The sequence below is a fragment of the Lepus europaeus genome, chromosome 13 (assembly GCF_033115175.1).
Source record: "Lepus europaeus isolate LE1 chromosome 13, mLepTim1.pri, whole genome shotgun sequence".
NCBI classification, from domain to species: domain Eukaryota; kingdom Metazoa; phylum Chordata; class Mammalia; order Lagomorpha; family Leporidae; genus Lepus; species Lepus europaeus.
Window position 1 is genome coordinate 61,054,976 of NC_084839.1, and position 288,358 is coordinate 61,343,333.

General features: G+C 47.2%; 2 protein-coding genes across 2 annotated transcripts; one reads left to right on the forward strand and one right to left on the reverse strand.

The window, feature by feature from the left end:
• The first annotated feature begins 24,600 nt into the window (after positions 1 to 24,600).
• On the forward strand, positions 24,601 to 78,177 carry ACTR2 (actin related protein 2). The gene is made up of 9 exons (XM_062209551.1): positions 24,601 to 24,774; positions 36,910 to 37,020; positions 43,026 to 43,241; positions 50,558 to 50,630; positions 55,120 to 55,256; positions 58,991 to 59,140; positions 63,491 to 63,636; positions 71,228 to 71,360; positions 75,591 to 78,177. Exons 1-9 carry the CDS (start codon positions 24,727 to 24,729, stop codon positions 75,759 to 75,761), a joined length of 1,185 nt encoding a protein of 394 aa, XP_062065535.1. The 5' UTR covers positions 24,601 to 24,726; the 3' UTR covers positions 75,762 to 78,177.
• A 38,507-nt stretch (positions 78,178 to 116,684) lies between these two features.
• Positions 116,685 to 240,735, reverse strand: SPRED2 (sprouty related EVH1 domain containing 2). The gene is made up of 6 exons (XM_062209552.1): positions 240,516 to 240,735; positions 153,323 to 153,500; positions 143,113 to 143,281; positions 141,023 to 141,087; positions 122,636 to 122,785; positions 116,685 to 119,795 (listed from the first exon to the last, which is right to left on the reverse strand). The coding sequence occupies exons 1-6, from the start codon at positions 240,539 to 240,541 to the stop codon at positions 119,130 to 119,132; spliced, it is 1,254 nt and encodes a 417-aa protein (XP_062065536.1). The 5' UTR covers positions 240,542 to 240,735; the 3' UTR covers positions 116,685 to 119,129.
• Positions 240,736 to 288,358: the final 47,623 nt, after the last annotated feature.

Below are 288,358 nucleotides of genomic sequence, written 5' to 3' on the forward strand. Positions count from 1 at the left end.
CACTTGGGCCATCTTCCGCTGCCTTCCCAGGCCATTGCAGGGAGCTGGTTCAGAAGTGGAGTAATGGGGACACAACCTGGCGACCATATGGGATGCCAGTGCCACTGGCAGAGGATTAACCTACTGCACCACAGTGCTGGCCCCTAGGACAGGAGTTCTTAAGTTTTGAGTATGCATTAATGGGACTTTTTAAAATACTACAATTTTTCATGGCCCCTATGACTGGATTAAAAGACTCAAGGTAACACTATACAGGTCGACAATAATTATAAGGTGACAGCTACCCCTGGACAAACACATGTGACAGTGTCTACAAATTGTTCATGTGCAGTGGACAGCTGTTGCTTTTGTTTACCAGCATCCATTCACCATTCTACTGGGGAGACGGCTGTCAGAATGCCTCCAAAGAGCTACCCACTCTTCCTCTGCTCTCTCTCCTTGTGGTTGGAGTGCTGGAGGTGCTCTCTAAATCAATAAGCAATTCATGTCCCCTCTGGTCACAATGGGCCCAGTGATGGGTATGCAGTTCAAATCTGGCCAAAAGAGTAAAGATCAGGAGGAAACACACTCATTTCCTTCTGGGCTTGATGCATAAAGGACATGGAAAAGAGCAGCTCTAGACCTTTAGCCATCGCAGGGTGGGAGGAGGGCAAGGAATCACCGGGGGAGCCGGAGCAGGAGGCAGAGATGGCATTTCATAGGCTCCATATTCAACTATGGGCCTTGCATGCATGGGAGCCAGTCAATTTCTTTCTTCATTACTTAAAAATTGAGTTAGATTTTTGTTTGCTACTTGTGCCTGAAGGAGTACTAGACAATTATGTGCAGGTACTGCATTACAGTGGCTGGCTGTGGTGTTTTGGCTATCCAGTACACAACCATTTTCCCTTCTTTGGACGCTAGCGCTCTGATGTCCTGTTAGAGAGTCTCCCTGCTCTTGTCCATTCAAAGAAAACTGGGTACTTTCTGTCCCTTACGAGTTGGACATGTGAACAGGACCAGGTAAGCATTGGATTTTTACTGCTCCAGTCACACTGATTGGTTCAGGGGAAGTCCTATAACCAAATTTACCTAATCAAAATGAGTATTGGAAAAACAAAACTTCTTTTCAACTCCTAGAATAATATTGGATTGCGAATGACAAGATTTTACCACCTCAAGGTAAAAGCCTGCTTGAGGTAAAAAAACAGGACAGTGGGAGCATAATGAAGAGATGGGGAAAGAGAAACTGGTCCTAGTGCCATGATTTAGATTCTTGATTACACTGCTTGAAGTCTATTCCTACACTCCTCAGATACACGGATTGACAAATTCCATATTTCTATTAAGCAAGTTTAATTTAATTAGGCCAATTACTTGTTAGAAAAAATACTCTTATAAAGAAATATATGGGGTCCGGTGCTGTGGTGCAGGAGATTAAAGCCCTGGCCTGCAGTGCCAGCATCAAGTATGGGCACTGGTTCAAGTGTTGGTTGCTTCATTTCCAATCCAGCTCCCTGGTAACGCACCTGGGAAAGCAGTGAAGGATGGCCCAAGTCCCTGGGCCCCTGCACCTGCATGGGAGATCTGGAAGAAGCTCCTGGCTCATGGCTTTAAATCGGCTCAGCTCTGGCCATTGCAATCATTTGGGGAGTGAACTTGGGGATGGAAGACCTCTCTCTGTCTCTTCCTCTCTCTGTAACTCTGTCTTTCAAATGAACAAAATAAATGTAAAAAAAAAAAAAAGAAATACTTGTGATCTCACCTTTCTGTGCAAGCTGAAAAAGTGGAACATATAGAAACAGAGGGTAGGACAGCAGTTATGGGGCAGCCGGTGTGGGGAAGAGGTAGTTGCCTGATCGAGATGTCATGTTCAAAGGGTGTAATATTTCAGTTAGACAGGAGGAGTCAGCTCAAGAAATCTCATTGTACAACATGTGTCCTGCTAATGCACACCATGTGAGGCAGTAGCTGATGGCTTAAGTATTTGGGTCTGTACTGCCCACACAGGAGACTTGGATAGAGTTCTGGGCTCCTGGCTTTGGCATGGCCCAACCCTGGCTGTTGTAGGCATTTGGGGAATGAATCAGTGGATAGAAATAACCCTTTGGGACCCCCATACCATCTGGTCTCTAAAATCGTGTTTCCACAATTGTCTCAAAAATCTTTTATTAAGATTTATTTTTTTATTTGAAAAGCAGAGTGACAGTTTGAGGGAGGGAGGGAGGGAGAGAGAGAGAGAAAGAGAGAGAGAAAAACAGAGAGAACTCTTCCTTAAGTTGCTTACTCCTCAGATGATCACAACAAAGTTGGGCCAGGCTGAATCTAGGAGCCAGAAGCTCCATCCAGGTTTCCCATGTGGTGGCAGGAACCCAAGTACCTGAGCCATCGTTCGCTGCTTCCCAGGCACATTAGCAGGGAGCTGATTCAGAAGTGGAGTAGCTGGGACTCGGACAGTACTCTGATACAGCATGTGGGTGTCCCATGGCAGGGTGTTTAGCCCACTGTGCCACAACGCCTGCCCAGAAAATGTCTTTTTAGCGTTGGCTTATTCAAGTGCAGGTACAAATAAGGTCTATACATTACAATTGGTTGATTTGTTTCTTAAGTTTGTTTTAATTTAGAGAAGACCTCCCCACTGACACACTTTTTCACGAAATTGTTTAGTTAGAAAAACTGTGTTAATTGTCCTATAGAATATTCTATATTATGCCTGTGTCACTTTTTTCCCTGTAGTGTCATTTAACTTATTTCTCTACCCGTTTTATTTCCTCTAACTGGAAGTTAACTCTTGAACCTCAATTTGACCAAGTTCAACAGTTTTGGCAGGAATCCTGTGTAGCTAACATTCTGAAATCCCTCAGCTTTAAAATAAATATTTAGGGGCCAGTGCTGTGGCACAGCAGGTTAAAGCCATGACCTGCACAGCTGTCATCCCATATGGGCGCCCATTTGAGTCCACTGCTTCAATTCTGATCCAACTCTCTGCTGATGGCCTGGGAAAGCAGGGGAAGATGGCCCAAGTCTTTGGTCCCCTGTACCCACATGGGAGATCCAGAAGAAGCTCCTGGTTTCGGCCTAGCTCATTCTAGTCATTGCAGCCATTTGGGAAATGAACCAACAGATGGAAGATCTCTGCCTCCCTCCGTGTGTGTGTGTGTGTGTGTGTATCTCCTTCTCTCTGTAACTCTGCGTTTCAAATAAATAAATATTTCAACATAATGGCATTAAAATCTCAAATCAAGTAGATTAAATTAACCAGAATAAATACAATAGACCCCATTTTAGGCTTAAAGGTTAAATTGCAAAGTATATATTGAGGATACCTGGATAAACATTCTGGGAAGATCAGAAGATTTTAATTGAACTCAATCTCAAAATAAGAGAAGAATTGGGACCTATGTTGTGGTGCAGCCGATTAAGCCGCCACTTGCAATGCTGGCATGGCATATGGGAGCGCAGATTGCAGTCTTGGCTGCTCCAGTTTTGATCCAACGGCCTGCTAATGCAACTGGAAATGCAGCAGGTGATAGCTCAAGTTCTTGGGCCTCTACCACTCTTGTAGGAGACTAAGATGGAGTTCCAGCTGGGCCATTGCAGCCATTTGGGGAATGAACCAGCAGAAGGAAGGTCTCTTTCTCTCTCTGCTTTTTCCTGTCACTGCCTTTCAAACAAATAAATCTTTTTTAAAAAAAAGTGAAAATATGGTTGGTAAAAGGCAATATGCCATTGACTATTCTAGTTTGCCCTCCCTTGTAATAATGGCCAATGGGTGGTGAGAAGGCTTCTGACACCTCTGCTGGAGGCAGCCACACACTGCAGAGCTGAGGAATGTGCATGGGACAGGACAGGTTTCCCCAGCTCTGCAACTTTGGGCAAGTTGGCTAACTTGTCAGCTTCTTTACTAATCCTAAGAACATTATAGGGCTCAAAAAATACTGATCTTGAGTATTTTTATTACGTGTAGGTATGGGAAATACCATTGTATTGTACTACGTACTATGTACTATGTACTCTTGCACCTGTGGATGATGAGCCACAGATAAAGATATTCATTGCAGAAACCTTTGTAATGGAAAAAAATCCAAATGCTCAGAAGTTGAGGAAGAGCTAGATAAAATGTGATGTATTCATGTAACTGAATCTTATGCAGTACTTACAAGAGTTAGTTCTCTGTGCATTAATTTATATGGACTCAAAAACAGAATGTTGAATGAGCAAGTTTGTAGGACGACATCTTCAGGATGAAGCTATTTATGGAAAATATATGCAAACAACAATTAACACTATAAATTTTAAGGAGGAGCAAATATTTAACTTATAAATTTTTAAATGTACAGTAACAGGATGTTGTAAAAAAGGGTACAGCAAGGTCCCCTGTATCCCTCTTCTGTGTTCCCCCAGGGAGAACATGTGATGGTACTGTGCGGTGGCTCACACTCTTGTGACTGTGTGTTCACTCCCTCCCTGCTAAATAAATCCCATTCTCACCTGCGATGTACAGGTCTCCACTTCGAGCTTTTATCTCTGTGGCGGCAAGGACCTGGAATAGCTACCGAGATGCTTAGACCCACATCCGCAGGAGTGAACACGGGGAATCTTATGGGAAAAGGGGAGAGACAACGGAAAGGAGGGGTAGGGAAAAGGAAGGAGAAGTACATGAGGTGAGAGGATCTGATCAGCCCACTTAGCATTGCCTCAATGGAAAACAGGCGAACATGACTTCCCACATTATAACCGTGCTGCATAAAATGATGAAGATGCCTTTTCAAATTAAAAAAAGAATGCATTTACTGGAGGCAAAAATCCAAAAGGAACTGTCTAAAGTGAGAAATGTTTAAAAAGACTGGCCAGGATCACAAAACCATGTGCAGCATTGACAAATCAAGGACTAGAACCCAGGTTTTCCAATCCATGACTCAGTATTCTCTCCAAGGGAACCATCATCCCATCACTTAATTATATTCATTATTTCGCATTTTAAACTTCCTACTCTTGGAAATAAGAGGATTGGAAGAAATTTGAGGGAACCACAGGAACACGAGCCACAGGGGTTTCAATATTCCACAAAGGAAGAGTCATACTGATGATTTCAGGGTGTGCTGTCATGGTTACTGGAGGCATATGTCAGACAGCCATCTACACAAGCTGAACACAGAGTGCATGTTCTGCCTGGCAAGGGTTCACAGCCACAGCCAGAAGGAAGCACCAAACTGTACTCAATGGACGGGGGTGGGGGGGACCTTTGTGGTGAAAAGACTGGAAACCGTGGGACTTGGTTGTTAAGGTGCTGCAGCTGTGGCCGAAAGCGAGTTAACTCCCAGGCCGCTCCTCCTGGTATTTACATCTCACATCGGAGTCAGGACTGGGAGGTGAGTCAGAATCTGAAAAAGGCTCAGGGCTTCATCTGGGAGTTGTGGGAGACTTCAGATAAGAAGTAACCCTGGGGAAGGTAGAAAAGACAGACCTCGGCCAACAGGAAGCAGGGCCCGAGCTCTGTCTTGCTAGGTTCTGTTTTCATTCCCATAAACTCATGTATTTTTACTTTTGACATGTGTGTGAAGGCCTGAAACAGCTTATGAAAAAAGCTCAAGCTGTTCCAGACGCTGCTGTTTGGGGGACTTGGCCATGGAACATACCCTTTTTTAATCTTGCATTAGAGATTTAAATTTGTCACTACCCCGCAAGCCTTTTGTTTGTTCTCTCTCCAGAAGCAAATCATTTTCCGTATGATTTGTTTATTTATTTGAAAGGCAGAGCACCGGAAAGAGAGAGGCAGAGACAGACAGAAATCTTCCATCCACAGGTTCACTCCCCAAATGGCCACAACAGCCAGGACCATGCCAGGCCAAAGCCGGGAGTTTCATCCAGGTTTCTCACATGGGTGGCATGGGCCCAACCACTTGGGCCAGCTTCTGCTGTCCTCCCAAGAGTATCAACAGAGAGCTGGACAGAGAGCACCTGGAACTCAAATTGATGTGGGCAAGGGATATATTAATTTCCAATCCAGGTTCTTGTTTCCCACAGAGGTAAAAACACTAAGTGGAAGGGCTGGTGTTGTGGCGTAGCAGGTAAAGCTGTTGCCTGCAATGCGGACATCTCATATGGTCGCCAGTTTGAGTCCCAGCTGCTCCACTTCCAATCCAGCTCCCTGTTAATGTGCCTGGGAAATCAATGGAGGATAGCCCAAGTACTTGAGCCCCTGCCACCCACGTGGGAGACCCGGATGAAACTCCTGGCTTTGGCCTGACCCAGCCCTGGTGGTTTCAGCCATCTGGGGAATGAACTAGTGGGTGGAAGCTTTCTCTTTCTTTTTATTTTCAAATAAATAAATCTTAAAAAAAGTGAAACTAGTATTGCGTGCAAATAGGAAAATAATTTACTTACTTAAGATTTATTTTATTTATTTGAAAGGCAGAGTTACAGAGAGAGATAGAGAGAGGTCTTCCATCTACTGGTTTACTCCCCAGATGGCTTCAATGGCTGGAGCTGAGCTGATCCAAAGCCATGAGCCAGGAGCTTCTTTCGGGTCTCCCATGTGGGTGCAGGAGCCCAAGGACTGGGGCCATCCTCCGCTGCTTTCCCAAGCACGTTAGCAGGGAGCTGGGTTGGAAGTGGAGCAGCCGGGACTTGAACCAGTAGCCATATGGGATGACGGTGCTGCAAGCCAGGGCTTTAACCTGCTGTGCCACAGTACCAGCCCCATTTTTTAAAAAACATTTATTTGAAAACAGAGTTAGAATGAGAGAGAGAGAGAAAAATTTATTTAACAGTGAGGGAATAAACACACATTCATGTACCAGTATGGGTCACTCCACACAGAAAAATACTCAACATGAAATTGGACAAAAATTGCCCGTAAATGAGAGGGAGAAAAACCGAGAACAGCACCTCTACACGAGTATGGCGAGGTCCATCTGAAACAGGTCCTTGGTGGGAAAAGCACGCTCTCCTGTCTTCCTTCTTGTAAGGAAGCAGTGGTACCACCAAGCGGATCTTCTACCAGGGTGGGGTCTGAGCATGCACCCTGGTGTCGGATGGGAAAGGTGCATACTGGGATCTAACCAACACTTAAAGAGATAGCATTATTTTACAGGGATACGAGGACTTCCAGTTCACCTACATTTCAATTAACTAGTTACACCATATCAAAACCACGCTCTGATATGGGATGCTGGCATTATAATCAGCAGCTTAACCCACTGTCCCACAATGCCAGACCCTTCTTTGTTCTTTTTCAAAATTGTTTTGGTTATTTGAGGGTCTTATAAGTTTCTGTTTGAATTTTAGCATCGGTTTGCTAATTTCTTTTTTCTTTTCTTTCTTTCTTTCTTTTTTTTTTTTTTTTTTTTAGAGTTATTTATTTGTTTGAAAGGCAGAGTTACAGAGAGAAGAAGAGACAGAGAGAGAGGGAGTACCTTCTCTTCCATCCACTGGTTTCGCTCCCCCAATGGCTGCAACAGCCAGTGCCGGACCAGGCTGAATCCAGGACTCAGGACCTACATCTGGATCCCCTAACTGGGTGCAGGGGCCCAGAAACCCAGGCCATTCTCCACTGCTTTTCCCAGGCTATTATCAGAGAGTGAGATTGGAATGGATCAGCAGGGACTCAAACTGGCACCAATATAGGATGCTGGTGCTGCAGGCTGCAGCATTACCCAATGTGCCACAATGCTGGCCCCAACAGGTTTTTAAAAAAGATTTATTTTATTTATTTGAAAGGCAGAGTGACAGAGAGAAAGAGAGAGAGAGAGAGAGAGAGAGAGATCAATCTTTCATCCACTAGTTCACTACCCAAATGACCACCTTAGCTGGGGTTAGGCCACTATGAAGCCAGGAGCCTGGAATTCCATCTGGGTCTCCCACACAGATGACAGAGGCCCAAGTGCTTGGGCCATCATCAACTATTTTCCCAAGCTCATTAGCAGGAAGCTGGATAGGAAGCAGAGCAGCCATGTCTCCAACTGCATTCCAATAAGAGATGCGATTGTCATAGGTATTGGCTTAACCCACTGTGCCACAACACTGGCCCCCCAAAAGCAAATTATTAACATGAGATTTTAATTACCAACCTGAGATTTAGGAGTATTTTATTGAGGTTAAAGATATATAAATGTTGAATTTAATCACATTTTAGGTATTTTATCTAGACAATCTGAATGATTCTTATATTTTAATATTTGCTCTTGCTCTGATTATTTTCCTTTGGCAATGACAGATTACTTGGAGGTCAGAAGCTTACATTTTGATGTCGGATACTGTTGTCAGGCACCACTTCCCCCCCTACTCCACACAAAGAGAGAAACTCAAATTTAGTCATTTTTTAAACTATTGAGAACGGGGCTGGCGCCATGGTTCACTTGGTTAATCCTCTGCCTGCGGTGCCGGCATCCCATGTGGGCTCCGGGTTCTAGTCCCAGTTGCTCCTCTTCCTGTCCAGCTCTCTGCTGTGGCCTGGGAAGGCAGTGGAGGATGGCCCAGGTGCTTGGGCCCCTGCACCCGCATGGGAGACCAGGAGGAAGCACCTGGCCCCTGGCTTCGGATCGGCATAGTTCCAGCCGTGGTGGCCATTTTGGGGGTGAACCAACGGAAGGAAGACCTTTCTGTCTCTCTCACTAACACTATCTGTAAAAATAAATAAAATTTAAAAAACTAAAAAAAGAAATAAAGTTTCTGTTTTAAAAAAAATCTATTATACCACTTACAATAACACACAACAGGAGAGTCATTGTGCAGCTGTCAGATAGCATATTGAGTCAGTAAAGTTTCAAGAACAAAAAATTGAACTTGGAAATAGAAGCGGCCTATTTGAATCAACAGTAAGTGAGTTTATACAGTATCAAAATACATAACAGAGTTGCAATAGTTTGTAAAAGTGCTGCTAATAAATTATGGCAGGGTGTCTTTAAGTTTTATTCATTTATGTGAGAGGCAGAGTTACAGATAGAGAGAGGGAGAGATAGGGAGAGAGGTCTTCCATCTGCTGGTTCACTCCCCAAATGGCTGCAAGGGCCAGAGCTGGGTTGATCCAAAGCCAGGAGCCAGGAGCTTCCTCCGGGTCTCCCACGTGGGTGCAGGGGTCCAAGCACTTGGGCCATCTTCTATGGCTTTCCTAGGCCATCAGCAGAGAGCTGGATTGGAAGTAGAGCCATCTGGGATGCTGGCAGTGCCCCAGGGAGATGCTTAATCTATTATGTCACAGCACTGGCTCCTAGGGTATCTTCTGTATTTGATCTAAAAGCCTAAGAGCTTTAGGCTTTAAAATTCAATTAAACAGCACATACTATCACCTTGCAATTTATATTATGTAAGGTAATGGAGCCTTGATAAAAGGAAAGCCACTCAGCAAAGCATCTGACATTGTTTATTTAGCATTGAGTAATCCATCTACAATATATAGCTACAGGCACACATGTGTTAAAAATCGAATGGTTTAACAAAGCTTGTGATGAAAACATCAGATTCCTCCCTCCCCGGCCTGTTCCCAATTTCTGCTTCCTCAAGGCAGTTATTTCCAACTCCTGAAGTTGTTTCTTCTGGTATTTAGAGCTGTATATCTAAACATGCTTATTCAGCTATTTCTTGATTTTTCCAGTTCAGATATTGTATGTATACATCACCTGCTGTGAAAGATCATCTAACTCTTACAGCTCCTCTCCAGAACACACATATTTCTCTCCCCCTTATCCTCCTGACACCAACCTATCACATTTGATTGAATCATGATTCAGTATTTACACTCACAGTGAGTCAAGTAATAGACGGATTTCCTTTGTATCACAATTTAAATATCTTTCCTGGATTTAATCATTGCCTATTTCCTTTCATTTTCCATGTCCTTCCTATCACCAAACTCTGCTTCAAACTTTAAACTGAAACAATTAATCCCTTGTAATTTTTGTCTCATTACCTTTCTTGGACTTCCTCTAAGCTCTCTTGTGTGGGATGCTGGTCTCCTAGTTCCCATGAATTCATGTGACTTGAATGCCTCCTCATTTCCAGGAGTACCTCCTTCAGTTGCTTTCTAAGAAAAGGAGACTTGTTTCTTAATTCTTGAAAATAATCTTTTTTTTTTTTACCTTAAATAATAGACTTCCCTCTGTTATCTGTACATTCTTCCTGGCAGTTTTATTATTCTGATATTGGTCTGATGACTCAAGGCTGTCCAATCATATTTAAGAGTAAAAAACACTGATTGGAACCTTGTGTTGGATGCTGAGTCTTGATGACTAATGGGTTTCACGTTGGGTGTTACAACAGGGATTTGACTGTTTTTGTTCGGGGATCCCCAGCTGTCAGTATCTATAGATCTTGTTTCTGGAGAGGTGCTGTTTTGTTTTGTTTCATTTTTCCCAAGACAGGAAGGGAGTGGAGTCAAGAGGAGATAGAAAACCGGTTACTGGCCCATTGTCAGCCCAGTAGGCAGAAGTTGAATGCTATGGTTTGAATGTGTGCCCCCAGACTTCATGTGTTGGAAATGTAATCCTCAAAATCCCATGTGAATTGGCTTTAGAGATGGTGGGGTGGGAGGGGGGTCTTTGGGAAGTAATTGGGATTAGATGAGGTTGGCACCCCATGGTAGCATTATACGAAGAGGAGCAGAGACCTGAGCTAGCAGCTTGCTCCGTCTTCGCCATGTGATGTCCTCCACTACATTATGACACAGCCAGAAAGTCTGCACCAGGTGCCAAGCAGATGCTGGCGCCACTCTTGGATTTCCCAGTCCCCAGAACGGAGGGGTAAATGAACCCGTGTTCTTTCTAAGTTACCCAGGCTATGGGATTGAGGGATAGCAACAGAAAAGGACTTAGGCACTGGGTTTCTTACTCTTTGGCTACAGACTTCTCACCTAAGCTCCCTGTTTTCAGTAAGGTCCCCTATCCCAGTTGTACCTGTCTTTGAAAAGAGTGCCCTTGGGGCTGGCACTGTGGTGCAGCAGTTTAAAGCCCAGGCCTGCAGCTCCGCCATCCCATATGGACACTGGTTCGAGTCCCAGCTGCTCCACTTCCAATCCAGCTCTCTGCAATAGCCTGGGAAAACAGTAGAAGATGTCCCAAGTCCTTGGGCCCCTGAACCCATGTGGGAGACCCCAAGAAGCTCCTGGTTCCTGGCTTTGGAATGGCTCAGCTCCAGCCGTTGTGGCCACTGGGGAGTGAAGACCTCTCTCTCTCTTTCTGTCTATCTATAACTCTGTCTTTCAAATAAATAAAATAAATATTTAAAGAGAGAGAGGGAGAAAAAGAGAGAGAGAAAGAGAAAGGAGAAAAGTGCCCTTTTCTTTAGCCCAAGAGTAAAACTGCTCCACACCATCACAGAGGACTGAGGAGGGCCTGCAAGGACTGGCAAGCATATTTAGGTCTCCGGCTGATCTCTTGCCTGTTTCCCCTGGTACCTTCTCAGGATTCTGCTTTCTGACCAGGCTGGCTTCTTTCTCCTCTTTCCAGCTCAGCCATTACGTTTTAAGCTTCCTAAGATTTGCCGAGTTAACTACCATTCCTTCCTCTGCTCTCTGGTTTATGTTTGCTGGTATTCTTTCATCTCTCTGTCTTCCTGTGGGCCTCTTAAATGAACCTGTCATTTTACTGGAGAGAGCAGAGAAAATCTATCATGCTTAACCAGATGTGCTTGCCAGTGTTCAGATAAAACCTTCCCAAACTGCTGAACACCTTCCAGAGCTGTGCCACATCTCCTGGAAGAGATGCAGTTTACAAAGCTCATGACAGCTGCCACCGCCACCGTTAGTTACTGTGCTCTGGCCACATTGCCCTACTTCTGTTCCTTGAACTAATACACCAGGCTCATTTGCTCCTTGTCTTTTTGTTTAATGCAATAGCCATTCCGTCCCCTTGCCTGGAAATAACACCTCTGATTTTTAACTTGGCACATGGCCATCCAGAACGAAGACAACATTTCCCATCCTTTCTTACAGCTGGATGTGGCTAGTGGGCTGGGGCTGGAAACAAGCTAACTTCCAGGAAGAGTCCTTCAAAGAAGGCAACAGCTGCCCCTTCTTCATCATCTCTGCACCCCGATACTCACCCCTAACTCCTTCCTACTGACTGGAATGTGGAAAGCAGCGCAGCACAAATAAGGACCACATTCTAGAAAACAGAGCTGTATGACGAGGTGCATAGGGAGAGTCATTCAGCCCTACCAGGCTTACCATAGGCTTGATTCATGTGGCACAGAAATAAACATGGGTTTTCTAAGCCAATGTTATCTCATAGCTGAATCTAACAATCACACAGGGGTTCAGGTCATGTGATACCTCTTCAGAATTGTGTCCCCCATCCTAAGTCACTTTCTTTTTTCTTTTTTTTTTTTTGAAGTGTTAGAAATTTTATTAAACTTTTTTTTAAAAGATTTATTTATTCATATGAAAGAGTTACACGAGAGAGGAGAGGCAGAGACGGAGAGAGAGGTCTTCCAGCTGATGTTTCACTCCCTAGTTGGCCGCAATGGCCAGAGCTGTGCCGATCCAAAGCCAGGAGCCAGGAGCTTCCTCTGGGTCTCTCACATGGGTGCAGGGCCCAAGGACTTGGGCCATCCTCTACTGCTTTCCCAGGCCATCGCAGAGAGCTGGATCAGAAGTGGGGCAGCCAGGTCTTAAACCAGTGCCATATGGGATGCCAGCACTTCAGGCCAGGGCGTTAACCCACTGCACCACAGCACAAGCCCCAATTTTATTAAACTTAACATTCCATGATTCCATACAAACAAACTGCAAGAATTTCCAGGCATACTATCACCTGTGTAAATGTGCCTTCTTTCTTCCCTGAATGTCAAAAATGTACTTCTTCTAATGATACAAAAAGTCTTCAAAAAGTCAAATCCACTGTGCATTTGTGTTGGATAAGAAACCTATTGTCTTCAATCACTTCCTGGAATCCAATGTTAAAAGAACCCTGTCTTGGTTGTATAGCATTCTTGTGTTAATCCATTTTCCTCACTTCCCCATAGTGGACTGCCATCTTGGTTTCTCTGTAGTAGTGTCCATTTGAGGCTCTGCAAGCTGACTGGTGTAAAGGCTTCCACCAGCGTCCATCCATTAGGCTCTACAAGCCCTCTAGAGTATCCAGTCTGAACACTGACATTTTTGCTGTTTGAAACACAGACTTTTCCCAAAGACTCTTTTCTCCCCAAGGATAAAATGTCAAGGTATCAGTCTTCAAAATGGCATACCTCAAATAAAAGAGCTGTATTTTTTTTTTTTCAGAACAGTCAGCAATCAAATCGATTTTAATATTGTACGTAACTGGAAAGAGACTCGGAGGCCCCTCCGTGGGAGACCCAGAGAGAGGTTTCTCACCCAGAAACGTCGAAATTGCTCCCAAGGCAGGAGGGGACTCACCTTGGCCTCCGCGCCCATGTGGCCCGCCCGGCATCCTCAGTCACTTTCAATTTCTCATTTCTGAATTTATCCTATTTTTAAGCTTTTTTGGTAAACATTTGCTTCTCCCAACAAGAATATATGCTTCATCAAATCAAAGCCCGTGTCCAGGCTAGAAGGTGACCTGGTGTACAATGAGTGTTCTACATGGATTTGCTGACTGCATTAACAACCCTGGCGAGGTCCAAGTGCTACTGGTGTTAGGAAAGAGGTGCAGTTCTCTGGGCTCCCTCTGCACAGAACAGTTAGTTCCACTCTCTGTTCAGATACTCACACAGGTATATTCTGATCATACACTCAGTTCCCCAAGTGTTTTGAAACTGGAAGATCATATGTCTGAAGAGATGACTCACATCTCTTGCTCAACAAAAGGTATGTCCCCCATCAAGAACTGATATACTGGGCTTGTGGTTTGTAATAATCAGGAGGCATGGCTTTCAAGGCGGGCAAATGTGAGAATAGCAGCTTTTCTGTCTATGGAACTGGGAAGTTGATTACTCAGATTTACTGAGCTACGGCTCCTGTGTTTATTAAACAAAGAGGGGGACTTGCAATACCCACATGTCAGAACTGATGTGAGGATCCAATGAGATAACACATGCAAGAGGTTAAGTAATTTGCTCAAGGAGAGAGCTAAGAAGTAAGGGGATCAGACTTTAAATCTAAATCTCTACCATGCTGGATGCTTAGCTCTTTTTTTTTTTTTTTTTAAGATTTTGTTTTATTTGAAAGGCAGAGTTACACAGAGATGGAGATACAGAGAGACAGACAGAGAGAGAGAGACAGAGAGAGATTCCATCCATTGGTTTACTCCCCCAAATGGCAGCAATGGCCAAGCCTGGCCCAGGCTGAAGCCAGGAGCCTGGAACTCTGTCCAGGTTTCCCTTATGGGTGCAGGAGCCCAAGTACTTGGGCTATCTTCTGCTGCTTTTCAAGCACAGTATCAGGGAGCTGGTTCAGAAGTGGAGTAGCTGGGACTTGAACCAGTGCCCATAAGGGATGCCAGCATTGGGTGACAGTTTAACCTGTCAAGTCAGACCTAGATGCTTAGCTCTTAACCTCTGTGCTATGTCACCATGGAAAGGATTCTGTGGCTATCCTTTGTGGCCTTAGTCTTACAGCCTCAATGGGTTAGAATATCCCAACTGGCTGGGAGATAATACTTTTATTTTTCCCCAAATCTCAGCTTTAGGTGGTAAAACAAGTCTGAACATTTAGGACCTGGAGTTTGTTCAGTCACAGAATCAGAGTATTTGGTAGGAAGGGTAGCTTTGGGTTGGAAAGAGTAGGAATGGAATCAGTTAACCCAGTTCTAATCCACCAATAAAAGTAGAGCAGTAGAGGGCTGGCGCCGTGGCTCACTTGGCTGATCCTCCGCCTGTAGAGTGGCACCCCGAGTTCTAGTCCTAATTGGGGCGCTGGGTACTAGTGCCGATTGCTCCTCTTCCAGTCCAGCTTTCTGCAGTGGCCCAGGAGGGCAGTGGAGGATGGCTTGGGCCCCTGCACCCGCATGGGAGACTGGGAGGAAGTACCCGGCTCCTGGCTTCGGATTGGTGCAGCACCGGCCGTGGCAGCCATTAGGGGAGTGAACCAACGGAAGGAAGACCTTTCTCTGTCTCTCTCTCATTGTCTATAACTCTCTCTGTCTCTGTCTCTTTCTCTCTCTCACTGTCTAACTCTACCTGGCAAAAAAAAAAAAAAAGTAGAGCAGTAGGGAACCAGTGTTGTGGCTTAGTGGGTTAAGCCACCACGTGCTATGCTGGCATCCCATGCTCTACTTCCAATCCAGCTCCTTGTTAATGGCCTAGAAACAGCAGCAGAAGTTGGTCCAAATGTTTGGGCCCCTGCCACCCACATGGGAGACCTGGATGAAAATCTGGACCATTGTAGCCATCTGTGGAATGGAATGAAAAATGGATCTCCCTCTCCCTCTCTCCCTCTCCCTCCCCCCTCTCCCTCCTCCTCTCTCCCTCTCCCTCCCCCTCTCTCCCTCTCCCTCCCCCTCTCTCCCTTCCCCTCCCCCTCTCCCGTTCCCTCTCCCTCCCTCCTTCTCTCTCTCTCTCTCTGTAACTTGCTCAAATAAATAAATAAATCTTTAAAAAATAACAATAGAACAGTGCGTCCCTAAGTGAAATTCTAGTGGATTATTCTGAAATTTCTTTAAAGAAAAAAATAACAGCTTGGGGCCAGTGTTGGGGTGCAGCAGGCTAAACTACCACCAGCAATCAGAGATCTGCTTCAGATCCAGCTCCTGCTAATGCACCTGAGAAGCAAAAAGATGATGGCCCAAGGACTTGATTTCCTGCTACTCACAAGACCCAGACAGAGTTCCAGGCTCATCGCTTCAGCCTGGCCTAGTGCTGGCTGTTGCAGCCATATGGGGAGTGATCCAGCAGATGGACAATCTTTCTCTTTCTGTCTCTGTCACTCTATCTTTCAGATAAATAATAATAATAATAATAATAAAACCTTATTGAGGCCAGCACCGTGGCTCAATAGGCTAAGCTTCCGCCTGTGGCGCCAGCACCCCGGGTTCTATTCCCGGTCAGGGTACCAGATTCTGTCTCGGTTGCCCCTCTTCCAGTCCAGCTCTCTGCTGTGGCCCGGGAGTGCAGTGGAGCATGGCCCAAGTCGTTGGGCCCTGCACCTGCATGGGAGACCAGGAGAAAGCACCTGGCTCCTAGCTTCGGATCAGCGCAGTGCGCCAGCCACAGCACACTGGCCACGGCGGCCATTGGAGGGTGAACCAACGGTAAAGGAAGGCCTTTCTCTCTGTCTCTCTCTCCCACTGACCACTCTGCCTGTTAAAAAAAAAAAAAAACTTATTGAGATAAAATTCACATACAATTCACTCCTTTAAAATGTGTAATTCAATGGTAGAGCTGGGCAATCATTAACAATCAACTTTAGAACAGTTTCACTACCCCAAAATGAAATCTTATACCCAGCAGCAGTTATCCCCATTTCTCTGACACCCTGCAACTTCATCCTAGCAACCACTAATATATCGCTATAGATTTACCCAATCTGAACACTTGTTAAAAAAGGATTACATACTTATTTGAAAGGCAGAGCAACACAGAGAGAGGCAGAAAGAGATAGCTTCCACCTACTGGCTCATTGCCCAAATGTCACAACAGCAAGGGCTGAACTATGCCAAAGCCAAAAGCAAGGAATGCCATCCTGTTCTCCCAAATGAAGGCAGGGGCTCAAGTATTTGGGCCACTCCCAATGCCTTCCCAGGCCCGTTAGCAGGAAGCTGGTCAGAAACAGAGTAGCTGAGACTCAAATAATGGCTTAAGACCTGGATTGAGTTCCCAGCTCCTGGCTTTAGCCCAGCCCAACCCCAGCCATTGCAGGCATTTGGGGAGTGAACCAGCAGGTGAGAATTTCTGTCTCTGCCCCTCCAAAAAAAAAGTTTATTTTGGTGCATACTCATATATTTTGCCATTCTGTGATTTTTTTTCTTTTATTGTTATGCCTTTGTTGTTATACCTAAAAAATTATTGCTTAATCTGAGGCTGTTATGAGTATTTGGGAAGTGAGCCAGGAGATGGAAGATCTCTTTCTATTTCCACCGTTCAAATAAAACAAACAAAAACCATAATAATTCCTCAGAATTATTTTCTGTCAATTTTGAGATTTAATTATGTATCCAGAGCATCTAAAAGCAAGCAAGGGACTAAACAAGTCAGGAAATTGGATAGGAAAATGTTTGTTTATTAACTCATATTTATTCCCTTTCCCAAGGCAAGAGGCCAAATCACACATCCATTCTTCTTTTTTTGTATAACAATTGTACTTATCCTAGCCTAAATCTAAATTGGGACAATAACATATTTACCATATCATAAGATCTGCACTTGGTTTCTATGCCAAACAATGTTAATGTATTTTCTAAAGCAAACCATGTCCTTGTAATGCAGCCAGACTGGCCAAAGCATCATCAAAGAACATAATAGCATCTACAAATATCAATTTAGAATGTAATTAACCTTGAGAAAACAATCAGACAAATCCAGAACACAGGGCATTTCTGCATATCAAATGTCCTGTACCCTCCAAAAGGTCAGTCTGATGGAAAAAAGTGGGAGGACTATTCCACATTAAGAGACATAACACCAAAAGCAATGTATGCTTTTCATGACAGATGCAAAGTAACCAAGCAGAGCTCTGGTTCTGGTATTGGGCACACCATGGTCAAATCCTGGTTCTGCAATGTTATAGGTGAATTTGGGTAGGTAAGTTTGATGTCTTTAGACAACTTTATTAAAGTTACCACGCATAATTTACATACCTCAAAACTTTTCAAAGTGGGAAGTTTGAATATTTTTAATGAATTTTTATAGTTTTGCAGTCATTAGCAAAATCCTATTTTAGGACTTTCCATCAAAACATGAATTTGGGGCCGGTGCTGTGGTGTAGCAGGTAAAGCACCGCCTGCAGTGTAGGCATCCCATATGGGTGCCGGTTCAAGTCCCAGCTGCTCCTCTCCTGACCCAGCTCTCTGCTATGGCCTGGGAGAGCAGAAGATGGCCCAAGTCCTTGGGCCTTTGCACCCACGTGGGAGACCCGGAAGAAGCTCCTGGCTCTTGGTTTCGGGTCAGCACAGCTCCAGCCATTGCAGCCATCTGGGGAGTGAACAAGCAGATGGAAGACCTCTCTCTCTCTGTCTCTCTGTCCCTCTCCTTCTCTCTCTGTGTAACTCTGACCTTCAAATAAATAATCTTAAAAAAAAATCATGAAGTTTTCTCCTTCTCATTTACAGGCAAACCTGGCACCTTGCTCTTGTAGTCACTCATTTGCTTCCTGTATCTAGAAATTTGCTTTTTCTAGAGACCCCAGTGGAGCATACAATTGTCTTTTTAGTTTCCTTCAAGTAATAGCATGTTCATTTTTACTGCTAAATAACATTCCATTGTATGAATATACCAGCTGTTTTTCACTTCTTATTCACAAACTATGGACATTTGGATTTGTTTATACTTTTTGCCTCCTATGATTAATACTGCTATGAGAATTTATGTATAAGTCCATGGACACATGATTTCATTTCTCTTGGGCATATATCTATGTGTGGAATTGCTGGATTATGCATTAAGTTTAAGCTTGATTTTTTAAAAACTGGGAAAACTTCCAAAGTGGCTACACCATTTTACATTCTCACCAGGAATATTTGAGCGCTCCAATTTCTCTGCCTCCTTGCCAACATGTTTGTCTTTTTGATTACAGCTGTTCTAGTGAGTATGAAGTGGTATCATTCCATGCTTTCAATTTCCTTTTCCCTAATAGTTTATGATGTTGAACATTTTTCATGCGCTTATTACCTATTCATAACTTATTTGGCAAAATGCCTATTGAAATTCTTTACCCATTTTTAATTAGGTTAAGTTCTGAATGTTCTTTGCTTTTTCTGGATACAAGTTGGATATACAATTTACAAATATTTTCTCCTAATCTGTGGCTTTGCTTTTTATGAATGCATGAATTAAAAGTTTTAAACTTTTATTAAGTTCAATTACCAATTCTTCTTTTATGGGTAATGATTTTAGTGTCACAGCTAAGCAATCTTTGCTCATCTCAACATCAAAATATTTTTCTCATTTTCTTCTGAAATGTATAGTTTTAGCTCTTTTGCATTTAAGTCTGTAAACAATTTCATTTTTGTGTCTAGTATGAAGCAAAACCATCAAAATTCTTTATTTCCTGTACCATTTGTTGCAAAATTACTTTCACCAAATCAGTAGTTTCAACTCCACTATTTAAGATCAACAGGCCCTGATGTAAGGGTTTATTCCTGAACTACCTATTCTGTTCCACGGATCTGCTTATCTATCTCTATGTAGTATTGTACTGTATTCACTACTGCAGCTTTATTAATAAGTTTTGAAATCAGGTAGCAAAAGACCCTCACTTTTTTTCAAAGTTATTTTATTTATTCTGCTTTCTTTGCATACTATATAAATTTTAGTCAAATTTGTCAATTTCTTTAAAAAGAATTTGGGAGGGATTTATTGAAAGGTAGTGACACATACACATATACATAAGACAGAGGGAGATCTTCCATCTGCTGGTTCACTCCCCAAATGCCCACAATAGCCAAGGCTGGCTAGGCTCAAACCAATAGCTGGTGTTGTGGTATAGCAGGTAAAGCCGCCACCTGCAGTGCTGGCATCCCATATGGGTGCTGGTTCAAGACTCAGCTGCTCCACTTCCAATCCAGCTCTCTGTTCTCTCTCTGCCTCTCCCCTCTCTGTGTAACTATGACTTTCAAGTAAAATAGATAAATCTTGTTTAAAAAAAAAAAAAAAAACCAATAGCCTGGAACTCAATCCAGGTCTAACATGTGGATGGCAGGGATCCAAGTATGCTGGAGCCATCACCTGCTGCTTCTCAAGATGTGCATTAGAGGCTGCTAGAATCAGAGGTGTAGCTAGGACTCGAACCTAGGAATTCCAATATGGAATATGGATGTCCCAAGTAGCATCTGGTGTCTTAACCATCAGGCCAAACACTTTCCCCAAAGTTGTCAATTTCTGAAAAAAAAAAAAAAAAAAACCTGGCTGGAGGTGGAAATTTGGCACAGCAGTTAAGAGCCTACTTTAGAACCTTGGGGGGCCAGTGCTGAGGCATAGCGGGTGAAGGCACCGCCTGTGGTGTAGCATCTCATATGGACTCTGATTCCAATCCTGGCTGCTCCATTTCTGATCCAGCTCTCTGCTATGGCCTGGGATAGCAGTAGAAGATGGCCCAAGTCCTTGGGCCTCTGCACCCACGTGGGAGACCGGAAGAAAATCTTGGCTCCTGGCTTTGGATCAGCTCAGCTCTGGCTGTTGCAGTCATCTGGGGAGTGAACAAGCGGATGGAAGACCTCTCTCTGTGTGTGTGTGTGTGTGTCTCTGCCTCTCCTCTCTTTCTGTGTAACTGACATTCAAATAAAATAAATAAATATTTTTAAAAAAGAACCTTAAAATGCCTGCATTCCACATCGTAGTGCCTGGAGTCAAGGCTCTGATTTTTAACTTCCTGCTAATTTGCAACCTGGGATGCTCAAATACTTGTGTTCCTGCCACCCATATGGGAGAAATGGATTGAGATCCAGAGCTCTTGGCTTTGGGCTTGTCCACTTGAGTGTTTGCAGGCATTTGGGGAGTGAACCAGAGGATAGATCTCTGTGTATTTCCATCTCCATGACTTTGAAATAAGTAAAAATAAATATATTAAAAGTCTACTGGCATTTTAATAGAGAGAACAGTCACCTTTTTAAAAATTTATTATTTATTTGAAAGAGTTACACAGAGAGAGGAGAGGCAGAGACAGAGAGAGAGGTTTTCCATCCGATTGTTCACCCCCCATTTGGCCGCAATGGCCAGAGCTGTGCCGATCCGAAGCCAGGAGCTTCTTCCAGGTCTCCCATGCAGGTGCAGGGGTCCAGGCACTTGGGCTATCTTCCACTGCTTTCCCAGGCCATAGCAGAGAGCTGGATCAGAAGTGGAGCAGCCAGGTCTTGAACCGGCGCCCATATGGGATGCTGGCGCTTCAGGCCAGGGTGTTAGCCCACTGCACCACAGCACCGGCCCCGAACAGTCACCTTTAAAAATATATATATATTTATTTGAAAGGCAGAATGAGAGAGAGAGAGAGAGAGAGAGATCTTCCATCTGCTGGTTCACTCCCTGAATGTCCACAACAGCCAGGGCTGGGCCAGGATGAAGACAGGAGCCAGGAACTCCATCAAGGTCTCCCACATGGATGGCAGGGACCTGAGTACTTGGGCCTTCATCTTTACTTTTTTCTTTATTTTTTTTTTAAGATTTATTTTATTTATTTGAAAGAGTTACAGAGAGAAGTAGAGACAGAGAGGTCTTCTATCCGCTGGTTCATGCCCCAGATGGCCGCAACATCTGGGGCTGCACCGATCTGAAGCAGGGAGCCAGGAGCCTCTTCCAGGTCTCCCACACGGGTGCAGGGGCCCAAGGACTTGGGCCATCTTCTACTGTTTTCCCAGGTCATAGCAGAGAGCTGGATCAGAAGAGGAGCAGCCAGGAATCGAAGCGGCCCCCATATGGGATGCCGGTGCCTCAGGCCAGGGCTTTAACCCGCTGCGCCACAGCGCCGGCCCCTACTCTGCTTTCTAAGATGCATCAGCACAAGGGATCATTTATCCTCTTGTACCACAGAACTAGCCCCAAGAACAGTTATCTTAACAAGAAGTATTCCTCCATGAATGTGGAATGTTTATTCATCTAGCTCTTTGATTTCTCTCAGCAATGTTTTGTAGTTTTCAGTATATAAGTTGGCAATACTTTATTCATTTTTTATGCTCTTGTGAATGGAATTTTCTTATTTTCAGACTGTTCACAGATAGTATATATAAATAAAATTGGTTTCTGAATTGAAATATCCTATTACCTTGCTAGAATGATTCTAAGAATCCATTTTCTCATGTGTAAAATGGGGTATAGCTACCCAACAAGGTTTTTGTGTGGAATAATATAACTAAAATCTTATCAAAAGGCTAGAAATGAAGTCTCTCCCCACCAACACATTTCAATTGCCTAAAATGTGAGACTGCATTTTTTTTTTTTTTGACAGGCAGAGTTAGACAGTGAGAGAGAGAGACAGAGAGAAAGAGGTCTTCCTTCCGTTGGTTCACCCCCTAAATGGCCGCCATGGCCGGTGTGCGGTGTCGATCTGAAGCCAGGAGCCAGGTGCTTCCTCCTGGTCTCCCATGCGGGTGCAGGCCCAAGCACTTGGGCCATCCTCCACTGCACTCCCGGGCCACAGCAGAGAGCTGGCCTGGAAGAGGAGCAACCAGGACAGAATCCAGCGTCCCGACTGGGACTAGAACCCCCGGGTGCCGGTGCCACAGGCGGAGGATTAGCCTAGTGAGCCGCTCAAGGACTGTGAAATGACCTGGTATTGAAGGATGGGGCTACACACCAATAGTGGTTCATCTAAACTTCCATGGTCGAGGGGTTTTGACTGCATTAGTGCACTGAGACAATGTCAACATTTTGTATCATGGCCCTGTATTGGTTTTACAACAGAAAAAAAGCAACAAATGTCTTTAAAAATAAGATTAGCAATCCATTTAATTCCATAAAGAGGAAGAACACAGAGATGCTTGATTTTACTTTGGTAAGACCAAGTAAGGGGCTGGTGTTGTGGTGGGTAGCCTGAGCTGCAGTTGGTGTCCTGGCTGCTCCACTTCTGATCAACTCTCTGCTATGGCCTGGGAAGATCAACAGAAAATGGTCCAAGTGCTTGGGCCTCTGCCACCCACGTGGCAGACCTGGATGAAACTCTTGGCTCTGGCCTGCCCCAACTCTGGCCGTTATAGCCATCTGTGAAGTGAACCAGTGGATGGAAGATTTCTCTGTCTCTCCCTCTCTATAACTCTTTCGAATAAATAAATGGATATTTAAAAAAAAAATTAAACTAAATATACTTACAGGAAAACAGCACTGTGCTAGGCCCTGGGGACCACAAACGAAAGATACAGACTTTCACTAAAGGGATTTATGCATCAACACACCGTGTGGAGCCAGTGTTAAGCTGCTGCCTATGATGCTGACATCCTGTATCATCCAGCTCCCTACTAATGTGCCTGGGAAAGCAGCAGAAGATGGCTCAAGTACTTGAGTCCCTGCCATCCATGTGGGAGACCTGGATGGAGTTCCTGTCTCCTGGATTCAGCTTAGCCCAGACCTGGTTGTTGTGGACATTAGGGGAGAGAGCCCAGAGGATGGGAAGATCTTTCTCCTTCTCTGTCACTCTGCCTTTTGAATAAATACATGAATTTTTTTAAAAAATGCACTATGGAGTAGGCTGAGGTACCTAAAGGACTGCAAGGCAGGTGAAGAGAAAAGATACTCCCCGGAGGCCCTATAGCCATCCCAACCTAACTACTGCAACTATGGCAGCTTTACTGATTTATTTTTTAATTAATTTTATGTGTTGGGGTTCCAAATAAAATTAAATATGAACAAAACACTCAATGCCTTTAGAAGCGTTGAAAACCACTGGTCTAATAAAAGAACAGGTGAAAACTGATAGGCAGCTGCTACTACTATTACTAAAATAATTGGGGGAGGCGTGTGATTCAATTAGTATTCTAGTTGTTGGATATGTAGATATGCGGAAGTCACAATTCTAGTTCTCATCTCTCAAAAACGATGCAACGCTTTCTGAGTTTTAACGTCCTTCATTCAATAAATATTTGTTGTGTGTAATAAACACAATGATGTTATTCACAACTCCATGGGAAAGTAATAGCAAAAGCAGGGGTAAAGAACATCTTGGGGTGCCAGCAAAGGAGTCAGAGATGGAACAAGCTTAGCATATGAGTATTAGTTTGACAACTGGTTAAAAAGAGAGAAGGTAGGGACATTCTAGGTGGGGAGGCCGACAGGTTCAAAAGTACGGGATTAATAATAAACGGCTACCCCTGAATGAACGTGTCCTCTAGGCACAGAATCCTATCCTCACAGCCCACAGACGTATTACTACCATGCACAGACCAGGTTATGCCCGACAAGACTCTTGAATGGCCGGGCCGGGTCTGAAACTGGGGTTGTCTGATTTCAGAGCCCAGGTTCTGGGTTCGATCAGGCACACGTACTTAAGAGGGTGAAGCAACCCGCGGCTACTGGAGGAGGAAGTGGTGGGCGACAAGGCTGCGAACGCAGGCACCTAGTCGACTGCAGACTCGGGAAGGCTGTGGAGGCAGCAAACGCATGAGCTCCAAGAACTGTGGGTATATCCGTCCCAGCTCGGGGCGCTGAACGGGTCCTGCTGCAACCACGCGCTCATTAAGCCATATTCAAGGGGGTTCACAGGGACCTCCGGGTTTGCTTCCAGCCGCCCCGGCCGGCCCCTCCGTCACCCTCCACGGCCTCCGCGTGACAGACGCGGTGTCTTCCACCTTTCTGCGTCCTCCAGAATCCGGTAAACTGCGCCCTTGATCCATGCCACACCTTACGGAGAAAGCCGCAGCTGCCGCGACTTCCGCCGCCATTAACTCCCCACCGAACACCGAACCCAAGACGCAGCTTGAGAAAGACCTGCCTGCTCCGCATCCGTGACAGCGGAGCCCGAGCCAGGCCCTCGGGCGGGGCCCCGGCGCCTCTCCGTTTATGATTGGTGCGCACAGCTGCCATTCGCGGCCTCCTACGTTCCGTCCCGCCCCTTCCGCGCAGGCGGTCAGCTAAATGACGGGCGGGACCGGCGGAGACTTCCGGTTGGGGGAAGAAAGTTGGGGCGAAGGAGGGGCAGTGAAGGAGGAGGAAGAGGCAAGAGCTGGGCGGCGGCGGCGGCTGTAGGTTGTGCGGCGGCAGCTCTCCTCCGGACGGACGATGGACAGTCAGGGCAGGAAGGTGGTGGTGTGCGACAACGGCACCGGGGTAAGCGCCTGGACGGGAGGCCGCGGCGGCCACAGGCCCGGGCGGGGATGTTCAGGCGTCGCGAGGCCCTCGGCGCGGCACCTCTGGGCCCTCGCGGCTAAGGGGAACGGGGCGGCACTCCCCGCTCGTGCGGGTGCAGGGAGCGAGCGGGTGGGGCGCTGGTTTCTCCAGAACCTTCCCTCCCGGTAGCCCTGCGGGCCCGGGCGGTGGGCGAGCCCGGGGCGGGACGCCGGTCCCACCTGCTGCCCGCGGGGGCCGGCTTCGTGCACAGGGAGGGGTGGGGTTTGCAATTTGGCTCGAGTGCGGAAGGGGTTAGAGGCTGGGTTCGTGTACTGGGAGAGGGGCTGCAGCCCCAGGGTCGCGGGTGTGTAGAATGGAGAAACACCTAGAGGCCTTCCTCTTCCTGTCGAGTTGAAGATGCGGAACGCGAGGCAGGAAGTGGGCTCGCTGAAGAAAAGGGAAGTGCTGTCATTCAGCGGGCTACGGCCCTTTCTCAGTGTTGCTGCATTTTGTTGGTTTGCTTTGGTATTATCCCTCTTTTTTCTCGGAGCGAGGAGGCGGCTAGACCAACAGCACAGCGTTTGCTCTGTGTTCTCCACGCTGGTAGTTTGGCTCAGGTGCAGCCCTGCAGAGACCAGCGTGTTCCGTTGGATGACTTTGGGGGATCTAGGACCCGGCGAGCCCAAGTGTTAATCCCATTGACCTGGGGGAAGTTCACTCCCCGCCCCTATTTTCCTCTATTAGGTTCAGAATACAGATGATGGTAGTTTTCAAATACCGTAAAAACGTAAAGCACTGATTTAGAAACCATTTGAAAGTTGCTTTAAAAACGTTTAAAAGATGCATTTTGGGTACCAAAGCCGGCAAATGAGATGCTTACTTATTTTTATGAGTTCTGTAGTGATTGCCGAAACTATTTTTGTGTTGCAACATTTTGTGACTTTTCTCTCCTCCCTTCCGTAAATGCGACATATGACTTAAAATAGATTTTACTTGAACTTTAAAATACTTTGGAAATGGGGGAAAAAAAGAGCTGGTATGCATTGAGGTAACTGCCATTGCCTTGCATTGGATTTATTAGATTTTTTACAAGCAGTAATTATACTGGCTTTATCTGAGAATTTAGTACTACAGTAAGAATGTTATCATGGCATGTCCATAGAAAACACTTTAAAAAAGGAGGCAGATGCACTGCTATGGAGATGTGTCTAAAGACAGACTTGCTGTTAAATTACAGACAAGTTTATGATTCCACTTACGTGAGTGTTCTTCATTAAAAATACTTACCTGTCCACAAACTTCTGCCTGTGTGTGGAAGTTTTGGTGGGAGACAAAAGAAATGGTGCCTGTGAGACAAGGAATAAGGGAGTGAAGAAAGACAGGGAGAACTTCACAACCCTTCTGAATTACTGGGAAAATGTTTTCTTAAAGCATATGTTGCTAAACTATATTTAAACGAAGTCAACTATAAACATGTTATTTTTACAATTAATACTCAGTTAAAGATGCTTTTAGAAAAATATTAGCTTGATTTCCACTTTAATCTCAAGTACTAAGAAAATTCAAAGCTTTAAAAATTAAATTTAAAATAGTTTGTTTTGTGACTGTCAAATACTTTTAGAAACTCTATCCAGTAATATTTATATGGATTCCTCTGAGTGGCTCTAGATAAAGAATCCTTTATGTATTTATAGAATATGGGAGCTTTTGATGTTAGAATGGGAATGTTAGCCTTAGCTAATTTTTATGTTACTATTTTGTTTAGCTTACATTAAAAAGCTGATTGTGTATATTGTCAATTAGTCTTGTATCTAGTTCATAATTTTAAAATCTTGTTCCTGAAGACAAAAGATTAGTTATTGCACAAATGAAAAAAATATAGTTAATCCAAATAAAAACTGATGTGTTTGGTGTTATGCTTCTGATTAAAGTTTTGTTTAGTTTTTTTTTTTTTTATAGATATGATTGATTTCAAAGAAGTAACAGTTTTGATAAAATATGTCAGAGGTGCCTTTGGTAGCTTGTTCAGGCCACTGCCTGGGTTGCCTGTGTCTCACATCTTAGTGCCTTGGTTCAAGTCCTAGCTCTACTCCTGATACCAATTCCTGTTGGTACACACCCTGGGAGGCAGCAAGCTGGTGATGACCCAGGTAATTGGGTCCCTGCCATCCATGTTGGAGACCTGGATTGAGTTCCCAGCTCCTGGCTTCCATCCGGCTGAGACCCAGCTGTTGTGGGCATTTGGGAAGTGAACTAGCGAAGTTTTCTCTATCTGCCTTTCAAATATATAAACTTTTTTTTGCAAAGTGAATCATATAACAGGAATGCTGTGATGTTTCTGAAAATTTACACATCTGGAAACCTCTTAGATTTTGTGTGTGTGTGTGTGTGTTCACTACTTCTAGACATGAAGAGTTGCCTTGATTTTATTTAGGTATCTGAAGTTATAATTATTCTTCTAAAATTAAATGTTAAAGAAGATATGGAGGCCAGCGCTGTGGTATAGTGGGTAAAGCCGTCGCCTGCCGTGCTGGCATCCCATGTGGGCGCTCATTCGAGTCCCAGCTGCTCCACTTCTGACCCAGCTCTCTGCTATGACCTGGGAAAGCAGTAGAGGATGGCCCAAGTCCTTGGCCCCTGCACCTACATGGGAGACCTGGAAGAAGCTCCTGGCTTCGGATTGGCGCAGCTCCAGCTATTGCGGCCAACTGGGGAGTGAACCAGCAGATGGAAGACTCTCTCTCCCACTCTCTCACTCACTCTCTCTCACTCTCACTCTCACTCTCACTCTCTGCCTCTCCTTCTTTCTGTGTAACTTTGACTTTCAAATAAATATTTTTTTTTTAAAAAAGATGCTCACATTTCATTTTTAAAAATTTGTGGAAAGAGTTGTTACCGTAGTGTTTTTATTTGTTCCTTACACATTTTAGGGTTAAAAATTATAGGCCATTTGAGAAGTTGATGGGGTTTTGTTTTGTTTTTTAAGCCTTCTCACAGGCCCAAAACTGAATGCTCACATGTCAGATATAGGGCCTGCTCCATTTCTTCACTATCCTCCTAGCTAGGCCAGTACCTTATTAGGGTGGCCTAGTAGAGAAAACTCATCCACTTTCAATAATTAATGCATTTCATCCTCCTAACCACTCAGACCTACTGAAATAGAGCCACTGAAAGTGGCCAAATAGATGAAAATATGGAGATCTGTGAAGCCCTAGGGTTATGTCCTTTTCAAGAGTTGGACCCAGGCCCCTGGTGATGTCTCCTCTTACTGAACTCAGGCAATTTAATCAAATGTGAATTAGTTGACCAACAAACATGACTTCCCTAGCTAGTGCCTAGTGTTTCACTGGGACAGTGCTGGCTAAGATATCTTATAGTGCTAGAATAATTATATTTCTTTTATAATCCACATTTGTTGCTGGTTTTTATGTTTGAAGATTTGAATAGTATGCAATTAAATTAATACATCACTAGCATCAGATAAAATTAGTAAAATACAAATTTAATTAAGCCTAACTGGGGCTGAATAAATCCCAGTTTACTTTTTGAAGGGAAACAGTACTCACAGAGTAGATGTGGGAAGGCCCTTCATTTTTGCTTGCAAGAACATTATGCTGTTCATACTCTTACCGTTTGATGACTCAGTGGGAAGTAAGAGAGCCAGTTCAAACCACAGTGCTATGAAGAGGAAACTATATATGGTAAAATCTATTTCTTAAACACAGCCTTACTGTACACAATAGGAGAACTAAATCACCAAGTCTTAAAATGATTGGCATGAGGGAGGAACTTCAAGGATAAAATACCTAACGAGTCGTCTTAGGATATTTTCTTCATATTTATCACATTATGATGTATAGATTTTTTTAAGTATTGATTTCTTTTTGCAGGAAAGAGATGGTCTGTTGTAGACCATTGAACATGGATTATCTTTTATTATAACAATCAGTGCTTTTACATTTGAAATAATGTGAAATAGTGCAGTTTTTGCTGTTTCAATAAAAATATCTAGTACCTTGTAGGAATGCTATTGCTGGATTCTCTGACATCTTGTGCTTCCCATAAGCTGCTTAGGCAGAATAAATAGTTTATTTATATGTGTTTGATATCTTTAGTTTGAATTAAAAGCCAAATTTTCTTTTTTTTTTTTAAGATTCATTTATTTATTTGAAAGGCAGAGTGAGGGAGAGAGAGACAGATCTTCTGCCAACTGGTTTACTCCCTGAATGCCCACAATAGCTGGGGCTGGGCCAGGCTGAAGACAGAAGCCAGGAACTCCATCTGGTCTCCAGCATAGGTGACAAGGTCTCAAGGACTTTGACCATCTTCTACTGCTTTCCTAGGCACCTTAGCAGGGAGCAGAACTGGAAGCAAAGCAGCTGGGACTAACTAGTACTTGGATATGGGATGCCTGTGTCGCAAGTAGTGGATTAACCTGCTATGCCAGAATACCAGCCCCAAATTTTCATTTTTTCCATGAAGCAGTAGCCGTGAGTTCACAATTGTTACCATTTCAGGGATCTCAGTCTTCAACTTCAGAGGCACTTGGCAAATGTTATGTCACTTGAACTATAGTCAAACATGAATTTTAATGAACTGTCCATCTGAACAATTATAGTAAGAAAACATTGAGAGATGTGATTTTTTACTGCTTTGCTGTGTTGTATGTTGCCAGAGTATCTGACTGAGGGTAAAAGGACAGATGTAGCAACCTTAATGACCTCCTCCCTACACCAGGGTTTGACTGGGTCCTAGGCGCCTCCTCCAACCTTCAACTTCTATTAAGATGGCTCATTTCATAAAATCATAAGTTTACAGTTAGTATGCTGAAAATGGTCCATACAGACTTGCAGCTTCTCTGTTCATTCTATAAGTTTTAAAAAGATTTACTTATCTATTTGAAAGGAAGAATGACACAGACAGAGACAGAAAAAGATTGGGAGCTAGCCTCTGGTTCACTCCCAAATGCTTTTAACAGCCAGGTCTGGGCCAGGCCAAAGCCAGGAACTTTATCTGGATCTCCCAAATGGGTGTCAGGATCCCAAGTACTCAGATCATCATTTGCTGCCTTCTCATGTGGATTAGCAGGGAGCTGGATTAGAGGCAGAGCAGCTGGGACTCTGATATGGGGTGTGAGTGTCCCAAGTGGTATCTTAACCAACTGTGCCATGATACCTGCCCCTATAATTTTCTTTGAGAACATTTTATATCCATGTAAGTGAGCATTTTCAGACTGGTGAGTAGATGCTTTCAGCTTACCGGTGTCCATATCTGTTCATTGCTTTGCAGAAAATATAAAAATTTAATAGTTAATAGTATTTTCTGTTTTGTTTATATGGAAATTTGAGTATGTTTAGGATAATGATGAGAACATAGTCTGTGCTCTCCAATAGCATTTAAAATCAGATTGGTGAGTGGATTTTGATCTAAGGCCAAAAGAGAGTGATTCAGGAGGAAAAGTGATGAGAGGTTCGTGGGTTTTTGTTTTGTTTGAAAATGCTATAAAAAATATATTAAATATTAACGTTTTCCTCTGGTAATTGCTCCTAGGTCACATTAATAAATTATTTGAGAAGACATTGTAGGAAAGTAAGCTAGTGCTTTTGAATCCTGTCTGTTTTAACATTTCTTTGGGGTGGAGAAATATATTCTGGTTCTGTATTCTAGTTCTCTTCAGATGAGGAGGTGGGTACAAGTTAGCAGGTTATCTGCATATGCCATTACAGCATATTAACTTTGCCTTGAAAAGTCGTGTGGGCAGAATTTTTACAATACTGTGCTTTTAGAAATAGGTAGCTGTACTTGAACAATGCCTTAGCCTTAATGGCTCTGTGGTAAACTGACTAAGTCTAGGTGATGAGGGTTTGGGCACAAACACATCTTAATAGTCTGTTTTATGTAGGTTCTACAAGTGTAAACATGAACTTAAAGGATCTGAATCCAGATTGTATTGGGAATAGGAAACTTCTTTGTTTCAGACAGATTTTAAGAAAAGCTTTAATCTCTTTAAATCATTACTTTGACATATTTGAAAAAGCTTTATTTATAAAAGACAAGTGAGATTCTGAATGGCAGAATGTTCTAGGCTATTTATAATTCAATGTGGTTCATTGATGCGGCTGTTTGGTACAGCAGTAAAGATGCTGCTTGAGATGCCCACATCCAATTTGAGCCTTCTGCTAATGCACAGCATCAGAGGTGACAGTAATGGCTCAAGTTGTTAAGTCCCTGCCACCCACATGGGAGACCTGGCTTCAGCCTGACCCAGCCCCAGCTATTACAGACATGTGAGGAATAAATCAGTAGATGGAAAATCTCTTCCTTTTAAGTAATTTTTTTTAAAAAATGAAAAAATAATGGGCTGGTGCCTGGCTTAGAAGCTTACGCCTCTGCCTGCAGTTTGGGTGCTGATTCAAGTCCCAGCTGCCCCACTTCTGATCCAGCTCCTTGCTAATGCACCTGGGAAAGCAGTGGAAGATGGCCTAAGTGCTTGGGCCCTTGACCCACGTAGGAGACCCGGCAAAAGTTCTTGGATCTTGGCTTTGGGTCAGCCCAGCTCCAGCTGTTGTGGCCATATGGGGAGTGAACCAGCAGATAGAAGAGCTCTCTCTGCCTCTGCCTCTCTGTAACTCTGCCCTTCAAATAAAAAATAAATCTTTAAAAAACTACCTTATACATGGAAAGCCAAGGCACTGTGGCAAAAAAAAAAAAAAAAAAAAAAAAAAATGACCTAAATGAAAGATCTCTGTGAGATCCCAGTTGAAAGAACGGGCCATCAAAGAAGGATGTACCTTTCTCTGAAGGGAGGAGAGAACTTCCACTTTGACTTGGCCTTGTCTAAATAAGATCGGAGTTGGTGAACTCAAGAGGCTTCCATAGCCTTGGCAGCTCATGACAAGAGTCTCGGGTGGTTACTGACCTTATAAATAAGGGTGTCAATTGTTAACGGGAGTCACTGTGCACCTACTCCCCATATAGGATCTCTGTCCTTAATGTGTTGTACTATGTGAATCAACGGTAAAACTACTACTCAGTGTGTACTTTGTGTGTCCCTGTGGGTGCAGTCTGTTGAAATCTTTACTTAGTATATGCTAAGTTGATCTTCTGTATATAAAGATAATTGAAAAGGAATCTTGATGAAGAATGGGATAGGAGAGGGAGTGGGAGATGGGATGGTTGTGGGTGGGAGGGAGGTTATGGGGGGAAAGCCACTATAATTCAAAAGTTGTACTTTGGAAATTTATATTTATTAAATAAAAGTTGAAAAAAACCTACCTTATAGTATAAATATTGTACTGTTTAGGGAATAGTGGCAAGGAAACTAGTGTGTGTGTGTGTGTGTGTATAATTTTTTTTTTTTTGACAGGCAGAGTGGACAGTGAGAGAGAGAGACAGAGAGAAAGGCCTTCCTTTGCCGTTGGTTCACCCTCCAATGGCCGCCGCAGCCGGCGCACCGCGCTGATCCGAAGGCAGGAGCCAGGTGCTTCTCCTGGTCTCCCATGGGGTGCAGGGCCCAAGGACTTGGGCCATCCTCCACTGCCCTCCCGGGCCACAGCAGAGAGCTGGCCTGGAAGAGGGGCAACCGGGACAGAATCCAGTGCCCCGACCGGGACTAGAACCCGGTGTGCCGGCGCCGCAAGGCAGAGGATTAGCCTAGTGAGCCACGGCACCAGCCTGGTGTGTATATTTTAGTACAGACACAATACCTTGCTTTCTAGTATATTTTTTTAAAGATTTATTTATTTATTTGAAAGGCAGAGCTACAGAGGCAGAAAGAGAAAGAGGTCTTCGATCCACTGGTTCATGCCCCAGATGGCCTCAATGGCTGGAGTTGGGCTGATTTGAAGCCAGGAGCCCGGAGCTTCTTCCTGGTCTCCCATGTGGGTTCAGGGGCCCAAGGACTTGGGCTATCTTCCACTGCTTTCCTAGGTCATAGCAGAGAACTGGATCTGAAGTAGAGCAGCCAGTACTTGAATTGGCGCCCATATGGAATGCTGGCACTGCAGGTCGTGCTTTACCCCTATGCCACAGCGCCAGCCCTCTAGAATTTTTGAACCATGGTTAGTTGGACCATGGATGCAGAATCCATGGATACAGAGGACTCATTGTGTTTTGTTGTTGTTGTTGTTGTTTTTGACAGGCAGAGTGGACAGTGAGAGAGAGACAGAGAGAAAGGTCTTCCTTTACTGTTGGTTCACCCTCCAATGGCCGCCGTGGCCCGCGCACCGCGCTGATCCGATGGCAGGAGCCAGGTGCTTCTCCTGGTCCCCAATGCCGGTGCAGGACCCAAGGACTTGGGCTATCCTCCACTGCACTCCCGGGCCACAGCAGAAGGCTGACCTGAAAGAGGGGCAACCAGGATAGAATCCAGCACCCCGACCAGGACTAGAACCCGGGGTGCCGGCGCCACAGGCGGAGGATTAGCCTATTGAGCCACGGCGCCGGCCTCACTGTGTTTTTAAAAGGCTTTTGTTGGCCGGCACCATGGCTCACTTGGCTAATCCTCTGCCTGCGGCGCCGGTACCCTGGGTTCTAGTCCCGGTTGCTTCTCTTCCATTCCAGCTCTCTGCTGTGTCCTGGGAAGGCAGTGGAGGATGGCCCAAATGCTTGGGCTCTGTACCCGCATGGGAGACCAGGAGGAAGCACCTGGCTCCAGGCTTTGGATCTGCGCAGCGCACCAGCCATAGCAGCCATTTAGGGGGTGAACCAACGGAAGGAAGACCTTTCTCTCTGTCTCTCACTCACTGTCTAACTCTGCCTGTCAAAAAATATATATGTATATCTTTATTTATTTTCATTTTATTTGAGAGACAAAGAGAGCTTCCATCTGTTAGTTCACTGCTCAAATACCCAGAGATGAACCAGGCCAAAGCCAAGAGCTGAGTGGTCAAGCCAGGTCTCCCAAATGGGTGGCAGGGATCCAGGTACTTAACAGTCAGCACCTGCTGCTTCCCAGAGTATGCATTAGCAGGAAGCAGAAATCAGATGTGGAGCCAAGACCCATTCTCAGGCACTCTGATGTGAGATGTAGGTGTCCCGAGTGGCAGCTTAACCACTGTGCTGAAGGCCCACACTGGGATTTTTTTTCTTAGTAGATGATGATGATGATGATGATGATGATGATTTGAAATGCAGAGACACAAAGATAGATCCTACACCTACTGGTTTATTCCCCAAATGACTTCAACAACCATAATTAGTCCAGACTGGAGCCAGGACCTGGGAGGTCAAATAAGTCTCCCATGTGGGCAACAGTGACCCAACTGCTTGACTCTTCACCACTGCTTCCCATGGTGCTTAGCAGCAGGAAGCTGTAATCAGAAGTGGAGCCAAGGGGCCAGCGCTGTGGCGTAGCGGGTAAGGCCACCGCCTGCAGTGCCTGCATCCCATATGGGCACTGGTTCTAGTCCCAGCTGTTCACTTCGAGCCAGCTCTCCGCTATGGCCTGGGAAGGCAGTGGAAGATGGCCCAAGTCCTTGGGCCCCTGCACCTGTGTGGGAGATCTGGAAGAAACTCCAGGCTCCTAGCTTCAGACTGGTGCAGCTCTGGCCATTGCTGCCATCTGGGGAGTGAACCAGCGGATGGAAGACCTCTGTGCCTCTGCATCTCTGTAATTCTTTCAAATGAATAAAAAAAAAAAAAAAGTGGAGTGAATTCAGGCATTCCAGTGTGGGATGCATATGTCCCAAGCAGTGTCTTTTTTTCTTTTTTTTAAAGGTTTATTTTATTTATTTGAAAGAGTTACAGAGAGAGAGAGGGAGAGAGGTCTTCCATCCACTGGTTCACTCCCCAGATGGCCGCAATGGCCGGGGCTGCGCCGATCCGAAGCCAGGAGTCAGGAGCTTCCTCTGGGTCTCCCACGTGGGTGCAGGGGTCCAAGGACCTGGGCCATCCTCCACTGCTTTCCCAGGCCGTATCAGAGAGCTGGATTGGAAGAGGAGCAGCCGGGACACGAACCGGTGCCCATATGGGATGCCGGTGCTTCAGGCCAGGGTTTTAACCCACTTCATCACAGTGCTGGCCCCAAGCAGTGTCTTAACAGTGTCAAACATGGCTGGCGCCGCGGCTCACTAGGCTAATCCTCCGCCTTGCGGCGCCGGCACACCGGGTTCTGGTCCCGATCGGGGCACCAATCCTGTCCCGGTTGCCCCTCTTCCAGGCCAGCTTTCTGTTGTGGCCAGGGAGTGCAGTGGAGGATGGCCCAAGTCCTTGGGCCCTGCACCCCATGGGAGACCAGGAGAAGCACCTGGCTCCTGCCATCGGATCAGCGCGGTGCGCCGGCCGCAGCGCGCCTACTGCGGCGGCCATTGGAGGGTGAACCAACGGCAAAAGGAAGACCTTTCTCTCTGTCTCTCACTGTCCACTCTGCCTGTCAAAAATAAAAATAAAAAAAATTAAAAAAAAACAGTGTCAAACACCTGCCCCGCATTTGTATTTTAAAATAATTGAATATTTTAATATTTACCAGTTATTTAATGTATATCTGCAATGTGCCAGACACTGTTCTAGGCACTTGGAATTTATTAATAAACACAAAGATTCTTTACCGTGTAGCTTACACTGAATAAAGACTTAAGGGGGATTGATTATCAACTTGTTTTCTAATACAGATTCCCCCATCCACCTTGAAGTTTTCGGTTGTTTCTTCCATGTAATATTTGATTTTTTTTGAAGATTTATTTATTTTTATTTGGAAGGCAGAGGAAGGGGTAGAGGTAGGGAGAACGAGGTCTTCCATCCACTGGTTCACTCCCCAGATGGCTATAATGGCCAGAGTTGCGCCAATCTGAAGCCAGAAGCCAGGAATTTTTCTGGATCTCCCATGCAGGTGCAGGGGCCCAAGGACTTGGGCCATCTTCCACTGCTTTCCCAGGCTGTAGCAGAGAGCTGGATTGGAAGTGGAGCAGGCAAGACTCGAACTAGCACCCATATGAGATGCCAGCACTGCAGTGGGCGACTGTCTTTACCTGCTATGCCACAGCACCAGCCCTCAATATTTGATCTTTTTTTTTTTTTTTAAACATTTATTTCTTTATTTGAAAGGCAGAGTACAAAGAGGCAGAGAGGTCTTCCATCTGCTGGTTCACTCCCCAGATGGCCACAATGGCACCAATCTGAAGCCAGGAGCTTGGAGCTTCTTTCAGTTCTCCCATGCAGGACTTGGGCCACTTTTCACTGCTTTTCCAAACTATAGCAGAGAGCTGGATTGGAAGTGGAGGAGCCAGGACTCAAACCGGCGCCCATATGGAAGTCGCCACTGCAGTTGGCGGCTTTACTCGCTACGCCACAATGCTGGCCCCTTGATGTTAAAAATAAACAGAGGAAAATGTGTGGTGCTGTGGGTTAAGTTGCCCTTGTTACACCTGCATCCTTCAGAGTGCCAGTTTGAGTCCTGGCTCCTTTGCTTTTGATTCAGCTTTCTGCTAATGCTCTTGGGAAGGCGGCAGATGATAGTCCCTGCAACCAACCTGGGAGACCTGGATTGAGTGCCAGGCTCCTGGCTTCAGCCTGGCCCAGCCCTGGCCATTGCAGGCATTTCATGAGTTAACCAGTAGATGGGAGATTGTTCTGTCTCTGCCTGCCTCTTAATAAGTAAATAAATACATAAGTAAATAAATAAATAAATTTTTGTTTAAAGTAGGTTGCCTAAAATGCCTAATATTTATTTTCTTGTAATGCTAGTTCACATGTCACTTGTTTTTCCCATTTTGGAAAATAAGATTGCTTAAGTGCAGTTGCCCAAAATGAATGAAAGCCTGCTTTAGAACAGTTCTATTTATTTCCTGATATCTCTTTTTTAAAGTACTTAGCACATGTTGAATGAATTTGTTCTTTCCCCACATCTCGCTTGAGTGACCACTAGGCATCAAGCTCCAGCAAGTTCAGCTTAGCTCCTGCTCTTGTGTGGCTTTCCCACTTGGGGGGATTAGGCACTAAATAAACAGTTAATGGAAATAAACACCTCCAGTAGTAAGTACTGTGAAAGTAGATGATTTGGTAAGAGTGCTTTGGATCATTTGAAAGCACCAACAGTTTATAATGTTGGATAAGCACCAAGTGTTTATCAGATACTGTTTTTAAATGAATATAGTATATACCTTGACACTAACTCAGTTTTTTACTTTTTCCTTCCAGTTTGTGAAGTGTGGATATGCAGGCTCTAATTTTCCAGAACACATCTTCCCAGCTTTGGTTGGAAGACCTATTATCAGATCAACCACCAAAGTGGGAAACATTGAAATCAAGGTAATATTTTATTTATTTATTGACAAGTGACTGTCAAAACCTGTGAGCTGTTTGAATCAAGTGTTACTGAAAGTAATGCCATGAGAAGCAAAGGGGGAAGGCAGAATTTCCCATATTTTTCATTTATGTTAATACTTGAAGTTAAGTTAATCTGATTTTGTTTATGTGTGGCTTGGTGCCATTATTATGTGAAATAAAATACTTAAATTTTTTACATTGATGTGAAACACTGTATAAGTGACGTAATGTTCTATTATATATTTTTTAAAAAGACATCAGGCTGATATTTTTGTCTGTCAATTCCATGTATTTGTGGTTACATGTTAGCATCTCTTTGGGACCTTTGATTTTTTCTTTCCATGTTTTCATGGCTTGATCCCCTGACTTTATATAACTAGTCAAGAAAACACAGGGTATAAATCTCATTGGTTCTACAATGTGCTGGAGAAAACCGTGCTAGTCTTTATTTTGCCTTGCATTGTTTTTCTTACCATAAGGAGAAAGAAAGGAAAGGTGTTATTGCTTGCTCATTGTACATAACTTCAGAGACTCTACATTAAGGGTGATATGTTTTCCCCCTGTATTGAAGAGATCAGAAATTACATTATTTTAGAAGAAAGAAAAATAGAACATTAAAAAAGGCAGTGGTCACCAATTGACTTTCAGTTCATCTGGTCTGGGGATCAAGTTATACAGAATGCAGTAGATTTAAAGGCTGTAGCAGTGGCTTACTTGTGAATAAGCTGGCATTGCTGGTCCTGCCTGGACAGTCTTTTCCAGCACTTCGGTGAGCTATTAGGTTATATGTCATTTGAAATGTGAGTTAGGGTGTACCTCTTAGGTTCAGCTAAGAGATCTAGGAGGGTGGTGAGAGGAGTAGAGATTTGCCACGTGGTAGCTCTGCAGTAGGGACTAGAGAATTGAGTTACACAATGGAAGAGCAGTACCTACTGAAAATTAGATACTGTGTTAATTTCTTAAAGATTTAAGATAGTGACTGTGGCCTCTGTTATGTTACCAAAAAATTGAGATACTCAATATAATGTTTTTTATTAGGGTCCTGTCTTTTAGGAAACTTATATGAGATTTCTTGCTCTCTTTGTGAACTCCTTTCATTCTGGTTGAATTCTATCTTAAATGAACTATGACTTGAAATTTAGTTAATAGCGATGATGAGAATTAACTACTGTTTAATGAAGTTGAAGGCAATACTTTTTATTCAGTGTGAAGCTTTTTTAAAGAATAGCTTTAAAAAAAAGATTTATTTATTTATTTGAAAGCACCATGGGGAGAAAGATCTTCCATCTACTAGTTCTCTCCCCAAATGGCTGCAACAGCCAAGTCTGGGCCAGGCCGAGGTCAGGAGCCTGGAACTTCATCCTGGTCTCCCACCTGAGTGGCAGGGACTCAAGTACTTGGGCTGTCTTCCACTGCCTTCTCCAGTGCATTATCAGGGAACTGGATTGGAAGTAGAGTAGCTGGGACTCAAACCCACACTGTTATCAGATGCCCGAGTCTTTAACTTGCTGTATCATAATGCTGGCCCAAAAGAATGCCTTTTTTTATTGCTTCATGGAAAGTGAGATTTTTGAGATGTAAAGATATGTCATGTTTAGCCATTTTTATTCTGCAGTAAATTTAAGCACAAATACACATCTCTTCATTCCCACCTTCTTGCTTTTATTTATTTACTTGAAAGACAGAGTTAGAGAGAGGGAGATAGAGAGGGATCTTCCATCCACTGGTTCGTTCACTCCCCAGTGGCTGCAACAGCCAAGGGCTGAGACAGGCTGAAGCTGGGAGTCTGGAACTCCTTCTGAGTCTCCCACATGGGTGCAGGGGCCCGAGTAGTTGGGCCGTTTTCTACTGCTTTCCGAGGTGAATTAGCAGGAAGCTACATCAGAAATGGAGTGGCCAGGACTTGAACCATGCTCATTTAGGATGCTGGAGCTGCAAGCTGCAGTTTAACCTGCTATGTGTGCCACAGTGCCGGCCCTCCACTTTCTTGCTTTTTAAGGCAAGTGATGGAAATCAAACCAGTTAATAATCTAATAAGGCTTTTTTGCCAAAGAATTTACCAGTAGCATTTGCTTGTGTGATTTGTTGTTCTGTGCCATAGACTCAGTTCTGTTCACTCTGCTCAGTCTTTCAAGCCTTTCAAATTAAGTTGTTCTTCAAGTAGAAAGCAGAACTTGACCTTTGAATCTAAGCTGAATACTAGAGTTTGGGAAACAACTCTGAACTATCTAACTCTCCACTGCTCATCTAGACTTTTGCTGTTCACGTTTATTTTCTTTTAAGTTCTTACAATCAGTAATAAATTAAAGAAACTTTACTTTTTAGAATTCGTGTGCTTAGTGGATTGACTTAATATTTTTTATGTCTTGTTAGCTAAAATGTGATGGTAAACTTAAAAAGTGGAAATTAAATTTAAATTAATGAGTTAAATTTTGTTCACGAGTAATAACTGTCCATGTTAATTTGGCCCTAATTATTAACTCCATAAAATACAGTAGTACTGCATCTGACCTCAACCTAATTTGTCTCTATTGCTTGTATGTTTAAAAATTTCAGTGAGGATTTTATTTAGGCCTTTTCTGACTCTTACTTCTACCTTCTCTCTCTTCACCTTTCTTGACCCGTTGAAGTAGAATAACAAAAAGATGGTAAGTGAGGTTACACACATGCTCTGTTTGTTTTCCACTTTTGCTTGATGGGACAGTAGTTGTTGTTTTGTGTCCCTTTAGTAATGGGGAGGGGGGGTAATTCCATAATTTAATTTTAAGTGCTTTGATTTTTAACCTTTTCCATTGCTTCGATTTGGTAGCAACTAATAAGTCGTATGCTTTTCTGATTGCATACAATGGACCAAACAAGAACTAATTACTAACATAGATTTGAATTGTTTTCCTTGTTTTTCTTGTAGATAAATGTTATAATTAAAATGGAATGTGGTGTGCATAATATTAGAAACCAAGTGGCATTTTGTAGGATATATGTGATCCAGAAAATTGGGGTCACACTTGTTACATTTGGATAAGTCCACTTTACTGACCAATGTTAAATTAAACATTGTCATTGTCTGTGTATATATATATATATATATTTGCATTCTTCGTGATATCATGTATGAACTGAATAAACTGAGTCAAATTAGGATATACAAATGAACCACAGATGGGAAAAGGAATAGAAGAATTATTTCCCATGTCATTCTTGCTAAGGAATATGTTTGACCACGTTATCTGAGGATAAATAACAAAAAGGTAAAGCACTTGTAAGGCTTTTTCGTGAATGATAGATTTTCTCCCAAGATAAATACTGTTGTGTGGTGTCTCTGCTTCCAGCCAGAAGCTTGCTGGGGTCATCCCAGACATTTGACTCTCTTATTACATTTTTCACTGATAATGTAAGTGCTTCTAAATAGCAGGTAGTTTCAAGTTCATTTTTGTTGTTTGTAAGCAGTTTTGACAAGAATATCAGACATTTCTAGTGGCAGGATGTATTTTACCTAGTAACAGTAACTGAAGTTTCCTTCTGAGTAAGCGAAAGCATTTAAAAGTGGAATTGCTGTATTTCTCTTACATAAGAGACTATGCATTTGTCATAAAGTACTAAGGAGATTAAGAAAAGGTTGAACTTGTAGAGAATAGTGTAGGCTTAATTTAACACAGTTCTTTTCATGGAATTTCCTTCAAGGGATATAAATGTGGTTTTAAATTTATTTGCTCTATTTTCTAATTAAAGGTGACAAACAAAATGATGGTGGGCAAATACAGTCTATACTGCCAGCTTTTAGTAGAGCATAAATGCCTTTGAAACAGTATCTCAGTTACTGCAGTTTTTCATTCTTTAGGTTATAGTTGATGGTTCAGATTTGAAGTCCAGTGCGAGGCACGTGATAACAACCCAAGGCCTGATCTGATTGTTATAACTTTGGTTCTGAGAGGTGTGGGCAAGTTAACCTGACTCTTAGCATTTTTGACTTTGAAAAGTTGAAGTGTTCTAGGGAAGATTTATATGTTCTAGGATTTTTAAATTAAAATTTCAGGTACAGATACGCAAAAAGTTTTGCACTTCCCGAATACTTATTTTCTTCTACTTTAAATGTCCCCTTTGTTCAGAGGGAACTAAGGACACTTGATGGCAGACAACATTCTTTTCAGTTAATCCTTTATAGTATGTGTGGTCCAAGAAGTAGATACACAAGGCTTTTATTTTGAAGTGGCATTGAGTCAGACATAAGCCCCTATTCTTTTGTGGAATTAAAAGTAAATGTTGAAATCAGATCACACTTAATCTAATTTGGTTGAAATAGTACTCATTACTTTAAACCATTTAATAGCTTACTTTGTGTAACACAAAGAAATAAAGGAGGAAAGAAGGTATAACAAATTGGGTATTAAATTAACATGTTACTATCTAAAAGTAGTATATGTACTTATAAGTATAGATTCTCCTAGCATTTTACTAAGCAGTATTTAGAATGTGCATTGATGTTGAAAAAATTTTACAGTAAAACCTATATACCTATCACCTCAATCCTGACATTTTTATATGTTGTGCTGATTTATCATGTTTCTGCTCATTTGTCTATCCATCAGTCCATCTTGGTTTTTTTTTTTTATGTATTTTAAAGTAAGTTGCAAATATCGGTTACCGTCTCTGAATAGTTCAGCGTATGTATGTCACTATCCAGAATTCACATGTATTTGTGAATTCACACGTTTTTAGTTTTCTGTTTTTTTCACAGAAGATTACAAACAGATGATATTTAAGACATTTGAATAATAAATTAGTAAATCAACTTTATAAGGAATTAGAGCATAAAGTTTTAGTGAACATTTCTAGAACCTACTTTAATTTTGGTTTTTCTTCGGGCTATTGCTTTCAGTGGATTTTCCGCAAATCTGATTGTTAATAGAGTCCTTACATAGGTTTTACCTCTGGTTTTTTTATTTAAAATTTTTTTATGTTTAAAACTCATGTTTTTCTAACCTCCGTTATAAGACATTTCATATTAATGTAGTCATTGCTTTTCTTCATTTCCCCATAATTTGAACTTAAAAGTACTGTAGCAAATAGTAGCCATTTCTGATGTTAGGATTTTTTTTTTAGAAATCGAATTTATCAGCACAGGTAGGAACTAATATTTAACATCTTGACTAGTTGGTTTTGAAATAAGTTTGAATTCTAGGACTTCAGTAGCTTTACTATACTTGCAAAGTTTGACTTTTCAAATGTGGGTCATCTTAAGTATGCTCTCATTGGAGGGAGACAAGACTTGTGAGTATTAAGCTTCATGTATGATGGCATTGTTTTCCAGTATCACATTTTAAGATTGAAAATGTTACTCATGAGATAATTTTAAACTTGTTTTTAATTTTTTGTTTCTCTGAAAATTCTCATTCATACTAGTGAGGCACATGTAGATAGAAGTTTGTGGAATTTACAGTTGATTAGTTCATATGTTCATTACTACAGAGAAATCGTCATCTTTTGCATCTTTCATTATGCTGTATAGTACTTACATTTATCATTCTGATCTTTAGTACAAAGAAATGTACTGCATGCATTGAGCGTTTTCTACAAGGTTTTTTTTCCCTGATGTGCTATTTCACATATCACAGGCCTTATTTTTTGAACATTTGAGCAAAAGAAACAGATGAAACCTCATACAAAACCCTTCAAAATATGAAAATGTGGGGTTTATTTGTGCTAATTATCTTCTTTTGGAAACATGTGTGTTAAAGGTAAGGTCAATTTATTGATTTAAACCACATTGTACATAAAGATTTATTACCCATGATTGAACTTTGCAAGATCTTGTTTTGGAAAGAAAAAAAATTTTTATTTGTGGAATAAAAAACTTTATATAAAAGTGTCAGAAAGATTAAAATTAATTATTCCAAAGTTTTCTGAAATTTCATGGGAATATACTTTTCTGAAGCTATTTTTGTGCGAAAATTTGAATGGTCTAAAGCTTTGCAATTGTAATTTTCTAGGATCTAATGGTTGGTGATGAGGCAAGTGAATTACGCTCAATGTTAGAAGTTAACTATCCTATGGAAAATGGCATAGTACGGAATTGGGATGACATGAAACATCTGTGGGACTATACATTTGGACCAGAGAAACTTAACATAGATACCAGAAATTGTAAAATCTTACTTACAGAACCTCCTATGAACCCAACCAAAAACAGAGAGAAGATTGTAGAGGTAAGTTTTTAGATGGGATATGCAAATGTGTTTCTTTGATGTAATAGTAAATAAAAAGTCTTACCTTTTGTCTTACCATTGTTGTCATAGGGGTGGTAAATCTTTTTTTCTGCCAAGGGCCATTCGGATATTTATAACATCATTTGTAGGCCATATAAAATTATCAACTTAAAAATTAGCCTGCTATAGGTTTGTTCAGTTTCAAGTCCCACCTGTAGTTGCCTTGTTAGGGCCAGGCAGACCAGATGTTCCCCACCCCTGTAAAGGAAACATACAATTTTTTTTCCCCTAGATCCTGTTTATTGAGCACTTGCTAGTCTAGTTACTGAGTACTATTGTGATGTTATTGGAGATGAGTAGTGGGGTTCTTGTCTTCAAGCAAGAATTCAGGCATGAGACAGAGAGCAGTGGATAGCAAAGTAGCAAGGTTTTATTGGAGTAGAGCGTGGAAAAGAGAGAGAGGGTGCCTAGTCACCCAGGCTGGGGAAAGCAAGGTTGCATGGTTCAATGGAGAGAATACACCTGGCAAGACAGACGGGCAGCTCAGCAGAGAGCTGAGTGCTGAGTGCGCAGACTGTATTCAGACTGCCGCTTACAAGGGAGAGGGTCCAGTTCTCCTGCCATTTTTCTTTACCCTCCAGGACAAAGAAAATTCCTCCCAAGGGTTTGCTACTCAGTGCTATCAGACTGGGGAGCCCACCTGGCAGGGGAGCTTCCTCTAGCATGCCTGCCTTGGAGGAAGGCTGTGAAGGTTTTATTGCTCCATGTTATCAGGCCAGGTAACCCATTTGGTGCTGAGGAGAGAGGAGTGTCCTGGGGGGCTTCCCGTGGGGAAAGGGTTGAGACCACCTAGAAAGTTATGGGGGCCTGGGCAGGACTTTGCCGTGTGAATATTGGGCTGCTTCCAAGGTGAGCTTTTGCAGATGCTATTGCTTTCCTCTCAGACCCCTCTCACACACATTTCTAACTTCTAATTTTTATTTTCTAACTTCCTACCTAACTGTGACACTCAAAAAGTTTCAGGTTTTGAAGCATTTCAGATTTTGGATTAAGAATTCTCAAATGATGGGGGCAGCGCTGTGGCGCAGCGTGTTAACACCTTGGCCTGAAGCGCTGGCATCCCATATGGGCGCAGGTTCTAGTCCCAGCTGCTCCTCTTCTGATCCAGCTCTCTGCTATGGCCTGGGAAAGCAGTAGAAGATGGCCCAAGTCCTTGGGCCCCTGCACCCACGTGGCTCCTGGGTTCAGATTGGCTCAGCTTCTGCTGTTGCCGGAGAAATTAAAAAAAAAAAAAAAAAAAAGAATTCTCAAATGGTAAAGTATCAAATATTCCAAAATGTGGAGAACTCCAAAAACTGAAGCATGTTGATCCTAAGCGTTTTGGGTAAAGGATATTCAACCCATATATGCTAGTCATTATTATTTTTTTTTTCAGAGATTTATTTATTTGAAAGTCAGAGTTACACAGAGAGAGAGGGAGAGGCAGAAAGAGAGAGAGAGGTCTTCTGTCCGCTGGTTCACTCCCCAGATGGCTGCAATGGCCAGAGTTGTGCCAATCTGAAGCCAGGAGTCAGGAGCTTCTTCCAGGTCTCCTATGTGGATGCCAGGGCCCAAAATCTTGGGCCATCTTCTACTGCTTTCCCAGGCCATAGCAGAGAGCTAGATCGAAAGTGGAGCAGCCGGGACACGAACCGGTGCCCATATGGGGTGCCAGCACTGCAGGCGGTGGCTTTACCCGCTATGCCACAGCATCTGCCCCAGCTAGACATTATTCTAAGCAGAGTATATTAGCCGACAAAATAAAATCCTGCTGACACAGAGTTTAGGGAGAAAGTGGGCCCCCCAAAATAGGCTAATTAATTAATACATTATTTGGCAGAGACAAATCTCCCATCCACCAGTTCACTCCCCTCAGTTGTTAGACTGGGGTGGACATGTGTTTGGTGAAGTGGTTAAGTTGCTGCTTGGAACACCTGCATCCCATACTGGAGTACTTGGTTTGAGCTGCAGTGCCACCATTACTACTACTGCTACTACATTTTTTAAGATTTATTTGTTTGAAAGAGTGGCAGTGAAAAAGAGAGATCTCCCATTTACTGAATAGCTCCCCAAATGCCCACAACAGCCAGGATCAAGACTGGGCCAGGCTGGAGACAGAACCTCCATTCTGGGCTCCTACACAGGTGGCAGGGACCCAAGTACATGTGCCTTTTTGCGTTGCCTTCTCAGGTGCATTAGCAGGAAAGTGGATCTGAAGCAGAGTAGTTGGGGTTCGAACTGCCACCCTTTGATCCAGCTTCCTGCTAATGTGCACTCTGGGAGTTAACAGGTGATGACTTAAGTACTTGACTCCCTGCCGTCCATGTGGGAGACCTGGATTGAGTTCTGGGCTCCTGGCTTTGGGCTCGTCCAGTCCTGGCTGTTAGTAGGCATTTGGGGGATAAACCAGTGAATGGAAGATCTCTGTCTGCCATTCAAAATTTTTAAATAAAAGTAAATTAAAATAACCTTTAGGCCAAATACCTACCCTGTTAAGTTAAATTGTTTGCTCAAAGGTAGTAGATGCTATAGGGGGAAAAATAGAGCTGGTTAAAGAGTGGAAGGTGGCAGTTGTATAGTGATTATAGTGATAGGCCTCTCAGAAAGTGTTGATTAAACAAAGATAGGGTAAGTAACAGAGCTAGCCAGATATTTAGGAGAAGAACATTCTGAGTAAATAGAGTAGCCAGAGTGAAGATCCTAAAGTGGAAACAAGGCTTGAATATTAGAGAATATACAAGGAAGACAGTATGCCTGGAGGGCATGACTGAGAGTATGCCTGAGGGTATGACGGCACAAGAAGATGAGAATGGGTCAGGAACATTAGGGCCTTGTATGCTCTTTCAGGAAACTGGGCTTTTATTCCATGTGAAATGAGAGATGAATACAAGGAAAGGAAATATTCAGATTTAGATTTCTCTGGCTGCCGTGTTGTGAGGATACCATAGGGAGGCAAAAGTGGAAGAGATGCCCATTTGGAGATTTTTTTTTTTTTTTCAATTATTTAGGCAAAAGATATGATGGTTAGGATTAGAGCTAGTAATAGTAGTAGAAGTAATGAGAAGTGACCAAATTGTGGGTCTGTTTTGAAGGTAGGGCCAAAGAATTTTCCAGTGCACTAAATATTGGTGGTAGTTGCACAGAGGGAAGAGGAGTCAGAGATGACTCAAAATGGAGGATGGAATTACCATCAGCTGGAGGAGGTGGAAAACAGGACAAGATTTGAATTCAGTTGTAGACAGTAAGTTTGAGATCATCATTAGAAGCCAAGCAGAAATGTCTCAGATGTAGGAAATCAAGAGAAAAGCCAAAGGGTTAGAGAGTCATCAGGGTATAGATGATGCTGTTCACCAAAGAAGAGAGCAGAGAGTGGTGAAAAGGCCAAGGACCCAAGAGATAATGAAGCCTGCAGAAGGAGATTGAAAAGCTCATGAGCTCAGCAGTGTCAGAGGAGAGAACGCGCAAGAGGGCTACATTCCTCAAGAGTTCAAATAAGACATTTTTCAGGGTTCTCTTTGATTTTATGATGTACAGGGTAGGAACTTTTCAGTAGCTTCTGAGTTATTAATGTATTTTGATTTGCTCTGTGAATATATTTAGGTGATGAATATTTTAGAGAGAGTTGAAAAGAATTTTTTTTTGTTTTTTATTTTTTCATTTGAGAGACAGCAAGAGAGAACTGTCCTGTCTGCTTGTTCACTCAAATATACAGAACAGCTGGGATCTGGAAACTCAACCCAGGGCTGGCGCTGTGGTGCAACAGGTAGAGCTGCTGCCTGGGGTGCTGGCATACTATATGAGTGCTGGGTCAAGTCTTGGCTGCTCCACTTTTGATCCAGCTCTCTGCTATGGCCTGGGAAAGCATTGGAAGATGGCCCAGGTGTTTGGGCTCCTGCACCTGTTTGGGAGACCTGGAAGAAGCTCCTGGCTACCAACTCTGATCAGCCCAGCTCTGGCCATTGCAGACATTGGCGTTGTGAATCAGTTGGAAGTGTCTCTCTCTCTCTCTCTCTGTAACTTTGCCTTCCAAATAAAATAAACCTTAAAAAAAAAAAAAAAAGAAACTCAATCCAGCTTTCCCATATGGGTGGCAGGATCCTAAGTAGTGTTTTAACCACTAGGACAAGGCCCACCCTTTTTTTTTATTTTTTTTTTTATTTTTGACAGGCAGAGTGGACAGTGAGAGACAGAGAGAAAGGTCTTCCTTTTGCCGTTGGTTCACCCTCTAATGGCCGCCGCGGTAGCGCGCTGCGGCTGGCGCACCGCGCTGTTCCGATGGCAGGAGCCAGGTGCTTCTCCTGGTCTCCCATGGGGTGCAGAGCCCAAGCACTTGGGCCATCCTCCACTGCACTCCCTGGCCACAGCAGAGAGCTGGCCTGGAAGAGGGGCAACCGGGACAGGATCGGTGCCCCGACCGGGACTAGAACCTGGTGTGCTGGCGCCGCAAGGCGGAGGATTAGCCTGTTGAGCCACGGCGCCGGCCTAAAACACCCTTTTTTTTTTTTTTTTTTAAAGATTTATTTGAGAGAGAGAGAGAGGTCTTCCATCCGAAGGTTCACTCCCCAGATGGCCCCAACGGCCAGAGCTACTCCAATCTGAAGCCAGGAGCTTCTTCCTGGTCTCCTACGCGGGTGCAGGGACCCAAGGACTTGGGTCATCTTCTGCTGCTTTCCCAGGCCATAGCAGAGAGCTGGATCAGAGGAGGAGCAGCCGGGACTAGAGCCGGCGCCCATATGGGATGCCGGCGCTTCAGGCCAGGGCTTTAACCTGCTGCGCCACAGCGCTGGCCCAAAGCCCACCCTTTTTAAAAGTCTGAATTAGGGGCTTGTGCTATGGCATAGCAGGTAAAGCTGTTGCTTGCAGTGCACTTGGGCCATCTTTTACTGCTTTTCCAGGCCATTAGCAGGGAGCTGGATTGGAAGCAGAGCAGCCAGGACTAGGGATGCCAGCACTATAAGCAGAGGCTTAACCTGCTATGCCATTTTGCCGGCCCTGAGAGAGATCTATCTGCTGGCTCACTACATAGATGGCCGCAATGACTAGAACTGAAGCCAAAGCCAGGAGTCAGAGCTTTATCTGGGTCTCCCACATGGGTAGCAAAGGCCCAAACACGTAACCGACCTTCCGATGCTTTTGTTTTGTTTTTTTGACAGCAGAGTGGACAGTGAGATAGAAACAGAGAGAAAGGTCTTCCTTTTTTCCTTTGGTTTACCCCCTAATGGCCGCTGCGGCCGGCGCACTGCACTGATCCGAAGCCAGGAGCCAGGTGCTTCTCCTGGTCTCCCATGCAGGTGCAGGGCCCAAAGACTTGGGCCATCCTCCACTGCACTCCCGGGCCATAGCAGAGAGCTGGACTGGAAGAGGAGCAACCGGGACGGAATCCGGCGGTCCAACCGGGACTAGAACCTGGTGTGCTGGCGGCACAGGCAGAGGATTAGCCTATTGAGCCGCGGCACCGGCCCGAAGTCTTTCCTAGGCCACTAGCAGGGAGCCGGATCAGAAGTGGAGCAACTGGGACTTGAACCATCCATATGGGATGCCAGCATTGCAGGCAGTGGCTTTACCCAGTCTGCCACAACGCCAGCCCCTAGCCATATCATTCTTTATGGTTCATATTTTAATGTTCTTATTTGTCTGTAAAACTTGCTGTGACTGATAATGTCTTACTTAATCTCACCCAGAAAGTTGTTTTAGTAATACTTTTTAGTGGTCTCACAAACAAAACCAAATTCTAACAGGCTTTCAAGGTGGTATGTGGGAATTTTGCATGATACCACTACACTAGGATGTATACCACTACAAAGGATGATGAAATCGAATACCAGTCAGAGTATCTGGCTGCTTAGTTGATAGGCATGTGTATGTTTCAGAGTTGTAAAATCTTCATTCTGTGTAATTCCCATTGTGGTCAATTATAAAATGTATTTTTTTTAAAAAAAGATTTGTTTATTTGAAAGTCTGAGTTACACGGGGCGGGGTGGGGGTCTTCCATCTGCTGGTTCACTCCCCTGTTGGCTGCAATGGCTGGAGCTGCACTGATCCAAAGCCAGGAGCCAGGAACTTCTTCCAGGTCTCCCACGTGGGTGCAGGGGCCCAAGCACTTGGGCTATCTTCTACTGCTTTCCCAGGCCATAGCATAGAGCTGGATTGGAAGTAGAGCAGCCGGGACTAGAACCGTTGCCCATATGGGAAGCTGGCACTACAGGCAGCAGCTTTACCCGCTACGCCAAAGCACCAGCCCCCAATTATAAAATTTCTAAACACCTAAACTGAAATTCAGATAGCTCTACCAGTCAAGGACTACTATAAATGATCCAAAAAAATCAGAATGTTCTTGCTCACCTAGGCCATTGAGAATGAACATAGGTATAAACAGAAAACATAAAGGAAGTTTTCCTCTCCTGAATGTAGTTCATTGTGGGGTGGAGTTATAGCTTGGTTGTATGTAGTAGATATTGTAGACTCAGGAGCTAACTGCATTAATTTTGTCTTTGCCTTCCTGTTTTACCTTTTTGGGTTTTTTTTTTTTTTCTTTTTTAAGATTTATTTATTTATTTGAAAGTCAGAGTTAAACAGAAGGAAAGGCAGAGAGATCGATCTTCCATCCATTGGTTCACTCCCCAGATGGCTGCAACAGCTGGAGCTGCGCCGATCTGAAGCCAGGAGCTAGGAGCCCCCTCCAGGTCTCCCACGTGGGTTCAAGGGCCCAAGGACTTGGGCCATCTTCTTCTTTCCCAGGCCATAGTAGAGAGCTGGATTGGAAGGGAGCAGCCAGGACTCAAACCGGCACCCATTTGGGAAGCCTGCACTGCAGGCAGCAGCTTTACCCACTATGCCAGAGCCCGAGCCCCTACCTTTTTGTTTTAACTGCTAGGATAAGAGCCACATTCTTAGCCCAAGTTGAGGGGAAGAGGTGGAAAGCTCAAAAGTTTTTTCTTCGCTTTAAAAGATTCCTCCTTTAAGGGACATCAGTTAAGAAAAACTCTTGTTCGAATGTGGAGTACTTTCTTTAACATTAATTAGCTGTTAACTAACAACTCAGAAATCTTTGCTCTGTAGCCCTTTTGAAATACTTGGGGAGGCAGTCTGTGTCCAAAAATCCGTCCTCAGAATTAGAGTTCTGTAACATCAAGAACTCAATACAAGCTATAGGAACTAAGGAGAATGGAGAACTGTTTCAAATCCCTTTCAATCTCTTCTCAGCAGCTAATCTACTCTGTGACCATGACGAAAGCATACTTCATAATATTAAATAACTTTTCTCTCTGCATTTCCAGGTAATGTTCGAAACTTACCAATTTTCTGGTGTGTATGTAGCCATCCAGGCAGTTCTGACTTTATATGCTCAAGGTAGGTGAATCGTTTGTTATTTTTTTTTTTTTTTGAAGATTTATTGATTTATTTATTTCAAAGTGTTACAGAGAGATCTTAGAAGGAGAGGCAGATCTTCTATCCACTGGTTCACTCCCCAAATGGCTATGACGGCAAGGGCTGGGACAAGCCGAAGCCAGGAGCCAAGAACTTTATCAAGTCTCCTGTGGGGATGGCAGGAACCCAAATACTTTGGGTCGTTTTCTGCTTTTCCCAGAGTAGCCATGACTTGTACTGGCAACTCTGATAAGGGATGTGAGCATCCCAAATGGTGATTTCACCTGCAGCACCACAATGCCTGCCCCTCATATTGGATTAGAACATATTGGATACAGTATATGGATGCGTAGAAGAAACTTTTTACTTGGGGGATTTAAATTTCTAGAGACACATTTTTCTTCCACCAAATTTTTTTTTAAAGATTTATGTATTTATTTTGAAAGTCAGAGTTACACAGAGAGAGAGAGAGAATTTTCCATCCACTGTTTCACTCCCCAATTGGCTGCAATGGCCGGAGCTGTGCCGATCCGAAGCCAGGAGCCAGGAGCTTCTTCCAGGTCTCCCACGTGGGTGCAGGGGCCCAAGAGCTGGAGCCATCTTCTGCTGCTTTCCCAGGCGATGGCAGAGAGCTGGATAAGAAGTGGAAGAGCCGGGACTCGAACAGGCAACCATTTGGGATGCTGGCACTGTAAGCGGCGGCTTTACCTGCTACACCACAGCACCGGCTCCTCACCAATATGTGCCTTGTACTCTGTTTAGTACAGAGGATGTAACAGTAAGATAGGCATAGTTTCTTATCCTTAAGGCGATCATAGTCCAGTTATAATTTTTCCTTTGAAAAAGGAATCGAAAATCACTCAAAGGTTAGAACGTGCTTGTCTTTATCTAGGTAGTTTTATTTTTATAAAAGTAACTTTTGGGGCTGGTGCTGTAGCATAGCTGGTAAAGCTGCCAGCTGCAGTGCTGGCAGCCCGTATGGGCACCGGTTTGATTCCTGGCTGCTCCACTTCCTATCTAGTTCTCTGTTATGGCCTGGGAAAGCAGTAGAAGATGGCTCAAGCCCAAGGGCCCCAAAGATTTCATTTCTTTTTTTTTTTTCTTTTTTGTTTTTTAAGATTGATTCATTTATTTGAAAGTCAGAGTTACACAGAGAGGGAAGGAGAGGCAGAGAGAGAGAGAGAGAGGTCTTCCATCCACTGGTTCACTCCCCGGATAGCCTCACCTACTGGAGCTGTGCTGATCTGAAGCCAGGAGCCAAGAGCTTCTCCTGGGTCTTCCCATGCAAGTGCAGAGGCCCATGGACTTGGGCCATCTCCTACTGCTTTCTTGGGCCATAGCAGAGAGCTGGATCGGAAGTGGAGCAACTGGATCTTGAACCAGTGCCCATATGGGATACTGGCACTACAACAGGTGGCTGCCTTACCCACTATGCCACAGCGCCAGTCCCGATGTCTTTTTTTAATTGCTGATACTCACTTGTTTTCATTTAACTAGTGAACACTTTGAGAAATACTATTCCAATAACATTCACCAGGTCATAGTGAAATTCTCTTTCTAAATAAGGTGCTGCCAATAAAAATATAGACATAAGAGAAACATTTTTGGGTTTTTGATTTATTTTTCGTATTTGAGAGGCAGAGAGATAAGCTGCCATCTGCTGATTCACTCCTTGGATGCCTACAATGGGACTGAGCTAGGCTGAAACTGGGAGGCAGGAATTCTAGGCAGGTCTCCCAAAAGGGTAGCAAGAATCCAAGAATCATTATTGCTGCCTCCTAAAGTCTGCGTTAGCAGGAAGCTGAAGTCAGAAGCTAAGCCAGGTATCAAACCTGCAAACTCTCATCTAAGGCACGAGTGTTACAACTACTGGGTCTAACATACAAACCAGAGGAGAATTTTTTTTTTTTAAGTTTGATTTATTTGAAAGGCAGAGTTACAGAGTGAGGGAAATTTCCATCTGCTGATTCACTCCCCTAATGGCAACAACAGCTGGGCTGGGCCAGGCTGAAGCGAGGAGCTTCTTCCAGGTTTCCCAGGTAGCAGTAGGAGCCCAAGTACTTGGGCCATCTTCCACTGCTTTCCCAGATACATTAGCAGGGAGTTGGATCAGAAGTGGAGTAGCCAGGACTTGAACTGGTGCTCACATGGGATACTGGCGCTGCAAGAGATGGCTTAACCCATTTTACCACAGTGCTAGCCCCAGAGGAAGATTTCTGAATAAAAAACCGACATGGTGATTTGAGAAAATGTTTCACTGCATGATACAAAACTGAGAGGAATAACTAGAATTACGGAATGCTGGAGTGGTCAGGGGTGACATAAATGAAGAACATGCAGGCAGACATTTGACTCAGCTAAAGTTAATAATGCCACTTGGAATGCCCACAACCCCATGTGAATGCCTGGGTTTAAGTCCCACATTTGTTCCTGATTCCAGTTTCCTGCCAGTGCATACCCTGGGACAAAATAGGTAATGGTTAAGTGATTAAGTGCCTGCCCTACATGGGATATCTGGATTGAGTTCGAGGCTCCCAGCCAATGGGAACTCTGTCTCCCTCACTTTTGCTCTCTGCCTGTTTAAATCAAAAGCAAGAAGAAATGATAAGAATTTGAGCATCTAATAGCTGATGGGAATTATAATGGAAAGAAAGGATACTTCAGTGACAAAAGGATATGTCTATGAAAGTGAATCAAGTGTGTTCAGGGAAAGGCCAGTACGTTAATAATAGAGAATAAGGAGTGATAGAAAATGAGGTGAGAGGCCAGCGCCGCGGCTCACTTGGCTAATCCTCCACCTGTGGCACTGGCACCCTGGGTTCTAGTCCCGGTTGGGGCACCGGTTCTGTCCCGGTTGCTTCTTTTCCAGTCCAGTTCTCTGCTGTGGCCCGGGAAGGCAGTGGACAATGGCCTAAGTGCTTGGGCCCTGCACCCGCCTGGGAGACCAGGAGGAAGCTCCTGGCTTCGGATCTGTGCAGCGTGCCAGCTGTGGTGGCCATTTGGGGGGTGAACCAACGGAAGGAAGACCTTTCTCTGCCTGTCCAAAAAAAAAAAAAAAAAGAAAGAAAAAGAAAATGGGGTGAGATTGGGAGCTAGTGCTTTTTGGGAAGTAAATTGTAAATGCTTTAGTTGAAGTTACTGGAAGTATTTCTGAATTAGGGATGGTAGAAATTTTTTTTTGTCAATTGAAAATTTTTTTAGGATTTATTTATTTATTTAAAAAAGAGTTATAATGAGAGGCAGAGAGAAAGATAGGTCTTACATCTGCTGGCTCACTCCCTAGATAGCTGCAGTGGCTGGAGCTGGGCCAATCCAGAGCCAGGAGCCTCCTCTGGGTCTCCCACATGAGTGCAGGGGGCCCAAGGACTTGGGCCATCTTCCACTGCTTTCTCAGGCCACAGCAAAGAGCTGGATCTAAAGTGGAGCAGCCAGGACTCAAACTGGCGCCAGTATGGGATGCCAGCATTGCAGGCAGTGGCTTTACCCACTATGCCGTAGCACTGGCCCAGAAAATCTTTTTTAGAAGACTATAGCATTAGAAGATAGTACGTGTGTTTTACAAAGTTTATATCATCCTTCAAGGAAAGTCCAATTGTATCAACCTGAAAAGGAGGTGATTTGGATAAAATAAAGCCATTATAGTTAAATATCACAGTGCATGCAAATTTGTATTGAGAAACAGAAGGGGAAAATACTGTTATGAGTAATGCATATTCTAATTTAAAGAATTTTTTCTATTAAAACGTGCATTAGAAAAAATTTTCTTCCTTTTGAATTAACCATGGTATGAAAGATAAAACACCAACTTTTTGCAGCCGTTTTTACCTTTAAAAAGCGCATTTAGGAAACACTGCCACTTTTTTGTTTTTTATTATGAGGTTTAACTGATGTTGCTTTTCTGGCTTCCCATAAATAATCGAAGTGATGCTTTGCCTAGCTAAGATTATTGTCAGATTTCTAATTATCTAGTATCAATAGGCATTTTCCCAAAGCAATAGTTTTGAATATATCAGTGACGAAAAAGAAAAAAGAAGGAACTAGGTGATTTCAACAAATGCACTTTACAACTTTGTACTTTTGTGTAGCATTCACTTTGCATAGTGGTTTTCATAAAAGTTATCTATGGTGCTTTAGAAAATTTCACTTTAAGGGAAGTCAGTGATCAGAATTAAGTTGGACAGAAAAAGGATTGCACTAAGCTTTAAAAACCTGTTTATTTTTCAGTCCTATGTATATCCCCATTTCCATCCTTTAGTACGAAGTGATTAGACTAGAGGTCTCCTCAGAGACACGAGAGAATACTTACTTTGTATCTATGTTTTAGAAACAAACTGCAAAATAAAAAATAAAGAAACACTGGCTTCTAAGCCTTGACAGTAGGTTAAGTTTCTAGTTTGGCCTCAGTTCCATATTTGAAACTGTTTTTTTTTTCTGACTTAGCTTTTATTTAAAAACCCCCTGGTTACTGCAGGTTTACTGACTGGTGTTGTGGTGGACTCTGGAGATGGTGTAACTCACATTTGCCCAGTGTATGAAGGGTTTTCTCTCCCTCACCTCACGAGGAGACTGGATATTGCTGGGAGGGATATTACCAGATACCTTATCAAGGTAAGCAAAAGGAAGATTTCATGGAAATTAGATCTTGTAGTTTGTTTACCAACTTAACACAAAATTTATCATTGTAGGGTTCTGGCAAATCTCTACTAGAGAAATCACTGTTACTCCATTACACGTGTAAAAATTGACATGAGATTTACACACATGATCTCGGATATACCAATAAAAATTCATTGGCTCATTACATAGTTATATGTGTTAATTCCTGAGGAAATGAAACAGAGAGGTATTTCAAAGATGGACAAGACCTTGAAACGTCCTTGGACAGCCTGGGTAGAGTTTCCTGCAGCAAAACTTTTTGAACAATATATTTTAAGCTGTGATTTTGGCTGGGTGTTCTTGTTCTTTCCCACAAAATATAGTGCTAGTAAATTAGCAATATTTGGGGGAAAAATTTAGAATGTTGTTCATACTAGAATTCTATAACCTGTAAATTTTTTTAAAAAAGGCCAGTGGTTCTTAACTAGGGACAGTGCAGTGTGCCCCACTCCCAGGGACATTGACAATGTCTGGATACAATTTTGATTGTCAAATTGGGTGGCAACGCTGCAGAACACATTAATGTGAACAGGGAGGCCCTGCAGTGATGAGTGATGTGGTCCGAAGTGACAGTGATGCTGCTGTGGAGAAACCCTGCCAGTGCGTTACTCAGTGGTGTCCTTTAAGTCTGTGAGCTTGGGTTCCTTCAGTCTGATTTAGAGCAACCTCAGGGGCCATTGTTGTGGCACAGAGTATTAAGCCACCACTTGTGACACTGGCATCACATGAGCTCAGGTCAGAGTCCCAACTGTTCTGCTTTTGATACAGCTCCATGCTAATGTTCCCAGAAAAGCAGAGGATCCTAGGGCTGATTATTTGGACCTCTGCCGCCCTTGTGGGAGACCCAGATGGAATTAAAGGTTTCTGGCTTCTGCCTGGCCCAGCCCTGGCTGTTGTGGCAAATTGGACAGTGAACCAGTAGATGGAAAATCTCTATTTCTTCCTATCTCTCTCTAACTGTCTTTCAAATAAATAAGTAGATCTTTAAGAAAAAGAGAAGGAGGGCCGGTGCCGTGGCGCTGGCATCCCATATGGGCACCAGTTCTAGTCCCAGCTGCTCCTTTTCCAATGCAGTTCTCTGCTATGGGCTGGGAGAGCAGTGGAAGATGGCCAAAGTCCTTGGGCACCCACATGGGAGACCTGAAAGAATCTCCTGGCTCCTGGCCTTGGATCAGCGCAGCTCCAGCCGTTGCAGCCATCTGGGGGGTGAACCAACGGAGGGAAGACATTTCTGTCTCTACCTCTCAAATAAAATATTAAAAAGGGGGGGGGGGGCAAGATCCTTATCACGTGGGAAGATTAAGTTAGGGAGAATTATATTTCTTTCTTGTAAGGGTCTTCTTTTGAACGTGCACACAAAGATTAGGAGATTTTAAAGCTTTTCTTTTTTTTCTTAATTGCTATGGCTGACACTGCTACTTTTTTTTTTTTTTTAAGATTTATTTATTTATTTGGAAGACAGAGAGGCAGAGAGAGACAGAAGTCTTCCATCAGCTGGTTCACTCCCCAGGTGGCCACAATGACCAGAACTATGCTGATCTGAAGCCGGGAGCTTCTTCCGGGTTTCCCACGTGGGTGCAGGAGCCCAAGGACTGGGGCCATCTTCCACTGCTTTCCCAAGCCATAGTAGACAACTGGATCGGAAGTAGAGCAGCCGGGACTTGAACTGGTACCCATATGGGATGCCAACACTGCAGGTGGTGGCTCTACCCACTATGCCACAGCACCGGCCCTGATTTTAAAGTTTTCTATGAAAAGTCCAGTTGTGTTTATTAGGCTTTATGTTTTTTTCCTCTAGTGTTTGGGAAGTAGAACACTAGATGTTATACTTCCATGTATCCCAGTAATACTGTTTTATCATTCACTTATTTTTTAAATGTATTTATTTATTTGAAAGAGCTGCAAAGAGGGAGAAGCAGAGAGAGAGGTCTTCCATCCTCTGGTTCACTCCCAAATGGCTGCAACAACTGGTGCTGGGCCAGGCCAAAGCCAGGAACTAGGAGTTTCATCCAGGTTTCCCACGTGCATGCAGGGGCGCAAGTACTTGGGCCATCTTCCGCTGCTTTCCAAGATACATTAGCAGGGAGCTGGATCAGAAGCAGAGCTGCTGGGATTCAAATCAGCACCCATATGGGTTGGGCTTTACCTGCTATGCCTCAGTGATGGCCCCTTTATCATTCATTTTCAACAAATCCTATTGCCCTGCTAATATATGCCAGACAGTATGGGAATCTAGGTATAAAACTGTTTTAAGGTCTGGGGGATTTCATATATATGGCATTGATACTGTGAGCAAATTGCCAACTACAGAAGCCCAGCCAGCACTGATACATTATTTACTCATTAATTTATTTTGGATTATTTATCAAAACTATCTAAACCTGAATCATAAAATAGTATTCTTTTGGCCGGCGCCATGGCTCAACAGGCTAATCCTCCGCCTTGCGGCGCCGGCACACCAGGTTCTAGTCCCGGTCGGGGCACCGATCCTGTCCCGGTTGCCCTCTTCCAGGCCAGCTCTCTGCTGTGGCCAGGGAGTGCAGTGGAGGATGGCCCAAGTCCTTGGGCCCTGCACCCCATGGGAGACCAGGAGAAGCACCTGGCTCCTGCCATCGGAACAGCGCGGTGCGCCGGCCGCAGCGCGCTACCACGGCGGCCATTGGAGGGTGAACCAACGGCAAAAGGAAGACCTTTCTCTCTGTCTCTCTCTCACTGTCCACTCTGCCTGTCAAAAATAAAAATAAAAAAATAAAAAAATAAAAAAAAATAGTATTAAGTATTTATTTTCAAATAAATAGGCAGAGCAATAGAGAGAGGGCAACACTGAGGTCTTCCATCCTCTGGTTCACTTCCCAAATGGCCACAAGACCCAAGTCCATGCCAAAGCCAAGAGCAGAAATTCCATCTGGGTCTCCCACATGGGTGGCAGAGACCCAAGTACTTGGGCCATTCTCTGCTAGTGCCCCAGGTACATTAGCAGGGAACTATATTGGAAGTGGAATAGTTAGGACTAGAACCAGCACTGCAATACAGGATGTTGGCATGGCACAAGTGGTAGTTTAATCCCATGCTGCATAGCACTGGCGCCAGTGGTAAGTACTCTTTATAAAAACTGGCTTGTTTTCATTTGCTACTCAATAACTGTTAACCCCTGTTACTGTGAAACTGAAATATAAGTATTTTTAAAGCATTCATGTTTGCAAATATACCTAATATGCTGTGTGAGTTTAAAGGCACTGCACCTCTTGAAATAGATGAGCCAAAAATCCTTATTTCTTAAGCAGGTGTGTCATACTTTGAAGAAAAGTGCAGGAAATTTAGATCCAAAGTACAAAGTCGTTCTGATTAGTAACTTCCAAATTCTTCTTGGGCCCTCCCCATAATGATTCCTGTGGACCACAGAGGTTGTGAACCTCCAGATGCTCCATCCCAACATAGCAGTTGGAAACGGTACAAAAACTGCAGACTGAAGAGGGGAGGCATGGCAGCACCACACGAACTCCACCTTTTTTACAACCCTCTTACAGCGGGTAAAATCCTTGCTGCTGAAATATCCAGTAGAAGCTGAGGATTCACTGTCTTTTGTATTTATTATTGATGCGACATATTTAGTGAGCATTAGTAGCTTTTACAGAGTGAAATTCGTTCAGATCTGTTATGAACTTACTGCTGTTTTTTTGTACCAGCTGCTTCTGTTGCGAGGATACGCCTTCAACCATTCTGCTGATTTCGAAACAGTTCGCATGATTAAAGAAAAACTGTGTTATGTTGGATATAATATTGAGCAAGAACAGAAACTGGCCTTAGAAACCACAGTATTAGTTGAATCTTATACAGTAAGTATTTGCAATGCTTAATATATATGTTTGATTTTAAGATGGACAGCCTTATAATTATTGGTGTCAAATTAAGGAGATTTTCTTGAAATGAGTATTTTTGTTTTGGGTTGCAACATATGTAGGTGTGACTTAAATGTCTCTAAGATTCTTTAATTATTTTAGGATACTGTATGATTTGAAGGCAAGAATCCTAAAGAACTTTATACTGTAGGATATAATTAGATATGAGTATTGAATTAGCATTTTTCAATTTTATTTTTAAGATTTTATTTATTTGAAAGGCAGAGTTAAAAGGAGACAGGGGTCTGCTGGTTCACTCCCCAGATGGCCATAATGGCCAGGGCTAGGCCAAGCTGAAACCAGAAGTTCCCTCCAGGTCTGCCACCTAGGTTCGGGGGCCCAAGGACTAGGGCCATCCTCTGCTGCTTTCCCAGGCACATTAGAAGGGAGCTAGAGCAGAAGTGGAGCAGCCGGGATTTGAAACGGTGTCCATATGAGCTGCCGGCACTGCATGCGGCAGCTTAACCCATTACTCCACAATGCTGGCCCCTCTCAATATGGTTTATAGGATGTTATTTCCCTGAGATGTTAATGCATGTTTCAGAAAAGTTAAAAAGGGTTAAATTATCACTTAAGTATGTGAGACAGTTTTACTTTTGCGTAAGACTTTTCAGAGTCATTGATGAGCTAATGGTTCACAATTGTGAGATTATAGTTTGCCTATGTTCCTGATTTATTAAACTGTGGGGCTTTTCAGCATTTCATGAGATTAGGAGCCCAAGAAACACCCTTTGGAAAGTGGTCATTCTAAAGTCTTGCTTTCACAATTCAGTAGGTGGCAGCATTTCCTGACTTAATAGTTTCCTAATGAGTTGTTCAAAACATTAGATTGTAACTGATGGGAATCGGAATCTAGTTACAGCACCAGGGAGATGATCCTCCCAGAATTTTCCAGATATATTTTTACTTATTGGAAAGGCAGAACAACAGAGAGAGGTCTTCCATCAGTTGGTTCACTCCCCAAACAGGCCTGGGCCAGAACAAAGTCAGGAGCCAGGAACTCTACCCTTAAAGTCTCCCACACAGGAAGCAGGGGCCCAAGTTCTTTGGCCAACTTTTTCTGCTTCCCAGGCATAGCCAGTTCTGGAACCTGTGCTCCCAGCATCACAAGTGGCAGCTTACCCCTGCTGTACTATAACACCAGCCCCGTCCCTGAATTTTTAATGAATTACCATCTTTAGCCCATTAAATTCATCTGGGTGTAAAGTACTTACATTTCTCATTTTTGCATTTGTATTACTAAAATGAAGTAGCGATAGGCAATAAGATGTATTCTTAAACTGTGATCAGTATTAGCTCTGCATATTCACAAATATGTTTAAGATAGTCATTTTTAGAGTAATTATAAAATTTTGTGAATTGGTTTATTTTCATTTTATCGGAAAGGCAGAAAGAACATAGATCATCCATTTTCTGGATCACTCCCAAAATGCCCATAACAACCAGGCTGAGCCAGGCTGAAGGCAGAAGCCTGGGACTCAGTCCTGTTCCCCCTTGTGGGTGGTAGGGTCCCAAGGACTTGAGCCATCATCTGCTGCCTCCCAGGGTGCACAGTAACAGGAACCTGAATTGAAAGCAGAGGAACTGGCACTTGAATCAGGCACTCTGCTACATACGGGATATGAGTGTTTCAAGCAGTGAATTTAACCATTGTATTAAAAACCAACCCCTGGGTTTTTGAATATTGATGCAAGTACACAATAAAACACACACTTAATGATTTCCAGATTTGCATAAGATATTCTTTTCTGAAGCCACTAGATTTCTTTAATATTTATTTATTTATTTAAAGGCAGAGTTACAGAGAGGCACAAAGAGAGAGGGGTCTTCCATCGCTGGTTCACTCCTCAAATGGCAGCAACGGAGCCAGGAGTCAGGAGTTTCTTCCAGGTCTCCCACATGGGTGCAGGGGCTCAAGGATTTGGGTCATCTTCAGCTGCTTTCCCAGGGCATAGCAGAGAGCTGGATTCAAAATGGAACAGTTAGGACTTGAACCAGTGCCATATGGGATGCTGGTGTTGCAGGTGGCAGCTTTACCCGCTACACCAGTGCAGGCCCCTCCCCCCTTTTTAAAGATTTATTTATTTAGAAGGCAGAGTTAGAGGCAGAGAAAGGTCCTCCATCCGCTTGTTCACTCCCCAAATGGCCACAATGGCCTGGAGCTGGGCCAATCTGAAGCCAGGAGCCAGGAGCTTCTTCTGGGTCTCCCACGTGGGTGCAGGGGCCCGAGGACTTGGGCCATCTTCAACTGCTTTCCCAGGTCCTAACAGAGAGCTGGATCGGAAGTGGAGCTGCTAGGTCTCAAACCGGTGCCCATATGTGATGCTAGCACTGCAGGCGGTGGCTTTACCCGCTACACCACAACACCAGCTCATTTCTGTAGATTTCTAATGTTCCATCTACTGGAACTGTTGGTAAGAAAGTATCACAAGACAGGACCAGTGTTACAGCCACACGGGTAAGCCACTGCCAATGACTTTACTGGCATCCTGTGTCAAAGTGCCAGTTCAAGTCTCAGCTACTCTGCTTCTGATCCAGCTTCTTGCTGATGGGCCTGGGAAGTCAGGAAAAGATGGCCCAAGTACTTGGGCTCTTGATACCCATGTGGGAAACCACGATAGAGTTCCTGGCCCCTGGCTTCTAGCTTCAGTCTGGCACAGCCCTGGCTGTTGTGGCCTATAGAGAGTAAAGCAGCAGATGAAAGATTTCTCTCTCGCTCTCAAACACACCTTTTTTAAAAGAGTGGCACAAGCTCGCTCTCTCTTGATCTCTTACACTCTCTTAACCCTCTCCCCACCAACCCCACCTTGTCAGGCTTCCCCTACCTGACAGTAAACCTTTCCTCTAAAAAAAAGAGTGGCATGAGGCAACTAGAGATGTAAAAAACAAGTTTTATTTATTTCTCCCCTTTTGTAAAGGTAAGTTACCAAAATACATATGAGTATAAAATAGCAAACTTAAAAAAAGCCAGCCAACTAATAAGTAAAGGAGGACAATGGTGGATAAACAGATAGGATAAGATTTGGTACAAGGAAATGTGTTGCCTGTAGTTCAAACAGTTCCTGCAGGTGGGTGACTGAGGAGCCATGCAGGCCAGCAGCCTGAGCATGGAGGTGAAGTGCACTGTCAGAGAGGTTGAGGTGCACGGGAAGGAAATTTTGCTTTGTGAAGTCTTTCCAAATGTCTTGGCTTAGCGCACGTGAACTCATCTGAGGGTTTTTGTTTGTTTTTAAGGATAAAATATTTGGATTAGTATCATTTTTATGAAATCTGATACAGTTTACAAAAAAGTTAATCCTTGAGTTTGTGGGGGTGATGTGATTGCTTTAAACGTACTCATGTGTATGAGCAGTAACAGCCATATGTAGTCAGTGTTTTAAGGAATTTAATTTGTAGTGCTTTATCATATTGAGTAGTTACTTTTGGAATATAATTACAAAAAATAATTAGAAATACTACTATAAGACTAATTCTGATGTCTCATAATGCATAGTACATGAATGTGTTTATTAGATCAATGTATTGAAGTGAAACGAGCTTCTCTACCATTTTTAATTTAATTAAATGTAAACATGTAAATTAAGAGTTTTTCTATTAGAAGTCATGGTGTTATGATATTTGAGCTGTTTACATCTTTGCTAAATTAAAAGTATTTATTAGTTACTTTCAATTTATAAGGATTTAAAAGGGTAGAAAAGAATTACCTAATGAAAAGCATTCTAGGTCAGCATTCCTTAAACTTTCTTGATCATAAAATGGTTTTTGGATTAAATGATTTGATAGAAGTAGTATGCATGTTACAAAGTATTATGGCAAAATAATAGTTTAACAGTAATTGTTTGATAAAAGAAAATTATTTAAATGTTTAATGTTTGTTCTACATGGCAGAAATTTCCATAAGATCACAACTGTGTTGAAATTACAAAACAAACAGCATTACCACATACAGACCATAATCAGAATCCAGTAGTTGGACAGTGCTGCCTGTTTAGTCCTTTGTTGCTCACACAGATGGGATGTCCTGAGCTCATGCATTGGTGATTTCTCCAAGAAATTCCCAAATACGCAGAGGGGCATGGCACACCATCTTTAAAAACAGCAGAACATGATGACAGTGATAGTTAATTTTATTTTACCTTTGTCCCCCTCAAACCATATTTTAGCAAACATGGTTGCAGATAAGGATTTTGATTATAGAACAAATGTGTTTGAAGTGCTAGTGTTTTAGAGAACACTGGAAAATGTTCATGTTTTCCTAACTGGAACCTGGTTGGTGTTGGTTTCTAGCTCCCAGATGGACGCATCATCAAAGTCGGGGGAGAGAGATTTGAAGCTCCAGAAGCTTTATTTCAGCCTCATTTGATCAATGTGGAGGGAGTTGGTGTTGCTGAATTGCTTTTTAACACAATTCAGGCAGCTGACATTGATACCAGGTATGTTAGAAGTAACAGTTTCCATATCATTTCAGATATAGATGGAGTATAAATAAGAACAACAAAGTTTGTCTATTAGCCCCTTCATAAGTTTTAATAGTGTGGTACTGGATGTTGAATAACATCTTTACATACATGTGTGTAATAGTATATATATATAAAGTGAAAAGCCACTTGAATTGTTCAACTTTGAAATTATTTTAAAAAAAGTTATAATAATTCAGAAAACTCAAATATACCTTTTAGCTGGATTCATTATTTTACTAATTTTCATGTTTTAATTGCTTTATCGTTCTTTTTCTTCATTTTCTTAACTACCTAAAAGTAGATTCAGCGCGTCAATTCTTACCAGTTTGTGTTTCCTAAGAACAATGATACTCACTTATATAATCAAAGTTTAGTTAAGGAGTTCGAGACTTATTGTTGATGCACTTTTACCTACCCTCTTTATCTGATAGTTTCTCAGTCTTTTAAGACACTGACATCTTTGCACGGTACAGACTGATTATTTTATTGGTTTGTCTGTTTTTTCACAGTTAGACCCAAGTTACATAATTTTGGCTAGCATACCATGTAAGTGACATATCCTTCTAAGGGTATCACATCCAGAGGTCATTTCTCTTCCTTGTTGGTGATAGTTTTTCCTTTCCTAATTAATAAGTAATTTGGTGTCATTTCAAAGTATTTCTCTACAATCTTTGTTCTTTCCCTACATGTAGCATCATTGATGATTCTTGCCTAAATCCATTTTTATTGTGATGGTTGTTAAACAGTGGGTTACATTTTATTACTGCCTTTATTGTGCTGCTTATATTGTTTCTGATTTGGACTGTAGAAGTCCCTTCTGTGACTTGCCCCCATTGGTTTTTGGGCATATTCTGTTTAGTATAGGATGGTCTCAGCTCATCTTTGTACAGTTAATGTTATATATTTCAAGAACAATGTCAATCAACACTGTACAAAAAAGTATATCGAGGGGCAAGCATTTGGTGTAGTTAAGACACTACTTCTGACACCTGTCTCCGTTTTAGAGTACCCATGTTCATGTTCCAGATCCATTTTCAGTTCCAGCTTCCTGCTAATGAGCACCCTGGGAGGCAGCAGTGATGGCTCAAGTACTTGGTTACTTGTCACTAGCATGGGAAACCTGGATTGAATTTCAGCTTCCTTGCTTAATCCTGTCCCAACTCCAGCTGTTACAAGCATCTGGGGAGTGAACCAGTGGGTAGATCATTTCTCTGCCTTTCAAACAAAATTTAAAACATTTTTTAGTGAAAAAAAATGAGAAGTATCCCACACGGTCCTCATCTCTCTTACAGGCCCATCATCTCACAGGTTTCTGGTTTATCCTTTCTGTGTTTCTTATTTCTTCTTACACAAAAGGTAGCATACATCAGTTACTTTTTTGTACTTTGCTTTTTTACTTAACAGTGTATCCTAAATAATGCTGTATGATTTCATAGGGATTGTCTTCATTCTTTTGTCAGTTGCATAACACTGTGTTGTACAAATATATCCAGTTAATTCAGTGAATTTTTTAATATTTATTTGAAAGGCAGAGTCGCAGAAGAAAAAAGATTTTCCGTATCTGCTGTTTCACACCCCAAATAACTGCAACAGACAGGGCTGGGCGAGGCTAAAGTCAAGAGCCTGGAACTGCATGCAGGTCTCCTGTGTGGGTGCAAGCATAGGAGTAATCTCCCACTATCCCAGGCACAGTAGCAGAGGTGGAGCAGACAGTGGCTTAACCCACTGCTGGGTCCCTTACTATTGGTTATTTAGGTAGAGTCCAGTATTCATGGTAACAACACTGTAGTTAATAACTTTCTTCATGCATGTAAATGTTGTGTATGTTCTAGGAGAGGAATTTGCTGGGTCAAGGCATAAATGCATATATTTGTACATTTTCAAGTGTTTTTATTTATTTGGGAGGAAGGGAAAGGAGAGAGGTCTGTCTCCCATCTGCTGGTTCACTACCCAAATGCCCAAAATGACAAGGGGGCCAAAGCTGGAAGCTCAATCCATGTGCGTGGCAGAAACTCTATTACTTAAACCCTTACTACTGTCTCCCGAGTCTGCATTAGCATGAAGCTGGAGTCAGGAGCCAGTGCAGGTAATGAACCCAGGAGTTCACCTGCGGGACAGCAGGTTTAACCACTAGGCTACTTGCCCACTCCAGTTAATCTTTAAACTGACAAAACTTGTGTGTATTATTGGTATACAGCATGATGTTCTAAAATATATTTACGTTGTGAAACGGCTGTCTCAAACATAATATATTAAGTATTCTCATAAAAATTCTATTAATAGCAATTTTTAAATATACAATATGATGTGGTTAAATATAGTCACCAGAGGATGGGCATTTGGCTTACTAGTTAAGATGTGCACATCCCACATCTGAGTACCTGGGTTCATTTTCAAGCTGCAGCTAGTTCCTGCTGCAGCTTCCTGCTAATGCAAACCTTGGGAGGCAACATAGCGCTCAAATTGTTGGGTACCTGTCATCCATGTTGGACATCTGGACTGAGTTCCCTGCACCCAACTTCAGCCCTGGTAGCGGACATTTAGGAAGTGAACCAGTGGATGGGAGCGCTCTTTCCCATTCCCATTCCCTTGATGTCTACAATGTCACCTTTATTGTAAATGCTTGTGTATGAGACCAAAGAACTCCAGGAATGCCTGGAAGACTTGTATCTGCTGCCATTCTTTGCCTTTGTGTTCATTATCTTGGCAGTTACTGGAAGATGGCGGTTTGGATGAAAGCAAGCATTTTTTTTTTAAATATACCTGTTGGCGATTTGTATGTCTTCTTTTGAGAAATGTCTAGTTAGGGCCTTTGCCCATTTTTTAATCAGGTTGTTTTCTTGCTGTTGAGTTCCTTATGTATTTGGAGTATTAATCCCTTTTTTCAGTTATATGTATGGTTTACAAGAATTTTCTCCTAAGTTTTCTTCTAAAGATTGTTTCCTTTCCTATGTGGCTTTTGAGTTTGATGTAAATGTGGGTTCTTTTTGTTAGATATTGCCAAATTCCCCTCAGAAGGAATCCTCCATCCAAGGGTATGCTCTTCCATCCACTGGTTCACTCCCCCAATTGGCCGCAATGGCTGGAGCTGGGCCTATCCAAAGCCAGGAGGCAGGAGCTTCTTCCGGGTCTCCCATGTGGGTGCAGGGGCCCAAGCACTTGGGTCATCTGCTGCTGCTTTCCCAGGCTATAACAGAGTTGGCTCGGAAGAAGGGCAGCTGGGACACAAACTGGTGTCCATATGGTATGCCAGAGCTGCAGGCAGAGGCTTAGCCTGCTGCACCATAGCATAGTCCCAGGAGCCTGGAACGCCATCTGAGACTCCCACATGGGTGACAGGACCCAAGCACTCATGACATTTTCCACTGCTTTCCTAGGTGCATCAGCAGGAATTGGATAAAGAAGTAGAACAGCTAGGACTTGAACAAGCACTTGTATGGAATGCCAGTGTCACAAGCAGCAGTTTAACCTGCTGTGCCACAATGCTGGACCCCCATTTACTACTTTTAAAAAAAAGTCATTTATTTTGGAAGTCTGAGTTGGAGGAAGGGAGAGACAGAGATCAGTCTTCCATCTTGGTTTACTCCCGAGATGGCCACAGCGGCCAACGTACTGGGCCAGACCACAGCCAGGAGTTTGGGACCCAGGTACTTGGGCCATTATCTGCTGCTTTCCCAGGCAGTTAGCAGGGAACTGGATCAGACAAGAACTGGCACCCACAGGAGATGCCAGCATTGCAGGTGGCCACTTTATCCGCTGTGCCACAGCACCTGCTCCCCCAAGTTTACTGTTACTCCAATCTCAGTATAGTTTTAATTTTTGCTTCTCTTAGTAATAAAGTTGAGGGGTCAGCTTATATGTTTTTAAATTTAGCTTATTTTTATTTTATTCGAAAGGCAGAGGCAGAGATCTTCCATCTGCTGGTTCACTCCTAAATGCCCCCCTACAGCCAAAGTCAGGTGCCTAGAACTCAATTTGGAACTCAGTGTGGGTGGTAGGGACCCTGCCATTTCAGTCATCAGCTGCTGCATTGGTAGGAAGCTGGATTAGAAGTGGAAGAGTTGAGCCTTGAACCAGACATGTAGGTGAACCAGGGAAGCAGGTGTCTCAAGCAGTGACTTTATTGCTGTAACATACAGATGCCTACCCATGTCTTTGTTTTTTGTTTTTTTTTTTTTCTTGGTTAATTGTTCATGCCTTTTGCCTGTTTTTGTATAGAGTTTGTTTTCTCAGTTTTTATCTCATTTTTTAAATATTCCACTTATATATTTGGAAGACAGAGAGAGAGACATACCTCTTCCATCCACAGGTACACTCCAAAATGGCCGCAACAGTCAGGGTGGGTCAGGCTGAAGCCTTGGGCCATCTTACGTTGCTTTCCCTGGCATATTAGTAGGGAACTGGATTGTAAGTAGAACAGCTGGGACTCGAACCGGTGCCCTATGGGATGCTGGCATCGCCAGCAGTGGCTTTACCTACTGTACTACAATATTGGCCTGTTTACTCAGTTTTTAAAAATTCGTTCCTTTAGCTCTGTGATATCTGTTGGAGATATTTATCCCAATTTGTCTTTTGTTCATGGTATTTTTATTTATATAGAAAGATTTATAATCTTGTTCAAGTAGTTTTAGTCATAAAAAGTTTTAGTCATTAAAAGCTCTTCCCTATACCTAGCAGCATTTTATAATGCCAGGGTTTGTATGTTTGTTTAAACCTGAATTAAATAACCCCTAATTAATTTTGGATGGATGGCTGGGGAGCCCAGATAATAGAAGTTAATAAAAATACAAATGGGCTGATAAGCTATAAACCAAGTGGAAGACAATCAAAAATCTCATCTAGCCTTAGTAATTATGGTAAATTCTCATGGTAAGGATCAGGTAGATGTTTCTGTTTCTTGATCTAATGATCCTGAGCTGCAACCATGTATTTTGAAGTATGTGCTTGGGGCAAGGATTGTGATACAGAGGGTAACCCACTGCTTAGAACACCCACCCACACCCCGACCCCGTTTCCCAGATTGGCTTATGTCCTGGCTACTCCATGTTTCCAATCCAGCAGATGACGACCCGAGTGCTTGGGCCCCTGCCACCATGTGGGAGACCCATATAGAATTTCAGACTCTTGGGTTCTGCCTGACCCAGCCCCAGCTGTGTTTGCCACTTGGGAGGTAAACCAGCAGATTTTTCTATTTGTGTGTGTGTGTCTGTCTCTGATACTCTGCCCTTCAAATAAATAAAACAAATCTTAAAGGACAGGTATTTGGCACAATAGTTAAGATGCCACCTGAGATGGCAGCATCCCATATCAGAGTGCCTGGGTTCAAGTTCTGGCTTTGTTTCCAGTTCCAGCTTCCTGTTAATGTATGCCCTGAGAGGCATGGATCTCTGCCTCCCATGTGGGAGACAGTGAGTTCTGGGCTTCTGGCTTCAGCTTGGCCCAGATCCAGCTGTTGTGGACAAATAAGTGGATAGGGGAAGTGAATCAGCAGATGGAAGATAGATAACTCTGCCTTTCAAAGACTGAATTTTAAAGTGTATATATATATATTTATTTATTTATTTATTTAATTTTTTAATTTTAGGGCCAGCATTGTGGCATAGCAGGTTAAGCCTGCAGTGGGTATGGGTGCTGGTTCGAGTCACGGCTGTTCCACTTTTGGTCCAGCTCCCTGCTAATGCATCTGGGAAAGCAGTGGAGGATGGCCCAAGTCGTGGGCCCCTGCACCCACATGGGAGACCCAGAAGAAGCTGCCAGCTTCAAAGCCTGGCAGTTGCGGCCAATTGAGAAGTGAACCAGTGGATTCCAAGACCGTTCTCTCTCCCTCCCCCAGTTTGACATTCTTAAGTCACAGGAGTCAGATTTGATATCCTCTCCAGGATTGTGACATAACACAAATTCTTTTGTGTTTTGCTCCTTGAAAGCAAACATGTAAAAGATCACATGTTCATAGCACATGTAGCCACGCTTCAACTGCTTGGCTTATGCTATATTCACAGTGCTTGCTTCAGCAGTAACATACAAAAACAGTGGTTCTGTTTTTAAGGCTTTGAGGACTGGCGCCATGGCTCACTTGGTTAATCTTACACCTGAGATGCCAGCATCCCATATGGGCATCAGGTTCTAGTCTCACTTACTCCTCTTCCAGTCCAGCTCTCTGCTGTGGCCCAGGAAGGCAGTGGAGGATGGCCCAACTGCTTGGGCCCCTGCACATGCATGGGAGACCAGGAAAAAGCTCCTGGCTTCAGATTGGTGCAGCGCCAGCCGTAGCAGCCATTTGGTGAGTGAACCAACAGAAGGAAGACCTTTCTCTCTCTCCCTGTCACTGTCTATATCTCTGTCAAATAAATAATAGACTTATTTGAAAGGCAGAGTTAGAGACATTCCATCTGCTGGTTCACTCCCAAAATGGTCACAACAGCCAGGGCTGAGCCAGGCCAAAGCCAGGAACTTCATCCAGGCCTCCCATGTGACTGGCAGGGGCCCAGTTGTTTGGGCCTTGTGTAGCTTTCCCAGGCACATTAACAGGAAGCTGGATGGGAAGTGGAGCAGCTGGGACTGTAGTTGACACTCCTATGGGGTGCCTGCATGGCAGGTGCCTACTTAAACCTGCTGTGGCACATCAGCCCCTCTTTTTCTAAAATTTATTTGAGATGCAGAGAGACAGCTCTAATCTGCCAGTTCACTGCCCAGATGTCCACAGTGGCCAAGGCTGGGCCAGGCTGAAGCTGGGAGGTAGAAAATCAATCCAGGTCTGCCACATGGGTGGCAGGGCCCCAACTACTTCAGCCATCATCTGCCTTCTAGGGTTCTGGGAATTGAGAGCCGAGGCCAAGAACTGAACCCAGTTACTCCAATGTGGGGCGTGTAACTGCTGAGCCAAGCACCCATCCCACAGTGCTTTTCTAAACAGTAAAATTGCAGAAACTTAAGCCATTGGAAGCCTAGAAATAACTAAAAACTTAGATGACATTTTGCCAAAATGGATGTGACTCAGCTCCCAAACTTTGCTATAAGAAGAGTTCTGGAGACCCTCATTCAGATTACATTACTGCTGTGTAACTGCTTCAGATTTATCTGGTATATATACAGCCAAAAGCATATTCAAGAAAAGAGGGAAATGTTATAAAAAGGAAACATCAACTTAGCCAAAAATAACAGATAGCCTCAAGGCAAAAGGAAATACAAAAGGCAAATGAAAAAAACTGAAAAACAGTAATCAAAGTAGAATATAGCTAATTATGGGAGATAACCACTTCTCAGCAGCTCCAGGGAAGCACTTGATAAAGTATAAGTTTGTAATGATCTTTATTAAAAGACTCAATTACATTTGTGATGAAATGTCATGTAATTTTTGAAATATTTTTATCAAAACTGATAGAAAATTTTATGTGTAAGTGGATTGTTTTCTAAGAATAACAGCAGTGAACATTCAGCCCCATAGTTTACATGTGAAATTTAACTTAATTCTTCCAGCAACTCCCTGAGGATGACGTAAGTAATCCTGCAGTGTTATTTACCTAATCTGAAAGTACACTAAATGAACACCATTGTGTCTTTCTAGATCTGAATTCTATAAGCACATTGTGCTTTCTGGAGGGTCTACTATGTACCCTGGCCTGCCATCGCGGTTGGAAAGAGAACTTAAACAACTTTACTTGGAACGAGTGTTAAAGGGAGATGTGGAAAAACTTTCTGTAAGTATCTGTTAGCATTCTTTCAAAAGCATGTGAAGTAGCTTGTGGATCTTGATAACCACCAGAGGGCGCAGGAAGTCTTCCAAAACAAATTCCTGCATCAGTCAAGTACAGCCTGGCAGAGAGAGGTACGCTGAATGCTGGTACTTACCAGTATATGGAGATAGCAAAGCCTAGGACCAAGTGTTCTGGTTTGTGACCACCAGCTTGGAATCTAAGCCTCTAAGTGACCTGGGAAGAACCTGCAGTATTACAGAAAAATACCCCATTTGGAATTTCTTAGCGTACTATTCTTGGTTTGTCTCATGTTTCTGATTTTAGGTTTTCTGGTGATCTGCATCTTGCCTCCAGTTCTCTTACATTCCTAATAACATATCTCCTGAAGTAGACAATCAGTAGTTGTTGATGTGTAAAATAGAAAATTATAACCTAGTGTATAGCAGTTGGTGTTTCCTTTGGTGTGTGTTTTTTTTTTTTTTTTTTTTTTTTAAAGATAGACTTATTTATTTGAAAGGCAAAAATGACATTTTCCATCCACTGGTTCATTCCCCCAAATGGCTACAATGGTCAGGGCTAGGCTAAGCCCAAGCCAGCAGCGAGGAACTTTATCCAGGTCCCCGACATGGGAACGGGGCACAAGTACCTGAACCATCAACTACTGCTTTCCCAGGCATATTAGCAGGGAGCTGGATGGGAAGCAGCACAAGTGGCCCTAAGTCTGGTGTGGTAAATAGACACCTGCGAGGAGGCTGAGAGGACAGAGGTAGCTGAGGTTTGAAGTGGAAGAGCTGGGGCTGGTGTTGGTGTAACAGTTAAAACATTCCATTTCAGAGTGCCTAGGTTTAAGATCTGGTTCTGTTCCTGATTCCAGCTTTTTGCTAATGCAGATCCCAGGAGGTAGCAGTAATGACTCAAGTAATTGGCTTCCTGCCTCCCCCGTAGAGAACCTGGATTGAGTCCCTGGTGCCAACTCCTTCCCCAGCTGTGGGTCGTAATGGGCATTTGAGGAATGAACTAGTGCATGGGAGCTCTTTCTGCCTCTCAATAAAAATTAAAATAAAAGTAGAATGGAAACTTTAAAAAAAGAAATAGACTGAAAGGGGTACCTTGGGGGACTGGAAGGAGGGAATGGAGCAATGTAATAGGTTTGCCAGCTAGCACTAAGGGATCAGTTGAAGTCACTGATACATTTACAGGAAGACACTAAGTTTCTTTCCTGTCTTACTCAGCTGCTTTAGGGCAGGTACAAAGTCGAGTTGATAACCTGAGTTGATGTTCTGCCAAGTGCATATGAGAGGAGGAAAAGGCCAGAGTCACTAAGGATGATATCAGGGTGTGGTAGATGAGTATGTGCACAAGTGAACCTTGGATAGGTATGAGAAGAAACAGCCTGCAGATCTGTAGGTGTGAGCAAAGATCCATGGGTGATTTCACCGAGGAGGCGTGCAGGAGCACATGGCCTGATAGAGTGAGTTTCAGAGGGGCTGTGGAGTTTAAGAGGAGGGAGATGGAAGCAGCAATGAAGAGCCAGAACTCTTGTTACGGATCTCCAGGGTTAAGAGGAGGTAGTGTGAAAGGAAAAATAACAGAGTTGACAAAGCCACAGGGAAGACAGTGTCTTCAGGGACTGGGTAAGTTTCTGTTAGAGCAGATGTGAGCAAACTCCGATCCTAGAACCAAAACGGTCTTTTTGTAAACAAGTTGAACTGGGATACAGCCAGGCCCAATTGTTTACCTAGTGTTATCGATTACACATATGGCCACTTGCCAGCAGCACTTGGGGTCAAGTAGTTAGAAAAAAGACCTGGGGCCGGCGCCGTGGCTTAACAGGCTAATCCTCTGCCTTGAGGCGCCAGCACACCGGGTTCTAGTCCCGGTTGGGGCGCCGGATTCTATCCCGGTTGCCCCTCTTCCAGGCCAGCTCTCTGCTATGGCCCGGGAAGGCAGTGGAGGATGGCCCAGGTGCTTGGGCCCTGCACCCGCATGGGAGACCAGGAGAAGCACCTGGCTCCTGGCTTCGGATCAGCACGATGGGCCGGCCACAGCGGCCATTGGAGGGTGAACCAACGGCAAAAAGGAAGACCTTTCTCTCTGTCTCTCTCTCTCACTATCCACTCTGCCTGTCAAAAAAAAAAAAGACCTGGAAAACCCAGTGCTCACTGTCTGCCCTTCCAAAAGGGGGGTGGGGGCTTACTGACCCCCCAACTCCAGCAGAAGGTAACTAGGAAGTTTTTTTTTTAAATAAATCTTTATTTTAAAGAGTTAGAAGGAGAGACAGTTCTCCCATCTGCTGGTTCACTCCCCCAAATGGCCAGGGCCGGGCCAGGCCAGGCTGAAGCTGGAGTGAGGAACTCAAAACAGGTCTCTCATGTACTTGAGCTATCACCACTGCCTCCCAGGATGGTGCTAGTAGCAGGAAGCTGGAATTGGGAGCAGAGCTGGGATTCAAACTCAGGGACTCCCGTATGGAATACACTCCCCAAGCAGAATCTTCCCTCTGCCCCCCTGCAGTTCTCTGTGAAGTAAGACAATGTAGAATTACATACTTTGATCTTTGCAGCCTTTGTGACTGTGACACTAGTAAATATCATCGGTCATGTTAAGGTTTTTCCTTCAGACATTGATTGACCCTATACATAAGGGTGTGTCCTTTCTTAACAATTAATAGTAACTATGGAGTACAGAACATTTTCCAGTTGTCTTTAGTTTTGGTTACTGGGTTCGTTTTATCCAGCATCCTGTGATTTGTTTTGACCATATTTGGCTTTGTTTTATTTTGAGAACATTTCATTTGAATTTGAGACAACAGAAAGTCAACTTTTAAAAAAAGAGCTTCAGTTTCTCTCTTGCACTGGACTAGAGTCATAATGGTGTTAGACCTCGAAGTCCTCTTATGCAGGCTTTACTATACATTAACTGACCTTCCCATGTGGTCATCCACCAAAGAATGAGAAAACTTGCCTCTACTCAGACTCTCAGAGGGTGATTGATTCCAAAAAGACATCGTTCAAATCCAGACACTTTGTAGAGGGAAGAGGAGTGCTGATAGTACTAAGGATGTACAGTAAGTGTAAATAGAACTGTCCAAGGGGCTACACTGTAAGCTAAGCCTCTGCCTGCAGACCGGCATCCCAGTTCGAATCCTGGCTGCTCCTCGTCCAATCCAGCTCCCTGCTAATGTGCCCGGGAAAGCAGTGGAAGCTGGCCCAAGTGCTTGGGCCCCTGCTCTCATGCCGGAGACCCAGAAGTTCCTGGCTTTGGATAAGCCCAGCTACAGCAGTTGTAGCCTTCTTGGGAGACAACCAGCAGATGGAAAAATCTCTCTATCTCTCCCTGTCTGCAGCTCTCTCAAATAATTTTTCAAGATTTACTTTTTGGGGCTGGCACTGTGGCATAACAGGTAAAGCTGCCATCTGCATGCCAACATCCCATATGGGCGCCAGTCCCAGTCCCGGCTGCTCCACTTCTGATCCAGCTCTCTGCCGTGGCCTGGGAAAACAGTAGAAGATGGCCCCAGTCCTTGCGCCCCTGCACCCACATGGAAGACCTAGAAGAAGCTCCTGGCTTCAGATCAGCCCAGCTCCGACCGTTCTGGCCGTTTGGGGAGTGAACCAGTGTATAGAAGACCTCTCTTTGTCTCTCCTCTCTGTAAATCTGCCTTTGAAATAAATAAATAAATCTTAAACAGAAAAATATTTGCGAGGCAGAGTTACAGACAGAGGGGGAGAGAGAGGGGTCTTCCCTCTGCTGGTTGACTCCATAGATGGCCGCAGCCACCGGAGCTAGGCCAATCCAAAGTCAGGAGGAGCCAGGAGCCAGGAGCCTCCTCTGGATCTCCATGAGGGCACAGGGGCTCAAAGTACTTGGGCCATCAGCAGGAGAGCTGTATTGGAAGAGAAGCAGCCAGGACTTGAACCAGCTCCCATATAGGATGCCAGCACCACAGGCAGATGCCCAGCTTCCTGTGCCACAGAGCAGGCCCCAGTAGGTAAGTCTTAAAAAAAAGAAAGAAAAGAAATTAGGACTTTTCAAGTACATGGAAGAGCTGTTCTCTCTCGGTCCTGTGAGCTTTGGGACATCGCAGAGTGTATCTCAGGAATCTACTTCTGCATACATCGCAGGCCTGTTGCGAAGTTTTACAAGAGACTACATGAAAAGTCATTTCCACAGAGCAGAATGCGGAAAGCGTTATGCATGCATGACTTTGTTACCCTTTTTTTTCTCCTTTAGAAATTTAAGATCCGCATTGAAGACCCACCTCGCAGAAAGCACATGGTGTTCCTGGGTGGTGCAGTTCTAGCAGATATCATGAAAGACAAAGACAACTTCTGGATGACCAGACAAGAATATCAAGAAAAGGGTGTCCGTGTGCTGGAGAAACTTGGTGTGACTGTGCGATAAACTCCCAAGCTTGTTCCCTGCACACCCCTAATGCTTTCTTTTTTCCTTTATTGCCAATCTTTGAACTCATTCAACTCCAGGCCACAGAAGCAGCCTCTCTCTGCCCTTTGACAAGAAAGGTCAAGTTGTATTCTGGTGTCTTGGGGAAGCTTTGTTAAATTTTTGTTAACGTGAGTAAATCTGTTTAATTCAACCACTTCGCTACAAACAACAGGGCAAAGGTCCTGTTTGCTGCTTTGTTTCTCCCAAGTAGGCATTTTAGATCACTCCTGTCGGCTTCCTATGGCTTCCTATTGCTTCCTATTTTCACTTTCGCTGCTCCTGCTCCCAGTGCTGCTAGTTGTAGTCTTTAGCACAGTAGGTGGTCTGCATTTATTAGCATAAGAAACTTTACCAGGAGCTTTTACATATTATTGGGGTGGGGGTGGTAAGGGATGGGTGGGTAGCCCTGAACCCTGGAGGGCATTCCCTTTGTAGTCTGGCTCTTTCAACAGTGACTCCTGCAGCTTTAAGTACCTTCCTGCTTCTCCTATTAACATCTTAGGGAAATGTTGAACTCAAAACTAAAGTGTTTGGGGTGGGTTTTTGCATTGGGAGGGAAGTGGGTGTCTTATTTTAAAAATTTGAGGTACAGAAAATGAACTTTATTTACAGTACTTTGATTTGGCTAGTTTTCTTCTACTTTTGGTCTGCCTGGAACTGTTTTCCATACGATATAAAAAGCAAGCATAGTATTCCATTACCATGTGGCTTATGGATTTGTTTTTTAAAATCAGCCATGTTAGCTGGGACTATACTTCCTAGAATCTGTTAGTGGGAAAGTAAATTGTAAAAATACTTGTGTTAATTGAAATTACAGATACAAAAAGTGCTTAGGAGCTGGTGTTTTCTAAATGCTTCTATTTATTACAGAATTAAGGTAACCCAGTGCCAAGTACCATTCTTGGAAATTATTGTTTTATATATAACTGACCGGTTCTTATTAAATAAGACAAGCAGATACATAAGTAATTGCTGGCAGGTTATGATTGTTGGGTTAAAAATAACACTGGCATATGGGACTTGTTGCCAGTTGAGTGATTTTGTTTTTGTTGGTATTCATTTGTTTTGATTTGAAAAAACCTGATGACTATTTAAAATGTTGTTCTCCCCCCCCCCCCCCCCAAAATCAGGATTTAAATTTGTGTTTGTACTGCAAACTAATCATAACTGCTAGTTCTCAGCCATCATGTTTGAAAGAAGAGCACAGAGTATGTTATAAATGCTAGCAGACTTTAGTGCCTGTCAAAAAGTCCTATTTATGGGTCCTGTTGGTGTTGCTTGGTACCTGAAAAAAAAAAAAAAAAATCAGTACCAGACCCGAGTTCTTTCTAAATTTGAAAAAGAAAATGAGAAATGTTATCATGCTAAGTACAAAATGCAGTCTAGGAAAAGGTTTTCGTTTATTGAAAACATTGTCTACCAACAATGGATTTGAAAGAAGTGACTTAATTTTTTGGGTGACAAATCAGAAAATACTGGCTTCAGAGTCTTCTTTGTGAGAAAACTTTTATCAGTTTATATGAAATAAGCAGCAGCAGGTTAGCTTCAATATGCAGCTTCTGTAAATATTGTCTGTCTTACCTCAAGAAGTTTGCATGCTGGCCATGCCTCCTTACACACGAATAGCCCATGAGAAATGTCTACTGCATTGTGGAGACCTGGGCCTACCAGTCACTTTGGAGTTCTAAAGCCTTCCTAACTCATGTTCTTAAAAGCACCCCAGCCTTCTGAGGGCTGCACTTGTTAAAGGGCCTGCTGTGGGTAGGATCCATACCTGCTGGCTCTTCAGTTGGAATAAATGGATTGGCCTTTGGTCATGATTTTATAGAGGAGTAGAGAACAAAGAATAGGATGGACTCTTATAAACAATGAAAGAGCACTGGTCCCTTGAATGTAGAACTTTTATTTTATAATTCTGCTAGCAAACGTGACAGTTAAAATGGTGTATATATATAAAGTAATCTAGAAATTCCATTTTATAATTTTCCTATTCTAAGGCAAAATATTGCATTTAATAATGTGGAAGTTGGGGGAGTATTATGTTTAATTGAAGTTGTTGTCCACTCAGTTTTCTAAGAGATATGGTTTTTAACCTCTTGAAACTCACTGTTATTTAAATTTCCAGTAGTTATTAAAATTCTTTCATCTTTAGAATTGCCAATGCCTTGACCTTTGAGAAGGATTTCTTAGAAATAGGTTCTACATTTAAACTGTTTTCTCTCAAATGTGGTATTGGATGTTAACTTTTACATAGTTCTGAGCACTGCTATTATCTGGAAAGTATTTTGAAAGATCAACGGAAAGCTAAACATTCTAAGTTTAACAAGAATACACTTTTTTGATTCAGAAAATAAATCAGATTTTTCAAAGTAAATCTGAGTTGTGTCTTTTTTCTTGTAATAGTTCTTTATGTTCATATGTATATTTTTACTTTGCCTAATGCAAGATGGATGGACAAATTCATGGTTGGGGTTGGTGGCACTGTGGCGTAGTAGGTTAAGCCTCCACCTGCTGCGCCAACATCCCAGCTCCCTGCTGATGGCCTGGGAAAGCAGTGGACGATCGCCCAAATGCTTGAGACCCTGCACACAGGTGGGAGACCTGGAGGAGGCTTCTGGCTCCCAATTGGCCCAGCTCAACCATTGCGGCCATTTGGGGAGTGAACCAGTGATACAAGACCTCTTTGTCTCTCCCTCTTTGTAACTCTACCTCTCAAAAATACATCTTTATGGTGGTTGTTATGCCACACTCAGTACTATTGAACTGTTTTGTTAATGACCAAAACTGGTTTGATGTTAAATAAAAATGAAGAAAAAACCTAAAGGGGCCAGCACTGTGGCGTAGCGGGTGAAGCCACCACCTGCAGTGCTGGCATCCTACATGGGTGCCAGTTTGAGTCCCTGCTGCTCTACTTCTGATCCAGCTCTCTGCTATGGTATGGGAAAGCAGTAGAAGATAGCTCAAGTAGTTGGGCCCCTGCAACCCACCTGGGAAACCCAGGAGAAGCTCTTGGTTCCTGGCTTCGGATCAGCACAGCTCTGGCCATTGCAGCCATTTGGGGAGTGAACCAGTGGATGGGAGAATTTTCTCCAACTCTGCCTTTCAAATAAATAAATATTAAAAAAAAAAAAAAACAAACTAGAAATCAGCAAATTACAGCTATATAGAGATTTTTTTGTTCCTGCCCAGATTTTTGTTTTCCAAGAGACTTAAGGTAGCTTTCACAGAATTTAGATAGACCCTCATGTAACATGCTTCTTTTCAAGGACACTTTAGCTCATGATGCAGAATTTTAAGCATGTTATTTTTTTAAAGCATGTTATTTTAACACAAGGGATAAAAATGTGTAAATATATTTGTCTTTATTTGAAAGGCAGAGCAGCTTTAGAAACAGACCTTCATCTACTGGTTTACTCCAATGCCTACCACATTCCAGAACTGGGCCAGGCCAAAACCAGGGCCAGAACTCAATCCACGTCTCATGTGGGTGACAAAGATCCTCAAACTTTGAGCCATCATCAGCCACTCCCCAGGGTAAGCATTAGCAAGAAAGTGGATTAGAGTGGAGCAGCCATGACTCCATCCATGCGGGATGTGAGGAAGTGACAACCACTGAGCCAAACGCCCACCCTAAGATGAAAGTATATTTTACTGACCGTTTGTTTTATACTTGCCTTCTGAGACTTTAACCATTTTATTTCAAATAACCTTAGTCAAAAGAGAAAGTAGGGGAGATGAAGATAATTATATAAATTTCAGTAATTTTAATATTAAAGCATCCTGAGGCATCTTGCTCTGCATTAATTACGTTGTGGTTACTTTTGTCCTCATTAGCTACACTTGATGGTCTTGTACCTGCTCTGAGTATCTCAGTTTATGTTACCGGCAACTACCGGCGATTTCTCTTCTGGGGCAATGGAGTTTCTGTCTCTTTTGTTATCTTTCCCCCCTCAACTCCCACCCACTAGAGAAAATGTTCAAATAATTTTCTATAAAATACTTAAAATATTCTCTAATTCTCCTGTGCCCACTTTAACTTGGGTTTTGCATGGGCTACTTGGAAGGTGCGGGTGTGGAAGTGTAGAAGGCATTTGGAGGTAGTAAGTAGTTTTCAAGCTCGAGGTAGATGCTGAGAACTACCCTTTGCCATTAACATTAAGTTGGGCTTCTGTCTTAAGAATGCTTTTTTAAAGATAGGTTTTAAAAAAATGAGCTGCTTTGCTGCTCCTTGAACAGAAGTTGGGACAACAGCCCCAACTCTCATTAAGAATTGTATAAGAGAAATACTAAATATTAACATCAAAAGTTGGTGATTTAAGCAATTAGTTTGGGGAATTCTGAAGTTAATTAATTTGATCATTTTGTTAAATTGAGCACCTCAATATCCCTGTGGGGTTTGAGATTTTTCTTTAAGCGTGTCTAAAATATGCATAAGAAAATTGCAAAGTCTACATGTTTTTTTAAAGGACTCTTTAAAAAAAAAAAAAAAAAACATTATTATGGCCGTGCCGTGGCTCAACAGGCTAATCCTCCGCCTTGCGGCGCCAGCACACCGGGTTCTAGCCCCCTTTGGGGCGCCGGATTTTATCTCGGCTGCCCATCTTCCAGGCCAGCTCTCTGCTATGGCCCGGGAAGGCAGTGGAGGATGGCCCAAGTGCTCGGGCCCTGCACCCGCATGGGAGACCAAGAGAAGCACCTGGCTCCTGGCTCCGGATCAGCGCAATGCGCCGACCGCAGCGGCCATTGGAGGGTGAACCAACGGCAAAAAGGAAGACTTTCTGTCTCTCTCGCTATCCACTCTGCCTGTTTACTCCCCCAAATGCCTGAAACATCCAGAACTGAGCCTTGCCAAAAGCAGGGACCTAGAACTCAATCCAGGTCTCGCTGCACCACAGCCACAACACCAGCGTCTGCTATTACTGAAGTGGGATTCGGGAACTACTGAAAAGGAGTGGAACCTAAATTTTGGAACCTGAAAACAATGGTGACTACAATTCAGAAGTCCTCCATCATTTAGGGAGGCTATCTTGCTCCTTTTTTGTTTAGTTTTTGTGGGCTGCAAACATACTTTTAGCATTTAACAAAGTTCTCTGCTTACACACCTTGGAATTCCAAAGAGAAAGCCTAAAATGACATCACATTTTTCTTTTAACATATTAAGTACCCATTTCACATTTATTTGAAGTAGAGAGACAGGTGGACAGAGATCTTTCTGCTTGTTCACTCCCCAAACCTAACAGGGCTGGGCCAGTCTGAAGCCAGGGCCTAGAAACTCAATCCAGGTCTTCCACATAGGTGGCAGGGACCCAGCTACTCGAGGCTGAGCACTGGCAGGAAGCTGAAATCCAGGGTGGAGCAGATACTTGAACCTAGGCACTCCAATAGGTGTCAAGTGGGAAATGCCCACAATAAAAAAGAAGTGTCACTTCCCTTCAGAGAAAGGTACCTCCTTCTTTGATGGCCCCGTTCTTTCCACTGGGATCTCACAGAGATCTTTCATTTAGGTCCCCCCCCCCCCCCCAGAGTGTCTTGGCTTTCCATGCCTAAAATACTTTCATGGGCTCTTCAGCCAGATCCGAATGCCTTAAGGGCTGATTCTGAGGCCAGAGTGCTATTTAGGACATCTGCCATTCTATGAGTCTGCTGTGTCTCCCGCTTCCCATGTTGGATCGTTCTCTCCCTTTTTGATTCTATCAGTTAGTATTAGCAGACACTAGTCTTGTTTGTGTGATCCCTTTGACTCTTAGACCTATCAGTGTGATCAATTGTGAACTGAAGATGATCACTTGGATGAAGGGAGGAGAGAACTTCCACTTTGACTATGACCCTGTCGGAATAAGATCGAAGTCGGCGAACCCTAAAGGCTTCCATAGCCTTGGCAACTCATGACTACAGCCTAGGGAGATTACTGATGCCATAAACAAGAGTGTCAAATTGTTAAATCAACAACAGGAGTCACTGTGTACTTACGTCTCATGTGGGGTCTGTCCTTAATGTGTTGTTCAATGTGAAGTAATGCTATAACTAGTACTGAAACTATTTTCACACTTTGTGTTTTTGTGTGGGTACAAACTGATGAGATCTTTACTTAGTATATACTAATCGATCTTCTGTATATAAAGATAATTGAAAATAAAAAAAACTTGGTTTTAAATTGGAAATTGCATAGAAAAACAATTTTTAAAAAATATCATGTAGGATATCTGTCCTTAATGTGCTATACATTGTGATTTAATGCTATAACTAGTACTCCAACAGTATTTTTCACTTTGTGTTGCTATGTGGGGGCAAACTGTTGAAATATTTACTTTATACTAAACTGATCTTCTGTATATAAAGAGAATTGAAAATGAATCTTGATGTGAATGGAAGGGGAGAGGGAGTGGGAAAGGGGAGGGTTGCGGGTGGGAGGGAAGTTATGGGGGGGGGGGAGCGGGAAAGCCATTGTAATCCATAAGCTGTACTTTGGAAATTTATATTCATTAAATAAAAGTTTTTTAAAAAGTGTCACATAGGAAGTGATGTAGCTAGAGTAAAATTCTCTAAACTTTATTTTTTAATTTTTTTTATTTTTGACAGGCAGAGTGGACAGTGAGAGAGAGACAGAGAGAAAGGTCCTCCCTTGCCGCTGGTTCACCCTCCAATGGCCGCCGTGGCTGGCGCGCTGCGGCCGGCGCACCGCGCTGATCCGAAGCCAGGAGCCAGGTGCTTTTCCTGGTCTCCCATGCAGGTGCAGGGCCCAAGCACTTGGGCCATCCTCCTCTGCACTCCCTGGCCACAGCAGAGAGCTGGCCTGGAAGAGGGGCAACCGGGACAGAATCCGGTGTGCCGGCGCCGCCAGGCGGAGGATTAGCCTATTGAGCCGCGGCGCCGGCCTAATTCTCTAAACTTTAAAAACAGCTTACTTGCCCCTCAGTGCTTAAGATTATCAGAATTGGCCGGTGCCAAAGCTCAATAGGCTAATCCTCTGCCTGCGGCGCCGGCACACCGGGTTCTAGTCCCGGTCGGGGTGCCAGATTCTGTCCCGGTTGCCCCTCTTCCAGGCCAGCTCTCTGCTGTGGCCCGGGAGTGCAGTGGAGGATGGCCCAAGTGCTTGGGCCCTGCACCTGCATGGGAGACCAGGAGGAAGCACCTGGCTCCTGGCTTCGGATCAGCACGATGCGTCGGCCATAGCGCGCTGGCCGCTGTGGCTATTGGAGGGTTAACCAACGGTAAAAGGAAGACCTTTCTCTGTTTCTCTCTCACTGTCCACTCTGCCTGTTTTTTAAGTTTAGAGAATTAGGCCGCCGCCGCGGCTCAGTAGGCTAATCCTCCGCCTTGCAGCGCCAGCACACCAGGTTCTAGTCCCGGTCGGGGCACCGATCCTGTCCCGGTTGCCCCTCTTCCTGTCCAGCTCTCTGCTGTGGCCCCGGGAGTGCAGAGGAGGATGGCCCAAGTCCTTGGGTCCTGCACCCCATGGGAGACCAGGATAAGCACCTGGCTCCTGCCTTTGGATTAGCGCGGTGCGCCAGCCGCAGTGGCCATTGGGGGGTGAACCAACGGAAAAAAGGAAGACCTTTCTCTGTCTCTCACTGTCCACCACTCTGCCTGTCAATAAAAAATTTTTAAAAATAGATTATCAGAATTATGTGGAATTTTTTTTTTAATGGCGGTTCCTCAGCCCCACTATGGACCTCCCTGGGTGGGGCTGAGGGTTTGCTTGTTTTTCAGCTGCGTCCCAAAGTGCTCCACTTGCACACCCTTCTTGCCTCCCTCCTTGGGAACCCACGAAGAGCTTTTAGCAGGTAGGTTCAGAGAAACCAACAAGCCCTGAAAGCTGGGACTTAAGAGATCCTCTGCCTGGCTGGTTCCCAGGGTGCAGACCTCCACCCCAACTCCCCCAAAGGAAACCCCACTTCAAGTGGGTGATAAACAGCCTTTACTCAAATGCGGATTCTGAAAGGTGGAAGCACCAACAGCTACTCACGTATTTGTGTGGATTAAAAAGACACCTCATGACTCCCAGAGACACCCAGGGAAGATTAGCAGCTCTTTGTGATTGAAGTGAACGAGAAGGTCTGTAACTGGCTTTGGCTTAAGGCACGCCTTGGGGACAACTGGCAGACAGGCAGTGCAGTTTTTAGAGCAAGCCCACTTGTAGAGGTCTGGGTAGAAGGGGGTTGGGTGCCAGAAGCACTGAGAGAACCAGAGCAAATTGCCCATTCCAACATCCCTTTGAGAGATGTGTCTCCTCACTTTGACCTGCTGGTCAGTTGGAGCTGGTACTGCCAGTGCATCCGAGCCTGCTCTCCATGGATGACTGATTGGCGGTCTGGCAGAGAGGCTTCGCTTCTGGAGGGGAGGCATACAGCTGCCTTACAAAGGAACGGCTGGGGGCTGGTGTGCTGGCTTGGGGATGCAGCCTCCACCTGGGACTCTGGCATCCCATACAGACACGGCTGCTCTACTTCTGACCCAGCTCCCTGCCAATGGCCTGGGAAAGCAGAAGATGACCCAAGTCCTTGGGCCCCTGCACCCATGTAGGAGACCAAGAAGAAGCTCCTGGCTTCAGACTGACTCAGCTCCAGCCAGTGCTGCCATTTGGGGAGTCAACCAGCAGATGGAAGCTTGTTCATTCTCTCTCTCTAGCTCTGCCTTTCAAATAAATAATTAAGACTAAAAAACAAAGGAACTGCAAGCAGCAGCCTGGGAGACTGCTCATATGTAGCTCCTTCAAGTCTTTCCAGGTTTGGTTTGGCTTTGTTTAGGTACAAACCCAGTTAGTTCAAGAGTCAATTTGTGGAATGGTTCTGACAATTGGTAAAGAGACAAGCTCACCCCTGCGTGTGCCATTTTAGACAAGGATGATTCTGCCCAGAGACCTGGTGGGCAAGGCGTACATGCAGCTCTGACAGTGAATTGGGGATAAACCTGTGTTTACATTTAGTGAGCAGCTGTAGGCAAGAACATGGTGCACCCTCTCCACGGGCCAGTTTAGTGGCACTTCGAGCGGAGCCAGAACTCACTTGATATCCTCAATCTGACCAGGCAGCCCCTGCAAGGGGCTTCCGAGCCCCGTCTGCACGGGAAGCACGTAGCTCATGCTGGAGCCATTTTCTTCGCCTGCATATCTGCCGTTTTCACTGCGAAAGCTTCCCTCCAGCTTTCTATTCTAGAGCACACAACAGATACGGTCCCCACAGCACAGTCAGCCGAAAACATGTCGTCAGGTGCTCGGAAGCCATCTTACTTCTGAGCGCCTACCTGGAAGCTGTCCCCAGGTGCAGGAGTCCGATTGCTCCTGCTGACCCAGCCTCCACACAGGACCTCGAATGACCCCTGTGCTCACCATTCCTAGGGCATCAGAATGGACAGGTCTCCCAAAGCAGAATGCAGCTCCCAGGGCAGGTGTGGAGGGTACTGGGCTCCACTGTTTGCTTTTCTCCAACACACGAGTGCAGGGAGGGCTATGAAAACGCTCTAATGACTTTAAGCTGCCGTTCTTTTTCAGACAACATGACTGTTCGTGTTTAGTTCTTCGCTCTGGGTCAGCCCTCCCAGCGGCAGAGGAGCTCCAGCTCTCTGCCCCTGCTCACATGCCACGCTCTGAGGCGGTCTCTCAAGGTCACGCCACCGGGAAGGCACCAAGATTTGCCGTGGTAGCCACAGGCACTGACACACAACAAGGCAGGCTTCCTCAAACATTCAAAATGAGAAGCTTGCTGTGTTCTGCTGTATTTGGGGGTTGGGGGAACAAACATGTGAGGGAAAAGGTTTTGTAATGCAATTCCCTTTAGAGTCTAAAGAGGTTTGGATTTATGGTGCTCCCTCCCCCATCCCCACCGTCAAATCACTGAGACTTGAACATGGCCCCGACCACAGAAACCATTGCTGCTCCCGAGTGCTCCAACCTGTCGGGATACAACGAAATCCCAAAGAGCGCCTTCAACGCCTAGGGGCCACAGCTTGCTAAGGGGCGGACTGAGCCAGATGGCCGCTCACTCCGGCGGCGGATTTTCTGATTCGGGAGGGGGACCAAAGCAGGGACCTCTCCCGCCAAGTTTCACTGCAGTTCGACGGGCTCTGCGCCTGTCTGGCGAAACACTTAGCTGTGAGGCAGACAGGGAAAGGAGGCAGGAAGCAGGTCAGGAGCAGGGGAGATAAACGCTCGCTGGACTCACAGCTGCCCACCCTGCAGAGGAGCAGAGCTTGCCAAGAATATCCACACTGATTTATGGACGAGAAATGAGGAAACCATTTACCCCAGATAGCTTGGATTGGTGACAACATCGGTGTAAACTATTTCCATTTAGGCTGAGAATTCCGAGTCTCCCTGGTGTTCCCTCACCCCCGCCTACACCCCTTCCTCTCCTGGTGATTCCAGCAGTAATCAGGCCAGCCGTTCTTAAACGTGGGGTGCCCAGGGATCTCTTGGGGAGCTCATTACAGCACAGATGCCTGGCTGCCCGTCCAGGTCCTTTGCACCTGGAAAAACACGAATTGCAAAGAAGGAAGCTGCTGGAAGAAGGTATACACAAAGTGGTAAAGATGGAGGTCTGTTCAAAGGTTTGGCATAACGGAGTTTTCTAGAAGGAGGCAGAGGCTTCTCTGCCTCAGATGCAGCCCCAGGCTCGGGGGCGCTGGCTTACTCTCCAGGGCTCCTACTGTGTGCCTGGAGCAGTCAGCGTCGATACTCTGCCTTCATTTTGCTGCACAGGACGGTGCCACCAGGGTCCTCTACCTCAAAGGGCCTTTGTTCAGAGCCCTCCTGGGGAAGTGTGTGTTCCTGCCGTGGGTTACTGCCTTCTGGAGAACACAAATGCATCTTAAACAAGTGTTTATTGAACTTTTAAAGTTCCCCGACTGGGGCGGGTGTTCGGCCCAGCAGCTAAGATGCCACTTGGGACTCCGGCATCCCACATCAGCGGGCCTTTCCCAACTCCAGCTTCCTGCTGATGTGCACCCAGGGAAACTACGGCCGATGACTCAAGTGCTTGGGTTCCTGCCACCCATGGGATAGGCCTGAATTGAGTTCCAGGCTCCTGGCTTCAGCCAGGCCCAGCCCAGTCACTAAGAGCATCTGGGGAGTGGAACAGTGGATGGGAGAGTCCAAGATCTCCTTCCCCTCTGCCTGCCTTTCAAACGAAAGTAAATATTTTAGAGACAGATGTGGTCTCTGCTCTTCAGCTGTGTGTTCGCTTTTAAAAAAATAGAGCTCTTTGATTTTCTGTGAGACAACAGGGGTCTTTCAGGCCCTACATTAATGAAAAGCCACATCAGAAGTAATAGCAGTGAGACCACCACACACAGCTGCAGTGGTGGTGCCCACGAAGTGCCAGGCAGAGTGCTTTCAGCACGTTACCCACATTCCCATTTGATATAAATAGGAATTGTTATCTCTGCTTTTTAAAAATTTTATTTCATTTGCTTATTTGAAAGGCAGAAAGAAGTGAGGGCTGGCACTGTGGTATGGCTAAGCTGTTGCGATGCTGGCATCCCATGTGAGTCCCAGTTCAAGTCCCAGCTGCGCCACTGCCCATGCAGCTTCCTGCTCAAGTGCCTGGGCCCCTGCCAGGCACATAGGAGATAGGGATGGAGTCCCAGGCTCCTAGGTTCAGCCTCACCCAGCCCTGGCCACTGTAGTCACTTTGGGAGTGAACCAGAGGATGGAAGAATTCTTTCTGTCTCCTCTATCATTCTGCCTTTCAAATAAGTAAAATAAATCTTTGGAGGAAAAAAAAAAAAAGAGGGAATGAGCTCCCATCTACTGGTTTACTCCCCAAATGGCAGCAATAGCTGAGGCTAGGCCAGGGCCAAAGCCAGGAGCCTCATCTGGGTCTCCCACAGGTATAGCAAGGACCCATGTACTTGAGCCATTACCCTCTGACTCCCAAGGTGTTCCCAGTGGGAACTCCTGTTGGCAGTGGAGATAGAACTGAAACTCAAGATCTTTGATATGGGATCCAGCATCTCAAATGACTTAGGAACCAGTAGGCAAAAGCCCAGTACCCTCCACTTTATAGGTAAGAAAACTGAGACTTAAGAGGCAGAGCAACAGGAACAAGGACCCAGAGCTAGGAAATCGTACAGCCAGAGCTGACCCCAGCATCTCTCTGGCTGTGTAAGCCTTGCTTCTCCAACACAGATGATTGTCCTGTGTGACGGCCTTTAGAGCCCCCCTCCTTTCTCCCACCACCTACAACTCACCCCTCCTCCCTCAGCAAAAAAAAAAAAAAAAAGTCCCGATTAGTTTAGGAGCCTGAATTGCCCCTGCCCCTCACTCAGGGCCTTGGGAAAAGCATTTCTCTTTTGTGCACCTTAATTTAACTCAGAGCGAGTCGAGTGCTCCAGCCTGGAGTGGCTGGTGTCCCAAGAGCCATTAGAGCAGCGCTTTGATATGAAGTGCCCCACAAGAGCTTGCTTTCCCATGAAGAAACTTAAGTGGAAGCTCGGGGAATGAACAAGTGGACGGCCTGTTAGCCACAGGCATTTAGATTCAAAAGGAATTTATCACACTTTTAGGATTTATCGAGTTGGGACATTTTTCTTCTTTTCTGTAGCAGGCTTAGTTTTAGCCTAGCAGGTGTTCCCTCTAGTCCCAAGCCCTGGATTTATATCAGAACTTGACAAATGAGTCAGTGGAGTTTTCAAAGTCTCAGCTCCCAACAGGAAGGCAAGAAATGGAAAGAATGTCAGTTATTAAGGTTAGCAGGAGCTCCTGGAATCCAAATGGCCCTTGAGAAGAACATTGGAGAAGCGAAGCTTTTGAATCGCCCGATTCTCCTAAGAACTTGTCCCGACAGTGGCACGTGCATAAGCAAGCTCTCCAAGGAAGACCGCCCGCACAGGCGATGGCGTGCATGGGGGACACTGCCCTCCCAGAGACAGGAACTGGCTTCCACGCACAGCCGCTGTGGCTCACTGCAAATGGCAGCTACGTGTGCCCTCTGAATCCAAGGCTGGATTGTCGACAGCCGTGCACTGAAGATGGCCACTGTTGCCTCCCGTCTTCCTCCCGGCCAGGAGCCGAGGGAGGCGCCCGGGCCTGGTCTCCTGTCGTGGCCGCAGGAGGACGTGATTAGTGGTTAGCCTATCTCTGAAAGCCCTAGGGAGCAAAGGGTAGGAAGGAAGGAAGGAAGTCGTGTAGGATAAACAAAACAAAGCAAGCCCAGAAAAAGCCGCAAGAAAGCAGTGCAGATGTGCAAGAATCTGTAACTCATATACTCATGGGGTAGCGGAGGGTCAGGACCTGGATTAACTGTTTTCACATGAAATGGGAGTCCGAAGAAAGAAGCCACCAAGGGTGGGACTTGGGGTGCCTGGCTTGGTTTTTAAAGAGGTCCTGCAAACAGACTCCTCTTACGTTTCTGGATGTTTGGACACACCAAGGCCCTACACATAAGTTGTTTAAAAACATAGCCAGCAAGTTTTGCCGTAAGAGCACTCATGCCGCCAATTTGCCCTTACTTTTCCATGGCAGGATTAAATAGGTTTTATGATCTTGAACACAATTCATCACTTTTTAAAAAATGTGGTTTAAAGGAAGCGAGTGTCCCGACGTGAGGTAAACAGATTTCTTGAGGGGCCACTGTCGCAGGGCCGCTGCACCGTTTGCTGTGTGCTGCAGGCAGCACTTCCGGAGCACAGCTAGGAGACGCAGCAGAGCCCGGTGCACCTTACAGATGTCCCCCACCCGGCACGCACACCCAGCATCTAATGGCCTTTGGGATGAGACAGGACACCTTTAGAAAGTAGGAATGGTGGGGGCATGTGAAATAAACTGCAAAACCGTCTCACTGTCAAGTGCACCAAGGATTACTGAGCCAAATGGTGTGCCCAGGTTGGAAGCGCCGCTGTGTGCAGCTGTGATGGTGGGGAGCTTGGGGCCCAGCTTGCACGGGAGCCAGGTTTTCGACATGTATGTATGTGAACCTAGTTTGAAGATGATCTGTCAAGTTGCACTTGGCAGTAAACAGAAAACAAAACCAAGAAAAAGCAAAGTCAGCTCATGACAACGTTACAGAATGAACACCCGAAATTCTGTATGTATTAAACTGACTTCATAGGAAACAAATCTTTTTCATGGGAAACCAATCTTCCTCAGCACATAACGTCATTGTAGCCTGTGTTGGTCACATTCGTTTGACCACAAAGCTTGCCTGTAAGGTGGGGGGGCCTGTTGTTTAAAGATCTCACGCGCACTTCCCTAATCAAATGGAGATGGGGTAGAGCAGCTTCCCAGAGAGCTCGAGAGGCCCGTGGCTTGGCTCCCTCCTTCCTTTTTTCTTTTCTTTTTTTTTTTAAATATTTTTTTATTTTTTTGACAGGCAGAGTGGACAGTGAGAGAGAGAGAGAGAGACAGAGAGAAAGGTCTTCCTTTGCCGTTGGTTCACCCTCCAATGGCTGCCGCAGCTGGTGCACAGCGCTGGTCCAAAGCCAGGAGCCAGGTGCTTCCTCCTGGTCTCCCATGTGGGTGCAGGGCCCAAGCACTTGGGCCATCCTCCACTGCCTTCCCGGGCCATAGCAGAGAGCTGGCCTGGAAGAGGGGCAACCGGGACAGAATCCGGTGCCCCGACCGGGACTAGAACCCGGTGTGCCGGCACCGCAAGGCAGAGGATTAGCCTATTGAGCCATGGCGCCGGCCTCTCCTTCCATTTTTAAAGGAGCCCTCCACGTTGATCTGAAACCAGTGACTTTATAATCGCTGTTCTGCATCAAAGTTTTGAATTTGGCAATGTGCTTCCTGCAGGGTTCTAACGCGACCAAGAGGTAGTCTAGCCTAACACTCTACGCCCCGGGAGTATTCTGTGAGTCCCAGCAAGACGCCTTACATCAAAGGGGCAACGCTGCAAAAATCTCCCTGGAGTCTATCAGTCTCTCCAAGTCCTGCAGGGTGGAAGGTGAGCTGACTTTATCCAGGGCAAGGGGAGGTCTCCTCGTCTGTTTCTCTGTGTTCTGTTTGCCTTTCCCTCCATCTGCTCTACCTCCCACTCTCTTCCCCCCTACTCCTCCCACATTCCCTCTCTGGCCCACCAACTCCTAATCCGCAAAGCACATTCTGGAAAATCCTGGCCATAGCCAGTAGCGTCGCTAGAGTAGCTATGGCCAACCCCCACTTCTCCTGGCCCTGTTTCCTCCCCTGTAAGCTGTAGGTTTCCAGGTGCTTGGAACGGTTTTCATCTACACTCCCGTCCCCAAAGGATCGCTTTAGAATCAAGAATCAAAGATTTTACACAGTTTTTCTTTCTTTTTTCATGTTCAGAAAAAGCTTTACAAAACTAAAACAACAGCTGATGGGCAGAGAGAAAATGAATTCAATGATTGCAAGGAAATTCTAGAAACTGGAAGTTTTCTTTGTGTTGGCTCTTCCCACCTTGGTGATGTATTAGTAGACACTGGTTATGGCTTGTGGCCATAAATCATTGTTTTTTGTTTTTGTTTTTAAACTTATTTCCCATTGTTAGGGGCCTTTCCACCTTAAGTCTTGCCTCCCTGAGACAGAAGTCAGTAAGAGTTGTCTGAGGGAGACAAGAAGTCTCCGGAGACAGAAGTCAGTGACTCAACCTCCCAGCCTGTCCAGTAGGGAGGATCTGCCCATGAGAAACTCCCACTTGGGAAGCAGGCACCCAGAGGAATTGCTCCTAGCTGGGGGACAACACAGGCCTAAGGCTTTGAAGAGCTGAGGGGCCGGCGCTGTGGCACAGTGGGTAAAGTCGCCCCCTGTAGTGTCGGCATCCCATATGGGTGCTGATTTGAGCCCTGGCTGCTCCACTTCTGATCCAGCTTTCTGCTATGGACTGGGAAAGCACTGGAAGATGGCCCAGGAGTTTGGGCTCCTGCACCTGTGTGGGAGACCTGAACAAGCTCCTGGCTTCGGATCAGTGCTGCTCCAGCCCTTGTGGCCATCTGGGGAGTGAACCAGTGGATGGAAGACCCCTCTCTGCCTCTCTGTAGCTCTGCCTTTCAAATAAATCTTTAAAAAAAATACCTACATGACAGATCTCTGTGATTGATATCCCAGTGGAAAGAAGGGGCCGTCAAAGAAGGAGGTACCTTTCTCTGAAGGAAGGAGAGAACTTCCACTTTGCTTATGGTCTTGTCTAAATACTGACAGTTTGTGGACTCAAGAGGCTTCCATAGCCTTGGCAGCTCATAACAAGAGCCTTGGGTGATCACTGATGTCATAAATAAGAATGTCAATTGTTAAATCAACAACAGGAGTCACTGTGCACTTGCTCCCCATGTAGGACCTCTGTTTTTTTATTCATAACATTTTAAGCTTTTATTTAGTAAGTAAGGTGCATAAGAGAGTGAGAGCTTTATTTAGGAGAGAAAAGTGAATAGGGGTTCATACCGAGCACCGGGAACCAGCCACGTGGATGAGCATCTAGGCCAGGAAGCCTAGAGCACATGGCCTGAAGGCCATGCGCCCTGGAGGCGCAGGGCTACAGCAAGCCCTGTCCTGGCAAGAGGCCAGGGAAGAAGAGCCAGAGGACCTCTGTCTTTAATGTGTGTCTGTGTGGGTGCAAACTGTTGAAATCTTTACTTAGTATAAAGTTGGTCTTCTGTATATAAAGATAATTAAAAATGAATCTTATTGAAGAATGGGTGGGAGAGGGAGTAGGAGGTGGGGTGGGAGTAGGGGTGGGAAGGCAGGTATGGGAGGAAGAACCATTATATTCCAAAACTGTACCTATGAGATTTATGTTTATTGAATAAAAGCTTTCTTTAAAAAAAATCAAAGGGCAATGGCCAGCGCTGTGGCTTAACAGGCTAATCCTCTGCCTTGCAGCGCCGGCACACCGGGTTCTAGTCCCAGTTGGGGCACCGGATTCTATCCCGGTTGCCCCTCTTCCAGGCCAGCTCTCTGCTATGGCCCAGGAAGGCAGTGGAGGATGGCTCAAGTGCTTGGGCCCTGCACCGGCATGCGAGACCGGGAGAAGCACCTGGCTCCTGGCTTCAGATAAGCGAGATGCACCGGCTGCAGTGGCCATTGGAGGGTGAACCAACGGCAAAAAGGAAGACCTTTCTCTCTGTCTCTCACTATCTACTCTGCCTGTCAAAAAAAAAAAAAAAAAAAAAAAAAAAAAAATCAAAGGGCAATAAATAAGTCTTAGTTAAAAAAAAAAAAAAACAAGAGCTGAGTGGGGTGCCTGGTACCCAGTGCCCAGGTCACAGGTATAAGTGGCGCTGACTCGGCCAGCAGGGGTGGTGGCAGCAGTCCCTGCTGCAAGCTCACCGTGTGGCTGGATCTTATCCCTAACCGGAGGCCTCCAAATGGATTCTGTGACCCTGCTGGAGATTGTGAGCCCCCAAGTATCTCCTGATAATTTATTTTCTGATGAAATCGTCCAAGGTAGGTTATGTTGCTTGCAGCTCAGACCCCAAGACAGCTAGGACGCAAATCTGTTTAATCAAACTGGTGCTTAGCAATGAATGACAGAGGGTAGTTCCAAAACATTCTCTTCAGCAATACAGAGAGTGTGTTTATTTTCTCACGTGTCTGGGGTAAGAGCTCTACCTCCCACACACAGCAGGGGCTCCCTAACCGTCACCTTCAACTCTCTTCATGACACAGAGAGGTCTCACTCGGCCCCTGCATCTGGCAGAGTGCGACTGTGACCTGGGGACAGTGACAAGAAGGGCAGAGAGTGCCCTCGGCCATGGCCTGCTCAGCTGCTCAATCCCAACTACCTTTCCAGGAAACATGAAGGAACTTCTAGACAGATTCACACCACGGTTTTCCCCTTTCTCAGAGGAGCTAGGCGTGGAGAAGGGGGTGGAGAGGCTCCCCATTGTATTTGGGCCTTCTCTGAAATAAAACAGAAGTGCTGTAAGCAAAGAAAGCCACTGTGGAAAGTATTTTCCTTGATGTCAGGAGGCTGCACAACTATTTCACCAAGTAACCAACAAGTATTTTTAATCTGCTACCTGCTATGGACTTAGCTGTCAGCTCCACCGAAGATAAAAGCAACATTTACTCTCTGAGCCCTCCGAGGGCGGCTTCAGACATCATGGCCCTTTACCTGCGTTTTCCAAGAACAAAGGTGCCTTTCTCACAGCCACCGCACAGGCAAACTCACAGCTCCTGTGCTTTCTGCTACTCTGTACCCCAGGCGGCCCACTTCTGTCACCTCCCAGTCCAGTGCGGAACGAAACCCAGCGACAGCCACAACGGCCAGGAGCCAGATGATCTGTTCTCATTACTCTGGAAGAGTTCTTCGGCCTTTCTTAATCTTCCATGCCACTGAACTCTGGTTCTCACATTTTAGGTATTCGTTTATTTTTATTTTATTTGAAAGGCAGACGAGACAGAGATCTCCCATCTGCTGGTTCACTCCCCAGGTGCCTACAAAAGCAAGGAATGGGCCAGGCTGAAGCCAAAAGGCTGGAGCTCAATCCGGATCTCCCTTGGGGGTGCAGGAAACTCTGGTACTTGAGCCATCAGCTGCCGCCCAGGGTGTGCTTCAGCAGGAAGCCGGGATCAGAAGCCAGTGAAGCAGCTGCCTGGGATGCTGGTATCCCATCAGAGTGCTGCTTAAAGTCCCATTTGCTCCATTTCCGGTGCAGTTCCCTGCTAATGCACCTGAGAAATCAGAAGAAGATGGCCCGAGGATTTGGACCCCTGCCACCCATACAGGAGACCCAGATGGAGCTCCTGGCTTTGGCCTGGGCCAGGCCCAACCATTGTGGCCACTTGGAGAGTGAATTGGCAGATGGAAAATCTTTCTGTATCTCTCCCTATCAATCTGCCTTTCAATCAAACAGCAACAACAAAAAAAACACTATGGTGTTCTCTCTCTCCATTATACGGGGGGGGCGGGGGAGGGGGGACACAACCTGAGACGCAAATCCACCCAGAAACTGCAATGTTTGAAGCACAGAGGCCAATTATTCCATAGGACAGTCCTCGCCGAGGGCCCTGGTGTTTCCCGGGACCGTGTCCGTTCACGCTTGTTTTGATGACCTGGTGGGCAGGCAGCTGCACTGCATCGCTAGCTAACATTGTCTCTTTTCAAGTAACGCGCATGCGTACCACCACACACTCTCGTCTTTTAAGGGCCTGGGACTCAATTTGAACTTTTCTGCCTCAATTTGAACTTTTCTGCCTCAGCCGCCATTCTGACTCAGCTGTGTGACCTTGGACAAGTTCCTCCCCTTCTCAGAGTCATCACTCCTCACCTGTAACACGGACGCTAACCTTTCCTGCCAGTGATGTGGAGAGGGCCAATAAACACGAGCGGTGTTTAGTTCCTAGGAAGCATTCCACATTCTCATTCTTCTCCACCTGTTAGCCTTACTTTAGCTTTAAAAGTTAAGGAGTAGGTGTTTGTCAGTTGGGACGCCTGCATCCACAATGCAGTGCCTGGGTTTGAGTCCTGGCTCCACTCCGGACTCCAGCTTCCTGCTGGTGCGGGTGTGGACACTGGCGATGGCTCAGGTGTGAGCCCTGGGCTGACGTCCCAGCTTCAGCCCTTGGCCTGGTCTGGCCTGGGTCAGGCCTTTGGGCAGTGACCCAGTGGATAAGAGCTCTTTGTCTCAGGGTGGGGTTTCAGAGTTGAGGGCAGTAGCTTGTTGATTTCTTTCTACAGTTTTCTGTTCTATGAAGTGACATCAGGGACAAGTAAATTACACAACGCAACCTCTGGCATGGGCACAAAAATCAGACAGGCGATGGAGGCCCTGCAGGGCGGATTAAGATGGTGGTGGTTGTGGGGGTAGCAACAAAATGGCCGTGCTGAGGCACTTCCTGCTCCGTCTGAGCGTCGGCTGGAAGGAGACAGCCCACAGGGGCCAAGGAGGAGACTGACTCCGGTCTCCCAGCCCCTGCCCAGGCCAGGGGCCAAGCACGCCAGGCAGAACCTGCTCTGCCGCTGATGAGCTCCGTGTCCCTGGAAAACCGCCGCCTCCTCCAACTCTGATACAAGCAAGGAATACATTGATTCCCCGTCCAGGTTCTTGCCTCCCGCAGAGGTGAGAACACCAAGCAAAGACTAGCAAAGCTGCATGGAACAGAATTTAACAGTTTTAACAATGAGGGAAGAAGCAGACATTCACACGGGAGTGTGGGCCGCCCCACACAGAGAGCTACCCAACAGGAGTGGGCCAGAGTGAGCCGAAAACGACAAAGCAAAAAGCCAACAGTACCTCGCGGCGAATCCGGGAGAGAGCAGAGACCCGACCGCAGCGACGAAGGCGTTGACCCAAATCCGTTTCCGCAGCAAAAACAGCATTTCAGCCTCCTTCCACCTCGTTTTATAAGGAAGCAGGTGGTACCCCTCCCCCAATCAGCTATGCATGCGGGGTGGGGTCTGAGCATGCGCCCTGGTCCTGGATGCTACAGGTGTGTCCTGGGAAGGGGCCTACCAAACCAACAGTTAAAGAGTTAGGGCAGCTTTGCAGGGGTATAAGAATCCCAGCTCACCTCAACTTTAACCGCCAACTTAACAACATATCGATTCTGCGTTTCCTCAATGAAATGAGGCGCTTGAACAGGTCTGTAGCTCTCAATTTGGCCTGTGCATTCCAAACGTAGGGGAAATTTTAAAAATAACAATTCCTGGGCCTATCCCAGGCCACTTGAATGAGAATCCAGACACCAGAATTTTTCAGAGGTTCCCCAGATGATTCTGCTGTGAGGTAAATGGGAGAACCACAAGCCTCAATAATCTTACATGCCCTTATTTGACTGGAGTTTCTAGGAGTCCCTGAGTGGACTATTTTGAGGAACTGAGTTTTCTGGTGAACTGAGAATTCACCACCAGAAATTTCTTTTTGCTTCTATTTCTAGTTTTGAAAACTCTTCTACAGTGGACAAGTTTAAATCATCTGGAAATCCCTTCCTACCTTAAAGTTTCTATGACCGCATGAAAAGGGTATTTTTAAAAGATTTATTTACTCATTTGAAAGGCAGAGTTACAAAGAGGGAGAGACAAAGAGAGAGACAGAATCTTGTGTGCACTGGTTCACTCCCCAAATGGCCTCAGTGGCTGGGACTGGGCCAAGCCAAAGCCAGGAGCCTGGAGCTCCATCCAGATCTTCCACATGGGCAGCAGGGGCCCAAGCACTTGAGCCATCTTCTGCTGCTTTCCCAGGTGCAATAGCAGAGAGCTGGATTGGCAGTGGAGCAGGTGGGACAGGAACCAGTGTTTGTATGGGATGCCAGCATCGCAGGCAGTGACTTCAACTGCTGTGCCACAATGCCAGCCCCTGGAAATTTTTCTAGAGTCTACAGTACTGATTTTCTGCCTAGGGAAGCAGGAACAATAAATTCACAACGTGGGGATGTAACATGCTGGCTTTTTAGATAATGTAGGTGTTACTAGCTTCTTCCCTCTACACAGCCATGCCCAATCAAACACATTTGAGGTGAAAACTATTTGCCATTCTGGGAATGGTGCATTTAGTGCAAGATTTCTCAAATCTGCCCTCCCTGCCCTTCACCTGTCACAGGATGTGGCCCCAAGTTCTTACTCTTTTTCTAAAGAGCTGATGACATCTCAGCCTTTACTTAAAAAGAGAACTTTATCTGGGAGGCAGAGAGACAGAAAGTTCGCACCTGCTGGCTTATTTGCCCAAGTACCTAAAATGGCTGGAGCTGGGCCAGAGCCGGGAGCTGGGAACTCAATTTGGGGCTCCCATCAGGAGACAGGAGCACAGTCACTGCTGCCTCCCAGGATCTACACTAGCAGGAAGCAGGGGTCAGGAGTCAGGAGCCGGAGCTGCACGTTGAGCCCAGGTACTAGATGCAGGACGTGGGTGCCTTCACCTGCATGGTAACTGCTAGCTAATGCCCGCCCCCCACCCCAGTCCTTGTTGAGTACTAGAGACTTTTTTCTTATGACCTTTATGCCAAGTCGTAAACTAGGGCTCTACCCTGATGCTATACTTACAAATAAGCCCCAGCTGAGTTACGACTTTGAGCCTGTAGCTTGCTTTCATATTTTTTCTCTATTCTACATAAGGTTATTTTATTCTTTTCCTTATATCCGAATGTATTCTCTGTTGTTACTTGGTTTAAACCTAATTGCCAGTGTCCCTTTGTACCACTGCTGTTTCAGCTTTCTGACCTTAAACCCAAACCCACTCACTGGCGATAGGCGCAGGCTTCTGGCGCCTCACGTGGCCTCCTGGCCGTGCTCACGCGGATTACTGGAACTACATGCAGTTTTCTCACACGCTGACTGCTTTTTGTTGATTGTTTATGTTAGAGGAGTGGTTCTCAACTGGGGACATGGTGCATCGTCCTCCCTGCCTCCCGCCCCGGGCATCTGGCAATATCTGAAGACATTTTGAGTTGCAGCCATCCTTGGGGATAGGGGCCTGGGCTGCCTCTAATGTCCTGCAATGTACAGGACACCCTCCCCGCAAAACACACAGAGTCACGTGGCCCCAAATGTCAACAGCGCTGAGGCCAAGAAACCCTGTGGTATAGAGATGTTAGGTAAGCCATGAATTTCATCTGGGATAGTAAAGAGAATTGACAAAATACTTACTATAAAAAGTCACACAACACTGGCGTACACTGAAATAAGAGGAAGTACTGTGGATGCTCTACTTCCACCACTGCCCTTGAACGAATGATGTAAATAGAAAAAGTGTCTGTCCAAAGGTCAAATGCAAAACTCAGCCAAACTTGCAGCTGTGTTTCTTGAATATCCGTCACCAGGCATCCTCACTTCAGGTAACATTTGTTCAGAACTGGTGATTCCAGATGCCCCCACTCCCCACCTCCCACCTCCAGTTTTGATGGTGAGTTTTAGGGAGCACTTGAAAGGGTCTAAGTCACCCAGGTTTGGGTAGGTCCACTCACAGCCCTGGGTGTGTCTCGCTCTGTCACAATTCCTAGGCTAGAGGCACACAGCTGCAAGAAGGCAATGAGGGCTTCCTCTCCATGCCACAAATATCCTGAAAAGAATGCCTCAGAATTATTTAAAGGTGTGGCACTTAGTGTGGCCAACATGGGAGAGGCGAGTTTGTATATAGTAGCAGTTAGCACATTCCTTCCCAAGATGCATTAGGAAGTCTTCATCACAAGTGGTGTTGGGCAGATGGAATGGAAAATTCCAGAGTCTGCAAAAACAAAGCAGGGGTGAGCACACTTGGGAGGAGATGCTCCCTTTGGGTGCACAACATGGCGGCAGGTGGGCCTTGGTTTCACCATGCGTGGTGCTCCATGGCTTTGGGTCTCTCTGCACCTCCATGAGTGCTCCTCTGTAAAGAGGGGGTCATGAGGTGTACGAAAGGCCTAGCAGGTGTCTGGCCCACAAGCTGTGCTACCAGTTCCTCTGGCTTGTGAACTCGCTCAAGGCTGGACTGAGGCTCAGTAGGATGGGCCCCGCCCATGTCAGAACTGGAGTTCGCTTTCAGTGAGCTCTGTTCACACTGCTCAGTCAGCACAGGGGAAGGGGCCCAGGCTTTAAACCAGCCATGTCCTTCCAGTTTCGGGTTGGGGGAGGATACGCTGCTACTCAGGTGCTGACCTTGGTTCCATGCATAATCTCATTTTATTCTCATGATAATCCAACGCAGAGTCGCTACTGTCCCTGCTGGTGGCTAAGCGAGGCCCAGAGCAGTGCATCACAGTGCCAAGCGGCCAGGGAGCCAAGGCAGGACTGCGCCACGGCCCTTGCCTGCTGCCTCCATCCCTGGTCAGGGCCTTATCCTGCCTTCCGGAGAAGTCACTGCCGGAAGCCTTTGCTGACGCCTCGGCAAGAGAGGCCCAGGAAAGCCAGCAGGCCCTTCTCTGAGGCTTCCACTCCCAGACTGAGCTCGCTCTGGCTCTCAGCTGGCGCTGTCCCCAACCCGCCTCCCCAGCCTTGGCTCCCGGCTGCCACATCTGCTTGGTGGAGAAATGGGTGGGGCCCCCAGAGCAGATTTATTGCACCCCCAGTGCCTTGGGCTCCGTCCCAGCCATGCAGAATTGGACCAGTGTGACAAGGATAAATGTGTTTGGCTCCAGCCTCAGTCACTGAGGATTTATTTAGCACCTGCAGTAATAAAAAATAACAATGCTGCAGTGTGCAAGGCAGCGCGCGGGCATGCGGGGACACGGGACACGAGAGGAGGTGGGATAGTGGCCGCTTGCCTGCTCTCTGGCAGCTTGCAATCTAGTGGGAAAGAGATGGTTCTGGGGGAATCCAAATCCGGTTCTGGAAGGCTCCCGAGAGGTTAAGTGCTTTGTCTGAGATCACACAGCTAGTGGAGAGCTGGAGGCTTGCTGGCAAGTGAGTTCTTTAACATGTGTGGAAAACTACAAAATAAAAATACAGCTAAGCAGAGTGGGAGAGAAAATAAATCACTCCGTATCCCATCACCCAGAGACAACCATGGTCACCCTCAGACAAGGAGGACATGTCCCAGCTTCTCTCTCTGCAGATGCATGGAGATGTGTCTGAGAGAGCCTGTTGATGGCTCTGGGTGGATCCTGCACACCTGCCCAGGAACCACCTGTCTCCTTTGTGATGTGCATCTGTGATTTGTTTACTTATTTATTTAAAATTTTTTAAATAATTTATTTGAAAGAGCGAGAGAGTTCTTCCATCCACTAGTTCACATTCCAAATGGCCCCAATAGCCAGGGTTGGTCCAGGCTGAAGCCGAGAGCCAGGAACTCCGCTCTGGTCTCCCACATGGGTGGCAGGTACCCAAGCACTTGGGCCATCCTCTGCTGCTTTCCCAGGTGCATTGCAGGAAGATGAACCAGAAGTGAAGGAGCCAGAACTCCAACCAGTGCTCCCATATAGAACGTGGGTATCACAAGCCGTAGCTTAACGCACTAGGCCACAATGCTGGCCCCTTTTTATTTATTTAAAGTTAAATTTTTTATAAGATTTTATCTATTTGAAAGTCAGAGTTACACAAAGAGAGGAGAGGCAGAGAGAGAGAGAAAGAGAGAGAGAGAGGTCCTCCATCTGCTGGCTCACTCTCCAATTGGCTGCAACGGCCGGAGCTACACTGATCTGAAGCCAGGAGCCAGGAGCCTCCTCCGGGTCTCCCACGCAGGTGTAGGGGCCCAAGGACTCGGGCCATCTTCCACTGATTTCCCAGGCCACAGCAGAGAGCTGGATTGGAAGCAGAGCAGCCAGGTCCTGAACCAGCACCCATATAGGATGCCGGCGCCCCAGGCCAGGGCCTTAACCTGCTGCACCACAGCGCCGGCCCCAAAAGTTAAAATTTTTTATTTCATTTTTTAAAGGCAGAGAGGGGAAGAGAGATCTTCCATTCACTGATTCATTCTCCAAATACTCGCAACAGCCAGGGCTGGGCCAGACCAAAGTCAGAAGCCCAGTACTCCACTTGGTCTCCCACATGGTGAAAGGGCCCAAGTACTGAAACCATCATCTGGTGCCTCCCAGGGTGCTTGTTCGCAGGAAGCTGGAATCGGAAGCAGTGAGGACGTGAACCCAGGCACACTGACTGGAATGTGGAGTTATCTTAACCATTGCACCAAATGCCTACTCTGGCACCAGCTGTTTAAATGACTCCCCCTAGGGGCTGGCACTGTGGCATAGTGGATAAAGCCCATATGGGGGCCAGTTCGAGTCCCAGCTACTCCACTTCTGATCCAGCTCTCTGCTATGGCCTGGGAAAGCAGTAGAAGATCCTCAGGCCCCTGGACCTTCATGGGAGACCTGGAAGAAGCTCCTGGCTCCTGGCTTCAGATCGGCACAGTTCCATCTTGCGACCATCTGGGGAGTGAACCAATGGATGGAAGACCTCTTTCTCTTTCTCTGCAACTCTGCCTTTCAAATAAATAAATAAATCTTAAAAACAAACAACATTGTCTCGGAAGCAGTACAATGTCTCAGGAGGTACCATGTTAGGCAGTGCTGCTGCGGCATTGGTGATGTCCAGGCCACACTTGGCTGCAAAGGGCATGGCTGGGGTAACAGAATTGGCATCAGAACATAATGGCTCCAAGAGCCTTTTCTCCTGTGGTTGGTTGGGGAGCCCTTTCCCTCATTTTTCCATAAACGCTTAGGGAGGAGAGGATGGTCACCCAGTACACAACAACCCTGGCTCCTGAGTGCCAGTCTGGGGAAGTCTGGTGGAGAAGCACGCTTTTTAAGAAGGCTTTGGGGATTGTTAATGCAGAGTGTGCAAGGCATAGGAATGGGCTCTGAAGGAGTGTTCTCCATGAGACACTGCAGGTGAGAAAATGTTAGAGCCCAGGGGCTGGTGCGGGGGCGCAGCAGGTTAAGCTACAGCCTGCAGTGCTGGCAGCCCATCAGGGCACTGTTTCAATCCGATCCAGCTCCCTGCTATGGCCTGGGAAAGCAGTGGAAGGTGGCCCAAGTGCTGGGGCCCTGCACCCACGTGGGAGAGCCAGAAGAAGCTCCTGGCTCTTGATTTCGGACTGGCCCATCTCTAGTCATTGCGGCCATTTAGGGAGTGAACCAGCAGATGGAAGATCTCTCCCCGAACCCCCTGCACCGGAACTCTGCCTTTCAAATAAAAAGTAAATATATCTTTTTAACAAAATTAAAGCCCAAACCAACGCGTGCTCTTCAAGCAATGGCCTTAGTGATTCTGTCAGCTATCTGGGCCCTGTGGTTAAATGGACATTGAGCTCTGGGACTTACCAAAGACAGCATAATGGGTGCCATGAGTAGGTACCAAGGATGTTCAATGGGTGCTCAGCTCCTCTGTATCATTGTATCCAATCTTCACACTGACCCAGCAGGGTGGGCACTGCTATTGTCCCCATTTCAGAGATGAAGAAACTGAGGCTTGCCCAGGATCACACAGTTAGTGTGGCAAAGTGTGGCCTGAAATCTAGGATTGGGATACCAAAGCCAATGCTTGCTTTTTCTTTTTCCTAGTTTGAGAGAAAGAGAGAGAGAGCAAGCGAGCGAGCGAGAGCTCCCAGTTGTTGATTTACTTCCCAATACTTGCTGGGTCAAGCTGAAGCTAGGACTGTGGGACTCAATCCAGGTCTCCCATGTGGGTGGCAGGGATGTAACTACTTGAGCCATCACCTGCTGCCTTCCAGTGTGCCCATTACCAGGAAGTTAGAATCGGGAGCTGAGCTGGGATGGAAACCCAAGTGCTTCAATAGGAGATACAGGTGTCCCGAGCAGCAGCTGACCTGCTAAGTCAAACACCCTCCCCAAAGCTTGCTTCCTTGACTCCCTTGAAATAAAATTTAAAGGAAAAAGGGGACACATCCACCTCTGGTAAAAGATAGTACAAAAGGGCTTACGGTGAAAATGACCTCTATTGCACTGGACTCCACTCCAGGGGCAGCACCATTACCCGTTGCTTGTGCTGTCTTCTAGCTATAAGGAGTATGCCTTCAGACACGCACAGGTCTGTGTGTCTACGCGTGTGGGTATACAATGCTACCCACCCTCTTCACCTTGCTTTCTTCACTTCACATTTCTTGGAAGGCCTTAGCAAAGCCTCACAAAAGAGCTGCCTGGTTGTGAAGTGGCTGCACAGTGGGTCACAGTACGGCTGGACAGGAGCTGTACCAGTCCATTCTTAGGGACACTGAGGACTTTTGAGATTTTTGCCGTTGGTAGTAAGGTTGCAATGAGCACCCTGGGGCAAATGGCCCTGCACCTGTGTGAGAGCAACATTGTGCTTCTGACAACAAGAACCAGTTGGCATCTGGGATAGTCACTTGCCAGGTCACTTGCCCAGAGATTTCTTTGCAGTACCCAGAGTGCATTGGAGATAGCACGAAGGGGACAATGTGGGCTCCCAGCTTTGGGATAGCCCATACATATGACTGGCCAGGTACGACAGTGACAGACCTCAGCACCCCTGGTACCCAAGGTGCAAGCAACAATATGGATAGCAGAAGTGCCTCTCTCTAGGTGCCATCTTGTCACAGCACCCCCAGGAATTGGGACACAGCAGGAGGCATGGACAGATGAGTAGCTTGGCCAAGGTCACATAGATTGTGGGGGGTCAGTGGGGTGGGGCTGGAGTAGGATCTTCTGTCTCCTCGTGCCCAGCTCTCTCCACTGCCTCACACTGGGCTGGGGCAGGCTGCTGAGCAGAGGTTTTCCTTTGCTGTAGTTAGCAGGAAGGCTTGAGGGCACCCTGAAACCACTCCTGTGTTGGGAAGTGGGTGCAGGACTGATGGCGACGCCTGTCCTATAGGCAGGGGTACAGGAGTTCCTTTGTCACCCTTTGCCTTCCTCTCAGGAGGGAAAGCTGCTTTTTTGTCTATCTCATGAGATCAACTTTTTAAGATTCATTTATTTTACTAGAAAGTCAGAGCCGTACAGAGAGGAGAGGAAGAGGGAGAGGGAGAGGGAGAGGGAGAGAGAGAGAGAGAGAGAGAGACAGGTCTTCCATCCGATGGTTCACTCCCCAGTTGGCCACAATTGCCAGAGCTGCGCCGATCCGAAGCTAGGAGCCAGGAGCTCCTTCCAGGTCTCCCACATGGGTGCAGAGGCCCAAGGACTTGGGCCATCTTCTACTGCTTTCCCAGGCCATAGCAGAGAGCTGGATTGGAAGTGGAGCAGCTGGGTCTTGAACCGGTGCCGATATAGGATGCCGGCACTTCAGGCCAGGGTGTTAACCCACTGCACCACAGCACTGGCCCAGAGATCAATTTTTTTTAATCATTTTTAATTTTTTATGTGAAAGACAGAGACAGATGGAGATATATCTTCTATCCACTGGTTCACTCCCCAAATATGTGCAAGAGCCAGGGCTGGGTGGTGTTTGAAGCCAAAGCCAGGAGCCTCCCACAATCCAGGTCTCCCACGTGGCTGGCAGGAACCCAGATACTGGAGCCATCATCTGCTGCCTCCCAGGGCACACATTAGCTGGGAGCTGGACTGGAGAGCAGAGCTGTGACTCAAACCAAGGCGCTCCAAGGTGCGCTGTGGGTTTCCCAAGCAATGTCTTAACCACTGCACCAAACACCCACACTGACGTTGATGTTTCCCCCATCAACTGCCACTGTCTGTGTATCCATCAGGATGGTCTCCATTGGTAACAAACCCGGAATTGTGCTGGCTTCAAGCCACAATTTAGCTTTCATCTGCCCATTCACTCCCAGACTCATGGCATTCCCACGTCAACTACCCTCCCCCTGGTGACTCACCGACCCAGTCTGCTTTCATCTGCTGGGTCTGGGCTCAATGGGTGGCCACCAGGATTGCTCTGGGGGGGGGGGGAGCAGTGTGTGCCGGGTTAGGGTCGGGTGGACACAGGAGAATCACAGACTGACCCTTCAATGTCACGAACAGCCCAGAGTTAGTCATTGGCCACACCTAACCGCAAAGGACTGAGAGTGAGGCTCCATGGACCACCCTGAACAGTGTGTGCCTCCACCAGCACCCCCTACTTGTAGGGCAGGGCAAATTTGGGCTACATGAAGCAGGACATGAACCACAGGTCTGTGTGGACTTTGTTAATTGATTCGGGAACCGAGATCAGCTTTTAGGTCCTACTCAGCCTCTAATTCATCTGCAGAGGACTTTTTATTTTTCTTACCATTTTATTGTAAACTAAAACACACAGAGAAAACCCCACAAAACAAATGTAGAGCTTAACCCTCATTAAATTATTATAAGACAAACATTCTTGAAACTGCCTCCCAAGGTGGAAACCAGAACTCAACAGCAGAGTTAACTGTTTCAGTTTTTGGGCTGGCTCTAGTTTGTTGAACCCGAGTCCAGCCCAGTTTCGGGAAAAGTGAAATGCTGACTTTCAGGGGTGTAATGCTCCACTTCTGAACAGAGGGCTGACTCACCTCAACCGTGAACTTGCAATATGCCTTGACCAAGGGACTGAAGAACGAATGGCGGGGGTGGGTGGGTCACAAGGCAGGCTAGCCAGTGGACTGGGAAAGCTTCAGCCAGACTCTCCTCCTGTGCCCCAACCGTGGCCGCAGTGCCTGGGTCAGCCTGCTTCTTGTGGCCCTGGCGCTCCCAGGGAACAAGTCTGCTCCAAGAGGCCACCACACCCACTGTATGGCCTCTCCTTAGGCCAAACTACAGCCTGGAGGTCAGCCTGACCCTGGGGGACTCCCAGCTTTGGGCAGAAGCCCTGTCACCCCTGCCAAGGTATGTGTCAGCCGAAAAGCAGCACACAATGTTTTGGTAACTTGCAGAAGCTGAATCCTAGAAAGGCTGCGTGTTCTTGGCCATGGGATATCCAGAGATACTTGGAGATGCTCGCCCTGCCCCCTGGGAGCCTGATGCACCTGCTGGGAGATAGCACTGGGCTAGGCCCTCCCGTTCAGCTCTGTCAACACATATTTCCAGGCTCAAGTCAGCACAGCTTGCTCCCTTCTCCACACCCATGGAGCAGCTGACCTAGTTTTGGGGAGCAGAATGAGACTCTTCATCAGTCAGACGACAGGTGAGGAAGCAAAGGCCACACTACCCCATGGGGTCCGGACACGAGCCTCCTGAGGAAGGGGCAAGGAACCTGAGTCTTCTGTGTCTTTTCAGAGCATTTAGAACAAGCTCCCAAAATACCAGAGGCGGAGTGCGAACCTCCTGTGCTGTCATCAGGCAGGAGCATCAAGCATGCCAACGCGCAGTTTCTCTGCTCCCCAAATACTGCACACATACTTACACCGAGTGTCATTTTACATGTGCAAGGTATTTGAAAAACTCCTCTCTTTTCTAAACCAAAAACACCAGCTGTGAAACCCACTGCTTCCTTGCCCGCCAAATTTGCAGTGTCTGGAGGCGGCGGTGGCAGCAGACGGCCGGGCCCCCTGTGCTCTGAGTCAGGCCTCCCTCTCCGTGGCTGGCCCCGCCTGCAGAACAAGCTGGGAAGCTGGTGAATGGCACTCGGGGCCTGCGAGCGTGCAGGAGGCCTACACTACTTGCAGAGGTGCACACTCTGTTTGCAGAATGAAAGGCCGCTATGTAAATATCTGCGGCATTTTCAAACGGGCTTCTCTGCGTGCCGCATGAAACTGGGGAGGAAACAATGACGCTCATTCAAAAACATCACACAAGAGCCACACCGCAACTTCCTGGCCCCAGAGGGTCAGCTCGAAGGGACCACAGGCCCGGGGTGGGGGTGGGGGGGTGGGGGTGGGCCGTTCCGACCTTTCTCTTTCACTGCTCAGGGTGGTTTTGTGATGGCCTCTACAATGTCAGCTTGCAGGGCTGGGCAGCCGGCATCAATTTGCTCCCTTCTGGCAGGGAAAGGGCTTTTTTGGAAGACACTCAAAAGGCAACCATAGTTACCGATGGAGCGCAGCAAGCACGCGCCAGAGGCAGTTACTACCAGGGCTTGACTAAAGGGGAAAAATCGTGGGTTTTGCATCAAGCCACAGATAGGAATTCCAGGGACTCCGTCCCGGACCAAAGACGATGCAGACTCACCTGAGCGTCCCGGCAGTGTCTGATCGGATTCCCAGGAGTCTCCCCCTAGCATGGAACCTGGCAACAGCCCTCCCGGCAAGGCGTGGCCACGAGCCCAAATCCATCGGAATTCTCACTGCCCACAGTGAGCGTGGGGAGGCATTTAGAATATCCTTGGATCCACACCACTCACGCCGCCCTCTCGGAGCCAGAACAGCACAGACAGGAAGAGAAGGAAACACTTTTTCCTCAGCCCCTTTGTTGGTGATGGTTTTCCACCTTCTAGGTCAGACAGGGCCTGGGTTCACCCTCCTTTTCTACCTCTTTCCAGAACAACAAAGCGCACAACTCCCAGCACACAACACAGTGAGCGAGAAGACAGAGAGAGAAGGCAGGCGTCATGAGCAGCGGTAGACGGAAGGTGCTGAGAGTAGCTGCTCCGGGAAGGGATTGGAGCTCCAGCAGAAAGTCCAGCTTTACCTGCAATCCTCAGAGCCGAGCAGGAGGCCCAGCTGTAGGCTGGCTCGTGATACCCCAGGCAGCGCTCACCAGGTGTTTCCTGAGTGAGGCAGGATTAAACCCGCCCCAGGACCCAGGTGGGAGGCGAATGACTTTACATTCATCTCATCTGGGGCTGAGCTTGAGCCAGCATAAAGGGTTCTCCATGCAATGGAAAAATACTCACAAATGGCCAACGAAAAGGGAGTGGAGGGAGGCTGCCCTCAAGACCGGGGGCAGCGGCTCTCCGCACACGACTGCTCCACAGGAAACGGATGCTCGGCTCTGGTGACTGTTGCTTACTATCCTCTGCAAAATGCAAGACAGGGCCTCACCGGAGACTGGCCCAAGAAGGAGCTAGAACACAATAGTCTGAGATAAGACAGGAGACACAAAGGGCGCTGTCTAAAACAAGAAGGTAATGCAAAGTACCCAAAAATAGAAGAGTCCAGTCAAAGCTGCATTCAAAGGGAGTAGGAGCAGACTTGACCACAAAACAGCCTGCTAATCAAGCAGAGGAAGAAGCCACACTCGTTTTGTTCTCAGTTTCCCTTTATAACCTAAAATGTATTCAAGTTCTCCAAGCACTTTAGTCTAAGTTATGCTACTGATATGGCTGTGTTAAAAATATTTATTAAAAATCATTTAAAATACAATAAACCATTTGCATGTTCATGGAAATAACATTTTCATTTTCAATGATTTATGTATTTATGGATTTGAAAGTCAGTGTGATAGAGGCAGAGAGAGGGGGAGAGAGAAAAAGGAAGGGAGGGAAAGAGAGGGAGAGAGGGGGAGAGAGAGAGAGAGAGTCTTCTATCCACTGGTTCATTTTCCAAATGACTTCAACAGCTGGGGCTGGTCTAGGCTGAAGCCAGGGGCCCAGAGCTCCATTTGAATCTCCCACATCGGTGGCAGGGGCCCAAGGACTTGGGTCATCCTCTACTGCCTTCCCAAGCACACTACCAGGGAGATGGATTACAAGTAGAGCAGCCAGGGCTTGAACCAGGTGCTGATATGGGATGGCAGCACTGCGGGCAGTGGCTAGCTCACTGCACCACAACGCTAGCCCTGTAAATAACATTCCAGTGAAAAAATAACTATTCTCCAAATAAAAATAATTTAGTGAGAAGAGAGTCACTGGCTTATATTTTGCAAATCTCTTAATAGAAGACAGCTGGTTCTCATAGCTGCTTTTGAATTCAATCTGTTGTGATATGCAGTTTCGGTTGATGTATATGAAGAAAATCTGACCTCAGATATGTTGCTGGAAAAATAAAGAGCATTTAAGCAGATTTTTTTTTATTAAAATGAAAAAAATTTGTTGGGGTTTATTTATTTGAAAGGCAGACAAAGAGGGAGAGAGACAGGTATCTTCCGTTTGCTGATTCACCCCCCAAATGCCTGCAACGGCTGGGGCTGGGCAGATGGAAACTGAAAGTCAGATTCACAATTGGGTAGCAGGGACCCAACCTCTTGAGCCATCGTTGCTGCCCACCCCACACCCTCCCCCCCCACCAAGGTGCACACTGGTAGGAAGCTGGAATTGGGAGCAGAGCCAGTAATCAAACCCGGGCGTTCTGATATTAGATGTGGACGTCTCAACAGGTGGCTTAGATGCCTTGCTAAATGCCTGCTCCAATATCCTCTTTTTTTTTTTTTTAAAGATTTATTAATTTACTTGAAAGGCAAAGTTACAGAAAGGCAGAGGCAGAGAAAGAGGGAGAGATCTTCCATCTACTGGTTCACTCCCCAAATGGCTGCAATGGCTGGAGCTGAGCAGATCTGAAGCCAGGAGCTTCCTCTGGGTCTCCCACATGGGTGTAAGGGACCAAGGACTTGGGCCATCTTCTACTGCTTTCCCAGGCCATAGCAGAGAGCTGGATTGGAAGTGGAGCAGCTGAGTCTCGAACCAGTGCTCATCTGGGATGCCAGCATTGCAGGCCGTGGCTTTACTTGCCACACCTCAGCGCCGGCCCCTCTAATACCCTCTTGAGATCCTTGTGAATAGTCTTTGATACCATGCCAAAACCCACCAGTGACAGTTTCTTCAAGGTTAGTTGTAAGGTAAAACTTGAAACCATATCACTAGCTCACACATTCCAATTCACAGTCTTGCACTTCGAACGACTCTTTCACCCACTCATGATTTTATAACAGCCTGCAGGGATCACTTGGAAGATACTGGTTCAATGAATTACACAGGTCTTCCGAAAGTTGACACATTTCATTTCCATTATGTAATATTTTTAAAACTCACATTTCTTATGATCACCAACAATTTTATGAGAAATGTCTATTGGGAAACTGTCAAGGCCAACAGTAGCAGACACATGTTTTACAAAATTCCAATTTTTGCTTGACTGCTCACATTTTGTCACTGGCAACAAACACTGCTGTCTTCCTTGAAGTAACAGGCTTGTTCTGCTCATCTTTTGTCTGCCAAATATCCCTGCCTGAAAAACCATGACAATAAAGCTGTAATGACAGCTTGTCAGTTGCTCTTTCAAGCAAAAGTGGTGTCCTGTGATAAAAACAGATAGTTCAGCTTTGCAACTCAAAACAACTGCAGACGTGATTATGTATATGTTCCATTTTGTCACAGAGAATGTTACGATGTGAAGGCAAGGTCCGTATTTTATATAAATAATAATATTTATTGTTTGAGCCCATTCTTAAGTGAAACTGACATTTTGTCTTAAGAGCATGCATGGCTTACAACGACTAAACTAGCAGCTTAGTAGTTCTGTCTTGATTGGTGTTAAGGCACTAGCAGCCTTTTACCCTTCATTGCTTTTGCACCATCAGTGCAAATGTCAACACAAAAGGAAAAGCAAATAATGTTTTTTAAAGATAGGCTTGATCTCAAGGAATCTCAGGGATCTGCAGACTACCCTTTGAGAAATGCTTCTATAGCAAAGAAAAAAAAAAGTGTGGGAGAGAGAGAAAGAAAGTTAAAAATCCCGGAGGGCAATTTAACAAAAGGTCAGGATGAAAATGATGAGAGGATATGGTAAGGAAGATTAGAAAGCCAATCTATGACTTACATGTCTGAGGAAGAAACTTGAACTGTAAGGAGAAGCAATCATCAAAGATATACTAGAAGAAATCGCTGCTGTATTAAAAATCTGGAGGGCTGATGCTGAGGAGTACTGGGTAAAGCCACTGCTGCAGTGCTGGCATCCCATATGGGTACTGGTTCAAGTCCCAGCTGCTCCACTTCCAATCCAGCTCTCTGCTATAGCCTGGGAAAGCAGTAGAAGATGGCCCAAGTCCTTGGGCCCCTACACCCTTTGGGAGACTTGGAAGAAGCTCCTGGCTCCTGGCTTCAGATTAGCTCTGGCCATTGTAGCCATTTGAGGAGTTATCCAGTGGATAGAAGACCTCTCCCTCTCTTTCTGTAAATCCGCCTTTAAAAAAAAAAAATCTAGGGTTGGAGGCAGCACACCTTTGATCTAATGGTTGAGACAACAGTGTCCCACATCCAGAGTACCTGAGTATGATTCCTGGCTCCTGACTCCAGCTTCCTCTTCACGCAGACCTTGGGAGGCAGGGCTGATGGCTCAAGTAGTTGGGTTCTAGCTCCCCATGTGGGAAACTTGGATTGAGTTTCCAGCTCCAGCTTTGGGCCCCTGTCTGTTTCTGGCCCTAGGGATGGGAGCTCTCTTGCTCTCTAATAAAAGAAAAATACGATTTTACAAACCAAAAAGGGCTCACTGAATTTCAGGGAAAAAAAAATGTTATATACAAACAAAAGGCTTTAGTAACAAGATCTATGTTTAAAAAATGTTACCAATGAACAAAAGTTGGGGAAGACTCACACCGATCTTTTTCACGATAAATGCCGGGAGAAAAGGGTCATATATTCAGCATTTTCACAGGGGGAAAGATTGTTGGCCAAGGATTCTGTACTCAGCCAAGCTGTTGGACATGTGTGTATGCAATAGAAAGACATCCTTTTTAATGCAAAAACTCAGAAAATAACATTCACTTTTAGACTCTTCCTGGGAAAACTGCTTGAGACTCAACTCCAAGTGTGAAGAACTCTATAGAATGAAGTATTGCACCGCTGGATTGGTGGTGAGCCTGAAACTCACTGCATTTACAAGAAAGCATAAACAACTGCTGTCAACACGGTCGCAAATGTTGAAGGCAAAAGCTCAGGACTGTTCTTTTTTTTTCTTTAACAGGCAGAGTGGACAGTGAGAGAGAGAGACTGAGAGAAAGGTCTTCCTTTTTGCCGTTGGTTCACCCTCCAATGGCTGCTGTAGCCGGCACGCTGCGGCCAGCGCACCGCGCTGATCCGAAGGCAGGAGCCAGGTGCTTATCCTGGTCTCCCATGGGGTGCAGGGCCCAAGGACTTGGGCCATCCTCCACTGCCTTCCCGGGCCACAGCAGAGAGCTGGCCTCGAAGAGGGGCAACCGGGACAGAATCCGGTGCCCCGACCGGGACTAGAACCTGGTGTGCCAGCGCCGCAAGGCGGAGGATTAGCCTGTTGAGCCACGGCACCAGCCCAGGACTGTTCTTGAAAAATAATCTGGATGCTAATCAATGGTTATCTCTTAGTGGGAGAATTTCAGGTGATTTTTATTTCTTTTATATTATATGGTTTTGACCTGCTAGACTATTATATTACCTTTTATTTGTTGGACTGTTTATTTAATACAGCCATTAAGCCTTTGACTATAATGTACATTAAAAATATTATCTCAAAATAAATATCAAGAAAAAGTAAGCTATTTCACATTAGGAAGAAAAAGAAGAGCTTTGTTGGAAAAAAAAAAAGTCTCTCTTGGTGAACTCACAGACTGCATTTTATTAGCTGAATAGAATGGCATCACCCATCCAGTAGCTTTTCCTTTCTCCCAAGGTTGCCAGGAAAATAAGTGACCAACCCTGGGGCAGGGCTATCTGCAAGTCTCCTGCATTCTGCCCTTCCCTTCATTTGTTCTTCCCACATTGAATCTGAGAGCTCAAGGGTACAAATCACACGTATTCCAACAGAAGACCTGCAGTACAGAGTTAAAGTAGGTAACACAGTGATCAACACACCACTGACACACCTGAATCCCATAAAGGAGTGGCTGGGTTAGCGTCACAGCTCCACTCCTGCTGATGCACACCCTGGGAGGCAGCAGGTGATGGCTCAAGTACGTGGGTTCCTGCCATCGTGTGGGAGATCTGGATTGAGTTCCAGGCTCCTGTTTTCTAACTGGCCTAGTCACAGATGTTGTGAGCATTTGGAGAGTGAAGTAGCAGTGGGAACTGTGTCTGTCCCTTTAAAATAATAATAAAAAAAAATTTTAAAAGACCACTACATTTGATTCCACTATTAGACACAAGGTTTAAAACATAAATGCTCCCAAGAAGACAGCCGGGCAGCAAACTCACCTTCAGGTGTAACACTGATACAGATACTCTTTCTCTTCCATAGGGTTTTGGAGTAACAGTGAAAGACACTGTTCTTGCGAAGGGGTTTATGGCAACTGGAAGGGCAGGGACAGAAGTTGACTTGTCTGTCAGTTTTGCCCCGTGCTGGTTAGTTCCCAGGCAGAAGCTGAAACTGGTATGGCCGGCCTGGCAAAGATCATGGATGCTCAGTGCATCAAAGCATCAACCCCCTGCCCTCAGTCAGCCCAGGCATTGAGATCAAGGTGCTGAGCTCACTGCCAACTTCAAACATTTATGGCAAAGCCTGATAGCCCCACCAGGAGAGAAGGCTCAAGAAATTTATTCTGTTCATTGGAGAAGGAACACACATCCATTTCAACCAGAAGGTTAGATGGACTGTATCTTACATTTTTCTTTTTAAAAAAGACTTATTCATTTATTTGAAAGGCAGACTTACAGAGAGAGAGAGACATGTTACATCTTCTGGTTCATTCCCCAAGTGGCTGCAACGGCCAGGGCTGGGCCAGGCTGAAGCCAGGAGTCAGGAGCTTCATCTGGATCTCCCATGTGAGTGTCAGGGGATGAAGCACTTGGTCTATCTTCTGTTGCTTTCCCAGGCATATTAGCAGGGAGCTGGATTGGAAGGGGAGCAGCTGGGACTTAAACCAGAGGCCATAGAGGATGTTGGCACAATGCAGGTGGATGCTTAACCTGCTGAACCATCACATTGGCCTCTTACATTTTCTAATTGGATAAAAAAAATGTTATGTGAAATTCACCCTCCCCCTAACTTTCCAATTATCTAGCAGCCCCATTCTCTGTGGTTACAATTGTCACCAACATCTATCTGACAAACACCAAGGAACCAGCTGAGGGAGCCCCGATAGTCAGAGCCTGCAAACAGATTTCCTTCCTTGAACCTGTTTTCTTTTCTACCAAATGGGAACAGGAATAATTTTCCTCATCAAGTGATTGTGAGGATGAATGAGGGACAGAGAGAGTGAGAAGGCTGCCAAGGGAGGTATTCAGTAAATGTTGGCAATAGCACAGTGCTTTGGATTGGGAAATTGCAACACAGCCATGTTATGAACACAGTGAAACTGTTGAGAAGGGCACCATCCATGTAGTCACAAGCCAAGGATACATTTAATTAAAAACCAAACAACAGGTTTCAGAGCAAGGTAGCAGGGTACGTGACTCTATTTTAGTTCCCCTCATGTACAGATAAAGGTGCAGAAATGTAAATGCATGGAAGACACAGTGGTCACCTTTGGTGTGACAGAGGAGTGTCAGCGGTTGCAACATGGCACCCCAAATTTCTTGGGTTGGAGTCCTGACCTCCAGGGCCTCCCTGAATGTGACGGACTGGAAATAGGTTCTTTACAGAGATCTTCAAGCTGACATCAGGGCACCAGGGTGGGCCCTACTCCATATGACTGGGGTCCTTCTGAAGGTGGAAATTCTGACATGGGGACAGACGTCTTCCCACGGAGAGGGGAGACGATGTGAACAGATGTGGGGAAAAGAGGCTGGCTGTGAGCTATGATATTAACATCTATTTAAAAATTTTGAGACGGGGGAGAAGGGGGGGGCAGAGAGAGAGAGAGAGAGAGAGAGAGAGAGAGAGACTGACTCCCATCCTCTGGTTCACTCCTCAAATGCTTGCAACAGCCAGGACTGAACTGGGCTTAAACCAGGAGTGAGAAACTTATTCCAGGTCTTCCATGGGGCAGGCAGGGACCCTACAGGACCCAACTACTTGAGCCCTCACCTGCCATCTCCCAGGGTGTGCACTGGCAGGAGGCTGCAGTCAGGAGTGGAAGCCCCACTGATCACAGGCATGCCAATGTGGGAAGTGGGCATCTTACCAATTGTTAAACACATTTTTACAACTCTTCTACAGTCTGACTCCCCCCAACCCCAGTTTTCAGCAGAAAGAGAAAAATGTAAGATGGGGAGGGCACCACCAGGTAAGACTACCACATAACTGTCTCCTCCACCTTAGAAACAGAGCCTACTGTCTCCCCGGCACCACTCGCACATGTGGCTGTTGCAGCTGGGGACAGCAGGCAGGCTCTGATTCGCTCAGCCAAGGTTGGTCACGGATGTTACCAGGGTCGTCTCCCTTCATTCCACGCAACTGGTTCTGGCCTAAACGAACAAAGGGAGCGTGGTGCTTCTAACGCCCTCACGCGGCTAGGCAGAAAGCTCCACAGGCCTGCAGGACGTGTGTCTGTCCGGGAGTCGCACATGCTCCACACTCCAGCCTCGGTTCCCAAGGACGGCTGTGACTGTGCTCAGGAGCCACCATGAAATAAGGAGCTGTCCTGGGAGTCCCTGTGCCACAGGGCTCTCCCAGGACACTCCCCCCTGGGCCAGGAGGACTGTCTGGGGAGTGGACCCTCAGGGGAGGGGGCGGTGAGCAGCAGCAGAGAGGACAAAGCGGGCTTGCAGGGGCAATCCATGGGAGCGGGGTGGGAGGTCGGGGCAGGCGGCGGGCTCGGACCCGGGCCAGCACAGCTGAGCTCTCCCCTGCCCACCAGCCAGCCACCACTGGGGCCGTCAACCTAGAAAGGTCGACAAGGACTTGACACCCGGATCACGGGGAGGTTAAGAAGAAACCTTGACTTACAGGTTGTAGATTTCAGCACTCACACAGCATCCATGCTGCCTGCAGCCTCCTGGGCCAGGAAGAGGTCATCCTGTGCAGCTCCCAGCATTTCCGGAGGACCCCAGAATAGGGGAGGCCCCGACGAAGGAGCCTCTGGTGTACTGCACTCTGCCCCACCTGCTACCCCTGGGGAAACTGAGAGGTGACGTCACCTGCCCAATGGCTCACCATCAGCAGTGGCAGAGAGACCCTTGGTGGTTTCTCTGAGCTTCATGCTACACAGGGGCAATGAAGCCCCCACTGTGTACAGGGGTAAAGACAAGGCAGGTAATGGGCCCCATTCCCCGCCTAGTGCCCAGGACGCCACGGACAGCAGGCTCCTCCTAAGGCAGCCGCACAGAGCGAGGCCCCACAGGGACTGGCGCTCAGCCCCTGCCTCCCGGGCCTGCAGGCTGCCTGACCTGCTCCCCTTTTTCTCAGCTGGGTCCCTCTGACTGACCGTGTGTCTCCCGGCGTCTCGCCTTCACCTGGGGCTTGGGAAAGCCACCCCTTCCGGGAAGAGGGAAAACATCTATCTACAGAGAAGGTCCTCTGTGGCCACCCCCCCCAAGACCCCACTTTCCGCTTCCTCCTGGGGCCGGTCCCAAAGCTTCGGAGCACCCACCAGGCCACTGGAAAGGAAAGTGGGCCAGGCTGTCTTCCCAGTTGTCTTCGGTGAGAAATGGTCTTCCATACTCCACACGCAGTCCAGTGGCCAGCAGGAACCTGTAGAACGCAACCTGGAGGCTGCCCAGCTGCTCCCTCTGGGGGGCGTGGGCGGGGGAGCCAGGGCTGGGAAGTGGGGTGTTCCCCATGGTGGCTGCGACACACAGCATTCCTTTCACTTGTGGCGGCCAGGCCCAAGAAGCTCCGGCCCCCGCCTCGGGAATATGACATAACCAGAGGCGGGGACGCATCGCAAAAGCCAGAGCGGTGTCCACGCGTCCCTTCCACAGAGAAAAGCCCACCCCGTCCCAGGTGCAAGAACCGCCTGTCTGCCCCAGCTCCATGGCTCCCCTCCCTTGGTCGCCGGCCCCACAAACATCCCCGAGTCAGCGATCTGATAGGATGTGTTTATATTTACATGGTACATTTTAAAGCAATGGCTACATTGGTCATACATATTAGAAACCATAAAAAAAAGTTAAGAACTAAAATGTACATCATACACTTGTATATATATTTTTTTACACAGAGGTAAAAAGGCTTATTATAAAAAATCAATACAACGGGGTTTTAATATACAGGGAAAGAATGGATCATGTCTCAGGCACTTTTAATTTGTTAATGTGAGCAAACAGCTTGGGTGGGGGAGGGGGAGACGGTCAGGGAAGCTTCCCAACAGAAAACCTTTTGGTTAATGTTTTGTTACCACCGATACAAAAATAAAATCTGAGTACTTTTCTCAAATGACTGACGTCATGATGGCAAAGCTGACTGGGAAAGCACTACACGTTGTTCAGCTGCAGGGTGGTGCTGGGAGAGACGTATTTACATAAATGTCCCCATGGCCGTCTTTGTGCCCTTAACCGCTGCCTTCACAAACCAGAGAGGATTTGCGGAGTAAGACTCGCAGGTAGGAAGGGTCGAGGGGCAAAGGAGGGTGGGCAGGACAACAGAGGTGACAAACGAAAGGTGGCTCTGAAACGTGTGTTCCTGTTGAAATAAATAGGGGCGCTTGAACGGAAGTCTAAGGACACATACATTAGTGTTGTGCTTTGTAGAGAGGAGACCTTAGAGAGAGACCCCGAGGGAGACCTCAGGCGGGAAGAAGGTGCCGTCTCGACAGCGTCGTCGGAGCGGGAGGCTGGAGGGCTTCTCGCTGTTCTCCAGGCAGGGAAGCCGTTAGCTCTCCTTCCATCGATCCACACGGACCGTGAACCGGGTCCCACTGGTCACTCCAACGAATGGCAAGTTGAGCTGCCAACCAACTCAGAAGCACACCGGGCGTGTACGCAGAAGAAACGGGAAGGGCTCCCAGGCGGGCTGAATGCCTTGCCGGGGAGGTTAAGCATGGCTAGCACTTTCCTTGAAGACTATGTCCTGTGTGCAATAGAGGAAGGACAGGGGAAAGGAGGCGAGGGGGACAGGGTCCTGCCAGTGGCTGGCGATTCCCACAGAAGGACTGTGGCAGGAAGAACAGCCAGTGTCGACAGGCCTGCTGTCTGTCCCCCGTGGTCTCCACGAGGTTCTGATTGTACTATGCTAGGTACAGGTAACCACTCTTCACTTTTCCTTTTTCTTCAATAAGAAGATTTGGCTTTTCCTCCCAATATATTAGAAAAATACTCTGTTCCAGCTAAGTAAGAAGCCTCCTACGTGGCAAGGTGACAGGTGGAACCGGCCGGCTGGCCTAACCACCTGTGCACGCAAAGTGGCAAGTCTGGGTTTGGAGTTGCAGGAGAAAGACACTTAGGCATTGGAAGGGTTTGTACATATGGCCTTGTTTTTTCCCAAGTATAAATGAAGAATTTGGTGACATGAAGTTGAGTCCAAAATGAAAATGAAAACATAAACCCACAGGCAAAAATGCGACCCCACCACTCTTGGAAGTGATGATATTTAAAACCCCCCACCCTGTTTCTATAAATAGCCACTAGGGGGAGGGCAAGAAACTCCTATAGCTCTATCCCCCACAACCGTAGTGCCACTCGCTCCCACAGCACTGGTTTGTGTTTGAATAGACTATCTGGCTCGCAAAACAACGAGCAAGATTTCTTACTCTAATTTTTACTCTTATTCTAATAGTGCTAATTTTTTTTTTAGCAAGTAAAAAAAAATCAACTTTTAGGATAACCAGGGAGGCTCATAGAAACCTGAAATATCTCCTTTCTAGCCCTCGTCTGAGGGTGTGATGCAGCTGAAGGAGTTTTCCTGATTCTCATGAGTTAATCTGAAGTTAAGGCTCAATTCTCATTTTATGGTGAATGTTTTGCATCAGTGAACAATTTCGACAGGTTATTATTATTATTTTTGCACGAGGAGGGGGTGGCAGGAGGCAGGGACAGAAAATGATGGATTTAGAGAAACTGCAGCTTTCACGGGAAATTTGGCTTTAGAAGAGTTAAAGCGATATTTTATGGTACAAGTTTGTTAACTAGCTCACCTCCTATACATAATAACTGACTGCAGGTTAAAATACTTCCGGTAGGGTCGCATCATTCGGGTATCAGGGTTCCGCAGGAACCTGCTGCTGGACCTAGAGAAAGACCGGGTCTGGGAAAACCCAGCCCCAAATCCGCAGCAGTTCCCACTACAGACGCCTTTGAACTGGAAGAGGTGGGGAGGACAGACAGGAAATGGCCGCATGGATAAAACAGCTTGATTACAGGTTGTTAATAATACACCAGAGTCCAGGCCCAAGTTCCTTTCCTCAGAACACTGTGTGTGAGTGGGTGTGTGCGGCCGCCGCAGGGCGGTGGCGGAGGGAGCCGAGAGCCCCCCGGGCAGGTTCCCGGGGCTGGAATGGTGCCTCTCGGTCCCAGGGCAGGAGAGGAGCGCGTGAGAGATGCCGAGTCACGCGGCCGCTTTGTGCTTGCCCCCGCAGCACCTGCACAGCACTCCGCAGTGGTAGCAGGCCCGAAGGGGCAGGTAACAGCACATACAGGGGGCCAGGAAAGACAAGGCAATAAGAGCCATCCACCGGAGGCAAAACTTCTCGTCGCTAGTGTCGCACGAGCAGGGGTCTGTGTAGTCCCCCTCGGGGTCCGACATACAGTGATAGAGCATGCTGTCCGCACACCACATACAGCTCACCCGGCGGATGCAAGTTCTCACCGAGTCGGGAGCGTCCTGACAGTGGCCCCGCCGGTTCTCCTCGTGGTTGAACATGTCCCTGCAGTACACGCACCGGGAGCGCTCGCCGTCTTCCTTCCGCCACCGGGACTTGCCCCGGGACGGCTGCGTCTTGATCACGCCGCCCCCGCGGCCTTTGGGGTCCTCGCCGAGGCCAAAGTCTGAGGAGTCCACGTAGGGGTAGTTGTAGTCGTGCTTGGGGACCTCGCCCTTGGCGAAGCGCACGTACGAGTCCACGTCCTCCGAGGGGTCCGGGTACTTGGCCCTGACCGGCGCGTGCCGGTAGTCCTCGTAGCCGGTCATCCAGATCTTCTCCCGGGGGTTGATGCGCACAATCTCCTCGTCGTCGTCCGGGAAGCTCACCTGGCGGTAGGGCCTCGGCATCGGCTGCCCCGGGGAAGAAGGAGAATTTGTTTCACAGTAGTGGCCAAAAACAGCGGCCTCCCTCCCAAGTCCGCCAGAAGGCACCTTTCACCCCCAGCGAGGAGCTTCCTTTTAAAATAACTCATTTACCGCAATGAGACACAGAGAGAGTTCTCATCGGCTGGTTCTCTCCCCAAAAGTCGGACACACACGGGGTGGGCTAGGCTGACACCAGGACCCCAGAACCTCAATCTGGATCTCCCACATGCGGGCAGCAGGGACACGAGGCAGCAGAACCAGCACTGGAACCCAGGCACTCTGATGGGGAGCGTGGGCACCTTCACTGCTAACAAAATTGCCAGCATGGCCCCTTCTAGGCGCTGCTTAACCAAATGGACCCATCCTGTTAATTACTGAACATCTTGATGGTCGATCAAAGATGGATTTCAAGGTCTGAGTCTCAACTCATTGACTGCATCTGGACATCTATGTAATGGGTTGAGACCAGCATTTCCCTCCCTTTTGTTGAAGTATTATCATATGTGCCAACAAGTGTGCACATCACAGGAGTCTAGAATATTCAGAAGGCCAACATACCCAAGTGATGGGGCAGAACAGGACCTGCCTGCCTCCCAGAACGTTCTCCACCTCCCTCAGGTACCTTCTACTCCCAGAGTACCAGCCATGCTGACTCCTAACAGTCTCACCTGTTTGTTTTTTTTTTTTTTAAAGGGGATGGGTGCTGGGAGGGGAGGAAGGAGGAAAAAGGAAAAGAAAAGAGACACACATAGAGCAAGCTCCTATTTGCTGGCTCACTCCCCAGCTGCCTGCAAGGAGGACCATGCTGGGCTGCACCAAATCCAGGAGCTGGGAATTGAATTCAGGTCTCTGGGTGATCGATATCCAACTACTTGAACCATCCATCACCTGCTGCCTCCCAGGGTCTGCACTGGCAGGAAGCTGGAGCCAGAAGCCAGAGCTGGGACCCCAACTCCAGCAGTCTGCTGTGGGACTCTGGCGTCCTCACCGCCAGGTCACAGGCCTGCCCCTCAGCTGTTGCTGTGCAGTACGTTCTCTCGTGAGCCTGGCTTCCTTTACATGTTGTCTGCACCGGAAAGTGCTGTTTCATGGAGGTTCTCATCTTCTGCATGTATAGGGTATGTGGGCACTGGGCATGACAGGAGGCGCACTTCTCAGTGCTGGCCACGTTCTAAAGAACAGTAGGGGCATTCTAGAAAAAAGGAGGGCTCAGTCTGCAACCTGCTGGGCAGAGCGCATGCAGAGAAGAGAGAAGGGTGAGTGAAGGCTCTATGACCTGACCTGACCTCTGGGCTCCAGTCTCTCAGATGGTGAGTGGGCAGATCCAGAGCCACACCCTCTAACGCTCAAATCCAAACTGCCTTCTCCCCTAGTGCGAACGAGCCTTCTCGGCAGCTGGTCCCGCTGCGGTGTTCAACAGCGCCTTGTCCAGGGCAGCAGGCGCGGGGTAAATATTTACTGGAGAGACGCACGTAACCCGGCTCGCCCAGGAGCCCCGCTGTGGCAGAGAATGAGATTTTCTGCCTTTGAAGTCCTTGGCGGGTAAAGGGCTGTCTGGGGATGAGGGGCACGGCTCTGGAGTGACCCACTGCTGTCAACTGCGGACTACGCTATGGGAATGCCTAGCAAGTCGCCGAGATGCAGTCTCCCTGGCTACCGAACTGCATGGGCTGCTGTGAGGATAGAGAGAAGCAACCTGTGCCGAGAGTCGGCTCAGAGCCTTGGCGCGTAGGATGCAGGTGACGCCTACTGCCGTCACAGTCATTAGAAGGGCTCTGAGACAGCCAGTGTAGCCCCGTGGGCGAGGGCAGACTTGGGTTCCCACCTTGTTCCACCTGGTACTCCAGGTGCTGTGAGAGGTTTCCCCAGCACCAGCCCGCGAGCTCCTTGAGGGCAGGGCCACGCCTCATCCACTTCACCCGAATCCCTGCCAGATCTTCCCTATCAGAGTTTCCCAGACTTCGGAAAAGTCTCAGTCCTAAAGGACTGCAAAACAAACTGTGGGAACTGATAGACTTTGCTAGTTTTTTATGCTGCCAAGTAAGGCAAGCCAAAGAGTCCATTTCCAATGACTGCTATCATAATGTTATTTTAGAAAGAGAACATTTTAATGCTAAAATATTAGGAAGCACATAATAAAGTTACTTTTAAAAAAAAAGTCCAAGGAATCTAGCTTTATGTTTAAAACACACACACGCTGCCTTGTGCTCCTTCTTATTCTTCTCATTTCAAAAGCAGCCTAGCGAGCACATCACCCCACACAGGCACCAGTCCATGCCCCACAGTGTGGAAACCTGCTCTGCAGAGCAGTCGCTCAGTAAATATTTGTTGAATTACTGAATTCCAGACTTCGGCTGCATCCCCCTGAGCGAGACTGGGCCTGCAGCCTGTGATGCCAGGGGGCTCGCGCCAAGCGCGCAGCATTCCTTAGCGCTGATCGCGGCTCTGCGCTCCCACAGAGCCAGGAGGCCCTTGAGACACAGGAACGCAGGGGCCAGTGTAGCCCCGTGGGCGAGGGCAGACTTGGGTTCCCACCTTGTTCCACCTGGTACTCCAGCTCCCCTAAGGCTCGGCTTCCTCACCTATAAACCAGGGACGCTGGCGACCAGTCTTGTGGGGTGACTGGTGAGGATAAACCAGATAAAGCACATAAAGGGCTTGGCACACAGACAATTCTGGATAAGGCTGAGACTAGCACGTTCAGTATGGGGCCGGGGGGCACAGAGGAGAGCAGAAGAGACCCTACCTGGGCTCGAGGCTGTGGCTCCGTTCCGGAGCTGGAGCCAACTGCCCTGAGGATGGCAGAGGAGCGAGACGCCACTCACCTGGTCGAGGTGATAGTGGTCCGTGGGGTACGAGTCGTGGAGGTGGCCCAGGGTGTAAATCCTCTGGTGCTCACAGGATGTGGGAGAGGAGATTGTCCGCGTGGGTTGTTCCCTCTTCTGGGAGGAATTAGAAGAACTGTCTGTAGCTGTCTGTTTGGAGGGAGGTAACTGAGTGTTAATGAAGAGACAACATCAATAGAACCCCACACACGGAAGCCCAGCACGCACTATGCAAATGCATCTCCCGAGCCGCGGCATCTCGATGGACTTCCGGCACCTTGACTTTATGCCGGTGCAGCAGGAGGACTCTTCAAGGGTCGGCCTGTCTAAACGCCACCAGCCTCTGGAAAGCTGGGTTTATTTTCTCTGACTTGGGAGCAGCAAGTGGGTTTGAGGGGAGGGCCCAGCGCAACCCAGTAGAGGTGTTCCACTGGGTCGAAAATGGTTACCCTGGCTGCGGCCCTTGGCTGGGAGGCACTGTGGCAAGGCACTAGAAGGAAATCCCAGATATTTAAATGCTTTGTGCGCTCGGCAGAGCAGGCCAGCTGGGCCCAGGTGGCAGCCATGTCACAACGCTCTGGCCCAGGAGTCCCATGCTCCTCAAAGGCAGTCAGCTTTAACAGCGTCCCCGGCCCATCTTCTGCTGCCTCAGTGTGACAGATTCCCCTCTGGCAGATGCAAAGAAAAGGGTTGTCTTCAGGGCTGGTCTCCTGCTTGTGGCAAGTCGGAGGTATCCCCTCCTGGGCTGCCAGCCACCTCTTTCTACTCCTCCGGTCCTACTTGCCTATCTGTGCTTTACATGTTTTTCTGGGAGCGAGGCCAAGTTGAAACAAATACATTTGGCAGAAGTTCGCTTTTTATTCCCCTCCCCATTTATGAAGCAGCAATACCTGGACTACAAGGAAACAGAAAAAAGACCAGACCCTCTGATTCCCATCATGCAATATGATCACTGCTAGTTTTTAGAACTCGGTAGAGTGCATAGCATCAACCGTCCTGGATTTTTCTGTTTTTGTAGGTTCATATAAGCAAGGTTTCTGTCTGTTTCAGATCCTCCAATCTACCTAATTCTGACATGGACACAAAGTCTTCCCTGAAGCAGTAGAGAGAGACTCTGATAGAGAGGTCAGAAAAGCCGTTATCTCCATCTTTGAAGTTAAGGGCTAAGGGTCGCATGAGCCTGGGGATCCTGCTGAAGATGAGGGGACATGAACCATGAGAAGAAGGTCCCCGGGCCCCATGGGAGTGAGCTTCTGGATCCAGCAAGCCTGAGCACTGGGCTGCTCCGGGATGCCCCAAAGCCACGGGCCAGGTCTCCTGTGTAACGTAAGCTTGAATGTCCCAGGTTTGCCACCTGTGTCCCACTCCTGGCCTCTCCCTGCCCTCGCTTACTAAGTGTCCTAGGCAGACGGAGTGGAGCTGGGCGTGTTGTCTGCTGTCCCCTCCTCTTTTCCCTTTCTTGGGAAGCAGCTCCCTGACTGACGTGTGACCGTGTGCTCCACTTGGTGGTGGAGGGCCAGCCTCTCCAGCACCCACATATGTCCAGTGGGACATGTCTGTCTAACTTTGGGGTCCTGTCCTAAGAAGCCCACTTCCTGCAGATATAAACCAGGACCAGCCACATCACTAGTACAGGGTCTCCTGTCACTTTCCCCCCCTTATCCCTGCGACCCCAGTAACTGAAGGAGACCTAACTGATACCCAGCACTTGTACTTTCTCCCAAACCCCAGCCTGCTCTCCTCTGCAGGTGAGAGGTACTGCCTCTATCCTTTACCATACAGGTGGCTGCAGATCAGCCAAACCCACACATCAAACTGTGTGATCACTTACAGTGTACTGTGATTCCTCAGCCCAGCCCTGCAGATCAGCACAGCGCCCACGTCACATGTGGAGACCACGCCGTGCGGGGCGCTGCAGTCACTGCTGGAGCTGGGATTGCGACGCAGGCCCCTGGCTACAAAGCCACGTAGCATGCTCCTCTCAAACTTGGGGACACTGCTTCCTAGTCCCACTCCTTGGAGTATTTTATTAAAACACACACACACACACACAAGCAAAATCAACTTCGATAAGCAATGTCTGGACTGTTGAGAAACATTTCTTAGTCCCTCCCCCCCCCCTTTTTTTCTTTTTTTTTACTTTTTCAGCCTAAACAGGAGAGGGGGTGGGAGAGTGGGTGGGAAGAATTACTATGTTCCAGATGTTGTATTTACAAGATACATACACGTAAATAAATAAATAAGAGTTAACACCAGCATAGGTTCTTCTAGGGCACCCTGCTTTATATGAACCTGGGGGAGATAAGGGGAGGACTTCTCACAATACACAGGTTGCTAAAGACCTCAATAAATACCTTCTGAATGAGTACATAAGGGCCCGTCAGCATGATTCAAATCTCAAGGGTTAAATTCTTTTCCAACAACCAAGGTTCGGCCACCTATTAGGTGAGACGCTGCCCTCTATGAGCATAGCACAGCCACCCTGTTAGTCATCTGATCACCCTAACCCACCCTATTTTTCTGTGACCGAAGTCTGGGTTAACAATGTGTAGGAAGTCACCCTGGGACACAAGACACTCCCAGTTTCCCTCAGTGTTCGTTAGCCAGTCGGAAGCACCACCCCGATGCCTCCTCAGCCCTCAACAGTCTCTTCTGCACAGTGAGTGCAAAGTACCCCAGACATTTGCCTGAAAATGCACCACTGGGCAGAACCCTTCGGCACCTCCTAATCTAACGACAAGTCTGGACAAAGGACGACCACGGACATGTCTGCCCACAGTGTACGGCCTCCTGGCGGCAGAGCTGATGGTGTGCCCTGGCCCACCCTCGCGTGCTCAGGGTTTCCCTGAACTCAGGGAAAGAGAGCAGTCAGGAGAGGTGCCACCAGATGTAGAGGCCGATTTCTGAGCTACACAATCACACAAATCTTGCAGAGCAGCAAAAGAAAGGAACGAACTATCAGGGCAAGAGGGAGGTGCTGGTTCGAGTCCCGGCTGCTCCACTTCTGATCCAGCTCTCTGCTATGGCCTGGGAAAGCAGTAGAAGATGGCCCAAGTCCTTGGGCCCCTGCACCCACATGGGAGACCTGGAAGAAGCTCCTGGCTTCTGATTGGCCCAGCTCTGGCTGTTGCGGCCATCTGGGGAGTGAACCAGTGGATGGGAGACTTTCTCTCTCTGCTTCTGCCTCTCTGTAACTCTGCCTTTCAAATAAATAAATCTAAAAAAAAAAAAAAAAAAAAAAAAGAAAGGCAAGAGGGAACAACAATCTTTTACCTGCAAGCACCTCTCAACTGGTTCTAAGTCTGCACAAGAAAAGCAGCCCTCTCGATGCCTGCACTTGCACACAGAAGCAAGACTCACACTGGTGAGACCTCCCAACCTACCCACCTCCCTACAGCGACACCTTCATCCCCAAGACCCACCCGGCAGTCGCGAGCTCTCTGGCTCTGAACTGTTTGGGCTTCAACCTCATGAGTGCGAGGTCTTCTGCAACACCCCTGTGCACAGGCCGTAACTCGAGCTCCTCTGAGAGGCACTCACCCACAGGCCTCCCAGCCCTGGGAGCCTCTGCACCCAGTGTGCACAGTGAGGCTGCACTGCTCACTCACGGGTGACCTTCTGCACAGCCCTGCCACCTTCAAAGGTACCTCCAAATAACCCTTGCCTCTGGGTTTGCCTCTGACTCCATGTTAAGCCCTATATTAAACAGATGTGCAATTAAGAAGTGTGCAACCTAACACGAGGCACTCAACAGAAACGCAGTGCAGGGTGACGCTAAAAATAACAGGCTCCTGGCTGGTGCAGATTACATTTGAGCCAGGTCTCTGCTAATTATTAGGTGTGTGATTTTGGTCAAGTTAATCTCTAACTTGTTTTTACATCTGTAAAATGGAAATAAAGTCTTCCCCAGGGTTACTGAAAAAAGAAATGAGATTTAAAATGCTTATTTGCTTTTTTTTAAATTTTGCATTTCTCTTTTATATCATATACCTCCAACAATGTCTTAATCTAAAACAAGGCAAATATTAAATAAGTAAGTAAAAATCTCAGAATTTAAAGTCATGTAACAAGCTAAACCATACACACCTTGATTAAGAAACTAATACTTGATTTATTTGAAAGGCAGAGTTACAGAGAAAGAGAGAGGAGGAGACAAAGAGAGGCCTGGCCAGGCCTACACCAGGAGTCAGGAACTTCTTCCAGGTCTCCCACGTGGGTGCATGGGCCCAAGCTCCTGGGCCACTCTCTACTGCTTTCCCAGGCACATTAGCAGGAAGCTGGGTTGGAAGTGGAGCAGCCAGGACTCAAGCAGGTGTCCATATGGGATGCTGGCATGGCAGGTGGTGGTTTAACTGGGTATGCCACAATGCCAGCCCAGGTCTCATTAAGTACTAATTAATTCCTTATTCAGAAACTTGTCATCTAGATTCCTAGGTGAGATTGGCTTCTATTTTTCTCTGACTCTCATAAATGGAATCAGGCAGTTTTCTATGCTTTGGAACGATATTTATAACATGGAAATTATATGTTTAACCACTCAAACTAGGTGCCTTTTTAAAGGGCATATCTTTGAAAACGTTTCAACTTGTCTATGGTTTGTATAAAAACTCACCTATTCTGAGTGACACAGTAACAAGCTCCTTGTGCCTTGGCTTTGAAAAGCCTCTATCAGGGCAGTGAGCTGAGACAACACTTTAATAAGTAAAGAAAAACACAGGAATGGGAGGGGAAGGGCGGTGGAAGCAGGAGTCAGAGGGCAGGGGCATGAAATGGGTGCTGCCAGCCTTAACAGCAAACGCGGCCATGTTGCTGGGGGATGCCTTGTGGCCCAGGCAGAGGCCGCAGCGGAGCCCTCGCGCAGCAGAGTGCAGGCCTCACAGCAGCAGGGAAGCATGGGCAGGGCCCTGCAGAGCGGCTCCAGAGATGAGTGGACAACACTGACTGAGGGCCAGAGGGACGGGCTCAGGTTCACCAGTGAATACCCGGTAGACTCCTCCACAAACAGTAAGCTTCGGTGGCTGGATTCTGCAGGCCCACCAGCACGGTGTACTTACTGAGAATTCAATGTTTCCTAGAACCCTCCAGGATTTATTTGAAAAGCAGAGAGGGGACGGGATGAAGAGGGAGACAGACATGGAGAGGGAGAGGCTTCCCACCTGCTGGTTCACTCTCTCTACAAATGCCAGCAGCAGCCAGGGCTGTTGGGCCAGGTGGAAGCCGGGAGGCAGGAACTCAACCCAGGTCTCCCACATGGGTGGCAGGGACCCATCACCTGCTGCCTCCCAGAGTGCACTTTAGCAGGAAGCTAGAATCAGAAGTGGAGCCAGGACTCTGACATGGGATGTGGTATCCTAAGCACTGTACCAAACGCCCACCCTAGCCCTCCAGAATTTAACACGAGAGGAAAACCAGAGTTTCAAAAGCTGGTACAGAGTACTAAAAAAAAAAAGAAGAAGAAGAAGAAAGAAAAAGACTGGACACCTTGACAATCCTTTCAGAACGTGAGTGCAGAATGAGCTGAGGCTGCCTGGGTTCACGAACTGGCCGGTCCCCCAAGGTCAGTGCTGTCTGCTTTGGCTGGGAATTGGATTGAACAGAGGAGAGAGGGGAAGGCCGATGCTTCACGTTACACTGGGGGCAAGCTCCCTCCAGCTACACGGGCCCACTTTGTACAACAGGATGTCTGACTCTCAGAAGCTCCGCTCCTCTTCCCTGTCTGCGGAGGTAGGAAATTCTTACAGAAGCCATGCACCTGCTCACGTGCCCTGGGTCTGAACGTGCCTCCCTCTGACTAAGGGAAGCTCAAGGAGGCAGAGGAGGAACCAGGAGACCAGGTCAGCTGAGGGCACCGCGTGCCTCAGTTGGGGACAGGACCCTGGCTGTGGACCAAGCATTCTGGGGCAGTCGGGACTACGCATCTCCCAGTGAAAACAGTGCTTTCAGGACTACGTGCTTCCCTCCATACCCTGGATTTTCCGGCTAAGTCTGTTTTTTCCAAAAGGGGGTGAGGGCAGAGCACGAGGCAACTGCAGTGAGAGGGGAAGGGAGGCCTGGGGCTGTCTCCTCCAGGACACCTGGAGCTAGCCAGGGACACCGCCTTCTCAAGGGCGGGGCTGTGGGAAGGCTGGCAGCAGCGAGGGGGCTGGAGTGGTGAGGAGCAAGGGCAGGCATTTCATCAGCCCTGTCTCGGAACACAGCACTGACCCGAGACCACCCCACGGCAGGAGCCAAGCCCTCTCTGCGCCGCACGGTGGGAGGTCCACCGGCCCGCACCTCTGACTACGGCACAGAAGCCGAGAAGCTGGTGAGCGCACCAGACCACGCTGCTCGGGAGTCCCGGGAGGCTGCAGCACGGGCCCTGGAGGGCTCCTGGACCAGTGACCTTCTCTGGTTCTAGATGACCTCCAGGGTCTGTGTGAGCTCTAACAAGTTCCCACGTAAGCCTTCTCCCCTGCTCCCAAGAACGTTCCGGGTCAGAGGAGCTGGATTAGGATGGCTGCTTGACTGACTCAGGAGCTGCCCAGTAAGCAGGACTCTGCCCTGTCTGCAGTGTTGCTGGTCCTCTGGATTGGAAGGGGGCTGTCTGGCAGCTAGGACTGTACTTGCCTTCTTTTTTGCCTCTACCCAGCACCAAAACACATCCCAACAGCGGACGCAACCAAAGCTATCTTTTCTATTGTAAAGGATTCTTGTTTTATTAATAAGAAAAAACCCCTTTTATACTCATACATGAGGACGCTTTAAAAAGTCTGTGGAGGGGCCGGCACGGTGGTGCAGCAGGTTTAAGCTCCAGTCTGCAGCGCTGGCGTCCCATGTGGGCACTGGTGTAACTCCTGGCTCCTCCACTTCCGATCCAGTTTCCTGCTGGTGCGTCTGGGAAAGCAGAAGAAGACGCACCCACATGGGAGACCTGTCAGAAGTTCCTGCCTCTTGGCTTTGACCTGGCCTTGGTCATTGCAGCCATTTGGGGAGTGAACCAGAGGATAGAAGACCTCTCTCTCTCTCTCTCTGTCTCTACCTTTCTCTGTAACTCTGCCTTTCAAAGAAGTAATATAAATCTTGAAAATGGAATTAAAAGTTGATTTTGATGCAAATAAATTTTAAAATCTGTGCAACTTTTTCATAACACATTTTCCATAAACTTTTTGAAGACCTTATGTATGCATGGATTTCAAATTTGCACCAAAATAAACATCTTAAATATTTTTTAATCTTTAATTTATTTGAAAGGCAGAGAGAATTTCCACCTGCTGGTTCACTCCCCAAATGCACACAACAGCCAGGGATGAGCTGGGCAGAAGCCAGGAACCTGAAACTGTAGTCTGGGTCTCCATGCGGGTGGCAGAGGCCCAAGCATTTGAGCCATCATCTGCTGCTTTCCAAGATGCATTAGTAGAAAGCTGGCTTGTAAGCGGAGGAGCTAGGACTCAACCTGGCACTTAAAAATGGGCTGCAAGTGTCCCAAATGGCAACTCAACCTGCAGTGCCACAATGCTTGCCCTAAACTTTCCGAAGCCACCGTGTGTGTGTGTGTGTGTGTGTGTGTGAGAGAGAGAGAGAGAGAGAGAGATCATTTCTCTGAAACTTGGGCTGGGAGGACCTCCAAAGGTTGTTGGTTCAAGTCGTCTGGATGAGCTCCAGGCCCTCTGGCCAAGCCTTTCTCCTTTGGCAGACAGGAAGTGGTTATTTTGCCAATGGGTTGTTGGGAACAGGTAGCTCTGGCTCCCCTGACCTGAAGATCTACATTGGTCCCAGGTGCTCTCTTCCGAAGAGGCAGCTCCTTGGGGAAGACCACCCTGTCCTCCTCCAGGACACAGCCCCCCAGCAGAGAGCTGGAGGATGCCTTTGCTGAGAAGTCCGCTCACGGCGAGTGTGAAACCAAGAACGAGTCTGTGAGGTTTCCCGTTTTTGTATCTTGAAGTTCCATTTCGATATAGGAGGAAAGGGCTCCCATGGCTCACCTTCACTGGACGGACCCGGGGGTTGGGAGCGGGAAGGCAGGGTTTCGGGTACCCTGAACAGGTATGGTGAGAATCAGTAAAATGGAGTAAAAGTGCCTTGTTATCCCCAGCTTGCAAAGATGGAAGTGACCTACGTGTATGTATAAATACAGACAGACCCAAGTAGAGGGCAAAGGCCTTTGCCTTCCCAAAACTGAGAGCTTTTCAAAGCTTTTGTTTGGAACCATAGACGTTTTTTATATTTTTAATTTTTTTTTTTTTAAGATCTGGCCTAACCTGAAGTTCCTGTTTACAAGATACCTAAGGAAAAGTTTGGCCAAATTATTTTTATTTATTTGACAGATAGAGTTAGTGAGAGAGACAGAGAGAAAGGTCTTCCTTCCGTTGGTTCACCCCCCAAAATGGCCACTATGGCTGGAGCTACGCCGATCTGAAGCCAGGAGCCAGGTGCTTCTTCCTAGTCTCCCATGCAGGTGCAGGGGCCCAAGCACTTGGGCCATCCTCCACTGCCTTCCTGGGCCACAGCAGAGAGCTGGACTGGAAGAAGAGCAACCGGGACTAGAACCCGGTGCCCATATGGGACGCTGGTGCTGCAGGCGGAGGATTAACCAAGTGAGCCACGGCGCCGGCCCCAGAACCATAGACATTTAACTGCTGTAATTTAGCCACTGTAGGCATTACAGGCTGAATAAAAAGATCCTCTTCTTATTGTGTAGTGTAAGCTTGATAATTATGGTCATTCAGAGGATAAAGGAACCCATATCCATCTTCTGAGACCTCCACACCAGCCCACCCAGCGCTGGGTCGCGGCCAATGCCTGTTATGGGGATGCCCTGTTCCCTTGGGTCTTAACGACATGCACCAGCTGCCTCAGTTAAACTTCAAACTGTTTTCTCTTTTACTTATTCCTCCTCCTCCATAACACACAGTCGGCCCCAATCCTTCAGTTCCACAGGAAGACACCAGCAAACATTTTCCATCAGTGATCTTGCAAAGTGAGACAGGGCCTTCCAGGCCAGCACACGGGAGCCTCTACTGCAGAGGTGGCTGGGGCTGGAAGTCAGAGCGCTGCCTACAAAGTCCCTGGTTTGGGCAGCTCTTCGGTAGCGAATGGAACCAATGTATTGAGTATGTAAAATTTCCGGAAATTTAACGAACCATATTTCCTATCCTTAAACTTCCCTGAAAGGCAGCAAGCAGGTCTGGGGTTTGCATTCTGAATGAGCAGAGAGTGGGACCACGCACAGTTCCCTCCCTCTCTCTGAGCCATGGTGCCTTTGTCAGCAAAAATGAACAGTGTTAGTACCTAGCTCTCAGGGTGGTGGTGAGGACCAAATGCAGCGATGTGTGACAGTGCAATGCTGCTGGGACATCCCTGTCCTCTACTGGAGAGCCTCAATTGGAGTCTCAGCTCTGCTCCTGACTCCAGCCTCCTGCTAACACACACCCTGGGAGGCAATGGCGATGGCGCAAGTAGTTGGGTCCCTGGCATCCATATGGGAGACCCAGATTGCATTCCCAGCTCTTGGCTTTGGCCTGGCTCAACCCCAGCCATTGTGGGCATTTGGGGGATGAACCAAAGGATTGCAGCATACTCTGTTTCTCTCAAATAAATAAAAATTTGGAAGTGCAGTGCTAAATGCCAAGGACAGAGATGGCTCCACACCACTGTCTTGTACCTTCCCTCTCCTACAATCAGCAAGCTCAGACTCAAGGGAAATAAGTTCACTCTGAAAAGGTTTTGAATTCAAAGGGTCAGGTCAGTGCTCCTAGCAAACCAAGTCTAGAATCCAGGCCTTTCCCTAGATTCCAGCCTCTACACCCACTTCACCCTTCATCCTTTACAGAAGTCTCCCGGGGTGGGTGTCTAGCCTACAACTGACGACACTCTATCGCATATCACACTACCTGGCTGTGCATCAGCTCCAGGTCTGAGTCTAGCTTCACTCCAAGGAGCATCCTAGGAGGCGGCACTGATGGATCAAGTCTCTGGGGTCCTGTCACGCACGTGGGAGACTCAGATTGAGTTTCGGACTCTCCGCTTTGGCCCTGGTCCAGCCCACAATTTTTGGCATTTACGGAGTGAATCAAAAGATGGGAGTGTTTGGGGCTGACGCTGTGTTGCAGCAGGCTAAAGCCCAAGTTTGCAGTGCCGGCACCCCATACGGGTACCAGTTTCAGTCCCAGCTATTCCACTTTCCGATCCAGCTCTCTGCTATGGCCTAGGAAAGCAGCAGCAGATGTCTCAAGCCCTTGGGCCCTCGCACCCACATGGGAGACCCAGAAGAAGCTCCTGGCTTCGGACTGGCACAGTTCTGGCCATTGCGGCCATTTGGGGAGTGAACCAGCGGATGGAAGACCTCTCTGTCTCTACTTCTCTCTATAACTCTGTTTATCAAATAAATAAATCTTTAAAAAAAAAAAAGCTTGGAGTGTTTTTTCCTTCTTTCAAAAAAGACTTATTTATTTATTTGAAAGGCAGAGTTGTGGCTGGCGCTGTAGTGGAGCAGGTTAATCCTCTGCCTGCAGCACCAGCATCCCATACAGGTACTGGTTCTAGTCCTGGCTGTTCCTCTTCCAATCCAGCTCTCTGCTATGGCCTGGGAAAGCAGCAGAAGATGGCCCAAGTCCTTGGGCCCCTGCACCAAGCTGGGAGACCCGGAAGAAGCTCCTGACTCCTGGCTTCAGATAAGCTCAGCTCTGGTCGTTGCGGCCATTTGAGGAGTAAACCAGCAGATGGAAGACCTTTCTGTCTCTCCCTCTCACTGTCTATAACTCTACCTCTCAATTTAATAAATAAAATCTTAAAAAAAAGAGAGAAAAACAAAAAGAAAGAGTTACAGAGAGAGATAGAGAGGTAGAGACAGAGAAAGAGAGGTCTTCCATCACTGGCTCACTTCCCAAATGCCTGCAACGGCTAAGGCTGGGCCAGGCCAAAGCCAGGAGCTTCTTCTGGGTCTCCCACATGGATGCAGAGGCCCAAACAATTGGGTCATCTTCCACTGCTTTCTCAGGCCATTAGCAGGAGCTGGATCAGAAGTGGAACAGCTGGGACTCGAATTGGTGTCCATATGGGATGCTGGCATCGCATGCAGCAGCTCTACCTGCTATGCCATAATGCCGGCCCTTACTCTTTCTGTCTCTCAAATAAGCAGATCTGTTTCTCTCTCTGTTTCATTTCCCTCTCTCAGCAATTGAACCCCACTCACCACAGAATCAGCAGATTTGCCCTCTGCTTTAATGTTTGCTGGGGATGAAGTTAGTGTAAAAAACCCTTCAAGAAAAAGAAAAAGTAGCATTCCGAACTCTTCTGGTTATGTAAATGAATCCTTGATAACTCAACAAATTCGCTGTTTCCACTGAACCAAGAATGCAAATAAGCACTACTTGTAAATAGTCAAAAATCCATCTAGGACAAAACAAATGGCTTCCCGGTGCTCTAGTTTGAACCATGGGCTCCAGCCCTTTTAGGAACACCTGGGGTGGCTGGGCGGGGTCTGAGATGCCACTAGGGACAACTGCTCTGAATAGCCAGAAAGCCATAAAGTGCAGCGTGTGATAAACAGGATGTTAAGGTTCATGCACAGGGCATGAGGAAAGACCATGTTTTCTAGTCTGGGCAAAACACGGCTAGAAGCTGATGCTGCTGCAGAAGACGGGGCATGTTTGTTGTGTGAAGGGGGACTGCCTGCTACACAGGAAGCGACGATGAGATGCCACAACAGAATCCTCAGGCCAGCCCATGCCAAGTGTCTTCTGGGAGAGTGTGAAGCCCCACGCAGAATCACGTGAGTGACTCAGTTCTGAAAAGGATGGCACACAGCTGGTGCCATTCTCAGTGTACTGGAGAGAAATGAGTTTATACACAATGGATGCCTGATGGTTTTAATAATGAATTCTGGTCGAGATGGGCTGCCCAAATCCACATATGCGATACTCTGCTGATAGCAGAAACCTAGACGGGTGGAAACATCTTGAAAGCTTCGTGTATGGTAAGGCTTTGTAGCATCAAGCATATTGGAGACCTCAAACATGTGACACCCGCTACAGTGGGCCCTGATCTGCCGCGTGAAGGGCTTCAGTGGGCACAGGTCACACATCTTTCCTTTGATCCGTCCCCTTTCCTACAGTACTCTATTGTATAACTCTTATATTTGGTTGTTGTCTGAAACACAGAAGAGCTGAAATATCATGAGAGTAATTATTCAATCAAGGAAGAGAAAACAGCAGTGGTGAACTGGAGAGGCTGGCAGACGGCGCTGGCTGCTCCTCCACCATGAACCAGCAGTGTGACCTTAGGCAAGTCGGACTCTCAGGGCTAATTCAGTGACTGCAAAATGAGGCAGATCCCTACTGCGCTTGCCAGAAGGAAGCAGGCTGGATCGGATGAACTCAGAATCCCACCGCACTCCAAGACCTGTAATTGTAAGGACTTGGCACGCTATGGTTTTCTCACCTCTCAGCAAGCCAAACACCTGCAGCTAACTCCCGCCAGCAGTCCTACCTGATGGGCCATTATTTATCTGGTGGATAATCTGCTTCCTAATGCCAGGCAGAGAAAACAGTGACGGCCACTGAATGGCCCCCGGAGCCAGAGCACTGTCTCCGCTCAGTCTCTAAACTTCCAGATGAGGGAATCTGGACGGCCAGGATGTCCCTCGGTTCCCCCTTCCCCTTGGCCTCCCATCCTTCCTCCTTTTCTTTTGTAAAAAATGAAAACAATACACTTACAAACGTATAAACTTCAAAGAGTCTGTGGAAAGACTGAATCAAAAGATAAGTTTGGAGGCCAGGTGTTGTTGTGCAGTGGGTTAAGCCGCTTCTTGTATCCCAGATCAGAGTTCCTGGTTCAAGTCCACGCTCTTCCACTTCCAATCCAGCTTCCTGTTAATGTGCCTGGGTTCAAGTACGTGGGTCCCCGCCACCCATGTGGGGGACCTGGCTGGAATTCTGGGCTCCAGACTGGCCTCGTCCAGCCTTGCGGGTATTTGGGGAGTGAACCAGTGGATGCAAAATAATCTCTGTCTCTTTCTTTGTCACTCTGCCTTTCAGATAAATTAAACAAGATGTAATTCCCCTAAATCTGAAATCCATGCACAAGTTTTTTTATAGCATGCCTTTTCTATGGACCTATTTGGAAAATGCCTCATCTGCATGCAATTTAATGTTTTTTGGTACCAAAAAGCTTGTCTTAATTTGCCTCATACGGTGTTTAATAAATCAAAGAGCAGCCCCTTGTCTCACGCCTGCCTAGAGAAACCCCCTTTCAGTTCTGGGGCTCTTTCTCCTGATATTTGTCTCCGTTTTTAAAATGCCATGGTCACACTGCTTTTCGGACTTAGATATTATTTAAGGACTTCTTATTATGGAAGATGAGGACTTGGCTAGTTCACACACCCCCAAGTATCTTCCTGTGAAGCAAATATTTCCCTAATCCCCGGCATGAGAGCCAGAGCCCAGCCTCTGAGGGCCAGGACAGCTGAAGCAGCGACAACACTTGACCGCGGAGTGCGGATTAGCTGCTCCAGAGGCCTGCGTGCACCGCAGCTGCATTCTCCCAAGATCACGGAGAGATTATCCCTGTCTATCTGCGAAGATGCTAATCACACTGCAAAATGACTGTGGAATTCTGGGGCAGGAAATAGGCCACCAGGGTTCAATGGACCAAATCCTTCCAGCAGGAATTTAAAAAACTGTCCATGAAATGCGGCTAAGACGCAGGGTATCTCTGGTTCTCTGCACCCCATTTTCTCTGCTCCCACTGGCAGACCCCACAGCAATAACCCCCTACCTTACCTGCACCAAATCCTCTTGCCTCAGGCCTCAACCGCAGAGATGTGGGAGGAAGTCAGTCCTGAGCCAGAGAGCAAACCAGCTCAGCTTTATCCACGGAGCTGCACTGTTTTTGCCAGTTGCCCAAAGTACAACAGGCGGGACGGACTTCTGCTCTCTCAGCTCTGTCCCAAGAATCCCCAGCTCTCAAGCAAAACTGACCCTCAGCAATGCCAAAAACTCCCTTGCCATCGAATGCTAACTTGTTTTCTGCTGTTGAGGTTTTCTATTCTTTGCAGTTTTTAGCTGACAAATTTGTACCAAACGGCCCTGACACTGGGATACCTAAGAGCATCCACACTAAATACTGGGCACACCTCTGTAACTGAGCCCCCTTCCCCACCCATGAAATCACTGGGGCTGGCTGGTGGGAGCAGGACTGCAGGATGAGAGGTCTAAGCACCCAAGGTTTGTGCACCCAAGGCTGGCAGCTCAGCTCCGGACAGCAGCAAACAGCTAGAGTGTCACCCAGCCCTGCTGAGATGCCCCTAAAATCATCCAGCTATAGAGTTCTTGAGGATAACAATAAAGCAAGAGAGTGAAAACATGAAAACACAGGATTATTGCCTACTATACCTGGGCTGCAGAATTCCCGCTTACTGAGCAGTCACAGAGCAAAACTACTGTCAATTTATAGAGACTACAATGATGAGTTGCCTGCTTATAATCGAATCGGATAAAGATTTATTCAGTCAGCAAATAAAATATGAAAGGGAATAAAAAAGGACAGGTGTTCAAGTGGCAAGTGAGGAAGGAGAAAATGCTATGGAATTTTATTTTTTTAAAAAATATTTCAGAGGGGCCGGCGCTGTGGTGCAGCGGGTTAATGCATTAGCAGGGAGCCAGATAGGAAGTGAAGCAGCCAGTACTTGAACCATATGGGAGGCCAGCGTAGGGGCTTAGCCCGCTGTGCCACAAAGCTGGCCCTGAATATGGGCATTTTAGCCATTAGGCTACCGGCCTATCCCTGCTATGGGACTCTAAAGGAGAAATACCAATTCTAACTAGGAAAGGGAGAAATATGAGGAAACATCCATGGAACAAACAGAACCAAAGTCAGAAGGAGCAGCCTCTGGTGGGGGAGCTTCAGGCAGTGGCCTGGGCAGGGACGGAGTGGGCAGGCCCCAGGCCGGGTCAGAGAACTGGGACGGACAGCGGAAGAAGGCTGCAGAGGTGACAGTGCTGGCGACTGGCGCGAGTGTCCGGGAAGAGTGTTTCCAGGATTGCCACAGGGTGTCATGCTCCCAAGACGCGGGGGTGAGTGGGGGAAGGAAAGCCGAGACGGCTCGGCTCCACTGCGCGGCTGTAGGGGGTACCCCTTCCTCCAGGCTCTACTTCCCAATGAGAACATCGGCTCATGAACCCAGCTGCTGACCACAACACGCTGTTGTCCTCTTGGGCCCAAGGGACCCCCTCCAAGAGGGCAGCCTGCGGCTCCAGCGGTAGGAACAGGAAGGCTAGCCCCCGGCTTCCCAGCTTCAACTCTATGAAGCTTCCCCATACAGGCACACAGGCACGTTTCTCTGTGGGGATGTTCCAGGGTCTTGCCGCTACGCGCATCTTTCCTATGGTGAGCGGGCTTCAGGCTCTAAGCATCTGTCCCTCCAATACAGTAGCAGTTTCAAGATCCCACAGAGTGTGAGAAGCTGGAGCTTCCACAGAGCTTACGGCCGCTGCTCACTTCCCTGGCTCTGGGTTTCAGTCTCATTTACTCTCTTAGGATATCAAGTCCAATGGCAGGGAGAACTCCCGAACAAATGGGGCCCCGGGGTGTGATCCCCGCTGCCTACTTTTCCACGGGGTGTGCGTCTGCTGGCCGATGGCTGCTATCAACAGGTCCTTGGTGGTGCACAAATAGAGCACAGGCAATGGACCATGTGCGTCAGGGCCCTGGCAGTGGACACTGCTCCCAGGAAGTCTCTGGGCGTGTGGAAGCAGAAGGCTGTTTCTACACTTTCTTCCCGGCCCTCAGCGTCACCCCAGAGCAGCCTGTGGACGCGAGGACGGATCCAGGAGGGCTTCTGCCTCCACCCTAGCTCAGTCCTATAAATCACTCCTGGTAGGTAGCTGGAAAGCAGCTGCGGGCCCACTTTGCTCCGCAGCACAGGAAGCCACCTTTTAACCCGCCTGCTGTTGTTTGTCTCCCGAAACGTGACAAAAGAACAGATGTAAGCAGCGTGCCAACTGTTGAGAGGCTCTGCTCGGAGCCCGGTAGGAAGCCCGCTCAGAGCTCCGGCACACCAGCCGCTCCAAGGACGCAGGGCTGAGTTCACTTCCTGAAACCCTCACATCCGCTCTGTTCACGCTGCAGTGGGATGCACAGAGCTCAGGCAGCCACCCCTTCACACCCCTACCCCTGCCTTTGCCCCGGGGGGCTCCCCCATTCTCCAGGGACCCTGCCTGTCTACTCCAGTGGTCCAGCCTCCCCTCTTGTGAGGCCCGTCTGCCTCCAAGTCCCTTCCTCTAGTCCAGATTTCGCCTGGCCTGGGCCAGTCCTAAAGCCTCCCTCACATGCTCATCTCTGCAAACCAGCCTGTAACGTCCTACAGGGCTGAAGCCACGGTCACCTTATCTCTGTGTGACCAAAGCAGTGCTTCTCAGACCGCTAGATGCAAGCCATGTGTGCACTGGGAAACAAGCATAATGGGGGACACCTAGTATTTTAAAATATGAGATTAAAAACTAGCCTATAAAAGACATTGTTAGGAGAACTGGGAAGCTAAGAGGTAGACATGAGATGACATTATGAGATTCCTATTAATTTTCTTAGTGATGGTAATAGCATTTTGGTTGTATAGTAGAATAAAAAATATTTTTATTGGACTTTATTTTCTGGAGAGTGGGAGGTATCCAAATAACCTGTACACTTGGCCCCACATTTGTCATAATCGCCGGAGCTACATGGGCACATCATCACCACCCAAGGGCTTCCATCCACAAAGATCTCACGCTTGGTGGGTCAGGACAAAAATGCAATGGTGCACTTCCCCACTCAAGCATCACTGAGTAGTTTTACTGCCCTAAAATTCTTCTGTGAATGCCTTACTTTTGAAATATGTGTGTGAAGTACTTTACAGGAGACACTTTCATACAGGTCAGCAAAACAATAAATAAATAAATAAATAAATAAATAAATAAATAAATAAATAAAGTGTGTGTGTGTGCAGGCCCCTAACATGCACAGAAATCAAGGAATCTGTTTAGTGTTGTAACTGCTGAAGCTAGTTGTATCGTGTCCAGGCAGTCACTGAATTATTCTGGGTGTGTGCAAAGTTTCATGATTAAAAAAAAAAAAAAAAAAAAAAACAGAAAAAAGAAAAAAAATTCAGAAAGCAGAGCATGAAGTATGGTTTGGTTTGGGGCATCTACTGATTGGTGTGTGTCCTGGTCGCAAAGCAAATGCAGTTCTTACTGTGGGTCACGGCCCTGCACTGGAAAATGCTGCCTGACAGCAACTTGCTGCTGTGAGCACACAGCACGCGGGCAATGAACTATTTGTTAATTAACTTCTAGAAGCACAGATTTAAACGGAGAAGCAAGCCAAGAAGTCAGTTTGTTACCCGTTCTGTCCCATTAACTCGGGCTGTGTCAAAACATCTAAGCCCTCTTGGGCCCTACACAGTCTCACCTCAACTGGGCTTCAGGCCTTTCTTATCAGACGTTCAGTTACTCACCAGGGAGGGTAACACACCCTCCATGCCACGGCGTGTGTTAACACAAGACTCCAAGAAGGGTGACCAACTGTCCTGGTTGGTCTGGGATTGAGATGCTTCTCAGGACTAGGGACTTGTGTTGCTAAAACTGGGACAGCCCCTGGCAAACCAGGGCAGCTGGTCATCCTAAATTTAAGAGTGGATTAAAAAAATATATTTTTATTTGAGAGGCAGAGAGACTGAGCGAGAACTCTCATCTACAGTTCTACTACCCAAATGCCTGCCATGGCTGGCGGACCCAAGCTGGGAGCCAGGAACCCAACTACTTGAGCTGTCACTGCTGCCTTGCAGGGTCTGTATCAGCAGGCCTGGGATTCGAGGCGGAGCTGATCTCAAACCCAGGTACATCAGTATCAGATGTGAGTGAACCAGCAACTAGGCCAAATGCCAGCCCCGACAAGATTCTGAAGGAACCCTTGACGGATCCAGGAGAGCCGACGCCGTCGTGCTGTGTTGTGGATGTTACCACCGCAGCATGACAAACAGGAGCAAACATAGTGTAAGAAAAATTGTGACAAAGGGGCCAGCGGGTTCAGCTGGTTAAGCTGCCACCTGCAATGTTGCCATCTTGTCTGAGTGCCAGCTGGGGTACTGGCTGCTCCATTTCCCATCCAGCCCCTGCTAACATGCCTGGAAAAATAGTGGGAGATGGCCAAAGTAGTTGGGCCCCTGCACCCACATGGGAGACCCAGATGAAACTCCTGGCTCCTGGCTTCAGCCTGGCCCAGCCCAGCCCTGAACATTGCAGCCATTTAGGGAGTGAACCAGTAGACGCATGACCTCTCTCTCTCTCTAAGTCTTTCAAAAAATAATAAATAATCCCAACCTTTCTTTGATTATCCATGAACTAATCCAGAAAGAAGAGGACAAAGGCAACTTACTGTAAAGACATCATCGTCACCAAGCTCAGCTTCATTATGGATGGTAGAAGATGAAGTCGTGGAGCCTAACAAGACAAAATGTAATAACAAGTGTTTCCAAAGAGGGTAAGTCAAACCCAGTCATTCAAAAATGTGTTTTAATAAAAACCACATTCCATTCTTTTCGCATCTTTCACCAGGAGAAACCAGTGATTTGGGAATAAAGTGCTTTTAATTTATTCTTCTTTAAATGGCTCTTGCCAGGATGCTCCTTAAATTAACTCAGCCTACTACCGTGTTCCCTATTAATGCCTTCAACTTTGTCACTGGCCACTGGTGAACAAGCGCCTAGGAGGGTCACAGAGCGGGTGAAAGGAGAGCCTGCATCCCACCCAGGCTGCACAGTGACCTTGAGGGAGGTGCAAGCAGTGTGGAGGGAGAAGCAGGGGCTGGGAAGGCCCACGTTAGATCTGCCATAATCTCACTGCTCAGCTGGATGGGGCTTCTGGGGGCTTCTCAGCCAGCGAGGAGGTTCTGAGCCACTGGCTGTGTGGTCACCCCTGTTCTGAATTCAGACACCACCCCCCAAATGCCAGACTGCGGGAGCCACCTGCCTCAGGGACACTTCTCTTGTGACAGCAGAGCTCCAGTGAACTTTCTTTACTTTTCCTCATCAAAATTAAGGCTCCTGTTAGAAAACCCAGTGAATTCCATCATGGGATGAACTGGTCCTTAAAGTTCAACTTATGCATTTGTTCAGCTCTTCATTCTACGTATCAGCACAACTGCCTGATTTTCCTTCCTAAGAGCACCTCCTAATGTGTCCATCAATTAAACTGATCAAAAGAAAACACATTTACGTTTACGTAAGTGATGGATACATGATAATGGGATCTGTTCCCCATCTTTTCCTTTCTGTGGTCAGGGGTTTTCAAATGTGCTTTTGGAAAATGTTTTGCCATGACATACAATTGAAATCATAAGAGCTGCAGAGGAAGGCGTGACAAACACTTCAACTTCTCAAGAGGGACTGCAGGAGGAAAGACAACCATCCCAGCTGCTGCCACGCATGCCTGCTAACGTTCAGGATTTTCTCTACTTTCCGATTTCCCCCAGTCAATGTTTAGGGCAGGTTTACCAGAAAACAGTAAGACTGACTGAATATGGAGAAGGTAAGCACAAGCAGGAGAATCAAATTTTATGCACAACTTCAGTGATTAAGTATACAGATAGCAAACTTCTATGGGTAATACAGAAGCTATTTTGTCTAAATGTTTAAAAAGCTATGCTTAAAAAAAAAAGAATTTGCCACTTCGGTCTTTTTGGCTATCTCACGGCTGTTGTAAATAGATTCACATTCCAGCTAGAATCGTCCTGCTACTGATGACAATGTTATGTGATTTTTCCTCTTAAGATCTGCTCTTCTCCCTTCTCATAAATGAAGAAAACGACTTCGGAACACTTAATTTATAAACAAATCAAATACCTATTCTTGTGACTGAGTTCCCCAAATTCTGAATTTGGCATTAACGTTCTTCACTCTACAGTTACGACGCCTTTAACTCTCTGATTTGAGTGTGAAGTGGAGATGCTGGGTGTCTACCTGTGGACTGCAGCCAAGCCCACCATGAAAACTGACTGCCCCAGGGTATTCCTGGTCATGCCTCCGACCCACCCATAGAGTAGGCTGCAGACCACAGCCCCCTTCACAGTGGCAGCCACCCACCAGGACCTCCGAGTGCAAGGGGTCAGTGGGCAGGCCCAGAGCATCCTGGGATAGCCCAAATCCATCCTCGGGCATGGCAGACTGGACAACTTTTAAAAGATGTCAACAGTCAGAACAAAGTGAAATCAGGCAAAAATTCCTTTGTGTGGAAACCCAAAATGCGCCCACTTGCTTGTTCAGAACAGACTCCACCATACAACCACCTCCCAGTGGTCTCCTCTGCTGCTTTAATGACCTCCTTGGATTTCGGACAGCTTTGGCACCTACGGACCTGGCCCCAGATCCTCCTCAAGTAAACCACAAACACAAGCTGGCAGACGGTTGGAATCAGAAAGAACCCAGGACATTTGCACAGCCCCACTAAGCCCCACTAAGAGTTCAGTACCTTCTATAAGGTCTTCGATTGCTTTCCTCACTCCCCTGTCAAAGGCTCGCGCATCGGCAGGGCTCTGGAAAGTAAGTCCAAACTTCCTGTTATCGACTTTCCAATGATGAAATGTTGGGTTGGCTTTGGTGTAGACCAAGTCCTTTCTCACATAGCATTCCAGTACCACCTGCAGGATTGAAGCACACAGGCTGGTTACTCGTGGGCCAGCCACAGCGGGGTCTGCTTATACCAGACTAATGAGGAGCCCTCCCAGGAGGCAGCTGAAAAAAAAAACCCCTCCCTGCCTCTGCTGCCCCTCCTTCTGGGCGGGAGCCCTCTCCTGCCTCTGCACCGGTGTAGCCTCTGCCCTTGGCTTTCGTGATCCTCACAGCGGGGCCGTCCTCCTCCGTGCCCCTCCTCTTCATCCCACCCCTTCTTCTTCCCCCTGCCCTGACTATATGTCCTGTTCTGGATTCCTCCTTCCAGGTTAGGGCCTTTGTAAAATTGATGGTCCTCAGTCTCCCCTCTGCTGTCCTAATGGGTGCCTCCCTGTGACCTCAAATTCGAAAAGCTGAAAAATGCATCTGCTCTGAAATTTCTGCTACTGGTTTTCTCTCCTTTCTTGTCCTGAGCTGGCAACGCCAACCCCACTGTGTCCGGCTCGAACTCTCTATGGTACCTTTGCCTCTGAGTTCTTCATCCTCTGCATGATTAACTGTCAAGTCCAAGTCATTTTTCCTCCAGTATCTGTTATAGCAACCTCATTTCAGGTGTGATCGATCACCTTGATCTAGGTGCCCATTAACTTTATAAGAGTACTAGAAGATGCCCCAAGTTTCTAACAATGTGGTTTCAAAACTAGTTTTTCAGGCTGATCTTTTCACCTCTAGATCAAGATGCCTTTGAAAAATACTCTTGACCAAGACCCTTGATCTTTTTTAGCTCTGAGATGGAAACAACACCAAAGTCATCAATGAGAACTTGAACATTTCTCTGAATTAACAAGGGTCTTAGCAAGGTCACACTCATTTCGTCATCAGGTTCTACTCTTGTGTTCTCTGTGGTCTTTCTTGTTACCTCCACAGCTGCCTGCTTTCAAATTATTCTTTATCAGAAGTTTCATGTCCCTTTAGTCTTACTCCCCTAACTAGACTATAAAGGACCAAGCTGTGTCATACAGTAACTGTGTCTAGTGGTGCTATTGTTGATAAAGATACCAGAGTTCATTTAATGCCAGAGTAAAAGCAACATTGCAATCATGTGAACATAAAGTTCCTTCTTTATTAACATAAGAAGCAAACTGGGGCCTGTGCTGTGGTGCAGCAGGTTAAAGCCCTGGCTTGAAGCGCCAGCATCCCATATGGGCGCCAGTTCGAGTCCTGGCTGCTCCTCTTCTGATCCAGCTCTCTGCTATGGCCCAGGAAAGTAGTGGCAGATGGCCCAAGTCCTTGGGCCCCTGCACCCATGTGGGAGACCCAGAAGAAGCTCCTGGCTCCTGCCTTTGGATCGGTGTAGCTCTGGCCGTTGCGGCCATTTGGGGAGTGAACCAGTGGATGAAAGACCTCTCTCTCTGTTTCTATTTCTTTCTGTAACACAGAGAGAAGTAGAGGTAGAGGTAGAGGTAGAGGTAGAGGTAGAGGCAGGAGGCAGAGAGAGAGAGAGAGAGAGAGAAAGAGAGAGGTCCTTCATCCACTGGTTCACTCCCTAATTGGCCGTAACGGCCGGAGCTGCCCCGAGCTGAAGCCAGGAGCCAGGAGCCTCCTCTGGGTCTCCCATGAGAGCACAGGGGCCCAAGCACTTGGGCCATCCTCCACTGCCTTCCCAGGCCACAGCAGAGATCTGGACCGGAAGTGGAGCAGCTGGGTCTGGAACCGGCACCGACATGGGATGCCTGAGCCTCAGACCAAGGTGTTAACCTGCTGCGCCACAGTGCTGGCTCCAATTAAAAAAAAAAATCTTTAAAAAAAAAAAAAGGAAAGAAAAAGAAGCAAATTCTTTGCAAAGATTCAAATATTCACATGGCTTTATGCTTTGATAATTAAAGAAACAAACAAACCATTATGTCCCATCATCCTTCATATAGGACAAGTATAAAGACTTAAACCGAGCAACAAATATACCACTTATACTAAGAAATAAATACTATGTCACTGAAATATTCACAGAATTAAAAACTTGGGACTTAATGAGTTAAATAATTTGAGGCAGAGGGACAAAGAATGAGTACAGACAGAAAGCTCCCTTCCCCTGGTTCACTTCCCAACAGGCCAGGAGCTGGGAATTTAATCCACATTTCCCACATGGCGGCAGGAACCCAACTACTCGAGCCATCAATGCTGCTTTTCAGGGTCTGCACCGGCAGGAAGCTGGAGACAGGAAGCAGAGATGGGAATCAAACTTCAGTGTGGGATGAGGCTAACCACCTGCTGTGGTCTGGCTAAGCTTTCAGGGTCTCCATCTCGTTCTGGCAAAGCTTCACTTTTGATACAAGGGGCTCTTATTAATTTAGACTAAATGAAGGGTAACAGTAAAGGCCTGTCTAAATTAGTATACATTTAAATTAGGGAATATCATTAAACGAGTACAGATTTCAAGAACACATCAAACTCAAAAGAACTTAAATGCTGCCTAGTAAATGTTCCTTAACTTAATAAAAGAGAGTAATATTCAAATTGGTATATGCAATGGCAGTCTCAAGCAGTTAACTTCATTACATTGTATTGCAATAGGACAATAATCCCCTCACAGAATTCTATTTATGATTAAATTGCTTATTATGGCCATTTTCCCCTAAGAATAGTGCAATGATTAAATGTCAGCCCAGCCCCATTCCAAATTGGGGAAATCCAAATAACCAAGGCTTTAACTAACAAATGTTATCTATTTTAGAATTTAATAGTCTCAATTCAAAGTCTCAAAATAAACTTTTTGTGAAAACAAAGACTACTTAGCTTCTTCATATTTTTAGGGTGGAAAAAAATTAAGTTGTTGCTTGACATTTTCCAATTTTAAAATTATTCCAAAGGTGTATTTTCTTTAAAAAGTGTTAAGGAAAGTGAGTTTAGTCACCTAAATTAAGTAAAGGGCAGGGAAATGAGATACAATCTTTTTATGTCCTCATGAGTAAAATATCATCATGTATCTGAGTTTAACAAAAAGGAAAAAGTTGAGAGGCTTCAATAGTCACAACCCTCTTGGGCAGTTTTGGCGTATACACAATTAGGCATTGTCTTGAAACTTGACAAAGGCTTTTAAAAATACCATTTAAAGGGGTCTGGCGCTATGGTGTAGTGGATAAAGCTGCCCCCTGCAATGCTAGCATCCCAGATGAGTGCCAGTTCATGTCCCAGCTGCTCCACTTCCCCATCCACCTCACTGCTATGGCCTGGGAAAGCAGGACCCAAATGCTTGAATCCCTGTACCCATGAAGGAGACCCAGAAGAAGCTCCTGGATCCTGGCTTTGGATCAGCCCAGCTTTGGCTGTTGCAACTATTTGGGAAGTGAACCAGCGGGTGGAAGACCTTTCTGTCTGTAACTCTACCTCTCAAATAAATAAAATCTTTTTTTTTTTTTTTAAGTATGAATTAAAATAAGAAGTATGGGGAGGAAAAGAAGTGTGGTTAGATTCTTGTTGGAAGTGTTTAAGTCAACACAAGATACATACTGTAAAAGATTCCAGTAATTTAGATGAACATAGGAGAGCTCCACTGTCCCTTACCTCCCCCCCCCACCCCCCCCCCCGCCCAATCCAGGGTCAATGTGGCGGGCACAGCTCCAGTCCCCGCTGAGGCTCCTTTATCCACACACCTAAGTATGTGTGTCTACACCTAGTCAGATCTATATACTGTTTTGCATTTCCCTAAAGACATATCCTGGAGACACAGGAAGGTAAAAATCATCCTGTCTGATGGCTGTAGAGTATTCCTCAGTACAGACACAACAGGTTTAGTCAACCGCTTCCTACACAGATGGGCATTAAGAATTTGTAAGTGGCCACATGTTCGCAGACAGCACTTCAGTTTGCATCTCTGTACATTAATAGTTCTCAAAAGTTTGGTCTGTGGGCTCCAGGGAGCCTTCTCCCCACCCCAGACCCTTTCAGAGAGTCCAGAATGGGAAAACGGCTGTCATGATCATGACCAGGCATCTTAGCCTTTTTCTCTGCGTCGAGATGTCTATTGTACAAAAGGAATGGTGAGTGAGCCCACTGTATCCCAGCAAGCATCAAGGCAGTGGTAGCAGTGAACGGTACCAATGCCTTAAGATAAAAAAAAAAGAGAGAGTGTTATTTATTTATTTATTTGAGAGGTATGATTACAGACAGAGAGAGGTCTTCCATCTGGTTCACTCCCCAAGTGGCCACAATGGCTGGAGCTAAGCCGATTCAAGAACTGGAGCCAGAAGCTTCTTCAGGGTCTCCCACATGGGTACAAGGGCCCAAAGACTTGGGCCACCTTCTACTGCTTTCCCAGGCCATAGCAGAGAGCTGGTTCCGAAGGGAAGCAGTCAGGACTAGAACCAGTGCCCATATGGGATGCCAGCACTACAAGTGGAGGCTTAGCCCACTATGCCACAGCACAGTCTTCAGATTTTTGACCATCACATGGTTTAATAAAAAATGCCAGCTTCATTTAAGAATGTCCTTGAGGAAGCAAAAAAATTTATTATATCTTGACCTTTGAGTACACATTTTTTATTTGGTGTGACAAAATGGGACGTACACACAACTGATCCTCATACCTGCTTCTGCACAAATGCACAGCTGGAGAGGAGGAGAGTATTCTAACAGCCTTTACACTGCTGCTGCAGGTGGCAGACAGACAACTGTCTCAAGGAAAAAGACTCGTGTGTCAGCTGAACTACGTGGATCAACATTTTTACTTGAAAGAATGACTGACCAGCTATGGATATTCAGACTTGGATAACTGGCAGACATTTCTTAAAAATGAAGAAAGTAAGCTTTCATTTCAAGGAAAACAAGTGGAAGTCTTTGTTGCCAATAATAAAATTTGAACTTTCAAGTGAAAATGAGGATTTTGGACAGCTTCCCCATACTTAAAACTTTTCTAATGAGATCAGTGGTGATCATTAAGAAATGTGAATTTTTGATATTGTAGAATAAAATGTGTCAACATTTGGAAGACGTGCTTAACTCAGTAAACCATTATTTTCCAGATGACTAATGCATGATGTTACAAAATCAGCCATGAGTCAAAGATCTACTCAAAGTGAAAGATAAACCAGGGGACTTTAATGTAACAGAGTATGAAAAGTTCACGGCTATGGTTTCAGATTCCTCATTTCAGAAAGTACTATAGGTTGAGTTTTTGTGTAGTATCAAAGAATAATAATCATCTGAAAAGCTATGAAAATACTTTTCTCTTTTCCAAATTACTTATCTATGTGAGGCTGGATTTTTTTCTCCATAATTTCAACAAAAATTAACATTATAACAGATTAAAAGCTGAAGTAGGTATTAGAATCAGCTATTATCTATGAAATGAGGTATTAGAGCTTTCCAAAAGTGTAAAAGCAACACAATTCTTCTCATGAACTACTTTTGTTCTATAAAAGTTATATAGTTATTTACATTAAAATGTCATTTATATTAACAGTATTGTTTAAGAGTTTTTTTTAAAATTCAGCTTTAATTTCTAATGTTATAAATAATAATAGCTGTAACTCACCAATACAAAAGCTCTTAGGGTCTTTAATGCATTTTTAAGAGTATAAAGGGGGCCGGCGCCGTGGCTCAACAGGCTAATCCTCTGCCTTGTGGCGCCAGCACACCGGGTTCTAGTCCCGGTCCGGGTGCCGGATTCTGTCCCAGTTGCCCCTCTTCTAGGCCAGCTCTCTGCTATGGCCCAGGAGTGCAGTGGAGGATGGCCCAAGTCCTTGGGCCCTGCACCCCATGGGAGACCAGGAGATGCACCTGGCTCCTGCCTTCGGATCAGCGCGATGCGCTGGCCGCAGCGTGCCGGCTACAGCAGCCATTGGAGGGTGAACCAATGGCAAAGGAAGACCTTTCTCACTGTCCACTCTGCCTATCAAAAAAAAAAAAAAAAAAAAAAAGAGTATAAAGGGATTCCAAGACAGAAAATATGTTGATGAGCTGTTGCTGTCCATAAATCTTATGAACAGGGGTGCTTCTAAAAGCTCATAGAAAATGGAATTAGAAGGTAAGTTTATTTTGATGCAAAAAAAAAATGTGTGGGGCAGGCATTGTGGTGCAGGTTGAGCTTTGCATTCTGTATCAGGTCTCCACAGCTTCTGACCCAGCTTCCTGCCAAGGCAACCCGGGAGGCAACAGATGTTGCTCAAGTGCTTGGGTCCCTGCCACCCATGTGAGAGATCCAGGTGGAGTTCCAGGTTCCCGACTTCGGCCTGGCCCAGCCCCAGCTGTTGCAGGCATTTGGGGAGTGAACCAGTAGATGCACGATCTCTTTCTGTCCTGGCCCCACCCCCACCATCCCATCACTTTGCCTTTCAAATAAGCAAATCTTTAAAAACTTCAGTGTATGTTAAAATTTTCATAATATATATATTTTCATGAGCTTTTTGAAGAACCCCTCATATAACTGCGAGGTTAAAGGCATAGACATTCAAACTAAAAATCCTGCCAACTTGCCCTTCAAAGAGCTTCCCCAGCTCCAAGTCCTACCAATGTTATGTGAGAATCCTCAATACAGTGAGCAGTGACAGGAAGGACCCACCTGTTAGATGCTGTGATTAATCTTCCTAAGGTGGTTTCTCACAGGATTTAAGAAATAAGCTCCTATCCACCAAACGCCACACTCAACTCAGAACATTTCAATTTACATGTAATTCCTCAGGAAAGCTTTATGGTCCCCAACTTTCCAAAAATCACCTGAGTAACTACTTGTGAATGCAGCCCAGGCCTTCCCCACAAAAACCATGCTGGTGGAGTTCACAGGCCTCGGCATGCATTCAAAACAAAGCAAAACAAGGCACAGAATCCCAGGTCTGGACTACGCTGGGAATCTGGTGACAACACCATTTCTATCAGAAAGGCACCACATGCCCAAACTGGGATACTGACAACTGTGACAGCAGACGCCCTGTGTATCCTAAACCTGGTCTCCACCCTGTGTGGGCCATTCCACTTCTGAGAGAGGGGCTGCCTCAACACCCACCCTCCTTACACAGCTCCCTGTGGGCTCACTCACTCCAGTGGGCAGAAGTACTACATTTCAGAGGCTTTAGGGGCCAAAGGAAGGAGTGACTGTTTTCTCCAAAGGTGTGGTGGTGTGCGTGCATGTGTGGGTGAGCCCAGGATGCTCCGGAGTGTGGAACAGCCAATGCAGGGATGCACAGATGAAGAAGTACCGCTGGGTGAACGGTGTGTGATTGAAGGACTGGTGGATAGAAAAGTCCGGAAGGGAAGAGTCCAAGTACGTGAAGGGGACACAAGGAGGGATGGAGGGATGGAGAGATGGAGAGACATGACGGGGTAAGTGGGATCCTTGGACAGCAGCAACAGATAACAGGAGCTGGGCCCCAACCCCATTGGGTGGCCCGAGGGCTGGGACTGCCTTATCAGTATGTAGAGTTAGAATGAAGGGGCTGACTGGGTTTTGGCGTCACAAAGAAATATGTGCGTGCCAGCTCAGCCAACACACCAAGGAAGTGGACCCCTTCTCGGAGCGCTGAGTTTCCCCACTCCAGTGTGGAGATGACAGTGTCTTCTCCTTCAGAATGCTGCAGGCTTTAACTGAGGACACTTATGTAAAGGGCATCAAACAAGGCAGTAGAGTTCATAATTATGTGCAAGTCACTGGTGAGACTCAAGTCTGCAAAATTAAAGGACTAGATCAGACGATCTAAAGGTCCACGTTAGGCTGAAATATTCTGATAAACCACAAAATGCCAGGACAAATACCTCCAAAAATATATAACCTATAGCTAATACCCTTCCAGAGCAAATAATTTGCTTATGCAGAATATCTATAAAAACAAAAAGGGAATAAAGTGCAAAAAATTCTATCAAAATTTTGTAGAGTAAGAGCTTCAACTGAAATGAAAAGGGGTAGATTGTGAAAATGTTACGATAAAATACGGCAGATGCAGATCAATATATTTACTGTTTAAGGAGGCACACATACCAAAGAGGAAAATAAGGCCCCAGTAGGTAAATATATAAAGGACACTAATAGAAAATTCACTGACAACTGTTTTATAAACAAAAACATCTGATCTCATTAGTAAGCAAAAATGAGATGTTACCCTATCAAATCAGTAGATTTAAAATATATGACCTTCAATGTGTGAAAGGAAACTCACATGTGCTGGCAGCAGCCCTTTGTACATGCATCAAAAGTCATGAAAATCTGACTCCACCCAGCCTATGGGGCCAGTGCTGCGGTGCAGTAGGTTAAGCCTCTGCTTGCAGTGCCGGCATCCCATGTGGACACCGGTTCATATCCCAGCTGCTCCTCTTCCAATCCAGGTCTCCGCTAATGGCCTGGGAAAGCCATGTTTGGGCCCTTGAATCTGCATGGGAAACATGCAAGAAACTCCTGGCTTCAGACTGGCCCAGCTCCAGCCATTTCAGCCATTTGGGGGAGTGAACCAGCAGGTGGAAGACCTTTTTCCATGTCTCTCCTTCTCTCTCTCTCTGTAACTCTGCCTCTCAAATAAATAAAGAAAATCTGACCCCCCCAAATTTTTCCAAAAAATAGTAAATGGGGAAAATGCAGATAAATGTCTATTCATAATACTGAGGGCAGGGATAAGGGGAGAAAGGGAAATGGAGATGTCTTCTGAGAATGCTAGGGCAGAACCAATGGGATACAAAACTGCTTATGAACTCTGATGATAGCTATAGAAAAATAAGAAAAGGTACAAGAAAAAACTCTGCATCCAAGGGCTAAGGTGGTTGTGCACATGTGACTGCCTCGTTTTTGGATTCAGAGTGTCAAATATTGGTTCCAGGGCCCCAAAATGAGTCACAGCAAACAAAGCATGTTTCTGAGTCTCTGAAGGTTACTGTAAGGAATCAATGACACAAATTAACCACATGCACTTAGCACATGGTGAATGCTAGATAAACAGGTAGTTATTTTACTTTTTGGTAGTGTAGTTATATTGCCCTTATTGCAAAGATGTTATAAACAAGAACGTTTTCACTACTGGACTATGAAAAGGAATGTCATGAATAGAAACTTCTTAAAATTAGCTTTTTTCTCCCTCTGAATTTCTAGAAATGAATCATGTATGAATCAGCGCTTCTGTTTATTCATATGTAACACTCACAAACTGTGCTCACCTATTGTCACTTTCTCAATCAATAACAAATGGCTGCATACACTTGACACTTAAACTCCACAGATGCCACTGTGATCTCAGATGGAACAGCAACATCCTCTGTGGTGTCTGTGAGATCCTGTACAATCCTGTGCATTCCGAATCAGTCAATGGCTTCTGAATACATACTAATGATTTAATAAAGATAGGACAGTGTTCTTCCACGTTTAAAGCCATTAATTTAAAATAGCTTTGGGCATGTGAGGTTTTTGTTTTTCCCATCATGGATTCCTTCATGACAAAGAACCGGACAGCCCAAGTCCTTTATGCGAATGTCCTTCTACTCTTGGGAGATCATGATGACACTCCAATTTGCTCATAAGCATGTATAATTATTTATAGAAGCATGAAAGTGCTACCTTTTGTTACTGTCTTTTTCCAAGCATGGGTTACTCATTAGCTTATGAGATTAATGCTACAGTGTCTTTCAGATAAACACTCATTTACTAGCAGTCAATGTCAGGTGACCTCCTGCCCTTCATTTTACCATTCACCATCCAAGCCTTAATGGCGTGCTCTATGAATAAGCCCTACAGTTTTAAAAATTGAATGCACAGCTCAGAAAATCTGATTCATAATAAAGCTTACAGTTTGTTGCGAATTTCTTCCATGACAGACTTCTTGATTAATCAGAGATGTAAGCGACACAGCCACGTAACACTTCTAAGTGTCTGGGTTATGTGGTGTGTAGGCAAAAGACACTTTGCTGGATGGAAAAGGAGGGCTATGTTTTGCAATTTGGCACCAGCTCTTGGGTTCTAACTTTTGAAGTTTTAGCAAGAGTTTGAAGTCAGGGAAAGAAGGAGGGGGAAAAAAAACAACGCCTAATGGGATAGGGCTACAGTTGAAGGTAGGCAAGTCAGCCACAGGTAATGTAACCCACGCGCGTGTGTCTGCCATTACCAGTTTGTCTTTCTGTCGTTCACCATGGATGAGAAAGCCGCTTCGTCCACTGCCTTCGGGGTGCATGACCTTACACACCCCGACGCGACTGATCCCGCCTCCTTCCTGTGGGAACCATCCCCCGCTGGAGTCATCTCTGGTCATAACCACAGCCTTGACACGCACAATATAGCTGTCACTAAAACGACAACAAGAAGAATGGGGCATGACAATGGTCTGGCAGCCGCGGAACATGTTTCACAATGCAAGAAGACCACCAACTAGCACCGTTCTGGACTTGTCTAAGAAAACTCTGTGCCGGGCAGCAACCACAGTGGCCCACCTCACTGTTTAGGGCTACAACAAAAACATTTACATTCAATATAAAAGTACATTTACAAAAAGAAAAGTAGCAATTAAAGTTCCTGAAGATGTCTGCAGGTAATACAATCTCTACACTGGGTGTATTAATGAAATGAGCTGATCTTTATAATTTGGTATCCGTAAGCTGGAAGACAAATCTGTTAACAGAGTAGTATGGTTTCAAGCCTTTAAACTCAGCTTGTAACATTATGTAAAGTTAATAATCTTAATATATTTTTAAAGTTTTTCATCTTATTTAACATAGGGATACAATCATCTACTTCCGAGTCACAAATTCATCACGTACTCATTTATGTAGGTGGGAAAATATTTCAATTCAAACAAGTTTTTTGACAACTGTAGCCTTCTGTTTATGATTTTATTTTTTCCAGTCTGAAATTTCAATTTTGCAATAAGTTCTTTAGCACATTTGCCAAAATCCTTTCTCCTCCAGAGACCAACTTGAGCTTCTTTTCATTCTTCATCACTTTTTTGGGAAATTTATTTGGATTTCCAGCAAGGCCATTAAATTCTCCCTTGCTGTTTTCTTCCTTGGGATAAAAATTTTTTTTACTTAAACATATATTCACGTCTTGTAAGTGCCAGGCACTGTGCCAGATTCCAGGGCAACAAAGACACAGAGGAACCCAGATTCCTGTCCTTCAGCCCAGTGCAATCTGCCCGAGACCATGGAGACAGTCCGTCTGCCCCACAGCCCTGCTCACCCCAGTCTCTCCCCACTGTGGCCCAACTCCCCCTGTACTGTGAATCCAGGACTCGAGGTCTCTTACGTCCCCCATTGCTTCCCCATTCTCTCCTCTACTCCTTTTCATTTATTTGTTTCAAATAGGGCTAGTAATTTAAAGAATTATTATTTATTTATTTGAAGGGGGGGGAGAGAATTTGTCCATTTGTCAGTTTATTCCCCAAATGCCCTCAACAGCAGGGGCTGGACCAGGCCAAGGCAAGAAGACTAGAACTCCTTCTGGGTCTCCCACGTGGCTGGTAAGGACCCAAGTACTTGAACCATGACCTGCTGCCTCCCACGGTGCGCATTAGCAGGAAGCTGGATGGGAAGCAGAGTGGGGACCTGAACCCAGATACTGTTGGGTCAAACACTCACCCCAAATCCTTTTTATTTTGGAAGACTGAGGTAACACATACATAACATAAAATTTATTATTTTAACAATTCCTCATCAGTGACAAGCAGTATACTCACACTATTGTGCAATCACCAATATCCAGCCCCAGAACTTCGTCACATCATCCCAGACTGAAGCACACTGTACGCATTCAATACTGTTCTCTCCCCCTCCTCCAGCTCAGCCCCCAGCAACCACCATTCTACTTGCAGGAATCTAACTACTCTAAGTCCCTCACAGAATGTCCTTCTGTTTCCTCAGCCTAAATAAAAGGTGCCCTTGGCTGAGCCTCCGTGGCCCATTCTCATAGGCTGCTCTCCCTCCCGTTTGGTACTCGCCAGCTGAGACGTGGAGTGGGACACTTACTGTGGCTGTCCCTCCAGTTCAAGTCCACACACGTGACCAGGCCCTCCACTACCCTCAATATTCTTCAAGCACTTTTATCCTGCTCCCTGTACCCCGCCGTGTCCTTACCTGATACTCTACCCAACTCAAGTTCCATGGTCTATCATGAAACTCCTTTGCCCTCTCTTTCCTCACTCTAATTGCCTGGCACAGCTCAACCTACTAAACCCTACCCTCTGCCTTCTCCACTTAGGCTGCTGAACGTGATGAGACAAAGCCCATCTCCACCATGCTCCTAAGCCCTGTCTTAAAATTCATAACCACTAACCTCAAGTGGGTCCTTAGGTGCTACATGGCATCCTGCTACCATTTCCCCAATCCATCCCCAAGAAGACTGCTCTCATAATGGAGAGAAGAGAGACACATGAATGAATGCTGGCATCTGTCCCCATTCTCTTTACAGCAGCACCTGTACCTCTTATAAGTCTCACCTGGCTTGCTCTGAAACATGGATATTTGCCCTCCAGGACATAAACTCCCAGGAGCAGACTTGGTGCTCTAGGTTCATTTAATACATATTCCTAGTGCCTAGAAAAGTGCCTGACACATCAAAGGTTGTGGAGTGAAAGGGTTAGATACACAATATAAACAGGTTTAAAAACTATCTGTAGCTAACAGAACCCCTGCTGCTGCTGTTGTTTTTTAAGTGCTCAGTAGTCATTTGCTTATGAACGGCACAGCTTAACTGGGATAGCTGTGAAGGCTCTCTTTTCATTAACAGGAAAACCGAATAAAAACCACAGGCCGCACAAGCACACCATTCAGAATCCAGTCACCGCCACCCATCATGCATGTCCCTTGAGCTCCTAGGGGTTAATCATGAATACTTTATAACATTTGTTTAGATCGCTGCACAAACAATTGTGAAGAATGTCTTGGTTTTCCCCCCTACACCCCAAGTATCCCAGAAAAGCTAAGGGCCCCCAGTGTGCAAGGCAGCTCTGTGGTAGGGGTACTCTGGGCTCATCTCCACAGGGAACGGCCAGGGTGAGGGGCTGCAACTCTAGACCCCTCTCATGTAAACGTGCTTTTACTTTCCTCCGGCCGCAGCTGTGTGCTCTGCTCTCTTCCTTTGAGGAGATTAAGTAAACATGAAAAAGGGAAGTTTGCATTACTTAGATTAGTGCCATAAACTGATTTCCAAAAAAGAATTCATTTATTAGAGATGTAAAAGGTGACCCCCCGCCACCCCTCTGCTTCTGTTCACTGTGGCCTCTGCAGGCGTTCTGTCCTGCGCCATCTCCTTCCAGCCCGGATCCCTCCTCTCCGGCGCCTCCCCAGGGTGCAGACTCCTCCAGGACGGCTGCGTGGGTGGGGGAGCTGGGGGTGCGGAAGCCACCCTTAACTGCGGCATCTGGCTATTTCAAATGAGGCTGGGGGATGAAGCACTGTACCGAGAGCTGTCGGATAACCCAGCTTCGGGCCCGCTACCAGCTGCTTCCTATCTGTGCGTTACTGGGGCGCATCGCCCCGCCCCGAACAGAAATGACAATAAACTCCACCACCAGAAAGGTATAAGGAGGAAAACTCCCTTCCCACCGTCCCTCCCCCTCTTTCTGGAAAGAATTAAACAACATCTGCTTAAAACAGATGCACGGGTGGGGTGAGGGGACGGAGCAGGAAGGGCAGGGCAAGTTCGTTTTTTTAAAAATGTGTACAGGGAAGTTGCTGCGGGTATGTCTTAGGAAAAATTCCAAAAACATGCTAAACATTGTCAAAAATAACAAAATAATAGCAACTTAGACAAGACTTCTGAAACTGGAAATTGCTGTCCCAGTGGTGGGGACCTGGTGACGCTCCAGCAGTGGGTCCAAACACCAACTGGATGGAGATGCCACATCCGGACTTGAGATGTGCTGTTCCAATCAGTGCCATCGTAAACGGTGCTGGACAACCTGCCGTCCAATGGGACCATATTCTTTTCTTTTTTTAAAGAGTTATTTATTTATTTGAGTCAGAGTTACACAGAGAGGAGAGGCAGAGAGAGAGAGAGAGGTCTTCCATCTGCTGGTTCACTCCCCAACTGGCCGTAACGGCTGGAGCTGAGCCCATCTGAAGCCAGGAGCCAGGAGCTTCTTCCGGGACTCCCATGCAGCTGACGGGGCCCAAGGACTTGGGCCATCTTCTACTGCTTTCCCAGGCCATAGCAGAGAACTGCATTGGGAGTGGAGCAGCCATGTGGGAGGCCAGCACCGGAGGCAGCAGCTCTACCCACTACGCCGGCCTCTGGTACCAAACTCTTTAGGTGAACTATGAGTAAAACTGGCCAGAGATCTGCTGTTGAAATGAAGATCCTTGAAGGAAAAAGCTCTGTGTTCCCAACATGTGGTCTTGTCCTGAGGTCACTTGATACACAGGTTACAGGTGACAACCAGTGGCAGGACAGCAAGGTAAAGAGAGGACAATTTTAAAACTATAAGTAGCAGCTCCAAACAGAAGGTTTAGCTCTCAGGCCTAAGCTTTCTCCAGATATAAAGCAGGCTGTGGGGTGTGTGTGTGTGTGTGTGTGTTTGACCTAGCAGTTAAGATACTGGTTGGCGTGCATCTCCTCCTGGAGTGTCTGAGTCCCAGTCCTGCTCTGCTCCTAGTCCAGCTTCCTGCTCATGGGCACCCTGGGAGGCAGCAGGTGATGGCTCAGGTCATTAGGTTTCACTGGGTTCCTGGCGCTCAGTGTGGGAGACTCGACCGAGTTCCCGGTTCTGACTCTGGCTTGTCCCATCCCCTGGCTGTTATGGGCCATCTAAGGAGTGAACCAGTAGATTCACAGAGTGCTCTGTCTGCCTGCCTCCCAGATAAATACATTTAAAAAACGCAAAGCAAAAGAAAAGCAGTGGGCCTTCACCAGGGCCTTGTTACAGAAGTAAACAAAGGACTGCAGAAACAGTGAGGACTGTATCTCCAGAGGAACATGTGCATCTCAGGCAGGTGTATCACCAGTGTCCCACCTCTCTTTAGCTGAAAAGCCTCTCTCCGAGCCTTAGTTTCTTCCTTTGCAGGATGAAGAGCAGATGGGACCTTGCTGTTTAAAATAAAAGCAGTTATGGAGCAGGTGTTTGGCACAGCAGGTAAGACACACCTGGGTTCTAGTCCTGGCTCCACGCCTCAGTTCCAGCTTCCTACTGATGTATACCCTGGGAGCAGCACTCAAGTGGTTGAGTCCCTGCCACCCCTGTGGAAGACTCACAATGAGTTTTGGGCTCTAGGCTTCACCCTAGCCCATCCTCAGCTGTTGCAAGCATTTAGGGAGTGAACCAGTGAATGTAAGATCTCTGTCTCTGGGGTCGGCGCTGTGGCATAGTGGGTAAAGCTGCCGCCTGCAGTGCCGGCATCCCATATGGCCACCGGTTCAAGTCCTAGCCGCTCCTCTTCCAATCCAGCTCTCTGCTACGGCCTGGGAAAGCAGTAGAAGATGGCCCAAGTGCTTGGACCCCGGCACCTGCATGGGAGACCTGGAAGAAGCTCCTGGCTTTGGATTGGCCTAGCTCTGGCCACTGCAGCCATTTAGGGTGTGAACCAGTGGATGGAAGATCTCTAACTCTGCCTTTGCCTCTCTGTTAACTCTGCCTTTCAAATAAGTAAATAAATCTCAAAAAAAAAAAAAAATCTGTCTCTGCCTTTCCAATAAATAAATTAAATGAAAAAATAAATAGGTCAAATGCCAGAGTCAGAGAGGTTTGCTCCGTTGTAGCCGCCATTCCTGTTTGTGAAAGGCTGGCCTGGACTACTCCTGGTCACTGAGGAGAGGTTTCCAGGCTGCCTGCCCTTCTCAACTGTGGGCAGAGTAGAGGGGCAGGGAAGCTCTCAGGAGGAAAGCTGACATGGACCTCCAGCAACTCTCAGTGAAGTCGGGTTTACAAAGAGCAGGTTTGCTTGTCCACTGTACACACACCTGCAGAGGAATCGGTTCCGCCTGCCATCTGCAAGGTGGCTCCCGCCCCTCCACTGTGCTTCCTTCAGGGATGGAGACTGCAACTTTTATATTCCCCATAAATACTGCACCCCCTCCCCATCCCGGCCCTTATCTGATTCCGGGGCTCCTTTATCACTCCATTATGCTAGACCTGGGAGTCACTTCCTCCCAGCCGCTTCCCCACTCTTGCCCCCTTCCCCAGACCTTGAGAGGGATTAGGCAAGATGGCAGCCTCTCCAGCCCAGCTCCCAGATGTCAGCTGAGCCAAATATAATGCCACCCTCTCTCAGGGAGCCAGGCACACACAGCTCGTTCTAATCACACACACACACACACACACAACACACCAGGTTTTCCCTGGGCCTACAGATTTATAAAGACCCTTTGATTACCTCAGATCTTGTATGTATAAAATATGTGGATGTGAAGTAAATATATTTGCCTGGTGATCTTTTAAAAAATGAATCAACAGAATGTTTCAGCAGGATCAAATGTGTGGAGAAGCCAAAGGCGCTGGTTACATTCTGTTGGGTTGGCTGGTAGTCTTGGGAGTGTCTATTTTGAGAATCAAGTACTTAAGAATTTTTTAAAAGCAGATTGCCCAGGTTTTAGAAATGTGTGGTTTTTTTAAAATATTTATTTATTTGAAAGTCTGAGTTACACAGAGAGAGAAGGAGAGGCACAGGCAGAGGCAGAGGCAGAGAGAGAGAGAGAGAGAGAGAGAGAGGTCCTCCATCCACTGGTTCACTCCCTAAATGGCTGAAACAGCTGGAGCTGGGCCAATCCGAAGCCAGGAGCCAGGAGCCAGGAGCTTCTTCTGAGTCTTCTATGTGGGTGCAGGGGCCCAAGGACCTGGGCCATCTTCTGCTGCTTTCCCAGGCCATAGCAGAGAGCTGGATTGGAAGTGGAGCAGCCAGGACTTGAACCAGTGCCCATATGGGATGCTGGTGCTGCAGGCAGCGGCTTTACCTGCTATGCCACAGCGCTGCCTCTAGAAATGTGTTTTGAACTTTATGAGCAAGGAGAGTGACCCACTATGCAGAAAACTGCACGGTGGTGACAAGATTTTCAGTACAAAGCCTACTAAAGGGGAGCACCAGCTCGGCATGCAGGAAGGAAGGCCTCTGCACTAATTATCCAAATGTGCACCACCCACATGGCTGGCCTAGCCAGTGCAGAAACAGTCTAAGAAAAGCACACCAGGATGCCAGACGTGGCAGGGCCAGTCCTGGTGGAGGCACCAGCTTTCCTCTCAATACTGAGGGACAGGGAAGAAAAGTTCTGAGCGATAAACATTTGCTGGCCAAGAGAGCTGCTCTGCATGACATCTGAGTTGGGGAAGTGGAACAGTGGGCTAAGATCACTCTGGAAAAGGGCTTTCCTGCAGTTGTTTAACATCAGCCCCGCCCTAGAACACACAAGTCAAAGAATCAGTGAACTTGAGCTGGTGATGATACCTTCATTTGAACTCATGGTGCCAGGGCATGATGCTAAGGAGCAGATTTACCAGCAGAAGAAAACAGGCTCTGGGCCGGTGCCGTGGCATAATGGGCTAAGCCTCTGCCTGCAGTGCCAGCAACCCATATGGGCACAATTTGGTGTCCCAGCTGCTCCTCTTCCAGTCCATTCTGCTATGACCTGGGAAAGCAGTAGAAGATGACCCAAGTCCTTGGACCCCTGTACCTGCATGGGAGACCTGGAAAAAGCTCCTGGCTTCAGTTTGGCCCAGCTCCGGCCGTTGCGGCCATTTGGGGAGTGAACCCACAGATGTTAGACCTTTCTGTCTGTAACTCTGCCTCTCAAATAAATAAAATCTTAAAAGAAGAAGAAAACAGGCTCATCAGTGTTCCCCAATCTCCTGAGATGCCCCAGTGACTCTTGCCCACGGACAGCAACTCCACCTCCACCCTAGAGAATTGCAACACAGGTTTGATGTGTTTTACGCATTCATTTTGAATGGTATGAAGCGAGTTTTCAGAAGTGGAACCCTAGCATATACAATGATATCCGAGAGGTGTGTGTGTTTGGGGTAGGGTGGCGGTAGTACTGGGTCCTTGCCTTACAATGACTGGGGATGGCACCTTCACTCATGAATCAGTTGGGCCCTGTTCCGATTGTGGAGCTCCACGAGGGCTGGGAACAGGTTTTTGTCCTCCACTGTGTTGAGCTCAGAATCTGCGTGAAGCCACTAGAAAACGTTTGCAATGCCCCGTAGTCCTGTACAAGCCAGCAAGCTAAGCAGGGTCATCAACCTCCTTCAGTCCAGGCTCCACCCTGAGAGGGGGAGGTGGGGGCGCGGCCATCCTCATCCCCGCATGCCTCGGATAAGCCTACCATCTTTGTTGTGGATGCTACCTAGCTACGTGGAAGCACATAAATAAACCCGCTCGCCCACACACTATGCTCCAGGGCACGTGTCAGAAAGGGCCATATTCTCTACTACCGTGAAGGTGCTGGTAGCATACTTGAAACATGAATGATCATTCAATTTAATAACTCGTCTCGTCATACTTTAGAACCAATCCTAGGAAGTCAAGACTTAATAGACATGAGCCTTTAGTATTTTTATTTTCCTATTGAAATTTTACTACAAAAATGTTTATAGGCTAGTGATTTCTGATTCAAACTATATGCCCGTGCCTTGTTTAACAGATAGTGTTGATTTAGAATGCTAAGTGCCTCTGTAATACTTTCCTTTAAATCACAACTCACTGTAAATACACATATTGTCCAATCTCCAGGTGCTACCATATACCTTCAGGTCACAAGGGTCAGAGCAGTATTTGCAATGCTCATTCTGGCTCCTTCTCTGGCAAGGGCGGGGGAGGAGAGTGAGAGAGAACGGCACCCACTCTGTAGCCATCTTTTGGAGGAGAACAAACACTCTGCTAAGCCATCCCAGGTCTAGGGTGCCAGGGCCACTCACCACTCTGACCTCTCCCTCTTTCTTTGCTGCCGTGTCCCGTGACCCATAATGGTCAAGAAAAGGAAATGAGGCAAAGACACAAAGGAACAAAGATCAGGGCTGGAAGCTAAACCTGTAAGCTTTGCAGAGGCTTAAGAGGCCTTGGTAGAAACAGTCGGGCAATACCAGCAAGTAACTAGGGACCCTCTGACAACTTCCAGCCAGGGAGCCTTGAGGGACACTGCAAGGGAGCTCAAAACACCTGCTGGGCCTGGGGCAAGCCAGGTTTCTGGTGGCCCCTACACCAGCCCACAGAGGGAGCCCCAACTCGAGAGGCCAACCTGCACGGACTGGAAAGAAGGTGGTGATGTCCCCCGCATGGCAATGTCCAGGCAGGCTGGGCACTTCCTCATGAAATGCTGGCTTCCTTCGCAGCAGGACTTACACAGCTATACTGGCCTCCTTCCACTGTACTGTGTTTAGAAGACAATTCTTTATCCACCCTCTAAGTGACCGTCTCCTGTAGTTATGAACACGTGGAAGTCTGACTCAGCTAGATTCTACCTGTATTGCTCTCACTTCTTTGTATCCTACACTCAACATCACCCAATAACTTATTTGGAATCAGAATTAACAGACGACTTGGCAATTGTGCAATGTCTCTCTATTGTGATATTTCTGGTAGCTGTCCAGCTGGACCAGACGAATCACTGAATGACTTTACATTATTTCTTCAGGACCGGGATTTCTGAAGGCTCCACATTTGAGCTCCTCTGATTTGAAGTTAGGGAATGTGTTCATGTCTGCTCCACCACACGTGTGCTTAGGCTTAAAAGGCTCCCTCTCCAAATCTAGGCCAGGATCAACAGGTCCTCCAGGGCCTGCTGTTCCCATCTGTATCCTCTAATCCTGTTCAGGAAGAGTCTTGGTACAGGATCAGGTTCCTTATTAGATGCCTGTGCGGACAACCAACGCCCCTCCCCAGATGGCCTGAGACTGCCCGCTGAAGCAGAGGACCGCCTGGATGCCTCAGAAGGGTCCTGGGAATGTGGTTGCTTGCAATTTCCCCTCTTAATAAATACCTTTGGATTTTGCTTAATATACCCAAAATGTCTAAAGGATGGAGTTAGAAGGTTTTTTTTTTTTTTTTAAAGCAACAACAAAACCTTTCCTACCAGCATTTAAATTCAGCAACCACAAGCATCCAGAATGTGCTGTCCACACGACTGATCACTTATAATTGGAGCACAATAAAGACAAAGGCATCAGTCCTATTCTGCTAGTGCCCAGCCCCAAACCATCACACGGGAGCCCTTTTAAACACAGGCAGTGAAGTGCGCACTGAGGTCAATTCTAGCTTCAGCACCTGAAGGGGAAATTTTAGAAGCTGTGTCCAGAGCAGATTTTTTTTCCTTCTTTTTTCTAAATGGCTTTTTGGCAACTCGCCCTGTGTCGATACAACTTTCCTGTACAGGTACCTTTGAGGGGAGTAGTACACCCCAGCAGATAGAAAGCCTGGCTGACCGCTGGAGCCCAAGCCTGGGAGGCGAGGCCTGAAGGCATGGCAGTTGGTTGACTGGTGGTGCGTGGATGCAAGGTTCATCCACAACCAGGAAATAAATCCCTTCTCCTTGAAATCTGAAAACTCTGCCTTCTCCCTTCTGAGAGCAGACTCTTCCTACCCTAGAGGCCAAGGGAACTGGAGACTCCTGGGCATTTGCCTCTGAAGTCTTGGGTGGGTTTCCTGGTCCTCCAGTTTGTACTCTCATCAGTCAAGCACCTACACGGCAGAGAAATCACCTTCGCAGAATGCACGGAAAATTATCCTTGAAACGGTGGTCCCATGAAATTAAATTCACTACCTTCCAGCAGCAGCAACCACAGCAGATCCTTAGATTTCAAAGTAAATATAGTGGGGCCAGTGTTGTGGTGTAGCGGGTAAGGCCACCATCTGCAGTGCCGGCATCCTATATGGGCGCCTGTTCGAATCCCGGCTGCTCCACTTCCAATCCAGCTCTGTACTATGGCCTGAGAAAACAACAGAGAATGGCACAGGTCCTTGGGCCCCTGAACCTCCGCCAGAGTCCTGGAAGAAGCTCCTGGTCCTGGCTTCGGGATCAGTGCGGCTCCAGCCATTGCGGCCATCTGGGGAGTGAACCAGCAGATGGAAGACCTCTCTCTCTCTCTCTCTCTCTCTCTCTCTCTCTCTGCCTCTCCTTGTCTCTCTGTGTAACTCTTTTTTTCTTTATTTTTTTTTAAAAACACTTATTTATTTATTTATTCAAAAGTCAGAGTTACACAGAGAGAGGAGAGGCAGAGAGAGAGAGAGAGAGAGAGAGAGAGAGGTCTTCCTTCCGTTGGTTCACTCCACAGATGACCTCAACGGCTGGAGATGCGCTGATCCAAAGCCAGAGGCCAGGAGCTTCTTCCAGGTCTCCCATGCGGGTGCAGGGGCCCAAGGACTTGGGCCATCTTCTACTGCCTTCCCGGGCCACAGCAGAGAGCTGGATCGGAAGAGGAGCAGCCGGGACTAGTACCAGCGCCCATATGGGACGCTGGCGCTTCAGGCCAGGGCGTTAACCCACTGTGCCATAGCCCCTAACTCTGACTTTCAAATAAACAGATAAATCTTAAAAAAAAAAAAAAAAAGTAAATATAGCACAATCTAAACATTAAAAAAAAAATCACAACTCCACTGAATTCAAGAAAGTTAAAACAGTTGCTGCAGGAGAAAGTGTCCCTCCCCCCACTTTTTTTTTTTTTTTAAAGATTTATTTATTTGAAAGGAGAGAGCAGAGACTTTGCATCTGTTGGTTCACTCCACAAATGGCTGCAAAGGCTGGAGCTGGGGACTGATTGGAAGCCTGGAGCCAGGCGCTTCTTTGGGTCTCCCACGTGGGTTCAGGGGCCTAAGCACTTGGGCCATCTTCACTACTTTCCCAGGCCATAGCAGAGAGCTGGACTGGGAAGTGGAACAGTCGGGATTCAAACCCACGCCCGTACGGGATGATGGCGCCGCAAGCAGAGGCTTAGTTTACTATGCCAGCCCCAGCGCAGCCTGCCAAGGGTTCTCTTGTTCAGGCTCAGCATCAGAGCAGCCACTGACTGTCTCAGGGAAGGTGGTTCAGACTGGGCTCTTCCTTACAACGCACACCCTGTACACCAGCCAAGGCCTCCATTCTTCCTTCTACCTGCAGTGATGGAGGAGCCCAACTACTGAGGAAGAAACAAGATAAATACAGACAGGCATGTGTGAGTGTTGTTGTAATGTTAAACCAATCACTGCATGACACACAGCCATCTCTGCATGTTAATCTGCATATTTCAAATTCAGTGAAAACATCTGGGAGACTATGGGAAGCATTTACTGTTAACAGTTTAATAACATTCAAGACATCTACTGGGAATAGTTTTGAGTTTTTGTCAAAAACCCCGCAAACTTTGACCTCTGAGTGAATTACCTTAAGAGATGAAATTTATTTTACTGAAACCAAAAAGGAATGAATGCGCTTCTACACAGAATGAGTTGCAGTGTGATTACAAGGTGCAAAGCAGGCAGAAGGGAGTCCTCAGAGGCGAGGGGCCAAAGTTTGGAACTAGGCTTCTGATTGGGCTTTTATGGTCTGTCTGCTCTGCTGAGCCTGGAGTTCAGTAGAGTTCATAATTAATCAAGATCAAAGGATTACCAACTTAAAACAAACAAAAGAACCCGCCCCCGAAGAGCCCTTTCTTCTTTGACTTTTTATTCCGAAAGCAGTAATTTTCTTTGACTTTCCCTCTGTTTTACACACCCTTCCAAAAACGGTATTTATGATCTACACTGAAACCCCAAAGGCCAGCTAATGGAAATGCAGGATTACTAAACAAAATTAACTCTTACCACATTAAAGTGTACATGTAATAGAAAAATTGGTACTTCAAAACACGAATGGCAAAGGGAGCCGTTTAAAGTTAATAATCTCCAAATCGGGGCTTTAAATTGCAGCCTTGAACTTCTGCGCCCGACTTTCTCAGAAGGTTTTTGCTTTCTTTCTCGCAATGGAGAAAACAACGGAAGGGAATATTTACTAATCCACATGCCGAAATCTTTACAGAGAAACACATAGACATCTTCAACTCTGAAATACATTACAAAAACAAAAAAAAAAAACAAAAAAAAAAACCCAAAAAAACAAAACCACCACTAAGCACAGTCTCAGACGGCGACGCCTGGCTGGGTAGAGGTGTGTGACACTCATCACAGGTGCCAGGTGCGGGCCTGAGAATGCTAACCCTGCCCTCATCCTGCATGAACACCTGAAAACTTAGGCAGGGAGGAGAGACAGGATTCCCAGTGCTATATTCCACACTCCGATCAACACCAGATCTAAAAGATGCGAACAGGGGTGAAGTCTGGTTACTTCCTCCCGCCAGCCAGGACACAAAGCTCGTTCTGCAGTGGCCACTTTCCCCCAGAAAGCAAACTGTGCTCCAAAGGTCAGGAAAGTACCAACCTAGGCAAATACCAGATTCTAAACCTACAAAGCCCTTCCCAAGTCCTTAACAAGATCTGTTCTCAAACAATCCAATGGCGGGGGTGGAAGTGAAAGCCGGTGGCTAGAGAAAGGCTGGACACCGATCTTCCAGGCGTCTGCCTGTTTATATTCCCGACAGAGCCACTGCACTTGGATGGCCCTTCAGGGAGCAGGAATTCATTTAGCACCTTTCTTCTAGAATTCAGTGGAAAGCTGAACACACACACACAAAGCAAGCAAGCCAGCACGCTCAAGCCATTGGCTCTTCAATCCGGATTGCCTTCTTTTCTTCCCAGGTGGAGGCAGGAACAGAGGTGGGCCTGAAGATTTGGCTGACGTCTTTGATTATGACCAGTGAAGTCATACAATCAACACATCATTGCCGAACCCAGGAGCCGGAGACTCCATCCGGATCTCCCACAGTGGGTAGCAGGAGCCATCATCACTGCTTCCCATGATGCAGTAGCAGAGAGAGCTGGGCGAGAAATGGAGCAGGCAGGACATCGCCAGTGGCAGCTCTATCTGCTGCATGTCCACCTCCAGTTACACATATAAGTTAAGAATAATCATGGAAACCATCTGCTTTAGATATCTGGCAGAGGAAAAATTAAAATCCAGACTGCAGAAGGGACTTGGTAATCATCCTCTTGCCCCCTGCCCCCTTTCCCTTTTTAAGGGCCCTGGTGCAGTGGCAAAATGTCCCCGTATCTGGAAAGGGATATGACATAGCCCTGGAGGATGTCATTCTTGTTGTGACAGGAGTTGTAAGGAGAAATGAGGCGATCTTACCAGCTACACAGCTCCATGTAAGCACTAGAGCTGGAAGGTGGGCACTGGAGCCCTGCCCGGCTCAGGGTCGTGCCCCCAGGCTTCACACCAACAGAGGCAAATCCTCGGTGCACCTATCAGTGTAACCGGTCCCCGATTTAACCTCGCCTCCTCTACACCTCTCCTTGTCAGGCCTGGGTGAGCCTGCAGAGTGGCATGGAAGACCCCCTCCTGAGAGAGTGGCAGGGGCCATCTGACTTCTGAGGTCCCTTTTTAAACTCTTATGTTAAACAAACGAACTTAAAGTCCTTTAGCTGTGCCAGAGGGCTCAGCAAACCGAAGCCACCACAATATCCTACAAAAGCAGACCCGAAAACTCCCAGCAGTGAAATGCAACTGAGACAGCTCTCAAAAAAAACCTAAAACCACAAAGACCTGAAACCATGACAAATGGACAGATATGTTCTCTCAGTGCAAGTGTTATTACTCAATTATGAAGTCCCCAGGAACAAAACTGGCTGGCTTATCAAAATATTTTTGAAAAAGCAAGAAAATGATGAAAATTGAAGAAGTTTAATGAGATCGTTTGTGAAAAACAGCTACAACCCAGTTATCTAGCTGTGATTATGCGTCCTCAAATGTGATGTTCTCATTTGCCACAAGGAGGAAAAACGCCAAGACACAGGCAAGGAAGAGCAGAGAGAGCAGCGCTTTAGGCCCTACAGTTCATCCTGTGTGTCTCAGCTGGCGTGAGACACACTCTCACGCGGAAAACGGGGGACTACAAGGAAAAGGTACGGACTGCTCAGGTTGCAGGTGGGGAGGGACGCCTTCGTAGGCCTTTGATAGAGCTTGGCGCACTTCAAGCACAGATCAGGTCCAGGCTGATCCCGTGTGACAAGTGAGTTCTGGTCACAGTGTTTCCTTGTCAATCAGTTGCAAGGGATTGGGATATTCTCTACAGGAAAAACATAAAAGGATGTGCAGTGGGACTCCCAATCCAGCCCGTGAAAGCCTGGCCAATTCCACTCCTGACATACCTGAGTGCAGTTACATTCGCCAGTGTTTCACTGCCCAGGGATATACACACTCCCTAACAGAAGTCTCTCTGCCCGCTCTCAGTGGGAATGGCCAGCTCTTACTGGGTGGTGGCCAAGTGGGCATGGCGTGGGGAGAAATCCTTCAACTCTTGAAGGGGACCCTGAAATTTGGCATCACTAGATCTTGAATGGCTTTGAAAAGAGCCCATCTAGGGGCCGGTGCTCTGGCGTGGTGGGTAAAACCCCAGCCTGCGGTGCTGGCATCCCATATGGGTGCCAGTTTGGGTCCCAGTTGCTCCTCTTCCAATCCAGCTCTCTGCTATGGCCTGGGAAAGCAGTAGAAGATGGCCCAAGTGCTTGGGCCCCTGCACCCGCATGGGAGACCTGGAAGAAACTCTTGGCTCCTGGCTTTGGACTGGCGAAGCTCCAGCCGTTGCGGCTATTTGGGGAGTAAACCAATGGAAGGAAGACCTTTCTTTCTTTCTCTCTGTCTCTCCCTCTCACTGTCTGTAACTGTATCTCTCAAATAAATAAATAAAATCTTTAAAAAAATTTTTTATGCCAAGCAAACAGACTAACAAAAAGCAAAGCACTTCTTTAAATACAAAGTATCAGTGGTATTTGCATTGATGGTGTAGTCCATAAACCACAAACTATTTGTTACTGGGGACATTTTCCCCTAGGGTTACAACACTGGGTGATAAGGGAGGCAAGTATAGGGCTCATAGGATAATCACAATGCAGGGGTTCTAGACTAGCTGACTACGCAGAAGGGCAGGATTTGACCTACAAGGGCAAATTCCTTCTGAGCTGTAAGAAATCACAGCTCCCCACTCAGTTTGTGTACTTCTCTTTAAGTTATTTTCCTGCCATGAGAGAGTTGAGAAGTAAGGAGAGTGTGCAGGCCTGCTACCTATGAAGCTTGCCCACAGTTTTAACACAACAGTTTTCAAACAGTTTTTCATTTATAGTTTGAGGTGCCTGATAGTTTGAGGACCTTCAAGAAAGACGAAAGCTACCTACACTTCCCCAGGTCTACAGCTTGGGGAAATACTAGAAGACATTTGATTTCAAGCCTCGTGATCTTCACAGAATGAGACCCTGGCCGGGCAGGCAGCCTGGGTATCATCAACATGCCAGTAGCAGGTGCAGGACCAAGTGTTAAGTCACAGAGCCACTGGAAGACTGCTATGGTGGCCATCACAACTTCTTCCACGGGAGCCGGTTACTGACAGGTGACAGTTGGCCTGGGCAGCCAGATGTAATCACTCTATTGTAACTGTGCCATCCTGTCACGAACTCACCACTACAGGCTGCCGCTTGGTATCGCAAGAAAGCAAAAAGGGACTAATGTCAGTCAAGAGGGACAGCCTCCAGCTCATCCCATTCACTGGTGAGCTTCAGCCACCTCCCCAGGCTAAGCCCACATTGTGCTGGTTCACTCGAAAAGTCTCACTGCCCGAGGGCACTGCAGCTACACTGTCCTGTACCCAGCCATCGCCCTCGCTGAGTAACTCGGTATATAGAGGCTCTGGGTAAACAGAAAAGCCAAGATAAAATGAAGGCGACACAACATGAGGATGACGGTGCTCATTCTTGTGTGTTTGTACATAGAGAATTTACCTCAACACTTACTGAAGGGTAACTCCCATCTTCAAAAGACAAGTAATTCACACCCAGGTTCATTGCAGTATTAGTCACAATAAGCCATGGGGTGGGAACAACCTAAATGTCCACCAGGTATATGTGTACACGTCCACGTCCACACACACACACACACACACATATACATACAATGGAATATTACTCAGGCTTTAAAAAGGAAATCCTGCTGCCTGTATGACATGGCTGAAGCTTGAGGACACTGCTCCATCACATAAAGACAAGGACTATGTGACGCATTCCACTGCCAAGGTAGCTAAATGTGACTTGCAGAGTCAATGAAACAGAAAGTAGAATGGTGGTTGCCAGGGGTGGGAGGAGGGGGGAACGGAGAGTTGCTGCTGAGCGCGGAGAGAGTTTCAGTTTTACAAGATGAAAAACTTGTAATGGTCTGGTGCACAACAGTGTGCATGGAGTGAACACGAATGCTTACGATGATAGACTGTGCTATGGGTTTTGTTCTGATTTTTTTTTTTTTAAACCACAATAGACACTCTGAGAGACAGAGGGGCCACCTGGATTAGGTATACTAAGGAACAACATATTCAGATATTTTAGGTTTAGTTAAGAAACACTTCTGCAGACCTTAAGAAGTAAACATTACCACTGTTTAAAAAAAAAAAAACTTTCCCTCAATTATAAAAACAATACTATGTTCACTGATAAATCACATACATCACAACTATCCTTTCAGAAATATTGTTCCAGGGGCTGGCGCTGTGGTGTAGAGGGTAGAGCCACCGCCTGCAGTGCCGGCATCCTATATGGGCAATGGTTCGAGTCTCAGCTCCTCCACTTCTGATCTAGCTCTCTGCTATGGCCTGGGAAAGCAGTAGAAGATGGCCCAAGTCCTTGAGCCCCTGCACCTGTGTGGGAGACCTGGAAAAACTCCTGGTTCTTGGCTTTGGATCAGCCTAGCTCTGACAGTTGCAGCCATTTGGGAGTGAACCAGGAGAAGGAAGACACCCCCTCCCCCCCAGTCTCTACCTCTCTCTCTGTAGCTCTTTCAAATAAATAAAATAAACCTTTAAAAAAGAAAACAAAACATTGTTCTAAGGACCAGCATTCTGACATAGTGAGTGGGTAAACCCACCAGAGATGCTGGCATCCTATATGGGCGCCAGTTCGAGCCCTGTCTGCTTCACTTTGGATTCAGCTCCCTGCTAATGTGCATGGGAAAGCAGTGAAAGAGATGGCCCAAGTGCTTGGGCCTTAACACTCATGTGGGAGACCTGGAAAAAGCTCTTGGCTTTGGCCTGGCCCAGCCCTGGCCTTTGAGGCCGTTTAGGGAATAAACCAATGAATGGGAGATTTCACTCTCAGTGTCTCTCCTCTTCCCTCTTTAACTCTTTCAAATCTTTTTTTTTTTTTTTAAGGAATATTGTTCTATACTATGAGGAACAATTAGCAAATTGTTAAGACCATCTCAAGAGAAACATAAAACAGAAAAACTCTGATATGTGATGGGGAAAGGAAGTCTTAACTGCTGTGCTGAACACCCGCTCGCTTCAAATGTAAATGTTTTTATTTTGTTCCTGCGGCACAAGGCAAATCACAAATATGAAAAACCCAAACATTTCCTTTGGTATTGGCTTTACTGAGATAAAAATGGCTTTTCTTGGTAAATCATTTAAAAAAAAAAAACAGAAGAAGGCTAAAACAGAATAGATTTTTCCCCCAATTGTTAGTGTTAACAATTTCCCTTAACCCTTAAACAAGTATACACTAATGGCATAAATTACCATGATTACAACACAAGTGACAATCCCAGGAAACATTCTTGGAGTAGTCTATTTCTTCTGTTCTAACTACAGTGTTTTGTTGTTATTGTTCAATGTTTTATGAGAGGCAAAGAGACAGAGAGACACGAATACCCAGAACAGCTGGGGCTGGGGCTGGCTGAGGCCAGGAAACTCAATCCAGGTCTCCCACCTGTCACTTGGGTAGCAGGAACCAAATTACTTGAGCCATCACCACTACCTCCTAGGGGCTACATTAGCAAGAAACTGCAATCAGGAGCTAGAGCCAAGAACTGAACCCAGGTACTTTGAATATCAGACACAGTTGTCTTCACTGTTGGCCCAAAGGCCCTGTCTACAGTTTTAAAGATTATTTAACACACACAGATGCACAACATTACAAAACTTTTCTAACAATTCCATTTCTTCTACATGGGGATTAGTGATTTAAAAAAAAAAAAAACAAACCAAACCAAACACGTTACTCAAAGTGGGAAAGGGGGGCTGTTTTCTTTTCCGTTGGAGTAAGTTCCTGCCAGATTGTGCACACTGCAGTTCTGTGGCGGTGTGATGAGAACACATGCCCACCCACAGAAACTAATTCTATTCTTCACCATTCCCGAGCCGCCTGCATGACACATGCTGTCTGTGCTCCCCTTTCTGCAACTTGAGGGGCCTCGCCAAAGAGTGGGGACCCAAGAGGCCAGAGCAAGGGCAGGCAGCCCACCCTCCCAGTGGATGGCTACAAGAAGCATCATTAAAGAGAACCACACACGCAACCCAAACCCAACTTGCACATCTCCAATCTGAAGAATCCCAACAACTGCATGAATTAACACTGAAAACTGGAAGTCCTCTCCTGGGTTGGGATCTGGAAAGAGACTTTCTTGTCAGGGCTCCTTGCATGCTAAACTCCACGACAAGGACATGGGTAACTCCATGAACTACTATCAGCATGTGTTAACAAAGAAGGCACCACTCTCAGCCCAAGCCAAAAGCTCTTTTCTAATGCCAGCCTGGCTCCGAGGTGTTTGCCTTCTCTGTGCTGATCCTCAGTCATGAGGACATGGTGGTGATTAAGAATCCACCTCGGTTTGCACATGGCTTCCTTAACTTTCCCGCACATAGCCCTTTAGACAATCTGGGCAGTCAAGGCAACAAGCTGTCTGCAAACTTACACCTGGAAGAAAGTACAGGACCAGGAAAAGTTCACCTGGGTTTGATTAGAGGCTGGTCATCCATCTCATTTACGTGTTCTCAGAACGGTGTGTGTGTGTCCTCAGAAGGCCGTTCCACACCTGTTTCTTGGCTTTTCTAAGCTACACAGGAAAGTCATTATTTCCAGATAATAAGATTTCCCCTCTAGTAATATTAATCCCACAAGTAGGTGTGGGGAAAATAATGGAAGAGCACAACAGTGGGCACGAAGAGATCAAGCCATCCTGGGGGAGCTACAGTCATGGCCACTACTAGGCGGATCACCCCATTCACTTACACCTGTAAATTAACTATCAATAAGCTTGGGTATAGCTATTCCGCTATGAGCAGGAGCAATGATCACTGTATTTTGCCACATAATCCACACACCACATATCTGTACAGCATGAAAGGACTGTACACTCCAAAAACAGGTATCTCTACATGCCAGTAAATGTCTTTACACGTTGACAGATCAGATATCTAGAGTGGCTCTAAATTAACCTGCCTTTCTGAAGTAATTTCTAAACTCACAACAGTTTTGAACTATTTATTTATTTATTTTTTACCGATAAAGTTAGGCAGTGAGAGAGAGAGAGAGAGAGAGAGAGAGAAAGGTCTTCCATCCGCTGCTTCACCCCCCAAATGGCCACTACGGCCAGCGCTGCATCGATCCAAAGCCAGGAGCCCGGTGCTTCCTCCTGGTTTCCCATGCGGGTGCAGGGCCCAAGCACTTGGGCCATCCTCCACTGCCCTCCCGGGCCACAGCAGAGAGCTGGACTGAAGAGGAGCAACTAGGACTAGAACCTGGCACCCATATGGGATGCTGGCGCCGCAGGCAGAGAATTAACCAAATGAGCCACGGCGCTGGCCCCTAGGATACAATTTTAATAGATGATAAAAGGGAGAGGGGTCTTCAAGCCAGCAAGCAGAGATTTGGAAAAACTGTCTGCTCCACTGAAATATCTTGGACTGTCTAACCTCTTGAGATTGACCCCGACTGCCATTCGCCATAAGACACATAAAAAGAAAAACCTTCTGAGGCTGCGTCACTCAACTTGGCTCGGGAAACATGGCCACCACAAGATCAAACGGAACGTTGAGTAGGGCAGTCCTTTCTTGACTCCCATGCAGGAAGAGTCAGGCCCCAGGACCCAGAAGGGAACCACTCAGCTTCTACACACAGCAATTAGTGGCTGTGCAGTACACACTCCAATCAATCTAGGAACAAAGAAAACCCGGGGAGAAATCTACCACCAGTCACGATGAATCCTCACTAGACTGGAAACTAAAGCGAGGATAGGGCTGGGTCCAGACCCCACGCGTTTTTAAACAGAACACTGCCCAGCACACCACTCTGAGCATAGGCAGTGTCTCACTCATCTATCGACTACATCCAAGCTGAATGACATGAGACCTTGGGTACTGGCCATGGCTCTGTATTCCCGTTCCCTCAAAAGGGAAAGAGGCCTCGAAGCACCATGGGGTCACTCTTGGCTACCAGCTGGCTAATGCTTACCAGCACAGGGGGCTTGCCTGGAAGCAGCGGCAGGCACAACCTTAGGGGTCACTGTCACTGCCCAATCGTGAGCCAGGCTGCCTGGATGCAAAGTAACCAGAGCCAGAAGAAATCTACGCTGTTCTGGAAAGAAATTTGGATAGGACTCAAACTATTCTCAAATACAGAGATCACAAGAAAAACAAGACATTTTAACAGAAAACACCCACAAATCAAGAACTTAAAAAATATTTTTTGTATTTATGCCTATAATCATTTTTTACAGGCCTGGGGGGAGGGAATGATAGAAAGTTTCAATGAAATCAGAGAAAAGAGCTATTCTGCCTTCAGGATAAAACAGAATTCCCATTGTTTTTCTCATGACTTTTGACAAAATGAACCTGAAGTTGAGCGTGGCATTCACCAGAACGGTGAGAGAACCCCTCTTCCTCAAGACTGCAAATCAGTGCTTTAGTTCAAGCTAACATTTATAAAGTAGCTTTTCTTCCACAACTTAGAGAAGTTATATTAGTGAGAAGGAGCTAAAAAAAGGGCTTTCGCTTTGAATTTGAAGTATTTTTTTCATCTCACCAAGTGCTGTTATTAAATATGTACTATATATGCATGTATACACATACACATATAAAAATAAGTACTACAGATGTTGGCAGGAAAATTCTTAGCAAAACCCCCACATATTTCAAATACTGTTCTTCCTCATTATTGCCCTCTACCATAATTAGCATGTTACAGCATAACAGGTGGCTTTCATTTATAGAATGCAAAATTAATGAAATTTGGAGATGGTTCTGTCTCTGAAAACAAACTGGCCATTCCAAAAGGAGTCCACCCCATGATCTACTAAACAGAAGCAAGCCCAAAGTGTCCTCACACTGGCTCTCCAAATTACAGGAATTTCTTAAAGCATTTGGATAAGTAATTCAAATGCATTTATTGGCCATTTAAAATTCACACATCCCAAGGGAAATGGATCATTAATGTGGACTTCACAGTACAGGGGAAGAGGGACAAAGCCTGCCTGCCCATTTTCTCGGTGTGGTCACCCTCGGACTGGGAGCAGGATTTACCACCCTCCATGGAGCCACTCTGCAAATGCTGTATCTTAGGCTAATTCGCGGGCAGTTGAGTGGTAGGTCCTGACCAACAGACCAGGAAAGCATAAATAGTGCTGCTATAAACTAACTATAGCATCTGTCCCTAGCAAGGAGGACCACTCAAAAAGTAGTTTTTAAAAATATGAGGAGACACTGAATAGACTGTCAACACACACAGGAATGTTTAATATACTCAAATAAACAAGATATGTGCCTTAACTAGCCAGGCATTGTTTAAATTTAGGGAGTGAAGAGAGAGGGTCAGACGGGCAGACACAGCCTCCCAATTATGCAGAACCATCTTTCAGATCATGTGAAAGCTATAATTAAATGCTGCTACCAAATCCCCACTTATCCTTTCTCCCACCTAGGAAAAAGTCAATGCATGAATTCTACATAAGCAAATTGTGATCTGCCAAATAAATAAATAAATTAATTAATTAATAATAATGACCACCACATTCACTCAACGGGGGTAAGGCTTTCTTGCGTTAAGTCATGCATCTTAGGGGCAGGAAGGATAACAGCCGGTACCCTCAGACCCCTCCTTCAGCTCACCTCTGCTTATTCATTTTCTTAAAGCTCTAAGCTACCTACCCAAGAAGTGGGTACATCTCTGGGAGCTGTTTCCTAGGCAGCACCTATTAGACTTAGCACTTAATCCAAGGGATGGGCTAAAAACATTTCTATCTGAAAACCTAAGGAGAAATTTGTTTTCAGAAGGGAGGATGAGTTTATAAGAGCTCTGTGTCCGTTAACACAGGTTGATGTCAAGAGGTCACGTCTGTTGCAGCATGTGGGCACACACACCTGGATAAATACACGTATTCTGGCTCTTAACAATCAGAATAACCTGTCTCCCTTAAAAACATGTTACAGGCAAACACCGGAAAGCTTAGGCAGAAGCGAACAACAAGAAAATAAAGTTCAGTAAACAGTAGGCACATACCTGCCCGGCGATGCCATTTCTTCTACATCGTGGAGCCCAAGTGCTGGGTATTAGCATTATTGCTACTATAAAGCTTCCGATAAAAACGGACCGTCTCTTGCTGACCTGAGAACCAGCTGGCTGCTTGAGAAGTGGTTTCCCCCATATATGATTCAGTCTCCTTGACAAATACACTGCATTGTACTGGATGAGTCATCCGAGGGTTAGTCCGCATTTTATAGGCCTGTTGTGTCATTACTCACATTCAACATCCTCCTTCTCAAAAGTGGAAACTGGAAGCCTGACAGCTGACACACGCTTTTGCCAATTAAAATAGTTTTTTTAAAAAAATATTCCTGAAGTTATGGATAACAATCATTAACGATAGTATGAGATACCCAGGAAGCAAATGGCACGGCTCAACACCTGAGATTAGAGTTTGCATAACCACAGTGCAAAGTGTTCATCCACCCCCATCCTCCAGTCAAACAACTGTTGAGAGTAAGGACCCCTCTTTCAAGCAGTAGAATCGGTCACGTTGCTTCTTGTGTTCCAAGGTCACCCAATGGTAGGAGCTATGTAAAAGCTACACATCAAAATTTTGGTCCCCAGATTAATAATGTTAGGTAAAATGGTGGCACTGCATTTATAAAACATCTACGTTTGCAGAGGTAGGGAACCTTTTTTTTTCTGCCAAGGGCCATTTGGATATTTATGACATCATTCATGGGCCATATAAAATTCTCAACTTAAAAATGAGCCTACCATAGATTTATTGAGTTTCTTGTCCTGCCTGCGGGTGCATTGGCCAAATGATTTTGTGGGCCTTATACGGATCATGGGCCGGACGTCCCCCCACCCCTGTTTCAGAGTCAGACTGAAGTACGTTAGGGCTGAAATGATATGGTATCTGGCATTTGTCATGCATATTTTTGCCAGGAAACAAATAGAGGGACAGGGTAAAGAAATGTGTCAAAGCCCTGATAAACTGCTGCATCTGTGTGGTGAGCATTTACAAGTTGACTACCTCTCGGGTACCTTTGAAAAATGTTTAATGCTTTTAAAGACAAAAAAAATTTCCACTCCCTATGATCTAATTTATATACAAATAAAACACTTTTCTAGTTAGGTATGAAGCTACTACACATATAACCATGGGTGAGGGTGGGTTGCTATCCACACAGAGCAACAAAGCAGCACTGTGGGTGTGGGAGCTGAACTTGATGTTGTTTTAGCTTCCAGCTCGGAGGTAGGAGACACGGGTCCTAAGGCCACTGGGAGGGCTGCAGCAAGGCCCTGAGCAAATGCCTGGTACACTGTCCCAGCTCTCATTGAGGACACAGGCCCGCCTGGTGTTCAGGGTTAACATTAAGGAGAAGGCACTGTGTTCAGCTTCCTTTTATGGCTTTGGAAAGGTTCCATGAGAGGTTATGTAAGTCACATCCTTAGTCCCTTGTACCAACAAATCCCTTTGTGGCACAGTGTTTGCTCTACTCAATGCTCCAAATGGGTTACTTAAACCATGCAGAGGAGAAAGAGGGCTCTGACTGGATGGCTGAGAAAATAACCCAGATATGGACGCTACAAGGTGTGTTAAACGACACCCCTGTTGAAACTCGGTCATTTCAACAACTACCCACGTTAACGTAGTGTGAAAACATGACAAGTCACCACAGGAAACTAAACACAGAGGTCAGACTGAAGGCCAGAAACTAAAGAATGGGAGGATGCTTCAGGCTGAGGCTCCCACTTCAGCCAACAGCCAACTCTACTTCTCAATGGACACTGTGCAAGAGGATGGCAGGCTGGCTGTAAATGGTTGGACAGTCCCCTTACAAGATCAGAGTACAACCTCACTAACCCAGACTGATCAAGATTGTGTGTGGTCCTCAACTGGAGCATTCTCTGGCTTTCAAAAATTCTTTCCTCATCAGGACAGCAAGCTACAGGCATATCAAAACATTCCCCTATAATTTCATAATCTTTCACGTTTGTAAAGCATAATTTGCCTTAAAACAACAAGCAGAAATGGAGGGGATTTCAGAAATGGAGGGGATTTATGACCTTCTAGCCTAATTGGAGTTTTTATAAGGATTCCCAAGAAATAAATCCAGAGGCCAGCGCTGCAGCATAGTGGGTGAAGCCACTGCCTGCAGTGTGGGCATATCATATGGGCACCAGTTTGTTTCCCAACTGCTCTACTTCAGGTCCAGCTCACTGCTAATGCACCTGGGAAAGCAATGGAAAATGGCCTAAGTGCTTGGAACCCAGCAACCACATGGGAGACCCAGAGGAGGCTCCTGGCTTCAAAACAGCCCATACATTGCACCCATCTGGGGAGTGAACCAGCAGATGGAAGATCTCCATCTTTCTCTCAAACTGTACCTTTCAAATAAAATAAATAATTTTTAAAATAAATCCATAATTCATTTAAGAATTTTATAATTCAGGTCTAATAAAAGACACAAAAGTTATTGCAATAATAATGTTTCTATACACACAGAAAGACTGGTAATAAGGCAACTATGGTAAAATGTTAACAAATGAGGAAATGGGTGTAGAGAAGTCCTTTGTTCTCACTAACTTCTCTTTTAGTTCGAAATAGTTCAAAATAAAGTAAAACACATACTCTCAAACTACAAGAAAGAAAATATATAACTCCTGATTAAAAAAAATACATGGATTTAATAACCACTGTAGCTGCTGCTACTGACATGCCCATCTATTTTAAAAATCTTGAACCATAAAGAAATTTACCAAAATGTTAACAATGGGAAATGTCGCTGGGTTAGGGTTTCTCGAAGGGTGTTCCTACAAACAATCTTATAAAAGGCTATACACACACCCAAAACACAGATTTTGGAAAAATAACACATTATACCCCTGAGAGTACTGTTTAAGTTTGTTTAGCTTTGCATTTCCCAAATGTGCTTGACCACAGAACCCCTACCACCCATCACCATCCTGCTGAGCCTGAAGAAAGAACTCTGGGAAACACTGCTGTAGGTGATGACACAGGGAATACTACTTTCCTGATCTTTCACTATAAATTTTCTTTGGAAGATGTTTTACTTATAGATCAACCAAAGCCATCCAAATGTAAGTTTCTGTCATTCTTAATGGCCATTTCTATTTGGTTGACCCAAGGGCTAATAACCACCATCAGTCAGGAAAACAACGTGGATTATGGGGTTATCCAGTCTCCTGACCAAGCTAGCTAGAGTGGCCTATGCCACTATGAATGACAGCCAAGGAGCTTGTATACCTGTGTGGATAATAGGTGGACAGCTCGTGTCAGTGCTGGTGTTTCTGGTAAGAGCTGGCTGGCCTAGGGCAGGCCAACCCAAGGGGTAGGAGCTTGCTCCCTGCGCAGCCCAACCCTGCCAATTTTCAGGGCACTGGATCTTGAAGCTGGAAACCATCTTGGATATCTTCTGTCTCTGAGCTCGCTAGGCCTTCACTAGGTTTCTGGCACTGGTTCTTAGCAAGTAAAAGGCAAAACCAGCCAGGAGAAGCACAAGAGAACACGGCTGCTGTTTTCTTACAACTTTCTGATGGATTCTTATTTTTAAAAGTCTTGCCACGTATTAATTTATAAGTTTTTAGCAATTATCTGGGGTTTCTTTTTTTGGGGGTGGTGGTGGTGGTGGTGGTAGTGGTGGTTTTTTGCTTAAGTCCAAATACTGGCAATGTCAAGTTCTGAAAGCAAACATGTATCAGTGATGTTGGTACTATAGGCTATAACCTGTATTGGTTGGAATCAAGCTGTTATGGTTCAAAATTCAGCCCTGCCCTTGGTGATGTCCTTTAATGTCTTTAAGACTGGTTCCTTATCTGTGAAGTGGGCATATGAATACCCTCAAAGAACTACTTGGGATGGGATGGGATCATTCCCTGAAAGTACAGCCATGTGACAAACACGAGACCACTGTCTGATAATAGTATCACCCACTGGCAGAGTACATCCTGTAATGTCTGCACACCGATGAAACCATTTCTTAGACGGTGTTCCTGTCCTTAAGGGACATATTATAAGCACAGAGCCTGGCCACATACACAACACTCATCATTTATGCAAACAACAAAGATGAAGATGTCTGTACATCTCAGGATTCGAGACTTCTCAGGGGTGTGCACACTGGGGCCAGCTACCACACTCATCTGTTTACATACTGTCTTTGCCTGCTGAAGAGCTACAAAGGCAGAGTTGAGCAGCTGTGACAGAAACCATATGATCCCCCAAACTGAAACTACTTATAAGCTTAGACCTTGACAGGAAAAGCAGGCCAAGCCCTGATGATCAACATTTGGGTACATGAAGAACCATGTCTTCTCCCTTCAGAAGTTTTGGTTGTTGGTCTTTTATCTGCTAACTGTCCCAGTTTAGAATCAGACGTGTTATTCGTGGTGACCTGGTCCCCAGGAGCTGTGCCTCATGCTTTGCTCCCGACACAAGACACTCTGCTCTCTGTTTCATGGTGGATGGGGAGATGTACAGAGACCAGGGCTGTTGCTCCTTCTGCCTCCCCTCTTTCAAAGAGGACCCCATTCTTTCAGAGTCCAGTGACCCCAGCTGAAGTGCGAGTCCACAGCCGTGCCTCCCCTCCCCAAGTCACATCTGTGTGTGATGGAGAAACCACACGTGTCCCCAGAGCTTGCAGCAGGAGGTGAAAGATGATCTGAAAGAGGCATTCAGGAAACCGAGCAAACAGAAAAGAAGGATGCCTTCCACAGGGCTGGATGGCCACACGCAGGATTAATAAAACGGCCTGGGGCCTTTGGAGATCAGCGCTGCAGCCACACAGTCACCGACGACCAGGGCCCAGTGAGGAGACAAGGGTCAACCCAGAAAAATGAAGGACACGCCTCAGAAGCCGGTCCCCAGACACATCCCAGATCCCAGCATCCAATCACGCTCACACTTTCTCTGGCAGCAAAGCTTGTTTATTTGGGGAAATGAATCCACAGCATTAATGAAAAATGCAGGTGAAGGGACTCCCGGGATTGGGCCCTGGGAGGGGAAATTTGAACAAAAGAAACCATTCTAACAGCCTTCAGCTATGTTCTGTTGGGGGAAAAAAGTCTCAGCAAGTTGTGAGGGTTGAGATTAAAATTTGGGGTGTGCTTTTTAGTATCTTTCTGGTGGTCTCGTGTTCCCTCCCCGGCACATCTCAGCATCTTTGAGGTTAATCCAGCAAGAAATCCCTGTGTTAAATACTAAAGTGAATGACCAGAGCTCATCAAGGAAGGGGGAAACAGGCAGATGATTCCTGTTGCTATCCACCAAGGAGGACAGGATTTTGACAAATGTTGGTTTTTGGTCTTAAGCTGTAATTGGTTGGCAGTAGGGGTAAGAATAAGGAACACCCCAAAGCTCTGCACCAGAAGACCTGCACTGATGAAACACACGTGGGCCACGATGCTAAGCAGATGTAGCTTCTTTTTAAAATAAGAGGTCCTGGGGTATGAGCAGGATTCTTTAGGAAAAGGCCAAAGGAACTCATCTTCACCCAACGCCTACTCTGTGTGGGGCACTCTGTATGGTGATATCATCGCACCCATAAGTTTTGTTCCTGGCCTGTGTGGAGGAAAAATGGGGCTGAACTAACAGCAGACTCTGAATTTCTGCAGCATAGTATGTTATACAAGCAGCGCAGGACTGACGAGAGAGGAGGAAGGAACCCGAAATATATTAGGAATATGAGAAAGCCACTCTGGGAAATTATGGGAGGAGCCAGGGGCTTCATGAGCAAGTAAAAGTGAATGATCACAGCGTCTAGAATGCTGGCCATACAGCTGAGGACGAGGCCAAGTGTCTAAGACCAGTTTCCTCTTGGAGCCTGAAGAAGGAGTGTTGCCAGTTGAGGCAAGGCTTGGTTGGCTTCCTGGAGACCAGGGCTGAAACCAGACCTAGATCTGGAATCTTAAAGTCAAGGATTAGCTCGAGACCTGCAAGTGCCTAAAGGGTTACCATTTAATGTATTTAGCATCTGCTAGGGTAAATAATGACAGTTGCCCTTGAAATCTGCTCAAGGTTGAATGGCTTTTTCTTTACAGTCCACTTGTATCAAGACGATCACAGCACAGTATTATGGGCATGCTGGACCCAATCTGTCACCCAGCCTACCTCGGCCCAGAAATAGTCTTCAGGAGGGGAATCTATCACTCAATTTGATGTTTGCCACAAAAAAAAACTTAAGACAATGGAAGCTTCCCAGCTAAGCAAATCTTTCAATTGGAAGCCATCCCTGTACAGCAGATCGCTACAGATAGTCAGCTGTAGAAATGGAAATCTCTTTCAAGAGCTTTCAACAATGCTCTTCAATCATTCTGCTGTGAAAGCAGCATGCAACTCAGAGTTAGAAATCCTGCAAGTTCATTCTATGCAGAGATAGTGACATTGGCCTGCCTCTGCCACCAGTTATATGTGATCTTGGGCAGTGTCACTTAACTTCTCTGTGCCTCAATTTTCTTATCTGGACAATGTAGGCTTTTAAACTAGTTCAGTCCTTAAAGCTCCAAAGTTCTACAAAGATTGGACAGGGAATAGCTCGTTGAGAAAGCTGCCTGTAATACAGGTAGCCAAAGAAGAAGGGAGTGGAAAAAACGCTGGCGGATCAAGGCTAAGGGACTAGGAGGAAAGCTGTGTTCCTGACCCTGCATCTAACAGCCCACATTAAATGATGCGGATGTCTCCCCAAAGCTAGAAGTGACTTCACCTTACAAACACTAGTCAGCAACAGTGCCTCATGTCAATATTAGCTGTGGATGGGTCACGTGCAAGCACTGTGCCCTAGAATCACAAGGCACTGTTATTCTGAAAACCCAATATGAGTTCAGCACATCCTCTTCTCTGTCTTCACAGCAACCAGCACCACAGTTACACTCTGTCATGACTTGCACGTCCTTTGCCACTGGACTTGACATTCTGGAGACAAAGGTTTTTTTTTTTTTTTTTTTTTTTAAACTTTTGTAGCTCAGCATGTGGCATATGGTAAGCCCTTGATAGACTGGGTTTCTTCCGTTGATTCAAAAGACAGAGATTAGCTTTTAGTGGCTTAAACAGGGGTTGGAGATGAAGATTATATGAGGGGGGAATGCCCATTTCCCCCTCATTACAAACAGCAGTAAGTTCATTGTACAAAATGTAGGGAAAACAGTTGCCTGAAATGACATGGGGAAGGCAGAGTATTATAGGTATCTACAGTTAAATGATACTTGCTTGCTAATTTAATGTACCATTTGTATCTGATTTAAAAAGTGACTGGGGGGCCAGTGCTGTGGCGCAGCGGGTTAATTCCCTGCCTGAAGTGCCAGCATCCTATATGGGCACCAGTTCCAGTTCCAGCTGCTCCTCTTCCAATCCAACTCTCTGCTATTGGCCTGGGAAAGCAGAAGAAGATGACCCAAGTCCTTGGGCCCCTGAACTCGCATGGAAGACCCAGAGGAGGCTTCGGATTGGCACAGCTCCGGCCATTGCAGCCATCTGGGGAGTGAACCAGCAGATGGAAGACCTCTCTCTCTGTCTCTATCTCTCTGTAACTCTGTCTTTCAAGTAAATAAAATAAATCTTTAAAAAAAAAGGGGGGGGACTGGGAAATATTTTTCTCTTTATTCATTGCAGACAAAAAAAAAAAAAAGGTATCTCCTGCCCCTGCTTCATTTTAGTCCTGCACCCCAGGGGGCAAGTAAAAAGTTTGTTTTTCATTCCTACAGATCTCAGATGTTAACCCAGAAACCAGAAAAGCCACTTACAATTCCAACACAGACCTTACGGACACACAGTTCTAGCCCACTCACACCCAGCAGATGAGGCAGCTAAAGCCAGTGACCGCGCGCCGTGCTCAAGTCTACTTGCAGCAGCCACAACTGGGCCCCAAACTTCGGCCTCCACGTCCACTGTTCCTACTCAAGAGTTAGCCACCTAGCTAGAACCATTATCACCCTAACTCTGTCTCGCTGTTAACTTTTGTTTTCTATGGCCGGCGCCGCGGCTCAACAGGCTAATCCTCCACCTGCGGCGCTGGCACACCGGGTTCTAGTCCCAGTTGGGGCGCAGGATTCTGTCCCGGTTGCCCCTCTTCCAGTCCAGCTCTCTGCTGTGGCCCGGGAAGGCAGTGGAGGATGGCCCAAGTCCTTGGGCCCTGCACCCCATGGGAGACCAGGAGAAGCACCTGGCTCCTGGCTTTGGATCACCGCGGTGCGCTGCCGGCCACGGGAGCCATTGGAGGGTGAACCAACGGCAAAGGAAGACCTTTCTCTCTGTCTCTCTCTCTCACTGTCCAGTCTGCCTGTCAAAAAAAAAAAAAAAACAAAAAAAAAACAAAAAAACAAAAAACTTTTGTTTTCTGAAAAGCAATCAGCTACAGGTGACTCCAGAACAAGACAAGGGGATGCTCTGATCTGGGCTATCTGCCCGGGCTAGAATTCTCAGGTGCCACGTTAAAGCACCTGAGAGGTGCTCAACACTTTGCAAGTCCTTTTTGGCTTTGCTATCAACCTTTCAGCTCTGCCAGAATCTTTTTAATGGAATGGTGACCCTGAGAGTTAGGGCTCACTGGTCAACAGACTGGGGAGCCATCAGGTAAAGCTTACACTGCCTTCACCCCAGCGTCCTGCCCATGGCTGCCTGGGACCCTTCGTAGGTACTGCTCGCCTGAGAGCATCCAACTGGCTTCAACCCTCTCCTTCTCTCAGACGGATCATAGTCAAACTTGCCGGAAGAGCGGAGGGGCCCCAAAAGAAGCCTTCTCGGTGTGGCTCTCATGATGAGTGCCTTGCAAGGGAATTTTGCAAACACATGGTTAACTTTCCAAATTCAGCGAGAACAGAGGCAAGAGCCTGAGTTCGCTGGAAGAGAGTAGAGGCCCTTCCTCCGATTGAACACACACCCTGGTGTCGGCTGAGATCTGGGGACCGCTGTCCACCTGCCTCCTGGTACACGAACCTTGCGAGCCCTGATGTGCCGTCAGTGTTGGATGACGCAGTACGCCTTTCAATCAGCCCCTAAACGCTGGCCAGGACATCACCTGCTGCTGCAGCACGGACACTCTGCAGGACAGACAGGTTTCCTGTAGGACGTCAAGGTGGCTGAGACCACCTGCGATTTTCACTGGGTCTACAGCTCTACTCAAAAGAGGCGGGGCCTGTGGAAGAGATGCATGATGAGTAGGGCTCATCCAGGCACAGCACTCGCCCTAGTGCTCACTAAAGGAGCAAAGGGCTGGAGGAGGAGGGCTTGCTCCCTCTCTTCACTTCGCTGCCACTTGAAAAGACAGCTCTGAAGTTCCATGAAGTATCAGATGGCTAAGAGGGAACGGCAGTGGGGATGGACAATGAATGTGGGCTCCACCTACTTTCTGGACTCAAAACCGAAGGCTAAAGCACAAACTGGAATCAAATAGAAAGGGTGCGTTTGTGGTCGAGCCAAGAATAGATCCAGAATGTCCTTGCATTTCATCTTTCAGAATGCTTTTAAGCAAGGTTCCCTCCCACATGCTCTTTGTTTCAAGTCTCCTCAAAGATCCTTTCTGCCCTTTTCTCCATCCACTCAAGAGGGAGAAAAGTCGCCTGGATTCCATTTGTTTCCTGTGAGCCCCGGAGGAACTGTCCCTGACGCTAAGAATGTGCCGCGTGTGAGGAGCAAGTCCTAACATCCGAACATTCCGAAGCTACAGGGTGGGACCAGTTCAGCTCAAAGGGATTTTGCCACCACTCAGGAGAAGCTGGAAATAAACACAAACACACAGACAATACAGCACATAGGATGCCAATGGATATGCCAAAGACTGCACAGGGAGACAGTGCGAAAGGCAGCCACGCGCCTACGCCAGGCCTCCACCTGCCTTCCCTATCCCCAGCATTCAACTTCAGCTGGTGTCAGCTCAGTTTATGTTTCAGGCTGAAGAAGGGGAAAGCCCATGGGCTTCAGAACATAACCGGGTATTTATAATCGGCTGCTTAGCAAAGCATCATGGGGGCCCTGTTCCATGGGCTTGTCCTAGTCTCACTGGTCCATTTCAGGGCAGACAAGCAATGGGCAGCTTAGAAAACAGACTATCTGGGGCACAGTACATCCAGCAATTTACCTGCCCAATAAGGAAAGGACTGAGCTTGCTTGCTTGCTTGTTCTTTGTTTTAGATTTGGAGGCCGAAACAGAGGGGGAGGGGGGGGGGAGAGAGAGAGAGAGAGAGAGAGAGAGAGAGAGAGAGAGGTCTTCCATCTGCTGGTTCACTCCTCAATGGCCCCAATGGCTGGAGCTAGGCCGATCCAAACCCAGGAGCCAAGAGCCTCTTCCAGGTCTCCCACATGGGCACCGGGGCCCAAGGACCTGGGTCATCCTCCACTGCTTTCCCAGGCCATAGCAGAGAGCTGGATCGGAAGTGAAGCAGCCAGGACTCCAGCAGGTACCCATATGGGATGCTGGCACTGCAGGCGGCAGCTTTACCCGCTATGCCACAGCACTGGCTCCGAGTTTTCTTTTGAATTTAGTTAATTGTCCTGTACAGGTAACACATTCATTTGATTTATAAATCCAAAAAGGGATACACTCAAGCATCCACAGGGTTCTGCATCCATAGATTCAACCAATCATGGATCAAAAATATTGGAAAAAAAAAAAAAAACCCAACAACTGTGGCTGTACTGAACATGTAGACTTTATTTTTTGCTATTTACTTGGGATTTATATTGTGTTAGGTATCATAAGTCAACTAAAGATGATTAAGGCATGTTGGAAGCTGTTTGTAGGTTATAAGCAAATACTACGATATTTTATATAAAAGACTCGAGCATCCACGGATTTTGTTATCTGAGGAAGATGTCCTGGAACCAGCCCCCTATGGAGACTAAAGAACCACCACCCTCCTACCACATCACATCTGCCCCTTCCTTCTCTCACCCAACGAACCCACGGTAGCCATTTTAAGTTTATGTCTCCCTCCAGGGTTTCCCCTACTCCTTACAAAACAGGTAGCATACCATTCCTGTGCTCTGGACCCTGGTTTTAATCTCTGGGAGATCGCTCCATACTGGAACACAGACAACCAATTCATTCCCTTTCATACCTCCACACAGTAATCCACTCTAGGAATACAACATGATTTATTTAACCTATTCCTTATCAGTGAGCCTTATTAGGTTTTTTCTAGACTTTTTGCTATAAAAACAACTTCTGCAGAGAGTCATCTTAAATATTATTTTTAAAAGATTTATTTGTGAGGCACAGAGAGAGACAATCTTCCATCTGCCAGTTCACTCCCCAGATGGCCATAATGGCTGGGGTTAAGCCAGGCCAAAGCCACGAGCCTGGAACTCCAGCCAGGTCTCCCTCACAAGTGGCAGGGTCCCGATCACTTGCGCCATCTTCCGCTGCTTTCCTGGGCACATTACCGAGGAGCTGGATCAGAGTGGAGCAGCCAGGACTCAAACCTGAGCTCTGATATGGGATGCCAGGATTGCAAGCAGCAGCTTCACCACAATATCTGAGTTTTGGAGTTTACATATTAAGATGCTCATTTACCGCTCTGTAACTCCCTGAGCACCATCCAGAGAAGGAAGCAACACTGCAACTGCAAATCCATTTGAAATCAAGTCCAAACTCATCTAAATCAGATACATGCATAGATAGATAGATATGGATATATATCTCCATGGACAAATAAAACAAGAATGTAAAGTGTTGGGTTAGGGAAATGTATGCTGTCTATATAATGGGCACTTTGTAGACATTTGTGAAGAGTGAGACAGAGCTCAATTATTTAGGATCCTCATTCCCCATCCTTACCTTCCTGCTGACCCCTCAAAGTCTCATCACCCATTCAACCTGGAGCCACCCAGACATTTTCCCTTTAAGACATCCTAACAGCATCTGTCTCGGACAGGGACACTGAGCCAAAGCACTGCCTGGTGAGGTGGCTGGTACTATCCCAGGGGGCAGTCTTTCTTGGTCAATACCTAGACCTGAACCCTAAGGTCTAGGCAAGGCCACACAGGGCCATCTGCACCCTCAGAAGAGTGGGAACGAGCGGGTGTTGGCCCATACCTCCACCACAGCACAAGTCCCAGGTGGCTCCCTAGGCGGCTACCACAGCAGGACCCCTTGGCAGCGCCCAGTATGAAGTCCCAGCCCTTCTCTGTCACAGGCTCCAGCAAGGGGGCAGGACATTCTAAGGCAGCTGCTGCGAAGCTGACTCACTCTTTCCACAGCATCCTGAAGGTTCTATTCTAGTCTAGAAGGGAATATGCCTTCAGGCAGAAGCAGGGGCAGAAGTGGCTGTGGCTGGGGCCTCAATTAGCATTTCCTCTGTAACTTGTCAAGGCCCCAGCAGAAGAGCTGGGGAAGGTAAGGAGGAGACAGACATCCTGTAAACATCAGCTCAGCCCAATGCCATTGACACCTCTTTTCAGAAGAGCATATGCATCATTACCTGTGTGTGTACACAACAGCTATTTCATTACCCTGAGGTTAAAGCCCAACTATTAAAAACAAATTACACTTGCTTGGGCCCTAATTGGAACAAACCAACTACATAAGGGCACTTTTGAGACAAACAGGAGAAAACTGAACATGGATTTAATATTAGACAAGGTTAAGGTGTTACCATTAATTTTCTTAGGTGTAATAAATGGTATTGTGGTTACTGTTTTAAAAAGAACTTATTGGGGCCGGGTTGGGCCACTGCCTATGATGCCGGCGTCCCATATGAGCACTGGTTTGAGTTCCGGGTTCTCCATTTCTGATCTGGCTGCCTGCTGATGCACCTGGGAAAGCAGCAGAAGATTGCCAGGGTGCTGGGATCTGCACCCCACGTGGGAGACCTGGATAGAGTTCTGGGCTCCTGACTTTGGCCTGAACCAGTTTCAGACATTGTGGCCATTTGGGGAGTGAGCCAGAGGATGGGGAATCCCTCTCTCATACTCTCTGTAACTCTGCCTTTCAAATAAATAAATCTTAGAAAATTTAAAGTACTTATCTCTGAGAGACATTCCTGAATTATTTTAGATGAAATGGGATGAAATAGAGGACGTGCTTCGAAATACTCCAGCCTACCTCCTCCTCCCGATAAAAAGTGGGGGGGGGGGTGTGTGTGTGTGTGCTGTGGCATAACAGGTAAGGCTGCTGCCTGCAGTGCTGGCATCCTATACGCACACTGGTTCGAGTCCCAGCTGCTCCACTTCCAATCCAGCTCTCTGCTGTGGCCTGGGAAAGCAGCAGCAGATGGCCCAAGTCCTTGGACCCGTCCCTGTACCCGCGTGGGAGACCCGGAGGAAACTCCTGGATCCTGGCTTGGGATCAGTGCAGCTCCAGTCATTGCAGCCATTTGGAGAGTGAATCAGCAGACGGAAGCCCTCTGTGTGTGTGTGTGTGTCTATCTCTCTCTGTAACTCCGAAACTCTGCCTTTCAAATAAATAAATAAATCTTAAAAAAAAAAAAGTATGTGTGGTGGGGTGGAGGAGACTAGGGTCAGGGATACAGTCCCTGTATCCCTGTGTGCACCGAAAAAAGATTTGAAAGTAAGACAATTTTATAACAGCAGGAAAGACAGGCCGTTACCATGGCCCTGTGCCACTGTGGCCCCTCGGGGTGATGCCTCTGTCCTGGAGGTCTGTCAGTGACAGAGTCGGTGACCCAGCAAGGAGTTCTACCAGGAGAGCTTTCACCCTGCCACCTGAGACACTGGCTGTTAACCTTGGCTGCACACTAGAGGCACCTGGGAGGTTTCTGTTGCTGTTTTAACTGGTGCCTGATTTAATTGTCTGGCTTGAATTTCTGGATTTTTCAAAGTTCCCCAGGTAATTCTAATGTACAGCAAAGTTTGAGAACTGGTGCTGGAAGCTAATGGGGTGATACAGGAAGAAGGCAGAGCTAAGTGTGGAAGGACAGTGGCAGCAGGATGCTCTCTGCCGGAGCTTTTCTGGGCCCCTCTTGGCCTAATCACGTCTCTCCAGGGCTCCCAGTCTGGGGTCTGGGCCAAACTTCTATGAATTACCGGCGCAATCAAGGATGGCACTAGAGCTACAGGGAAAAACAGGGACTTGGCAAATAGAAGAAAACCAGAAGCCGGGTCTACGGTCATCAATATTTGGATCGCAGTACAGACCAAACATCCCACTGGCCACTCCCCGTCAGGCACCAGAGCATTAAGCATTCATATGCATCTTGTATTAATATATAATCTATCCATCCATCCATCTACCTCAGCTGCTGAGTGTTGGAGCCCTAACAGCTGGCCCCATTCAAGCAGAGAGGAACTAGAACTCCTCTCAGGAATCCACCCTCGCCTGATACAGGGACCAGGGACATTTTTCGTGCATCAGCTGTACAACGGTACACTTCTTGTGGCAAAGGGGATGTTGTTAATTAAGATTCTCAGAGCTCGGGAAAGGTGGAGGGTTTGTATCTGTGGAGGCCTCTCTTGTATGAACTCCTCTGACCTTCCCTCCTAACAAGCCTGTTGCACTTGGCAGAAAAGAAAGGAGGCCCAGGGGCTGGTATGGTGGACAGCAGGTTACAAAGCCAGCTTGCAATGCTGGCATCCCACACCAGAGCGCCGGTTCCAGTCCCAGGTAGTCTGCTTCTGAGCCAGCTTTCTGCTAATGTGCCTGGCTGGGAGGCAGCAGATGATGGCCCAAAGACTTGGGCCCCTGTCACCCATGTGGGAGACACAGACGGAGTTCCTGGCTCCCAGCTTTGGTCTGGCCCAACCCTGGCCATTGCAGGTGTATGGGGAAGGGGAATGAATCGGTAGATGGGAGAACTCTCTCTCTGTCGCTCTTTAAAGAAGAAAAAGAAAGAAACGAGGCCCATGTAATCTTAAGTCGTTATGCCTGAGTCAGCATGATCAGAGAGAGCAGAGGTGGGATTTGACAGAGCCCAATGTCAAAGCCCCACGTCCTCCCATATGTGCTTCAGGACAGACTGAACTCGGCACTTCCCATTTCCCCCAGAGGGCATCAAACTCCAAATAGTGGCTGGCACCCTGCCCTCCCGGACGCATGTATTAGTCACCGTTGAACCTGAAGACACAAAGCCCTTGAAACTTCAACTTTATCATTTTTCATGGGTACGTGCATTTGTCCTCCAGCCCAGGTGAGCCCCACTCAGCCCACGGTACGACATCACAGGGACAGGGATGAGTGCTTCTCACGCCCAGCGGTACAATGCTTGCTGAGGATACGACCTGTGGGCTCTTCCCTTCACACACACCCTTTCCTATTTGAATTCTGTAAATCACAAGGCAAGTCAGGTTAGGTTAAAAGTCAGGTTTGGACTCTACCCCTTGGATGCTGGTGACCTTCTCTTATTGGCCCTATTTGCAGCTATACAATCCCCAAATGCAAAGGCCACTCAGCTTATGCTATAACTTATAGAGTAGATGCCTGTGACGTCAGCATCCCATGTGGGTGCCAGTTTGAGTCTCAGCTGCTCCACTTCCAATGCAATTCCCTGCTGATGCATCTGGAAAAGCAGCAGAAGATGGCCCAAGTCCTTAAACCCCTGCCACCCATGTGGGCAACCCAGATGGAATTCTAAGTCCCTGGCTTCAGCCTGGCCTAATCCTGACTGTTGTGGCCATCTGTGCAAAGAACCAGTGGATGGGAGAGGTATTTGTGTGTATGTGAGTGTGTGTGTTTCTCTTTCTGACTCGGTTTTTCAAATAAAAAAATTAAATCTTGCTTAAAAATCAACTTTGATATAACAAATACTTAATATTGCCAAGAATGGCCCCCATAAAAATATATTTTATATATAAATATAAATATATATATATATATATATATGTATTTTTTCCTGAAAAGAGCTCGAAAAAGGCATCCAAACATATTTCAAGCAAACAGGTTTGGAATTAAGATGAATGTGGAACCTCCCAAGGTGAGGTTACGGCTTTGAAAGACACAACATTCAAATCCAAAAGTACATGCTCTGATATGTGTTTGCCTTAACACAAAAACTTCAAGCCACACGATTATATCTGCTGTCACATTTCATATATGATTGCAACTCATCATGCAAGCATTAAATGGCATTAATGATGAGCGTGGTGAAATGCTAGCTGGCATTTTACCCAATGTGGCAAGTACGCCCTGTCTTTCTTTACTTTTCAGAGCAGTTCTTTGAGGGAGGTACTCCTCATATCCCCATCTTAGAACTGGGGAAACTGAAAGCCAGGTAATGAAGAATCCGACCTATGAAGCCATGAAGACATACAACCAAACAGCAGGCCAACTCCAGAGCGCGTGGCTCATTCATAGGCCTGGATCCTGGGATACAACAGCCCAGGGGTGGGGGTAGAGGGCTTCTGCAGCACACAGCGGGAAACAAGCCAAATGAGAGGGAGTCCTCCCAGCCAAGGCCAGAGGCACCCAGTGCTCCTCACTCTTAGCCGGGTAGTACAGTGTCCGAGCCTGCACGAGGACGTGGGGACTAAACAAATGCTCGTGCAGACGGAACCATGCAAACTCGGAGTCAGTCTGCATGGTGCAGAGACGCCTGCATGGTGAAACACTGGCTCTGAAGTCGCAAGGCCCAAGCTGCGCCTGTGCCCCGTGGATTTCCAGCTATGAGTTCACTCATGGACAACTTATTCTCTCTCTCTAAACTGCAGTCCTGCCGTCTGCAAAAACAGGGAGACAAGAGCATCAGAGTTTATCACAGAGTTCGTCACACTGGTTAACTGTGCTGTGAGGAGGCCCTGTGCATTGTGCCTGTACACAGCAAGCACAACATAAATGCTGACTCCCATGATGATGACTCCAGCAGAGGTCCAGGATCTAAGAGCCAAGGTGGACAAACCATGGCAAAGTGAGCAACGCTTAGTGCGGGGCTGGAAACAGGACCCCGACACAGGTGCCCACTGAGGGAGATGTCACTGCATGACCGCACACGAGAAGCTCCCAGCCCAGCAAGCTTCTTCCTGGCCCTCTGCAGTCACCACCAAAGTCCTCCTTGTGACAGGGAAGTCTCTGGGGCTTTCAGACACCAGCGGAATTCCCCCCGCCCTTTCCTGAAGTGCCAGCCTGATGCTAGGTGACTGCTTGTGGGCCTGGGGATTTCTAAGCTTCAGATCCACCTTGTGTTTTCCCAACACGTCCACACCACTCCAGCAGGGGAAGGGAGGGAAGTGGTCTGCAGCGGTGGCTTCCCAGTTCCCGAGACAGCCTGCGGGGGTGGGGGTTCCAGGAAGAAGCCTGGGCAAAGCAGGTGAAGAAGGAAAACAGCTGGGCGGGAGGGCGGTTAGAGGGGAAAGGATCAGTGCGCTCCTAAATCTGTATACATGAAATACATGAAATTTGTTCACTTTGTATACATTTTAAAAATTGGGGGGAAAAAAAGAAAAAAAAAAGAAGGCAGGAGAGATGCTTTGGGAAAGGGTTCGTAGAAATTCCCTTGACTTAGTAAGGGATTCACTTTCTGCTTAGGAAGAGGTTGTCCCCCGCTTTGCCCTGGGCAGTCTTGGGCTGGGTCACTCCCTTAGCAGGGCCAAGGGCACAGGGGCCTCCTCTGGGAACACACTCCCTTTGAAGCCACACTGGAAGCTGAAGTCACTCACGGCATGGAGTAGCAAGACAGTCCTGCAGAAATGAACTTGAGCCACGTAGGCTTTTATTTAAAGTCTCCTTAGCAATCACACTACAAGAGCACCAAAAACAACACAGGTGAAATTAATTATAATGACATGGTGACATAACCCAACATATCTAAACTATTTTCCAACAAGTAGTCAAAATAACGTTATTACTAATGAGATACTTTAGATTCTTTGTAATAAGGCTTCAAACCCTGATGTGCAGTTTGCACTGGCAGCTCAGGTTGGTTCACGCTAGCCTCATTTCAGGGGCTCGGCAGCCGGAGCTAGGGGCTACGACAGGGCACAGCATGGGTCTACAGGCCATGGCTGGTACAGCAATTCCCAGTGGAGCCACCTGGGTCTCCGGTGCCTTGCGGTGGTACCGTTTGAAGACTGGGCATCCCAGCCCCACATCGGAAGGCGTCAGGGAAAGGCAGCTGGCCTCCCTCCAAGTTGTGCTGCAGCACAAGCCGCCGCCCACGCAGCCGGTCACCGCGGCCTCTCTGCAAGAGCCATACAAGAAGGCGTACGGTATAAAAATACCCACCAGCGTGCTGGCTTGGGGTTTGTAAGCACAAATAGTGGGAGAGCACGGAAGGCTCCCTGAGGCAGGTGGACTGGGGCGGATGAGTAAACCACCCACCCACCTAACGTAACCAAGCCTGTCTATTTGTCAATCGGTCTGAGCTCGGGCCAAGCTTCAGCGTGGCTGGGAAGGGGAAAGAACCATCTTCTAATGAGTGATATTTTGAGCTCCTCAAAGGAGCAGGGATTTCTTTCCCTCACATTCCCCTGTGCAATTCAATAGGACATTTAAAAGTGAGGCAGACACCCCTGGGACTCTGGTCTTCCACTTAGGGGAGGTGGGCTGACATGCCTCTCAAAATCTACTGGAGGCCACTCCCCACCTGCCTGGGCTTCCTGGGTGCAGGGATGAGCCTCTGTGGGTTGGTGAGACTCGCTGGTGTGCCTAACGAAAGCTCTCAAAGAAGCCTGCCCCACCAGTGTGGAAAAGTTCTCTTATCATTTGGAGAAAATAATTTCAGGCTGAGTAGATAAACATGTACAGGAAATACTTCTATAGAGGTCTTGATCCTCTGAAGATTAATAACCCACGGAACTGGAGACCAGCCCCAAACTCAGAGGAAATAGGCAAGTTATAAAAACAGGAAGAACGGGAAGTTTATTTTTGGATGAATATTTGTTCTAGTGAAGCTCTCGGTGCTGACAGAAACCTTGATCTGCAGGTCACTTGCTGCAGCCGGGCAGCTGCCGCGCCTGTTTCCACAAGCTGTCCCTCCACGGATTTCCGGGTCTTTGGGGAAAGGGCCTCACCCACTCTTGCAAAACATCTGCTTCGCTGCACTGGCTCCGGGACTTCTTTCTCTACATTCCTGCTGGGCTCCGACAGCCCATCTAAAACCTCTGCGGCAGCCTGCACGGCCTTGGTCCCCAGTGCTCAGAGCCCGCCCATCTCCAGCAGGAGTGAGAACCGGAGCTCTAGCATCTGCCGGTTCTGTCCCAGCAGGATGTCACCGGCCTCCGGGCTTCCTTGTACCACCAGCCTTGTCACCCTGCTTCCAGAGTAAAGCCACATGTTCCCAAGCTGGACAGACAAAACTCTCCCTCATCTGGTCCAAACCCAAGGTTCTAACTCCGTCTCAGGCAGGAGCAGCTGTGTGATGTGCAGAACCTGACGCAAAACGAAAACTGTTTGGGGCCACCTTCTGTTCAGACTTTATTAAGAATTTCAAGTCAGCGACAGTAGCGCATTTAGTCCTGCGCGAGGCCCAGTGTGACAGCACAGACTGCATATACCTGATGCTACTCTTCCCTCTGAGAAAAGCCTTCCCCCTCTCCTAGCCCTCCTGAACCTCATCCTTCCCCCAAGGAAGGCTTCCAGACAAGGAGATCCGTATCCACCCTCTCGGGTGACCCATTCAGAGGCTCCCTCCCGGTGCTCTGGTTCCAGCTTAGTGGAATACTTATTAACTTGCCTCTCCCTCATTCCTCGGGTAAACAAGCGTCCCAGTCCCAGGGTCCCTTGCTTAGCGTTTCCACGCACTCCCCTCTCTCCAGAACAAAGCGAGGCACACAGTAGGGCCCGTCCTAAGTTCCTGTAAGATGGCCACTAGGAATCTTGCTTTTCCCCTTGTTAAGGGACACTTCCAAAGCCTCCTGTGACCCTGCCACCCTGCCAAGTTACAAGCTAAAGGAGAAGTAAACAACTCCCTAAGGAGATTTCTGTGCCCTCTGGAGGGTCCCAGGGCAATCTGAATAAGAACTGGCATGAACTTCATGGCCATTGTGAAATCTGCCAGGCTGCATGTGTGGACCCTGGCACCTGCATGGCGGGGAGGGGGTGTAGACAGATGGAATTAGGGGATCAGCATTATCTACCCTTTTACTTCCCTGCACCTGACAGGAGGGAGGCAGAACCCAGAGAGAGAAAGGGTAATCTACCCAGGGCCACCGAAAGGGAGGACATGGATAAGAACCTGGAAACTTTAACAAGATCTCATTTCCCTGCGTATGATGAGCTTTTAAGGCAAAATGCTTAGGGCCCTGAATTTCCTTCTAAGCCAGGGTGCAGCCCTGGGGCAGGCAGCAGAAGAGGTAGATGATAATCACTACCCTGGTAACGTAGACCTGCATTTTTTTTTAAGAGGAAGAAAAACACTGGGGATCCCAAATCGCTTCCTAAACGTCCGGGCAATGTTGCTTTTTCCAGCAATGGTCAACTGATCGTGCCTGTGGGAGATGGAAGCGAAGGCACAGTGGGGAAGGGTGAAGTGAGATGAGAAAGCAGAGGCATTTATCCTGTGCGTCCACGGACCTCAGCAGATCTTCACCAGGCTTAACCTAGGGACACGTCCAACAGGCGCTAACAGTAAGGGCAGGGGTTGCAAAGGCAGTATGTACCAGGGGAGGGCTAGGCCGCTTATGCTCCATTCTGTCTCCCGTGGCCTGGGTGTAACCTGTACTCCTGTACACAGGCTTCCGCACCTACAGGGTCTCCCCTTGAAGATGTAAGGTCATCTCTGATCCCCGCAGATCCCCAGCAGAGTTGCAAACCCAGCACGTGCTTAACGCCAACATCATGAATTTGCCAACTGTGCCATCTGCATCCCCCGTTTTAGAGGAAGCAGATCATTTGAGATGCTCAGGGCGTCTGTCTAAGGCAGGCAGGTTCAGGTCTGGGCTCTTCCGCTGCCACTCTGGACGTTCAGAGCGCTTGGCTGCTTATGAAGTCCTGGGTAAAGAAACACCTTCTAGAATATCTACTTAGAGATCTGGCTTTGCCTGCACACTTCACACATCACAAGCATGGAGTTTCCACAAACGGCTCTCTAAGAGCTCCTTTTTCCTCCTCCGAGGATGAAGCTGGTTTTAATGTTCCAGAGAGACGCCTGCATCCTGAAGGCTTGAGTGAATACCCTGCACATCTAAAACCCCAAGATGGGGTCTGGGGCCCTTCCTGCCTTGCCGGGGCAAAGGGCGGGTCTGCGAGGCACGACCCAGCACCTTGCGTGGTGTGGTTACGTGCTAGTGGCTCAGTGGCTGCCGGTCCCTCAGCTGGAGTCACAGGACCCTGGAGCCAGGACCATCGTCCAAGTCTGCGGGGTGTCTTCCTGTGCTTTCTCCATGAAGGAATACAACCATTGTTCTCTGGAGACAAAAGGGCCACGGGGAGGGCAGAGGTGGACTCTCCCTCTAATACAGGCGGCTCCTGTCCGTGACTGACCATTTGTGACCCTCATCCGGGAGTTTCCAAGTTTTCACACAACATGGAGGTCAGTACACCCAGTGCTCCAGTTTACTTAAAGGAGCGTAATGTCCAAGCAAATTCAATTCTGGTGCCAGTGAACAAACACTAATAACAAAAATCTCCCAACAAACCTGTCAAAGCTGCAAAAGTTGTCTTTGAAGTCAATGAGGGTCTACATTGGAAAGGTTAGGAAATTGTGTGCATGTGAACTCCAGAGTGGAGTACTTGCTTAAAATAAACCAGAAAATGTAAAATACTAATGTTTCTAATTTAGGTATATAGACTACAATACCAGAAGTGCAAATCTGCCACAAACATAACCATATAGAGAGAGGACCTGCAAACACTGCAAAAGCAGGGAGACCCTGTGGAAAAGCCACCACGATCCACCTGTGAGGTGCCCGTCTGCAGGCTGAGCGCGTGCCTCACCCACAAGGCCCTGCTCAGGGCCTTGTTTTAATACAACCTGTTTGGGGGAGAAGCAAGTTCAACGTCAGCGAATCCAGAGCTTATGAAACAGAATTTGAGCCCTCAAGGTAAGGATCTTGTATCTCCCACTAGGGGCGCGGCCAGAGACGTTATCAGTGCCCAGAAAATGAGGGTGAGGTTGGGGCAGCCCTGGGCAGCGTGTGGGTGGGGCCGCCCACCTGCCTGTGCCTGCCTCCAGCATTCTCTCTGCTCCTACTCCATCCTGGGCCCTGTGGCTCCATTTGTGGTGACTTCTAGAGCCCCTGAGAGTGCAGTGAAGACCCCCGGGAACAGTTTTTCCATTTGCTTTCCTGAGAGTGACAGGGATATGGGTGTCTTCAGGAGCGGCGGGGGTGGAGTCTTCAGTCCCATCTGGTGACTACCAGTGCAGACAAGGGACCAAAGCCAGGAGGCCAGGGAGTGAAAAGCGTTCTTCTCAATACACACACACAACCAGGCACACTCCTATAGTGTTCACGGACAGCCCCTGGGCGCCCAAAGCAAAACTCAAACCCTGAGAGCTGGGTCCAGTGTGATAAAAGTCCTAGTCTTTAATTAAATGGCCTTTCTCAGTGCAGCTCCTGGCCTACCCCTGGCCCCATTCTCCTTGGCCTAGGGGTAAAATTGGCGTCCTGGGCAGCTCACAAACCCCCAGTTCAGCCAATATCCATAGGCACAGCAAGTGAGCCACAGGATTCAGTGGGTACCGCCGGCAGGGGTCAGGGCGAAATCCTGCCATGCTGCTGGTCCTGGGGAGGGGCCCTGGGGTCCTGACTAGCCCCGTCTGCCCCCGACTCCGGCATCCCAAGCCCCCAGCCCTCTTTCCTCTTTCACTTCCCAGCTCTGCCCCAGCATCAAGATTCCACCTGGGCAGGCCAGAAAATTCAGTTCTCCTCTCTTCTCACCTTGTTTTAATACAACCTCATTCCCCTTCCAGAAGCAGCAATGCAAATGCCTGCTCTTTTTTTTAAGGAACATCTTGCCTTGGGAACCATAATCTTTCCCTTGGACACTAAACATTTTAAGAATACTCCACTTTAACATTTCAGCAAGAATCTTCTTCTCTTCTCCCAAAAGAAGTCTGTTGTAGGGAAGGCGGAGTGATAGATACTTTTGAACGTCACACAGCTTCTTCCAAACATAACACACAGACCCCAATTTAAATGTTTTTAGCTGAAAACATCACAGTCCCCAATGAAAATCAAGTAACTAAAACGTTCATATTTGTCAGATAACAGTTTTCCAAGATTTAAAAGCAAAAACAACTCTGACATCTAAGAAATGTCTATTTTATGCCTGTATCTCCTGGGTGAAGAATGCCAGGACCTTTTAATCGTTCCTTTACTGTGGCAAAACAAACAGCCAGAAATTCTGGCACAGTCCTCAGCACGGTACAAGTTCAGACAACAGTTAGAGGTGTTCCTTGGTACAGACGGGAGTTGCTTTAACTGCATGACGGCTAGGAAGACCTTTGGCATGCACACATTCATGAAGGAGCTGAAAATATTGCGCTAACAGAAAATCTGGATTAAAAGAAAAACTTTTAAAAAAGTAATGCATCTTTCAAACCTGGAACATGGGCATGTGTGTGGCATAGCAGATGAAGCCACTTTTTGGGACACCTATATGCCATATGGAGTGCCTGGTTCCAGTCCTTCCTGCTCCATTTCTGACCCAGCTTCCTGCCGATAGACCTGGAAAGGATGCAGGAGATGGCCTAAACACGTGGATTCCTGCCACCCACATGGGAAACCCAGGTGGAGTTCCTGGCTTGTGGCTTCAGCCTGACTTAGTGCTGGCCATTGTGGCCATTTGGAGAGTGAACCAGCAGATGGACCCAATCCGTCACTCTATCTTTCAAATGTATGAATGAATAAGTGAATAAATGAAGTCTTAAAAAAAAAATAACCTGGGAAGTAAAGTAGGTTTGTTGAAGAAATATTTAAAACAGGTAACCAAAAAACAGTAAACACAGGGGCCAGCCTTGTGGCATTAAGCTGGATTAAGCTGCTGCCTGTGACGCTGGCATCCCTTATCGGTGAGTCACTGGGAGCCAGTGGGAGTGCCACTGACCACTTGGGGAATGAACCAGTGGATGGAATCTCTCTCTCTCTGTAACTCTGCCTTTCAAATAAACAAAATAAATCTTAAAACACACACACACAACAGAATAAAAACCTCCGCTGTTCCACCACCCAGAGACAACAGTGTGTGCTGCGGGAGGCTTAGCTGAGCGATGCTGAGGGTGCTCACCCTGATGCTATCACCCCTGCCTATGTGTGGCCTCCTCCTGAAATCTGCAGAGTCCAGAACTCTCACCGATGATCACAACACCTGCAGAGATGTCCGATGGTCTGGGCAGAGGTGCCCAGCACCACCTTACAGAGGAAGATGACTAACGAGCCAGACTTGACCAAACAAAGGAGAAGTATTTCCAGAAATAACCAAGGCTGCACCTGGACCCAGCCCAGGGCCACAAGACCATGTGCCAAACAGACAGAGCTGTCTCAGCAGCCGCTCTGCTGTGGAAATCCCCACCCCAGGCGCCCTGCAGCAGGGGAAGATGTTTTCTCTGTGTGAGGCAAAGGCAGTCCTGGCTACAGCACTGGGGCTGAGGCAGCAGGGAGCTGAACCTGGCCAGCTCAGTGGGGGCAGGGCAGCCAGCGGAGTGGCGAGCCTGGGCAACTGTGGCGATGTAGGGGCTGGTCAGCAGCCCAGTCTGAGATGCCGTAGGAGCTTTGTGACCTGGGTGAACCCCTCCATCTCTCTCTGCCTCCATCAAAGGGCTGCATCACAGGACCTGTGATGAACACGGCGGTAACCAGCAAAGGCAGTTCCAGCACCATGTGCCACGTGTAAGCGCTGCTTATGCGATCGCCTATTTATTTTCTCTTTTACTCTCAAGTCAGTCATATTAATTCAGTCATCAAAACCCTGACTGCCTGACTACCTACCACACAGGCCCCATCCATGTGCATCTACATGTCACTTCCGTCGGCTTGGCCTTCCCTGCACACTGGCACAACCTCACCTCGATACAGAAGTACTGGAAGGTGTCCGGTACGTAACAAATCTTCCCAGCAGATGAATCAATTAATTCATAAGCTTTTATTGGGATTCCGCTCCGGGGCGAGGTTCCCTGATCTCAACAGGGTGGGGGTATCAGAGGTTGGGAGGGCTCCTTTTATAGATATAGGGCTTGGAGGTTAAAGGTCGAGGCAGGTCTGATCCTCACTGGGGCACCCGTGGGGGACCCTGACAAGGACTTTTCATCCCCGCAAGTGCGGGTAGGGACTCTCCATTCCCAGAAGATTAGGCCTTCTCTCCTCGCGGATCCCAAAGCTACCAAGTACATCCGTATATCCGTCCATGTGCAGGGGCTTCAGAAAGTTTATGGGAGGATGGGATAGAAGGATAACACATAAGCTTGCTTCCTTCTTTTTTTTTCCTTATGATTTCCTTAATTATTTGAAAGGCAGAGTTACGAAAGAGAAAAAGGGAGAGACAGGGACAGAGCTTCCACCCACTGGCTCACTCCCCAAATGGCTGAATGGCCACAGCTGGGATGGTCCAAAGTCAGGAGCCAGGATCTTCTTCCAGGTCTCCCACATGGGTGCAGGGGCCCAAGCACTTGGGTCATCCTTCACTGCCCTCCCAGGTGCATCAGCAGGGAGCTGGATCGGAAGTGGAGCAGCCAGGACCTGAACTGGTGCCTATATGGGATGCCAGTGTTGCAGGTGGCAGCTTTGCCCACTGTGCCATTGTGCTGGTCCCCACATAAGCCTTCTGAAGTGCCCTTGAACATGCATAAATACTAGAGTGACCAACCATTCATTTATAATGCTAAAACCACAGCAGTGCTGGGCAAACCGGAAGCAGCTGATCACCTTAACACACACAGAAGAGAATAAAGGATGAAAACAAGAGTCCTGTCTGTGACACCACAACCCAGAAATGATCTGGTGTGGTTCCTGCCATCCTTCTGTATCCTCGTGTTCCGGGCCAACTTGGGATTGTGTCCCATAGGTACAGAGTTCTGGATCCTGTTTTTGTCTGACTCTCTAAGAGCACTGTTGTTCAAGGTTGCATTCTAAGTGGAAGTTCTGCATGGCTGAACTGCTCTACCAGGCTCTTCACGACATTTTCACTCACAAAACTTTAAAGCACCACTGTGCACAAATGTGTTTTCGTTTTGATTATTATCTTTAAATTTCTACAAGAGGAATTCGTGGAGAGAATGAACTTTAAAAAAACAAACAACAGAAATGACCGATTTGCTTTCTAGAGATTCTCCTCCTAACAACAGTGTACGAAAACCACTACGTCACCAAAAGCACACCAGTATTTAAAATATTTTTCTATTTTATAATAATCACAGCTGAAACCCATGATCATGCTTTCATTGCATCTGCTTAATAATCTGTGAGGTAAACTATTTTGTTCTGTTTAGCCAACTACATTTTTCTTTCTTGATCAATCAGTATGACTTTTTATTTCTTTAAAGTTTTATTTTATTTATTTGACAGAGTTACAGTGAGGTAGACACACAGAAAGAGAGAGGTTTTCCATCTACTGGTTCACTCCCCAAATAGCCACAATGGCTGGAGCTGGGCTGATCTGAAACCAGGAGGCAGGAGCTTCTTCTGGGTCTCCCACATGGGTGCAGGGGGCCAAGGACCTGGGCCATCTTCTACTGCTTTCCCAGGCCATAGCAGAGGGCTGGATTGGAAGTGGAGCAGCCGGGACTCCAATCAGCACCCATATGGGACGCCGGTGCTGCAGGCCAGGGCTTTAACCTGTTGCACCACAGCGCCAGCCCCAATATGACATTTCTTAAAGTGCTGTTTATGTTCTACTGGTTGTCTTAGTGTCTCTTTTTTTAATTTCCTGAATGCTTCATAGTTTTATATTAACTCTTTGCATTATCATAATTGAAGGAAACTTTTTCTCTATTTTTGTTGAATCTATGATATTTTTACAAGTGGACAATCCTTCTGCCTTTAGAGACAAGTTAAATATCCACCTTTAGGGGCCGACATTATGGCACAACAGGTAAAGCTGACACCTGAGACACCCGCATCCCATATGGTCTGGCTGCTCCACTTCCGATACAGCTCCCTGCTGATGCACCTAGGAAATCAGTGGAAGGTGGCCCAAGTGCTTGAGCCCCTTCACCCATGTGGGACACTCGGAAGAAGCTCTTGGCTCCTGGTTGCAGACTGACCCAGCTCTGACCATTGCAGCCATCTGGGGAGTGAACCAGTAGATGGAAGATCCCTGTCTCTCCCTGTAACGCTGCCTTTCAAATAAATAAATCTTTTAAAAAAAAATCCACCCATGAGTTGGTCTACTTTTATTTTATTTTTGACAGGCAGAGTGGACAGTGAGAGACAGAGAGAAAGGACTTCCTTTGCCGTTGGTTCACCCTCCAATGGCCACCGCGCTGATCCGAAGGCAGGAGCCAGGTGCTTATCCTGGTCTCCCATGGGGTGCAGGGCCCAAGGACTTAGGCCATCCTCCACTGCACTCCCGGGCCACAGCAGAGAGCTGGGCTGGAAGAGGGGCAACCAGGACAGAATCCGGTACCCCAACCGGGACTAGAACCCCGGTGTGCTGGCGCCGTAAGGCGGAGGATTAGCCTATTGAGCCGCGGCACTGGTGGTCTACTTTATTTTTTAAGATTTTCATTTTATATATATATATTTATATATTTATATATATATATATGCCTCATAGATCTAAATAAAATATGAGGCAAGGTCCTACATTCATAGGAAATCATAAAGCTTATGACTCAACGGTGTTGAAATGAGGAAATTGTGAGAAATTAAATCTGCAGGACCCAGATGGAGTTTGCAGGAGACCTACTCTCAGTAATGAATCAGCTCATTAAAAAGCCGTACTTGACAATGAATGGGATTAATGAACGGGATTAATCAGACCATGCCTGGGACACTCAGTCCTCCCCTTCGTCCAAGCCCTTGTCTAAGTGTTGTTACAGTGGGGTGCTAGGAGCTGAGTGGACGGGATAAGGGATGGAAGCAGAGGGCAGCACGAAGTAAGAAAGGGAGAGTGGGTGGTCTGGCGGACCCACGAACAAGAGACTCCACCTGCCACTGAGCGACAGGAATAAAGGAGCTTTCTCCTCGTCTCCTTTCCCAAAGGCAAAAGATCAGGGAGCTGGGTATTCTTCTTATAGCTACAGAGGTAAAAATGGGCAGCATATTCTTGAAAATCCTAAATACAGCATTCAACCACCTTGACAACATGGGCACACACATGTAGTACCACCGTGGAAAACTCAGTACAGGAAATGTGGGCCCTCTCCCAAGTCCTCTCCACCTGCTCTCCAACCCCTACTCCCCGGCCCAAAATGCAGAGCTAAAATGTGCAATTTTATGCAAAAAACCTTGTGCTTACTTAATCATCATAGTTTTTTCTCCTCCTTTGCAATAAGGGTCATTATACAAGGATTTATCAGAAATAAGAAAGAGCTGTTGGTGGGCTACTCTTCTTGGAGCATCCATTCATTCCGTAATCATTCCTGCCAACTGTCAGGCTACTCCTGACAACTCAGCAGAAAGCCTTGAGGGAGTCAGAGGGCTCTGCACCCCTGCCTCAGCCCCTGGCACGGGCCAGCTGGGGATCTTGAGCAAGCCACTATGCTTTTTGAATCCACGGTCCTCATTCCTAAAATGGGACAAAACAGTACAAGTTAAAGATGTTGGGAAGGCCACCAGGAAGGTCTAGCAGGCACTCTAGCAGGAAAGCTGTAAATCTGCACTGAACAGGGGCTGCTCCCGAGGAAAAAAAGCCTTCCTTTTGTCCTATGTGTGGGTGGAGGAAATGTCTCCCACACAAGTAAATTTTTGAAAGTCCAGCAAACAATTTTAAATTCTCATTTCCTTTCAGGTAGCTAATCCGCTAGAAATAGATTAGCCAATAGCTCAACAACTAAGCAATTACACATCATGGGATTCAGGAAGACCACACTGGGGATTGACGATAAATCCCGGGCCGGCGCCGTGGCTCACTTGGCTAATCCTCTGCCTGCGGCGCCAGCACCCTGGGTTCTAGTCCCGGTTGGGGTGCAAGATTCTGTCCCGGTTGCTCCTCTTCCAGTCCAGCTCTCTGCTGTGGCCCGGGAAGGCAGTGGAGGATGGCCCAAGTGCTTGGGCCCTGCACTCGCATGGGAGACCAGGAGAAAGCACCTGGCTCCTGGCTTCGGATTGGCACAGTGTGCTGGCCGTAGCGGCCATTTGGTGGGGGGTGAACCAACGGAAGGAAGACCTTTCTCCATGTCTCTCTGTCTCACTGTCTAACTCTGCCTGTCAAAAAAAAAAAAAAAAAAAAAAAAAAGATAAATCCCTGTTTTTAAAATTCATGGTGTCAGGGAAGGAAGCCACTGTGGGAGACTCACCATGGGGGGTGGGGGCGTGGCTGTGGCGTCCTGCACAGGAACCAGGTTGCGATGGACCTTCTCTTTCAAAAGAGCCCCCAATAAACTCACTCCTGAGAACTGCCCCTGGGCCAGAGAGATGAAGCATTCACCTGACCCACTTGAACACCGAGCAAAATCCACTGCCCTGCCCCTCCTGGGCACTTACTGAGCACCGCACACCTGGAGCTTTGTGTGCATACAGCTTAGTCCTACACCTTTCCATCTTGCTGTCTGGTTTTGATATTACTTATTATGTCTATTTCCTGATGCCAAGCGCAGTTCTGATCACAGTGAGATTCACAATTCAAGTATTAGTTAATAGGTTTTTTTCCTTTCAAGAGAAAACAATTAAATGAAACATTACAGGGCAGGTGTTCTGTGCAGTGGGGAAGCCATAGATGGGATATCAGGGTACCTAGTTCCAGGTGTGGCTCTGTTCCCCGTTCCAGCTCCTTGCCAATGCACACCCTGAAGGCAGCAGGCCCAATCACTTGAGTTCCAGGCTCCTGCTTTTGGCCTGGCCCAGCCCCAGCTCTTGGCAGGCATTTGGTGAGTGAACCAGAGGATGCAAGATCTGCTTCTGTGTTATGTCTCTGTGCCTTTCAAATACATACATATATAAAACACTACATTGTCATATTATGCTACTTCTTTTTCCTTAGGCAAATGTATGCCAACTGTAGTGATTTATATCCATGTTTTGAACAAGGAAAATGGGAGTCAGTCTGTTTAGGGTAGACTCCAGAAGCAAGAGCAAAGAGTACAAGAGCACCCAGAGACCAAGATCAGCTGCATCGCCTAACTTCATCCCATCACCCGGCTCCTCTGGGGGCTCCAGCCGGCCCCCACGTCCCCACTTAAGCTCTGGCCTCAGGTCCATGTGTTCAGTGATTCCCCAGCAGTTCTCTGTACATGGCCCGAGCGCACTGGCTACCACACCCCCTTCACTCACCCCCTATCATTGCTTAGTCCTGCCCTGATACCTGCCCTGAGCTCAAGGCCTTCAGCCCCACCTATGGGTACAATGTCCCAACTTGACCCTTCAGGTCTGTTTGGGGGGTCGAAAAGGGGACGCCTCCCCCACCTCTTACATTCCCAAGGTTCTCCCCAGTGCCAGCAGTGCATCCCACAGACGTCAGAGGCCTCTGCCATCGGACGTTTCTCCCTTAGCCCCTGCAGCTGTAGCCCAACTCTCTCACACCTGCGCCTTCCTCGCCTCTCCGCAGACTCCCACAGCGGCCTGACGTACCTCTCTGCCTCCAGCCTCCAGCTCATCTCGCACAGCAATCCCTAAGTCCACTCAGAGCAAGTCATCTGCACTCAGACTCCGTCCCGGGAAAAGGAGGCATCCACAGCACCTATCTCACAGGACTGTCGTGAGGATGAAAGGAGGCGAGGGGTGTCGGGCACCTGGGACAGTGGCTGGCACAAAATGACGAACTCCAGTGTTTTTGCAGTCACACTTGGAATCCTTGCTGCGGCCACGTCACACTCCACTGCAAGCCTTCAAGGGCTTGCAGCTGCTGACAGAGCCATCAGCTGGGCACTCAGGGTCCGCTCTCCCATCTGCCTGCCCGGAGCACTTTTTTCTAAATTTGAAAAACTTCTCCTTTCCCCCTTTCAAATATCTTTCTGATCTAGCTGAAGTCTGTCCTGGCTTAGGGGCTAGAAATCGGAGATCTGGAACAGGGCTTGAGTTCTAATCTCCCCTCGTACCACACAGGGGCATCCTTGCAGAGGTTGTGCAAATACCCCAGATCTTAGTTTGCTCGACAGGAGAAAAGCTGCTGGGAGGGTTCAGTGCTACTGGGGAGAGCTTCAGCTAAGTGCCCGGCAGCCCATGGGGATTACTCTTCTTCCTGGTGTCCAGCCATGCCCTGGTTTCCCGGCTCCTACGCCCAGAACATCCCTCTCGGCATAGCTAAACCTGTCCTCCAAGGCTCAACTCCAACGTCACCTTCTCCGTGAGGGTTTCCCTGAAGCCCACCCATCTGTCTAATCTGTTCCCTCCAGTAAACACCCTACTGAGCACATGGGCAAAAGCGCCGGGGGCCAGGCCTAGGTCCTATCTTTAATGACAACACTTGCAGGCAGGCCCCCTGTCTCATTCATCTTTGTGTTCTCTGCACGGTCCTGCGGATGGCAGAAACTTGGTAAATATTTGTAAAGTTTAAGAACAAATTTTTGGAGGGGAGGCAAGAGGGAGTTCCAGGCTTTGAAGACTTAGGCACCAGCACTGCTGTGTAACCGAGCAAGAGGACAGAGATGGATCTGTGCTGGGCCAGCCTGGAGAAGCAAAGACATGTTTATTCCAAGGCAGCTCTGCGGCCAAATTACACAAGAGGAAAATGAAGTCAACCTCCTCCTGTCTACTCCCAGTGAAGCATGGCTGTCTCTCCAGAGCCAAGGGTGGCCGCCATTTTCAACAAATAAGTCATGCCGCCTCTGGTGCAAACGGCCCTCCACGCTCTGGTCCTGAGGGAGGGATTCTTGTATGCTATGCACTTGAAAAATTAGATCTTTGATCCCAAGAGGCTATTCTAAACTTCTAACCAGGCCCGTCTGCTCAGCAGCTCACTCCTTCAAAGCATGTGTTGGTAGCAAGTCCAGCTGCATTCTTAATCACTTACACCCCACAACCAACTAAAGATAGCTTGGGGAGGTCTGCCATATGCCAAATTCTTCTTTTAAATAAGAACACAAGAACCGTTCATGCAAGACAAATTCGGTCATGGCCATCAGAAACAGGAAAGGGAGAAAGACTGGACTTTTCTCCCCTTGTGTTGAATGAAATACTGTAGTAGCAAGAGGTTGATGGAAAAATAGGTACACGGCACATCTTGGCACCAGGCTTAGATGATCTGCACTGCTGGGGCCTCCGAGACCCCCCCCCCCCCCCCCCCTGCACTCACTCACCAACATCCTAAGAACGACCCAGGCCTGTCAGACATCCGCCAACACAGCACTAAGTGATAACCCAGCTCTCACGGCGGCCATCTTGAAAAAACAAGTGCGGCTAACTTTTCTCAAGGGAAACCAGAGTGGTTTGGGTTGAGGGCCTATCTCCCTTTTCCTTTTTACGGATACCTTACTTCTCTCTCCAGGCGAAATTCAATTCCTTCCACTCCCGTGAAGATGTTCTCAACCCCCTAAACCAAGGTAATCTCCCCTTCCCCAGCACCAGGGGCCCACAATCTGCTCTTGGTGCACCCCCTCCCTTTTTCCAGCTCTTCACTTGCAACACAAGGTGAACATAGAATTCTACTGGAGTCTCAGGCTCAGGCCTTGCTGAAGACGGGGGCCCCATCTTAGCTAGATCTTTTTAGACACATCACCTCCTCCATAGCCCGCACAGTGCTATTCTCAGCATCGCGGGCTGTGGGCATGGCTCTTTCCCCAATGGCTGCAATGGTGCTCAGCTCTTCTGCCGCCAAGGTTAGCCCTTCCCTCCTGGCTTGCTGATGTGGAAGCTCTCTGACAGACTTCCCGCCCCTTAGCGTTAGTTATATGGTGTGATTTATTAAATCAGGATTTGGTAGTCAACTGGTACAATTACGTCAACATTTAGTGCTGACCTTGCAGTAGTCTGTAGATATATTTTCTTCTAACTTTATATTTTATTCCCATATTAAAAAATTGCCTCCTGTTTATGTCTGCTTAGTTTTCTACATGAGTTACTATTTCATCCATAAACTAGATATAAGCCAGAGATAAAAAAAAAAATTCTCAATAGATCTAAGGCACTGTGGCTCTCTGCACCATCACTTCTGGGTACTTCTGCTGCCCATTCCATTTGGACTGGCTGCTCTCCGGGTCCAAATGTGTGGCTGTGGAGCCAGGGCTTCTTCCTTCACTGTGTTCCATGTGGAACCCTAATCTTGGACTCTGTGGTGTCTTCTGTCTCTCTTTCCTCTCTCTCTCTCTCGCTTTGATGGCATGTCTTTCACTCCCAGTTTTTGGGTGTATGGCATCTGGAACCCCAGCTTTTAGGATTCTGTAGCAAAAACTCCATCTATCCCATCCCCAGCTTTGCTCCACCCACCTGAGAGGCAGCGTGGTTCCAGCTTTCTCTCTCTGCTTAATCAGCATTCAGCACTGATTTACAATCTCGCAAAATTTGGTTGACACCTCTTTGAGAGGTTTTGGGGTTTATATTGTTTTTATTCCTTACTGTCACTAGGAGGAAGTAAAGATACACACATTTGTTCAGTAATCTGTTTAACTGGAAGTCAAGCTCTGAATGTTTACAAACAGAATTACAAAGTCACCAGCCATGACTTACGCCATTTCCCCCCACTCCTCGCATCAAATACAAGGACTTACAAGTATGGAGAGTTCATGGAGTATTTGCCAATTATGGCTGACCAACATGCTAGATTACTACATGCTAACATCTAGACCGCTTACCAATGATAGATGGTACAGCCATCCAAACATCAAAACACACACACACACGTGTTATTTTTCTTAGTAATTCTAAAGGCATGCGGGTTTCTCAGGAACCGGGACACCAGCATGATCAGGTACTTTATGTAGGCTTCTCATCGCCAAGGCCTCACCTACCCACATGCTCTGGAAATCATTTTTTTTACAACATACAACAAAACAGGCTCTAAGAGTTGCACACTGACTTTATTGTATTACCTTTTGCCCAAACAGTAGAGAATAAGTAAAATTCTAGAAGAAACTTAAGTTTTTTGCATCCCAGATAGCCATTCATATATTCAACAAATACTTTCTTGCTAGTAGTATATACAAGTGAGAAAACAAAGGAGGTTCCTGCTTGGGTAAAAGGAGACTGACAGTGAAGGTACTCAGATGTAAAGTCTAACAGCCTAAGAAGGGACACCGAGGGTCGGGGAAGCTCTCCCAGGGGAGCTGACGTTTAAACTCATGGTGCAACCATCAAGAAAGAGTCATTCATGGAAACAGCATTCTAGTCAGAGGGAACAGACAATGCAAAGACCCTGGGACAAGAAAGAGCTTGCCTGGCTCACAGCAGAATAGCGCAAGATGAGACGAGTGTGTGGTAGGCCGAGGCAGGGATTGGGGACTGGTAAACTGGATCAGTAGTCAAAGTCCCATGGAGAATTGTTAACTACTGCTAGCAAGCAAGGAGAGACATGCAGCAAATATCTTATTCAGGGGGTGGTAGTGAGGTGGGCTGCGAGGGGCTACAGCAGCAACTCAGGGAAGAGATTCTAGTAGCCTGACCAAGGGAGGGGGCTCAAGGAGAATCAAGGCTAATTAAGGGGCCAGCATCCCATAAGGGCACCAGTTCAAGCCCCAGTTATCCATTTCTGATCCAGTTCCTTGCTAATGCACCTGTGAAAGCAGATGAAGATGGCCAAAGTGCTTGGGCCCCTGTGACCCACGTGGGAGACCCAGAATAAGCTCCTGGGTTCAGAATGGCCCAGATCCGGCTGTAGCAGCCATTTGGGGAGTGAACCAGCAGATGGAAGATCTCTCTCTCTTTCTGCCTTTCCCTCCCTCTTGCTATTCTGCCTTTTGAATAAATAAATAAATCTTAGAAAACAAAAAAAGAAGGGGGGCCAGCGCTGTGGCACAGGGGGTTAACGCCCTGGCCTGAAGTGCCAGCATCCCATATGGGTGTTGGTTCAAGACCCGGCTGCTCCACTTCCGGTCCAGCTCTGGGAAAGCAGTAGAAGATGACCCAAGTGCTTGTGCCCCTGCACCCACGTGGGAGACCTGGAAGAAGCTCCTGGCTGCAGATCAGCACAGCTCTGGCCGCTGCTGCCAATTGAGGAGTGAACCAGTGGATGAAGGACCTCTCTCTCTCCCTTCTCTCTCTCTGCCTCTCCTCTCTGTAACTCTGACTTTCAAATAAATAAATCTTTAAAAAAAAAAAAAAAAGGCCAATTTGGGTTGTACTATGGAGGAACCATCGAGAGCCTTGTGGAATTGGACGCACTCGGGCGGTGTGAGACACAGCCTGAGGTTTGGGGTCTAGACACTGAGTGAGTGGCAGTGCCATCTGTCAGGAGAGGGAAGGCTGAGTGGCCCATGTTAGGGCTTGGGAGGTTCTCTTCTGGATAGTTCAGTTCAGATGCCTGTTAGACGTTCAAATGGAGATTCAGACAGAAATCTGGAGTTCTGGGAAGGGCCAGCCAGAAGAAATCCATCTGGGACATGAAGTCCCCAGGCAGCAGGGGGCAGGCTGAGGCCCTAGGGTGTTCCAGTGCCTGTTGCAGTAGGGAAGGTGTGGTCATTCCCATGGGGTTCACTCTGGAATCTCAGCACCTTGCAACAAGCTACCCGTGAAACTCGCGTCTGCACCACTGCCCGAGTGACTGAATGCAATCCCACAAGCAGCTGCGTGGCAAACTCCTCTGACAACTCAGAAAGGATTCACATCAACAGGCACGGCACAGACACGCCAAGAACTGTAACGAAGGTTTTAATTTTGCAAAGGAGTTGCTTGAGTAACCAAAAGAGGGTTATACAACGATGAGCACATTTGGTTCAAGTGAGAAATATAAATGGATCTACCATGTTTGGGGCATTTCACACTTCTGCCAAAGAATTTGTTGGCACCGTCGACTTTCAGCCAACACTGAACCAATAACGTTTGACTCACATCCAAAAATCAAAATACATTCCCAAAGGCCAAACAGAAAGCTTCAGACTTCACCCAAGGTCTGCAGTGGATCCTGAAATGGCCAAGATCCCAGAGCAGCTACAGAGAAACTCAGCAGCCTGCTCCTAATCAGGCACAAACGAGGAGCCAACTGCAATCACACCTCCGTGTCCCGGGGACTCATCCCGTGGCCTCTACCCAGTCCCCGTGGATACCCAAATCCGTGGATATTAAGTCCATTGTATAAAATGTATGTATTTGCAAATAAACTACACATGTCCTCCTATATACTTTAAATCATCTAGAGGTTACTTAGAAAACCTAATATGATGCAAATGCTGTGTTAATGGAAGTCACTGTGTACTGTTTAGGGAAAAACAACAGAGGAAAGTCTGTACATGTTCAGCCCTTTTTTTTTTTGGGGGGGGGGGCTATTTTCAATCAGTGGTTGGCTGAATCCATGAACACAGAACCTGCGGATACATAGGGCTGACTGTTATTTCCAGAAGGGATTAAGTATAGAAAAGTCAACATTTAGAGTAAGATATAATAGATGTTTTTAGAACACAAAGTAAAACACAGAATACTAAAGATAAATTAGTCTTGCTACTTGAAATGTGATCCAAAGAGCAGCAGCATGGGCAGGCCTTGAGAACTTACTAAAATATAGAATCTCAGCCCCCAGCCCCAGCCCAGACACCCCAGACGATTCACAGTCTATCAAAGCATTGGTGTGCAAGGCTTCGGCCTCAGTGCTTGGTGGTCCTGTGCTGTTGGAACGTTCGCCAAGGTAATACCCAAAACATGACACACACTTTATTCCAGAAGCAGCAGTGTAATCAATTTCCTAAAGAGGAATGTTGGTGCTAATGATATCCCCCTTATTTAAGGACTGTGTGTAGGCAGGGAACCATGTTAAATAAAGTGAAAATCTGGGCACAGCAGTTTAAGACACTGCCTGGACACTAGCATCCCCTAGGAGCACTGGTTCAAGTCCTGGCTGCTCCTTTTCCAATCCAGCTCCCCGTTAACGCTCCTGAGAAAGCAGCAGAAGATGACCAGTCCCTGGGCCTCTGCCATCCACATGACAGACTCGGAGGGAGTTCTAGGCTCCGGGCTTCGGACTGGCCCAGCTCTGGCTTTTTGCAGCCATTTGGGGAATGAACCAGTGAATGGAAGATGTCTCTTTTTCCATCCTTTCCTCTCTCTCTCTGAAACTCTGCCTTTCAAAAAAATAAGTTAATTTTAAAAAATAATAAAGTTAAAATCTATAATAATATAGTTCAAAGTTAATCACATATTAAATACATTGGAAAACTGCATAGTATCTAGGTGTAGTACAGTTATTTAATAGGGTGCTTCAGAAGTTTGTAGAAAATGTATAGTATGAAAAAACTATGCATGCATTTCACAAATGATTTGCATCAAAATAAATATCTTTAAACTTTATTTTCCATGAACTTCTGGAAGTCCCTGTGTACTCCTTGTTCGATTAAACCAAATTTTTAAAAAATGTCTATTGGATCCTTAAGTCTCAGTAATGAGTTTCTCAAACAGCACACATAATTCAGGGTAGATATTCATTCATACTCCATCTTATTCATTCATTCAGCAGATACTTCTTCAGCCCCTGTTACGCCAGGACCGAGCAGAGCAATGAACCAAACAAGCAGACCCCCTGCCTTCCTGGAACTAAATGGTACTGTGCACAAATAAAGGAGACCTGGAGTCACTGGCAGCTGTGGAGTCAAGAGATCTCCAAGCCTGGAAGAAGCCACCGAATAGGCAAGTGCTAGAAATCTGCAAAACCCATGTACCCATTTCTTACAAACAAGAGCCCAGCGCAGTCACCCAAGTAGTACCCCTTCCTCAGCACCAACCACCACCTTGCCTCAGGCCTGCTCCAACAGACCCGTCATCCCCTTTTTCCGGCCTGTCGTGGGGCTACATCTGTTGAAGGAATAATGTGTTTTTCTCGCAATGTTACAACTATTATTACAAACAATAATTATGGGGCCAGTGCTGTGGTGCAGTGGGTCAAAGCCCCAGCCTGCAGTGCCAACATCCCATATGGGTGCTGGATTGAGACCTGGCTGCTCCACTTCCGATCCAGCTCTCTGCCATGGCCTGGGAAAGCAGTGGAAGATGGCCCAAGTCCTTGGGCCCCCACACCCACGTGGGAGACCCGGAAGAAGCTCCTGGCTCCTGGCTTCAGATCGGCACATCTCCAGCCGTTGTAGCCAACTGGGGAGTGAACCATCGGATGAAGGACCTCTCTCTGCCTCTCCTCTCTCTCTCTGTAACTGACTTTCAAATAAATAAATAAATCTTTTTTAAAAAACAAACAAACAATAATTATAGGGGCTGGCACTGTGGCATAGTGAGCAAAGCCACCGCCTGCAATGCCAGCATCCCATATGGGCACCAGTTCAAGTCCCAGCTGCTCCACTTTCCGATCCAGCTCCCTGCTGATGGCCTAGGGAAAGCAGTGGAAGATGGCCCAAGGGCTTGTGGCTCTTGTGACCCATGTGGGAGACGCAGAAGAAGCTCCTGGCTCCTGGTTTTAGCTTGGCCCATTCCCGGTCATTGTGGCCATCTGGGAAGTGAAGCAGTGGATGGCAACCTCTCTGTCTCTCCCTTTCTCTGTAGCTCTTTCAGATAAATAACTAAATCTTAAGAAAAATTGTGAAGATGATGACAGCATGTAATTATTTACCAAGTGCTTTCTTATGTGCTGGGCATGACATCAGTCCATTTTTCAGAAGGGAAAATAGAGCCTCGAGTTTACATTCACTGGCCCTAGGTCTGAGGACCAACAGCTGGCAGCATCAGGACTCACATTGCCTCGCAGCACCCTCCAGCAAGCCGGAGTCAGTAGAATTGACATAAAAATATGGAGGGCAGGAAGCGGTTGCCCAGGGGCTTAGGAAGCATGCTTTTCAACTCTCCTTGTCATCGCTCAAACAGCAGTTAGCAGGGACTGGCTGCCCTCAGATATCATCCTCACTTTCCCCTCTTGCTCAGATCTTACTTTATTCTGACTTCAAATATTCCCAGCTGAAACGTTGGGAGCCCTCCTTCTCCTCTCCAGGCCTTACGTGGTACACATGCAAAATAGCTGTGAATGACTGTCCGCAGGAGCAGGATGAGAACGCCCCCAGTTAAGTCCAATACACACACCTGGACTTAATGGGGTTTCAACACCCCCGGAAGATTCATCAGCGCCAAGGGGCTCCTGAGAACATGAAGGCTATTTTGTGGGAGTGACAATCTTCTTTTCTGTGATTACACCTCATTTTATAACAATGTGCAGACATTTGGTTTGAGCAAGTATAGTAATTACATTTCTCACTCTGAACTAATTTAAGCAGCTACATCTGAGCTCCTCTGCCAGTCCTCAGGCTTAGCCGCCTTCCTCCTCCCACCCAGAGCACTCCTGTTTTAGAAGACCCAGGGCCTCTGTGCCAAATGACTGGTCCCTTTCCCCCAGGCACGCTTGCAAGCTGAACTAATTCTCCTGCAGTAAGCAGCCCGGCCCTACCCTTTCTTCCAAGCACCCATTTGGATGAGTCCCGCAGGAAGGCAACCAGGCCAACTGGACTCTCCCACCACTCAAGGTGATGGCCTGGCCTTAACTCCCCGGGCCTCAGTGTCCCTGCCCCCAGTCCCAGAACGTGGTTCTCCCGCCTCTGTGTTGTTGATGGCCACTCCTTTGGACTGACAGTGCTACCCTGAGGTCAGAAGAGAGAACCGGTGCCAGGTGGCAGGTGCCCCAGAGGCAGAAAAGTCCACCAGCCTGTGCCCTGAAAAAACACTGAGAAACCAGGATTTCCTAAAATTTTCCACTCAAACCTATCCAACCTTTCAAGTCCTTTCTAACAATTCTTTCTTTACAGCAGTGGAGAATAATGAATTGAAATGTTATTAACAGAAAGCAACATCAGCTCCCCCTGCTCTCTTCCAAATCAAAGCGCCTGCTTCTGCTGGTGGGGCCCAATCCTAGCACTTTACCCATTCATGTTTGTGCACTCGGTCTGTCTCCAATACTGCAAGGAACTTTTTTAGACAGGCAGCGTGACAAGGGGCCTAACTGGTTGTGAAAGTCAAGTCAGCCATTAAACTCTTTTTTGTACCGCACCTGAGATATCTTTTTTTAAAAAAAAAAATCTCTTGGAAGAAGTTTCTTTTTGGGGGCTAGGGGGAAGAGTTGGGGGCAGGCAGCAACACACCCTCACCTTCCTTCTGCTTGGCAGATCTGCTCGACTTGCTGCATGTGAGAGGCTACGAAGAGTTAACATCATGTTTTCCTTTCTTCCCTTGCTGGGAGCTAACCTGTTCCACCAGAATGGCCTGATAAAGGTAGCCTCACTTCCTCGAGATTCACCAAGAGGGAGGCAGGGCCCTGCACCAAGCCACCTGCCCTGGAGGCTGACACAGGCTTCTGGTCCAAGTCACTGGACACCACTCGGGATAGTGGAAAGTTTAGTCTTTCTCAAACGGGGCATTCAGCTCCTTTATCCTGGGCTCGAAATCCCATGACACAAAGTCTCTGACCTCACAGTTAATGGAACTAACCATGAAAAGACTCCTGAATCACACTAACTTCTTAATTGGAACTTGAGATGAGTAGCCTCCTCTCTCCCCCCACCCCTCTGCCCCGTGTGTGTGTGTGTGTGTGTGTGTTGCTGGGCAGAGGTGGGGGTAATGATGAATTCCTATGCCTGAATTCAAGGAAAACAACATGCACAGTGAACACCCATCAGTTGGCAATTTTTAGGGCCAGGTTCAGCAGGCTGGGGCTCTGATCTGTTGCTATGTGGCCACAGATGCATGAGAGCTACAGGTCAGTCAGAAGCGGTGCATGTTATTCTCTCGGCTGGATCACCCGTGCAGCACTGTGTCCGCTCATGCTTCACCTTGTGGGAACACAGATGACAGAAGAGAGGGAGGATGTTTTTCCCCTTTGGCTCTTGAGGGCACCCTAAAATATAAATACTACTAACACGATAGAGTGCAATGCTCTGGCTACACTTTCTGGGACAAACAGTAACAACACAATATTGAAAAATGGGCAAGGAAGGCAGAGGACTAGAATGGCAGGAAAAAGAATGTGGGGCCGGCGCTCTGGCCTAATGGGTAAAGCCACTGCCTGCAGTGCCAGCATCCCATACAGGCGGCTGGTTTGAGTCCCAGCTGCTCCACTTCTGATCCAGCTCTCTGCTATGGCCTAGGAGAGCAGCAGAAGATGGTCCAAGTCAATGGGCCCCTGCACCAGCATGGGAGACGGGGAAGAAGCTCCTGGCTCCTGGTTTCGGACTGGCCCAGCTCTGGCTGTTGCAGCCATTTGGGGAGTGAACCAGTGGATGGAAGATCTCTCTGCCTCTGCCTTTCTGTACCTCTGCCTTTCAAATAAAGAAAGAAATTAAAAAGAAAAAAAGAAGAAGAATGTCATGGCCCACATGTAGGGAGTGACTTCCCCACTGGCCACCAACCCACACCATCCCCTATTCCCCTCTAGTTCTATTTCATTCCTAGGGCCCCTTGGGCACTCTGCAGCTTAATACAGTCTACAAGAATGTTGGTATTCAATGAACCAAACAGGGGCAAGTCTTTAGGTCCTCCACAACCATCCACTTGGCCTAGGTAGCACTTGTCAAACCTTTGCAGTTGAGAGCTCTTTACAAAATCAGTTTGGGGGCCCCTTTCCTTTCTTGCTGGTTCCATCTTTCCACGCGTTCTCAGAGGAACAAGACCCTTCCCTTCTGGTCTAGACCTTGGCCCTCTCAACAGGTTTTAGATCAAAACTGCTTCCGAGATACCAGCACCATGCTCCTGGCATGTATTAAAGACCTCCAACGCGAGAGCTGCTGCAGCGGGCTGTCCACTGCGTGCTGTGCCCTACTTATCCTCACAACGCTCACAGTAGCAGTCTCGTCTGCCAGACAAGAAAGCCAAGGTTGAAGAGATAAGTAGGCAGAGTAAGAGACAGAGTCACAAATCTAAATCAGCCCCATCCCCACTCTGACGCAGACACTGCTTTTTGTTTTGTTTTCTGCTTTTCGTGATATTTTTCATTCATCTACTTGTAAGGCAGAGAGACAGACAGGAGAGAGAGCTCTTACTGCTGGTTTACCCCACAAATGTCTGCAGCAGCTGGGACTGGGCTGGGCCAAAGCTGGGAGCCAGGGACTCGATCCATGTCTCTCCCATGGGTGGCAGGAACCCAGGCCCCTGGAACAGCACTGCTGCCTCCCAGGGTGCACAGCAGCAGGAAGCTGGAGTCAGCAGGAGTGCAGCTGGGTACTGGCCCCAGGTTTGCCAACGGGGGACATGGGCATTTTAACCTCTAGGCTAACTTCCGACTTCCAATGCTGTTTTTATGATGCCGACGCTATTCCTACAGGGATTTCCTGTATGCTCTCTTCCCTACAGAGCTCCAGGCAAGTGCTCTGACCAGAATCTGAGCTCCCCTTTCCAATGTTTGTGTGTACAAATCCCAGTCCCCAGCCCCAGGAATTGGTCAGTGGCACAGATGATCCACAGACATCAACTGACTTAACCCGGCAGCCCAAAGAAGGAGGGATCACAGGTAACTGACCCCTGGTCAAGGGCTACTAAGCAGCAGAGTGAAGCTCACCCCCATGTCTGCTTTCATCTAGAGGTGCAGTGTCCCACCAGCAGCCACCAGCCATGTGTGGCCTCTCAGCACAGAAAAATAGACACATACTGCAAGGGCAACACACACTACATCTCACAGGTGTGGTACCAGAGAAGACTCCATCATCCATCATTTTAAAATACTCATTAAATGTTGAGATAACAATTTACTAGGTAACTATGAGATTAAAAAAACACAGGTTAAAATTAATTTCACCTGTTCCTATTTATTTTTTATTTACACTACTACCAGAACAATTAAAAGTTACTTACCTGGTCTGAGAGCTATGTTTCTATTGGACAGCATTAATCTGAGTCCTATGGTTTTTACCAAGGATTTACTGTCTCCCTTTAGTAACCCAGCTCTTAGCAATTTGCATCCCATGCACTATTTTAAAAAGAATAAAGCCATCTTGATAGTCTCCCTTCTAGTAACAAGAACTTTGTTTTCTGATGAAGTGTTAAGAACAATTTTAGGACGGCTTCTCGGCCTTTTGGCTAAGATCAAGTGAAGAACAGTTTTAGGGTCAGTGTTGGGGGCCCAGTGGGTTAAGCCAGCCCTTGAGACGCTCACATCCCATATGGGAGTGCTAGCTCAAGTTCCAGGACTCTGCAGCCAATGCAGCTTTCTGTAAATGCTCCTGGGAAGAAGCAGATGATGGCTCACGTGCTTGCGTTCCTGCCACCCATCAGCCCCATCAGCTCTTGGAAGTCCTAGCTCCCGGCTTCAGCCTGGCCCAGTCCTGGATGTTGCAGACATTTGGTGAGTAAACCAGCAGATGGAAGATCTCACTGTCTCGGCCGGCGCCGTGGCTTAACAGGCTAATCCTCCGCCTTGCGGCGCCAGCACACCGGGTTCTAGTCCCGGTTGGGGCGCCGGATTCTATCCCGGTTGCCCCTCTTCCAGGCCAGCTCTCTGCTATGGCCCGGGAAAGCAGTGGAGGATGGTCCAAGTCCTTGGGCCCTGCACCCCATGGGAGACCAGGAGAAGCACCTGGCTCCTGGCTTCGGATCAGCGAGATGCGCCGGCCACAGCGGCCATTGGAGGGTGAACCAACGGCAAAAAGGAAGACCTTTCTCTCTGTCTCTCTCTCTCTCACTATCCACTCTGCCTGTCCAAAAAAAAAAAAAAAAAAAGAAGAAGAAGAAGAAGATCTCACTGTCTCTTACTCTGTCACTCTGCCTTTCAAATAAAAAGGAGTGCTCATTTAACTTGATGTGTGTGCAGGTACTAAAGGCAAGTTGCCTGTGTGTACTGTCCCTCTCCCAGGCTCATCCTGGGATCTTCAGCATCATTCATGACATCTTGTATACCTCTCAGGCAAATTCTCCGACCTAAGTGGGTGTCTGGTGCAGCAATTAGGATACTGCCCGAGATGCCTGCATCCCATACTGGAGAGCACAGTTTAAGCCTCCACTCTGCTTCCAATTCCAGCTTCTTGCTAATGTACCCCTTGAGACAGCAGGTCATGGTTCAAGTACATGACTCCCCACCACCCACATGTGAGATGCAGATTGAGTTTGAGGCTTCTGGCGTCAGCCTGGTCCCGGCCTGACTGTTGAAGGCATTTGGGTGGTGAACAGCAGCAGATGGAAGATATCTTGGTCGTGCTCTCTCTCTTTCTCTCTCTCTTATAAATACGAATAAACAGACATGTAAAAAACACTACTAGTTCTCAGCATCCCAGTTCCTAACCGTGCTGGTAAAAATGATTCCCAAATCAGAAGAGAAGCTAGCTTTTCTTGAAGGACACGGCTTTCACAGCTAAGAAGCCAGGGAGAAAGCCGTAATATGCAGGGTCTACAATGAAAGCAGAAGGCGCCCACTGCACGCCCCTTCTTTTCTTTGGGAAGAGGTCAGGCTGGGGGTCCCATGCACAGAGGAGGACCTCAGGCTGCCTGTGGGAAACCCAGGAGAGGAGGCTCTTGACCTACTGCAACTGCTAACCGTACAGGGCTAGTTCTCCTTCAGGTTTTCACTTTTATGTTAAAATCATCAGCAGTGACTTTAAAAGACTGTCTTTCATGGCCAGCGCTGTGGCGTAGTGGGTAAAGCTGCCATCTGCAGTGCCAGCATCCCATATGGGCGCCAGTTCAAAACCAACCTCCACTTCTGATTCAGCTCTCTGCTATGGCCTGGGAAAGCAGTGGAAAATGGGCCCCTGGGAGACCCGGAAGAAGCTCCTGGCTCCTGGCTTTGAATCAGCATAGCTCTGGCTGTCATGGCCATCTGGGGAGTGAACAAGCGGATGGAAGACCGCCCCCCTCTGCATCTCTTTCTCTCTGTGTGTAACTCTGACTTTCAAATAGATAAATAAATCTTAAAAAAAAAAAAAAAAAGACTTGCTTTTCATACACCAGGCACTGTGCTGAGCCTGGTCAAGGGAACTACATTACCTCATTTAATCCTCCGGCAACCCTTTGAGGAGTTGTCCTCTGCATGCAAGCAAGACTCAGAGACCAAAGAGCCACACTGCAAGCCACACTAGGGTGTGGATGGGGGACTGGGTCTCTCTCTTTTCCTCCCTAGCACTCCCATGACACCCTGCAGCTCCCAGCGGGGAGGGCGATTTGCCCAGCTGCAGAAGTGCTAACATGGCATCACTTCATAGTGACCTTGAACTGTGTGCTTTTAAACAGCACTCCTGCCTGAAGACAGGACAGATGGCACTGAAGGCTGTAATGGGCCACATGTGCCCAGGCTGTGTGAAGTAACTGGTTTGAAGAGACTCGTAAAAGCAAGTTACAACAGGGACAAAAGTGAGGGATGGAATGTTGGCCCGAACAGCTCACTTCCTTGCCTTAACTGGCTTCCATCTTGGTGTTAATTGACTTTGAGTCAAGTAGTACCTTTCATACAAATCTGAGAAAGCTGACCTTCGGAATCCTGGTGACTTGTTGGGTAAATGTCTTTATGGACTTCATAAAATACACATACTCAGGAACTATTAAAAGCACTGGATCTGGGGTAGGCACCAAGGTGGCCTTTAAGATTCCTGAGTACTCAGTAGTTAGATATTTAAGAAAATGAACATCGAGGCGGTAATTATAATTTAGAAAGTGGATCTGGCTTGCAGGCAGAGGAATCACCAGGGTCATCATTTCAGAAATGCAGAGTTCCCTGGACCCCCTATCCAGAGAGGCAGATCCAGGAAGCCTGGGTGGGCGCAGACATCTGTATTTTACCAAGCCCTTCAGAGTACTGACTCTGAGTAGGTGGCCCAGGAACCAGCTTTGAGCAAAGATTTCAGTGCTATAAGCAGCTCCTTCCAAAGAATACCACCCAGGGGGCACAAAGACCACAGGGAGAACTCCCTATCTCTGCCTGCTACACCACAGGGCTGATAAACTGCCCAGCAGGTGACCCCGCTGGCACCAGGAGGGCCTTCTTTGTGCCTCTGTAGAGGTGTCTGCTCCTCCAAGGCACACAGAAGCCAATGATGAGCAGCATATGCATGCATTTTCCATGCAAACAGCCTGGTGCCTTTCCATTTCCCATGGCCCCAAAGCCACCCTAGACTGCACAGAGAAGCAAAGATCCATAATGTGAAAGAAGCCGTGGCCTCTGGAAAAGCATCCCCCGTTATGAAGAGACATGGTTGCACCTGACTACCAGCCAGGAGAGCAGGACTGTGTGTGTCTGCAGGGCGGTCAGAGCCATGGAGAACAGAAAGCTGCTGCTGAGAGAGGACAGTGGGTCCACAGAACTTGCTGACATCAGAGCTGCACACCCAAGCACCAGGAATCAGGTGCTCTGTACTGAGGACATGTCCAAGCAGGACCGCAGGGCCAGGCGATGCAGAACAGACCATACATCCCAGCTCCCTCCTAAGATTTCTGGACGCTGTGTTTCTGTCCTGAGAAGGGGGGGCTGTATGTTTCCTTCACAAATGACCCTTACCCCAAATTAGACTGTTTTCTCTACTGGACATACAGATTGCCAAATTAAGTGTCCAATGTGGTGGCTTAAATATTCCCTAGGCCAGAGAGTGTCAAATCTAAACAGTTTATGAATGAGTGTAAATTTTCAACAATCAAGAATGAGTGCTGGTTGGGGCTGGGGTTGTAGTGCAGATTAAGCCACTGTCAGCAATGGGATGTTGGCACATCCCATATGGGTGCCAATTTGAATGCTGGCTGCTCCACTTCTGATCCAGCTCCCCTGCCAATCCATGCGGGAGACCCAGATGAAGTTCCTGACTTCAGCCTGCCCCAGCCCTGGCTGGGTAGTGAATCAACAGAAGGAAGACTTTCTCTCTCTCTCTCCCTGTTTGTGTGTGTGTGTGTGTGTGTAACTCTGCCTTTCAAATAAGTAAATAAATCTTAAAAAAGAAATGAGTACTGGCTGATAGAGTTTGTTTGCAATTACTGAAAAATTTACAAAAGCTACAAATTGTTCATATTCTAGGAATAAGCTGCTTCAGGAACACTAACAATCCAATTTACGTCAACACACCACTAGTAAAACAACTTAAACATTAAAGATGGGGGCCCAGCATTTTCAAAGAACAAGTGGCTTCTTCTCGGGTACACACTATATAGCACAGGCTCTATTCATCCCTACACACTGACTAGCATTATGTCATTCTTCATGTCCTCGAATTCTCCCTTCTCCTCCAGGCAGGGGAGAGGAGGAAGGGCTGGCTTCTTGAATCAGTCTTTACACACGCGTGAGCACTGCACATCCCCTCACACGACTGCTGCAACCTCGGACGCTGGCATTCTCGCTGCCCTGGAGAAACACGGAGGTTCTGAGGATGGCATGTGATACTCAGGGTTGCATCAGCTGCCATCTTGGAGAAATTTCCTTGCAACTCCAGTCTCCAGGCATGTCTGGGAAGGAGTCGTCACCGCCATCACCCACCACCCGGAACCTGCACTGCTGTGAGCTCTCCTGTAATGCTCTCAGAGCTTCCAAACCCTTGCCCAGACACAGTGGTGTAGAGAAAGAATCACAAAGCATGGGGAGCTGCAGGAGCCTTACGGAGACACACAACTTAGAGCGTTGATGCCCTAATACTCAAGCTAATCTGCCTTAAACTTCTGTGAAGGGAACTTTGCTGGAAATCTATAAAAAAAAAAGGATGAAATAGGGGCCGGCCACTTCTGATCCAGCTCTCTGCTAATGACCTGGGGGAGCAGTGGAGGCCCCCTGCACTCATGTGGGAGTCCTGGAAGAAGCTCCTAGCTCCTGGCTTCAGATTGGCCCAGCTCTGGCCAGTTGCAGCCATTTGGGTATGAACCAGCAGATAGAAGATCATAGAAGATCTTTCTGTGTCTCTCCCTCTCTCTGTAACTTTGCCTCTCAAATAAATAATTTAAAAAAACAAAAACAAAACAAAACCAAAAAAACCACACAAAACCACCAAGGATGAAATAGGAGAGTCTGGCATGTAGGAAGCATAGGGCAGACAATTGTATGGTCAGGATTCCATTGTTTGGCAGGAAAGTGTTTCTTTAAATTCTACCAAGTCATCAGTTGATTCTGCCCCACTTAAAAATTTTAGGGGGCAGGCATTTGGGCTTAGTGGTTAAGACTCCTGCATCCCACATGACAGTCCACATGGAATCCCTGGCTCTGGCTCTGGCTCCTGACTCCAGCTTCCTGCTAATGCAGACCTTGAATGGCTCAAGGGGTCGAGTTCCTGGCACTTCTGCAGATCTGGATTGCACTCCCAACTCCTGGCTTCCGGCCCCAGCATCAGATGGGGGCACCTGGGGAGTGACTCAGTGCATAGCAGCTCTCTGTCTTGCAAATAAATTAAATTAAAACCGAACTGTTGTAAAATATACATAGCAAAACTTCCCATTTTAACCATTTTTAAGTGTGCAATTCTGTGGCATTAAGTCATCCACACTGTTGTGCAAGACTGTCCCATTTTTAAATGTGCCCTTCACATTTTGGCTGAGATGTTAAAGCAAGTTTTGGCCCTTTCCCTCATTTGCATGCAGTACCACACTGGTGAGTGACAAGCTACAATCTTAAAACCTGGCATCAGGTTTTGTTAGAGACATCTGTTTCAAGTCAATGTATTTTCATCTAGGTTAAAGCATAAGATTCTATAGCTCTGCTCTCCTTTAATTTCCAGCAAACACGGGTCCTAGGTTAACAAAGGTTTGTCAAAAAGTCAAAGTTAAGAACTATCCTGTTTCCTATAAAATAACTGGCCCTACTATACTGAGACAATAAACAAACAGAAAAAAACAAAATATATAAAAACCCCTATATTTACTACTCTAACCATGAAAATAGTTAAATTTGTATCCTAGAGGCATCTGTGTTACATCACCAAGGAAAACTTCTGAAAAAAATTAATAGGCCTTTTAAAGTTTCAGCCAAACCTTTTTAAAAATAATAAAAAACAGTTGTAATTTTGGACAGCTGTAGGTGATTTTTTTTGTATGCTTTCGAATTTTTTTCTTCCTATAAAAAGACCTTTAGGATCAACAATCAGAATTTATTTTTTAGTGTCTCTTACGATTTCTTACTTCACATGGAACAGCAATCTGGTGTGTTCCTCCCCAGGAAGTCACTGTGTTATCTAACTTGAAATGAGGAAGAACAAAGGGCCAGAGTTAGGAAGGCGCAAGACTCCACTGGGCGCTCTCTCCAGGACAGGGGTGGGAGGAGGAGTGCCTTTCTGAGGACCACCGGGCAGGGCTGACCAGGACCAGCTCGCTGGCAGCGGGGAGAGAGCTGGCTCTGGCTCTTCCAAGACCTGCTCCTGGGTCCACACTTCCCAACCCTGATTCGTCCAAGGCACATCAGAATCTTCTGGATTTTTAAAATCCCCCGGAGGGTGTTGTCTCACTGCATCCCCAACCAGCCCCGATATGCTCTATGACCCCAGGGCCTCTAACTGTGTTGATAAACTGCTTATGGGGGGGAGGGGGGAGGGCTGATTCAGGCTGCCTGTCAATCACACAGCACCAGCTGGGAAAGAGGCGGGAAACTCGACACACGTGTCTAATCCTCTGGCCGCGGCTGTACTGAACCCCGAGCAAGGGGCTATCTACAGGTAAACCATTTCTAAGCAAATCGCTCTTACTGATCGGGCTCACAAGGGACCCTTTATGTGTTAAGAAGAATGCCCAGCTGGTGAGGATTAACACGGGGGCAACAAAGAGGGAGGCCGGGAAGCCTGAGAAGGGAAGGTTTTTCAAGTTGCCTACCCTATACAAGTAGCATGACTCTTGTGAGCCAAAGGGGAGTGCAGACTGAAAAGCACAGTTTCAAAGCACAATGGGAAGACAGTCCACGTCTCAATAGTGCACGGTGGGGTGTGTCCTCCGAACTCTGGGCTGGAGGGAGAAGCACGTCCAGGTCTGGGAACTTTTGATTCTTCCTCAAGCATAGCTTTTTGCAAGCCTGTGGCCACAAACTGATCCAGTGCAGAGGATAATCTGACTTTCTCTGAAGTTAACCTATGGGGTAAAGGCCTTATAGAAACTTAAGAGTAAAAAGACACTATAAAAGTGCTCCTTATAGGACCTCCTGGTCAGCTCCTCCTTCCTTCTCTTTGCTGTAACAGCACCTGTTGGCTTATTAACTACACGGAGTTTTCACAATCATGTGCCAAAACCACCACCCTTCCCATCCCGGCATCCACACCCCTCACCCCCCCTCCCCTCCAGGAGACCTGCAGATCAAATATTACTTCCTGCTGTCTATGACCACATCGCCTTGGCAGTTAACATCAAAAGCAAACACATGGGGAGAACAGAAGGTGATGGAGCTGGGAGGAAGAATGAGCACTGGTAATGTTTCAACTTTTTTTTTCTGATGCCCAGGTGCAAAAATCCAGCTAAATATATATATATATATATATATATATATATATATGTAATTCCACTGTTTCTCTAAGGGTGCATCTTCTCTCTCCCTGGATGGTGAGCCGGAAGCCCTTCCTTGCCTCCACTCCCAATCCTTCTGTCCCGGAAACATGACATGTAGAAGCCATGCCTTAGGAGCCCTACCTGCCATCTGCAAGGAGCTCCACAGGAATGCTATTTGGAAGGCTCACATAGTTCAACCTCTTCTAGAGAGTGACCAAGGCTAGCAATCTGTTCAGTGCTGATAGTTCAACATCTACATGGGCCACACTAACGGGAACTGATTCCGTTTCTACCATCTTTTATCCTGTCTCCTGAAGGTCCAACAACTCAAGAGTAGCAATTGTCATGCACAGCATCCAAACAGAACTGCAACTAAAGTCAGACAACAGCTCACCGACATAACCCAAACCTCCAGTGGTCTGTGCAACCCTGAGTTTGTCACCCAACCTCTTTGGATTGAGATTTATGTGTAAAAGAAGGGAACTGATATCCTCTCCAGTTCTAGAAGTTTATGGTCAGGTTGCAACATTTTAGTCTACTGAAAAAGGGCAGTGCAGTCACCACTTTACAAGGCCAATTTCAACTGATGAGCACTGTGAGAAGTAGCAACTCCACAACCAAACAGAAACAAAAACAACCGCACAGGTGATTTCTCAACTGTATGTCTGACCTACAAAGTAAAGTTGCTTAACATTGTTCTGCATTTCACAGCCCACGTGAGCATGTTCCATTGGATAGAACAGCCTCTTTGGAACACAGATTTCTACATCTGTGCCCCTTTCAGTTAACTGAAGTCAGGGAGAGAATCAAGAGACGGGATTACCCGCGGTCTCCCTGGCTCCACCTAGGCCTGCACCTTCTCACTGACCAGCTCGACTTTCCCAGCATGTCCCACCCTTCATCTCTTTGCGTCTAAGCCTTCAACAGTTCCACTCTACCTAAAGGACTTAAGTCCAAATACCCACCTTCTCAACACGGCGTTCATTACTCCCCCCACTTATCAGCCCTTTCTCTCACCTCCCTCAGCACAAACGAGGAGTGGACTGTCCCTGTCCGTGGAGGAAACCTTTGGATATGAGATGCCCTCTCCTCCTAAAATACCGCCATCAGCCTCCCTGAAACTCAACTTCCGAAACATCCTTGGAAACTCAAGACCCTCCCTGTTATGTATTTCTGTTGGGCCGTCACTAAACACACCAAACACTGGAGTAAGGGAAAGGGCTTATTGGGGAAAACCAGCAGGCTGGAGGGAAGAGGTGAAGAAGGAAAAGAGAAAGAAGGAGAGAGAGACAGAGAGGAGAGGAGCCAAGAGAGCAGGAGAGAAGAGCCAAGAGAGCCACGTGTTCAGGAACAGATCCTTTTAAAATTTTGCCGGAGGGTGGGCAGGGAAGCAGGAGCAGTGAATCCCATTAGGACGGGGGTGGAGCTTGACACCAGTGGTTGGGCCATGTGGCCACCTGGCTTCCAGCAATAGCAGCCGGGGCTAGGGCCTAGGATGTAAATAGGGCCATAGATAAAACTGTGACACTTTCCTAACATTCCCTGTTGAAAATGAACTCTTCCCCTGGCTGGTGTAGTGCCAAATATTTTAATGTCCTCATTATGTTTTTTCTTCATTAAAAATACTATGTCTATAAATAAGTTTGTGGTTTAATACAAAAACAAAATGTGAAACTAGAGCCAGTGCTACAGCACAGTGGGTTAAGCCTGTGCTTATGACACTGGCATGCCTCACAGGATCGCCAGCAAGTTCCAGCTGCTCACTTCCAATCCAGCTCCCTGCTAACACGCCTAGGAAAGCAACAGAAGATGGCCCAAGCTGCCTGTGTGGAAGACCAGGGTGGTGTTACTGGCTCCTGATTTATCATAAAGGTAGAGAGACAGAGAAAGCAAAATACACAGGTCTCCCGTCCTCTCATTCATTCCCCCAATGCCTGCAACAGCCAGTGCTGGGCCAGGCCAAAGCCAAGAACTCAATCTGGGCATCCCACGTGGGTGGCAGGGACCCATCTACTTGACCCATCATCTACTGCCTGGCAGGTGAGCATCCGCAGGAGGCCAGAATGGGATGTGGAGCCAGGACTCAATTCCAGACACTCTGACATGGCATGCGGGCATCCCAAATGGCAACTTATATACTGTGCCCAATGCTCATACCTATAGTTGTATTTCTTAATAACTGTGAAAAACAGCCCCTGTGAATTCAGCAGTATTTTAATATGGTTATATTTTATTATTCTAAAAATGCAGTTACATACACTGAGAGATATGGCTGACATTCCATATTCAGGTCACAAACAACACAAGGAGTGCTATGGGTCCCCAGCCATTCATCCGGGAAACACTGAGTGGCGCTGTCAGTTCAAAGCTTGCAGATAAGGTATCTAAGTGCTGGGGAGGGGCCTTAACTCTTACTCACCTTTCTCTGAAAGAGAAATAGGCCAGGCTAATGAAGATACAAGCTGAGGGCCTCCGGTTAGCTCACTTCAGATCTACCATGTGCCTACCTCCATACTGGAGTTACTGATACCACAGGCTTTGTGTTTCTAATACGTCTACCTGCGGAGAAGAAAGGGCTTCTCTCTTATTCCAGTGCTTCTGGCTACTCTTGGCTTTCTCAGCAATGTGCCTCAAGTCGGGAACCCTATTCCAATTCATATTCCAGTCTCTTCTCCGGTTCTCACCAGGAATTATCTCTAAAGAGTAAGCACTGACAAGTGATGGATAATTTGCATTTTAACCCTATTCAAATTTGGGTAAATGGTTTAATATGCATGCTAATATTCCATCATTATTCCAATTAAGGAAACTATTATGTTAAAAGTGTTTAATCAGGAGAATTAGGGAGAACTCCAGACACCTAAAATTAACCTCTAATAGTCTTCACATTCATTCCATTTAAGTGCAATTTGCCAAGCTATAAGCAACTCTCACTTTAACTTAAGACTTTAGCTCAGGCACGTGGGGATTCCTGATAAGACCTAAAAGCAATTTATTTCCTAGCTAGATTGCTGTCAAAAAGAATAAACTACAAGGACTCCAATTTAAATACAATCAAATCCCCAAGCAGTCACATTCCAAGAGACTTAAACACCATCATCTTGATCCCCAGTAACAACAATGCTATTCGCATCAGAAACAACACAACCACTTCCTCTTTCTCTGACCTTTTCTGTTTAATTACTTCCTGTGATTTCTTCTAGGGCTGAGTGTGCATGCTTCCCAGGGCGGCTGGCTTTCCGTACATGACTGATTCGTCTGCAAGGTGCAGAATGCCAGCCGACTGCCACACATTCCGTGCGGTTTGGGGGCTTCACATTTCTTTTTATGCAGTGGATCTCTCGGGCCTCCTGGCACTCACCAAGACCTTTTTTTTAAATCCTAAGAAAAAAGTCCTCGTGCGCAGTCCTATCTGAAATCAAGCTGCACCTCAAGCTGGAAGTCCCTCCAGGGATGAGGAAGGGCAGGTGTACGAGCACCACCTTCTTCTCCGATGAACTTCAACAATGCCAAGGAGGTGAAGCCATCTTGAAGATGCAAGCTATCATCACAACCAGCAGCAGCAGCAGCATCACTGGTAACTATGTTTAAAATGCAGAATCTCAGGGCCAGCATCATGGAGAAGATGGTCCGGGAACTTGGGTGCCCTAACACCCATATCAGAGACCCACATGGAGCACCTGGCTTCAGCCTGGCCCAGCTCTGGCTATTGCAGCCATTTGGGGAGTAAACCAGTAGATGGAAGATCTCTCTCCTTCCTTCTTTTCTCTGCCTTTCAAATAAATAAATAAATTTTTAAAAATCAGATTTCCCTGGGCAATCCTTATGCAAGTTCAAGTATGAGAAGCACTGCTACAGGAGCCTCCTCTCAAAACAGCTAGACTAAAACTCACATCGGGCGAACACTATGCTTTTTGGCCATTCCACTCATACACACTTTGCATCGGTGGTAAAGGGTGCATTCTCTTTGCAAAGCAAGAATCCATTCTCTCTTTCTTTTCTTTCTTTCTTTTTTTTTTTTTTTTTTTTTTTTTTTTTTTTGACAGGCAGAGTGGACAGTAAGAGAGAGAGACAGAGAGAAAGGTCTTCCTTTGCCGTTGCTTCACCCCTCAATGGCCGCTGCGGCTGGCGCACCGTGCTGATCCGAAGCCAGGAGCCAGGTACTTCTCCTGGTCTCCCATGCGGGTGCAGGGCCCAACCACTTGGGTCATTCTCCACTGCACTCCCGGGCCATAGCAGAGAGCTGGCCTGGAAGAGGGGAAACCGGGACAGAATCCGGCGCCCCAACCGGGACTAGAACCTGGTGTGCCGGCGCCGCAGGCGGAGGATTAGCCTAGTGAGCCACGGCGCCAGCCTCAAGAATCCATTCTCACAGTACAGAAAAGGTTACCACGATGGACACTGGCTCCCTATTCCACGCAACTGAACAGAAAGGCAAGGGAGAAATGTCACCACACAGACATTCACAGGATTCTGAGTTCTAATTTCACTCGCTCACAGCACATCGTTTTATGTAAGGAAACCGCGGCCTTGTGAAGTTTTGACACCTAACGTCATTCTACAGATGTGAGGTCTGAAGTCAGATTGACTACAGTCTGTGACTCAGCCACGGTGCTCCACTTCCCAGAATCCTCTCCTCACCTGCAGTGTGTGGACCCTTGACCACTGGATGGATTCACCCATGTGAGAATGAGCACATGTCTCTCCCCCACCCCCTCCAAATCTGGGAAGTCCAAGGCTGGTGTTTCTAGCTTGCAGCTCCAGGAGGCACCCAGCAGGAAGAAGGGGAAACCACTCTAGTGATCAATCACCAAGATGATGCTGTCCATTCCACTCATACACACTCATACCCTAAGGTTTGCCCCGGAATGTAAGCTCCTCAAGTCCCAGCTCTGGATCTGTCCAGCAAGTAGTGCTCTGTATTTGCAATAAGTGAGTGGCAGGCAAGCACTCACAGCCACTCACACTCCCTTTCCTCTGGCTGCCACCACACTGGCAGTATTTTATCCAGTATTTTATATGGTTTTGCAACCGGAACCCAAGTATGTTCTAAATTCAAGTCCTTTAGAATCAAAGCCTACCGTACTCCAAAGTGGCTCCTGTAATCTAGTATCCTATAATTTTCCTTAGTACAGAATACACCTAAGAATGGTCAGGAAGGGGCGGGCATTGTGGCGCAGTGGGTTAAGCAACACTGGTATTCTACATCATAGTCCCTGGTTCTAGTCCCAACTACGCTGCTTCCAATTTGGTTTTCTGTTGATGCATCTGGGGAGGCAGCAGGTATGGCCCAAGTCCTTGGGCCCCTGCCATCTGGGAAACCCAGATGGGGTTCCTTACTCCTGGCTTTGACCTGGCCCAGACACGGCTGTCATGGGAATTTGGGGAATGAATCAACCAGTGGACGGGAGATATCTTTCTCCCTCTGTGGTGTGTTACTCTGTTTTTCAAATAAACAAATCTTCAAAACAAACAAACAAGAACGGACAGGAAGTGCCTCAAAGCTGGTTTACCCTATTCCAAAACCTTACCCACAGATCAGTGAGAAGGCAACCGTTAGGGTCCCAAGTGAGATGCCGAGCCAGTGCACAATGCCCTAGCGAGACATATTGTGCCGGAATTTTGAGCCTGAGAAAAATCAGACTTGACAAAAAAGAGGAAGAAAAGGAGGTAAATTTAGTAACCATCTTGACTATTCACACATACATAGCTTTCAAAGGTCTATAAAAATAAGCAACATTGTTGGCTGTTGATGGTTAAGTCAAACCTCAGTTCCACCGCTGCATCTATAATCCTCCTCCCTCGTCTACCTTGCTCACTGGCTGCAGACACAGAATGAAACCCCCGCATGGCACGCCGGTAGACAAAACATGTCATAAGCCAACTTACTCCCATGAGAACCTGCCCACTCCCACCAAGCTTTTTACTTTTCTTTCAGAAACTATTTAAATCATGTTAGCAATAGGATTCCTATCTAGATCAGGAAAGGGGTAGGGACAGCAAGGGAGGCAAGGATGCTTCTACAGGTAGGGGACAAGGACAGACGGTGGACAAGCTAGAAACATCACAATCTCAAAAAGCCACTGAGTAAAAGGGCCAACAGTCAGCTGGGCATTACTGATACCACAGTACAAAAACCAAGGTGCTGTTCTGCAGCCACCCGGCACGACAGTGCTGGAAAGCGATCGCAACAGCTCTGGTTCTCTCCCCACAGGCTCTCTGAGGATCCTTGAGCAAGGCACTTCCACCCTCTGAGGGACAATCTCGTTCCCTGTCTCCAAAGGCGGCTAGGAGGCCAAAATGGTTCATGGATGCTCTGCCCTGTAAGTCGGGAAAAGAAATAATATCTTGTTGCAGGACATAGGACATGCAACATAGCAGATGTAGATGAGCTCGATCAGGTGCTGTGCTAAAGGCCTTCCCAAGGTCACCTCATTTCCACTTGGTTACAGCCTATGAAGCAGACAGCAGATCAACCCAGGGCTAGTGGCTCAGGACGCTTACCCAGGGCCTTTAAGTCAATAAGGAGGGCAGGGATATGCTCTGGTCCCAAAGTCATATTTCACCTGCCACCATCACACTATTCCACTGGTGGTCTTAAAAAGCAACCCCGAAGTCTCTCTTGGATGTATGTACAATGTGAACATCGTCACATTTTTATATAATGTAAGACGGCTTTTTCAATAAATGTTTGCTTCAATCAATCGACAGAAGTTGCAGAGAGTCAGCTGTGCTCAGCCCTCTGCCAGGCCACAGGTAGGAGGGTAAGCAAGCTCTTCCCACACCTCGAAGGGCAGCGAGGCCAAGCTTCTCTGGGCACTCCCAGTGAAGTGTGGATGCAAATACAAATCAGAGCCTCTCTGAGCAATCAGCTCTAGAGGCCAGAGCCAAAGCAGTGCGATGGGACAAGAAATGGGTGGAATCCATAATGAAAATAATAAGACCAAGATGAACAGAGCAAAGCCGACTAAACACTTAACCTGCTAACTCGGTTTCAGGCCTTTATGAAAGAACCACAGGGAATACATCTAAGAACAAAACAACCAGATTAAAAAAAAAAAATCATTATTTTAGTACACAGAGCAGCCAAAGACGTATTATTTTAGAAGCTGTATTTGTCCTAACCTCTTCAATCCCACATGCTAAATGTGAGGATGAAGTCAAAATCGATTTCTAAACCTTGGCCTTCCAACTGCAAGGAAAAGCAGAAATGTTGCTTTTCAACAGCCAACCACCCCGAGTAGCACACCCCAGAAACACAGTGTCATCATGTGTGCACTACACCACAAGTGAGTATACTGTTGATAAAGGTTACCTGAGAAAGCCGAGTGAGTAGTGATGAAACAGTGCTCACTTACGTTAGCAAACTCTATGCCAGTCAGTCTCAGGTACTTTACCAATCCTTCCCATGACATCAGTGCACGCCAGGCTGTGGAAATAACCCTTCATGCCTACCCAGGACAAGCACACAGAAAACACAATTTGCTTCACAGCACTGTGTGCATCAGTGCAAAATAGTCCTTCTACTTCCAAGTAACTAAAAGCCCCCAGAAAACGCCTTTAGCCACCAGTACTCTAGCCTTAACTATTTATGAAGAAAAAAAAAAAAAAAAAAAAACACTGCTAAGAATTATCAAGTTTATCACTATGAGTGGGTATTAAACAAAAAAAAGAGGCCCACTTCCCTAGGAGAAAAACAAGTCAAAACAAAACCACACACACACACCCCCAAACCTTCCTGCCCTGCCTCTATTATCATCTTGTTCAGTTTCGAGGTTTTTGCTATGAGATGGTGTGTTTGTGTTCCACTGGTAATAGAGGAACCATGCCAATATTGGAGTTCATCAGCACAGCTGTTTCCAACTTCAAGTGTTAAGACTCCACCAGAACCCTGCTGCTACTGCAAATTGTTAAGATTGTGACGGCTGCAGATTCTCCTGCAGAGGCAGGAGCGCAGGCCCTGACTTCTGGAGCTCTTCTGTTGTCTGCTGTGATGTACTTCTCAGTCCCCACAACAGGGGTTGCAATCAATGGTTCTGAGCTGCCAAGGATGGATTACAACGACCAGAGAGCTCTGCATCCAGTTTCTACAAAACACACCCGCAGCTTCATGTGAACACGTGGAGCTTCTCAGAAAGAGGCTTACACTCATATACAGGCCACTTCAACCAAATGCAACAATTAACAACCACTGCATTAGTCAGCAGGCACCAAAAAGAATATGGAAATGGATTTAAGTAGACACAATGCATCCAATGGTATTGAGTCAATAACTAGAAAACATCAAAGATAACCCTGATTCCATAAAGCTCATACTGTGATGCTGTGTATAAACCCAGCCTTAAATGGTTATTAACTGGGGCCAGTACTGTGGCAGGGAAAGCTGCTGCCTGTGACACTGGGTGCCAGTTCCAGTCCCAGCTGCTCTACTTCCAATCCAACTCCCTGCTAATCTTCCTACGAAAGCAGTGGAGGATGGCCCAAGTGGTTAGGCCCCTGCACCCACGTGGTTATGGGTGCTTTGGCCTGGCCTAGCTCTGGCCGTTGCAGTCACTTAGGGAATGAACCAATGGATGAAAGACACCTCTCTCTCTCTCTCTCTAACTCTGCCTTTCAAATAAATAAATAAATATTTTTTAAAAAATGGTGATAACTGCTATACAGTGCAGGGGAGAACTGACAGAGTTACCAATTTTGACTTGGAGAGTGGGAAAAATCAAGGTACACCTCCCAAAAGAAGTGGCTCAGAATGAGGCAGAGGAATTATTAGAAGAGGGAAGGAAGAAAGAATGCCAGAATAAAGAGTAACAGTAAGCAAGTTTAAAATTAAAGAAGAAAAAAATGTTTGAAATGGGGAGAGAGAGAAAACAGGGGTGGGGAGATCTATTTGCTGGTTCACTCCCCAAATGCCCACAACAGCCAGGGTTGGACCAGGCCAACGCCTGGAGCCCAGAACTCCATCCAGGCCTCCCGTCCGGGTGTCAGGGACCGAAGTACCCAAGCGCTCATCGGCTGCCCAGGGTGCACATTAGCAGGCAGCTGAATGAGAAGCAGAGGAACTGGACACAAACCAGGCACTCAGGTGGGGATGTAGGTGTCCCAAGAGGAACCAGCTGCTACACCAAATGTTTGCCCAAAAAGTAAGCAGGTCAATGAGGCAAAATAGTTTTTAGTATTCCTACAGACTTCCCTTTCATATATTTTATTGGCTAAAGGGACAGGAAAGCAGAGGGGACCAGCTACAGTCAGAAAGGCGGTAGCTTCTGCTAACATCCTCGTGAAAACAAACTCAGACCAGCACCTGCCGACAAGGTCAGCCCAGGTGCACTGCCTAACCAGCTCTGCAGCCTTGCTATGAACACTTAGCTTCATATAGTGACAGCTCTGCCTTACAAGCCCCGTAACGGCTCTCAAAGTTTTTGCTTTGTCTTGCTTTCAAAATTTTCTAGTGAATGGATTAAGATTCCAATTCTGCAAAGTCAACTCTAGTTTTTTATATTCCCATTTTAAAATTAACATAAAGAAAACATGGATAAGTAACTATAAAGTTTAATTTCCACAATGGTTATTTCAATTAACACAGATCTAGCATTTCAGTAATAATGAACTTTGAACCCTCTCCCCTCCAGTACCTTAAGGGTATCACAGAATTCTCAAGCCCAAATGATTTGTTTTCACTTGCACTCATGCCTCCCGGCATTTACCAGGAAGATAAGTGATGGTGACAGCAGATTATCACCAGGTCAGAATGATTCCAGCTGGACACCCCCTCCCCTTCTCAGTGGTCAGTTAACACCGAGTTCTTGTTGAACCAGGCTGCTGGCATGCCTAATCCACAGCTCCTTCAGTTACTAATGGCATAACCTCAGGCAAACTATTTAACCTCTGTGCCTCCATTTCCCCAGCAATAAACTTGAGTAAGAACACCATCTGCCTCACAAGATTATTGAGAAAACACTAAATGGGTGAAGCGCTATATAAAAAGTTTGCCACCTTAGGCAGTAACTTGACTTAAGCTTCCTCATGGGTCAACACCTAACTTGAAAATCAACAAGCTAAGAAAACTATCAGGGGCTGGTGTTGTGGCTTAACAGGTTAAGCCTCTGCCTGCGATGCTGGCATCCCATACGGGTGCTGGTTCAAGACCTGGCTACTCCACTTCAGATCCCACTCCCTGCTAATGTGCCTGGGAAAGCAGCAGAGGATGGCCCAAGTCCTTGGGCCCCGGACCCACATGGGAGACCCAGATGAAGTGCCTGGCTTCTGATTAGCTCAGCTCCACCCATTGCGGCCTTTTTGGGGGATGAACCAGCAGATGGAAGACCTGTCTTGACCTCTCTCTGTAACTATGTCTTTCAAATAAATAAAATAAATCTTTAAAAAAATCAGGAAGTTATTCTTAATTTTATAAGTTGTCATAATGGTATTATGTTTCATAGAAAAGCATACCGTTCAAGTATTCAGGTGTAAGAACCCCAATGTTTGTACTGTCTTTGAAATGGTTCAAAAATATGTAAGCACTTTTTCAAATTATGGGAAATTCTCAACAACTGGGAAAATATGACTGAGGGTGAAGCTGAAAACCCATTCCCAGCAAGGAGTGGGGAACAGAGAAGAGTTCAAGAGATGAAGACAGAAAGCCCTGCGTCTCTTGACCTAAAGCTTGCTTGAACGGTTTATTTTTTCTGCAAATTTCCAAACCATTTATAGCCATGATCAAACGCTTTAAAGATACACACAAAAGCACATATGGTTTAAAAGTTTTTCAAAAAAACTATTCCAAAGGCCATTTTCAATAGTTTGTTGTGCTTCTACTTTTTAAATTAAAAAAAAAAAAAAAAAAACCACAAACCTGCCCAATTTAATATGACTTTCTATCTGGAGTTGTCAGTGTATTTTTTATATGGAAACTATCTTTTGGAACCATCTTTCACAATAGAAGAGAGAACTTTTAAACTGACATGGAAAAGCACATTAGAAGAAAAAACTCTTTTTAAAATTAAGCACAATTTTAATAGCTCCAAGACTCTGATTTACTACACTGATACTAAATGTAGCATATATTTAAGTATCTGAGCTGTTTAATAAAAATTTTAATTATATGGAGCCGATTAAGAAAATTTTACCCAAGGTACAAAGATGTGTATTTTCTCTGGAACTCCAGGTTGATATCACCAATTCCCTCAGTAAGTAACACACCCTGTGTAGTTCCAAAGACTGAGACCTGAATCATAAAGCCACTAGAAAACAGAAGACCAAAATCCATAGAGGAAGGGTAGATAAATCTAGCAATCATCTAGGCTAAAATGGCTACCATTATCAAGCAGTATTTTTAAGCTGAGTGTCCACTGTGGCAGCGAAAGAAAACCAACAAGAAAGCAATCACAGTGAGCTTTGTAACTCAGGAAGAGAAACCTTCTTCCTGGCATAACATTTAGAAGAACTTTTTGAGACGAGCCATTACATAAGGACATTGAACAACCTAATGGACGGTGTCTGCAACGGTGGTCTACAGGGCTGTCTTCTCAGGCATTCCGCACCTCACGCCAAGGTCATCACAGTAAAAGTGACCCCCAGAAGGCCATCCCGGCAGTGGCTAAGGCCCCCAGGCTTCCTGAGTCCCTAAACGAAGCCTGTCCTCAGATGTATCCATCGTCTCGGCTGGGTTTCTGACAGCACTTGGTCTGACAGTCTGGTGCTCCCACCCTTGAGCCTCTGGCTTTGGAGAGCAGATGGGGTGGGAGGCGAGGGTGACATGATGCTGTGAAGAGGGCCAAGCTAGGCCTGTGCGTACAAGAGATGGAGCCAAGGAAGCGGATGTGGAATGGTCAAACCTCTCCAAGAATCCCCAGGGTGGAGCGAGGCAGCTGCCCTCCTGTGCACAGGGCTGAATGAGCACCTGTATGACAACACCTGCTTATCCAGCAGCGTATTCCTTCTCCACACTGCAGCACTAAAAGCCCAACTTTTCTTTTTTCCACTTTGCCACTTCAAGGCACAGTATACGAAGGCAAAGCAAATGTCTAAAATACAAAGAGCAGCAGAGGCCGCAGACGATGTGCAAACCCGGGAGAGGAGGGATCCTTTCCACCGGTGCCTGGTGGATCAGGGGTTACTGCAGTCACCGCTCCTTGGGGACCCACAGGAAGGAAATTCCCTTTCCTGAACACCAACCCCTCTCCTGCCCAGCCTGGCAACAGCAGACGCTAAAGGATAAAGGCGTGTTAAAAAAAAAAAAGTGAGTACATTTCTTAGAGTAGCACAGCATTCTATTACCTGCTCCAAGACACCTTCAAGCTCCCTGCTACCCAGCCCTGAGTCACTTCCCCTCCCGCACTGCCGAGTCTCAAGGCTTGCAGGCGGTGCGGCGGGGGGCGGCTGCTGCCGCTGCTCCCCCGGCGCAGACACGCGCGGAGCCTCCCTACAGGGCGCGTCCTCGCGGCCGCCGAGCGCCTCGGTGCGCCCAAGCCGGCCGCCGCTACCTCGGCTAATGGCAGCACTGAATGAAAGGAGCCGAGGCAGGCTCCGGATTTATGAATGTGCAGGGGAGGAGGCATATCATGTGACAATAAAGGAGAGCGTCTTATTCACAAAAAAAAAAAAAAAAAAAAAAGTGGCTGGTGGCGGGTACAGCCACCAAGCAGCGGCGGCGGCGGCGGCCGCAACCGCTCGGACCCCAGGCCGAAGACCAGAGGCTCCGGGCCCGGGGGCCCCGCCGCTGCTGCCGCCGCACCCGCGACTGGAAACGCCTCGGGCGGGACAGTGCAAAGGCCAAGCCAGACCCCGCGACCGCGAGGCGGCCGGGCGGCCGGGCGGCCGGGAGCGGCACCTCGGCCAGGGGATGCCGACACGGGTCTCGCGCCGGGCGGCCCAGGAGCCCCTCCGGCGGAGGGCCCGGAGCATTGTTCCACTCGGGCCCGCGGGCCGCGCACGGGCCCGGGCACGCGCTCACGCGAGCGCGCACACGCTCCCAGACACTCACACCACCCGCCCGCGGCGCGCTGCCCCGCACGCTCCCGCCCGCCCCCGCCGCACACGCCGCGGATCCGCCCCCCGAGCTGCCCCGACCCGCGGGGCGCGTGTGCCGGCCCGCAAGCGCGCGCGCACTCACACACTCACACGCGCGGGGGGCCTCGGGCGGCTCCGGCGAGCGCGGGACCCCGGCGCGCCAGACCCCCGCGCCGCCCGCACCCGGCCTCGCCTCGCTCCGCCGTGTTTTTATGAATGAAAATGTGGTATGCAAATGAGAGCGATTCAAGAAAACGAAATGGCGGAGCCTGGGCCCCACTGGGCTCCGGAGGGGACCGCCGGGCGGGAGTCACAAAGTCACCAAGGCAAAAGCCCACCGACCCCGGGAAGCCCGATCGGGGGTGTCAGCCTTCAGCTCCCGCCGCGAGGCTTGCGGGGTGCGAAGGGTGGCGAGAGGGAGCCGGGACCGCCCCGAGGTCACCCGTGCGCCCTTGGCCCCCACGGCGGCCGCTAGCCCGCCGACCCCAGGCGTGCCCCCACCCCCACCCCAGGCAGCACGCGGCAATTTCGGCCCCCTCCTCCCCTCAGCAAGGAAAAACCTCGCGCCCGGACCCCGACAGGTCGGCGAGCCGCTGCACCCCACGCCAAGTTCACCCAGCAGCGCCCCCACGCCGCCCCCGCGGGGCTCCCGCGTCCCACCCCGCGGCCGAACTTACTCGTCCGGGTGTGTTTCTTCGGTCATTTTCCTGTTCACCTAGACGCCTGTCCCGCAGCGGGCAGCTTTGCTCCCTTCATCTTCCTGTCCGCGCACCCCCCTTCTTCACATCTCCAGAGATCGCCTGATTGGGGTGGGGGTGGGGGCAGCGGCTAGAGATGAAGGGGGCGCCGCAGGCACAAGGGGAAGCAGGGCGGCCGGGGTGCGGGGCGCGGTGCGGGGCAGGGGCGCCGAGGCGAGCCGCTGCGGGAGGCGGCACCGCGGGCGAGGCGGGCGGGGGCTCCGGGGCGCGCGAGGCGCGGAGGGGCGAGACGGGGCCGGGGGACGGCGGAGGGGGAGAGCAGGAGAAAAACAAGCGCGCCTCGGAGCGGCGGGCACTGCTGCGAGGAGGAGGAGCGGGCCGGCCGCCGGCGGGGGCTGGGCCCGGGGTCGCCCCCGGGGGGCCGGGCCAATCACGGTTCCGGGGAGCGGTCGGCGGCCGGGGGAGGTGCGCCTGGGAGGCGGTGCAGGGCGCCCCGTCCGAGCCCCATCTCTCGACTCCACCGATTTACTCCATATTGGATTCTCACAGCCGCCAACAGGAGGAGGAAGTAGGGCGGAAGCGATGACGTCTTCCCAGCGGCCAGAGGTGGTGGAGTGCAAAAAGCTTCCTACTTGCGACCGAAAAAAAAAAAAAAAAAGGAGGAGAAAAAAAAAAAAAACTTTGTCCCGCCTACTGAGCATGCTCGGCTTCCTTCCCTCCTCCCTCCTGGCCTCCACTCCCGGAGGAGCGGCGGAGCGGAGTTTGCTCTGCGTCGGTCTGGCTCCGAATCCTCTCTGGGCAGGGACTCCGGGTTTTAGGGAGCCCACGAGGAGGGAGGAGGCGGGCGCGGGAGGCCTCACTCACATCTGGCTCCGGTTTTGCGCCCTCCCTCCTCCAAACCCCAGGATTCAACGCCGAAGGCGAGGGGTGGGGGAGGCGCTGGGGCGCTGGGGCTTGGAGGGGAACCACTGCCCCCTCCCCGCGTGCGGGGGTCTGGGCGGCGCAGGTGGCAGCGCCTGGCCTCTGCACCCAGCCAACCAGAAACCGAGGGGGAGGGACGGCGTTCGGCTCTGCCAAGGTTCTGAATGGCAGAGGCTTTTCAGTTTCACGTGAATCTCGTGGTTTTTTTTTTTTTTTTTTTTTTTTTTGTCGTGATAGAGGAACGGGCGTTTTAAAGTGATTATTATTTGTGCACAGAAAAATAAAAATGATTCCAGTACAGCCCAGAAACGCTTGCATTTCATAGAAACGGCGGTGTTTCTCGCGTTAAAAGGCAACCCCAAAATAGTTTTTAAATGATCCAGCCAATCTCTTGTTGATAGAGGATGGTTCTAGGCCCCTTGGAGGCCGTGTAGTTTCTGAGCCAGAGGTTGCCGGCCCTGTTGGCTTTGGCACCGGTAGAGGGGGCGCTCCCAGCCACTCTCCTGCTTCCACCCGCTCCTCCTCGCCTTTCAAATTATCTTAAAGGTCTCTTGGCTGGGACCTGCTACAGATTTTCTGGGTGGGCCCAGGCTCTCCAAAAAGGCCCGATCTGGGCAATGGGCAGGACTGGCTTCCTGTGCATGCAAACTACGTGAGCTGTGCTTGGTTCCAGCCTCTCCTATTGCAGTCTTGAAATTATAATTTTTGAACAAGGGTCTCTGCACTTGCACTTTGCACTGGGTCCCACGAATTAAACAGCCATTGGGTATTTGCTTCTGCAGTCCTGCTAGAGAGCCAAGGACATGGTCTCTGACCCTTTCTGTTCTCCAAGCACGGTAGACTTTTTCCAACCTCCAGAATATGCTGTGAGAAAACCCACAAATTCTGAATAAATAGGAACCACTGAACAAATTACAAGAAAATTAAGTATTTGTGTCAAATATGGTGTAGATGAAATACCTATACTCTGAAAATCTGAAATCTTTTGAGCAATGACATGATACCACAAGTGGAAAATTGTTCACTTTGAAACTTTGTTTCATGCACAAAATTAAGATATTCTAGAAAATTACCTTCAGACTATGTATATAAGGTGTATATGAAACGTAAATTAATTTCATGACTAAACTTGGACCCCATCCCCAAGATGTCTCATCATGCTGTCCATAGCATAATCAGATAAAGAATACAAGCAAGTGTTTATGAAAAGGTATGTGGATGTGGAGAGTCACCAGTGCCCCGAAGGTGGTAAGTCTCACCTCCACATAGGGAGGAAACCCGTGGGTTATCCCGGGCTGCGTGCTCCTCACAGCTCTGCTCTTGGTGCACATGGATTGGGCTTCACCACCTTCCATGCTGAATGCTGGTATGTGTGGCACAAGAAGTGCCCTAGATGGAGTGGGTCACCAGGGTTCTGGATTTTCTCTGAGACCCTGCATGAGGCTTTTAGCAATTTTTCAGTTTCTTTATAAAACAGGGCCAAGAAGGCCAACCTTGTCTCTCCATTTTTGAGGCTAGTAAGAGTCTGAGAGAAGGCACTAAACAAAGCCAAGTTTTCGTTGTTCTCTAAGTCTCTGGCTAAGGCATCTACCCAGTGCTCACCTGTGGCCACTGTTTCTCTTCTTCCTGGGGATGCTGGAAAACATCCCATTCAGTCATTCCTGAACTTCCTAATTAGCTGCCCAACGGCATTTCTTTGGCCTCACCCTCCAGTTTGAGTGTCCAAAATGCAGGGTGGTTACTAATTTCTGCAGGTAGCTGAGCTGTGTCGCTGTGTCACCACTCACTCAGCCAGCTCTCTGCTAATGACAGAGTCCAAGGGCCAGGCAGCCGGGGGAACAATGGAAAACATTCTAAGGTCCAGGAGTCACAAAGTCCCTGCTGGGATCGCCTGGTGCCAGACTCCAGCTGGGCCATCTTGACCGGGTCCTTAGCTGCTCTGAGCTTTGCATCCCTCTGTTGTGTCAGCATAATACCCACAACACAGGATTACTGGGAAGATTAAATGGGCTGTGCAGTGAAGGTACTGTGTAGAGCACGCTGCAAATATCAGATTCCTGGCAGCTCTTTCCCGTCTCCTGCCAGTTGGATTAGCAAATGCTCCCCTCCGCTCCCAGACCTTCGTGTTCCTCTAAATAAAGCCTTTTGGTTCGCTTCTGCCTTTTGATGGAAATGCTAGCAGCAGGTGACCTCCTGGTCCTACCCATCAACGGCAGTCAAGGGGAATTTGTTCCTGCGCCTCCGCAGAATGAACCGGGGACACTGGGTTGCGCTCATTGATCCGAGTGTCAGGGAGTTACGCGGCCACTGGATTGCTCCCGCACCCAGAGGCTATCACGGACTCAGGGCTTTAATTTGAAAATGAAAGAGCTACGGACTCACTTCCCCGTCTCTCCCCCACAACCCGCAAAACAGACGGCGGGCGGCTTTGAACACTCAGAGCGAGATCGTCACGCTTCGGACGCGGTATCGATCTGCTCGCAACTTCACGCAAAACCCGCGGAGCCTAAGCTGGCCCCCCTCGGCCCCCGGCCTCTCCACGCGGAATCCCGAGCGGGGCGGGCCCCTCCTCCCGCGCCCCGCTCGCCAGCCGCCGGGAAAGCCCGGAGCGCGGAGCGGGAGCGACCCTCGGCGGCCCCGGGACGGGCATGCTCAGTAGACCCGCAGGTCCGGTTTCACTCGGAAGCCGGCGGCCCCCGCCCCCGCCCCCGCCCGCCGCGAGAAGCGGACATTTTAGCCTCCTCTGCGACCCGCCCCTCGCGCCCGTCCGGGTCTCGCAGGGCCGGCCGAGTGGACGCCCCCTGGGGTGGGAGCCGAGAAGTCCCTCGTCCTCCCGCCCCCTCCCCGGAGGGCGGGGCGGGGGGGGCGCTGTAGCTCGCCCCAGGGTGAGCGCGGCCCCGCTCCCCTCCCCGCGAGGCGCGCGCAGCTGCGCTGGGGCCTGTCCTCGCCTCACCCCCACTCTGCCCCTTCGCTATTTCTCAATGACCCGCGCGCCCAGGACACTTCCGACGCGCGGGGGAGGGGGGTGTCATTAGCGCTGGGTTTATCAGTTCCTTCCGGTCTGCCCCGGGCCGGGCTCTGGGCCGCGCCTCAGGCACTCCGGAGCCTTTTCTGGTGCTGTTTAAAGAAGCCGCGGTCGTGCTGCCACGCTGGGCCGGGTGACTTTGCAGCCCCTTGCCCTCCCCGCAGCACCGCCGGCAGGAACGGAAAGCCAGGCGCTCTCGCCATCAAGCACTGGGTGCAAACTTCGACGCTGCCCAGGCGCCTGGGAACGCTGCCCCAGGCCCCAGCTCCGGGCATGAATGGCTGGAGCCGGGTTGCATAATATGCGTGGTATAAATAGCCGGCGGGCGGGCCGCTGACACGCTGCTCGGTTGTACCGTTACCGTGCAATACTTCAACCCCCGGGCCGCTCTCCTGTGCGCTGCCACGCCACGCCGGGGTTTTAAATCGCAGGCACACGAAGCCCGGACGCCCGCCTCCCTCCTCCCCTAGGCCAAGCCTGATCAATGAAACGCCCACCTCTCGGGCGCGGGGTCAGCGCCGTGGTCCACCGAGAGGTGGGGGTGCGCGCGACGGGGAGACACAGACAGCAGATCAGTGACAGGGCCAGGAAACACGCTTTTCGAGAAATGTGGGTTTGCCTCTGGAGTTTCAGTTTACAACTGTGCAATCTCTTGGTGAATTAAGAATGGATTATGCAAAGGGCCTTTCAACTGCCAGCCACTGTCCCTGGACAAAGTGCTGCTTCATTCAGAGGAGCTGGGGCCTGCCCTCCCAGGGCCCCTGAGGTCCTCCAGAAAAGCCAATGGGACTGGTCACTTTAGCCATTCCCCTGAGTTCTGCACTTCTTCCTGAGAAGCCTCAGCTACCTCCAAAGCCGAGTGTGTCTCAACAACAATTATTTCCTAGTGTATTTCACAAATATGTGGTCATTTCAAAAATTAAAGAGGCCGGCACTGTGGCCTAGCGGGTAAAGCCACAGCCTGCAGAGCTGGCATCCCATATGGGCGCTGGTTCGAGTCCCGGCTGCTCCACTTCCCATCTAGCTCTCTGCTATGGCCTGGGAAAGCAGTAGAAGATGGCCCAAGTGCTTGGACCCCTGCACCAGCGTGGGAGACCAGGAAGAAGCTCCTGGCTCCTGGCTTCTGCCGTTGTGACCATCTGGGGAGTAAAACAATGGTTGGAAGACTCTCTCTGCCTCTCTGTAACTCTTTAAATAAATAAATAAATCTTTAAAATAAAAATTACATTCTGCAGAGGTCTTTTTCCCCCCTTTCCTTTAAACTCCAAACTCCAAACTTCAAAAAATAAAACTGCCAAATCGTCGCAGATGGATTTCTGGTGTTGTGAAAGCAAGGTCATGATCCTGGAGTGCCTGCTCCTCCCAGGTACTTTTGGAGGCGGAGGGGATCCAGGAAGTGAATGGACCCCAGCCCCTATCTCTCTGGGAGCTCAGACAGGCGGGCAGCAGGCCTGTAAAGAAGCCTGGAGGGCTATGAAGTGGGACAAGCCAGTGAGAAGGAAAGTGGAGAAAGGTGGTTGGAGCTCCATCTTGAGGGTTGATAGAGGCTGGTACCCAGAGACAACTGGAAGATGGGCATGGGCTTCTCAAGGAGAGACAACCTGGTGAACACTAAGGCCCTGAGGGAGCCAGGGGGAGAGGGAGAAGGGCAGAAGCTGGGTCAGGAGTTGTTTTGAAGTCTTGGAACTTTTTATAGCTGATCTTTGTCCAGTCCTCCATGGCCACAGGGATTCCCCCAAGGTTACTTGCATGGAGAGCAAGTGGACATCGTTGTTCTATGATTAGGGTATCAAACCAGCTTTACAAACCTACAGCTTCTGGGCAAGGCAAGGCCCCACACAAGCTTTGTTTCACTTGCTTTGTTTGTTAAGATTTATTTATTTGAAAGAGAGTTACAGAGAGAGGCAGAGACACAGAGAGAGGTCTTCTACCCGCTGGTTCACTCTCTAGATGGCCACAACGGCCAGAGCTGTGCCGATCTGAAGCTAGAAACCAGGAGCCTACTCCGGTTCTCGCACGTGGGTGCAGGGGCCCAAGGATTTGGGCCATCCTCCACTGCCTCCCCAGGCCATAGCAGAGAGCTGGATCAGAAGAGGGGCAGCCGGGACTAGAACTGGCACCTATATGGGATGCAGGCACTTCAGGCCGGGGCTTTAACCCGCTGTGCCACAGTGCCCCCCCCCCCCTTTTAATCTAACATTTAAAAATCAGAATATGGGTTAGGGCTGTTGTGGTGCATCTGATTAGGCTGCTGCTTGGGACAGCCACATGCCATCACAGTGCCTGGTTCACATTCTGGCTACCCTGCACTTCTGATAACAGCTTCTGCTGGAGTGCTTGAGAGGCAGCAGATGATGCTTCTAGTACTTGGGGCCCTGCCACCCATGTGGGAGACCCGATGAAGTTCTCCTGGCTTTGGTCTGGCCCAGTCCCAGCTGTTATGTACATTTGGGGTCACAACTGCAGGGGCTGAGCTGGGCCCAAACTAGGAGCCTGGAACTCCATTGGCTCTCGCATATGGGTGGCCGGAGCCCAAGTACTCAGGCCATCCTCTGCTGCTTTCTCAGGTGTAACATGATCAGGGAGCTGGAAGGGAAGTGGAGCAGCCAGGACCAAGTCCCATATAGGATGCCAGTGTCGTAGGTGGTGGCTTAACCTGCTGTACCACAATGCCAGCCCCAGCATTTGAACTTTTTGATCTCTGGCATGAAAGAGTGTTTTACAACTGTATCAAGGCCCTACTCTGAGATACCAGCTAGGTGGAGTGGTCACTGGGTAAAGCAATTTGTGTAGAGACCACTGGTCTGTTGGGAGGAAAGACATTCCCCACCCCCACAGCCATGCAGTCCCAGCAGAGTGGATTAGAGCGGGCCTAGTCACAGCCAAGGGCAGGGAACAGTGAGGCTTCTAAACTAACAACCAGCAATTATTCCAGCTTAGGCTCCCTTATCTGTTGAACCTGACCTAAGATTACTTGGTGCTCTGTCAGCAGGGGAACTGGGTATTCAAGTGACCAACTGGAAAAATCCAGAGAGGATCATGCTTGACCCCAGATTTGTGGAGCAGATGATACAAGTTAGCATAACCAAACCTTTCTCTCCTTCTTCTTCTTCTTCCTCTTCCTCCTCCTCTTCCTGTTTTCCCCAACCCAAATGCCCACAACAACTGGCCAGCCTATGTGGGTGTCAAGGACCCAAATATCTAAGTCCTCACCACTACCTCCCAGGGTCTGCGTTAGCAGGAAGCTGCAATTAGAAACCAGAGCAGGAATGGAACTCAGGACTCTGCTGCAGGACACAGGCATCTTAACTACAGTTCTCAGCCCCAGGCCAAGTGCCTGCCTCCATAACAAAACACGGTAAGCAGGAATGCTAGACTCAGATTTTACACCTTTTTTTAAAATTTATTTATTTGAAAGAGTTACAGAGAAGCAGAGAGAGAGAGAGAGAGAGAGAGAGAGAGAGAGATCTTCCATCTGCTGGTTCACTTCCCAGATGGCCACAATGGCTGGAGCTATGCCAATCTGAAGCCAGGAGCCAGGAGCTTCTTCCGGGTCTCCCACACAGGTGCAGGGGCCCAAGCACTTGGGCCATCTTCTACTGCTTTCCCAGGCCATAGCAGAAAGCTGGATCAGAAGTGGAGCAGCCGGGACTTGAACCGGTGCCCTCATGAGATGCCAGCTCTGCAGATGGAAGCTTTACCGGCTATGCCACGTGCCAGCCCCAGATTTTACACTTTTAATATATTATTTCAGGCATGGAAGATGGTTTGCAGGGAGTGAAAGCATTAGGAAGACATTTTCTTCTTCCATGACAGGAATAACTGCATGACAAAGCTCAGTGGCAATGGCTGTGAGGAGAATAACCAATTCCAAAGTCATAAATGGGGTAGAATGACTTGGCTTTATGATTTATTAGATAGGAGGACTAATGGAGAAGTCTGGGATAACGTCCAAGTTTCTGACTTGGGAAATTGGGTGCTTCCTGGTGCTTTTAACATGATTAGGGTATAGGTAGGGAGGAGGAGGAGGAAGGCTTGGGTCACTCAGGTTGGAGAGACACAATAGGCAGTTGCAACCACTCAAGTCTGGACCCACAAACTAGGTCAGCAGTTGGTGGATACAGACGGGCCAGGACAGAGGAGAGCAGAACCCAGAGATGCAGACGAAGAGAGATCCCTGAGGACATCATTTAGTGAAAAAGATGGAGAGGAATTGAACGTAAGGGGAATTTTTAGAGTGTGCATCTGCAACTTAACAGAGGGACATTTGGGGTCAGTGCCAGGGAGTTTCATAGAGATTCTGATTCATAGAAAAAATTTCTTCCAGAAAGTGAATTAACACTTCATGAGTTCTACTATCCTCTCCTTTTGGTGTCAGAATCCCACCATTGTCACCACCTTAATAAGAATCTCTTCTCAGGCCGGCGCCGTGGCTCAACAGGCTAATCCTCCACCTTGCGGCGCCGGCACACCAGGTTCTAGTCCCGGTTGGGGCACAGGATTCTATCCCGGTTGCCCCTCTTCCAGGCCAGCTCTCTGCTATGGCCCGGGAAGGCAGTGGAAGATGGCCCAAGTGCTTGGGCCCTGCACCCGCATGGGAGACCAGGTGATGTGCCGACCGCAGCACGCCGGCCACAGCGGCCATTGGAGGGTGAACCAGCGGCAAAAAGGAAGACCTTTCTCTCTGTCTCTCTCTCTCTCACTATCCACTCTGCCTTTCAAAAAAAAAAAAAAAAAAAGAATCTCTTCTCTCTTCTCCCAATAGCGTGCCATATTTTTACTACCTTTCTTCTGGAAAGACCACAGATGGAAAACAAAACAAAGCACAAAGACAAGACCACAGGTGAAAAGGAAGCTTCATTATATAAAAGAGTCAGAACTTTTCAAATTGGAAGAAAGTGAAAGCTCCTGTGTTTGTGGTTCCAAAAACCCAAATGTCTTAACCCAGCTTTTTGCAGTAGGTGAAGGTAAGAGAGGAAAACAAAACATAGTGAGACACAGCCTTTGTGCCAGTTAGCTTCTGCTGTGTAACAAACCACTGCAGAACTAGGTGGTTTAAAATGACAAGTGTGTCACTGTTTCTGAGCTTCTGGTCTGTGGGTTGGTGGCTCATCTGTTCCAGGCCTACTCAGCTGGGGCCAGATGGTCTAGAAAGGCCTTGCTCACATGCGGTGATTGGCAGGCTGATCGGCCCAAGTAGAGGCAGAGCTGGGCTATCTCATCTCTGCTCGGGGTAATCTGTTATCCTCCAGCAGGCCAGCAAAGATGAGATCACGTGGTGGTGGCGGCGGTGCCGGCAGGGCTCCCAGATCACCAAGACAAGGCATAATATCCCAGTGTATGTGCCTTTGTCAAGCTTGTACTCATGTCACATATTTAGTAAATCTCGCGTTAGCCAGGGAAGTCACACAGCCCTGAGTCAGAATCAACGAAGGGTGCAGTAGACGCTTTCTGGGTGAGAAGAAGAGATGTGCAGAGCGGGTAAGAGGAATTTGTAACCATTTTTACAATCTGCTTCAATCCCTAATCCAAATTTCACAATGTAGAGAAGGATGCTTGTCATAATATACATTTATCATATATATGACACATATTTATTATATAAATATCTAATAAAATATAATTATACATACAAGTGCATATATATTTATATAGGTATCATCTATTTTATATAGGTGTACTGTTTATATATAGGAAGACTATTGATGGAATTAAACTTCTACCTTTATAGCCACTGATTTATGGTGAACCATCTAAAACTGCTTAATGTTTATAGATTTGTGCTTGCTATAAAATGCTCCTCAATTAATTTAGTGACTAAAGAAAGGGGCCTTAGGAATGTCTTAGGTCTGCCGTTCTCTCTCAGCATGAAAATCCTGTTGCTGATATGCCTTACTTCTTAAAATAGCTGTGCTCCTGAAGAGATCTGGGCAATTAAAATGTTTTTAAACTGAAGCACATTTTTAAAACACTAGGGAAATTTCACTACTTAAGGTTGCTCTAGACAGAATAATTTGGAAAAGCAAATAATTGCTCCTTCATTTGCTTGGTGTATGAACTCCGAGTTCACCCAGTTTTCAGATGTATTAAAACAAGGCTCAGTTGCTTGCTTTTTTTGATGGTGGTGGTGGTGGTGGTGGAGAGGGGAGGGTGGCTGTGGAGATGATGGGGAGATCTGTAAGAGGAACCTCTGGTGGGCTGCAGCACTCTGCCTGTGGTCCTCCCACCATATCCATGGCTGTCCAGACAGCTGAGGGCAATGCACTGAACGGAGCAGGCAAAGAAGCCAGAGAAGCGTGGGCTGCGGGGCCTTGGAGGCCAGGTAACCCCTCACCCCTGCCTCAGGCCTCAGCTGGGTGTCGCTTCCTCCAGGAAGGCTTCTCTCACCTGTCCTCAGTTGGGCGAGGCACTCCTGCTGCTTGCACCCTCTCCTGTCTCGGTCCTCACCCTCTCCACACCTCTTCATAACAGCTAATCTGCTTATCTATGTTCTCTTCCCACTAGAATGTAAACTCACTGTGGGCAGGGACCACATCTCACCCTTTCCCTTTCTCTGTTAAAAATCTGTTTATTTACTGCAGTGGCTTTCAATGTGGTAAGCCTGGGCTTCAGCAGAAGTCAGCTTGTGAAGAGCCCTGGCAGCTCTGCCAAGAGTTGGATCACTGGAAATGGACCTGCCCTGGAGTCGAAGGATGCCCAGGTCAGAGCCACAGATCTTATTGGCTCTAAGCTGAAAAGCCCTTCACTCAGCCCAACTTCCAAAGTGACCACTGCAGCTGAGGGGATGGTCAAGTAGGGTCAGCAACATTGCAGGCAGAACTGTACATTTCTTGTTAGAGATGTCCCCTGCCTTTACCTGGCCATCTCTCCTCCCAGGCCAGCCAAGTAATGAAAGTCAACAGAGTGCCTTCCCCTAGGAGGTTCACACCTCCCTTAGGATGTACCCCATGTGAAGAGATAGATAGGTCTGGGCCTCTTAACTTACAAGGCCTAAAGCCCAACAGATTATTATCAAGCCCCTTCTATCAGGTTCTATTTGCCTCTCAATCAGAAAACTTAATTGTAGCTTAGACAGCACCTTTCTTAGCTCCTCTAATAATGACTCTGTCCTTTGTTCTAGACCCTGTCTAGCGTACTTGGGCCTCATTCCTTTGTAATCATAACCTCTACTCTACCACCAATGGCTCTACTCCCAGCCTGTGTGTACTGAGTGTCCTCTTCCCCACTTAATGCTGTATAATTGTTCAAACCTGGTAAATGCCACTCTTAGGATCATTGGTTACTATCCTCACTCTGTCTTTTATGACCTTGTCTAAATATGATCAGAGTCGGCAAACTTGGAAGGCTTCCATAGCCTTGGCAACTCATGACGACAGCCTAGGGTGGTTACTGGCGCCATAAACTAGAGTGTCAATTTGTTGGGTCAACAACAGGAGCCGCTGTGCACTTGCTCCTCATGTGGGATCTCTGTCCTTAATGTGCTGTACATTTTGATTTAATGCTATAACTAGTACTCAAACAGTATGTTTCACTTTGTGTTTCTATGTGGGTACAAACTGTTGAAATCTTTATACTAAACTGATCTTCTGTATATAAAGAGAATTGAAAATGAATCTTGATGCAAATGGAAGGGGAGAGGGAGCGGGAGAGGGGAGGGTTGCGGGTGGGAGGGAAGTTATGGGAGGGGGAAGCCATTGTAATCCATAAGCTGTACACTGGAAATTTATATTAAATAAAAGTTAAAAAAAAGTCTGTTTATTTGAGAAAATGGCCAGGGCTGGGCCAGGCCAAAGCCTGGATCCCAGAACTCTGTCTGGTTTTCACTTGTGGGTGGCAAGATCCCAAGTACCTGGACCATCATCGGCTGTCTCCAGGGTGCATTAGAAAGCTGGTTTGGAAGCAGAGCAGCAGAGACTCTAGCAGATACTCCGGTATGGGATGTGTGGTCCCAAGCAGTGGCTTAACCTCCGCACCGTGACACCTGCTCCTCATCCTCCCTTATTCAATCCCTAGTCACTATGGCATGTAGCAGGTGCTATGTCATACCACGTGAGTGCCCAGCCACTGTGACTGGCCTTCTATCTCACTCACACTACATTTTGCCCCATGGCTTCGGACAAAGTGCCCTGAATGGCTTGTAACACATTGCTGCCCCCTGCTCTCTGGGCTTGCTGGTGTCAGATAACAGGCTGGGCAGGTCCCCCAGTTGAACAGCCATATAAACTCATGGAGAGCACTGGAGTTCAAAAGGACATTAGGAACCACCTGTTTTAAGATGAGGAAATGGGCCCAGATAAGCAAAGTGACTCAATTAAGACCACACAGATAGTCAGGGTCACATCCGGAACAATCACTCAGGAACTCAAAGTCCAAATTCTACAACCAAGTTGCCTTTGTTGCAATCATGCTGGGTTCACCCTTGGCGCTTACTGCTAATTATGCTGGTGGGGGCCAATGTTGCTTGTCAATGTTGTAACTCATTCATGAAGGAGAGCAGGAAGATTTTTTTTTTTAGCATTCCCAAGACTGACTCAGGACTATATAAATGGCTTGCATTTGTGGCTCAGGTCCAGGTGTATTGGCACTGCTGGTCCAGGGCAGTCATGGCCGTCACCATCTCCTTCTCCTTGGCCAGTTCTTGCTTTAGTAGTGTTTGTGTTTTTCTTCTGAGTAGCTTTTTTTCCTCTCCTGCATTTTTTATTACACTGAACAGTCGCAGTATGGCCAATAAAATAAGGAAGATGTGTGCCAGGGAGATTCTGGGAACGATTTTCATCTCTGTAAAAAAGAGATGGATGAGCAGAACCCTCCCCCGCACCACCCGCCTGCCTGCCTTGAGAACTTCCTGTGTGAGGCGGTGCTGCTGGGAGCTACCAGGAGGGGGACGCCATAAGGGAAAGCTGACCCAGAATCCTGAAACGATGGAGTTCCTGAATTAACCAGTGTTGGAACGCACTTACGTCTGGACATCATGTTATGTGAAGTAGTAAATTTTTTTTTAAGGCAGAGAGAGAGAGCAAGAGAGAGAGAGAGAGAGAGCGAGAGAGAGCGAGAGCTCCCATTTGCTGGTTCACTCCATCAAATGCTCACAACAGCAGGGTCTAGGCCAGGCTGAAGCCAGGAGCCAAGATTTCAATCTTGGTCTCCTACATGTGTGGCCATTACCTGCTGCATCCCAGGAAGTGCATTAACAGGAAACTGGAATCAGGAACAGAGCCACAGTTTGAACCCAGCCACTCTGATATGGGATATGGGCTTCCCAAGCAGCGTCTTAGCCAGTGTTCATGTGCCCACTCTTAACTCGATTATGTAAGTCACCTTTGGTTCAGCCAAACAGAGTGATTCACACTGTATTCACTCGCTGTGTGTTCACTCCCTGCTCTGCAGTGTCACCAATGCTGGTGTTCCAAGCGCAGGTGCCTGGGCTTGGTAGGCCAGCGTGTAGGAGAGAACTAGCAGAGTGAACTTCTGTGAGATGGCATCTGCTGACATTTATACACTGAGACATTGTTGGTGCTATATGTGTAAGTAAAAATTATACGATCTATAAATCAACACCCTGTAGCATGTGTGCTTACAAGTACACGTGTCAGATGGTTGTCACATGTTAAAAATCAGTGGGTTTGTTCCCTTGTTGTTTGTGGTTATAAAGGTAAACCTTGTTCACTAGATTAACATTTACAGTACAAAAAAGTATAGAGAAGGAAATAATATTCTAGTGATCTCATCACCCAAATATAACTCCTGCTAATATTTAGAGTGTCTGTCTTGGGGTGTGCCTTGTGACACAGCGGGTTAAGCTGCTGCTTGGGACAACCGATTAATCCTGGCGCTGCCACTTCCAGGCCCAGCTTCCAGCCAATGTACCTGGGAAGCAGCACATGATAGCCCAAGTCCTTGGGTCCCTGCCACCCATGTGAGAGACCAGGATGGAGTTCCTGGCTCCTGGCTTTGGCCTGGTACAGCCCTGGCTATTTTGGGCATTTGGGGAGTGAACCAGTGGATGGACAATCTCTCTCTCTCTGCACCTTTCAAATAAATAAGAAAACTGGATTATACCATGATGAAGACCACAAGAGAAAAGAAGACTTGGAACTCTGTTATCGACAGCATCAGCAGCAGCAGCAATTCATAAATCTTCATCATCAGCATATATTTTTTAAATGGGTTCTGGCTTTGAGGCTCTGCCTGCAAGTTCTGGACCTGAATTTTTCTTTTAAAACTTATTTATTTATTTTGAAAGTCAGAGTTACAGAGAGAAAAGGAGAGCCAGAGATCTTCTGTATGCTGGTTCACTCCCTAGTTGGCCACAACAGCCAGGACTGGGCCAGGCTAAAGCCAGGAGCCAGGAGCTTCATCCAGGTCTTCCATGTGGGTGAAAAGGGCCCAAACATTAGGGTCATCTTCTGCCGCTTTTCCCAGGCCATTAGCAGGGAACTAGATAGGAAGTGGAACAGCAGGAACTCAAACTGGTGCTCATATGGGATGTGGATGTCGCAGGTGGTGGCTTTACCTGCTGTGCCACAATGCTAGCCCCTGGACTGGAATTTTAACCTTTGAGGTGTTACCCAGCACCAAACAGATTAGTGGAAAACCCATCACGTACATTTTTGGTGAGCAGATTTTAAAAATTCAGGTAGCAAAACAAATGTGTTCATTTTTATCTCAATACTTGCAGCCACAGAACTGAGTAGCCTCTACTGTCCTAACTCTCCTTCCTCATTTCCATCCCCTCCTGATCCCACCACGGTCCAGCTCCCGTCCTCGCCACTGCCCACAAGCTCCTTCTTGGTGGAGTCCTTTCATTTGATTGCCAAATCTGACCATCTTTCTTCAGTACTTGATTTGTCACTTAACGTGGCTGACCACTTCCACCTTCCTGAAACTTCCTCCTGTGGCTCCCATGACTCTAGCTTCTGGTTCCTCTTCACCTCTCTGCCTATCCATTTATTCAGCCCACATTTCAAAGCCCTGTGCGAAGTGTTGTGCTAAGGGTATACGATAATGTTAATAGAGCTAGTGTCTGTGGCGTGCCTATCCTGCTGCAAGGCAATCCATGTCCTCAATTGTAAGCACTTCACATGTTGCCTTGTATGAACTCAGTCTCACCTTAGCAAATTCTTCTTAAAGGGCTAGATCATAGACATTTTCATACGGGTCTTTGTTTTCGCCACCCAGAAGTGGCCATAGACAATATATTTTTTAAAAATAGGGGGCTGGCGCCGTGGCGTAGTAGGCTAAACTTCCATCTGCAGTGCCAACATGCTATATGGTCGCCGGTTTGTATCCCAGCTGCCCTTCTTCCAATTCAGCTCTCTGCTTATGGCCTGGGAAAGCAGTGGAAAACGGCCCAAGTGCTTGGGCCCTTGCACCTGCATGGGAAACCTGGAAAAAGCTCCTGGTCCCTGGCTTCAGATATGCCCAGCTGCTGCCATTGCAGTCATTTGGGGAGTGAACCAGTGGATGGAAGACTTTTCTCTCTGTCTTCCCCTCTCTCTCTGTAATTTTATCACTCAACAAAATAAATAAAATATAAAAAAAAAGAAATTTTTTTTAAAATGGATGTGGCAGGGCCAGTGCTGTGGCCTAGCAGGTAAAGCCGCCACCTGCAATGCCAGCATCTCATATGGGTGCTGGTTCGAGTCCTGGCTGCTCCTCTTTCCAATCCAGCTCTCTGCTATAGCCTGGGAAAGCAGCAGAGGAAGGCCCAAATCCTTGGGCCCCTGCACGCATGTGGGAGACCCCGAGGAAGTTCCTGGCTCCTGACTTCGGATTGGAGCAGCTCGGGCCATTGTGGCCAATTGGGGAGTGAACCAGTGCATGGAAGACCCCGACCCCTCTCTCTGCCTCCCCTCTCTCTGTGTAACTCTGACTTTCAAATAAATAAATAAATAAATATTTTTTAAAATGGGTGTGGCTGTTTCCATAAGAATGTATTTACAAAACAGGTGGCTAACTTTCACCAGTGGCTGTGGCTTCCAGCCCCTGTGTTGGACTGTAATCTAAGTTCTACCAGGACAGGCATTTCTGTTTTGATATATAAAAATAAGCACTTAGTAAATATTTGATGAATGAATACCCTCATTCTCAGATAGGAACCACTTGAATCTCTGCTTCACAAACAAGGAAGCTGAAGTACAGAGGTTAAGGAACATGCCCAAGCCTACCAACTGAGAAGTCTCAAATCTAGAGCCGTATAGTACAGCATCAGAGTACAGTGCTCTTAATCACCACCCTCTACCCTGGCGACACAGGGGAGGAAGCCACCAGCTGCTCTCAAGGGGTCAGGGGGGATGGCTTGAACCAGATCCAGGGATGAAGAATTTACCAGAAGAAAAGGAGGGCAAGGGAGAAGGCTTGCCTTCTAGACTTTGGAAACCGTAGGTCCAGGGATGGCGTTATGAGCACACAGGTAGCAAAGGATGGTGGTTCCCTTTGGGAGTGCACTCGCTTTCTGGTAACTCACATGTCTGGACCCAGGGTTTGAGCTGCAGGGTGGTAGAGATGAGGCTAGAGAAGTATGCCAGGGGCCTGTGTGACATGTGAATGAATTTGGAATTCAGCTTGGTGGCAGATGGGCTGCGGAAGTGTTCTGAGCGTGGGAAAGGATGATCACGTTTGCATTGTAGGTCAATTTTAAAAATTATACTTTATTTTAAAATTGGGTCATACTTGCATATTGTGCTCTAGTGAAAAGCTGCAAAGCTCTTTCTTTTTCTTCCTTCTGCTTGCATCAGCCACCCAGTTCTCTGTTCCAGAGGCACCCGTGGCTTCCAGTTAGAAAGATGACTTTCACCATAGTGTGAGGAATGGATTGAGTCAGGTAAGTTGAGTGTCTTTTTTTTCTTTAAAGATTTCATTTATTTATTTGAGATGAGTTACAGACAGAGAGAGGGAAAGACAGAGAGAAAGGTCTTCCATCTGCTGGTTTGCTCCTCAAATGGCCACAGTGGCCGGAGTTGAGCTGATCCGAAGCCAGGAGCCAGGAGCTTCTTCGAGGTCTCCCACACAGACAGGTTCAGGGGCTCAAGGACTCAGGCCATCTTCTACTGCTTTCCCGGGCCACAGCAGAGAGCTGGATCAGAAGTGGAACAGCCGGGACACAAACCAGTACCCATATGGGATGCCAGAGCTGCAGGTGAAGGCTTAGTCCACTATGCCACCACGCTGGCCCCTAGCTGGGTGTCTTTTAGCCAGCCCCACCTGGACCCATCTCTTGGCAGGAGGTCTCCTCACTCAGTGTTCTCCGATTCTCACTGGCCACTTCAGGCCTTGAGATGGCACCTTAGATACCAGCACTGGAGCACCTTGCTGTGCCTCTGGCTTCCTCACCAGGGCTGGAGAACATCCAGCCCAAGGCCATGTGAGTCCTGTGAAACCCCTGGGTCTGTTCCTGCTGCCACAACTGTAGGTGGGATTGAAATTCAGTCAATCTATCCCAGGCTAATTTTAGGTATATAATTTTGTATGGCCTGTAAATGATGTTATAAATATCCAAACAGCTCTTGGCAGAAAAAGGTTCCCTATCCCTGCCACCTTGCCTTCCCAGGGGGTGCTGCCAGGGGACAAAAATTGGTCCCTGGGGATAAAACAATCTTAGGGATTAAAATAGTTTGTGGGCTTCCAAAGCCTCATTCAACAAAATCTTATGCATTGGATAAATCTGTAAAAGTATATATTTATTTATTATCTTTTTTATTTGAGAGAGAGAGAGAGAGAATATCTTCCATCTGCTAGTTCAATCCCCAAATGCCTGCAACAGCCAGGGCAGGGCCAAGCTAAAGCCAAGAGCCCAGAATTCAATCCAGGTCTGCTACATGGGTAGCAGGGGTCTTCCAGGGTGTGCACTAGCAGGAAACTGAATCAGAAGCAGAGGTGGCACTGGAACCCGTGCTCTCTGATATGGGCTGCTCGTGTCCTAGGCAGCAGCCTCACCCACGGTGCCACCATAGAAGCGCCCCACATGTTAATGAAAAAAGGTTGAAAAAGCACAGACCTCTACCTTTACAGAGAGTGCTCCTATCCAGTCCTCCTCAGACGACTCAGATGGAGTGTGCACTGCTTCTGCCTAGGTTCCCACCTGATTCAGGGGGTGGTGGAACTCAGGCTCTTACCCATGTACTCAGCGAGAAAAGGCAGTAGTGACCTCTTGGATTTAAGAAGCATGGGCTGCTGGGATTAGAGTCCTGGCTCTTCTATCTACTACCTGTGTGCCTTAACCTCTCTGTGTCTCTCTGCAAGACAGGGAGAAGCACGGGATCTCTCCGGCAGAGGTTGTGAGGCTATTGCTCGGTGTGTGTTAGCTATTGTTCAAAGAATCCGACAAGAGCTTCAAAGGGGAAGGGGCTTTTGGAGGCGGGCTGACCAGTAAAGATTTAGAAGTAGGACTGAGGCATGTGGAGAATGCCATCAGCACTTCCCAGGCCAGAGGTTACAGGGCATGGGAAAATGAATAGCATCCTTTCTAGACTCCAGCAAAGGAAGAACATTCCTTAGGGAATGCATTCACTTTGCAGTTAAAGTTAAAACAGAGGTTAAAAGCAGAAAGAAGTTTATTTATTATCCTGTCATGGTTTCAAGGCACAAAAGAAAAGACCTAGGGAGGAAGAGGGCGGGAGGTAGAGAGGAGACTCAGAATGCGAGGGCACATTGCCCAGTGAGGGCCAGGAGAAGAGGCCCGGCTGGATGCAGGGCCGCCCCATACGTTGATGTCGGCTGAGCCAGGCAGGAGCTGAGAGAATAGAACCATCCAACCAGCTGCATCATTTTGTGTAGCCCAAGGCTAATCAGATTTTTAAATGATTTGTTTTAAAACTTTATTTTACCTATGTGAAAGGCAGAGTTACAGAGAGAGGCAGAGACAGAGACAAACACACAGAGAGACATCTTCCATCCAATGGCTTACTCCCCAAATTTTCACAACAACTGGAGCTGGCCCAGCCTAAAGCCAAGAGCCAGGAGCTTCTTCCAGGTATCCCAAGTGGGCACAGGGGCCCAAGCACTTGGGCTATCTTCTGCTGCCTTCCCCAGGCACATTAGAGGGAGCCAGATTGTTAGAGGAGCAGCTGGGACTCAAAATAGTACCCATATGGGATGCTGGTGCTGTAGGCTTCAACCTGCTATGCCACAGAGCTAGTCCCTTAAATGATTTTTTTAAAATGAAAATAGAGGCTGGCACTGTGGTATAGCAGGTAATGCCACCAACTGCAGTGCTAGCATCCCATATGAATGCCGGTTCAAGTCCCAGCTGCTCCTTTTCCAATCCAGCTCTCTGCTATGGCCTGGGAAAGCAGTGGAAGATGGCCCAAGTCCTTGGGCCCCTGCACCCATGTGGGAGACCCAGAGGAAGCTCCTGGCTCTTGGCTTCGGATTGGCCCAGCTCCTGCAGTTGCGATCATTTGGGGAGTGAACCAGCAGATGAAGACCTCTCTCTCTCTCTGCCTCTGTAACTCTGCCTCTCAAGTAAATCAATCAATCTATTTTTAAATATATTTTTTAAAAGTCTAGTTTTAGATGGTGATAAAGGATTACAGCAATGAGGGGAATGGATGGAACTCAGTGATCTTAAAGCTCTTCTTGGGGTGTGGGCATAAGGTTGTTTTGTTTGAGCAAAGAGGAATTGTCAGCCTTGGTTCAAGCCACCCCCTCTTGGCTGGTGATGAGTTGGTATGGTAGGCATAGCTGGTTGCCCACACAATCTTTGTTTACCTTCTCATTCCTTGCTAATTGGACATCTGATTTTATCAAGGCAGCAATGCACCTTGTTGAAATAATCATCTTGGGGCCAGCGTCTTGGTGTAGTGGCTTAAGCCACTGTCTGCAATGCCTGTAGGGGCTCTCCAGCTCCCTGCTCATATGCCTGGGAAAGCCGAGGAAGATGGTCTAAGTCTCTGGGTCCTTGCACCTGGGTGGGAAACTCAGCCAGAGATCCAGGTTCCTGGCTTCAGCCTGGCCCAGCCGCAGCTATTTTGGCCATTTGAGGAGTGAACCAGCTGATGGAAGATCTCTCTTTCTCTATTACCCCCTCTCTCTGTCACTCTGCCTTTCAAATAAAATAATAAATAAATCTTTTTTTAAAAATCTCAAAAAAGAAAAGTACTTAGAGAATGATGGAAGTATGTCAGTGGGACACTCAAGGATTCCTAATGACTAACCTGAAACAATTTCAGTATCTAAATGATAGCGGGGTGATGTACCATAGTGGGTTAAATCACTGCTTGTCATGCAGGCATCCCATATTGGAACGCTGTTTTGTGTCCCAGCTGCTTGCATCTGATCCAGCTTACTGCTAATGTTCCTGGGAAGGCAGTGGAAGACGGCCAAAGTACTTAGGTCCCTGACACCCATGTAGGAGACCAGGATGGAGTTCCAGGCTCCTGGCTTTAGCTTGGCCCAGATCTGACTGTTAGGGCCATTTGGGAGTGAACCAACAAGTGGAAGATGTCTCTTTCTCACTAAATCTTTTTTCTCTCTCTCTTTCCCTCTCCCTCTCCCCGCCCCCTCTCCCTCGCTCCCTCTCCCTGTCACTCTGCCTTTTAAAATTAATAAATAAATCTTTTTTTAAAAGTAATGGTGATACTGGATTCTAACCCATTGAAAAGAATATGACTTAAATAGTCCATACTGATATAAATAAATCAATGAAAGAGGATGCAGGTTTTAGTAGAAGACAAACTAGTAAGTATAGAAGGAATGAAAGAATTACATAATCACCATTTTGCAATAACCATGTTATTGTTTTAAGCAAGAATCATCCTAGATGCAAAAATTAGTAGGTAACAGTTTGATGGGAAACATGATATTAATACTTGTCTAGTCTCAAAACATCTCCCCACTTGTTCTTATTAATTTCAAAGGGTAAAATAAGAACATTATAGTAAGGAAACCTGACAGATACCCCTTGCAACTTTAACCAAATGATCAAGTTAATGTCATTAGTAATAAGATGAGTCAAAATTATGTACTTCCTGATATGGTGCACTGAGGACCCCACATTCCTGATGCGGTATTCCAGCCAAAAGTACATCACCTGGCTCATAAGGAAACATCAGACAAACCCAAGGAAGCGATGAGCTGCAAAGTAACCGATCTTTGGTCTGCAACAATATGAGTGAGGCAGGGGCTGTGATGCAGTAGGTGAAGCCACGGCTTGAGATGTGAATGACCCGTGTCAGAGTGCTGGCTTGAGGGCTATCTCTTGCTTCTGATCCAGCTCCCTGCCAGTGCAACTGGAAGGCCACAGTGATGACCCAAGTACTTGGGTTCCTGGCATCCATGTTGGAGACCCAGATGAAGTTGCTGAGTCCTGGTTTCGGCCTGGCTCAGCCCTGGCTGTTTTGGGCACTTGGGGAGTGACCCAACAGGTGGAAGATTGATCTCTTTGTGTTATTCTCTGTCATCCTATCTTTCAAGTAAATAAATAAATTAATAACATAAAAGACAAAGATTGAAGAACTGCTTCAGATGAAAATAGACTAAACTGGGACCAGTGCTGTGGCATAATGGGTTAAACCACTTGGCCTGTAATGCTGGCATCCATGTGGGCTCTGGTTCATGTCCCAGCTGCTCCACCTGCGATCCAGCTCCCTGCTAATGTTCTTGGGGAAAAGTGGGAGATGGCCCAGGTGTATGGGTTCTTGTACCCATGTGGGAGACCCAAATGAAGCTCCTGGTTTCAGCCTGATCCAGTCCTGGCTGTTGCAGTCATTTGGGGGAGTGAATGAGTATAAAGAAACTGTCTCTCCCCCCTCTAACTCTGCCTTTCAAATAAATAAATAAATCTTTTTTTTTTTTAATTAGACAGGCAGAGTTAGACAGTGAGAGAAAGAGAGAAAGGTCTTCCTTCCGTTGGTTCACCGTCCAAATGGCTGCTATGGCCGGCATGCTGCACCGATCCAAAGCTAGCTAGGAGCCAGGTGCTTCGTCCTGGTTCCCCATGCGGGTGCAGGGCCCAAGCACTTGGGCCATCCTCCACTGCCTTCCCAGGCCACAGCAGAGAGCTGGCCTGGAAGAGGAGCAACTGGGACTAGAACCCGGAGCCCATATGGGATGCCGGCACTGCAGGTGGAGGATTAACCAAGTGAGCCACGGCACCAGCCCCATAAATAAATCTTTAAATAAAATGAAATAGACTAAAACAACATGACAATAAATGCTATGAGTGATCCTAGATTGGTTCCTGGACCAGAAAAAAAGTTTTTCTTTTCTGTAAGAGACATTAGTGGGACAACGGGTAAGAGCTGTAGACTAAATGATAGCATTGAGAGCAGGTGTGTGGCCTATCTGTTAAGATGCCAGCTGGGATTCCATCATTCCACGTTGAGGTGCCTGGGTTTGAGTCCTGGCTCTGCTCCTAATGCTAGCCTTCTGCTAAAGTAAACCCAGGAAGGCAGCAGGTGATGGATCAGGTGGTTGGGTCCCTGCCACCCATCTGGCAGACCCCGGTGGAGGTCCTGGCTCTGGCTTCGGTCCAGGCTAGTTCTGGCCATTGCAGGCATCTAGGAAGTGAACCAGCAGACAGGAGCTCTCTCTGTATATCCCTTATCTCTGAAAGGTATGCAGGAGGGCCAGCACTGTGGTGTAGTGGGTAAAGCAGCCGCCTGCAGTGCTGGCATCCTATATGGATTCCAGTTTGAGTCCTGGCTGCTTCACTTCTCTGCTATGACCTGGGAAAGCAGTAGAAGATGGCCCAAATCCTTGGTCCCCTGCACCCACAAGGGAGAGCTGGAGGAAGCTCCTGGCTCCTGGCCTTGGATCAGCACAGCTCCAGCCATTGTGGCCAGTTAGGGAGTGAACCACCAGATGGAAGACCTCTCTCTCTCTCTCTCTCTCTCTCTCTCTCTCTCTCCTTCTGTCTCTGTGTAATTCTGACTTTGAAATAAATAAATAAATATATTTTTTTAAAAAAAAAGGTATACAGGAATTCTTTGTACTACTTTTGCAAATGTTGTCAATCTAAAATTATTTTAAGGGGCTAGCACTGTGGTGCAGCAGGTTAAGCTGCCTTGGATGCTGGCATCCCATATGGGTGCCAGTTCAAGTTCTCAGCTGTTCTACTTATGATCCAGCTCCTTGCTAATGCATCTGGGAAAGCAGCAGCAGATGGTCCAAATACTTGGAGCTCCTGCATCCATGTTGGAGACCCAAGCAGAGCTCTAGGATCCAGGCTTTAGCTTGGCCCCGTTCCAGTCATTGTAGCCATGTGGGGAGTGAACCAGCAGATAGAAGCGCTCTCTTTCTCTGTTTCTCCCTTTCTCTGCAACTCTTCCTTACAAATAAATAAATAAATCTTTGTGTGTGTGTGTGTGTAAAGATTTGTTTATTTTATTTGGAAGGCAGAGTTACATAGAGAGAGAGGGAGAGAGTGAGAGAGACATCTTCCATCTTTTGGTTTACTTCCCAAATAGCCACAAAGGCCAGAACTAGGCCTGGTCAAAGCCAGGAGATTCATCCAGGTTTCCCAAAAGGGTGCAGGGGCTCAGACACTTGGGCCATCTTTTGCTGCCTTCCCGGGCACATCAGCAGGGAGCTGGATCAGAAGTGGAGCAGCCAGGTCTCAAATTGGCACTCATATGGGATGCCAGCACTGTAGGCAGCAGCTTTACCTGCTATGCCACAGCACTGGCCCCAAATAAATAAATCTTTTTAAAATGAAATAAAATTATTTCAAAACAAAAAGTTAAAAATAGACTTATTTCTCTATGTACCAATGCAGTAATATAGTCCTATACTCAATCATGGCCTGTGAGTTGTTTTTATTTTAAAGGTTTATTTATTTATATATTTGAAAGAGGGAGGGAGGGAGGGAGGCAGGGAGAGAGAGAGAGATAAGCTTCTATCCACTGGTTCATTCCCCAAATGACTGCAATGGCCAGAACTAGGTCAGGTCAAAGCTAGGAGTCAGAAGCTCCATCTAGATCTCCCAAATGGGTGCAGGGGTCCAAGCACTGAGCCATCTTGCACTGCTTTCCCAGCCCATTAGCAGGGAACTGGATCACAAGTGGAGTAGCTGGGAGTTGAACCGCTGCCCACATGGGATGCTGGCACTTCTGACGGCAGCTTAACTTGCTACGCCACTATACTGGCCCCACGTTGTAGTTTTTAGTCTAATGGATGAGGCTTATTGGAAAACTATTATTTTTCTGATAATAAGAGAGAGACTTGGCAAATGGTTTTTGCTTTTTACTCTTCCCCCTCTTCCTATGTGGAATGAGGGCTTAGTGCCTGGATGTGGAGCAGCTATTTTGAGTATGAAGAAAAAAGGAGCTGGAAGTAGCACAGGCCCTCATGGCTTCCTTGAACATCAGCCCTGGACTGCCTCCCTTTGGATGAGAAGTTGACTAACCCACTGTAGTCAGGTTTCTGGTGGAGTGTGTCCAGCCAAATGCAATTCCAACTGAGCTAACACAGCCAAGACTCCCAGCAGGATTTATACTTTCAAGTTTGTGTGGTTTGCTTCCTTAATTGTTTAACTGCTTCCACCCTTAGATGTTGATGTCCCAGAGTTCGAGTCCCCACTCCTCTATATTGTCTTATTGGGCTGCCACAATGCTCCCATCTACCAACTCTGATTACTCTCAAATTACTACTTCCAGCCTGAAGTTTTCTCCTGAATTGCAAGCCATCTACCCAGCTGCTTACAGGATATGTGTGTGCATGGTCCATAGTCACTTTGACAGACTTTTCAACCACACACACACACACACACACTGCCAACCACCATCCAATCATTTTCCCAAGCCAGAAACTCCGGAGTCATCTTCCTCCTCTTCCCACGTTCTCACCCACTTCGTGCAGTTAGTCATCCAGATCCTGATGACTCCATCTCCCAAATAGTTTCTGAATCCATCTCCTCCTCTTCCTTCCCATTACGGGGCCAATGCTTCATCATCTCTCACTAGAATCTTTTTTTTTTTCCACTAACTTCCCCGTTCAGGCTCCTTGTCTCTGTCCTCTGTTCCCCTAATACATACTGCGCTCCATTTTCCTTGTGTGTGAATATGATTACTGTATTCTCCTGCTTAAAACGCCCCATCCCTTCAGCTGCATATGGCGATAGGTTTTCTCTTTGTGGTTCCTCTTGTGGTTTCATGGTGCTCACAGGATTATCTTCTCCTGGTTGCCCATCAGGGCCGGTCTCTAATGAGAGAGGGACTGTTGACCCCCGGCTGGTTGGGTATATTCTTAGAGGAGATCCAATGATCTCCCGCTTGCTCCAGCCCTCTCTTATTCACATCAAATTGTGCATCGCCCTGTTGTCAGATGACCTGCAGTGTTCTTTCACTTGTGCAAAAATAGATTCTGAATGTTGATCAAAAGAAGGTGTTGGGGCCACTGTGTGATAGAGAGGGCTGAGCGCTGCCTGAATGCAGCACATGCTGCTCGTAGAGATGGCATGTTAGTCCCTGTGTGGTGGCCCTACTCCCCGGGGCTTTTGGTTTTCTGAAAAGCCCCATCCATTAGACTAAAATGGAGGATTGGGTATATGCCTATCTCACTGTGAGCACCAGGAATGTTTATAATGCAAACTGGCTCCACAGTGTGGGGCCTCTTATGTTGCCTGCTTATAAGTTAAGCCAGCCTGGGGCTTCTGGGACTGTTTTGTCTATTTCCTGGGACCGGCTGCTGGGGCTTGGGTGGGAGGGGTGATTCAGAGTCCTCAGCAACAGAGCAGAAAACAAGGTTACTCTGCTTTGCAGGTGCCAGCCATCAGCCTTCTGTTCCTACCAATATGCTTTTTAACCATTTCCCATCCAACAGAATATATTAAAACCTCTTCTGAGCCACACAGAGGCAGACATTCCTCCAAGGAACTCCTATGTGTTTCTTACCACACCATCATGCCCTTTTTCTTCTTTTTTTTCCTCTAAGATTTATTTATATATTTGAAAAGCAAAGTTACAGAGAGAGAAGGCGAGAGAGAGGTCTTCCATCTCCTGATTTACTCCCCAGATGGTGACAATGGTCAGGACTGGGACAGGCAGAAACCAGGATCCAGGAACTTCTTCTGGGTGTCACATGTGGGTTGGCAGGGGCCCAGACACTGGGACCATCCTCCACTGCTTTCCTAGGTGCATTAGCGGGGAGCTGGATCAGAAGTGGAACCCTGGGACATGAACTGGTGCCCCTATGGGATATGGATATTGCAGGCTTTACCCGTTACACCACAAAGCCGGGCCCCCTTCACGCCTTTCTCTATTTGCATGCCCACTTCCCTGTGTATGGTTTTCAGCATCTGAATGCAAATCTGATTTTTTTTGCATAGAGTGGAGCCTGACATGGAGAGCAAGCTTTAAGTGTCTCTTGACTGATTAAATGAATGGATGTGTTTTCTTAGGATCCTGGTAAAGCACTGTGGAAAGGGCCTGGATAGGGGAATATTCCCAGTTAGTTCCTCTGTTGACTAGCTGTGAGGCCATACTCTCCCCCCAACAGTCTCTTTACCTTACCAACAAACCAGACAATACCGCCCGCCTTGGAAGAGTTGTTTTGAAGAATAGAAGAGTTCATGGTAATTTATTCATTCAGTTGTAGAGCTGTACTGCCTCCTATGAGCCACGCACTGTGTTAGTGACCAAGGGTATAACATTGTTTTTTCCTCATCAAGCTTTTCAATCTAGCAAGAAAGATAATTAAACCAATACCTATGATCACTTAAGTAGGGGAAGAACAAGGTCCTATGGGAACATAGAACTTGGGGGCATAACCTAATGCAGGGGTCAGGAAAGACCTCGCCAAGGCTGTGAGACAACTGTAAAGTCCTCTACCCATGTCAGGTAGGCCGGATGAGACTGTCCTCGAGTTCCCAGGAGGATGATGTCACGCGGTGGGGAATCACGCTTCCTGGAGCTGTGGAGTGTTGAGCTGCGCCCAGCGTCCTTTGATGTTGCTGACTGATCTTCCCCTTTGAATGACGTTTCCAGGGTCAGCAGTGGATTTGCTTCTATCTATCCACACTCCGATTCACCTTTTTGCTCTAAAAACCCAAGCCCTCCACTTAAGAAAGAGTGAAAACTACAGAGATAGAGAATGTTGGAGGGGAATCTGAGAGGCCAGAGAGGCTAGGCAAAGCAGCAATGGAATGCTGTCCACACTGCCTTCAAATGTATCCAGAATCCAAGGACCTCTGCCCACCTTGCATGCAACCTCCTGGTGCAGATCGCTGTCCTTGGTCCCTGGACCAAGGCTTCCTACTGGCCTTCCTGCTTCTACCTTTGCCCTCCTATAAAATCTACACCACCCCCCACAACCACATTCCAACTCTGAAGTTTTTTGTTCCTGCTTCTGGAGCAGAGCTTGAAAGAGTATGGAAGGAAATCTGTACCCCCGTGCAGGATGAGGAAATGTGAGTAGGTGCGCCCACCTACTTCACGGTGTTAGCCTGTGGTAGGTAAATAAGCAAGACCAAAGGAATCGTCCCCTGTTGGTTTTGCATTAAAGGATTTTCACACGAGTCCCTGCTCAGTCTCCCTTATCCACGCTTCCCTCCTCCACGTTTCCCACACATTCCCTGATTTGCCTCCCCGTTGTAAACAGCGCATCTCTCTGCCCCCTCATCTCTTTCCCAGTCTTTTCCTGACTCAGCCTTCATGATCTCTCCCAGCAATGCACAAATACCCTGTTGTCTATGAAAGCCTGCTTGCAAACCATCACCTCCAGCCCTAGGCTGGAGGAAGGCGCCGGGGAGCCAGGGCCTCATTCAGGCAGCTCCTGAGAGTGCCACGTGGGCACTCAGCGGGCTTAGCAATGAGGATGGTTACCTGAGCCGGGCTTCAGAGAGCACTCCGTCCTCCAAGGATAGTCTGCTTCAGATCTTAGCATTTCTCAAATGCCAGCAACAGAAGGTGTGGAGACGCCATCTATACTAAGACCTTTATTTTTCTTCCCCAAATTTTTGCTCTGACAGATTTCAAACCTGCGGTCAAGGTGAATGAAAAAAACCACAGGGACTATATATGTTTCACGTGGATTCAGCAGTGTTAACACTTTCACTCTTTTCTCTCTCCCTTACTTTTTTGAGATTATCTATCGTCTTTGCATGTGTACATGCCTTCCTCTGTCCCTATACACACACAGAGGAGACTTTCTGAAAGTAAATTACAGACAATGTGCCCCTTTAGCCTAGTATCCTGTCATGTATTTCCTAAGAACAGTTTCCATATATACCACAATATCATTATCATATACAAGATCTAACAAAGGTACTGTAGCATTATCTACATGTGGTCCACAGGGAAGGCATTTGGCACAGTGGTTTACGTTGCCTGTGACACTTGCATCCCATATCAGAGTGCCTGGTTCCAGCTTCCTGCTACTGTGTATCCTGGAAGGCAGCAGGTAGTAGTTCAAGTACTTGGGTCCCGGCCACCCATGTGAGAGACCTAGAGGGAATTCTGACCCTCTGGCTTTATTATGGCCCAGCTCTAGCTGTTGCAGGCATTTAGGGAGTTGATCAACAGATGGAAGATTCCTCTTTGTCTCTTTGTCTTTTAAATCAAATGAAAATAAAGCATTTAAAAATAAAATAATACATAGTCACACTTCCCCATTTGTTCTCAAAATGTCTTTAAAAGCTCATCTCAGGACCATTGTTTGTGACATAGAGGTTAAGTTGCCACTTGGGACAACTACATCCCATGTAGGAGGCCAGTTTGAGTCCCAGATGCTCTGCTTCCAATCTAGCTTCCTGCTAGTGTGCCTGGGAATACAGCAGAATATGGCTCAAATACTTGGTCTCCTGTCCTCCATGTGAGAGACCTGGATGGAGTTCCTGGCTCCTGGCTTCAGTCGAGCCAAATGTTGCAGCCATTTGAGGAATGAATCAGTGGATAGAAGATTCTCTCTCTCTCTCTCTCTCTCTCTCTCTCTCTCTCCCTCTCCCTCTCCCTCTCCCTCTCCCTCTCCCTCTCTCCTCCCCCCTTTCCACCACCCTTTCCTCTCTGTCACTCTGCCTTTCAAATAATAGACAAGTAAATTAAAAAAATTACAAGTTCATCTCACAAAGCTTCAAATCCAACCAAGGATTAAGTGCTGCATTTTTGCACTTGATTGTTAGGTTCTTTAGTTTCCTTTAATTAATTAATTAATTAATTAATTAATTTTTACAGGCAGAGTGGATAGTGAGAGAGAGAAACAGAGAGAAAGGTCTTCCTTTTTGCCATTGGTTCACCCTCCAACGGCCGCTGCGGCCGGCGCATCTCGCCGATCCGAAGCCAGGAGCCAGGTGCTTCTCCTGGTCTCCCATGCGGGTGCAGGGCCCAAGGACTTGGGCCATTCTCCACTGCCTTCCCTGGCCATAGCAGAGAGCTGGCCTGGAAGAGGGGCAACCGGGATAGAATCCGGCGCCCCAACCGGGACTAGAACCTGGTGTGCCCACGCCGCAAGGCAGAGGATTAGCCTGTTAAGCCACGGTGCCGGCCTGTTTCCTTTAATTTAGAAAAGTTCTTTCACCCCCACATCCCTCTCTTTTAATCTTTCATGATATTGACATTTTAAAAGCAGTCCAGGCTGGTTGTCCTTTGGAATGGCCTGACCTAGACTTGTTTTCCTGTGACCAGACTCTGGCTAAACATTTTTTGGCCAGAGTATTACAATTTTGTGTTTCCCATTGCAAGTCATCAGGTGGTATCTAATGCCAGTTTGTCCCATGGTTAGTGACGCTTGGTTCAGGGGCATCTATTAGATTTCTCTATTATAAAGGCACTTCTCTATTTTTTTTTTTAAAGATTTATGTATTTATTTGAAGGAGTTACACAGAGAGAGAAGGAGAGAGAGAGAGAGAAGAAGAAGAAGAAGGAGGAGGAGGAGGAGAGGAAGGGAGGAAGGGAGGGAGGGGTAGGTCTTCCATCTGCTGGTTCACTCCCCAGTTGGCTGCCAATGGTCAGAGCTGTGCCCATCCAAAGCCAGGAGCCTCTTCTGGGTCTCCCACATGGGTGCAGGGGCCCAAGGACTTGGGCCATCTTCTACAGCTTTCTCAGGACACAATAGAGGGCTTGATTGAAGTGGAGCAGCCCAGACTTGAACCAGCACCCATATGGAATGCCAGCACTGCAGGCAGCAGCTTAACCTGCTACACCACAGCACCAGCCCCAGCTACTTCTCTTACCCCATGTAATTAATGAGGGACAAGGGTATTAATACTCTGAGTTTGGGAAATACTCTGTTCCCTGACAATCTGTCACCTAATGGCTTAGCAAATATTGATGATCCTTGCTTAAAGCACTTTGTAAAGAGTGGTTTCAAAATGGTGATTTTCTCATTATATCATCTCTTCTACATTTATTATCTGGCGTTGTTTTTTTTTTTTTTTTTTTTTTTTTTAAAAAAAAAAAAACAGCCCCTTCCTATCTAACTTGTAAAAAAGTTTGACTCTGGGGCTGGCACTGTGGCACAGCAGGTTAACACCCTGGCCTGAAGTGCCGGCATCCCATATGGACGCTGGTTCTAGTCCTGGCTGCTCCTCTTCTGAACCAACTCTCTGCTATGGCCTGGGAAAGCAGTGGACTTGGGCCCCTGCACCCGCGTGGGAGACCCAGAGGAAGCTCCTGGCTCCTGGCTTCGGATCAGATCGGCTCCGGCCGTTGAGGCCAACTGGGGAGTGAACCATCAGATGGAAGACCTCTCTCTTGCTCTGCCTAACTCTGACTTTCAAATAAATAAACAAAATCCTAAAAAAAAAGTTTGACTCTGAATTCTAGATTCTTTGTTTTGCTCAGTGTTAGAGTCTTTTATTATGTACATTATTTTTGAAGCTTAAATTGTTCCAAATTTGGCTAGTAGAGCCAACACTTTTAATTAGTTTTGTTGACTTCTAAGGTCATTATTTCAGAACAAACAGTTGTTTTATTCTATGGATAAGACAATTTCTTTCTTTTTTTGGAGTGAGATTGGGACTAGACTTCAGAAATATAAAAAGCTAAGCAGGGTTGTTTGTTCTGAAATGGATAGCCATTTGAAGAATTTACAGTTGGCTTAAACCTCATGTGTTCATGGAATATGAATCAGAAAAATAATCATTTAGTAGGAAAGATGAAATTGAGGAAACCACCCTTTTGACTGTGACATGAAATTAGGTGACTTTACAGAATATTTTCTTTTAACCTAGAACTTTCTAGAGTGATGGCAAGATTGTGAAAGGCAACATGGCTCACAGAACAGGGCTTTGTAGCTGCACAGAGCTAGGTTCAAATCCCAGGTCTTTCTCGGCTATGTGACCATGGACAGATTGCTGCTCCCTCCCCCTCAGTTTCCTCATGTGTATAACAGGAATGCTGTTGGTAATAATGATGAATAATGTAATTTTAGTGCTTGTCAAGTAGTAGGCACTCAGGGCAAGTCATTCATCTCAAAAAAGAAATAGAGATGGGAACTAAGTTGGGTTAAACAAATGGTTGAAAGCCTTTGTTACAGCTGAATCATGTGAGTAGCTGGCTACACCAAGGTTAAGATATTCTAAAACTATTCCCCCCACTCTCCTGAGCCTGCAGCAAAGGCCTCTCCCATACAGGAATAGCACTTCCAAGGGTCAGGCATTTCCATCTCTTTCATTCCATGTTTTGTCCCTAGTTTCTGAAACATAGTTTGTTATATCTGTTTCCAGTGAGTGAGAGTGAGCTTACCAGACACAGTGGAGAACCCTCTGCTATGTAACTATCAAATACCAGCCTCTACCCTTCACTGATTTGTTAAAGTTGGCTTCCTCTGGTAAAACATGGCCTGTCAGCCACTACCAAAGTTACCCTGCCTAGCAAATTATCCTGAAACTCAGTTGCTAAAAACAACAATCCTTTATGTTCATACCCATGGGTCTACAGATTGTCTGTAGCTCAGGCTGAGCTAGGCTGGCCCTTGGCTCTGAACTCCAAGCTAAGGATGGATTCGTTTATGTTTTGTATGACTGTCATCCTCTTTGGACCATTGGAATTTTATCTGGTCCCTACATCTCATTCTAAGGCCTAAGATGAGAGAATGAGTGTATGGGGTTGTCATAATCTCCCTAAGTTGAGTTGACATGCAGATTTCCATCACTGTAGCTGTAGTATGAATAGTCATTCTCCTAACAGTTTCAGAGCATGATTTTTGGGCCTGCTAAACATAGACATGACTACACACTTCACATTCCCCTCTCAAAGACAAACAGGAGTCTTTAGAGGTAGTATAAGCTACTAGATATAAGAAAGGAGGGGCAAGTGTCCAGCTTAGTGGTTAAGTTGCCACTTGGGATGCCCACCCCCATATTGGAGTGCCTGGGTTCAAGTCCCAGCTCTGCTCCTGATTCTAGCTTCTTGCTAATGTGTACCCTGGGAGACAACAGGTGATGGCTCAGGAAACTGGGTCACCCCTGTCATGTGGGGAGACCTGGGTTGAGTTCTGGGCTCCTGGCTTCAGTCTGGCATAGTCCTGGAGGTTGTGGGCATTTGGGAAGTGAACTAGCAGATGGAAGCTCTCTCTCTCTCTTTCTCTCTGTCCATTCTTGCTCTTGCTCTCACTCTGTCTTTCAAATAATTTTTTTTTTTCCAAGAAAAGAGCTCTCTGGTCTGGTGCCTATGGCATAGTAGGCCTGCAGCACCAGCATCCCATATGGGCACTGGTTTGTGTCCCAGCTGCTCCTATTCCAATCCAAGTGGCCTGGAAGGGCAGTGGAGGATGGCCGAGATGCTTGGGCCCCTGCACCCACGTAGGAGGCCCGGGAGAAGCTCCTGGCTCCTAGCTTCAGATCAGCTCAGCTCTGGCTGTTTCGGTCATCTGGAGAGTGGACCAGCAGATGGAAGACCTCTCTCTGTCTCTACCTGTCTGTAACTCTGCCTCGCAAATAAATGGATAAATCTAAAAAAAGAAAAGAAAAGAGCTCTGTACCTAGTAATGGATGATCTCTTACTTCTTGAACTTTCTGTAAGGGACTTGACTAAAATTTTGGCTAAGATCTTCTGGTCTCAGTTCAAATGTGGGTAAGAGCACACACACACACATATCTGATATGTAACAAATAATGATAGGATGAAAGAAAATCCAGTATGACTGGAAGAACCTTTGCAGTCCCCCCTCAGCTTCTATTCACCTACCAACTTCCTTTCATCACCCAAGACTCCTGTGTCTTAACACAGATGAGTTTGCAGGTGAAGCCATAAACAAGGGATCCTACAACCTACTTCTGCCTCCTCTACCTATCGTCTTGTCTTTATATCTACCTACCTTCTTCCATTTTTCTGTCCAAGATTAATCCTGACATCTCTGCAAAAATCCCATTCAAGATTTCCAGTGTATCAGATTACCTCCTGTTTCTCTTCTACCCTCAATTTCTTCCTCAGCAAATGCTCTTGTCCTTTGGCTATTTAAGCGTCTTCCATCTTAAAAAAAAAAAAAGATCGCATGTTTGATCTTGATCAACCCCTCTAGATTCTGCTATATGAGTTAACTATGGTAATTTAACTAAAAGGGGGTGGGCAGGGCTCTTATGGAAAATAGTAGTCCTCTGGAAATAAAATCAGCTGATGGCCAGCACTGTGGTATAGAAGGTTGAACCTCCACTTGCAGTGCTAGCATCCTGAATGGGCGCCAATTCAAGCCCTGACTGCTGCACTTCTGATCCAGCTCCCTGCTAATGCACCTGGGAAAGTAGAGGAAGATGGCCCAAGTGCTTGGACCCCTGCACCCACATGGGAGACATGGAAGAACCTCCTGGCTCCTGGCTTCAGGTTGGCCCAGCTCCAGCCATTGTAGCCATTTGGAGAGTGAACCAGTGGATGAAAGATCTCTCCCTCTCCTCTCTCTGTATTTCTGCCTTTAAAATAAATAAATAAATCTTTAAAAAAAAAAAAAGGAAATAAAACTAGTTGAGAAAGGGGATGTCAGATAATGAGAAAAATGTATACTGGTTTGATTGGCAAAGGAAACCATCTAATAAACATTTCCAGAAACATTGCTGCTCAATTTATAAAAATGAATATCAGGGGCACTTGCTGTGGCACAGTGGGTTAAGCCACGGCCTGAAGCCCTGGCAACCAATATAGGTGCCGGTTCATGTCGTGGCTGTTCCACTTCTGATCCAGCTCCATGCAAATGCACCTGGGAAAGCAGTGGATGATGGCCCAAGTCCTTGGGCCCCTGAACCCACGTAGGAGACTCAGAAGTAGCTCCTGGCTCCTGGCTTCATCCTGGCCAAGCCCCTGTCATCGTGGCTATTTGGGGAATAAACCAGTGGTTGGCATATCTCTCTTTCTCTCTCTCTCTCTCTCTCTCTGTAACTCTACCTTTCAAATAAATAAATCTTTTAAAAAATGAATATCATATCTATATTGGCAATAACCACATAAAATGCAGTTAAAATATGAGAATATCCAAAATAGTCATCAAGAATCATAAAATATGATCAACTATTATAGGCTGACTGTATCTCTCAAAAATTCATCTGTTGAAGTCCTAACCCCCAGTACCTCAGAATGTGACTGTGTTTGGAGACAGGGTCTTCATGAGATCATCATGTTAATGGGAGGTCACTAGGGTGGGCCCTAATCCAATATGACTGTGCACATGTGAAGACAAAGGAAGATGTGGGCAGGCAGGTGGCAGAGCAGGTCATTTGCCACTTAGGATGTCATCATTCCATATGAGTTCCTGCTTCGAGTCCTGGCTTTGCTTCTGATTTTAGCTTCCTACTGATGTGCACCCTGGGAGGCAGCAGATGATGGTTCGAATACCTGGGTCCTTGCCACCCATGTGGAATATGTAGATTGAATGCTGGTTTCAGCCTGGTTTAGCCCTGGCTGTTACTGGCTTTTGGGGAGTAAGTCTCCATGTCACTCCCTCTGCCTGTCCTTCTGTCCTTCAAATAAAAAGGGAAATAAATAAATAAAAATTTTCACAAAGGGGGAAGATGGCCATCTACAAGCAGAGTAGAGAGGTGCCAGCAGACAAAGCAACCCTACTAACACCTTAATCTTGGACTTCCAGCCTTCAGAATCAGAAAATAAGTTTCTGGGTTTTTTTTTAAAAAAGATTTATTTATTATTTGAAAGGCAGAGTTACAGTGAGAGGAGAGTCAGAGATCTTCTATTCACTGGTTTGCTCCCCCAAATGGCCACAACAGTTAGGACTGGTCTGGGCTGGAGGCAGAAGCCAGGAGCTTCTTCTGGGTCTCCCACATGGGTGCAGGGGCCCAAGCACTTGGGCCATCTTTTACTGCTTTCCTAGGCACATTAGCAAGAAGCTGGATCAGAAGTGGAGCAGCCAGGACACCCAAAGTGTCACCCATATGGGATGCTGGCACTGCTGGCCACGGCTTTAAACCACTGAGCCACAGTGCCAGCCCAAATTTCTGTTATTGATGCCAGTCACTCTGTGGCATTTAGTTAAGGTATCCTCGCAAACTAATAAGCCATGGATACATAAGGCCTCTTTTATGAACCTTTAAAAACTCCAAAGTGGGCTGGCACTGTGGGTTAAGCCTCCACCTGTGGTCCTGGCATCCTGTAGGGGTGCCAGTTCGTAGCCCAGATGCTTCTCTTCTGATCCAGCTCTCTGCTAATGGTCTGGGAAAGCAGGAAAGTGGAAGATGGCCCAAGTGCTTGGGCCTCTGCACCCACACGGGTGACCCAGAAGAAGCTCCTGGCTCCTGGTTAGGATCTGCCCAACTCTGGCCATTGTGGCCATTTGGGGAGTGAACCATCAGATGGAAGACCTCTCTTTGTCTCTCCCTCTGTCTATAACTCTGCCTCTCAAATGCATAAATAAAATCTAAAACAAACAAACAAAAACCTCTAAAAGTATTTATTCTACTTTTCCCCTTAGTTTTCTTTCCCTTCCTGCACCATTTGGTCCCTGGTCACTGAGTTGAGCGGAGGAAGGTGGGCTCGTGTGGTTTGGGAATGGGAGCTGGTGGCAGAGTGAACCCAACACGCATTGTAAAGGATGCAGAGCAGCTGTGCCCTGCACAGTTGGCTGCGGATGCTGCATTCGTGCTCCCGTGAGCTTTGGCATCTGGCCTCCCGCCTCCTTTTCGTGTTCTTGACTAAAAAGATAGGGGCATCTGTAGGTCTTGTAATGCCCTCTTCTCTTTTTCAGGTGGCAATAATACAAATGAAAATGCAGACTTCAGACACCCACTTTTCCCTGTTAAGAGTGTTGACTTCTCAGGCCGGCGCTGTGGCTCAATAGGCTAATCCTCCACCTAGCGGCGCTGGCACACCAGGTTCTAGTCCCGGTTGGGGCACCGGATTCTGTCCTGGTTGCCCCCCTTCCAGGCCAGCTCTCTGCTGTGGCCCGGGAGTGCAGTGGAGGATGGCCCAAGTGCTTGGGCCCTGCACCCCATGGGAGACCAGGAGAAGCACCTGGCTCCTGCCTTCGGATCAGCGCGGTGCGCCAGTCACAGCGCACCAGCCGCGGCGGCCATTGGAGGGTGAACCAACGGCAAAGGAAGACCTTTCTCTCTGTCTCTCTCTCTCACTGTCCACTCTGCCTGTCCAAAAAAAAAAAAAAAAAGGTTGACTTCTCAGTCTGGGGCTGTGCCTGTCACTGCAGACAGAGCCGGCTGCTCTCTCTCCCCAGGTGCACAGGGCTAGCTAATGAGGGGGCGCTGGGCTTAGGCTTGGGGAAGAAAGCAACCTCCCAGGAATTGCACCTTGTGCTTGACATGCCATCATCAGGGACAGTGACTAATACTCACTGAGCACTTTGTACCAGGCTCTGTTCTGAATACATTGAGCCTACCAACCAGCCTGAGATATGCTACTATCCCTACTCAACCCATTTTAGGGATAAGGCAAACCGGGTCCAGTACCTAGGCAAGTAAAGCAAGTTGCCTAAGGTCTCTCTCTCTCTCTCTCTGGTATAGGGGTGGAAGCAGGATCTGAACCCAGGCAACCTGGCTTCAGGCCCAAGGCTGGTGTTTACTGCACTGATCAGCCCTGGTGTTTAGCCACTGCACCAGGAGCAGGAAGTCACTTCCCTCAATGTGTTTTTTTTTAAGTGCCCTCATCAACACTGAAAAGCTGATAGGGAAATCCATTTCCAGTCGTTCACACAGCCGTGTCAATTAGGTTCCCAGATGACTTCCTGTCCTCTAGAGCACAGCACCAAGACGCCAGAGGCTGGCCATTGAGGAATTGAGGAGGAAGGGTTTCAAGGAGTTAATGTTCTCTCAGCTCCAGCTGGGAGGTGTGTGGTTGCAGAGGAGCCTCCCAGAGGCCCTGGATGTCCCCAGGGGGCCTCGGGACCTGGGACACTTGTGGCTTTCTGGAGGGGGTGGGCAGCGTGGTAACGGCCAGCTTCACAGCTCTGTGCAGCTCTGTGTCTAGGAAACAGCTGACTGTATTTTTTGTTTGTCCTTTAACTTTGAGGGACAGAGAAGCTCCTACCCCCTGGTTCACTCCCTGAATGCCCACAACAGCCATGAGGGGGAAGCCGGGAGCTGGGAACTGGAACCAGATCTCCAACACGGGTGGCAGGAACCTAATCACTTGAGCCATCACCGCTGCTTTCCAGGGTCTGCATCAGCAGGAGTCAGGAGCAGCGCCCGCACGTGAACCCAGGTTCTTTGGATCTGGGACACAGATGTCCTAGCTAGCTAGCCCCGCACAGCTGGTTTCCTTCAGTGATGGTAATGGGGGAGGGACTGGCCTCCCAAGCACGGGAGAACAGAGAAGAGAGCAGCGAAACTAGTTTATAGTTTAAAATTATTTTCTTCCCGTTGTTACTTGTCTCCAGCCTTTCAAGTGCAAACACTCTGAATGCGCAGTTTCTATGCATTGCGATTCTGACACCTGAGGCCCTCCACGCCCTGTGCAGCCCACGCAGTGTGTCGCAGTGTGTCGCATTGTTCGTTGTCTGCAGTGCACTTGAGTTTAGGCTGGTGACCTCTCCTCTGCTTGGGGTGTGCAGCTTTGGTCTTTTTCAGAGGCTCCCAGAAGGCACGGCTGTGGCAGGCACCAGCGCGCTCATGTGCCACCCTACAGACATGAGGACCCAAGTCACAGGTTGTATTTCTGGATTTAGGAACAGATATCAGGTGTGAGCTAACAGGCTAAGGGGCAGAGAGGCCCCAGTGGAAAGAAGAGAAGAGAAGCCGGCCCTGTTCCCATTTGCTGGAGCCCTTCTTTCAGAAAGGATTCCCTCGGGAGGAGAGGCCTCCCACGCGCATCCCATCCAGCCTTGCAGAGGGGCTTACAACCCTCCTGTTGTAGGCCCCGCCCAGAATGACCCCCCCCCCCCAGGGTATGGCTATATTAGCTCTGCAATTTTATTTTCCAGATGATGCATGGCTTTGAAGCTTGGCTGGGGGAGCGACAGCTCTGATGAAATGGGCTTCAATGTTTCACGACAAGGCTTCCTTACTGACACAGGACTTTAAAATGCACACACATATATAAAATATGTAGAAAATCTTTCTAGTTTTTCATGTCTTAAAACCTGTGACACAGAATTCCACTTTATCATTCATTCCCACATTTAAAATGCTAAAAAAATTATTATTTGAAAGGCACAGAGAAAGAAAAAAAATAGACAGATGGTCCATCTGGTGGTTCATACCCAGAGGCTTGCAACAGCTAGGGCTAGGCTGGGCCAAAGCCTCCAGCCAGGTTTCCCACAGTGCGTGGCAGGAACCCAGATATTTGCAGTATCACCTGCTGCCTCCCAGAGTACACATTAGCTGAAAGCTGTATCAGAAGCAGAGCCAGGACTTGAACCCAGGTTCTCACTAATGTACAATCAGCTATGAGACGTGCTGAGGAGGCCAGGGGCTGGCGCTGGAAGAGCGTGGGATGTCTAGGAAGTTGGGGAAGGGATGATGAAGCCAAGAAGGGGAGCAGCCCCAGTGCAAATGCCCTGATCTGTGTTTGGTGCCAGGGACCCAGCCAGTAAGCATGAGCAGAGGTGGAGAGGGTAGTGGGGACAAGACTGGAAAGGCAAGAAATGCTAGACCACGAGGCTTTTACAAAATGTAGCACCTGGACCCCATGCACAGTCTGATTCAATTGTAAGAGGAAGGCTAGAGCTGGGTGTTCATAAAAAGTTCTCCCAGGGAGGGGCTGGTGCTATGGTGCAGTGGGTTAATGCCCTGGCCTGAAGCATCGGCATCCCATATACGTGCCAGTTTGAGTCCTGGCTGCTCCTCTTCCGATCCTGCTCTCAGCTTTGGCCTGGGAAAACAGTGAAAGATGGCTCATGTGGAGACCCGGAAAAGGCTCCTGGCTCCTTGGCTCGTGGCTTCAGATTGGCACAGCTCCAGCCGTTGCAGCCATCTGGGGAGTAAGATGGAAGACCTCTCTCTCTGGCTCTACCTCTCTCTGTAACTCTGTCTTTCAAAATAAGTAAAATAAATCTTAAAAAAAAAAAACCCAAAAAACAAAAAACGTGGACCTAAAAAAAAAAAAAAAGCTACAGGAAGCCACTGAGTTGATTATAGCGGGGTGACACAATCCAGATGTGCGTCTTGCATTCCTACGATGCCTACACAGCTGTATACCCAAAATTATAAGGGTAGGCCAGCAAACCAGTCAGAACTACTGTCAACCTGGGCAGTGTTCCTGTTTACAGGAAGTAAATAGATAAAACCCCAGAGCAAGCCCCGAGATGACCCCACTTTAGTCCTTCTTTAGCTTTACATTTCTTTGGTGACTTGAAGTCCTTCGTTCTTTCTAAGCCCTTCCAAGTTGAAGTGGTAGCAAGGGTCTGGGAGATGCCTCTTAACAAAGACTAATTTCAAAGCTCAGAAGACATTTATAACAAAGCATGCTATAGGCAGAACAGCTTACAGCAGCAAGATCGCTTTATGAAACAAATTATTCCAAGTAGGAGTGGGCATAAATGTGCCTTGTGCGAATCCATGAATAAGAAGGTAGTTAATATTTGAGGAAAGTGGTTTTTAGAAGCAGTGTGGCCAGGGGTGGGCGTTGTGGCACAGAAGGTCAAGCTGTCCTTGAAATGTTGGCATTGGCCGGCGCCGCGGCTCAATAGGCTAATCCTCCGCCTGCGGAGCCGGCACACCGGGTTCTAGTCCTGGTTGGGGTGCCGGTTCTGTCCTGGTTGCTCCTCTTTCTGTCCAGCTCTCTGCTGTGGCCCGGGAGTGCAGTGGAGGATGGCCCAAGTGCTTGGGCCCTGCACCTGCATGGGAGACCAGGAGAAGTACCTGGTTCCTGGCTTCAGATCAGTGCGGTACGCCGGCCGCAGCATGCTGGCTGCAGTGGCCATTGAGGGGTGAACCAATGGCAAAGGAAGACCTTTCTCTCTGTCTCTCTTAGTGTCCACTCTGCCTGTCAAAAAAAAAAAATGTTGGCATCCTACATCAAAATAATGCCAGTACGAGTCTCAGCTATTCTGCTTCCAATTCAGTTCCCTGCTAATGTGCCTCGGAAGCAGCCAATGGTAGCTGAGGTACTTGAATCCCTACCAACTGTGTGGGAGACCTGCATGGAGTTCCTGGCTCCTGAATATTGAAGCTATTTGAGGAGTGAACCAGCAGATGGAAGATCTCTGTCTCTGTTTCTCTTTGTCTCTCTGCCTTTCAAATATATTTGAAAGTCAGAATTACACTTAGAGAAGGAGAGGCAGAGAGAGAGAGGGGGGAAGGGAGGTCTTCTATCCACTGGTTCACTCCCCAATTGGGCGCAATGACCAGAGCCGAGCTGATCGGAAGCCAGGAGCCAGGAGCCTCCTCCAGATCTTCCCACGCAGGTGTAGGGGCCCAAGGACTTGGGCCATCCTCTGCTACGCTTCCAGGCCACAGCAGAGAGCTGGATTGGAAGTGGAGCAGCCAGGACTCGAACAAGTGCCCAAATGGGATGCTGGTGCTACGGTGTAGTGGGTAAGGGCGCTAAATAAATACATCTTTTTAAAAAAGAATATGTTCAGGATTTTATCTCTCATTGCAACTGCCAGATTCCCAGAGATATGAAATGCAGGGCTGGATCTAACACCTACCTCTGTAGCACCATTCAAATTCAAGAAGCATCAAGGAATCCAAAGTAAACAGCACAGGCCTTTTGCAATCTCCCTGCAATATTGGACACTTTAGATAGGATTCTTTCCATCTTCTGAGCACTAGTTCCATAGATAGCATAAACTCTCCGGGGAGATAAGGAGGAACAAAGGGCCCTGAATGCTTTCTCCTTTTTGCAGATAAGGAACCAGAGTGGTCAAGTGACTTCCTCGGATGGCTTTTTAGAAGGGGCGTGAGAGCCAAGAAAGGAAGTCAGAAGCTCCGGGCTTCCGCACACAGCACACAGCTCCGGCCATTAGGCTGATAGGCATTCATCTTTAAAAGACCTGCAGATGGTGAACTTTTTTGAATGCCTTATCATACAGATGGAGTGATGGCTTCCAGCCATGGAACTCACTTAGCCTGAACTGCTGTCAAGGTTAAAAGTTCTACTTGGTGTTTTCCTCCCCCTAATGTGACTCCTACTGATTTGGTCGACCTGGATAACAGCCTTCCTATGCAGTTCTCTGGGGTGTTAGACCACACAGCAGTAAGGGTGTGGGCACCATGCCAGGTCAGAAGTTTGTGCATGGTGCCAGTCATGGCCAATTTCTGTTGAATCACGAGAAAACAATGGCCTGGGATCCTTTAAAAGGCCAGGGTATTGTTCTAGGGCAATGCATTGACCAAGTACCTTGCAAACCTCCTTCCTTCCCATTTTCTTGCCATGCTGTTGTTCTATCAGCTAGGGATGGATGGAACATCCTCTCAAGTCAATCTCTAAATACATTAAAACAGTAACAGGAACCACAGGCTCACTCTATGCCGAGATCTCTTCTAAGTGCCTTTCCTGTGTTTTTCATGTATTTAATACTATTACTGTCCCCGCCAGCTGTGTACCTCTTCCTTCCCCAGGTAACACACTGAGGCACAGAGAGTTTCAATGAATTCTCCAGGATCACCCAACTCCATAGGCAGTGTCGCTGCAATTTGGGCCCAGGTAATTTAATTCCAAGCTTTGTGCTTTCAATCACTTATCCTAATTTTTCCTCTTTAAAAATAGTAAATATAACTATACCATGTTACACTGAGCACAGTAAAAATTCCGCTTGGACCCACAGATAACTGGAATCTGAACTGCTGAGGACCCTAACATGCCACAGTAGTAAAACTCACTAAGTACTCCTTGAGTGTTTGCGAAAGCATTTGGATGCCTGCAAAGCACTTTGAAATATTACTGCTTGTGCTCACATCCCCGTGTTTCCAATGAGGAAAAGCTGGACTGCTACCTATAGCAGTATCTTTGTATTTCTATCGATCCCTTCTTAAAAAAAGATTTGTTTTATTTATTTGAAAGTCAGAGTTACACACACACAGAGCGAGTGAGTGAGCGAGCGAGCAATTCTTCCATCCATTGGTTCACTCCCCAAATGGCCACAAGAGCTGGGGCTGGGTCAGGTTGAAGCCAGGAGCCAGGAAGTCCATCCAAGTCTCCCGCATGAGTGGCAGGGATCCAAGCACTTGAGCCGTCTTCTGCTGCTTCTCCAGGTGCATTAGCAGGGAGCTGGATTGGGACTGGAGCAGCTGGGACTCCAGTTGGTGCTCATGTAGGATGCTAGCATCACAGGCAGCAGCTTAACCCACTGTGCTACGATGCCAGCCCCCTGAATCCCTTCTTTCCTTCTCTATATATGAAGGTACTTTAAAAAGTTTGCGGAAAAACTGCAACTAACATGTTTATTTTTGGTACAAAAATTTTTTGAAATCCATGTGTAGCTGAATACATGTCAGCTTATCCTAAGGCTACCCATGTACTTGTTTGTTTTAAATAAAGTGCTCACCATATACAGAAATTTGTGTTTTAGAGGTGCTTGATCTATCTACAAAGAAAAATTAGGAATTACTTTATTACAAGATGTTCCTAGAAGTCTTGTGTTTATTTTTACAAAAGAAACTGTTAAACTTGTGTGCATGGAAGGAATTAAGGTACATCATTATTGTAGTTTAAAAGTTGTACATGGGGCTGATGCTTTGGTGTAGTGGGTTAAGCTGCTGCCTGTAGTGCTGGCATCCCATATGGGCGCCGGTTCGAGTCCTGGCTGCTCCTCTTCCGATCCAGCTCTCTGCTATGGCCTAGGAAAGCAGTAGAAGATGGCCCAAGTCTTTGGGCCCCTGCACTCACGTGGGAGACCCAGAAGAAGCTCCTGGCTTCAGATGGGTACAGCTCTGGCCATTGTAGCCAACTGGGGAGTGAACCAGCGAATGGAAAACCTCTCTTTCTCTCTCTCTATGCCTCTTCTTTTCTGTGTAACTCTGACTTTTGAATAAATCTTTAAAAAACAAAAAAGTTGTACATGGTAAGATATTTTGTTATTATGTTTCTACTGAATGATCTATTCCCCATCCCAAGGCGAGTGTGAGTAAAACTGGGTTAAATGTAAAAAAGGAAAGCGATCCAAGCATAAGACGGGTCATCAAAAAGCTCATAAAATGTATATTATGAGGCCGGCGCCATGGCTTAACAGGCTAATCCTCCGCCTTGCAGCGCCGGCACACCGGTTCTAGTCCCGGTTGGGGCGCCAGATTCTATCCGGGTTGCCCCTCTTCCAGGCCAGCTCTCTGCTATGGCCCGGGAAGGCAGTGGAGGGTGGCCCAAGTCCTTGGGCCCTGCACTCTCATGGGAGACCAGGAGAAGCACCTGGCTCCTGGCTTCGGATCAGAGAGATGCGCTGGCTGCAGCAGCCGTTGGAGGGTGAACCAACGGCAAAAAGGAAGACCTTTCTCTCTCTCTCTCTCTCTCTCTCCACCTCTCTCCACTCTGCCTGTCCCCCCCCCCAAAAAAAAAAAAGTATATTATGAAATAACTACACATAGATTTCAATTACAAAGATTTAATTATTTGAAAGGCAGAATGTCAGAGAGGGAGTGACAGAGAGAGAAATACATCAACTGGTTCACTGGGTCTGGGCCAGGCTGATGCCCGGAACTACACTCTGGTCTCCCATGTGGGTAGCAGGGGCCTAAGTACATGAGCCATCTTATTCCGTCTCCCAGGTGCATTAGCAGGAAGCTGAATATGAAGGGGGAGTAGCTGGGACTCAAACCAGCACTATGATTTACAATGTGGGTGTCCCCAGTGGGAGCTTAACTCCCACAACATCTGCTCCCCAAAATAATTTTAAATTCTTTTCAGTGATGATGAAGCATCTTGGTTAAAAAGAACACCTTTGTCATAATTGCATTGTCAATGATTTGAAATAGCATGCACATGACATTGAAGAAAGATACTCTTCAATGAACAGGGTTTCTCTTCAAACATGTTTCAGATGGAATTAAAATATTTACGACCTTAATTTTATTGCTCAAAAATAAATTCAGCTGTTGTGATCCATGTGGCCATTTGTAAGTGGATCAATCTCCCTGCGAATGGACCAGAGTTTTGCAAGGGTCTGGCATATGACCATATGAAAACTAGCAGATAAATACCTAGCCTCATTTCTTTTGTCTGGGATAATTCCTTTAATCAGCCCTCTCTCGCATAAATGTCTGTGTCCTACTTGAAAACTCTGTTCTTAGGTTTCTGGCTCCAGGTCTCAGAAGAAACGGACCCTCACCCTGGGAAGTGGCGAGAGTCTGGGAGGTGCCTGGCGGGCGAGTTCTATGATTTGGACATTGTGTCCCCCTGTGTTCAGATGTGAAATCCTAACCCCTAATGTGATGCTCCTGGGAGGTGACTGGGAACGGGATGAACATCTTTACGCGAGAAACCCCTGAGAGCTAGCTGGGCCTTTCTGTCATGTGAGGACACAGAGGCTCCAGGGAATGGGGCCCTCACCAGCACTTTGATCTTGGACTTGGAGCCTCCGGAACTGTGAGAAGCACATTTCTACTGCTTATAAATGACTCAGTCTATGTAGCTGCGTAGAGCAGCCTGGGTGGAGTAAGACAGGTGACTTCCAGGAAGAGCTCATATCTGCTGTGGGCTGACCTGAGGCACTTGGAGGGTCATGGCCAGTCACCTGGAGGACATGGGACAGGACACGTGGCCTGAAGCCTCCAAGGCTTGGAGTGTAGTCAGCAGAGATCAGAGTCCTCCCAGCTAGAGGGCTGAAGTTGTCCCCAGAAAGCCTGGAGCCTTCCCCCAGGGAATGATCTCAAGACTTCATCCCAGCTGCGGCTGCGCCACGCTGACCCTGTCCAATCTCCCTCTGCTTGTCAACCATCAACCGTCACGGCCGCACTCCCCTCTGTGTCTCTGCTTGGCCAGCCCCGAGGCTTCCACTCAGCGCTCTCTAGGGCCCTGACTGTGCCTTTTGCTCCCACGTGCATACCCCTGTGGTTCGATATTTGCTCATTTGGGACCACAGCCAACATGGACTTGGCCCAGGCTCTTTTATAAGCACAAAGTTGTGTTGCCTTGGATCGCTGCATCCATCCTGGACAGTCTGTAGAACAGATTTCCGGGGCCCTGCCCCAGAATTTCCATTTCAATAGGTCTGGGGTGGAGCCTGGGAATGTTTTTTTTTTTTTTCTCACAAGTGCTGCTGGTCCAGGCACTGCCCTCTGACAGCTCCTGCCTTAGAGCATCTAACGGCCTGGAGTGGGGCTTGCTCTAAGGGATCCAGTGTGACGTTTGAAGGATGCACTCATCTTGGCTGCCTTCCTTTCCAGTTGCACACTTTTTCCTTGACAAAGGAGAGGTCACAGTTCTCTATCGAGGGTTGGGGATTGCTAGATCACACCACTTTCAGGCTGGGATAACAGGGTGGTTCTCAGGGCCCTCAGTCATGGGATTTTAGAGCAGAGATGAGAACTCAGGTTCTGGGAGAAAGCACCACCATGGGCGAGGCCCTGCTGTGGATGGCCACTGTACGGGGCTCTTGGCCTCTATGACCATCTCGTGGAGTCCAGCACCCAGGGAAGTTAGTATCCTGTTTTGCAGATGAGAAAACCCATAGCTGTGGCTTGGAGGGCAAAGGGCCTGCAGCAGATCTTTCTAGTTGGGGTGCTGGAAGGGGCGTTGGGTACCAAGCTATTGATCCCCCAGCCCTGGAGCACCCTGCCAGGCCCCGGCTGAGAAGAGCTCCCCAGGAGCATCCTACTCATGGGACAGGTACCTCAGTGGTCTCAGACCCAGGTCTTCTGTCCTCTGATACAGCCTTGCAGGGCCACCTATAGGGGAGACCCCAAGAGTCTACTTATGGCCAAAGGTAGAGAGCACCTGGAGGCATAGTGTACTTGGCTTAAAGCTGAGACCGAGGGGCTCCATTGGCACAAACCTCCCAGGTACCCTTCGGAAAACAGACCCCCTTTCAGGTAAGAAAGCACAAGGTCCCTCTTGATACTCGTGCACCACCATCATAGGCTACAACTCAGGGAGGGAGCATTCCCGCTTAGCCCTCCTCACTCCGTAGAGCTGCCTCTCAGGGAGGACAGAAGGTTGCCAGACTGTCCCTGGCAGACTGTGGCAGAACTACAGATTTATGACCCACATTTTAATAGTCTCTTGATTGGATGATTGGAGCGCCCTATATTTTTGTCTGCTGGCTAAGTAGCTTGGTGTCTGCACAAGGCCCAATGCTGTAGCCAGACTCCCAGAGAGTCAGTGGCCATATATGTTGGGGGAAAGCTTAAGTAACTCAATTGACTTTCAGTTGTTGAGAGCATTGATTTTTTTTTTTTAATTGCACTTACGGTTTAAAAGACCCAAAATAGCCTTGCGTGATAGAGCACAGGTTGCACTATTAGGTCTTTAGGCAACTTGTCACATATTCTGCCTTCTGAAAGGGGTTTTTCATGCATCAGTTAATATATTAGGAGCTTCTCGTTCAAGCCAAAGGTTTCCATTAACAGGACTTGAGGACAACTGATGGTTATACTCATTTCTATGGGAAGGTAATGTCAGGATATCTGCACATCTCCACCAAGTTCCTGGGAGATATTCTGCCTAAATCAGACATGTCTGGGGAGTTGTGCACCCTCTCTTCTGCTCTGAATGTGATCCATGCTGGCCTTTTCTCTCTCTGTAGGGATGTTTGTTCTCAGACTATTTTACTAGCTTGTAGTGGAGGAAAAGAAGGCATTTTCCAGGGAGACTCATCATGCCCCACGTTTGTATAGTCCTTCTTAGTCTCTGGCATCACAGACAACATTACAAATACTCTAGGCTGATGCTGCTTTTATAAACTAAGAAGAGAAGCCTAGGGAGGTTAAGTGATTATCCAAAATATCACAAGAGACAGGGCCCCTAACTGTAAGCCCAGAGTCCTTGCCAGGATGCCAGACTAATGTATCTGTGGTCCCGGAATCCACGATCGACTAGAGAAGCTCTTCCTGTTATCCAGTATGTTACTTCTCTGCTCGCTCCATGTGTGGGAGTGTGGTGGCAAGACAAGGACACACTCAGATCAAAGTGTAGAAGAGCAGCCACAGCTCCTAAGGCCGCCTCTGGGCCACAGAGGATCTGGAGAGGGGCTCCTGTCCCCAACTTTCTGCAGGTTGGAAACTAGGACAAGAAACCAGAGCTAATGGAATCAACACAAAATAGATTAGCTCTTTCCTTGGCCTAAGTGGTCCAGCCTGAGAAATGTTTAGGAAAGCAGATAGCAGACAGACAAGGTACTCATGCAATTAAAATATCAAGAATATGAAGACTGTGACTGAATGGCCTGACTCGTGGAGAGGACACTTAGAAGGAGGGCAGTTGTGTGTACTAACAAAGGAAACCAGAGGAGAGTTAAATTGACAAAGACAATTTTTACCCAGGATTATTGCAAAAGCGGGGGGATGAGACATCAGTGTAGAACTGGGTCCAATTCAGAATACAGAATGGGCAAATGGAAGCCATAGCTAAGGGGTAAAGTGGCGGGGGGGATGGTGGAGGGGTTGATGGAAAATTTCTAAGGAAAAACCAGGGGTCAGGAGTTTTCTGGTTAAACCAAAGTGACAGGATTCCTGTTGAACATG

Excerpts from the sequence above, each read along its gene's own strand:
- ACTR2 (XM_062209551.1), top strand. The coding sequence starts at position 24,727 with ATGGACAGTCAGGGCAGGAAGGTGGTGGTGTGCGACAACGGCACCGGG. Across the intron at positions 24,775-36,909 it reads TGTGCGACAACGGCACCGGG|TTTGTGAAGTGTGGATATGC; the intron begins GTAAGCGCCTGG and ends TTTTCCTTCCAG. Across the intron at positions 50,631-55,119 it reads TCTGACTTTATATGCTCAAG|GTTTACTGACTGGTGTTGTG; the intron begins GTAGGTGAATCG and ends TGGTTACTGCAG.
- SPRED2 (XM_062209552.1), bottom strand. The coding sequence starts at position 240,541 with ATGACCGAAGAAACACACCCGGACGA. Across the intron at positions 141,088-143,112 it reads AATCGAAGACCTTATAGAAG|GCTCCACGACTTCATCTTCT; the intron begins GTACTGAACTCT and ends TTGTCTTGTTAG. Across the intron at positions 122,786-141,022 it reads GTGACGATGATGTCTTTACA|ACAGCTACAGACAGTTCTTC; the intron begins GTAAGTTGCCTT and ends CCCTCCAAACAG.